At 48.6% G+C, this 288,358-nt stretch overlaps 1 protein-coding gene and 1 pseudogene across 1 annotated transcript; both read left to right on the forward strand.

The window, feature by feature from the left end:
* The first annotated feature begins 32,021 nt into the window (after nucleotides 1-32,021).
* LOC147662136 (E3 ubiquitin-protein ligase TRIM39-like) lies at nucleotides 32,022-215,772 on the forward strand. The gene is made up of 5 exons (XM_086951084.1): nucleotides 32,022-32,447; nucleotides 89,530-89,625; nucleotides 149,066-149,285; nucleotides 203,332-203,378; nucleotides 214,786-215,772. The coding sequence occupies exons 1-4, from the start codon at nucleotides 32,034-32,036 to the stop codon at nucleotides 203,343-203,345; spliced, it is 744 nt and encodes a 247-aa protein (XP_086807210.1). The 5' UTR covers nucleotides 32,022-32,033; the 3' UTR covers nucleotides 203,346-203,378; nucleotides 214,786-215,772.
* Nucleotides 203,363-215,312, forward strand: LOC147662137 (zinc-binding protein A33 pseudogene; annotated as a pseudogene).
* Nucleotides 215,773-288,358: the final 72,586 nt, after the last annotated feature.

Below are 288,358 nucleotides of genomic sequence, written 5' to 3' on the forward strand. Positions count from 1 at the left end.
CGTCTCTTTGTCTTTCACTTGCAGCTCTTTTTCTGTCTTCTAATTTTTCCTCTACAGTTTTCAATCTTAGTTTCAGTCTCTTTATATATCTTGGTCTCTCCTGCTTTCTAAGCCTCTTAGTGGTCGAGGATACTTGGCCGTCCTCGTGAATCCCCTTGTTTTCACTTTGGTGTGGCACTATTGTACTGGCACCGTCTTTTCCCTCTCCTGTCTGACTAGGTCCAGGTCTTTCGTCAGTTTCTGCTGCCTGGTTTCTAAGCTGGCCTTGTTCAGGTATGGTCTGTATTTGATCTTGATTTTCAACCAGCTTGGACTCTGGTTCCTGAACACGTTCGTCTGTTTCTATCTGTTCCTGTTCATGCACTTCGACCCCTTAATTCTCTTCCGCATGAACTTCAACTTTAACCACTATATGTCCCTTTCCAGTTTCTGGAGTCTCTGGAGGAGTGTCAATGACTTGGTCTGTCCCTACTTGGCCTATTTCCTGATCAGGTCTGATGTGATTCTCGTTAACCTGACCTTCTCCTTCTAGTCCTGTCTCACCCTCACTATCCCACTCTCTATCTAGGTAGGAATATTTTCTGGTTCTTATTGGATCAAGAATCAGATCATCTGCTGGAAACCACTCGTCCGAACAGGTTTGGCTGGAGGCAGTGGAGTCAGCTCGCCCAGGTCACTAAGGAGTCAGCAAAGGTGGACGTGTCCTTTCAGATCGAATCCGGCCTTGGTCAATTTACTATGTAAGGGAAATCACAAAATGGATGCCGCTCACAAAATGGAACCCGAGGGTTCAAGACAGATACTGCTCTTCCTCATTATCCCTAAATGCAACGTCAGCTTGTATCATTGACAAACCTCGTTTATTCTTCTTTGCTAATTTCATTTCTTTCTGTTTGGCTTCTTTGCGCCATAGGCGAAAGGAGTCAAACATCGCCGGCCGGGCTTTCTTCTTGAAAAGTTTGACCTCTAGATTATCTAGGATTTTCGTGTCAAACCTACCATATTGGGGCCATTTTAAAACACCCTCTTTTCTGGTGTATTTTATCCACACTTCATTATACGTGATAGGGCCTACGCCGTGCTTCACATAGAGCTCATATGTTGGAGTTCCAATCTGAGGAACCGGACACGAGTCCTCCAATCGGGAGTCCCTACTACAACCAAGACGAAACAAGTTTCCAAGTCTGCTAAGACCAGGAATCTTCGCTCTCTAGTCTAGCTTCAAACTTCAAAGGATTATCGAGTATGATTTTCTCGTGAATACACGAGTCCCTCTGCTTTGGCGCTTGCAAGTTCCAAATCAAAGCGTATCTCAAAGGATACCAAAACTAAGAATCAAACTAAGGACTGGGAGATGTTCCACTTATACTTAACTGAAGTATCGATGATCGATGACGTCACTAGATGACTCGTCTATCATTTCGCTCTACCAAGCATCAAGGGGTCCAAGACAGGGCGATAGTCAGGGCTGCAGTCCTTCGTAGCCGTCAGGACGCGGGGAACCTCGCAGCAAAGACCTTCGGAACCACGTCGACATACAGGGGTCGCTGAAGTGGCTGGCCGTCCTCTGGAATTTTCACACGAAGCTCCTCACGAACATCTGGCTTGGACCGACACCGCTTGATACCGCCCCACATTGGGCGCCAACTGAGGTACCGGGTTTTTAGGGACCCGGCGGTGCCAGGGGAAACACCCAGAGACCTCTTGAGTTCTTCCTGTTTTGGACCACAGAAACACAGAGTCTTCTAGGTGATGTCAAGGATCGAGTTTTATTGGCTGCAACCAAGTAACAAGCGTCCTAGAAGTACAACAGCACGGTGTGTATATTCTCAGGAGACTGTTCGTTTTTACAGAGCCAGCCTTTTCTTTTTATACACAATATTACACTTCAGGCAAGAATTCTTTGTTTTACAATTCGACCATAAACATATTTCCACAATAATAAAGAAAAAGCAGAGTCATGATGACAAGCCCATATTTTCGTTTGTCCAGTTCGTGATGAATTACTCAGCAAGGCCCAGAACTTCCATCAGATATCGATGAAACCCCAATAAAATCGGGCACCTCCTCCTTGTAAAACTAGCCATAAAGAAAAAACAGGGACAGGTGTGTGTATGATAAAGCGTGGTTTGAATGCGGTGAATGGTTTATGACATGTTGTGCCTTGATGCTAATCTCGCTCGGCCATTGGGTTGGGGACTGATAGAGCGCGCAGGTCACCCGGCCCTATGGATTGCCAGATTATCACGCACTTGGGCCCATGTATGAATTCAATAAAACCCAATTTACAAGTCGGGTGATTTTACACGCTACTATCAGTACTTTGTGTGTGTCTCCTGTGACACTTCTGTCATAGTACCTGACTTACCACAGGTACTTACTCCTCCTGATGGATCAGGAGCATGAGGGTAGGTGATAACACTTAAAATACACCACTTTATTTATTCAATCAACATTGGATGTACCTTTTAGAATGACCACAGACACCTGAGGCGTTTTAAGGGTTTTATATAGTAATTTTAAAGTGACAAAATTATGAGACAGATGCTGATAAAAACATCAATAAGCAGTATCAAAAAGATAAAATAGCTATGCAAGAGGGATAACACCATTTAGGGTAAACTGAGTTTTCTAAGGGTATGGGTAACAGGGAACATGCTATTCAGTTTAGACTTAAACTAGGGACGGCAGGTACATAGCACATCAGTCAGTGAATTACTATAGCCTATATGTAACTCAGCCCTAATCCTATTCTATCTAGCTAAAGTCTTATTGCAACTTCTAAAGTTCATCACACATTAATAATTCAAAAGAAACAGTTCAAATATATCCTAAAGGGAAGGGAAACATTGGAACATACTAATATACAGTTTGCAAATGCATCAAATGAGGGAACAGAGCAAAAATCATGTGCATCGAGGCTTTATTAAGAGCAGAAAGAAAGGGATAGAATGACGGACACCCACAGGTAATATTTACCTAAGACGAGAATGAAGACCAACCCTGGCCACGGGTCAGTTTCGGGAAGGGACGAGGACAAGGACCCTCAAGGAATTTGGGATGACAGTAGATGAGCAGGTAGCAGCTCACGGAAAACAGGACAGGATACCCCTCAGGTTTTGGGTCAGGACTGGGCTCGCCAAAGGGCACGACCAACCCCTACAGCTTCGGATGCAACGCCTGCGTTACCCCCTCACTGCACGGAATCCGCCAATAACCCCAATTGGGTTCTCGAATCCCCCCAGCCAAAGTGCTTTGCCAGCACTTAAGACTATTTCCACCCCTTGGAGTTTGTGGAAAATTCGGACAGAGCGCTCCCCAGCTCTCTGTACCAATCACCTATAGAGTCGTGGGGTCGGTGACAGGTCAGCTATTCAGACAAGTCGGACAATTTCTCCCTAACTAACTAGGCTAGTTATACCCTTCTGGGGTTCCCAGACCACCCACAAATGTTGCAAATGACAGGGTCCCAACTTATGATTGGTCAGGAGAAGTGATTAGGTCACCTTTACCTCCTAAATTCTTCGTTCACATAATGAATATTTAATTTTAATACCCGCCCCCCTGCGTTTATGTTCCCAGGCATAGGAATATGGAAAAACAATGGGTGTATACAGCAGTTTGATACAATGTATCGAAATCAAGGTAACTGTCAGCATCTTCGACAAGAACCTAGGTAGGTTCCCAGTCGCATCTTGCTTCAGGAGCCAGCTGGCTGAGATTTGCTTCTGCGCAGTGTCAGTTTTCCCTCATCACGTGACAGGGTCGGAACGGGTTTCAAGATGGAATCGGACTCCCATACCCAGGCCCATGTATGCGCGGTACATAAAAAGTAAGCGAAAACATATTAATAACACAGCAAAACAGAACACACTGTACACCATGATCATCTACACTGCACCCCTTACTTCATAATAACTATAGCGATTAAAGATTAAGCGAAAAATAGATAGAAATGCGAAGCAGCATGAGCAAGCGAGGATCATGGTTAAAATAAGCGGGCAGGTCAGCTACAATGCGCATGAGCAGACTTCTCCCTCCAAATCTGCGAGTGCGTCACATCACATGGGTATGACCGACGCATGCGCAGACTAAATTTCTGCGAAGCGGCCATTTTATAGTATGCAAGCGGTGTTACTGTTAGTAAACACGTAGGCAAGCATCTCTGGGACACCCGCGTGTACTGGAAAATGGAATATTAATGACGGACAGGGTTGTTTAGTACTATTATAAGTTTAATCGAGGTTCATGTGCGGAGCAGGTTGCCTTAGGCGCAAACTTCCACTCCATCAATCCCCTCTTTGATGATATTTACTATCATCACTACTAATGGAAACAGATGCCAACTTCAATTTTCTTACATCTCACTCATCTCTATTTCCACAAATTTATTATTATGCCGTTTGTCTGTAGTTTTATTTGCGTGAGATTCTCTAGCCTTTTTATAGATCTGGCTCCTTAATTCTTCTAATTCGAGCTCATCCACATTCCGTTTCACTCCCCTTCTATTTACAGTGTACTTCTTTCTGCATTTTTGGCATTTGCAGCAAGTTATTATAATAAACACAATCAGACTTATTCCAGCCATTGGTATCAGTATTTTACCTACTAGACTACGGCCTATGTTAGTGAACCAACTACCTACAGAAGAGAGACCATCAGTCAGTCTTTTCCAGGCACTGTCAACCTCTAATGGTTTAAGCTCTCTTTCCAAATTAGTTATATTTTGCACATATTTCTTAATTTCTACGCTTTTATCTGGAATGTAAGTGCAACAATGTTGCGCCTTCAGCATTCTACAGACCCCGCCCTCTTTTGCCAATAAGGTATCAAGAGCAAGGCGATTTTGCAAAACCATTGATCTGATCGCAACCATTTCAGTATTGACCAACAGGAATCCAGCAGCAGTGTCAGTTGATAACCGATCCACTACCGTAGACAATTTGCAGATACGGTGAGTATTCAGAACTACCCCCATTCCAGGTATCAGTGCACTAAAAATATCACCTATAATTTCTCCTACACTCTCACGCTTACTATGCACTAAGCCATTAGTGACTTCATTGCTTCCAGCAGCGTTATTCACATGGTATATTTTCGGGAAGACAATGCCAAAATAGCAGCTTCCATACCAGTGATCCGGCAATTTGAAATAAGCCTTGTTTCCACATATGTAATAAATTCTGGGAAACACAGTTTCTGACCCATTTTTGAAACCCCAACCTCCAATAACCTTGTAATTATGGTCGCATTCGCTGGAACCAATGAATACATTGTTATAATAACTAGTATTTTCTCTATGAAGACAAAGTTTCCCTTCTCGTTCAAAATCCAACAACAACGCAGGACTTGCATCGCCATTTGAGGTGCCTTCCATGTTTTCAGCCCATTTAGGAGTTTGCTGTTTCTTATCATTAGCCTTTCTTTGGAAACTCTCCCTTCTCTTTTCTGCCATTTTCAAGAACATCTTTTCTTGCTCATGTAATGAGCAAGTCAAATTATCTCTTCGAGCTTCATTTAAGTCTATGTCACCTATAGTTAGGAAGTACTCTCGCATGTATCTAGTTACCTCGCTTCTGACATGTACAATATTCAGGTGCCCCGAACAGGTAGTTCAGAAAAAATCACGTCAGTGTTTGAATAGTAGTACTATAATGTGCTCCTATAAAATAAGCTTGCTAATATACTACAGGAAATCCCATGGGTCAGGGGTAAATGGTGATATGTCACGCCTTCAGCCATAGAAGTAGGTAGCTTCATGCAGACATAACAATCTTCTATTTCCATAGCTTCTACATAATGCACTAAAAGATTTGCAAAGACATTCAAATGTGATCGGTTTCTCATGTGGTGAAAGTGTAGTCCATCCTCATCTGGTGCTTCTAAGTCAGGTCTTGTTTGTCTCAAACTAACTGAATTGTCACGTCTTTCTACACTTCGTGGTGTTTCTTCAGTATGTACAACTTCTGGATCTGGGTTCATTGGTTTAGTAGGGTACAGGTTAGAATCTTTACTTATCATAAAAGGTATAAAAACTGTTAGTCCTATCCATATTACTATAGCTATTGCTACACTGCATAAGCATATTTTACAGCAAGTTTTGCAACAATTCCCTCTTGGTCTTCCATTTACACTTGAATCAGACATTTTGTTTCCGGGACCTTTTTAACCCCTCTTTGTTTCTTTTTCAAGAGGCTCACACAGCTTTCACCTTTCAGGGTGGGTCTTCTACCTCAGAGCTCTGAACCTCAACTGAATCGTGATCAATGCGGTCACTTTCTTCAGGGTCGTCAATTTCTTCCAACACCAAATAGGTCCATTCGGGACTTCGATAGTTCTTGTTTTCTTTCTTAAATCTGATGCTGCGTCTATTTTGCTGAGCCTCGTCTCTTTGTCTTTCACTTGCAGCTCTTTTTCTGTCTTCTAATTTTTCCTCTACAGTTTTCAATCTTAGTTTCAGTCTCTTTATATATCTTGGTCTCTCCTGCTTTCTAAGCCTCTTAGTGGTCGAGGATACTTGGCCGTCCTCGTGAATCCCCTTGTTTTCACTTTGGTGTGGCACTATTGTACTGGCACCGTCTTTTCCCTCTCCTGTCTGACTAGGTCCAGGTCTTTCGTCAGTTTCTGCTGCCTGGTTTCTAAGCTGGCCTTGTTCAGGTATGGTCTGTATTTGATCTTGATTTTCAACCAGCTTGGACTCTTGTTCCTGAACACGTTCGTCTGTTTCTATCTGTTCCTGTTTATGCACTTCGACCCCTTAATTCTCTTCCGCATGAACTTCAACTTTAACCACTATCTGTCCCTTTCCGGTTTCTGGAGTCTCTGGAGGAGTGTCAATGACTTGGTCTGTCCCTACTTGGCCTATTTCCTGATCAGGTCTGATGTGATTCTCGTTAACCTGACCTTCTCCTTCTAGTCCTGTCTCACCCTCACTATCCCACTCTCTATCTAGGTAGGAATATATTCTGGTTCTTATTGGATCAAGAATCAGATCATCTGCTGGAAACCACTCGTCCGAACAGGTTTGGCTGGAGGCAGTGGAGTCAGCTCGCCCAGGTCACTAAGGAGTCAGCAAAGGTGGACGTGTCCTTTCAGATCGAATCCGGCCTTGGTCAATTTACTATGTAAGGGCAATCACAAAATGGATGCCGCTCACAAAATGGAACCCGAGGGTTCAAGACAGATACTACGATTTAAACGTGATTTCGTCACTCAATCATGACGCAAATGCACAGGGATAATGTCCTTATCATTACCGGTCTGCCGATACCAAATTCGTCATGGTACGATGATATTTTCTGACACGAGTGTAGAGCTTGGTACCATACAATAGCAGGGTCCAGAATTTTCAGTACCACAATAGATTGCGTGCAGAAGGTGATAGCCGGGCTCGTGTTGTCTAGGATCCAGAACCGGATTGAGGAGGAAGACGTTCTGTCCCCTCTCCAGGCTGGGTTCCGCACACACCCGAGCACCATAGATCAGGCTTTTAGATTTGTTTTGATTTACTGGCGGTGGGTTGTTCTTGGAGGTGGCACTCTATATTTGGCATTTGTCGATCTTAAGTCGGCCTTTGACTTAGTACCGCGCCTAAAGATGTGGAGTATCTTCCGCGAACAAGGTATGCCTTCTCCACGATGCCAACTTTGCTCAGGTCCGGTTGGGAGAACAAGGCAAAGTTACAGATAGGTCCTCAGAGGGGTAAGGCAAGGGTGTGTCCTGGCCCGACACTGTTTTCGCTGTACATTAACAGGGTTATCGACTATTTTAAGGATGATCCAACGGATGCCCCGAAGTTGAATGGAATACCGGTACCCCTGCTAATGTTTGCAGATGACACTCTTTTAATTTCCAAAACGCAACAAGGACTACAGAAGGCCATTGGGCGTTTTGAAGTGTTCTGCAAAGATCACTGCATTACCATCAATGTGTTAAAGACCAAATTTATGGTAATGCACAAACAAAAGCTTGTGAAAGGGAGGGCCATCATGAACGGTGAATTACTTGAACAGACCCAATCCTTTACCTATCTTGGCATTACACTGGGTTCAAGGCTAGAATAGAAACCCCACATTACTCAGTTGGTTACCAGACATGCCCAGTTAGCAGGAGCACTAACAAGGGAACTGCGCCTCTCGGCTACAAAACACATTGCCCCAACAATTAAAACCTATAACAACAAAATAAGCGCTTCTATACTGTATGGGGCTGAATTATGGGGGCTCAGCAACATCACACAATTGTTAAACCCCCAAAACAAGTTTGTGATGGGTTTAGTTGGTCTCCCCCTATCTACACCACTCCTCCCTCTCTATTATGATCTGGGCTGTCAACGACTTGAGGGTGCGGGGTGGTTTAGACCGGTGGCTTATTGGAGGAGGATCTGGGTAACATGGGAACTCTCCCAGTATGCCCAGGCCCTCCTTGTAGTCCAAGATATGGACACAGCCAATAGAATTCCATGGCTAAGAGAGGTCAAGGCTGTCTACATCGCTATGGGCCTGGGCCCATTGTGGGAGAATCCTACTGTCAATCCCTTCTCACCTCGAAAGGTTTTTAAGGAGCTTTACTGGTCAGCAGCAGTACCGCTGGTTGTCTACCTCCAAGGGGTGAGTCCACACAAACTGTGGGGCGTCTGTGTGAGCAGGTACTTCAATGCGAGACCACTTGGCACAGAGTAAAAAATCAATAGAGTGCATTCCTGTCAGGGTGTCACTGCAATCCCCGCCACGGATCTTTATCCCCAGCCTCCAAGGCGGCTATTCCCCAGACGCAGCAAACCGGAAGTTAACCGCCACTGGGACCCAACAGAATGCCAGCAGAAGACCTTCCAGACTGCCCCTCATTCCTCTGTAGGATTACCAGTCCTGGGCGCAGCTGGGGCTGTGATCCGCTCCCTGGGATCACTGGTCGAGTCACACACCCAAATCTCCATGCGTAGCCTCAGCCTTCTCACTCCCCTCTCATCAAGTTCTCCAAGGTGTAGGTCGCCGATGCTGGGAAAGGAAACCCGGTGATTATTCCATGTGCAGGGAGGGGGGTGCACAGCTCTGTTATTTCTCAGTCCATCCGGGCAGCACTCTGCCGGGACACGTGGTGTGCAGGAATGCTTCAGGCCTCTCCAAATGGTGGCGGAGCCTCCACCAAAATTCTCTCAGGGCCCGACCCCACTGCAAATCTATAAGCAGTAAGTGTGTAGTACTCACTGCCGAGCAAACGTTCCCCCAGGCCAACACCCCTTACCGCTGTTCTTCACTGCCACGCGGTGCATCCAGAGTCACTGCCGGTGGCCTCTGGGGGAAGGAGATGGGCCGCCCCGTGTAGGCCAAGCAGGGACAGGCCCACCCCAGGAACTCCACAACCACGGGGATGCAGAGCGGCAATTTTGGCCTCTCTGAGAGGCCGCCTCTGCAGCTGTCCGTCTGGTGCGCTGTCCGTAATTCCTTCCCTGCAGGAGTCGGCCCCCAAGGCCCCGCCTCAGGTACGTGCTGCACCACTCCCTCCGGCAAGGTTGAGTGCTCACGTCTCGGCTGCCTACCGGCCCTCCGCCTACCACGATCCCACCAGGTCGGGCGGGGCACACAGCGATGTCCGACACAAGGGGGGCAGGCCTCTCCACTCACCCCTGTCACTGCACCCACCTCCGGCGTCCCCCAAGGCACAGAACCAGCAGCCGGACCAACACTAGGGGTCCTTCGGGCCGGAAGCAGTCCTCTTGTCTCTGCGGATCCCAACGCGCGTAGCCGCCACAGCTCAGACAGGAGGAAAGTAGCAGGTAAGAAGCCCGCTCTTTCAGCATTTTTACTCCGCCACAGCCACGAAGCCCCACAGCAGGCACAGGGCAGGATTTAAATGTGCAGCTCACAGGATAATTGGAGGATAGATACGTGAAGCGAGGGAGCTCTTGGCTCAAGCGGCAATCTTGGTCTTGAGCTATATCCGCCCCCCGCCCGTGGCCATAGTTACAGTGCACGTCAATTGGGGCTAGAGTCAGAGCTTTAACAACACTTCTGCATAATCTCCAAATTCTTCGTCCTAGAAAAGGTAATCTAGGATCCATGCTTGGAGGTTCAGGTGTATAATGGTTAGGCAGAATGATTGACAGCAAAGGAATAGTTGCTGAACTTGTACTGTGTAATAGAGGAGAACATTTTGACATTGACATTCTCGTGGTTGTCCAAAGAGTCATTGTCAACAAACTGATGATGATTAGAATCTTAAAGAGCTTGCCATTGACCATGCAATCCTCACAACTTGACAACGAAAGGCCTACTGACTAGATCTAACCAAGACTGTTTGGAGGCGGATGTTAAGGGTTTGGAGGTCATCAACGGATGATGCTTGGCTTTGGTCATCGACGGGGGTCATCATTGGCTCAGATGCAGATGAAGCTGTGGAAGGCACAGCTGTCAAAATAGAGACTATAAACCTGGTAATCTTGGCTTTTCCAGGTACTTGCCAACAGAACCAGAGGTCGGCACTTTACAGGCTGGTGCCAAGGGTTTTAAGGAAGTGATCAGAATAGTCTCAGAAGGTAAGGTTCAATTCCAGCTGGACAGAAGGTGATGGAGGGACACTCTAAATAGATCTACTGCAGAAAAACCACCCCTGTCAGTTCTCTGCTAAGTGGCTATATTTATGAAGACAATAAATACATTTTAAGGATCTTCGAAGTCGGTGTTCCTGGATTGACATGAAATGAGATCTTGAAGATGAGTTATCCATCAGTAGTTCTCAGGGCTCAGTCACACGGGAGCAAAAGGGGGAATTACAGAGAAAGGCCAACCACCAGCTTGAAATTAAAATAGCAAGATTTCAGAAGAAAGAGCAGAACAGAAAAAAGACCGGTAGTGTCTCGATGGATCTGAGGCTCTCGCCACCACACGAGCCACAGTTTGGACCATACGATGAGATGAACGGACTTATTTGAGTGAATATACACCCACACACACACACACACACACACACACACACTACTTGGTTAGCGTTGTCTAATGAGGCGTTCCAGACAACAGGTAATATTCAATCCTGAGAGTCTATCAACTGCTGGGGAATTTTTCAATACCGCACAAGTTAAGATTTGGGAAACACATGTGAAATATATGTAATAGGTTCTTTGAGGGTCCAACGCAATACTTCCACATGGTCAGCTTGATCCACTCACCCGCTCCTCCAGCCGGGCTTGGCCCTGCAGCAGCATGGGCATGACAGCTTACTGCAGCAGGTTCACTGATCCGGGGTAAAGCATGCGGCGACCAAAGGAGTGCGCCACCACATAGATGGAAAGATAGATATAGGAATTAAAAATGAAAGGAGCTGGTCCAACCCCTTTAACTTATACCATCAAATCACCCCTGAGGCCACGTTCCAATGTGGTGACTGGCAGGGGTGGGGGACTCAGAACACTAACCTCAGTAGCTGGCACGGAGGTTTCTGAATTTTGTGAAGGATGCCATTTGCTGCCCCTCTAGGACGGGGCTCTGACTTCAACAAGGGTACCCCTCCTCCGACCGTAGGAGCCCCATCATGCTCCTTGCTGCAAAGGATGGTGAGCAATGAGTAGGGTAGGCAAAAGGCGGGAGAGAATAGTTGATAGAGAAAAATAGTGGTAAATTCAAATGGGACAATAGAGGGGAGGTAAGAAGGATGGAGATATATTTGGGAATGGATGATAGAGAAATAAGACAAGGGGAAGAGGAAAAGGAGAAAAAACAAGAAAAAGAAATATAAAATGATAAAACTGGAGATCATTATCAATTACAAGAGAAAGAGACATACATAAAAAGGAGGAATCAAAATAAAGTTGTTCTGAAAGATAACTTGATAGTGTTGAGCAGTTGAATATAACAGAAGTCCCAGCAGCTCCCAGTAAAGCTGTAGAGAGAAAGCGGCCTTTGGGTGTCAGAGGTCGAAAAACAGGGGACGCCTTAGGTCAACAGAAAAACCTATTGGAAAATTGAGATATGTTGGTTTAGGTGCTGTAATAGCAGGGACTCAAGGTAAATTGACAAAGGTGTATGTGACTCTTACTGAAAGGAAAGTTGCAGCAGACACTAGTTAAGGTGCAGCTAGGAGTAGAAAGGGTGCTAAGGACAGGACTGAATGAGTCCTGCAGGTAACAGGACTAGAACTACAGGTGACAACCGGAGCAACCCACAATGCACAACAACGACCACTCCCACAGGTGAAATCCGGCACATCCAATCCCCTGCTGTAGCATGCCCTCTCCTTATTGTGGAGAAGAAGGTACCACTGAAGGTTACACGCGGGATCAGAGGACAGAGGAGCTGGAGGAGACACTGAAGGAGGAACAAAAAGGTGCCATATGCACAAGCTGCAACAGGATGTGCTCCTCATCACCCACCGGAATTCCACCCGCCACTTCTTAAACTCAGAATTATATTTGGCTAACTTCTTTGGCAAGAAAGCAAGATGGAAAGAAATGTCAATGAACAAAGAGCGTAAGGGGCGACGCAAGCACCACCGTCAACTGGAAGGAGTCAAATGGCAAACAGTGTCTTTTTCACATAGAAATGTTTGCGGAGCCGCCAATGAACCTCGCAAGGTTTGAAGACTATAGTGGCAAATGTATATCTATCGGTGTGGCCTTGTATGATAAGAGTGTCACGTTTGTTCCACATGCCCCAGGGTGAAATCCTGCCAATGAACCGACCATCAGTCAAGTGAATACAAATGAATGCCCCATGCTGCCAATGCAGACCTAGAGAATATGTGTGGCATCAATAAATACTGTCGAACAGTCCTAACAAAGCTACTTTGAGTGTAATTGTGCAGAGTGCTTCTTCCATGACCCTACAAGGGTCGCCTCTCAAAGGAGGTTCAATCCAAAGCAGGACATTGTACTGAGTTTCCTTTTAAGTATATTTTACATGCAGAAGGGGCTGGGGCCGCTTGAAGAATGTACCTTATTTTGTGGCCCATTGTCCTTCTTCGTCTCTTCTAATATTCGAATGAACTGAATATACTGAGGGTTTGTCCAGCGACTCAACCCTGCAATGGAAATAAGAAACTGCTTTTCAAAAGGGCTGTGAGACAAGCAAATGCGGCGGTAATGACAGCATTCGAGTGGGTGAAACAACTGACAGCCCCAAGGCCGGTCTGGCCGCACCGGGAGTCAGTAATTTCCTCAGGGGGCCGGTTTTGTTAGCAGGGGCCAGTTTTGTAGCAGTGCCGAAGTTTTAAAATCACTGCAAAGTTCCTCGTGTATCCAGCAGTTTTCAGACAACAATAAGTGTCAAGATGACTCTGGTGAATAATTTACCTTCCGGAGAGAACTCAGAGGTTTGTCTAGTGGCAGCTTTGACTCATCTAAGATAGCGCAGAGGGTTAATATGCCTGCTGCAAAGAACATGCACCATGCATATCAAAGAACAGTATTTTATGTGCATACCTCAGTGGGTTACTGCTCTTGTCACAGAGATTCTTTTCTTACTGTGCTGCTCATAAGATACCATCGTAATCTAGCACAGTGAGCCATGACCTGCCATGAAAGAGCTACATGCAAACTGCATGGTACAGGTTAGAAAGTTATTTTTTCTCAGTCTTCCATTATACTGATGTTGTTAAAAAAGGTTTGTTTGAGTGGAAATATATTCTTATTATTAAAGTCAATCCTAACTACGGTGTTATGTTCTGAATCCCAAGCTTGTGAAATCCAGGCCAAGCACTCTTAAAACATGCCTACCAGTATGGATGACGTGTGAATCGTACAGGTTGTAGTCCCCTTTGTCTTACGTAGCATTTCATTTCCTATCTTCTGATTTACATACCTATGATTGGCCCTGTTGGAGGGTGATAGTGAGGGAACCGTTGAAGAGCCCCGACAACGCACGGTGTGGGGGCTGGTCTGAGACTCTTCCCCAGGGCTGCTCTGGGTCCCCAGTCCAGCCCTGGAGAGCCCTCCTGAGCAGTAAAGGGGGCTCCAAGAGCACCGGCTGTAAATGCAAACCTGTGTGTTGGGGCAGATTTGGGCCACTTTTGCGCCACTTTTCCCATGTTAAAATTGACGCAAAGTGGCCCAAGGGTCTTGTAAATCATCCCCGTAAAGACTTAAAGGGGCAGGGGAATACAATCCACCTTTACCCTGCAGTGTGTAAAGGCTCAGTGGACATACAGATTCCATATGTTCGGAGCAGGAGCTTCGCCTCACTCCTAGAGATGGTCAGAGAGGGATCGGGGGGGGAGGCTGGAATCCGCTCTCAATGCTGAGGTGATCCAGAGGGATGTAGACTATGGAAGTCAATGTCACCCTCGGGGCCGCAGGTCAGTGCAGTGCAGCAGGACCAACAGTGCACACAGCGCAGTACATACATGCAATGTTTGAACAGGCTCGAACCTTTACCCCTGAGACACGCCACTCAGCAAGCAGAACTAGCATTGACCCCGCATATTGAGACAAGGGAACCCATCGGGCCACGCTCAAAGAACCTGAAAAAAGAGAAGACAAACAGCGACCAACGTGCAATCTAAAGCAACACATGAAGGGTTCAAGAGCTTCACGCAAACGGGAAAGGCTGAAACCGACCAGGAAGAAGGTGAGAAGCAGCTGTGTGCACCCCTCAGGTCTGACCTCTCAGATTACCCTGGGATCTCAACGCGGCCAGTGGCATCCAGTGGCGTTCAGTGGTGTCCATTGGCATCCAGTGGCATCCAGTGGCGTCCAGTGGCATCCAGTGGTGTCCAGTGGCGTCCAGTGGCATCCACTGGCATCCAGTGATGTCCAGTGGCATCCAGTGGCGTCCAGTGGCATCCAGTGGTGTCCAGTGGTGTCCAGTGACAGCCAGTGGCATCCAGTGGCGTCCGGTGGCATCCAGTGGCATCCAGTGGCATCCAGTGGTGTCCAGTGGTGTCCAGTGACGTCCAGTGGCATCCAGTGGCGTCCGGTGGCATCCAGTGGCGACCAGTGGCGTCCAGTGGCATCCAGTGATGTCCAGTGACGTCCAGTGGCATCCAGTGGCGTCCAGTGGCATCCAGTGGCATTTCATCCCTGGGAGTCACAGCTCCACCGATGCCCTTGAACCCGGGCCGCCAGCTCTGGTGCCTGTTCTGGCCCCGGCGCATGTGCAGAGCAGGACTGGAGCACAATCTACTTCTGAAATACAATTCTGACCTGAAGTATCCATGGTCAGAATTAACAAACGGTACCTTTAACTATGGAAAAAACAGAGCATGGGGCATCAGTTATCCAACGATTACTGTTGAAATGAAGAATAACATGAGGAATAATGGGAGGAAATTATGCGTCCAAATTCTGAGTTTTGTCCAGAGGCGTAGCTAGAGCTTGTGGCGCCCGGGGCTATCCCTCAGATTTCCGCCCCTTGGGGGGAGGGGGGGGGGGGGGGGGGGTGGTGCTGGGGAAAAAGGACAGGGAGCACTTGAAAGATGTCCGAGAGACACGTAGTATTGCCGCTGATAGTTAGTTACCTCGGTCATGCAAGTTACATGCACATACATGACACGCTCAAAGGCTACACAGTTGAATACACGGGTGACTGGCAGTACAAAAGAGAAGGTAACTCTCTGAGCCACAGGACGAGCAATGTGGTCACTGAAGCACCCATGTAAACTGACGTTTTTCTGCTTTTCCCAGCAGCACCACGCCAATAAACTATCCACATTGGTGCTTGGTTTGTGAAGTTAAACATTTGCTCTTGGTGTGACCTGCAGATCAGAAGATTAAATTCCAACAGGGCAAACTCACCTTCAGGCAAAGTGTGCAATTGCCCAAGGCCCCACCTTGGAAGGTCACACTCCACCTGAAGTGCATCCTGCTTAACACCCGCTCGGTCCACAGACACGCAACTGAACTCTGGGACCTACTCGACACTGCGTCACCGGACATCACCTTCCTTACAGAAACATGGATGAACACATCATCAGCACCCGACATCGCCATAGCCATACCGGACGCTTACAAGATTATCCAAAAAGACCGCACCATTCAAACAGGAGGAGGCATCGCCATCATCCATAGGAACACCATCAAAATTACGACCAGCTCCGACGATAATCTTGCAACCGCCGAACATCTCCACTTTCAGATCCACACCGACCCTAGGACCACACTTAGAGGCACCCTCCTCTACAGGCCTCCAGGAACCCGCACTCAATTCAGCGATGACATCACTGACTTCGTCAGCCCACATGCCCTCGCCTCCGAGAACTACATTCTTTTAGGAGACCTCAACTACCACCTTGAAAACAAACACGACAGCAACACCTCCACCCTTCTGGACAACCTGGCCAATCTCGGACTCAAACAACTTGTTGACACCCCCACCCATGTAGCCGGACACACGCTCGACCCTATCTTCACCTCCAGCAAGCACATTTCCTTCGATCGCGCCACAGCTCTCCATTGGATGGACCACAGCTGTGTTCACTTCAGCTACAAAACCACCCTGACCCACAACCGCCCACAACCTATTCCTCAGAGAAACTGGAACAAAATCACCTCCGACCAACTCCTCACAATACTCCACCAAAACCCTCCCACCCTCTCATTGGACCCTAACCAAGCGGCCACCAATCTCAAGCAATGGATCACCCACAGTGCTGACGAATTAGCACCCCTGAAAAAGCACCAGATCAAATCAGCCAGCAAAAAGGCTCCCTGGTTCAATGATGACCTTAAAAAATCCAAGAAGCTATGCCGCACCCTGAAGAAAACATGGAGAAAAAACCCAACCACCGACAACATGGCCACCCTCAAGGCAGCCACCCGCAAACACCACCAACTGATTCGATCCGCCAAGAAATCAGCATTCAAGGATCGTCTCGACAACAACACCCGCAACAGCAAGGAACTTTTCAACATCGTCAAAGAATTCACCAACCCCACCGCAGCATCTAATGACATCACTCCCTCCCAAGACCTCTGCGATGCGTTATCCTCCTTCTTCTACAACAAAATTGCCGACATCCACAACAGCTTTGAGAAGACTCCCAGCGATCAACCCTCCCCACCCCCCTCAGATCCTACTCCGCCAACTAACAACCTTAGCGCCTAGAACCCAATCACCACTGAAGAAACCATCCGCCTAATGAACTCAATCCACTCTGGCTCGCCTACCGACCCCTGCCCCCACCACATCTTCAACAAAGCTGACTCCATCCTCGCACCCCATCTCCATGATGTCATCAACTGCTCGTTCAACTCTGCCACCTTCCCAGAAAGCTGGAAACACGCAGAACTCAGCGCCCTCTTGAAGAAACCCACAGCAGACCCCTCTGAACTTAAAAATTACCGACCCATATCCCTCTTCCCTTTCCCCACCAAAGTCATTGAGAAAGCCGTCAACAGCCAGCTCGCCACCTTCCTTGAATCCAACAACTCCCTCGATCCATCTCAATCCGGATTTCGAGCCAAACACAGCACCGAAACCGCCCTCATTGCAGCGACAGACGACATCCGAACACTACTGGATAACGGAGAAACAGCGGCCCTCATTCTACTCGACCTCTCCGCCGCCTTCGACACAGTCTGCCACAGCACCCTTATACAACGCCTCAGCAACATCGGCATACAAGGAAAAGCCTTGGGCTGGATCATCTCGTTCCTCACCGGGAGAACTCAAAGAGTCCGACTTCCCCCATTCAACTCAGAGGCCACTGAAGTCATCTGTGGAGTACCACAAGGATCATCACTCAGTCCCACCCTCTTCAACGTTTACATGAGCCCACTCGCATCCTTCGCGCGCCAACACAACCCAAACATCATCTCCTACGCCGACCACATCCAATTAATCCTTTCCCTCACCAAAGACCCTAACACCGCCAAAACCAGGTAAGGTAAGGTAAGGTAATATTTTTATTTGTATATGATTAATTAAAATCTTTACAAAAATATAAAACGCCATGTGACAGTACAAATGATTTAAAATACAGCAGTTACTATTGTCAATTCAAGGTTGTCATTAAGTCCCGATGAGTCTTTCAAGTTTGCTTGAATCTTTCTTTCATTAAATCAAAGAACTTCACAACCTGACAGTTCAGTTTAATATTGCTGGAGGAAAAACACAGTTTAACTGCCTGCCTACAGGTCCGAACGGCATGTGATCTAAAAAAAGGTAGCAACAGCTTATGCCTCAGGTCCATTAGTCTCGGGCAAGTGCATATCACATGAATGATGTCCTCCTTGCCAGACTCACACAGGCGACAAAGGGCCGAGGCGTGAGTTCTCTCCCATGGTGGCAGGTGCGGTAATATCGGGATTGCTCCAAGGCGTAGTTTCAGGAACTTTTCTTTGATTTTTATTTTCATCCCGATATTAAGATATGGTTGTGGCTGTATTTTGCCGTAATCTCCCACCGTTATCCATCCATGCGCTCTGTTGGCTAGGTCTTTCTTATCTTCTATTGCCGAGATTAATCGGGCAGATTTTTTTGCCAACTTTTTGAAGGCCTGGTGGTCTATGGCAGTTTCCCAAATATCGGATAAGCCTAGCACATCAAGAGATCCAAATAGGTAGTCCCTAGGCAGTGTAGTGCGACATCTAAGTAGCTCTTCCCAAACTCTGGCATTTAAGGAGTCAGGGTCTGCATCGCGGATCTTGCGCTAGTTAGTTACATATGCGCTCCGTCTTTCTAGTGTTTGTTTGACCACCCCAAATTCTAAACGAATTTTGGCCGGAGACGCGTATTTGAGAAGATTGAAAATGGCCCTGTAGCAATTGGCTATGACGGTGTCTAACAATGCAGCATCCTTCCCATGCAGCGATTCACTCCCATAGGTGAGCGTTGGTTGAAGTTTCGCTCTGAGGATTTCAAGGAAGTGTTTAAGGGTGAGGTCAGGGAGTTTGGTCTTTAGTGATTTCAGTACGAGGTGAGTCATTGTTGCCTTCCCTCGGATAGACTGGAGCTGAGGCCTAGACATGTTCTTAGAATCCAGCACGACGCCAAGGTACTTGTATGTGGCTACCCGTTCGAGCTTTACTCCGTTCAGGTACCAACAAGGGATCCTTTTCTTCCTGTAGTTCACTGTCATGACCTTAGATTTATTGAGGTTTATTTCTAGGGCATTCTTTACCGAGAAGGCGTGGGTACAATTCAAAAGATGCTGAAGGCCTATTGGCGACCGGCTTATCAGCACTAAATCATCCGTATATAACAGACTAGGGAGGGTGACTTTTCCTAGCTTGGGCGCATGATTGCAGCATTTGTCAAGTTCTTCCGGTAAGTCCGAAATAAACAGATTGAATAGAATTGGCGCTAATAAGCACCCCTGCTTTAGACCTTTAGTTGTCCTAATCTGCTTCGAGAGGTGCTGGCCAGTTTCAAGTTTAATTTTAACCCAGGTGTTAGAGTGAAGCAGTATTAGGATGTCTAGGAGATGTTTCGGGATGCCCCAATTGAATAGTTTTTCCCAAAGTTTGTTTCGGTCCACATGATTGAAGGCCGCCGTATAATCGATAAATGAGAGGAATAGCGGTAGCTTGATGGTTTTAGCTTCGCCCATCAGTAGGGACAGGGCCATGATGTTGGTTGTTGTCCCTTGGCCTACACGGAAACCTGTTTGGTTGGGAGGGATGATGGCTTTTTTGGACGCCCACGCCAATAGTTCTTCCAGAATGAGCCCGCTGAAATATTTTGCTTCTATGTCAAGAAAAGCAATGAGACGGTAGCTGTTCGGATTACTCTTGCTCCCATGTTTATATATCGGACTAATGACGGACCCATGCCAGGAGTCCGGAAGGGATAAAGTAAGTCTGGCCTCGTTAAAGACCTGGCCCAAGGATACACTTCAAAAGGCTACGTCAGATTTGTAAAAAATGGGGGGGATTCCATTCGGTCCCGGGGCCCCATTTGGTCGTCCCTTGGTGATTCGCTGCCCGATGTCTGCTGGGGTGTATCCCAATCCATGCATGCTTGTCCCCCTTTGATTGCTGGGGTTACCATCACAACCAAACTTTGTGATTTCCATGCAGGGAGACTTTGTTGTGGTGTCTTCTATATTGTCATTATTGAAGTGTGACAATAAGTATTTGGTCCATACTTCCTCTGCTATGTGCGAATTTTGCCCCAGATGGTCAGGGTTCTGGATTCTTTTCACCATTTGCCAGAACCTAGAGCTGTTTTTCTGCTTTCCTTCGTGGACAAGTTTCCCCCAAAGTTCTTCGTTCCTTTGTTTTTGGCTTATCCATTTCAGCCGTTTGAGTTGCTTTTTTGCTTCTCTCAGCGCTACTTGCAAACTAGGGTTTCCCTGATCCTTTCGTATCCGCCTCAGAGTTTGGTTAATCAAACGTTTTTGTGTTTTCATTTCCAACCGCATCTGTCTCGTGCTTGAGAGTCCCCTCACAAGGCGAGCATTGGTAGGCCTGGTACTGCCCAGTTGTTCCCCGATGGTGGTGATGAAGTCATGCCAGACATTCGCCAACTTAGATGAGCAATGAATTTGGCGGAAGAGGGTTTTCGCAATTGAACCAATAAGGTCGATGTTGTCAAGATTGCACCGTATCCGTTTTAAGTTTGCACTGACTTCTGTTTCTGGGCCAATGTAGCGTTCTTTTTCCTCTGCCGAATTGGATTTTATCTCAGCCACCAAGGGCAGGTGGTCGCTGAAATCATTCACATCTATTTTGAATGAAGTTATCCAGCTGAACATGTCTAAGGACATGAATATGTAGTCCAAATGCGAGGATTGTGTGCTAGAGTGGAAAGTGGCTGCCGGTAGATCGTCTTCAGCATAACGTCCATTTAGGGCCCTTAAGTTATGGATATTCAATCGCCAAAGAAGGTTTTTTGAATGTTTCGTTAACTTGTTATTTTTTGTTCCACCTTGCGGCGGCACGCCCCATGCTGCATCTAATTCATAAGAGAGGTCAGTGCCTTGCTCATTGTTGATGAGAAGCATGTTAAAATCACCAGCCAGGATGAAGGTGTCAGACTCCCCGGAGTCCCTTATTTTTTGTAAAACGTGCCCCAGCTCTTCCACCGATTTTTGTTTCCATTTGGGGTGAATATATGTATTTATAATAATGACTTCCAGGTGCTGCTTTGTTAGAGGGAGTGAGAGCTTTGCCACCTGTATGACACTTGGGGGGGGTTATATGAAAGTCCAGAGCCCTAATTTCGCCTATTGTCGTTATAGAGGCGAATACCATCAGTCCTCCTGAACCGCGGCCGAAGGTTGAAGTTTTGGTTGCTGGCGTACAGAGTGACGTAAACCCCTGAAGATCAAACACCTTATCTTCCCAAGTTTCTTGTATTAACAAGAGATCAAATGAGGTTAAATATTGTAAGAGCTCCGGATCGTTCTTTTTATTAGCTAAGCCATTGATGTTCCATGAGCAGATTCTTATGGCCCTACGTGCCACCAAGGGGTTAAAGGGCACTTTCCTATTCTGTCAAACATCAGCAGTCGTTATCGCGATAGTACGCGGAATACATCTCCAATTAGGGTCTGTCGATAACGACAGGTTCGCATCTTGATTGCGATATTGACCCCGTTGGGGACTTTTAATGTGTCGGTAGCCTTGCCCCAGTGACCAGCTCCTAGCTCCCTTTAATACTGAAGTGGAGTTTCTTTGAAGCTGAGGTTGGATGGAGGGTAAAAGCGGAGTTGGATAACGGGGTTGCCTTTCCAGCTTCAAGGCAATTCCCCATTGCTGGAACATTGCCTCCTCTTTCAATATTTTATTAGCTATCTCCGACGAGATCCAGGTAGTTTTGGTAATATCAGGCTGATGGGTCAAGGTGTTGGATTGGAACCCTACTTGTAAAAGGTCGTTCGAGCTGATGTTTGCCAGATTTGTTGAAGAGTGCAGGAGTCTTAGTATGTTCCCCCTATTCAATGTGTCTTCATTCCCTCTGGAAACCGCCCAAACCAATCTTCACGAAGACATGAAAGAAGTAGCCGAATGGATGAAACATAGCCGCCTAAAACTCAACTCAGACAAAACGGAGGTGCTCATCCTAGGATCTTCCCCCTCTGCCTGGGACGACTCTTGGTGGCCTTCCGCTCTGGGCACAGCACCCACACCTACAGACCACGCACGTAACCTTGGCTTCATCCTAGACTCCTCTCTCTCGATGTCCAGACAAGTCAACGCAGTCTCATCCTCCTGCTTCAACGTACTTCGCATTCTCAAAAAGATCTTCCGCTGAATCCCCCTCGAGACAAGAAAGACTGTCACCCACGCACTGGTCACGAGTCGACTGGATTATGGTAACACACTATACGCCGGAATCACAGCAAAATTACAGAAAAAACTCCAACGCATCCAAAACGCATCAGCGAGACTCATATTAGACATCCCGCGCCAAGATCACATCACCGGACACCTAAAAGACCTCCACTGGCTTCCCGTCAGCAAAGGAATTACGTTCCGTCTTCTGACCCACGCACACAAGGCCCTCTACAATCTAGGACCCGAATGCCTCTACACTCGACTGTCCTTCTACAAACCCACCCGCCAACTAAGATCGTCCAATCAAGCCCTTGCCGCAGTCCCGCGCATCCGAAAATCCACCATGGGTGGCAGATCCTTCTCTTTCCTGGCTGCCAAGACCTGGAACTCACTCCCCACTCACCTCCGCCTTACTCAAAACCACATCTCCTTCAGAAAAGAACTTAAAACCTGGCTATTCGACAAATAATGAACCCCTTCCCCAAGCGCCTTGAGACCCTCTGGGAGAGTAGTGCGCTATATAAATGCCCTAACTTGAACTTGAACTTGAACCATTGTGAAGCCTACTTGGCCAATTGATCCTGCACCACACAACAGCAGTCGGGCCGAATAGCAAGGTTTCTTATTCAGTGTTAGACAAGGACCTCGGACTAATGTGGTCTTCATCTGGTGTCCTTAAGTTATTCGTTCCCATTTGTAAAGGACTTCTCTCCTGCCCTCCCCATAAAAATGTAGGGCCTCATTTATGAGACTCCTTGCGCTTCTGGAAGTCACTTTTGGTGACGTTCCGTGGCGCAGAGGCCTGCATGATTAAGCCACTTTTTTTGTCTTAATGCTGCCTGATAAATAGCAGTCCCTTTAACGCAGTGTTCTGCCTTAAAGGGGCTGCAATGGGTGCTGCTGGGGGGCGTTCCCAGCCACATCCATGGCCTTTAGACACTGCCCCAGATTTACGAGAAATCGTGAATCTGAGGCAGTGCCAAAAGCTTACGTCTCCCCAGGGGAGGCGCAAGGGAGGCGCAACGGGGAGAAATATCTTTATTTCTCCTGGCTAGGAAAAGCCTCATGTGATTATTTTTGTACACAAAGGTTTCCCTTCCTGTACAAAAAGAATCATCCCTGCAACACAGGCCCCTTGCACCATTGGGCAAAGGTGCCTGCGTTGGCGTAGGGAGCCCATTGTGCGCAGGCGCGGGGGAAAGGACAGGAATGCGCCGTGTCTTATGGCTACGGCGAATTCCTGCCCCTTTCTTTTGCCGTAGAAAAGCGCAGCGGGAAGGCCGGCTCCGCTCTCTACAGCAAAACCGCATAAATGAGGCGCTTAGTGATTAAAAAGAACTCATCCTTTTTAGCCAGCAAGCGATCGAATGTGTGCTCTCCCAGCAGAAGGGTCCTGGTTCAGCATATCGTAGTCTTGAAGAAGGGGGAGGTTTTCAACCTCAGGTTCTTGAACAAGTTATGGAAACACTAGAAGTTGAACCTGGCGGCCTTCAGTTCCAACGTATCTTTTCCGCTCTTGACTTCACAGATGGGCTCTTTCTCTGAGTTTGCCGGTGACAGGTCTCCGCTTCTAATTGGCAGTGCTATCAGTCAGACAACCTTCCGCCCCGAGGGTGTTTATGATGGTAAAGGCTCATGAAAGCTGCGCCCCTGCCTGCACCCAAACTTAAACTACGGGCTTTTGAAAATGGACCCCCCCACGACACTTGCAGCACAGCCTTTAGATTACTGTCACTCTAGTGGCAAAAGCTTAACAAGGAACAATTCAGCCTGCTGATGCCATTGCAGCATATTCACTTTTTGTCGGGACGCTTTACTGACCGCCTGCGGCGGACCGCACCCCCCACCCCCCCTCCCCAACTCCCCGTCCCTCCTGCCGGCACCCCCCTAAGCTACGCGAGTGCCAAGCAGAGAGGTAAACACGGCCTGGAAAGTCCGGTGGAAAATGTAATCCCTGCGGGTTTCAAGCAAGTGAAACTATTCAGGGACTGATTTCCCAGAAATGCTGTAACCTCGAGGCGATTTGAGGTCACTTCTCCAAGGCGGCTGCAGCTGCCTCTGGTACTTTCACTTTCGTTTCTTGTAAAGCGGGGGTTCCCACAGGGAGGGAGGGGGGGAGGGGAGGGCGCAGTTACAGGTCAAATCTTACTGGTAATTTTGATCATCACGCACAGTCTGATCATCACGCACAGTCTGATCATCACGCACAGTCTTGTCCTGAGCTTCACGAAGGCGGTCGCTCCCCCACGCTGCTCCCAGACCAGTACCTGACCTGAGCTGGTATCGTAGCGCTGCTTGCACTATATTTGCACGAAAGCTGACCTCTGTGAACTGCAAGCATTGTGGCATCTCGCACTACTAAGGATTAATTTGATTGTTAGGAGCGCTGTGCCGCCAGACTGCGCTTCGTTTGCTTATTATTGTCCAGTGCTGCTGTCCTTTGCCTGCTTGCCGATTCACGCCTAATTGTGCACATTTATTTATTTATCTAGCATTCTCTGTTGCATTGCTTTGCCTGTGCCCCAATATCGCCCTGATTGCCTTTTGGCTCGCCGACATTTTGTTTGTTGTTTGTAGTGCCTCCCAGCCTGGCTATCCGCCCCGCCCCCGCCTCCCAGCTGACCCTCCCTCCCACTACGAGCTTAGATCCTACCTTCCGCTTTAAGCGCTGTGACTGTCCTGAGCTTCACGAAGGCGGTCGCTCCCCCACGCTGCTCCCAGACCAGTACCTGACCTGAACTGGTATTGTAGCGTTGCTCGCACTATATTTGCACGAAAGCTGACCTCTGTGAACTGCAAGCATTGTGGCATCTCGCGCTACTAAGGATTAATTTGATTGTTAGGAGCGCTGTGCCGCCAGACTGCGCTTCGTTTGCTTATTATTGTCCAGTGCTGCTGTCCTTTGCCTGCTTGCCGATTCACGCCTAATTGTGCACATTTATTTATTTATCTAGCATTCTCTGTTGCATTGCTTTGCCTGTGCCCCAATATCGCCCTGATTGCCTTTTGGCTCGCCGACATTTTGTTTGTTGTTTGTAGTGCCTCCCAGCCTGGCTATCCGCCCGCCCCCGCCTCCCAGCTGACCCTCCCTCCCACTACGAGCTTAGATCCTACCTTCCGCTTTAAGCGCTGTGACTGTCCTGAGCTTCACGAAGGCGGTCGCTCCCCCACGCTGCTCCCAGACCAGTACCTGACCTGAACTGGTATTGTAGCGCTGCTCGCACTATATTTGCACGAAAGCTGACCTCTGTGAACTGCAAGCATTGTGGCATCTCGCGCTACTAAGGATTAATTTGATTGTTAGGAGCGCTGTGCCGCCAGACTGCGCTTCATTTGCTTATTATTGTCCAGTGCTGCTGTCCTTTGCCTGTTTGCCGATTCACGCCTAATTGTGCACATTTATTTATTTATCTAGCATTCTCTGTTGCATTGCTTTGCCTGTTCCCCAATATCGCCCTGATTGGCTTTTGGCTCGCCGACATTTTGTTTGTTGTTTGTAGTGCTTCCCAGCCCGGCTATCCGCCCCGCCCCCGCCTCCCAGCTGACCCTCCTTGACCTCTGTGAACTGCAAGCATTGTGGCATCTCGCGCTACTAAGGATTAATTTGATTGTTAGGAGCGCTGTGCCGCCAGACTGCGCTTCGTTTGCTTATTATTGTCCAGTGCTGCTGTCCTTTGCCTGTTTGCCGATTCACGTCTAATTGTGCACATTTATTTATTTATCTAGCATTCTCTGTTGCATTGCTTTGCCTGTGCCCCAATATCGCCCTGATTGCCTTTTGGCTCGCCGACATTTTGTTTGTGGTTTGTAGTGCCTCCCAGCCCGGCTATCCGCCCCGCCCCGCCTCCCAGTTGACCCTCCCTCGCCCCTCCCCTCTCCACCATCCTCTTATGACAGATGCATTTGCGCGCAGCGGTCATGTGCAGCGGTCACGCGCAGCGGTCGCGCCGAAGGTGCGCCAAAGGTAAGCCCGTCTGCGCCCGTCAGCGCCTGGACCGCGCCCAGCGCCAAACCCCCTGGTCCTCGCAATACCCACTCCTCCCGCATAACATATGACGCCGCTACTCTCCTTGCCCTTAACCCCGGACGCACACCACAATGCTTCGAAGCTGCCCCGGGACGTACCCACGGTCCTTTCGCCTGCCACTCCTGCAAATTTACCAGCATCAATAACCAAACCACATCCACCGAATCCAATCACAGCTCCGACTCTAACCACCTGAAATGCATCCTGCTGAACACCCGCTCGGTCCACAGACATGCAACTGAACTCTGGGACCTACTCGACACGGCGTCACCAGACGTCGCCTTCCTTACAGAAACCTGGATGAACGCATCATCAACACCCGACATCGCCATAGCCATTCCGGACACTTACAAGATCACCCGAAAAGACCGCATCAATCAAACAGGAGGAGGCATCGCCATCGTCCATAAGAACACCATCAAAATCACGACCAGTTTCGACGATAACCTTACAACCGCCGAACACATCCACTTCCAGATCCACACCGACCCTAGGACCACACTTGGAGGTACCCTCATCTACAGGCCCCCAGGAACCCGTAAACATTTCAGCGAAGACATCACTGACTTCATTAGCCCACATGCCCTCGCCTCAGAGAACTACATTTTACTAGGAGACCTAAACTTCCACCTGGAAAAGAAAAACGACATCAACACCACCACCCTCCTTGACAACCTGGCCAATCTCGGACTCAAACAACTTGTTGACACTCCCACCCATATAGCCGGACATACACTCGACCCAATCTTCACCTCCAGCAAATACATTTCCTTCGATCGCACCACAGCTCTCCATTGGACGGACCACAGTTGCGTTCACTTCAGCTACAAAACCACCTCGACCCACAACCCCCCACAACCTATTCCTCGAAGAAACTGGAACAAAATCACCACCGACCAATTCCTCTCATCGCTCAACCAAAACCCACCCGCCCTCTCATCGGACCCAAACCAAGCGGCCACCAAACTCAAACAGTGGATCACTCACAGCGCTGATGAATTAGCACCCTTGAAAAACCATCACACCAAACAGGACAGCAAAAAGGCCCCCTGGTTCAACGATGACCTTAAGAAATCCAAGAAGCTATGCCATACTCTCGAGAAAACATGGAGAAAAAACCCAACCACCGACAACATGACCACCTTCAAGGCAGCCACCCGCAAACACCACCAACTGATTCGATCCACCAAGAAATCAGCATTCAAGAATCGACTCGACAACAACGCCCATAACAGCAAGGAACTATTCAACATAGTCAAAGAATTCACCAACCCCACCGCAGCCTCAAACGACATCACTCCCTCCCAAGACCTCTGCGATTCGTTATCCTCCTTCTTCTACAACAAAATTGCCGACATACATAACAGCTTCGAGAACATCTCCAACGAACAATCCTCTCCACCCCCCTCCGAACCTAAACCGCCCTCTAACAACCTCAGCGCCTGGAACCCAATCACCACTGAAGACACCATCCGCCTAATGAACTCCATCCACTCCGGCTCGCCAACCGACCCCTGTCCCCACCACATCTTCAACAAAGCAGACTCCATCATCGCACCCCATCTCTGTGAGGTCATCAACTGCTCCTTCAACTCTGCTACCTTCCCAGAAAGCTGGAAACACGCCGAAGTCAGCGCCCTCCTGAAGAAACACACAGCAGACCCCTCTGAACTTAAAAACTACCGCACCATCTCCCTCCTCCCATTCCCTGCCAAAGTCATTGAGAAAGCCGTCAATAGCCAGCTCGCCGCCTTCCTTGAATCCAACAACTCCCTCGATCCCTCACAGTCCGGCTTTCGAGCCAAACACAGCACCAATACCGCCCTCATCGCAGCCACAGACGACATCCGAACACTACTGGACAACGGAGAAACAGTGGCCCTCATTCTACTCGACCTCTCCGCCGCCTTCGACAAAGTCTGTCACAGCACCCTCATTCAACGCCTCAGCAACATCGGCATACAGGGAAAAGCCTTGGAATGGATCATCTCGTTCCTATCTGGGAGAACTCAGAGAGTCCGACTTCCCCCATTCATATCAGAGGCCACCGAAGTCATCTGCGGTGTACCACAAGGATCATCACTCAGTCCCACCCTCTTCAATGTTTACATGAGTCCACTTGCATCCATCGCGCGCCAACACAACTTCAACATCATCTCCTACGCTGACGACACCCAGCTGATCCTTTCCCTCACCAAAGACCCTATCACTGCCAAAACCAATCTTCACGAAGGCATGAAAGAAGTAGCCGAATGGATGAAAAACAGCCGCCTAAAACTTAACTCTGACAAAACGCCGTCTCTTCCTCCTGCTTCAACGTACTTTGTATGCTCAAAAAAATCTTCCGGTGGATCCCCTCCGAGACAAGAAAAACTGTCACCCACGCACTGGTCACGAGTCGACTGGACTACGGAAACACCCTCTACGCCGGAATCACAACCAAACTACAGAAAAAACTCCAACGCATCCAAAACGCATCAGCGAGACTCATTTTGGACATCCCTCGCCAAGATCACATTACCGGCCACCTGAAAGACCTTCACTGGCTCCCCGTCAACAAGAGAATAACGTTCCGTCTCCTCACCCACGCACACAAGGCCCTCTACAAACTAGGACCCGAATGCCTCAACACCCGGCTGTCCTTCTACACTCCCTCCCGCCAACTTAGATCCGCCAATCAAGCCCTCGCCGCAGTTCCGCGTATCCAAAGATCCACCATGGGAGGCAGATCCTTCTCCTACCTGTCGGCCAAGACCTGGAACTCACTCCCTACTCACCTCCACCTTACACAGAACCACTTCTCCTTCAGAAAAGAACTTAAAACCTGGCTATTCGATAAATTATGAACCCCCTCCCCAAGCGCCTTGAGACCCTCCGGGTGAGTAGTGCGCTATATAAATTCTTGAACTTGAACTTGATCATCACGCACAGTCTGATTATCACGCACAGTCTGGTCATCACGTACAGTATGATAATCACGCACAGTCTGATCATCACGCACAGTCTGATCATCACGCACAGTCTGATCATCACGCACAGTCTGATCATCACACCACAGTCTGATCATCACGCACAGTCTGATTATCACGCACAGTCTGATTATCACGCACAGTCTGGTCATCACGTACAGTATGATAATCACGCACAGTCTTGATCATCACGCACAGTCTGATCATCACATACAGTCTGATCATCACGCACAGTCTGATCATCACGCACAGTCTGATCATCACGCACAGTCTGATCATCACGCACAGTCTGATCATCACACCACAGTCTGATCATCACGCACAGTCTGATCATCACACCACAGTCTGATCATCACGCACAGTCTGATCATCACACCACAGTCTGATCATCACGCACAGTCTTGATCATCACGCAGTCTGATCATCTCTGATAAATTATTTCAGTCACACACAATCAATTTAGTTTAAAATCTGCAGGCAGGGCTGCTCTGTCTCATCATCTTTCTGAGTAAGCCTGGTTTATCTGCAGATCTGATTTAAGCACAGTAAATCTGCAGGCGCGGCCGCAGGGCTGCTCTGTCTCATCATCCTTCTGAGTAAGCCTGGTTTATCTGCAGATCTGATTTAAGCACAGTAAATCTGCAGGCCCGGCCACAGGGCTGCTCTGTCTCATCATCCTTCTGAGTAAGCCTGGTTTATCCACAGATCTGATTTAGGCACAGGAAATCTGCAGGCCGGGCTGCAGGGCTGCTCTGTCTCATCATCCTTCGGAGTAAGCCTGGTTTATCTGCAGATCTGATTTGAACACAGTCAATCTGCAGGCTGGGCTGCAGGGCTGCTCTGTCTCATCATCCTTCTGAGTAAGCCTGGTTTATCTGCAGATCTGATTTAAGCACAGTAAACCTGCAGGCCCGGCCGCAGGGCTGCTCTGTCTCATCATCCTTCTGAGTAAGCCTGGTTTATCTGCAGATCTGATTTGAACACAGTAAATCTGCAGGCCCAGCGCAGGGCTGCTCTGTCTCATCATCCTTCTGAGTAAGCCTGGTTTATCTGCAGATCTGATTTAAGCACAGTAAACCTGCAGGCCCGGCCGCAAGGCTGCTCTGTCTCATCATCCTTCTGAGTAAGCCTGGTTTATCTGCAGATCTGATTTAAGCACAGTAAACCCGCAGGCCCGGCCGCAGGGCTGCTCTGTCTCATCATCCTTCTGAGTAAGCCTGGTTTATCTGCAGATCTGATTTGAACACAGTAAACCTGCAGGCCCGGCCGCAAGGCTGCTCTGTCTCATCATCCTTCTGAGTAAGCCTGGTTTATCTGCAGATCTGATTTAAGCACAGTAAACCCGCAGGCCCGGCCGCAGGGCTGCTCTGTCTCATCATCCTTCTGAGTAAGCCTGGTTTATCTTCAGATCTGATTTAAGCACAGTAAACCTGCAGGCCCGGCCGCAGGGCTGCTCTGTCTCATCATCCTTCTGAGTAAGCCTGGTTTATCTGCAGATCTGATTTAAGCACAGTGAACCTGCAGGCCCGGCGCAGGGCTGCTCTGTCTCATCATCCTTCCGAGTAAGCCTAGTTTATCTGCAGATCTGATTTAAGCACAGTAAACCTGCAGGCCCGGCCGCAGGGCTGCTCTGTCTCATCATCCTTCTGAGTAAGCCTGGTTTATCTGCAGATCTGATTTAAGCACAGTAAACCTGCAGGCCCGGCCGCAGGGCTGCTCTGTCTCATCATCCTTCTGAGTAAGCCTGGTTTATCTGCAGATCTGATTTAAGCACAGTAAACCCGCAGGCCCGGCCGCAGGGCTGCTCTGTCTCATCATCCTTCTGAGTAAGCCTGGTTTATCTGCAGATCTGATTTAAGCACAGTAAACCCGCAGGCCCGGCCGCAGGGCTGCTCTGTCTCATCATCCTTCTGAGTAAGCCTGGTTTATCTTCAGATCTGATTTAAGCACAGTAAACCTGCAGGCCCGGCCGCAGGGCTGCTCTGTCTCATCATCCTTCTGAGTAAGCCTGGTTTATCTGCAGATCTGATTTAAGCACAGTGAACCTGCAGGCCCGGCGCAGGGCTGCTCTGTCTCATCATCCTTCTGAGTAAGCCTAGTTTATCTGCAGATCTGATTTAAGCACAGTAAACCTGCAGGCCCGGCCGCAGGGCTGCTCTGTCTCATCATCCTTCTGAGTAAGCCTGGTTTATCTGCAGATCTGATTTAAGCACAGTAAACCTGCAGGCCCGGCCGCAGGGCTGCTCTGTCTCATCATCCTTCTGAGTAAGCCTAGTTTATCTGCAGATCTGATTTGAGCACAGTAAACCTGCAGGCCCGGCCGCAGGGCTGCTCTGTCTCCTCATCCTTATCAAGGGCGACCTGATTAACTGGATTTATCTTCACAGACTACTGGTCAGTGCATGACAGTTTTTCCAGCCAGGCTGGCTCTCGCTTCTCTCTCGGCACTGGAGCCCGCCCGGGCGGGGGAGGTGGCGGGGTGAGTTTCTGGTTGGTCAAATGTCTGTAATTTCTGATATTTAGAAGTTTCCCTAGTCTTCATTGCATGATTTTTGCTCGCGATAAAGTGTCACTCTTAGTCGTTGGAATGTCACTCATAATTTCACTGAAATTTAAAAAATGTCACACACAGCAATCTGAAACCTTGGCAGCGATGGGCAGCTGTGCACAGAATCTTACAACATAACACATTACTCGTATGTTGAGCTGAGAAGGGTGAAAAACTCACAGGTCAAGCACAGGAGACAGAAGCAACAGAGGAGTCAGTCCTATTCTGTGCCTGTAAAATGATCCAGAAGTCCCAGCCCACACAGAGAAGGACAGACAGACACACCCACTTCATAAAGAGAGAGAAACTGAAACCTAACATTCCTTCCTGCATTTCTGCATCATGGCGGCAGCAGCTCAGCTCGGGAACCTCAAGGAAGAGGCCACTTGTTCCATCTGTTTGGAATATTTCACTGATCCGGTGATTATTGATTGTGGACACAACTTCTGCCGCTCCTGCATCACCCAGAGCTGGGAGGGAAGAGATGGAAACTTTCCCTGTCCACAGTGCAGGGAAATATCTTCTGGGAAAAACCTCCGACCCAACAGACAACTGAAGAACATGGTGGAAATTGCAAAACAGCTTCATCTGCCCCCGGTGAAGCCCCAAGGGGAGAATCTGTGCGAGAAACATCAAGAGAAACAGGGGCTGTTCTGTGCAGAGGATCAGAGGATGATATGCTGGGTCTGCCGGGAGTCCAAGGAGCACAAAACTCACTCAGCAAGTCTTATAGAAGAGGCTGCAGAGGAGCACAAGGTACGTCTGCGTTCAGGGACCATAAACTCACAATATTAACCCTGCTGAGGAGTCTGCAAAGGTGTACATGGTGTGTGTGTGCGTGTGTGCGTGTGTGCGTGCGTGTGTTTGTGCTCTGGAAGGACAACAGAAGAGCACACGGTGTGTCTGTGGAAAGAAAGTCACTCGGTGCTTCACATCAAGGGGCAGCCTGAGCACAGACCCTGTGTGTACAAATGTTCAGGGGTCACAAGTCCCCCTGTGTGTCCCACGGAGGAGGCTGCAGAAAACAAGGGAGGCCTGTGGATTTCGAGAATCACATCTATATAGGAGGCGGCTGAAGAGCATTATGTATGTGACGCTGTTTACACATCATATTGCAGTCCATGGACCCCAAAGAGAAGGCGCGACAAGGTCTGTGTGTGGATGTTCAGGGTCCCAAGTAAAGACATTGTAGGTTCCACACAGGAAGAAGTTGCAGAGGATCACAAGGTATGTCTGTGGGTGTTCAGGTTATACAAGCGAATTCCTTCGTTAAGTCTTAAAAGAGGATACAACGTTTCTTTTAGGGTGTTAAGGGATCAAAATTCACACTACGGATCCCATAGATTAGGGCGCCTAAGAGCACACAGTATGTATGTGTGTAGCCAGGATTCACAAGTGAAGACACACTGAGACTAAAAGAGAAATTCAAGGAATATATATCAGCTTTCAGGGATCACAGGTTGTCCATTTACTATGTTGTGTTGGGCTCCCTTCTCTTGGGACTGTTAGGGTGAATTTTGATCAATTAACACCCCAAGGAAGGATGAGCAAGGCCTCGCAGCGCTGGAGCAGGTGCCTAGTGTGACGTGAACATGTGAACGAGGAGCTAGGCCCAGCCCTGCAGGAGACTACTGCTAGTGTGAGGGGGTGTGCCCGAAGAGCCGGGCCCGCACCGCCGGAGGAGGCCCAGACAATAACAGCCGAGCTGTGTGTTGGTTGTGCTGGGAGGCGTCGCATAACTGCGTGACAGTCGGCGCTCTAACGTCCTGTGGAGGCCTCGCACCGCAGGAGGGGGTGGCAGTGTGAGGTGGGTATGTGTAGGAGTAGCTAGGCCTCGCACCGCAGGAGGGGAGACAGTGTGAGGTGGGTATGTGTAGGAGTAGCTAGGCCTCGCACCGCAGGAGGGAGGGGCAGTGTGAGGTGGGTATGTGTAGGAGTAGCTAGGCCTCGCACCGCAGGAGGGGAGACAGTGTGAGGTGGGTATGTGTAGGAGTAGCTAGGCCTCGCACCGCAGGAGGGAGGGGCAGTGTGAGGTGGGTATGTGTAGGAGTAGCTAGACCTCGCACTGCAGGAGGGGTGACAGTGTGAGGTGGGTATGTTTAGGAGTAGCTAGACCTCACACCGCAGGAGGGGGTGGCAGTGTGAGGTGGGTATGTGTAGGAGTAGCTAGGCCTCAAACCACGGGAGGGGGGACAGTGTGAGGTGGGTATGTGTAGGAGTAGCTAGGCCTCGCACCGCAGGAGGGGGTGGCAGTGTGAGGTGGGTATGTGTAGGAGTAGCTAGGCCTCGCACCGCAGGAGGGGGTGGCAGTGTGAGGTGGGTATGTGTAGGAGTAGCTAGACCTTGCACTGCAGGAGGGGTGACAGTGTGAGGTGGGTATGTTTAGGAGTAGCCAGGCCTCGCACTGCAGGAGGGAGGGGCAGTGTGAGGTGAGTATGTGTAGGAGTAGCTAGGCCTCAAACCGCGGGAGGGGGGACAGTGTGAGGTGGGTATGTGTAGGAGTAGCTAGGCCTCAAACCGCGGGAGGGGGCAGTGTGAGGTGGGTATGTTTAGGAGTAGCTAGGCCTCGCACCGCAGGAGGGGAGACAGTGTGAGGTGGATATGTGTAGGAGTAGCTAGGCCTCGCACCGCAGGAGGGGAGACAGTGTGAGGTGGGTATGTGTAGGAGTAGCTAGGCCTCAAACCGCGGGAGGGGGGCAGTGTGAGGTGGGTATGTGTAGGAGTAGCTAGGCCTCGCACTGCAGGAGGGGGGCAGTGTGAGGTGGGTATGTGTAGGAGTAGCTAGGCCTCGCACCGCAGAAGGGGGGCAGTGTGAGGTGGGTATGTGTAGGAGTAGCTGGGCCTCGCACCGTAGCAGGGGGTGGGCAGTGTGAGGTGGGTATGTGTAGGAGTAGCTAGGCCTCGCACCGCAGGAGGGAGGGGCAGTGTGAGGTGGGTATGTGTAGGAGTAGCTAGGCCTCAAACCGCAGGAGGGGGGACAGTGTGAGGTGGGTATGTTTAGGAGTAGCTAGGCCTCGCACCGCAGGAGGGGGGACAGTGTGAGGTGGGTATGTGTAGGAGTAGCTAGGCCTCGCACCGCAGGAGGGGAGACAGTGTGAGGTGGATATGTGTAGGAGTAGCTAGGCCTCGCACCGCAGGAGGGGAGACAGTGTGAGGTGGGTATGTGTAGGAGTAGCTAGGCCTCAAACCGCGGGAGGGGGGCAGTGTGAGGTGGGTATGTGTAGGAGTAGCTGGGCCTCGCACCGTAGCAGGGGGTGGGCAGTGTGAGGTGGGTATGTGTAGGAGTAGCTGGGCCTCAAACCGCGGGAGGAGCAGTGTGAGGTGGGTATGTTTAGGAGTAGCTAGGCCTCGCACCGTAGCAGGGGGTGGGCAGTGTGAGGTGGGTATGTGTAGGAGTAGCCAGGCCTCACACCGCAGGAGGGAGGGGCAGTGTGAGGTGGGTATGTGTAGGAGTAGCTAGGCCTCGCAACGCAGGAGGGGGTGGCAGTGTGAGGTGGGTATGTGTAGGAGTAGCTAGGCCTCGCACTTCAGGAGGGGGTTCAGTGTGAGGTGGGAATGTGTAGGAGTAGCTAGGCCTCGCACCGTAGCAGGGGGTGGGCAGTGTGAGGTGGGTATGTGTAGGAGTAGCCAGGCCTCGCACCGCAGGAGGGAGGGGCAGTGTGAGGTGGGTATGTGTAGGAGTAGCTAGGCCTCGCAACGCAGGAGGGGGGCAGTGTGAGGTGGGTATGTGTAGGAGTAGCTAGGCCTCGCACCGCACGAGGGGGGACAGTGTGAGGTGGGTATGTTTAGGAGTAGCTAGGCCTCGCAACGCAGGAGGGGGTGGCAGTGTGAGGTGGGTATGTGTAGGAGTAGCTAGGCCTCGCACCGCAGGAGGGGGGACAGTGTGAGGTGGGTATGCAAAGGAGTAGCTAGGCCTCGCACCGCAGGAGGGGGGGCAGTGTGAGGAGGGTATGTGTAGGAGTAGCTAGGCCTCGCAACGCAGGAGGGGGTGGCAGTGTGAGGTGGGTATGTGTAGGAGTAGCTAGGCCTCGCACTGCAGGAGGGGGGACAGTGTGAGGTGGGTATGCGTAGGAGTAGCTAGGCCTCGCACCGCAGGAGGGGGGACAGTGTGAGGTGGGTATGCAAAGGAGTAGCTAGGCCTCGCACCGCAGGAGGGGGGGCAGTGTGAGGAGGGTATGTGTAGGAGTAGCTAGGCCTCGCAACGCAGGAGGGGGTGGCAGTGTGAGGTGGGTATGTGTAGGAGTAGCTAGGCCTCGCACCGCAGGAGGGGGGACAGTGTGAGGTGGGTATGCGTAGGAGTAGCTAGGCCTCGCACCGCAGGAGGGGAGACAGTGTGAGGTGGGTATGTATAGGAGTAGCTAGGCCTCGCACCGCAGGAGGGGAGACAGTGTGAGGTGGGTATGTGTAGGAGTAGCTAGGCCTCGCAACGCAGGAGGGGGTGGCAGTGTGAGGTGGGTATGTGTAGGAGTAGCTAGGCCTCGCACCGCAGAAGGGGGGACAAGTGTGAGGTGGGTATGTGTAGGAGTAGCTAGGCCTCGCACCGCAGGAGGGGGGACAGTGTGAGGTGGGTATGCGTAGGAGTTGCTAGGCCTCGCACCGCAGGAGGGGGGGCAGTGTGAGGAGGGTATGTGTAGGAGTAGCTAGGCCTCGCACCGCAGGAGGGGAGACAGTGTGAGGAGGGTATGTGTAGGAGTAGCTAGGCCTCGCACCGCAGGAGGGGAGACAGTGTGAGGTGGGTATGTGTTGGAGTAGCTAGGCCTCGCACCGCAGGAGGGGGGAGCAGTGTGTACTGGGTATGTGTAGGAGTAGCTAGGCCTCGCACCGCAGGAGGAAGGGGCAGTGTGAGGTGGGTATGTGTAGGAGTAGCTAGACCTCGCACTGCAGGAGGGGTGACAGTGTGAGGTGGGTATGTGTAGTAGTACCTAGGCCTCACACCGCAGGAGGGAGGGGCAGTGTGAGGTGGGTATGTGTAGGAGTAGCCAGGCCTCGCACCACAGGAGGGGAGACAGTGTGAGGTGGGTATGTGTAGGAGTAGCTGGGCCTCACACCGCAGGAGGGAGGGGCAGTGTGAGGTGGGTAAGTGTAGTAGTACCTAGGCCTCACACCGCAGGAGGGAGGGGCAGTGTGAGGTGGGTATGTGTAGGAGTAGCTAGGCCTCGCACCGCAGGAGGGGAGACAGTGTGAGGTGGGTATGTGTAGGAGTAGCTAGGCCTCGCACCGCAGTAGGTGGGCTGTGTGAGGAGGGTATGTGTAGGAGTAGCTAGGCCTCGCACCGCAGGAAGGGGTGGCAGTGTGAGGTGGGTATGTGTAGGAGTAGTTGGGCCTCACACCGCAGGAGGGGGGGCAGTGTGAGGTGGGTATGTGTAGGAGTAGCTAGGCCTCGCACTGCTGGAGGGGTGACAGTGTGAGGCGGGTATGTGTAGTAGTACCTAGGCCTCACACCGCAGGAGGGAGGGGCAGTGTGAGGTGGGTATGTGTAGGAGTAGCCAGGTCTCGCACCGCAGGAGGGGAGACAGTGTGAGGTGGATATGTGTAGGAGTAGCTAGGCCTCGCACCGCAGGAGGTGGGCAGTGTGAGGTGGGTATGTGTAGTAGTACCTAGGCCTCACACCGCAAGAGGGAGGGGCAGTGTGAGGTGGGTATGTATAGGAGTAGCTAGGCCTCGCACCGCAGGAGGGGAGACAGTGTGAGGTGGGTATGTGTAGGAGTAGCTAGGCCTCGCACTGCAGGAGGGGGGGCAGTGTGAGGTGGGTATGTGTAGGAGTAGCTAGGCCTCGCACCGCAGGAGGGGGGACAGTGTGAGGTGGGTATGTGTAGGAGTAGCTAGGCCTCGCACCGCAGGAGGGGGGACAGTGTGAGGTGGGTATGCGTAGGAGTTGCTAGGCCTCGCACCGCAGGAAGGGGGGCAGTGTGAGGAGGGTATGTGTAGGAGTAGCTAGGCCTCGCACCGCAGGAGGGGAGACAGTGTGAGGTGGGTATGCGTAGGAGTAGCTAGGCCTCGCACGGCAGGAGGGGGGGCAGTGTGAGGAGGGTATGTGTAGGAGTAGCTAGGCCTCGCACCGCAGGAGGGGAGACAGTGTGAGGTGGGTATGTGTTGGAGTAGCTAGGCCTCGCACCGCAGGAGGGGGGAGCAGTGTGTACTGGGTATGTGTAGGAGTAGCTAGGCCTCGCACCGCAGGAGGAAGGGGCAGTGTGAGGTGGGTATGTGTAGGAGTAGCTAGACCTCGCACTGCAGGAGGGGTGACAGTGTAAGGTGGGTATGTGTAGTAGTACCTAGGCCTCACACCGCAGGAGGGAGGGGCAGTGTGAGGTGGGTATGTGTAGGAGTAGCCAGGCCTCGCACCACAGGAGGGGAGACAGTGTGAGGTGGGTATGTGTAGGAGTAGCTGGGCCTCACACCGCAGGAGGGAGGGGCAGTGTGAGGTGGGTATGTGTAGTAGTACCTAGGCCTCACACCGCAGGAGGGAGGGGCAGTGTGAGGTGGGTATGTGTAGGAGTAGCTAGGCCTCGCACCGCAGGAGGGGAGACAGTGTGAGGTGGGTATGTCTAGGAGTAGCTAGGCCTCGCACCGCAGTAGGTGGGCAGTGTGAGGAGGGTATGTGTAGGAGTAGCTAGGCCTCGCACCGCAGGAAGGGGAGACAGTGTGAGGTGGGTATGTGTAGGAGTAGTTGGGCCTCACACCGCAGGAGGGGGGCAGTGTGAGGTGGGTATGTGTAGGAGTAGCTAGGCCTCGCACTGCTGGAGGGGTGACAGTGTGAGGCGGGTATGTGTAGTAGTACCTATGCCTCACACCGCAGGAGGGAGGGGCAGTGTGAGGTGGGTATGTGTAGGAGTAGCCAGGTCTCGCACCGCAGGAGGGGAGACAGTGTGAGGTGGATATGTGTAGGAGTAGCTAGGCCTCGCACCGCAGGAGGTGGGCAGTGTGAGGTGGGTATGTGTAGTAGTACCTAGGCCTCACACCGCAGGAGGGAGGGGCAGTGTGAGGTGGGTATGTGTAGGAGTAGCTAGGCCTCGCACCGCAGGAGGGGAGACAGTGTGAGGTGGGTATGTGTAGGAGTAGCTAGGCCTCGCACTGCAGGAGGGGAGACAGTGTGAGGTGGGTATGTGTAGGAGTAGCTAGGCCTCGCACCGCAGGAGGGGAGACAGTGTGAGGTGGGTATGTGTAGGAGTAGCTAGGCCTCGCACCGCAGGAAGGGGGACAGTGTGAGGTGGGTATGTGTAGGAGTAGCTAGGCCTCGCACCACAGGAGGTGGGCAGTGTGAGGAGGGTATGTGTAGGAGTAGCTAGGCCTCGCACCGCAGGAGGGGGGGCAGTGTGAGGTGGGTATGTGTAGGAGTAGCTAGCCCTCGCACCGCAGGAGGGGGGCATTGTGAGGTGGGTATGTGTAGGAGTAGCTAGGCCTTGCACCGCAGGAGGGAGGGGCAGTGTGAGGTGGGTATGTGTAGGAGTAGCTAGGCCTCGCACCGCAGGAGGGGGGACAGTGTGAGGTGGGTATGTGTAGGAGTAGCTAGGCCTCGCACCGCAGGAGGTGGGCAGTGTGAGGTGGGTATGTGTAGGAGTAGCTAGGCCTCGTACCGCAGGAGGTGGGCAGTGTGAGGTGGGTATGTGTAGGAGTAGCTAGGCCTCGCACCGCAGCAGGGGGGGCAGTGTGAGGTGGGTATGTGTAGGAGTAGCTAGGCCTCGCACCGCAGGAGGGGGGGCAGTGTGAGGTGGGTATGTGTAGGAGTAGCTGGGCCTCGCACCGCAGGAGGTGGGCAGTGTGAGGTGGGTATGTGTAGGAGTAGCTAGGCCTCGCACCGCAGGAGGGGGGGCAGTGTGAGGTGGGTATGTGTAGGAGTAGCTAGGCCTCGCACCGCAGGAGGTGGGCAGTGTGAGGTGGGTATGTGTAGGAGTAGCTAGGCCTCGCACCGCAGGAGGTGGGCAGTGTGAGGTGGGTATGTGTAGGAGTAGCTAGGCCTCGCACCGCAGGAGGGGGGGCAGTGTGAGGTGGGTATGTGTAGGAGTAGCTAGGCCTCGCACCGCAGGAGGGAGGGGCAGTTAGAGGTGGGTATGTGTAGGAGTAGCTAGGCCTCGCACTGCAGGAGGGGGTGGCAGTGTGAGGTGGGTATGTGTAGGAGTAGCTGGGCCTCAAACCGCAGGAGGGAAGGACAGTGTGCGGTTGGTATGTGTAGGAGTAGCTAGGCCTCGCACTGCAGGAGGGGGGGCAGTGTGAGGTGGGTATGTGTAGGAGTAGCTAGGCCTCGCACCGCAGGAGGGGGGCAGTGTGAGGTGGGTATGTGTAGGAGTAGCTAGGCCTCGCACCGCAGGAGGGGGGGCAGTGTGAGGTGGGTATGTGTAGGAGTAGCTAGGCCTCGCACCGCAGGATGAGGCGGTGTATGCTTTGAGCTGCAGTAAGGGCCGAGCTGTGTGTGGGTTGTCCTGTGGAGACCTCACACCTTTCTGTGGAGTGGAGCCTGCAATGCCAGATTGGTGGGTTTTGTGCCGTGATGAGAGTTATTAAGTGAATAGATTAAACATTAGCTGTTCAGGTCTATATTCTGGACATATTTTAAGCACTGCTGAGTAAGCTCCAGAGAGAAATAAAAGATTGTTTTAAAGAGAATAAAGTAAAGCATTGAGCTTGATAGTACGGTTAGTTGTTTAGCAGTTAAAGGGGGAACAGTGGTTGGATGGAGCAAAGGAATGGTTGACAGCGCAAATTTAGGGGATCAGAGGGTATATTCACCAAGTCAATATGGTCGACATGGGTGGTAAGAATTGCCTGGAAATCGGACAGCGGTTGGGGATGTGCATTTAAAAAGGCGTCGCAAAGTGTCTTCTCATGGGCAAGATTCTTGCTCCAAATTCAAAAGGAGCTTCAAGTGTGAGGCTAGTTTGAGTTGCTGCATGGAATGGTATACAACGATGACGCACTGAGCCTTCTCTCCCTCGTGCACAGCAGGCACCACCAAAAAGGACCTGTTCTCTCTGATTGTATGGACGACTACGAACGTCCACCATATCTCTTTTAATCACACAGTTTTATGTGACACAGCAGTGAAACAATATCTCACATCTGCCAGACAGTGACCTAAATCACTAATTTAAACTCTGATATGTGGTGCTGTATCTGCTTGATCCGACCCTCTCACAAGTGTGAGGGGGACTTAGAGGGGAAAAAAGGTGAGAAAAAGTTGGCAGCGCCTCACGGGAGTAACACCATGGGAGTTTACAGACTGGTACTCACCTGTATCCTCAGGTTCTCATTATTAGCACCTGCCAACTTGAAAAACAATTACATAGTGAGGAGAAAAAGAAAACCAAGATTGTGTTCTATGTGATACATGTGACTCTATAAGCAGTACCAGGATCTAGCACCGAAAACCCGGCGCAACTTAGTTTAAAAATAATAACGAGCTAGACCCACTGGCTATACTATTTTATTCATTGCTGTGTGTCTGCTCAATTAAAACCAACATGTTTCATTGCCTCACAGAATTTGCGGCAATTTCATCAGGTTTAGGGTCAGTGTCCTCTCTACACCTCTTTTCTCCGTTTATTGTACCTGCAAAAGACAGCAAACCACATTTCATCAACACATATAACAGACAATGCATCAAGTAAAAAAGATATATGATATCTGTGGGGAATCAAGGCATCAGGTGTGAAATATTTACCGGGTAGTTGCCCCTCGTCGGCATACCTGCAACCCCGTAAGAGAAACTACTTTCAACACTGTAATTGTAATTATAATGATGGTATAGAAAAAGTGTTTTAGACCCCTGCAGTTATTCAAAAAGGGGGGAACACACTGTGTTTTTAAAATACCCCTCACACACTGAAAATTAATTCAGTGTTCATCACAGGGTCTTCCCGTCCATCTACGAGGCCGGGCGTGCTACAACCTACGTAGACGTCAGCACGTATTTAAGTGAAAAAAGCTATGTGTAGTGCAAAGGTGGTAGGGTCGGAAAAGATAGTGGTGCAAATTTCCACAGTCAACCAGTCTGACCTTAACACCAGGTCTTGGGGATAGAGACTAGGGAGGCAGAAGCCACATTAAAGCTCGGCTCGTTATGGGCTCGAGGTCCCAGCAGGGCCTCGAGCTAAGCCAGACTTCAGGCTCATGCCTGGCTCGAGCTTTCAGTAGCTCACCCACCTCTACCACAGATAAGTCTTATAAAGGTCTGGGGGTGGGGGTTGTCTAGAAGGAACCTATATCTCAGCCAACACAATTTTCACCCAAGCATGACAAAATGTTTCGAAATTTGTAGCTAAAATAGCACATTGCAGAAGGTCATATTTGAGTTGCTGATCATTTGCATTTCCCTACAATCTGTCTGCTCGTCAAGGAGGTTTCCAGCTCCCCAGGAGGGGTAATCCTGCTACAGCCTTACTTCTGTGGTCGCGCCGCTGGTGGGAGCATTTCCGCATTCGGCGGATTGCCTGCACGCTCCCAGTGAGTGCTTGATCCTGAACTACCAGGCGCTTGACCGGGGGACTGCGAGGCCCAGCAGCCTTCACTGCTGAGCGAGGCCCAGCAGCCTTCACTGCTGACAGCTGGTGCCTCTTCCCCCGGCGGACACGCCCATCCGCTTGTAAGTACTTAATTAATTGGACTATCTCGCGACGCGGGACGCGCGCGGGACACAGCACGGGGCGAAGCCCGGGCCAAGGGCGGGCCCATTTAAGCCCGTTCAAGACCGGGCAAGACTGGACTGGGCCACCCCACTTGCAACTGCTTTCTCATACAGCTTTGTAGTAGTTACTGTATTGTATCCCTATAAGCCGTTCATAGCCTGTAAAAACTATATTTAAGCTGTAATTCTCGTATCTTTTTATACCACACCATGTCTCCTAGAAGTACCAGAAGCATTGTTAAAAAACAGGCCCAAGCTGCTGCGCAAATTATTGGCCCTATAGACCAATTTATTACCAAAGCCAACGAGGCTATTGAGCAGGGCATCACCCTGTTGGAACGTAGAGTTTCAGAGGACCTGGCCGTTGCCAGACGCTCCTCCATGGGCTTGTTGGCTGCTGCTAAAACTCCTCAGCGCCCCTCAGAATTACCCCCACCATTGTTAGAGCTCGCGGAGATCCACACCGTTCCATGTACAGTGGATCTATCTGCATCCCTAAATCTCTCCGAATCCCATCTGCTGCAGTCACTGAAAAAATCACCGGCAATCTTTGCTAGCCTAATCAGTGTGGCTGCCACTCCACCTGTAGATAGGGGTTTACGTGAGGGAGCAATTCCCAAGAAAAAGAGAAAAACAAACAAATCCTGTAATCCAGTTACCTCTCCCTCCAAACCCACCTCCAAACCCACCTCCATAATTCCCCCCTCCCTACACAGTCCACTGACCTAATCCTAACGTCACACCAGCTAGCTATCTGTTCACCTGCACAAGTAATAAATTCCCCTATCGACAACACAGATCTCAGCACTAGCAGCTGCGATAGTGAAGGCAGTATGGATAGCGTTGGCAACCCAAGTAGTAACCCCTGTAGCATTAACAACTTACTTCTGAGCAAAATTGGGGATATAATTAGAACCTACCTAAAACCAATAGAACAGTCACTTCACCAGGTTGAAAACCAATTAACTCAACTGTCCTCAGCTCTGAAATTAAACAAAGATACCAACGCAGGCCAAGGAAGGACACCCAAACATAATGTAAAAACATCTAAGGCAGGCCCGGCTGCACCAAATCCTCCCACTACGATCTTAAAGGTACCGCATAAACACCAACAAAAACAGCCACCACCAATAGCGACTAAGGCCCAAGTACCACCTAAAGCACCCACGCCCCTACCCACTTCATTGCCTACTCAACCAAAGCCACAGGCTTCAACACTATCAAAAGTACCCACCTCCTTACCTACCCCGGCCCCTACCCTACCAAAACCATCTGATGGTTTTAATACCATCCCGAGAAATAGAAAGAGGGGCCATCCCATTCATCTTCCCCCTGAAGCTACTCCATACGTAGTGATTATGACCGGTGTTCCAGAACTTTCTGCCAACTCGGATGAACCGGTCTGGTCACTAAAAAACAAAGTGATTCACTGGCTTTCCACCAATAGACCATTACCATCCTTTCTGGACAATAGAGTCACCACAGTACGCAGGGTCCCCTGGCTGGGCACAGAACCCAAAAACATTCGGGGTGACTGTGTAATAGTGAATCTCGCAGATCCAAACACAGTAGAGCACATTTGCTCCTGGGGTGACCAGCCATCTATCGAAGGGATAGCCACGCACAGACTGTCATACTTCTATCCTCCAGCTCCACGGTATAATGCCAGCCCCCCTTGGAGCTGGACAAGAGTGGGGAACTGGGACGGAAATAGAGACCGGGGTCATTGGTCAGGGTATGGATTCAGTAATCCAGCTCCTGCTCCTCCTATAAGCTGGAGAGGCCCACCCTTAACCAACAGGTATGAATGTCTTGACATGGTTGATTGACCACCAACTCCTTGCACCAATATTAAAGGTAGAAACACTACCCAAACCCCAACCACTCACACCTCCATAGGAATATCGCCGGCAGTTGTAGTATCTCCACATTTCTCCGACCTCTCTGTAGAGCCATCAACTTCTCCGGCGGAACTATTTCTTAATCCGGCAGTTTCTCAGGTTCAAGAATGCACATGTGAACACCCAACCTTCCCTGGAGAACTACCTAAGAGACAACCATTAACTATAAATTCATCTCAACACTCACACACCAAGTTAGCAACACAAGTAACGTATCCTTCTTCTTTCTCTCTCCACCCAACTACCCAGCCCCAAGACTTACCACCTCCCGCAAACCCGCAAAAATCAAACACCACACTGCCTCTAACATGGGAGCTCCCAGTTATTTACAGGAACGTAGCGGGTCTTCGATCTAAGGTCCACCTTCAGTCATGGATCGATGTGATCAAAACGCACCAAATAGTCTGCCTGCAGGAAACCTGGGCTATTGACCCTATTCACATCCAGGGCTACAAAACATTCCATGTCCCTGCCAGCGCGTCTACGCACGGAAGATCAAAGGGAGGCTTAGCAGTATATCTCTCAAACAAAATCCTTTGTGTCTCCAACTTTCCAAATTTTATAGATAGTCTTCGAAAAAAGTTCTATCTACTACATTATTAATATGTACAACAACCCTTCCCCTGCTGATTGTGCAAAGACATTGACTGAAATCACCCTATTCATCCACGATCAGCGGGCAAAATACTCGCAGTTACTATGTTATGTTGTGTGGGGGGGGTGACTTTAATGTCTATTTGTGTAATAAGTATAAGAAAGGTATTTGTGGGCTCCAAGATGAATATGACTCTCCCATGACGCATTTTACCCACTCTAGTATTGGTAATACTCTGAATGAATGTCTTTTCTCACTAGAACTTGAGTATGCTAATGAAATAGTGAATCCCCCCGTTGAGTTCACGTCGACCTTTCACAGCAGAGGCCTCTCTAGCACCATCGATTACATCCTGTGCTCACAAATTCTAAAAGGCCACTTGAAACACTTCATAACAGGCTCAGACATCTCAAGCGATCACTATTCAAATAGTATTACCCTTATACTTAATTCAGCCTCACAAGCCCATAGCAGGACCAGTTTGCTAAATCAGAAATCTCTGGCTATAGATAAAATAAATGGCTTTACAGTAAAATGGTCCAAGATAAACCCCGCTGATGTTACTAAGAAGATTATTCAAAAAACTCTCCCCTCTATAAACATCTGTTTAGCGGAGACCTCGTCACCCCACATGCTTTGCTAAAATACTAAAAACTATCCAACAGGAGCTTACCCGCCAACATAAGACCCACGATAAGGACTCACGGGGTGGTTCGACGTCCATTGCCGCAAAACCCTTTCAGCGCTAAAAAGTGCACTGCATATCCAAGACAGAGACGTGGCACTAATAGCCACGCTAAGAAGGAACTACAAATTGGCCCAACAAACCCGGAAACGGGAAATAAAGAATAATCTATGGGCCAAACTACATGAGAGCACAAGGAGTAAGGATAGCTCGCTATTTTGGCGAACAGTTAAGTCACCCTTCTTAGCAGATCCCTCAGCTGTCCGTCACCTAGATGTGGCGGTCCCAGCTGAAAAATGGGTGGCACATTACTCGCAAATTTTCGGTGATTCCTCTGCCGTAGCCTTAATTGCCCAGTCTGTAGAGGAAGTTTCTACCACGGATAACACTTATCCGATTGACCTCCATTTCGACCTTATGGAGGTCACAGCTGCATTGACTTCCTCGAAGACTGGGAAAGCACCTGGCCCCGACGGAGTTCCACTCGACATTTTTGTAAGTAATCTTGATTTATGGTCCCCAATCGTCACGCAAGTCATGTCCGCAGTTTCACAGGCCGGCCTAATTGAATCTTGGTCCTCGTCAGTGCTATTACCCATTTTCAAAAAGGGTGAACGCGACAATCCAGCCTGCTATAGGCCCATTTCCCTCTTGGACTCACTGGGAAAGGTTGCCGGGAGATTAATTCTGGAGCGCCTCCAGAACTGGGCCACAGAGAAGAAAATCTTAACCGACCTCCAGTATGGGTTTCAAGAGGGATTGGGCACTGTAGAACAGGCCCTTAACCTGACACTCCTAATGGGCAAATATGCTGGGGCAAAAGGCGGCAACCTATACTTAGTGTACGTCGACCTAAGCTCCGCATTCAATTGCGTGATTCACTCCAAACTGTGGGCGATCCTGAGAAATCTGGGGGTAGACCCTCCTCTCCTTAAATTCCTCCGAGAGCTTTATACCGACGCCAAAGCGTGCGTGAGGTATGGCATTAACGGGGAACTATCGGACTCATTTAGCGTAGCAAAAGGCGTCAGACAGGGGTGCGTCCTCGCCCTGTTTTTATTTAATATCTACATAAACTCCCGGCCCATTCCAGCCCTATTGTACGCCGATGACTCTGTCATCTTGGCGAGAACCTTAAACCAGCTCCAATTACAACTGGACAAGTACTGCCAATTATGCTTTCCTTGGGTTTAAAAGTAAATAAGACCAAGACCTTTGTGATGCATATAGGCAAGAAAGTGAAGAAACAGAAACCTCTTTTTATAGAAAAAGTCAGACTGGAATATGCCCGGGAATACCCTTACCTAGGCATTCTCATAGACGACCAAATAACCTGGAAACCCGCCACTGCGAGTAAAAAAATGTTATTCCAGCGTACAACTGCGGCGCTGATGTCTTTCTCCAGGAAATTGGGCAAACACGCTCCCGTTGAGTTGCTCAAAATCTATCATGCTAAATGCCATAGCGTGGCAACTTACGGCGTGGGTGTATGGGGTTACGCTCCTACCGGAGAGCTCCAAACAATCGAAAATGTTTTTTTTAAATACGTACTAGCCCTCCCTCGAAGTGCTCCAAATTACGGCAGCCATATTGAGCTCGGCTTGGATTATCTAACTGACACCATTAGATACGAGCCGATCCTCCTATGGCACCGTATATGGACCAAAGAACAATGTCATCTTACTCGGTCGTTGATAACCGATTGTTTATCCCTGGCTCACTGGAAAAATATCTCATGGTTACTGTACGTCTTTAATTTCCTGAATGATTTAAACAGCCTATTGTTTTTTACTGACCCTTTCTCACTTGTGGACATATCCAGGAAGGCTTTGAAGAGTTTGTGTGTTAACCACCTAAGAGATCTTCGCATATGTTCAGAGATTGGTAAACGTACAAACAGCCATCTAATGACGATACAAACCATACCTGGCATGCAGCCGTATTTGTCCTTCTTCTTGTCAAACTACGATAGATATGTTTTAACTAGGTTTCGTTTTGACTCCTTTTTTCGTCTTGTTTCGTTCCCCGGGGTTTCAGACTGGTCACATGAATTAACTAGTTGCCCCTGTGATGGTAACGCACCCCAGTCTACCCTACATGTAATTCTATTTTGTAGCTTTTATGAGACCCCACGTAAACGCTGGATAGTCCCTCTTCTCCGACAAATGGGCTTGAGAAGATGCAGACCTGCTCTTCTGGCATTACAGTTTTTAGAAACACAATTTGCTGCTAAGTGTATAGCCTGTTTTTTCAAAGCATGTCTGAAAATTCGTCTACAATCAACTGACCTAGCTTTGTAATTTTTATATGTAACTTACACTCAATTGACATCAACTGCCTTTTTTAAATTTTGTAACCATTTTCCTATTACTCTATTTACACTGTATAGGCGACAATCCCCCTAAGGTAAAATCTACTGTCTTGATGTAACCCCAGTTAACATTGCATTTGTGATAACTTTCTTAAAGGAAAAATTACAACCTTGTTGTAACTGTTTTTTACTATGCACTTTTTATGATTGTATAATTCAATTGAAATAAAGATTCTTGAATTGAATTGAATTGAGTTGCTGATCGCAGTATTGTGTGGTGAAAGGTACTTCTGAGGTGGAACCTTTGCACATTCAGTGTTTTATCAACCGCAATGGATCGCACACCGCTAGCCCCTCCTCCAGATGGTACATATAGTTTGTAAGTGGTTCACCTAAGTAGGTGCAAGTAAGTACTTGTTGTTCTCAAGATCTCTAATTTTCCCGCTTGCCCCCACCTCGCTGTAGAGTGCGCGCTGGGACCTTCCCTGGTCGCGCTGCACTCCAGTGCGGGACCTCCCTGCTGCACCTCCTGGCCCGCCCAGTGCAGACGAGATTGTCTCTGCCTGGGTCGTGACCTAGTGTGCCTCCATCTTGGGTGAGGGTGCAGGCGAGCGGACTAGCGCTCGGCCCCTCCCGCCCTCGACTCTACAAAATGGGTCCACCTCCCAGGGAGCGCAGCGGGCGCGCCGTCTTCGCGCCGAAGTCGCGCCTAAGTCCAGCCCGTCTGCGCACGTCCGCGGCCAGGGACGCTGTCTCTGCAATCTCTTACACCTCCTCTGCCCTTATGAGCCTACAACCCTTCCAAAGTCCTCTATCGCCCGCTATCAGGGCTCGCATTTCCACACTTGGAATCGCGGGGAACATCCCCTCCCATCTGGGGTCGGATTTGCCATCTATCCCACCAGCCCCTATTGAGTCACATATTCGTTTACTATGCTTAAACACCCGCTCTCTTGTCAGACATCAAACTGACATCCTCCTCTTACACATGGCTGAGAGACCAGATGTTCTTTTACTATCTGAGACCTGGCTCACCGACGATTCCCTCCCTGACATCCTGGTGACTTTACCCCCAAATTACTATCTGCTGAACACTAACCGCCCTGGGGGTCGCTCCGGGGGGGGGGGGGGGGGGGGGGGGGGTGTCAGCGGTAATACGTAAGAATTTAAAAATAATTACCACTGCTACCATGACTCTCCCTGAAGTGGATAACTTGGTTCTCAGCCTTGGGACTGAGGTGGGCGCAGTCACTTTTATAATACTTTACCGCCCCCCTCACCCTATGCCCTCCTTCCCCTTATCTTTCACAGAACAGCTTGTTAATCTCACTACCTCCTCCCCCCGCGTCGCCATTTTTGGCAATTTTAACTACTGGTTCCAACATAAGGATGCCGGACCTCATGCCACTGAACTATTCGAAGCCCTCTTGAGCTTAAATTTTACTCAACTTGTCAAATCTCCCACCCACAGTGGTGGTCATATTCTCGACCACATCTGGGTCCATGGGGTTAAATCCTCTTGCCCGCTGATCACACCTTGTGTGTGGTCTGACCATTCTCTGATTGAGACCACAATCTCTGTCGTTGGTCAGATTAGGATCCCCCCGCGGGAGGGCGGTGCCGCCCGCAAGTGGAGTGCCGCTGACTCCTCTAAATTGTTATCTCACCTGTCACAAACCCGTCCTTCCTTCCCCAACGATATCTGCACCAATGAGCTAGACGAAAACATCTCTCACTGGCTCACGTCAGCTAGCGATATCTTTGCCCCCTTAACTAAGTTCCCCCGCTCTCGACACAGCAACTCCCATAAATGGTTCGACTCCCAACTTAAAACCTTACATCTGGATCTTCGCCAACTGGAGCGCAAGTGGAGGAGAGATTACTGTCCGTCAAGCAGAGACATTTATGTGGCCGCTCGCAACAAATACAAAAAAGCTATCACTGCGGCCAAAAAAGCATATGCCTCTGAAAGAATCCTATCAGCCCCCTGCAAGTCGAAGGAGATTTTTAAAGTCCTCGACGAATTCACTTCCGACTCTAGGACGCTCCCGACCCAGGCTCCTACGCAGGAATCATGTAATGCGCTTAGCACGTTTTTTTTTACAGAAAATTGTTATGATTAAGGACACTATCCCAGTCACCCTCCCTGGCGCTGATTCTATCTCCCCCCTCATAATGCTCTCTCCTTCACACACTTCCCCCCCCTAGATCCTGCATCCCTGGCCACACTGGCCGTTCGCGTCAAGTCTGGATCACCGGGCGACTGCTGCCCACCATCCATACTACGGGACATCTGCCTTACTTTACCTGACTGCATCCTCCCTCTGCTGAATTCCTCTCTCTCTTCTGGCACAGTGCCCAGTTCTTTCAAGGAGGCTGTCCTGGTGCCTCTACTGAAGAAGCCTGGAGCCGACCCCGCAGTCCTGGCGAACTATCGACCTATCTCCCTCCTGCCCTATTTCTCTAAAATCCTGGAAGCTCACGTCACCACCTGTCTCTCACAGTTCATCGAGAGCTCCAACTTTCTTGAGGCCAATCAGGCCGGTTTTAGACCGGGCCACTCCACGGAGGCAGTGATCTTGGCCGTGTTGGATGCTCTGAGAGACGGCGCTGACAAGGGTACCCCCCAGGCCCCGGTACTTTTAGATCTGTCGGCCACCTTCGACACGGTGGACCACAACATCCTTCTCCACTGTGTCGAGCAGGCCGGCTTCCAGGGCCTGGCGCTGGCATGGGTCGAATCCTTTTTGACCAGGAGGTCTCAGACACTCAGCTTGGGCACTTTTAGTGCCCGTTCACTCTGCGGGGTCCCCCAGGGCTCCTCCTTATCCCCTCTTCTTTTCAATCTCTACCTTCGACCTCTTCTTTTCTCTCTGAGGCAGTGGGACGTCACCGTCTTCAACTACGCTGACGACCTGCAACTCATCTTTCCTCTTAACTCTACTTTTGCTATCTCTAATTTCCAGGCGGCCATGTCCCACATCCTCCAGTGGATGTGCCAGAACCAACTCAAATTGAACCCCGGGAAGATGGAGCTCCTTCTCCCGGGTAAGAGCTCTACCCACTGGGGTCCGCACTTCTGGCCGGCAGAGCTTGGCCCCCCCACCCCTGTGGCCTCGGTGAAAAGTCTCGGGGTCACTATTGACTCCGAGCTATCCCTCAAACCCCAGATAGGGATGGTGGTCTCTTCCTGCATGCATCAGCTGCGCAGGATCAGGAAGGTGGCCTATCTCTTGACTCCCGAAGCCCTGATCCAAGTCATCATGGCTCTTGTCCTCTCCCGCTTGGATTTCTCGAACTCTATTTATCACGGTCTGCCTAAATCTTTTCTCCTCAGACTACAAATTGTTCAGAACCAAGCGGCGAGACTGGCCTTCGGGATCCCGAAATGGCAATCCGCCAAACCTCTCCTCACCAAATTGCATTGGCTTCCTGTCATTTCGAGGGCAGCCTTTAAGATCGGCTGCCTCACCTTCAAATCTTTAACCGGTCCCTGCCCTGCCTTCCTGAAATCCCTCATCAGGCCCTACTGTCCTTCACGTAATCTCAGATCCTCTCACCTCCACCTCCTGGCTGCCCCTTCTATCAAACTTTGTAGATCTGGAGGTCGGAGATTCGCACATTTGGCCCCTAAACTTTGGAACTCTTTCCCTCCCCGCTCAAAACCTCCAATTCAATTCCGTAAATCTCTAAAAACTTGGCTTTTTCCACAATCCAGCTAAATCCCTCTGTCCCCTCAGCATCGAGTCAGCGCCAGGAAACCCACGGTGACGGTGCGCTTTACAAGCATACCTTAACATAACATAACATAACATCTCTAGACCCAAGACATGGCCTGGCTTTCGGGATATCTTCCCTCGTCAGTAGAGAACGTAGTTGGGGTGGAAGAGAAGGCTGCTAAGTTACCGTCATAGGCCTCGATGCCTAACCGGCACGCAGGTGCGTCATCCAGAAGCTCGTCAGCTTAAAGGCTCATGGGAGCCCATTTGTAGAATCAACCGCAATGGATCGCACACCGCTAGCCCCTCCTCCGGATCGCCCCTAAGGATTTGTTCACCTAAATAGGTGCAAGTAAGTACTTGTTGTTCTCAAGATCTCTAGACCCGAGACATGGCCCGGGTTTCGGGATATCTTACCTCGTCAGTAGAGAACGTAGTTGGGGTGGAAGAGAAGGCCGCCAAGTAACCGTCACAGGCCTCCATGCCTAACCGGCACGCAGGTGCATCATCCAGAAGCTAGTCAGCTTAAAGGCTCATGGGAGCCCATTTGTAGAATCAACCGCAATGGATCGCACACCGCTAGCCCCTCCTCCGGATCGCCACTAAGGATTCTGGTACATATAGTTCGTAAGTGGTTCACCTAAGTAGGTGCAAGTAAGTACTTGTTGTTCTCAAGATCTCTAGACCCGAGACATGGCCCGGGTTTCGGGATATCTTCCCTCGTCAGTAGAGAACGTAGTTGGGGTGGAAGAGAAGGCCGCCAAGTAACCGTCACAGGCCTCGATGCCTAACCGGCACGCAGGTGCGTCATCCAGAAGCTCGTCAGCTTAAAGGCTCATGGGAGCCCATTTGTAGAATCAACCGCAATGGATCGCACACCGCTAGCCCCTCCTCCGGATCGCCCCTTAGGATTCTGATACATATAGTTCATAAGTGGTTCACCTAAATAGGTGCAAGTAAGTACTTGTTGTTCTCAAAATCTCTAGACCCCGAGACATGGCCCGGGTTTCGGGATATCTTCCCTCGTCAGTAGAGAACTTAGTTGGGGTGGAAGAGAAGACCGCCATGTAACCGTCACAGGCCTCGATGCCTAACCGGCACGCAGGTGCGTCATCCAGAAGCTCATCAGCTTAAAGGCTCATGGGAGCCCATTTGTAGAATCAACCGCAATGGATCGCACACCGCTGGCCCCTCCTCCTGATCGCCACTAAGGATTCTGGTACATATAGTTCGTAAGTGGTTAACCTAAGAAGGTGCAAGTAAGTACTTGTTGTTCTCAAGATCTCTAGACCTGAGACATGGCCCGGGTTTCGGGATATCTTCCCTCGTCAGTAGAGAACGTAGTTGGGGTGGAAGAGAAGGCCGCCAAGTAACCGTCACAGGCCTCGATGCCTAACAGGCACGCAGGTGCGTCATCTAGAAGCTCGTCCGCTTTGAGGCTCTTGGGAGCCCATTTGTAGAATCAACCGCAATGGATCGCACACCGCTAGCCCCTCCTCCGGATCACCCCTAAGGATTCTGGTATATATAGTTCGTAAGTGGTTCACCTAAGTAGGTGCAAGTAAGTACTTGTTGTTCTCAAGATCTCTAGACCCGAGACATGGCACATTCAGTGTTTGTATGTTTTAAAATGTCAAAATAGAGAAGTAGTAGTGCCATAGAACGTGACCTATAATGCCACTTAATTAGCTTTTTAGGTCGAGCCTGGGCAGCGCATGCGCTGCTCTGCGAGGCGTGCTGTATTCTAGTAGGGACTTGAAGTTCTGGCCACTCTCCGCCCATATTTAGGTCTCGCCTGGCGCTAGCAGTGTGCATGCGCTGCACTCGCCATTCAAGGGCCTTTTGGAATCAATACGGATTCCAAAGCGTGCATGCAGACGGGCAGAAGATGTGCACGCGAGGACTGGATGCTTCATTGGCGGCATGACACACTGAGGACTTTTTTTATCTAGACATCCTTCTGCCGTCACTTGTTTTATGAGGGTCTGCAATCCCAAGCGCAGTGCACATCTGGAAGTGATTTACCGTCCAAGCTCTGTTTTTCTTTTAATTCTGGTTTAACCTTTCGCTTTATTTGTTTCGCCACATGCCCACCCCTTTTTCTTACTCCTCTCTTTCGCTCTCTGCTGCAGGCGGGGCATGAGGCCCAGAGACCGGTGTGAGTCTGCGCACCTGGTCGTGTGTGCTGCCACCATCGGGGCCCAGGCGCTGCCCCCAGCAGAACACAGGCCCAGCGTGGAGAGCGCCTGGTGCCCACACGCGCTTCAACCTGGCACACATCGCTACATGGACATAAACACACCCACCAAGGCACAGTGCCTTCCAGGCTCAATGCTTTCTATTTTATGGGGGCATGTGGTGGCAATATTTGCACCTGTTTTTTAAAACATCACATTATGTGTGTGTTGAGAGGAAGGGAGGCGCGCAATCTTTAAGCTCACCGGCGTCACTGGTGGAATATTTCACAATATTTCTTTCTCGGTTACCGTTCTCTTTCACACACACACTCACATTTGTCTCTCAATGTATTTCTCTTGTGTTCCTTTCTTTCCCTCTCTTTTCACCTCCACCCTTTGACGCCTCTATACTCCACCCTCTGGCTCTGTCTAACCACCGCCCCTCGAATTGACGCCTTCTCTCGGGTTGGCACCTCGCCCACCGTTTTAACTATTTCACTGCATGTATTGAGGAGAGAGAGAGGGTGCAACCCCTAGAACTCCAACCCGGCATTGAGAGGCGATTTTGGAACCAGGCGTCCTCTGTGGCCTTTCACTCCCACAAGAAGGTGATGGTCTGCGCACACAGCGCCACGTTATTACCACCCGCCCTCCTTCACGTATATAGCACACGCCATGACTGTGCTCGCCCCTGTACGTCACATGCACATACGCAGCACCCTGCCCACCTCCTTATCAACTTCTATGTATGGTTTGTTTTATATTTGCTTTAAACTGCAACCTGCTGGATGCCCTTTCTTCAACCCCCACGCCGAACCTCCCAAAAAGCACAGTCCGAAAGCATCGCTAGATTTGAAGTCTGGCTTTGAAGCACTGAAGAGCCTTTCATTCGTAATGCGAATATTGCAGACAGAGCCTCTGCACATTGAATATATAAACAAACACACACACTCTTATATTATCCATATAAATATATGTATAGTTATTCCTACATACAAACACACACACATGGCAGAGGGTTATTTACAGCTTCTTACATTAGAACCGGAAGTCATTTAAGTTTTTAGGTCTCACTAAAGCAGCGCATGCGTTGCTCTGCAAGACATTTAGAAGTGGAGTTTTAAAAGTCAGACCACAGTTTTGTGTGGCATACAGTGTGCGGTTACATGCACAGGCACGAGCAGAGGCGCCATATGGCTTTCCTCTCGCTCGGCCAAGCGCGCGCGCCTCTCTTAAGGGCCCCCCCCACTACAGAGCGCGAGGCGCACGCGGCCAAAGCTTGTTTGCCTTTAAAATCAGTAGTCTCGCACCTGAATTAGGTTTGTTGGCATGTATGCCTTTTACTCTTTCCGCAGTATTTCTGCCCAGCGCAGATTGCAATATGGATAACTAAGCTTCTCTGATTAGTCCCCTTTTTCCGTCTACACTCATACGGCATCCCACTGTACATATGGGTGGGCTAGCGCTGTGAAGCTGCCTTTATCGTTTAGCTCTTACTACAATTACAATTTGTGTGTTTATCACTCACATACCCTTACTCATCACACCGCCAGACACAGAATCCCATAACCTGAAAACCACCCCTTGGTGGCCCAAACGCACAACTAGAAAATACTTCCCACATAGGCTTAAACAAAACACTCTTCCGACCACACACTTGCGAACCGTGTGGGTAGGCACTTCAACTCCCCACATAGCGGTATTAAGCACTGCATAATTTTTTTTTGCTCTTGTAAATGCACATCATAAATCGTGGTGGTGACACTGGAACTATATACTTTCATGCCAAAGCAAAAATCCCAAGTCTCAAACATAATATGAAATCCCACAAGTTCCACTTTTATTAACGTTGCCACAAGCTGGTATAAAGTTGTTATATACATTTGCTTTAAGCAGAAGGTATGACAGATTCTAGAAGTTCCTGCCTGAAGAGAGAAATCAGAAGCAACTATAATGACTGGTCTTGTATTGTTTCAATAATGTAATTGCTCCAGTGGCACATCGGTTGTATAAATAATAATCAATACAACAATCGGTAATCAATAACACATAGAAAGGGTTTTTAGGAGGATGTCCAAAAGGGAAGAAGACTCTACACAGTAAGATATTCAATCATCATTTATATTTCATTTTTTCATAATAAAATGTCAAACCATCATTTGTGTTTCTTTTTTCATTCAAGAATACATTTATATACATGTAGTGTTTCAAACACTAAGGTGCAGAAGTGACCCAAAGTGTAATAAAAGAACCAAAAAACAGTAAGTTATACACAATTACAAAGTGAAATATATAAGGTTTCTGAAGGGAATATTATACAGGGAAATAGGAAAACGACCATTAATTAAATAATAATTACAAGAATATATGTCATAGTGAATAACAAGAGTGCTAGCCACTGTTTGTAAGGTTCGTATTCTGGGGACGTCAACGGCGTTTCGACCCAATTAGTATAGTGGGTCTCGTCAGAACTGGAAAGTGTGGGACTTGAACACTACTATTAACTATATATATTGATATAGTTAATTTAAGGGAAGGTTAATGGACGAGTTACCTTATTGTGTCTACGCACGTGGGCAAACTGATATTGGAGTAAGAAACCACCATGCGTGATGAAAAAGATAAATACACTTACAGTTGACCCAGCCGGGTACTGTTGCGCGATGTTCCAAGAAAAGAAATAGAACAAATTAGTTTGTCCTTTCTTAGCGCCTAGTCCATTTTATTCATGATTCCAAAATAACTTACCACTGTAGTGGTGTAGTTGCGCAGTCGCGAAAGCTCTAAGTAATGTTTTAAGTCGAGTGAAGGCTGGATAATTCACAAGGGCAGTCAGGGTGGTACCTTTGAAAAAGTAATTGAGGGTAAAAAAAACTTAAAATTCTAACATAGGCGTTTTAATATGTCGCTTTGCCAATACTGGGGAGAGTTCTTCTTACCCGATAATACAGGTCTGCTCCTATCTATACTTATTCCTTGTTTACGTGCCACGGTTAATTGCCGAGTTTAGCAGTAAAACGCCTCGTGGTTGCACAATGGCCAAACGAGAGCGGGACGATACCTTTAAAAAAATATATGTGGCAATGAGAATTTAGAATTCATATAGCGATATCATATGGCCAATATACTATTATTCAGAACAGCGTCTTACCCTACAGCCTAAAGCACAGTCGCTTGTTCGTTCTTCCTGGATAGGGAATCGATGACAGACAGCGCGCCGTTACGTGTGTTTATCTAAACGTGCGTAAGGGCGTAGAGAGAGCAAGAATGCTCGATCTTCTCGCCTGAGGGGACTATCAGGACTGTTTAGTGATCCCAGAGTTATAGATGATGTCGCAACTTCTGATACATCGTATTTACATAAAGGCGAAGTAGCTATGCCTAATCATTATAATCACAAAGATGAATGAAATGTTAACAAAAATAAAATGTATATTATAAAAATATTTCTCCATTTCAAACCCCGAATTCTAGTGGCAATTATTATCAAAAGACATATATCCAATCTGTTAGGTACATTTAAAGACAGTCACTGGTACATCTAACACAGGTCCCAAGATCATATGTATGAACACTACTGTACAATCCTTTTATCCATATCAACATGCTTTGCATTAATTAGAATAGCAATGTGTATAGTCATTAACACCCAGTATATGCAAATGGTCAATTATTTTTAGATGTAATTTAAATGAACTCAATTGTAAATTAAGAACATGCAATGTCCCTACAATGGCAAAAAACAATTTATCGCGGAAGGGTGGAACCATACAGTGTATCTTTAATGTGCAATCGATTTGACATTTTATTAAGGGAGGGAAGCCACATAGCCTCGCCATTCCTCCGCTGAGTTCAGCCCATGATTGATAGAGTTGACTTTATCAATCCAATGGCACTACCGTCTTTGCAATATTTGAGCAATATTGCCACCTCTCTCTGGTAATTTAGCAACATCAATCACCTGCCATTTAATATCGTTTGCCGTGTGTTTTTGGTCTATGAAATGTTGTACCAATGGAGCAGTAACAACAGATCGTCTAATACGACTGCGATGTTTGCTTATTCTGGCTTTAATTGGCTGTTGAGTCTGACCAATAAAAGGCTGGGTTAACTGTAAGTGTATTTATCTTTTTCATCACCCATGGTGGTTTCCTACTCCAATATCAGTTTGCCCACGTGCGTAGATACAATCAGGTAACTCGTCTGTTAGCCTCCCCTTAAATTAACTATATCAATTTATATGGTTAATAGTAGTGTTCTTATATATGCTTGGATGCCCCAAGCAGTAGCAGTCCCCGATACATTATTCTAAAGCTGACCTCCTGACAATCGGTAAGATGCCGACTCATAGATGCTTACATACTTTAGGACCTGAACATATGCCTTCCCTCTGTAAAATATGTAACCATGAACCTCCCACAATAAGCAAAACACCAAGAGAGGTAGCCAACCGTAAGATGATATTGTTGAACTGTAGGTCTTTGACTAAACACAAAACGGAGATCTACGACCTACTGGCAAATAAAGATATGGATGCCATGTTTCTTACCGAGACATGGCTAGAAGAAACGTCCTCTCCTGATATTCTGGACGCAATACCCCCCAGCTATAGCCTATTGAGAATTGACAGACTGAAACAACGTGGAGGAGGTCTAGCATTAATCTACAAATCAGAGCTAGAATGCACTCTAATAAAATCCACCATATCCAATAGTGAATGTGGCATATTTACCATAAAAATTGATCAGACAAATTCGATCACTGGTTTACTAATATATCGCCCCCCGGGAGCTGCGGGACCTTTCTGCAGCCAACTCATTGAGTCGGCTACCCAGCTGGCAGTTAGATACAAGAAACTAATTATTTTAGGCGACCTAAATCTTCATTTTGAAGACATTAACTCCAGGGAGGCACAAATGGTAGCTACCGCACTAAATTCTGTGGATATAAAACTCCTCTCTACAGCCCCCACACACCAGCAGGGTCACCTTTTGGACCCCATCTTTGCGAATTGGGAAGGCGTTAAGGTCCTACCCCCGATCCCATTGATCTGGTCAGACCACAGTATTGTGCCATTTGAGATACAAATAGAACCCACCGGAATCTTACCTACAAAGCACCCCCCTCAGAAACATCGCAATTGGAAAAAATTCACTCCTGAACTTTTAATAGCATTTTAGCAGAGCATCCCCCGACAATAGGTAGTACCTTACAGGAGGTCTGGGACAACTATGAATTATGGATGTCGAAAGCACTAGATAAGATTACCCCCTGGACATCCAAACCTCCAGTAAGACAATCCAGAACTGCTCCATGGTTTTCGGAAAAACTCAGAATAGCTAAAGCTCAACGTAAAACCATAGAACGGAGATGGAGAAAGAGCTGCGCACCTGATCTTAAATCGAGTTATAAAACTGAACTAAAAAAGTATCAGAAACTGGTTAGATCGGAGAAAAGTATCCATTTTAAAAACAGAATTGAGCAAGCAGACAATCCCACGAAAGAACTGTTCAATATCTACAAAGAACTCACAATCCCCTCAAGACTCGACACTCAAGACACATACTCTGCTGAGATATGTGAGCTGATTGCTGACTTCTTTGTAGAGAAGGTGGACAAAATCCATGGCACCTTTGTAAATAATAATACTCTCTTAAACACCAACGCGGTGAGCCATGGGGTACCACAGGGCTCAAGCCTAAGCCCTACGTTATTTAACATCTATATGGAACCCCTGGCACACATTGTAGAGGACTTCGGGGTGGGCATTGTCAGCTACGCTGACGACACCCAGCTGGTGTTTAAGCTAACTCCTGACCGAAGAGAGTATGCCACCAATTTCTTGGACTGCATGTCTGCAGTAGCGGCTTGGATGAATAACAACTGTCTCCATCTGAATGGCGACAAGACCGAACTACTGGTGGTCGGGAGAGAAACTTCTGTGTGGTCTCACTCATGGAGGCCCAGCGAGCTGGGAAACCTGCCAACTCCTGCTGAGTCGGTTAGAAACCTAGGCGTTATGCTGGACTCAGACCTCTCGGGCAAGACCCAAGTCAGTAGGGTAACGGGAAGGTGCTTTAGCATATTAAAAGTTCTGCGAAAGGTGTTGGATCTTCTTCCTACCGAAGCCAGAAAAACCATAGTCCATGCACTGGTGACACCCCATTTGGACTATGGAAACGCCCTCCTGATTGGGCTCAGTCAGAAGGGCCTACATCAACTGCAATGCGTGCAGAACGCTGCCGCACGCCTGGTGCGCGGACTCCCAAGAAGAACTTCTGCTAAAGCTGCCCTGACCAAACTCCATTGGCTGCCAGTTAAGGAGAGGATTAAGTTTAAGACCCTTTGCTATGCCCACCGCATCGCTCAGGACAAAGGTCCTGAATACTTAAAAAATCTCCTCACAATACACCGTCCGACCCGGAACCTAAGATCATCTGGCATGATGCTATTCAAACTCCCTCGAATCATCAGGGCCAAAATGGGAGGAAGATCCTTCAGGTATTTAGCCTCCAAATACTGGAATGCGCTCCCGCTCCACCTGCGGATGGAGCCATCTGAACTGAGATTTCGGACAAAACTGAAAACTTATCTGTTCCCCAACATGTAATCCTCCCCTAAGCTTCTATTTCCACAGCTCCTCTGGATTTCTGCAAAGTATTAGCAGTTAGCGCAGGGACACACAGTTTTATGCAGCTAGGCGCTTTATAAATGTTTTATTATTATTATTATTATTATTATTATATATTTTTCACCTTCCTATTTCACAGAAGTCCCACACTTTCCAGTCCTGACGAGACCCACTATACTAATTAGGACGAAACGCCGTCGACGCCCCCAGAAAACAAACCTTAAACAAGCATTGGAAATGCAATAAGTCTCGCAGCATTAGAGTTAGTGCTTATAGAATTGTTTATGGGTTTTTTTTGTAAATCTTTAGCATTTTTGTTTCCTGTAGCCAATGCTAAATAAATTACAAATAAAAAAAGCCATAAACATTTCTAAAAGCTCTAACTCAAATGCTCCGAGACCTATTGCACTGTGTGAGGGTGAGGGGTTGAGGGTGAGTGAGGGTGAGGGTGGGTGAGGGTGAGTGAGGGTGAGTGAGGGTGAGTGAGGGGTTGAGGGTGAGTGAGGGTGAGGGGTTGAGGGTGAGTGAGAGTGAGGGTGAGTGAGGGTGAGGGTGAGTGAGGGTGAGTGAGGGTGAGGGTGAGTGAGGGTGAGGGGTTGATGTTGAGGGTGAGGGGTTGAGGGTGAGTGAGGGTGAGTGAGGGGTTGAGGGTGAGTGAGGGTGAGGGTGAGTTAGGGTGAGGGGTTGAGGGTGAGGGGTTGAGGGTGAGTGAGGGTGAGGGTGAGGGGTTGAGGGTGAGTGAGGATGAGTGAGTGAGGGTGAGTGAGGGGTTGAGGGTGAGGGGTTGAGGGTGAGTGAGAGTGAGGGTGAGTGAGGGTGAGTGAGGGTGAGTGATGGTGAGGGTGAGGGGTTGAGGGTGAGTGAGGGTGGGTGAGGGTGAGTGAGGGTGAGGGTGAGAGGGTGAGTGAGGGTGAGAGGGTGAGGGTGAGTGAGGGGTTGATGGTGAGGGGTTGAGGGTGAGTGAGGGTGAGTGAGGGTGAGGGGTTGAGGGTGAGTGAGGGTGAGGGGTTGAGGGTGAGTGAGGGTGAGGGGTTGAGGGTGAGGGGGTGAGGGTGAGGGTGAGTGAGGAGTGAGAGTGAGGGTGAGTGAGGGGTTGAGGGTGAGGGGTTGAGGGTGAGTGAGGGTGAGGGTGAGGGGTTGAGGGTGAGTGAGGAGTTGAGGGTGAGTGAGGGTGAGGGTGAGTGAGGGTGAGGGGTTGAGGGTGAGTGAGGGTGAGTGAGGGTGAGTGAGGGTTCAAATCGGTTTTTGGGGGGTAGCTTTGAAATCAGTAGTCTTCGATCTGAACCGGGAGGGTTGGAATGTAAGGTGTCTGGCAGTGGATTAATGAGTCATGACCTGTATTTAAGACCATCCGCCTCGATATCAGGCGAGACGAGATTTACTCGTACAACCGTGGGCTTCTGAGCAGAGCTTCGGGCATAGACACTTTGTTTTTAAAATAAATTAAACACTGCTCTTAGTCCCAAGTCAGACACTCTATCACTGACGCTTTGGGAGCTTACGGGATTATTGCCCCAGCTACCATGTCAGCGAGGGAACGAGAGAAGCACCGGGAAGCCAGCAGCTCCCAATACACTACAGGAGGCTTCGCTGCGGTGAGTTAATCGACCTCTATACAAGAACGCCCAATGCCCTCCCGCATGCCAGAGTCCACAGGGCCATTCGTCAGGAAGTGGTGCGTGGCAGCGCAGACCTCAGCGTGCGCCGGCCCTGTGCGGCTGGGTCGTTCTTTCCTGATAATCAAGGGTCAGTTCCGGGGCAGCTAGAGAGAGACCTCTTCCGCTGCAGAAAGGTTGGCTGGCCCACCTTTTTTGGGGCGGGTTATGTGTTTTCTAACCAATGGCAGGGTAAACTGGAAAATACAGCCACAAAGACTCTCCAAGCTCCGCCTATCATCCTGTCAATCTGTTTAACACCAGTTTTCCGATAATCTTCTCTTGTTTTGGAAATTGAAGTTTAATAGAAATGGACTTAAAGTAGAGACGCCCGGATGTTTGTGATCTTCATTTGGAAGTTTTCAGGTAATGCTTACATGCAGGAACATTCCACCTGGATCCGGAAAGTTAATGCGTAGGATGTTATCGCTAACCGATTGAGTAAACGGAGGGTAAGTGAGGTACAGGAGAGCTAGGGATTTAGAAATACCGAAGACATACGTCGGATAGAAAAGTGTGCCAATTTGGAACAGGAGGCAGAGTTGCAGCAGAGGTTGGGGAGGCGTTGTAGAGAAGTCACGGCAGAGAGAGCAATACAGGGCACATGTATACTTAATGTGGCAGGGAGGAAAGAGGCACTGATTCAGGTCTGTGATTCGGAAAGAGTGACTGACTGCAACAAGATCGTAAATGTTGATGTTAGGCAGGTGGCAAACATGGTAGCTTAGGGCAGGGGAGGGGGCGGAGCGGGGAGAGGGAACAGATGGAGCGAAGGCTGATAAGGGGAGGGGGGAGGAGAAATGCGACACGGCGGGCAGGGGAGGGGGCGGAGCGGGGAGAGGGAACAGACGGAGGGAAGGCAGATAAGGGGAGGGGGGAGGAGAAATGCGACACGGCGGGCAGGGGAGGGGGCGGAGCGGGGGCCTAGTGCGGCTGAGGGAACTGATGTGCACGCGCTTTTAAGCTCAATGCGCATGCGCATTGAGCTTAAAAGTCACGGGCACTGCAAGGAATCGCCACGATTCCTTGCAAATTGGATAAAGAGTGGATAAGCCCCCATAGTCTCGCTTGCTCGATGCGCATGCGCATCGACAGGCGAGACCTAAAACAGTGGCTAGGACTCTTGATAGTCACTGTGACATATATTCTTGTCATTATTATTTAATTAATGGTCGTTTTCCTATTTCCCTGTATAATATTCCCTTCAGAAACCTTATATATTTCACTTTGTAATTGTGTATAACTTACTGTTTTTTGGTTCTTTTATTACACTTTGGGTCACTTCTGCACCTTAGTGTTTGAAACACTACATGTATATAAATGTATTCTTGAATGAAAAAAGAAACACAAATGATGGTTTGACATTTTATTATGAAAAAATGAAATATAAATGATGATTGAATATCTTACTGTGTAGAGTCTTCTTCCCTTTTGGACATCCTCCTAAAAACCCTTTCTATGTGTTATTGATTACCGATTGTTGTATTGATTATTATTTATACAACTGATGTGCCACTGGAGCAATTGTTTCCGATATATAGTATATACCCTGCTTCCTAAGTGAGAAGGGTCCCCTTGTCTCTGTTGTGAATAATGTAATGGCAGCAGAACTACAAAAGAATGCACAGCATTTTTGATCTTTTAATGCTACCACGTTAAACCGGCGGCTCTACTGATGTAAATAAAGTCATCGCATGAAATGTTTCTGCTGCAACAAGGAGCAATCAATATCGAGCAAGGCGAGGTGTGCAGTGCACTGCACGTCAGCAGCGCTTTTGCAGGAAATCAATATCTGTAGGACGACTGGCCCATTCACGCAAGCCCTCTTTTCCCACCATCTTGAAGCGCAGTCGTAATTTATCTTTTCCTAGTTTTTTTCCCAAGCAAAAGTTCAAACAGTTTGTTGAAGCTGTAAATCAATGGACTCCTGGCATCCTTTGGGACAGCCAAGGTTGGATTACCGAATCCAAGTGAGTTGTCACCGTCATCTGACGCAACCGAAAGAAGAAACATGATTGGTTCAACTAAAAGCAGGTAATATAACTAATATTGTATAGCGTTCCTTAAATGCGCCTTTCTGTGGCCTACACACGGCTCGTTCTGCGTTTTTCTGCCTATGCACAATTGTGCACTTAGATTACCCATGGTGATATGGTCGGTGTGCAAGCCCACAGGAAGTCGGAGAATGAAGTCATTGCACCAATCGCACTCCTTCAACGTAAACTGCTAGTGATTCCGGCATTGCCATACATAGTACGAAGGTCAGTCTGATTTAAAGTGGGACACAATTACCTTAATTAAAAAAATAACCTCAACGAACAGTAGGTTGCTCGGTGGGGCACTTTCTACCACAACCCCAACAAGCATTGGCATAGCCAATAGGTCTTGCCTTTGAGACCTTATAAGTGTTTAGACATCCTGCACAATATCCTTAGTGCAACAACATCAATTGTTGCATGGCTAAACACTTATAAGGCCCCAAAGGTGAGACCTATTGGCTATGCCAATGCTTGTTCTTTCTTGCCTTTTGTCTTTAATACCTTCTTTCACAAAGACAAGAAACTAGTAGTGCCAGATCGATAGGCTTTTTTTATATCTGTGTCAGCCAAGACTTTCTGGTTTACTAAAATTATGTGTATAACACAGTTATGCTGGTGTTCTTTCATTTGTTCATTCAGTGCCAGACAGTATTATGGTAATTTGAGCTGAGACAAAAAAATAAAACATTTTGCATTTAGTCCCAACAGGTTCCCAAATAATAAAGCTTTGCATAAACCATGATAAAACAAAAGGCTGGTGGCCAACGCCAGGCCTATTGGCTTTGCCAATGTTTGTCCCATCCTGTGCTTTCTACCACGGGCTGACCAAGCCAGATTGTCCACCCTCAGAAGGAGATTGTCCACCCTCAGAAGGCTCTATCCAAAAATCAACCTAATGTATAAAAGTAACTAGTTGCGGAGAGAACAAATAGTTTATAGTTTAACTAGCTGCCCAAACCCAAACCCAAAACAAACTCCAGTCCTTAAACAATGCCTTACAGACAGCTTACCACATGTATCCACCACACCTGACAGCCCAAAAAAATGCGTAGAGGAGCGAGGCAGAGGAGCGGAAATAAGCCATTGTGGGAAAATGGCTCTATATATACTGGACTAGAATGTAGTAAAGTGTGTATAGTGTCTACCAACCCCAGAGGTATAAATCCCAAAATCAGAGTTTTCTTCAGAAAGGGTCAGAAGCCTGTCTCTGCAGTTACTAGAGAACAGTTCCCACAGGAGTGCCCCCCAGAGAGGTTTCTTTAGTCTTCTGATATCACAAGCCCTTTCAAAGGCTGTGAACCACTTGGTGATGTCATCACCTTCCTCAAATTTAGGGACAATCCCTTTGGGGATTTTAGATTATAAGATTGCTCTTTTTCCTTGTTATTGGTATTGCTGCCACCAGAGATGGGGGCTAAGCCCATCTCTTTCCTTTCTTTTTCCAGAGCCAGGAGTCTGGTCTCTAGGTCTAATCTCTTGGCCAACTTTGATAAGAAGTTGTCCTCTTCATTGGGGCTCTCCCCAAGGTGTTCTCTGGGGCCCAGCCCACCTGTGTGGTTCTCAGGCTCCCAGAGGCTGACTCTCGGAGTTAAGGGTACAGGGACCCTTCCTTCCCTAAGGATGGTGGGGGATCATTCTCATCCTCCTCTTCCACTCCTTGTTCCTCTGGATAGGTGTCGCCCTGTTCAGAGGGGTGGCCTTTTGCATACTCAGCCAGGAGATCCTGAAACCCTTGTTTGGTTGAATGCAGGCCCATGACTATTTTTTTAACTTTGCATAGGGACCTCAATTCCTTGAAGTTCAAGTGCAAGTAAGGTGTGAGGTCAAGTTCTTCCACCAGGTTTATGTTATCTTCACTAATAGCTGGGTTTGGTTGAGACATTCTAACCTGATAGTTCTAACCCTCTAGCCTAACTATAGTGACTTTTATGTTTCAAAAATTCTAATGGGACTTAAGCAAGACCCTACCAGACTTTTAGTATTTTGGAAAGACCAATTTCAGAATTCTAAAGGCAATTTATGAGTTCTGTCTTGTGAGCAGATGGTAACCAAGTAGTCCAACAAATGCAAGTTTGTATCCCACCGCTGATCCACCAATGTGAGAAAGTGGCTCTATATATACTGGACTAGAATGTAGTACAGTGTGTATAGAGTCCACCAACCCCAGAGGTATAACAGAGGTTAAAGTCAGGACTGACCTTACTCTCCAAAGTGGTAGCTTGGTTGAGCAGTAAGGCAATACCAGAGGACAGTGTAAAGCATTTGTTGTTCACACTCAGTCAGCAAAAGGTTTCACACACTCAAGGACTGAACTCCAGGCCAATTGTTTTTATATCCACAGATATAGTTGTTTCATTTTTAGAACCAACAGGTATCAAATTATACTTTTCTCAATATGAGTACTCTCATGTAACTACTTTGCAAAGAGCAAATAAAGTTTGTGAACACAGTAGATACAGGAGTTGCAGTAAGCAACACAATTATAAAATATACTATAGCATTGAGCTCAATGGGTTTCCAACATGTAAGTACAGTTGGTTACTATATAGATTACTTTAGTAGTTCCAGGACTAGATCCTAGATTCAGTCTTGGGGTCTAAGATGAAACCAGATCAGCAAAAACGTTTTATTTACTGTAGTGAATTTTCATGAATATAAAGCTGTTTAAAAAGTTCACACTTAAAAACATTTCAATGTAAATCTGGCAATGTTATTCAATGGGAGAAAATTCAGGGTGCAGGTAAAGTATGATCTCGTTACTTTTGTAATCCAGTACTGGGCTCTTAGGGCCGGCACTAGGGTCTCAACTTAAAACAGGTAGGTAACTGCGTTTCAGTATTTCGTAGGATTTTAAAAGAATATTTTAAGTTTTCAAAAGTAGACAATTAGAAGAAATTTCATAGAAAAGCAGACAATGGATTCCTATGTAGAAAATACAGATTACTAGTAAACCCGGAAAGGATTACTTTTGCGGTTCAGTACTGGGTTGCAAGATACAGTACTGTTTTCTCCCCTGATCACAGGTGAGTACTTCGGAATTCGGTTGATTTTATATGAATATTTTCAGTTTCCAAAACTTCACACAGAAAATTTTCGAGTCAAAATCCAGTCAATGTTATCCAATGGCAGGTAAGTGAGTGACCGGTTTCCAGGTGAGTACTTGGCTGGTGAAGTTAAGGTTCTGGGCATAGACTCAGGGGTCCCCAAAGGTTAGGTAAGTACAGTTGGTTCACCCTCAGCGGCACATGGGCTCCGGGTGCAGAGGTATTTAGGCCAAATGTTATCCAATGAGGGACAGGGGGCCTCAGGTTGGTGGCTACTGGCTAGCAGGCCATGCAGCTGTGGGAGCTGGGCTGCTGGTCACTTGTTCAGGGCAAAGGGGGAAGTAGGATAGGACAAAGGTGGCACAGCCAGCGGCCCGCGGGTGACTGGGTGCAGGGTGCTTTTGAGCCGTCGGGCACTCAATGTTATCCAATGGGACAGGTCAAAAAGGAACGAAGGCTGCAGGCTCGGGGACGAAGACTCTCCAGGGGCGATCAGCACTTCGGGAGGTAAGTTGGGATCTTGTAGCACAGGCAGGTACCCCAAAGGAGGCACAGGGGGCTGTAGGGCGCCGGGTGTAGGGGTGCCTTTGGGTGTCAGAAAAGCTTACCCTTAGCTGGTCGCGGTTAGGGTGGCCCCTGGTTCTGAGTCTGCAGGCGTCGTCTGGTTCGTCGAGGAGGGTTTTTGGGCACTGGACTCTGGGTCCCAGTCGCTGGGGGGACGTCCTCGTGGTCCTGGTTCACTTGGGCACGGCCCGGCCTGGGCTCGGCGGGTGCAGAGCGGGCTGGTCCGGAGCTTCCTGGCTGGTGCCAGGGGGGTTGTTGCAGCAGAGCCTCTGCTGATGGGAGTCCCAATCTTTAAGAGGGTCAAGGCAGGCAGGTCCTCTGGGTGTCCCAAGGTTACTGTCCACAGGAGTCGTCGGGACTTAGGCAGGAGAAGGTTCCAGGCTCGACAGGCCGGTAGGGCTGGGGCCAAGTCAGTTGTTGTCGTCCTGTTGTTAGCAGCTGCACCACGCGTCTTCTTCCTCTTGATCTTCTTTCTTCTTTTTTCTTCCGGGATCGGAGGATGGAAGGTTCAGGGAGCACCTAAATACTGAATTTAGGGGTGTTACAGGTAGGCAAGGACAGGGACCAATAAGTCCCTGTCCTGGGGTGGGTACACCCCCTAGCCTCCTGTGGGAGGGGGCAGGAGACTAGCTGTGATTGGGCAGGGCTCCCCATCTGCAAGATGGCCGGAGCACGGGTCGTACTTCGCCTCGTCCCCCCCACCTGAGGGATGGGGTTGGCACAGGCTGGCATACCCCCTTCCTGACATAGTTTTTCCCGCCAGTCTTCCCGCCAGAGTGGGGGTCAGGACGGGTGGGGGCCAGTTGCTGGGTACAGCAAATGGCCTGGAGAAGCTCGCAGAGGCGGCATGCCTTTGAAGCTTCCCCTGCCCATCCTGGGGGAGGAGACCTATCACCTCTCCCAGGATGTGCATTGTTGCAGGTCCAGGAGAGCAGGGGGCTCCCCACCCAGGGGTCCAGCAACATGTCTGCTGTGTGGCAGCCTCTGCAGCCACTCAGCCCAGACATGGATTTTAGGTTAGGGTTTCAGGGGGCATCTCTAAGATGCCCTCAGGTGAATTTTACATTAAATCCCACACTGGCATCAGTGTGGGTTTAATTCGCTGAGAAGTTTGGTACAAAACTTGTCAGTCTTCAGTGTAGTCATTATGGTGCTTTGGAGTTCGTAAAGACAACCTCCCAGCATCATATACTCTTAATGGCATCACTGCACTTACAGTGCCCAGGATCCTGGGTACTGTAGGGGCACAGGGCTCATGCACCTGTGCCCATATCTCTGGCATAGGGCACACAGCTAGAGGGGTTACTGAAGTATGCCAGGGCAGTGGGTTAAGTGGGCATGGCACACAGGGATGGAGGTTGAAGTAGGGAGATGTTTACGGTTTTGATAGTCACAGAGAGGATTTTTTTGACTATTTAGTATGAGGGTGATTTTATTAATCATGTTTGGTCATGTTATTGGGTCATATTAAGATTAGCATGGGTATTATGGGGCATTTACGACTAGTTGGGACATAATGGGTTTAGTTAAAGTCACAGAGTTACATTGGGTATATTTATCAATTGCATTTGTGAATTATGATGTTTGTTTTAAAAAAAAAAGTGATTCATACATGTATACTTTAACATTATAGATACCCCTGACGAAGGTTTTACCGAAATACATTGAGTGTGACGTAATTCTTGCATAATGTGGAGGACTCGAGATTTAGAACATTGCGCACGTTTAGGCCTGGATGGGCAATCATGAAGTAATTATACGCATACGTTTTAATGAATCTCTTGGCCCTGGCGTGACAATGAAACTTGGATAAATAATGAAAATAAACATGGATAAACGTTGAATAAACTCTGGTGAAAGTGAATAATTTGCGACACTAAATATATACAGCTGTGCAACTTGTGATGAACTACAAGGTGCGGGACATCTATTTTCATGACACAGGGTTGTATGCCATGTCGACTCTTGCTTTAGTTCTGTCCTTAGACACTCAGCCTGCAAGGGCAGTGTGTGGGTGTCAGGGTACAGGGCCCCTGAGGATGGCACAAAAGGTGCTGCAGCCCTCTAGTCACCAAGCCCTGGGTACCTAGGGTACCATTTACTTGGGGCTGACAGGTGGCCAGAGATGCCAATTGGGTTTTAGTTTCAATACAGTTTTAGGGAAGGAACACTGTCCCGGGGTACCTGGTTGGCAGGAGCTCAGGGCACACTCAGTCAAAGCACATCAGCAGTTCAGAAAAAGTGGGGGCATACCAATGCAAGAAAGATGGCACTTTCTCACAGCCATTAAGAGCATGGTCCCAATAATATGCATGCTACCTTGTCGGATTTTATTCCTAAGGGTTTCCACCGTGGCCCATGTCCCAAAATTAACTTAAGAAGCAAACCAGTGTCATCAACTCTTATTCTCCAAGCCCCCTCCACCCTCACCTAAAACACCCCGTCCCCCCGCCACCCAATCATGTGCGAACAGTTGACAAGCGCCTGCCAAGAAAGGTTACCTTTTCACAATATAAGTACTTTTTTAGACTGCAAATAGCGAGAATACAATGTTGTTTTCAGAAAGATGTAACATAGCACAAATATATGTATTGTCTTATTTTTTATTTTTGACATTTTAGATAGCACGGACATGACCGGAAGCATCAGAGTGATTTGCAAGAGTACCAGGATACATAGATTACAGTGAGTTCCATTATAGTATTTAAATTCAAACATTTACTTCGGAAGATGCGTGCAGTAGTTACCACATGAGACAATTACAGCATCAATTTAGTTGGTCGGGTCACATAACAAAGGTAGTTCAGATCCTGGTGGAGAGTACTTAATTATGGTCTTACTTTACATTTTAATACATACCTTCTGAAAACGTGAATCGTGATTTCCAGACCTTTGAAAACGTAGTTATTTATCCAGAATACTGAGGTTCCTGGTAGGGTGTCTGTACTGGAAATATACAAGTAAATAGTTCATGAAAAAAAATGAAATTTTTCTTGTATACATTGCAAGAATTATGTTAACATTATGTTGAGAAAACGATACAATAGAATGGACTTGCAGGTAGTGGTGTTTTGCATTTGGGATCTGTAAGGCATGAAATGGGTTTGATGTGGAGGTGTGTCTACCACCGAATGGAGCAGGCTAATACCGGGCGTCACATTGAATCGATCCGCTGTGCACCAATTCTGTTATATATGCCGGGCAACGAATGTGGAGATTCTGCCAAGTGAACCACACACACACCCCCAGACCTGCTTTTCCCTCTTCTGTGTCTTCCATCTGTAGCCGAACTAAGAGTCGATAACGATGTTCTATTTAAAAGTACTGCAAAATATTACTATAGCACTAATTTGTTCCTGGATTGGTTTTATTAGGTCTGGTTGAGATAAGCATTATCTATATATGTGACCGCATAGCAAGTACAAACAAATTGTCTCTAACAAACTGTGCATAGAATAGGCATTAAACAAGCAACGGCTACTGTTCTGTTCCACAGCGAGCCTGGTGACTGCCCGCAGAAAGAACGAGAATGTGCCCGCCTGGCAGCCGTGAGGGCCGCGCTCGGTACCCCCCCGGAGCCTCTCAGCTGTGCGCCTCCTTTAATGTGGCTGGGCGAGTGTTCTTACACTGCACACAATGTCGGGCCCTACCGTTCTACGCGCAGTACTCAGCGTGCATGGAGAGGTTCTTTGAAGAGAAAGCTACTGGCGCGACAATCAAGGAAACTTGTTAAAGATTGTTAAACAATGTTAAAGCTCAACCTAGCAATACTAAGCTGCGGTGCATTCAGGAAAAAAAACGCACGTTTAAATTCCTCCTGGTGAGCTGTGACTTCGTGGTGCATTATGTTAGTTTGAATGTAATTCGCATTAAACCGCGTTCCGCAGCTGAATGCATTGTGGCTGATGGGTAGGAAAACAAGCATTGGCCGCACGGCAGTGAAAGTGATAGCGCTTGTGTGCGTGGTAGTACACTGATCGCCGGCAAAGGAGCATTTCCCAGAGCACCTACTAGATGTCTCAGCCAGACCAACACTTGCGCTGGATCAGGCCGAGACCTAAAAACACATTGGGCAGGAACTCATAATCAGTGAGTGACTATCCTCCATTTCAGCAAGAACACCCCCAAACCCCAAATATGCTCTACATATAAGCCGCAGTTAAAAACTCACAATTACTATTATTATTTTTGGAGGCAAAAAAAATCGTTTGTGGTAGGCAGCCCTATACCTCCGCCCCACCCCCCAAAAGAAACACCTATCTTTCAAGAACAGTTTTGAAAATGCATCACAAAATCTAAAAGCAGTGAATCAATTTCTTTTTTAATCAGCACCGATCTTTCGATAGAAGCGCTCTTTCGTCTGGAATGTCTCAATGAAACCAACCTGCTTATGAAACCATTTCTCCCTGTGCATAATGTTTCTCAATTTCGAGCATCAGTGGGGATCTACTTGGGGGAGCGAGACCAGTGCGAGACCAGTGCCGGTGTGGAAAACGCCATCGGGCGGTGCCGTGAGGGAAACGGCTGTGTTTTTGGCAGAAAGGGAGCGCCGGGAGACTCCCTCCCGTTGAGACTACATTCCCCATCAGCCTTAGGGGCGCCCGTGACGCGAGGCTAGCGCACGGAGGCGCTTGAAAAGCCGACGCGCCCAGGAGCCCCTGGGGGAGCGAGACCAGTGCAAGACCAGTGCCGGTGTGGAAAAACGCCATCGGGCGGTGCCGTGAGGGAAACAGCTGTGTGTTTGGCAGAAGGGGAGCGCCGGGAGACTCCCTCCCATTGAGACTACATTCCCCAGCAGCCTTAGGGGCGCCCGTGACGCGAGGCTAGCGCACAGAGGCGCTTGAAAAGCCGACGCGCCCAGGAGCCCCTGGGGGAGCAAGACCAGTGCGAGACCAGTGCCGGTGTGGAAAACGCCATCGGGCGGTGCTGTGAGGGAAACGGCTGTGTGTTTGGCAGAAGGGGAGCGCCGGTAGACTCCCTCCCGTTGAGACTACATTCCCCAGCAGCCTTAGGGGCGCCCGTGACGCGAGGCTAGCGCATGGAGGCGCTTGAAAAGCCGACGTGCCCAGGAGCCCCTCGGGGAGCGAGACCAGTGCGAGACCAGTGCCGGTGTGGAAAACGCCATCGGGAGGTGCCGTGAGGGAAACGGCTGTGTGTTTGGCAGAAGGGGAGCGCCGGGAGACTCCCTCCCGTTGAGACTACATTCCCCAGCAGCCTTAGGGGCGCCCGTGACGCGAGGCTAGCGCACGGAGGCGCTTGAAAAGCCGACGCGCCCAGGAGCCCCTGGGGGAGCGAGACCAGTGCGAGACCAGTGCCGGTGTGGAAAACGCCATCGGGCGGTGCCGTGAGGGAAACAGCTGTGTGTTTGGCAGAAGGGGAGCGCCGGGAGACTCCCTCCCGTTGAGACTACATTCCCCAGCAGCCTTAGGGGCGCCCGTGACGCGAGGCTAGCGCACGGAGGCGCTTGAAAAGCCGACGGGCCCAGGAGCCCCTGGGGGAGCGAGACTAGTGCAAGACCAGTGCCGGTGTGGAAAACGCCATCGGGCGGTGCCGTGAGGGAAACGGCTGTGTGTTTGGCAGAAGGGGAGCGCCGGGAGACTCCCTCCCGTTGAGACTACATTCCCCAGCAGCCTTAGGGGCGTCCGTGACGCGAGGCTAGCGCACGGAGGTGCTTGAAAAGCCGACGTGCCCAGGAGCCCCTGGGGGAGCGAGACCAGTGCGAGACCAGTGCCGGTGTGGAAAATGCCATCGGGCGGTGCCGTGAGGGAAACGGCTGTGTGTTTGGCAGAAGGGGAGCGCCGGGAGACTCCCTCCCGTTGAGACTACATTCCCCAGCAGCCTTAGGGGCGCCCGTGACGCGAGGCTAGCACACGGAGGCACTTGAAAAGCCGACGCGCCCAGGAGCCCCTGGGGGAGCGAGACCAGTGCCGGTGTGGAAAAGGCCATCGGGAGGTGCCGTGAGGGAAACAACTGTGTGTTTGGCAGAAGGGGAGCGCCGGGAGACTCCCTCCCGTTGAGACTACATTCCCCAGCAGCCTTAGGGGCGCCCGTGACGCGAGGCTAGCGCACGGAGGCGCTTGAAAAGCCGACGCGCCCAGGAGCCCCTGGGGGAGCGAGACCAGTGCGAGACCAGTGCCGGTGTGGAAAACGCCATCGGGCGGTGGCGTGAGGGAAAGGGCTGTGTGTTTGGCAGAAGGGGAGGGCCGGGAGACTCCCTCCCGTTGAGACTACATTCCCTAGCAGCCTGAGGGGCGCCCGTGACGCGAGGCTAGCGCACGGAGGCGCTGGAAAAGCCGACGCGCCCAGGAGCCCCTGGGGGAGCGAGACCAGTGCGAGACCAGTGCCGGTGTGGAAAACGCCATCGGGCGGTGCCGTGAGGGAAACGGCTGTGTGTTTGGCAGAGGGGGAGAGCCGGGAGACTCCCTCCCATTGAGACTACATTCCCCAGCAGCCTTAGGGGCGCCCGTGACGCGAGGCTAGTGCACGGAGGCGCTTGAAAAGCCGACGCGCCCAGGAATCCCTGGGGGAGCGAGACCAGTGCGAGACCAGTGCCGGTGTGGAAAACGCCATCGGGCGGTGCCGTGAGGGAAACAGCTGTGTGTTTGGCAGAAGGGGAGCGCCGGGAGACACCCTCCCGTTGAGACTACATTCCCCAGCAGCCTTAGGGGCGCCCGTGACGCGAGGCTAGCGCACGGAGGCGCTTGAAAAGCCGACGCGCCCTCTCGCCCCGCGAGTCGCGTGCGGGAGGCGCCAGGGAGAAGCCCGGGACAAGGGCGGGCCATCTGTGGCCGTCCGGGGCAGGAGGAGGCAGGGCAGGCCACGACCCCTGGCTGATCGGACATCGGACACAGAACTGAGTCATCCTGTAGTGAGTGCCTAACTTCTTCACATACCAGTGTTTATATTGATACTGTTTATCGATTAAATGGCTAAATTGCGCTCTAGTAAAACTCCTGCACTAGCTGGGACTATGGACAATTATATGGTCAAGATGGTCACAAAAATTAACTCTGACCGTCGCCTGTCGCTGAGTCGGACTAGTCCCCCCCCTTCGCCTGCAGCCGACTCTGTTGTTATGTTTTAGATAATCCTGGGGATATGGAGATGAACGAGGGAGCCCTATCTGTCCCCCCCCCCTGTAGCGCCAGATCTGGACTTTGCTTCTACATCGGTGGATATTCTTGTCAGCAATGACGTATTGCCACCTTCTCCCACCGCTGTTCCACTCTTGGTCCACCGTCCAGCTAGGGCTTGTAGAAGACTGATCAACAAGCGTGGGGGGCAACGTAAGACCAAGAATACTGTAAGCTCTCAGCCTGTTCGGGTGGAGGTAATGAATGACAATAGTATTGGGGGGGGCAACGAAGCTGTAAATGGTGACCATCTTCAGCTACTTGCAGACATGCTGACCTCTAAATTGGAGTTATTGATCAAACCCTTAATGGCAAAAGTAGATATGGTGACAAAAGAAGTAGTCAGATTAAGTTCACTCTTATCCCCTCCAGCGCAAGTAACTGCTGAAAATATCACAAATGTACATCAAAATGCCACTTGTGAGGGTGTTGTAGCGAAGGGGGTTGACTATAAATTAGATCAAGTTTCAAAGGAGGTTTCCAGACTTGGGTGCCTTTTGTCTACACATTTGTCACGGACCAAGACGCCCCAGATCGCAGGCCGAGGTGTTTCTGCTACAGCAGCTACGGCAGTGGCCTCTGGATCAAATAGCAGTAAGGGGGCCAAAGGTACACCCACGGGGCCATCTATAATTCCGCAAGTTCCGTCCAACCTCTGTTAACACCTGATATTATAGCTCCTACTTCACTGAAGCCAACAGTTGCCAATAAGACAGGCGTAAATAACACGGGGGGATCACTGGGGAGGAAAAAACCTGTAGTGAATTTACCTCCTGATTGTGCACCATATACAGTGGTCCTAACAAATGTCCCGACAGTAGATCCAAACTCATTTGAAGCCCGGGAAGAGTTAACTAGTTCCCTAGGAAACAAAGTCATTGCTTGGCTAAACAAGTATTGTGGGTTTCCCATCGCTTTCTGCAATTACATAGTGTCAGTGCGCAGGGTAGAATGGATTCGTACCTCAAGAAAATCCTGCAGAGGCGACTGTGTTATTGTAAATTTAAGACACCCGCAGCACGTCGCAACTGAACTATTAAGGGCGGCTTCCTTACCGGTCACCGAGGATAATATAAGTGTACGCCCGTTGGGGTATTTCTAAAATCACCTGAGCATGACCCCTACTCCTATGTTGGTCATCATACTCCTACCCATCCCTCAAATAGACAGGCCTTCTTTCCTGGATTACCACAAGTTCAACAACCATCTATGAACATGGACTCATACTGTTATAACCTGTGTAGGCCTAATCCTCAAGCACTCCCAATTTTGCCCTTGTTTAATCGGTTTGCACCTCTATGATCTTTAAGCGAAAACGATTGACTGCCTATTAATGAGGGTTCCCTAAATGTACATTGCCGAATAATGACTTGGAACATTGCCGGTATTAGGGCCAAGGCAGGGATTAATGATTGGATTAACTTACTGAAGACTTTTGACATCATTGCTCTTCAGGAAACTTGGGACCCTTTGAACAGTTTCTCTTTGGATGGCTATACACATTTTTCTGTGCCTGCTTCTAGCGGAGGGGCTGGCAGACCAAAGGGGGGCTTGTTAATTTTGTTTAAAACGTCTCTAAAAGGGGTGTTAATACAACACAATTCTGGTTCTCAAAACTGTTTGATTGTTGAACTCAATACCCCACTTTTTCGAATATTTTGTTTATTAATTTCTATAATTCTAGTCCTAACGATGACACTAGGCAGAATTTAAATATTATTGATTCTTTCTTGTCAGTCTATAGAACCAAGGTAAAGGAGTTTGCAGTCATTCTTTTAGGTGACTTTAATATTCATCCCTGCATCCAGACATGTACAAGTTCTTCAGAAGAGGGGCCTCCGTACTCTTCATCAACACACTTTGAGCACTCTACTAGGGGGGAAACCCTTGAGTCTTATCTGAATGCTTGGAATCTGTACGAGTCTGGTTGTGGGGAATTAGATAGTAGAACTCCTACCTTTAAAGGTAACGGTGACGGTACTGTAATCGATTATATATTTATGGCTTGTCAGATTTTAGAGAGGGTGGTTCACTATGGTGCTATGGTCTCAGTATTTAGCGACCATAACCCTGTAGTAGTGGAGGTATCGTCAACTGCCTTCTTAACTCAGTGTGGGCCAGATGGGAATAGAGGTCAAGATGTGGTGTTAAGGGACCAGGGTCGCAGACTGAAGTGGTCTTCCGTTGTTCCCGAGGACGTCCTTCAAGCGGTCCTTGACAGTACTGAAAACAATGTCTTAACATGTTTGGATGCAAGGGCGTCAAACAACCAAGTAATGTCTGCCTTTGGTAACATCTGCAACTCCATTGACACTAGCCTGACTAACAATAAAAAATTGTCTAAGCCCAGAGAGAAAAAGTGGTTTGACCATGCGTGTTCAAGAGCTCACGCCGATTTGCTCAAGGCCCTTAAAGCTGTCCCTAAAGACCGTCCACTAATAACTATATTAAGATCTTCGTACAAAAAAGCTATAGAGAATAGAAAGAAGGAGATCAGGGAATTAGCCTGGTCAGAATTGTCTGACCCTGAGATTGTTAAAAATAGTGCTGACTTTTGGAGGGTAGTTAACCAGCCTTTTTTCTCAGATAAGAATCAGGCTTCCCTTGAATTAAATATCCCGGACGGTGAATGGATTAACCATTTTGAGGCGATATACTCGAGCAACCTAGTTGATGACTTGGTAGACAGCCTTTCTTTTTCTCAGGAGATACAGGGTGTTGTTTTTGAGGCCTTGGAAGTCGAAATCGCCATTGATCAGACCTTAAAAAATAAGGCCCCCGGGCCGGATGGAGTCCCAGCTGACTTTTTTAAAACGGACACAAAGCTTTGGTTGAGGGTGTTGTGCGGTGTTTTTAACGCTATAACCAGAAACAGTATTCCAGCATCCTGGAAGGAGTCCGTAATTATTCCCGTCTTTAAGAAGGGAAGTAGGGTAGACCCAGCATGTTATCGCCCGATATCCTTAATTGATTCATCAGTAAAAATTATGGGCAGGGTCATCCTACTTAGACTTCAGGCTTGGCTGGACGATAGAGGGGTCCTATCTAACCTGCAGTACGGTTTTAGAACTAAACGGGGTACTATGGACCAGTGCCTCAATCTGCAGATGTTAGTGGACAAATACACTAGGGCTAAAGATGGGTCGTTATATTTAGGGTTCATGGACCTATCTTCGGCCTTTGACCTTGTGAATCGCACTAAACTGTGGCACATCCTTGCCGATTTGGGTCTTGATCGTGCGCTTGTTAACCTCTTAGCCGATCTCCACTCAGACCTTCAGGCCTCTGTCAGGGTTGACTCAGGGGGGCGACGTACCAGTCGTTTCAAGTCCAAAAGAGGGGTGAAACAGGGGTGCATTTTGGCACCCCTGCTTTTCACAGTTTATATCAACGCCCTCGAATCCGATCTGAAGACTGCAACGCCGGACATACCGCGTATAGGGGAGACAAGTGTTCCTGTCCTCCTGTACGCGGATGACGCGGTGCTTTTGTCCCGCACAGGCTTGGGTCTTCAGCGGTTACTGGATGCTTTTGGCCTTTTCATGACTTCTTTAGACCTTAAGATAAATGCCAAAAAGTCACAAGTTATGATGGTGGGTAAAGGCTCACGCTGCAAGAAAGCTAAAACTTTCTATTGTAGCAAAGCAGAAATGCAAAGAGTATCGACATTCCCGTATCTAGGAGTCACGTTTGAAGATAAAGGGAGCTGGGGCCCTCAAATAAGAAATAGAAATAGTGCCCTAGTAAGAACATCTTCTGCCATTTTGAGTTTCAGCAGAAGGCTGGGGGCTAGGCCAGTCCCAGCCCTCATGACTATCTACAACGCTAAGTGCGTGTCTGTTGCAACTTATGGCTGTTCCTTATGGGGATATGGGTCGATAGACTGTCCTCAAGCTTCTGAAAATAAATTTCTTAGATCAGTCCTGTCTGTACCCCAGTCAACACCATCTTATTCTGTTCACTCTGAATTAGGGGCTGATTTTATAACAGACAAAATTCGAGTGGCCCCTCTAATCATGTGGCTTAAAATTTGGCTTAATAACGAACTATCTTTAAATCAGGCCATTCTGAGGGACTGTCTCCTACTTGACAACGCCCACAAAATTAAGTGGTTAACTTATGTTAAAAATGGTTTTAGCGCTCTGGGACGATCTAACCTCTTTTCCTCACCGGAGTTTATATCCCGGGCCGATATTGCTAGAACTAAAAGCGACATGCTCTTGAGGCTGTCGCTAATAAGAGAGGAAAAGGAACTAATAAAACCCTTGGTTAGAGCACACCTTTTGGTTGCAAACCCACCAGGCCCTGAATTCTACCTCACTCTGGTCAACCGCCCCTTTCATAGGTTTTTATTAACTCGTTTCCGCCTGAACATGATTCACCTGATATTAGGTCAGTACACAACCTGGTGTAAATTTGATGAATTTCTTCCTTGTTCTTGTGATAGCTTCTCTATCCAAGATACTATGCATTTTACCATGTTTTGTGGGCATTTTATAGCGGAAACGAGGAAGTATCTTGTGCCAATCTTAAAAAAGGCAGGGTTTCTGCAAGTTAGACCAGCACTTCTTTATTTGCAGATGTTAAATGACCCTAGCACTGTCTTTCATGTAGCCAATTATTTGGTGTGTGCGGTGCGCACCCAGAAAGGACTCATGGTGAAAGAGAGATTGGACACATTGTTATGAAGTATTGCACCTTGCACTTTAATGGTTAAATATTATCTTTACCATATATCAGGACTAAGGGGATGGCGGCACGATGTTTTTTAACCTTTTTATGACACAGTTTTAAAAAAAACAACAACAAAAAACAGTGATGATTTTTAAAATCTTTTGAATCTCTGTTTTTAATTAAATCATGATATGCGGTTTTTAATACTAAAGTTGTATATTTTTAACATTGTATAATGTGTGTTTCTTTATTATGATTGTATGTTTCTTTTGTACCGTGCCTTTTTTGATATTGATTTATCGAAATAAAGATTTTTGACTGACTGACTGACTACTTGGAATCCCCACAGCCCTTTTGAAAATAAAGCAGGGTAGTCCCAAAGAGTTCTCTGGGACCCCACATTGTCTCCACGAACAGCCCCTCTATATTGTCTGGCACTAAAGTAATGCCAAAACATTATCTTTGCCAAAACATTCTTTTTGCCAAAACATTCTTTTTTGGCAGCTTCAAATCATGTGTTCCCTGGATCTAGTAGCTGAATCGCCCCTGGTACAGGCCGGGGAGCCCTTACTCCTATCTTCTGGGACCCTCAGGGGTATAATAAAGTAGAAATAGAAAAAACAAGCATTGAAAATGCAATAGGTCTCGCCTTTGATTAAGCTAAAGCCATTTGCTTTGCTAATGGTATTGTATAGCAAAGCAAATGGCTTTAACTTAATGAAAGGTGAGACCTTTTGCATTTTTAATGCTTGTTTTCGCAGGCCACTCTGTGCTCACGTCTGCTTTGTTGTTATCAGCTTGTTTCCTGAAAACACACTGCACTGCATCGGCAGAAGAGTTCATCAGAGTTGTTAATTGTATTAGAATGAATGCGGAGTTGAAGTAGGACAAACATCAATAGAAATGGATTCATGAAGCCAGTGTCAAGTATATGAATAGTCTGGCCTGTCACGGATCCAGTATGTGAGTTCGATCTAAGCAGGCCTTATTTTGCCATATTGGTATTCAAGGCGTCCTCAGAAACAGAGGCAGTGCTCCAGAAGGAACGTCGCAGAACAAAGCACTAATCTCAGATCAAGAGATGGATGCTCGCTCCGAGCAGCACCAATGCTGAAGAAAATTAAAGAAAATAAGGAAGAAAGAGAGAATGCTTTGGGGTATTATAGCAGACAATTTACAAGGAATAATTATAATTAATTGAGGATAGAACAAGCGAAAAAACAGAAAGTTGGAGAAATTGTCACTTCCCGGAGGGTGCCACCACTAATCCTCTTCACGGCAACAGTGAAAAAAAAAAGGTATTATGACTTGTGCCTATTACCTTGTCATGTGTGTAGCGTGCATCCATCATGTTCGATGGGACGTACACTTCATGATTGAAAGGCACGCAGAGCTCCAGCACGCAGAGAGAATGTTTCATTCCCAAGGGATTTTTTTTTAGACAATTGGTGCAAAGTAGGGATTGGGAGGGGTCGAGGATGGTAGTTGGACGTTGACTGTCTTCTCGGTGAATTTGGTCGGGAAGGGAAGTAGGAAGATGGGTCGGTAGTTCTTGAGGTCCGAAGGTCTGCCAAGGGCTTCTGAAGCAGGGGCTTGACTTCTGTGTGTTTCCAGTCATAGAGGAAAGTGCCGGTTTCTAAAATGGTGTTAATGGTGCCTCGTAATTTTATTTTATTTATTTATTTTATTTAGGTGTTATATATAGCGCTAGCCCGAACCCGAGGGTATCAGAGCCCTTTACAACATGTATCAAAGATGCAAACAAACATAAGAAGTGACCATAGTAGAACATAGTGATTCGTAACGAGTAAAGATTGGACACAAAGAATAGCAGATAGAACGTAAATATACGTGGCGAGTACAGTTGAAACAAACCAAGTAGCCGATAGACTCCATGATTTGTGACAAATCCAGAAAGGTGAGGGAGAGCACCGGAGAAAACGAGAGTTAAAAAGAGGTATCAGTCCTCTTCAGAGTCTTTGTATGCTACCGTGTGCGGAATTAGCTGTAGAGCCTCAGCTATCTATTTGGAAGAGATCGTTGAGGAAAAGCTCTTTGAGCTGGCTTTTGAATTTTGGAAAGGAGGGAGTCCTGATATGTACTGAGATGGAGTTCCAAATTGTTGGTGCATTTCCAGTAGTTCCAGTGTGATGGTGACGGAGGCTCTATGGAAGATGTGCGGAGGGAAGGGGTCTGTGGGTGCTCCTCAGTGGATGCCTTTCATGGTCGATTCAGTGGTGAGTGGGGTCGGCGGAGATGGTGGATTGGCTGGCGTTGTTGGACGGGGTTGTGATTTTGGAGTCCGGAGTTCGTTCACTGAAGTTGCTGTCAAGGGACTAGATTTTCAGATGGATGTAGGAGCTGAGCTTGTTTCAGAGGTCCTGAGAAGGGGTGATGTCTGTGGCATCGCTGGGGGGTTTGGTGAATTCCTGGATCATGCTGAAGACGGGTAGGAGTGCTATAATATTCTTCAATGATCTCTCGTAAAGAGTACACGGGATGGCTGGAATTTAATCTAACAGTGTGGCCCCCGCTTCCTGTCTTAAGTAACAAATACACCCAGGGCATCAGACCGCATGAGCGCATGAGTTATTGTGTCAATATAGTTTTGGGCCGTTTGCATATTCGTCAAGAGCCTACTAACGCCAGAAGACCATACGGTTCTCCAGCTATGCATCTATATTAAAGGTACAGAATAAAACTATGTTAATTCTTTAATTTATAGATGAAAGCCCCCACCAAAATACAGCGACTTGGGTGACCCACGAAAAATGTATCGGGCACCATTTCAAGTTAAGAAGCTTTCTAGAGCAGTACTGTCTACCGGTAATAAAACTTTAACATGAACTTTTCCTTGCTGATTGGGGTTTTTATTTTGAATTTTCATAATCAGATTTTAGTTTTGGGGAGCTTAAGATCCATATAAGACATCGACGAGGAGCAAGAACCCCTAACGTAGGAATTGGGACACGGTTATAAATGATTTGAATGGGTAAGAGGAGCACTCCTTTGCTTATACGAATTTTTCAATACAACTAATCAAGTTTTATGTTTATTAACATAAGCGTGCAGCTGAGGTAGCACGTTTGTCCTAACCGTGCCTACTTTAAAGTCCTATCTTAAGTGTGTAACACACTTAACCTCGATGCACTGTTGCTATATGTGGTTCAAGAAACGAACAACACCTTTTTTAAACAATTTTTACAAAATTTTTTCAAAAATAAACATCGATCTTTAACTGTTTATACTCATCGAATTTACTTCACAGAATTACAAACAAAATTCTCATGTAAACATTCCAGCGTCAACATAAAGTTATTTCCAAGACATTATTGTGTAACAAGTATTCAAAGACAATGAATCTTCTCTTGTGCCCAATGCATTTCGAGCTCTAAAAGCTCTTCATCAGGGGCCTGAAACTAAAATGAACAGAATGTCAACTTTCTCAATTACAAGGATATCAAGGATTCTCAAGGTACATGGCGAGGTAATTCAAAGAATGGTATAAAAAACGTATTTGAAAGGTGAATCAAAAAGAATAGAACCTTATCCCCCACCACTGTGTGTGGAAAACGCCTCTAATACTCACTATTCCGAAACAACGATGATCAGTGTCCTGCAAAAACAGGGTGGTATTGTAAAACTCGTTCTATACAATCACCTAATCAAAGTAGTGGTGATGGCAGTGGAAGCCTAACCACTGTCTTACCTGGGAATCAACTAAACGGTGTGTTGTCAACTAAACGGTGTGTTGATATTAAAATCTTCTACCAGGCTATCATGGACGTTCGCAACAGCCGTAGTCTGCACCCTATCAGCAATAAGTAAATCGAACTTACTAACACATTCTCGAAGCTCCTCAACTCAGTCATAGTGACACCTCTCTCTAGCCTTCCCTCTCTCTACTGAGTCAAAAAGACTTCTCCTGTTCACCCTCGGACCGTCTCGCTATCGTTCGATCAACTGCTGCTCACTCGGTTCATACAGCTACTCTATGATGTTGGGGCTCTAGAACCTGAAAACTGACTATTACTCGTCCCTATATCGGAAATGAAGGCATGGAGAAAGATGGTAGAAGATTTTAACATCAACACACTGTTTAGTTGATTCCCAGGTAAGACAGTGGTTAGGCTTCCACTGCCATCACCACTACTTTGATTAGGTGATTGTATAGAACGAGTTTTACAATACCACCCTGTTTTTGCAGGACACTGATCGTCGTTGTTTTGGAATAGTGAGTATTAGAGGCATTTTCCACACACAGTGGTGGGGGATAAGGTTCTATTCTTTTTGATTCACCTTTCAAATAAGTTTTTTATACCATTCTTTGAATTACCTCGCCATGTACCTTGAGAATCCTTGATATCCTTGTAATTGAGAAAGTTGACATTCTGTTCATTTTAGTTTCAGGCCCCTGATGAAGAGCTTTTAGAGCTCGAAATGCATTGGGCACAAGAGAAGATTCATCGTATTTGAATACTTGTTACACAATAATGTCTTGGAAATAACTTTATGTTGACGCTGGAATGTTTACATGAGAATTTTGTTTGTAATTCTGTGAAGTAAATTCGATGAGTATAAACAGTTAAAGATTGATGTTTATTTTTGAAAATTTTTTGTAAAAATTGTTTAAAAAAGGTGTTGTTCGTTTCTTGAACCACATAGAGCAACAGTGCATCGAGGTTAAGTGTGTTACACACTTAAGATAGGACACGGTTATAAATGCCACCTACAGGGTGCACAGTACAGCCCCAGCTTTCTAAATAAAGACAAGTGTCTTAAGATATCTAACAGGTAAGAAAACTAGAATAGTCTAGTACATAAACAGGTGAGGGAGGCATGTATATGAATAAAAAGGCCCTCAAGAAATCGTAAGGGTTAACAAAACAGTCAAGGTTTCCTGCAAATAATAAGCAGGGGAAACCAAGGAAAGAAAACAGCTCTTGGCATCTGGACTAGAAAAAGAAGGCCGGGCAGAGGAAGTTTACTCTATTAACTGGTGAGTGTAAAGGGCTTGCAGTATGATTTTAAGATATGTGTGGGTTTGGACCCACTGGGTGTTTTGACAAAAATTTGACTGAGAAATAACTGATCCTTATAATTGTATGAAACTGAAAACCGGGGTACCAAAATGATAACTTAGAACCCCCGGTATCCTAATGAGAATGGGTGTTAGGGAGAATTAACTCTTCTGTGCGAACAAAGTCGAACGGGGTGCTGTACGAATGCACATGGATGTTGATGGGAATACCTCCACTGGATAATGCGTGGGAACGAAGTACAACGGGGTGCAGGACACATGTGTGTGGTGGTACTCAAACAGCAGGAATACCCCTTTAAGAATGGATATTAAAGAAGAAATTATTTATGAGTGTGATGTAAAGTATCATGTAAAGTATCATGTCTATGTCCTTTGCACTGAGATGTCATGTTTGGGAAATAACAGTGGATTCATTGTTATTTGATATATTTCTCTACACAGGAATTTTTTTTATTATTGATTTTTATGATTTCGTGTGGGAGATTGCATTTTATGTTTTTGTGCTGAAGAAGGTGACAAAATATCAAGAAAAACTAACATGAACGCGTCGACGTACAATGTTTTAATGCACAATCTGCTGGACATTTTGATATGGTAGATAAATACCTTTGTGAAAATACCACATTCTGTGTATCCCTTGATAAGGAGCGGACCAGCAGCACTAGAATACATTCATGTGTAGTGTCTTCTGTTGTCTCTCTAGCATCTTTTTCTTAATAGATTATGTGATTGTGTTTATTTTTAATTGTTATTACATTGTTGCGCTGTATTGTGGTGAAGGGGTCAAGAGTTGCATCGTGAGATCTCAATGCTATGGGACCCTTCCCATTTTTAATTTCATTCTTGTTAGAACACTATGATGAAATGTGGATTTTGTACTGCATAATGCTGTATAGGAGTATTTTGTGAACTCCTGTGTAGAATTGTCTGCAAAATTAAAACTCTGGTGCAAACTTGACATTGACTTGGTATCGATTTATGGATGTAGATCTTTCTAGTAAAAGCGAGGACTGTGGAGTGATTGTCTGAAGATAAATAGGGGGTTTTCCTATTTCCTTCTTCAAGGGGATATTTGATTTTTCTGTTAATACAGTGTTCTGTCCCCTTGTTTTGTGGGGCCTCTCTCTTGTCTAGTTGACCTGTTTAAAGTGGTTCCATGTATAAATGTTGCTAAGCGATTTTGGCGTAAAGTGCTGAACAATGTCTATATCAGTTAGCAATAAGTGCCAATGATTAAGCTAATTTACCAGGGATTTTGACCCTAGGATCAAACAGGCATAAAGAAGTGACACCATTGTCTGTCTCCTTGTCTATGATACTTGGGACTGGTACCTAAAATCTGGATATGTGTGGCCGGTACTTACATTCCTGATATGTATGACTGGTACTTACAATCTGTATAATATGTGCCTATACATACAATATCGTTTTGTTATGTGGATTTGTAGAGTGCTGCTCATCCCCCATGAGGGTATCCAGGCACTGAGTAGGGCAGACTTAAGGGTGGAGGAGGAGATCATGCCAGTATCGTCTGGAAGAGCCACGTCTTGAGGTTCCTTCTGAAGTCCATGAGTGAGGGGAGGTTCTGAGGTGTTGCAGGAGGTTGTTCCATGTCGGGAGGTTCCTTCTGAAGTCCATGAGTGAGAGGGAGGTTCTGAGGTGTTGCAGGAGGTCGTTCAATGTCGTGAGGTTCCTTCTGAAGTCCATGAGTGAGAGGGAGGTTCTGAGGTGTTGCAGGAGGTCATTCCATGTCGTGAGGTTCCTTCTGAAGTCCATGAGTGAGCGGGAGGTTCTGAGGTGTTGCAGGAGGTCGTTCCGGGGAGGTTCTGAGGTGTTGCAGGAGGTCGTTCCATGTCGGGAGGTTCCTTCTGAAGTCCATGAGTGAGAGGGAGGTTCTAAGGTGTTGCAGGAGGTCATTCCATGTCGTGAGGTTCCTTCTGAAGTCCATGAGTGAGCGGGAGGTTCTGAGGTGTTGCAGGAGGTCGTTCCATGTCGTGAGGTTCCTTCTGAAGTCAATGAGTCAAATGCGTTCTCCGTCAACTGAATCAGCACATGGACAATACCAACCTGCTAGACCAACACCAATCAGGCTTCAGAAAAGGCTGTAGCACTGAAACCGCGATCCTTAACATTGTCGATGACATCCTCAAATCCCTTGACATGGACTAATGTTGCCACCTCATTCTCCTAGACCTCTCGGCAGTCTTTGACACGGTGGATCACAATCTTCTCATCAAGGCTCTCAAAGACCGGGTAGGTGCAGACGAGGTGGTCCTTCAATGGTTCTCCTCCTTCTTTCACTGTCGCTCCCAAAGGATAAAAATCAAATCCTTTGCGTCCGACCTACTCCCCGTCAACAGAGGTGTCCTCCAAGGTTCAGTACTCTCCCCTCAGCTGTTGAACATAAACATGGAACCCCTCACAACCATTCTAAAAAAAGCCAACATACGCTTCCACCTATATGCAGACGACACTCAGATCTACCTGGAAACCTCCTCCATTAACGAAATTCTAAGACTCAACAACACTATCAGAGAAGTTGAACAATGGCTTGCAACAAATCACCTTAAACTCAATCAAGAAAAATCGAAATCCTCCTCATCTCCAACAAAGATGAAAACCCGCAAATCGTAGAGTGGCTGAAAGCTATTGATGCCCTCAACTGCAATCTCCCCCTGGCTAACTCAATAAAATCACTAGGAATCACCCTCGACCAGAAACTAACCATGATCAACCACATTAAGACCTCTGCCAAGAGTGCCTTCCTTAATCTGAAGCTCCTCAACAAAATTAAACCTTTCATCCCACCCATGGACCTCAAAAGAGCCACCCAGTCACTGGTGTTATCTAGACTGGACTATGGGAACGCAGTTCTCTACGGTACAGCTCTCTCCCCTTAGCCCCACTCAAAACAACTCTCAATGCTGCTGCCAGAATGGTCACTGGAGTCAAAAAATACGACCACCTATCTCCCGCACTCAGAGAACTAAAATGGCTCCCAGTGGAAATGCGTGCCAGCTTTAGAACTGCCTGCCTTACTCACAAAGCCTTGCAAACAGGGAAACCGGAATACCTGGCCTCCAAGCTCAAAAAAGCCGGCCAGTCAAGAAACCTGAGAAGGTCCAACACCCTCTTACTAATCCCTCTGAAAACACGCAAGCAAAAAACTACGGCCCGTTCATTCGCAGGAAACTCACCCAAAATATGGAACTCCATCCCGGTTTATATCAGGACTACTCCCTCCTTCATAAAATTCAAAAGACTCTTAAAAGACTTATACCTCAACAGTGCCTTCCCAAACTGAATTCTGAAATGCACAAGCCGGCACCCTCTTGCCACCAGGCAATTGCTCCAACACTCCCCACCTCATCCCTGCCGCCTAACCCCCTACTCTCCTCTACTCCCGGAGGAAGACTGAGCTCAGGACTTTATCCACGCATCAAGACTACCTCGGAACCACTCTACCTCAATGTGCTCCTTGGACCCACAGCACACTGAAACTCTCGAACACTTATGCTTTCTTTTGCCTCTTTTATATGTTTTTTCTCCCCTATATACTGTAAAGCGCTCTGATACCTTCGGGTCTGGCTAGCGCTATATAAAACCTCTTAAATAAAAATAAATAAATGAGGGAGGGGGATGTTCTGAGGTGTTGCAGGAGGCCGTTCCATGTCTTGGCTGTGAGGTACAAGAAGGATTGTCCTCTGCTTCTGGCCTTCTTGATGAGAGGGAGATGTGCTCTTGCCAGGGACGCAGATCGAAGGTGTCTGGCGGGTTGGTAGAAGTTGAGACGGTGGTTGAGTTATGCTGGACTGATGCGGTTGTGCGCTTTATTTGCTTGGGTGAGTAGCTTGAACTTACATCTTTCCTGGACTGGGAGCCAGTGGAGAATGTTGAGGTGCAGAGACATGTTCGGAATGAGTCTGGTGGATGATTTCTGGGTGATTTGGAGTTTGGCATAGAACATGGGCTGGGATTCCAAAGTAGAGTGTGTTTCCGTAGTCAAGTCTGCTTGTAAAAGGTAGCTTGGCGACTGTTCGTCTGGTGTTAAGTGGCATCCACTTGAAAATCTTGCTTACCATTCACAGAATGAAGTAATATGATGAGGCAGCGGCATCGATCTGTATGGTCATGGAGAGGTTGGTGTCCAGTATGACCCAGAGGTTCTTGCCATGGTTCATAAGAGTGGGTGGGGGCCAAGTTCCAAAGGCCACCAAGAGGCATCCCAGGGGAAGTGGTTGTTCCTGATGATAAGGACCAATGTTTTGTCTGAGTTGAGCCGGAGGTAGTTGTTTTTCATCCAAGCAGCAATGTTGCGTCTGCAGTTTGCAAATTTAGCTTTGGCGATACTGGTAGAGTCGGTATGGAAGAGAATGAGCTGTATGTCATCAGCGTAGGATACTATGTTGATGCCATGAGCTCTGTGCTGTCCCCGAGGAGTGTCAAGTGGATGTTGTAGAGTGTTGGGCTGAGCAACGAGCCTTGCGGGTCGTGGGGCCAGGGTTTCTGGCTCTGGGAGCGGTCCAGGCTCAGATGGGTGCAGACGGGCTTGCCTTTGCCGTGCCGGCTGTGCATGTCCACTATGTGATCGTCTGCAGCCTGCATTAAGTCTGGCTTTGAGAAGGCGGAACTTCTGCCAGTGGGAAGAACAGTGAGTGGGAAAAACCCGGGTTAGAATACCCGGTCCAGAAGAAACGGGCGCGAACACCTGGGCAATGGCGGTGCCACTTGGTCAAAAGTCGGCAACTGGATCAGGCTGGAACAAGTTGGAACTGGAGTCCACAGGCAAGTGGCTGGCGAGGCTTGAGTGGTACTTAAAGTCTGGGGGCCTGATTCACAAAGGTAAACTTAGACCAAAGATCAAGTTTAGACCTAAAGTCTAACTTTACCGGTAGTAAAGTTAGAATTTAGGTCTAAACTTAGACTTCAGGTTTTGGTCGAAGTTTACCTTCGTGAATCGGGCCCACGGTTTGTCCTTTTAGTGATTCCTTTCTGTAAGCGACCCGCACTCTATGTATCTTTACATATTTCTTGCACTCTCATCTCTGCAGGTAAAACTTCAGGAGTGGCTGCGTCCTCTGAAGAACGAGAAGGAATATTTTCTGGAGTCTAAAGTCAAGGAAGAGGAAGAATATAAAACCCTGAGGGTGAGTGGCAGCAGTGAATCCTGTGTGTCTGTTCATGTCTGTGCCCTTGTCTATGTGTGGACCTGTTAAAACCAATGAGTCACCCAAAGGAATGGGTTATCATCCCCACCAGGTAAATTCACTGACCGAAGTCACTGCCATGGATATTGGGGCTCAAATTTGTGCAGGGTTTGTCCTAAAATAAACAAAGTGTAGTGGGCTTAAAGACCTTTTTGCAATTTAACTTTTCTCAGTTCCTAAAGGCTATTTGTTGGCCAACTGAAGGTCAGACAAAAATGTATATGTATTAAGTTTCAACATAATAGTAGGTGAGCGCTTAAATTGATCATAGCCACCTCGTACCTTATCATTTCTAAAATAAACAAAAACACTAAGGGTCAGAGTTACAAGCCCCTTGCGCCACTTTTGCATCACTTTTCCCATGTTAAAAGTGATGCAAATGTGGCGCAATGGGCTTGTAAATCTGCCCCTAATTACTCTGCTGACCTTAAGGTATTACTTACATGGTGAGCATTCGTGTGTGTATGGACAATTGTGCCATTATCTGGCTGTGAGTATGTACTAGTTTGAGTGAGCGTGTTCAAGCTTATGTGTGCGTGTCTTAGGATGTGTTCCTATATGGATGGCTCTGGAGTTATCTTTGGGAGTGCATTCTTGTCTGTGCATCTCTGTTTTTGTGGACATAGGTAAGTTGTGTGTGTGTGTGTGTGTGTGTGTGTGTGTGTGTGTGTGTGTGTGTGTGTGTGTGCATTTATGGATGTTGAGCCATGCAAATTCATGTGCACATTTGTGTGTATGTGCGTTAGGGGGTTGTGTATGCTTTGATCTGGATTTACCTTCTGTGAGTTTGTACTTGCATATGTGAATGCCTGTTGATAGGTTTGCATATTGCAAGGCCTTATGTATGCATGGACCGGAGAAGTCCATCTGTGAGTATGTGCATGTATCTATGCAGCTGTGAGTGCATACATTAATGTGTGCATCTGTGTGAATGTGTGCCACTGTGAGGTTATGTATTCATGGAGCAGAGATATCCATCTGTGAGTATGTATATGCATCTATGCATCTGTGTGCAAGTATAATCATGCACTTGTGCATATATATGAGTTTGTGCCTCTGTAGGTTTGTGTGCGCATGTGTCAGAACACCGTTCAGAGGGCCATGGGGATGCAGGAGCTACTGGGATCATCCGAGGTGTCTGAGGTCTTTTACTCCTGATGTCCCAGGGCCCGCCCTTCTATGGCTCCTGTTCAATTGGGTCAAGCACCCCCTTCTGCACCTGACTCCCATATGTGTAGTGTAGCTCAAGCAGTCAAGGCTCCTTTGAGGGAAGCTCATATACAGATCAGTGAACACGACCTATAACTCAACGTGCGAGCTGTGCAACAATAAATCAATGTCCAGTCAAATACTTGTTTTTATATCAAAACAAGTATTTCAATTCTAACTCTACCCAAACAAAGCTAAACATTGTTCAGAAGCAATATCACAGACCCCTTGAGGTCGAAGCTCTTGTAGTAGTCATGCAACTCCCTGTCCGCCTTCCTGTAGTGCAACGAGTTCAGAGTTATTCCCCATTCACTGATGGCCGCATCCAGGGGATGTAAACTAGGAAGCTGCACTCAAGAGTTCTTACGTTGAACTCTGTTAATAAGTTCACTCACTAGAGCCTAAGGGTGTGCAGCATCAATAGCAGTATGTCCCCTGGGGTTCAAAGGGCCCAGTTCTTGGCTTAACCATTCTGGCAGCAGGGAACCCATGCAGCGCGGTCCTCGTCTGGATCGGCTACATCGGGCTCAGCACAATCATAAAAAGGCAGCACCTGGCAAGACCCAGCACTCTCCCTCGAGCCACGCTAGCTGAGGATTTAAACGGTCAGGGTTGCTCCTGCTCCAGCAGTCATGCACTAAGTCACTTTTTTAGGTCGAGCGTAGCGATGGACCTCTTGTATACTTTAGTATACCTATTTACTGACTTGAATATGGGGACACGAGTCGGAGGCGCGCATTTTCCGTCTCGGATTTGGCCTCGTGGGCGCGCTTTTGCTGCTGGCTGTTTGCTGTGAATGTGTGCGAGCGCGACTCTGCCATGCGCCTTGAAAACCGAAACCTAAGAGCCGCGCGACGTGAGCTGTCTAAGGTAGAAGCTCACGCGCGCGGCTCTTAGGTTTCGTTTTGACTTGTTGGAGCCTTGCAGGCCCCCGCTGCTTCCGCCTCTCGGGGGGCCTCGGCTCCGGCCGCCAGCTGTGGTCCTCTCCGTCCGGTGCTCATGAGTGCAATGCTGCGGCTGCCTGGTTACCAGCCTTTTACACCAAGGACACGTCACAATAGAGACGTTCACTGTTCACCGTGTCATCATCATACATCAATGGTTTATGGGCGACGACAGGTGTTTCTGTGTAAGGGGGGGGGAGCAAGCGAGACACGGTTTTAATTCACTTTCTCGTAGGGAAAATAAAAACTATTTAGTCACAAAAATAAACCTGGATGAACCTCAAAGACGATCCCATCCAACCCGACATTCTTCCCCATCAGTGGCCTCTGCTGCGGCGGAGGCCTCCCCTCCGCACTTAGCGCGGACCTCGTGACATCACAATGAAGGGTCCGGCCTGGCCTTCACAGGGGTTCCATTCACAGGATGCGGCTGCTGGTTCTCGCGCGGAACTCGTGACATCACAGTGGAGGGCCTTGCACGTGACGTCATAGGGTTCCACTCACAGGATTCTGCTGCTGCTGGGAAGGCGCGGACCTAATTGTCACAACTTGCTTGCACACACACATCCACACTAACACGTGCGCAGACTCTTTCAGGGGGGTGTCATTCCGGGGTTAACTCGAAAACTCATTTTGGTATATCCACCTTTTGAGCTGCGGATCGTCTTTAGAGAGGGCAAGAGAGGGGGAGGGGCCATAACCTCAAAGGACCGCTCTGACTTCGTTGCCAGGCATCTAGATCACTTTCAGGGAGTTGCGATCCTAGGTTTCTCCTTGAGGGAACGGAAGGGAAGCTCTCTTTCCGGATTACTGCGCTCCTGTCCTCCGGGCTCTCTTTTGTGCAAACCTTCTCTGTTTCTATCTCAAATGTGGTCCTCTCTCTCTCACTCTCCCAACTTTTCCTTTGTGACTCATTTCTTTGTTAAATACTACATTTGTAAGTTTCTCTTTCCTTAGGATCCAGGTTCGTTCTCCACTTTCTTTCCTGTCTGCATCACTGCTGTATTTCGAAGCCTCAGATGTTCTGTAAACTAGGGTTCAGAGAGGGTCTCTGTGACTGTTGCATGCTCCGATGTCTCGTCCAAGATAATAAGCGCTATCGCTATTCGCGCAAGAACTTATTGTCCACAACTTCTTGGTAAGCAAGAAAGGCCACTTTATTAAGACAGGTGTAGGCAAAACATCTCTCAACATATTTTGATTATTTATTTATTAATACTCAAATCCTTCAGCTCACTGAGCAACCCTGATAAGAAGTCAACCCCCCACCAAATAAAACCTAACAAACCCAGGCAACTGAATCCTGTACTATCCCCTCCTGTCCTTTACCTGCCCTTTGGGGATGGACCAACCAGCTCCAGGCTGCCCACCCCCCACTAAAAACCGCCTAAAAAAGAAAAGAGTACAACCTGTCTTAGCATGGCAAACCTAACAACAAAATTATCTAAAGCACAATCGCAAGAAAAAAGGCCTAAAAGACAAAAGAGGGGAGGGTGGGTGGCGCAAAACAAACTCCGCTGTCCGCCCGCCTCCCGCCGAAAAGCCCTCTCTAAACCCTGCCCTGGCCCTATATATAGACTCTCTCCCTAATTAACCTCACCTGTGGCCAATCCGTCTGCGCAAACCTTCCCAGGGAGAGACCGCTCGCGCACGGCTCTCCCTGGGTCCCCCCATCCTCGAAATTACAATACAATTAGAGAGGCTTTATTTAGTGGACCGAAAGGAGAGCGACAGGCGTGTTTGAGGCTGTTCACCTTTTCAGGAGAAAGCAAGGCTCAGTTTAGGGTAAAAAACACTCAGTGCAACCTGAACCTCCCAGGGGCCCGGGACACACAGGAGAAGACGCGCAGACATGCCCACTATACACAAACAGCGAACTAGGAAGTCCCAGCGCATACAGAAAGAGACACATAGAAACTAATCTTATTTTTACCTTCCTGCATTTCTGGGATCATGACTGCAGCAGCTCAGCTCACCAACTTTAAAGATGAGGCCATTTGCTCCATCTGTTTGGATTATTTTGTTGATCCTGTGACTATTGACTGTGGACACAACTGCTGCCGCGCCTGCATCACTTAGAGCTGGGAGGGAAGGAATCGTGGAAACTTCCCCTGTCCCCAGTCCAGAGATATATCTCCTGAGAGAAGCCTCCGACCTAACAGGCAACTGGGAAACATGGTGGAAATGTTAAAACAGCTTCACCTGCCCCCAGTGGAACCCCCGCAGAGGAATCTGTGCGAGAAACACGGGGAGAAACTGAGGCTGTTCTGTGACGAGGATCAGACACTCCTCTGTGCTGTGTGAGAGATCCGTGGAACACAGGTTTCACTCAGTGACTCCCATAGAAGAAGCGGCTCAAGTCAAGTCAAGTCAAGTCATAAAATTTGTATAGCGCACTACATACCCAGAGGGTTTCAAGGCGCTTAGGAAGGGGGGAAGGATTATTTGTCAAATATCCACGTTTTAAGCTGCTTTATGAACGCTAGGTGGTTCTGGGTGAGGCGAAGGTAAGCGGGGAGTGAGTTCCATGTTTTAGCAGCCAGGTATGAAAAGGATCTGCCTCCCATGGTGGTCTTGTTGATGCGAGGTACAGTGGCGAAGGCTTGGCTGGAAGAACGTAGTTGGCGGGAGGGGGTGTAGAAGGACAGTCGAGAGTTGAGGCAATCTGGTCCTATGTCGTATAGTGATTTGTGTGCGTGGGTAAGCAGTCGGAAAGTGATCCTCTTATTGACGGGTAGCCAGTGGAGGTCTTTAAGGTGACCGGAGATGTGTTCGTTGCGTGGGATGTCTAATATGAGCCTGGCTGAGGCGTTTTGGATTCGTTGGAGTTTCTTCTGGAGTTTAGCGGTGGTACCTGCGTAGAGGGTGTTTCCGTAGTCCATTCGGCTCGTGACCAGAGCGTGGGTGACTGTTTTCCTTGTTTCGGAGGGGATCCAGCGAAATGTTTTTCTGAGCATGCGAAGAATGTTGAAGCAGGAAGAGGATACGGCGTTGACTTGTCTGTTCATTGAGAGTGAAGAATCCAGGATGACGCCAAGGTTCCGTGCGTGGTCTGTCGGGATGGGTGCATTTCCAAGGGCTTCCGGCCACCAAGAGTCGTCCCAAGCAGAGGGGGAAGTGCCTAAGATGAGGACTTCTGTTTTATCTGAGTTCAGTTTCAGGCGGCTTTGTTTCATCCATTCGGCGACTTCTTTCATTCCTTCGTGTAGGTTAGTTTTGGCGGTGCTGGGGTCCTTGGTGAGAGAAAGGATCAGTTGAGTGTCGTCCGCGTAGGAGATGATGTTGAGGTTGTGTTGGCGGGCGATGTCCGCGAGGGGGCTCATGTATACGTTGAAGAGGGTGGGGCTGAGTGATGATCCTTGAGGCACGCCGCAGATGACTTCAGAGGCCTCGGACTTGAATGGAGGAAGGCGGACTCTCTGGGTTCTTCCGGTGAGGAACGAGGTGATCCATTCAAGTGCTTTTCCTTGGATTCCGATGTTATTGAGGCGTTGTAGAAGGGTGCTGTGGCAGACTGTGTCTAAGGCTGCAGAGAGGTCGAGGAGGATGAGGGCGACTGTGTCTCCATTGTCCAGTAGAGTTCGAATGTCGTCTGTTGCTGCGATGAGGGCGGTCTCAGTGCTGTGTTTTGCTCGGAAGCCAGATTGTGAGGGGTCGAGTGATTTGTTGGCTTCGAGGAAGGCGGCGAGCTGGTTGTTGACGGCTTTCTCGATGACTTTGGCCGGGAATGGAAGCAGCGAGATGGGGCGGTAATTTTTGAGTTCGGTGGGGTCCGCTGTTGGTTTTTTCAGAAGGGCGGTGAGTTCAGCGTGTTTCCAGTCTTCTGGGAAGGTCGCGGATATCAAGGAGCAGTTGATGACGTCTCGGAGGTGCGGTGCTATGACGGAGTCTGCTTTGTTGAAGATGTGGTGAGGGCATGGGTCTGTGGGGGATCCAGAGTGGATGGAATTCATCAGGCGGATGGTTTCCTCAGTGGAGATTGGGTTCCAGGCGTTAAGGGTGTTTACGGGGGGAAGATGGTCAACAGATGGTGGGGTGGGTTGGTTTCCGGGTTGGTTGTCAAAGCTGTTGTGGATGTCTGCAATCTTGTTGTGGAAAAAGGAGGCTAGGGAGTCGCAGAGGGTTTGAGAGGGGGTGATGTCGTTGGAGTTGGCCGAGGGGTTGGAAAATTCCTTGACGATTTTTGAAAAGTTCCTTGCTGTTGTGGGCGTTGTTGTCAAGTCGATCCTTGAATGCTGTTTTCTTGGCTTTTCGGATCAGTTGGTGGTGAGTGCGGGTGGCGCTTTTGAAGGCGTCCTTGGTGCTGGTGGATGGGTCTTTTTTCCAGGCTTTTTCAAGGGAGCGGCAGAGTTTCTTGGATTTCTTAAGATCATCGTTGAACCATGAGGCCTTCTTGCTGCCAGGTTTGCTTTGACGTTTTTTCAGTGGTGCTAAGGTGTCAGCGGTGTTGGATAGCCATAGGGTGAGGTTGGCTGCGGCTTCGTTGGCGTTAGAAGAGAGGGCTGGAGAGTTTCGAAGGAGCGATGCCGAGATTTGGTCCGTGGTGATTTTCTTCCAGTTTCTTTGCAGGGTAGGTTGGGAGTGGTTGATGGGTTTCGGCTTGTTGTAGGTGAAGTGAACGCAGCTGTGGTCGGTCCATAGGAGGTCCGTAGTGTGGCTGAAGGAGACATGATTGCTGGAAGTGAAGATGGGGTCGAGTGTGTGACCTGCAATGTGGGTGGGGGAAGTGACCAGTTGTTTAAGTCCAAGGTTGGCGAGGTTGTCCACGAGGGTGGCGGTGTTGTGGTCGTTTATCTTTTCAAGGTGAAAGTTGAGGTCTCCCAGAAGAATATAGTCTTTGGAGGGGAGCGCGTGTGGAGAGATGAAGTCCGTGATGTCTTCACTGAATTTTGCGCGGGGTCCTGGTGGTCTGTAGAGGAGCGTGCCTCTGAGAGTGGTTTTGGGGTCGATGTGGATCTGGAAGTGAAGGTGTTCGGAGTTGGCGAGGTTGGTGTCAGAGCTGGTAGATATGCGGATAGATTTCTTATGGACGATAGCGATTCCCCTCCTGTGTGGCCGGTGCGGTCTTTGCGAGTGATCTTATAGTCTTCAGGGATGGCAATGGTGATGTCTGGAGCGGAGGAAGCGTTCATCCATGTTTCCGTTAGGAAGGCGACGTCTGGAGAGAAGGTGTCTAGAAGGTTCCATAGGTCAATAGCGTGTCTGTGCACCGAGCGGGTGTTGAGAAGGATGCATTGTAGGTGGTTGGGGTCGGGAATCTGTGGTGTAGTCGTATCGGAGATGTTGTCGGTGCCGCTGAATTTGCAGGAGTAGCAGGAGAAAGGTCCATGGGTGTGTCCAGGAGCGGCTTGGACGCAGTTGGGGGCGCGACCGGGGTTAAGGGCTAGGAGGGAGGCAGCATCATAGGTAACGCGGGGGGGCAGGGCAGCGCGAGGGGCAGGGGGTCTGGCGCTGGGCGCGGTCCAGGCGCGGACGGGCGTAGACGGGCTTACCTTTGGCGCACCTTCGGCGCGGATTGGGCGCGGTCGCTGCGCGTGAACGCTGCGCGCGGGAACTCCTCTCATATATGGATGGTGGAGGGGGAGGGGCGAGGGCGCTTCAGCTGGGAGGCGGGGCGGGCTAAGGAGGACGACAACAACAACAAAATGGAGGTGGAGGGGTCAGGGCGGCAGGAGAGCTTGGGGGGGAAACGCAAATACTGCAACAGGGTCGCGCTGATCAACAAAATGCAAATTAGCAAAAGCGGCGAGATGTAAATAAATTAAACAGCAGAGTCACGCTGGCAGTATCACACTGCGAATGGGCAGATCGGCAAATTCAGCAAACAAAATGGGCAAAGCAGCAAACAAAATGGGCAGAGCGGCAGTTCCAGCACGCAGCGGCAGTAAGAGCGCACAGCAGGCTGTAGTAATTAATTGCAGTCTAGAATGGAGCAAAAGCGCTGCACAGACGATACCTCAGCAGCAGGGGAGCGACCACTCAGCTCGGAAGCGTAGAGCGAGTCACGGCGCTTCTAGGTGTGTGAGCGCTGTTTGTTGCCTGTGGGAGGGCGCTTCAGCTGGGAGGCGGGGCGGGCTAAGGAGGACGACAACAACAACAAAATGGAGGTGGAGGGGTCAGGGCGGCAGGAGAGCTTGGGGGGGAAACGCAAATACTGCAACAGGGTCGCGCTGATCAACAAAATGCAAATTAGCAAAAGCGGCGAGATGTAAATAAATTAAACAGCAGAGTCACGCTGGCAGTATCACACTGCGAATGGGCAGATCGGCAAATTCAGCAAACAAAATGGGCAAAGCAGCAAACAAAATGGGCAGAGCGGCAGTTCCAGCACGCAGCGGCAGTAAGAGCGCACAGCAGGCTGTAGTAATTAATTGCAGTCTAGAATAGAGCAAAAGCGCTGCACAGACGATACCTCAGCAGCAGGGAAGCGACCACTCAGCTCGGAAGCGTAGAGCGAGTCACTCAAGAGTACACGGTATGTGTGCAGGTGTTATGGGATCAGAACTGAAGGCTGCAGAGGAGTACACGGTATGTGTGCAGGTGTTATGGGATCAGAACCGAAGGCTGCAGAGGAGTACACGGTATGTGTGCAGGTGTTATGGGATCAGAACTGAAGGCTGCAGAGGAGTACACGGTATGTGTGCTGGTGTTATGGGATCAGAACCGAAGGCTGCAGAGGAGTACACGGTATGTGTGCTGGTGTTATGGGATCAGAACCGACGGCTGCAGAGGAGTACACGGTATGTGTGCACGTGTTATGGGATCAGAACCGAAGGCTGCAGAGGAGTACACGGTATGTGTGCAGGTGTTATGGGATCAGAACCGAAGGCTGCAGAGGAGTACACGGTATGTGTGCAGGTGTTATGGGATCAGAACTGAAGGCTGCAGAGGAGTACACGGTATGTGTGCTGGTGTTATGGGATCAGAACCGAAGGCTGCAGAGGAGTACACGGTATGTGTGCAGGTGTTATGGGATCAGATCCGAAGGCTGCAGAGGAGTACACGGTATGTGTGCTGGTGTTATGGGATCAGAACTGAAGGCTGCAGAGGAGTACACGGTATGTGTGCTGGTGTTATGGGATCAGAACCGAAGGCTGCAGAGGAGTACACGGTATGTGTGCAGGTGTTATGGGATCAGAACTGAAGGCTGCAGAGGAGAACACGGTATGTGTGCTGGTGTTATGGGATCAGAACCGAAGGCTGCAGAGGAGTACACGGTATGTGTGCTGGTGTTATGGGATCAGAACCGAAGGCTGCAGAGGAGTACACGGTATGTGTGCAGGTGTTATGGGATCAGAACCGAAGGCTGCAGAGGAGTACACGGTATATGTGCTGGTGTTATGGGATCAGAACCAAAGGCTGCAGAGGAGTACACGGTATGTGTGCAGGTGTTATGGGATCAGAACTGAAGGCTGCAGAGGAGTACACGGTATGTGTGCTGGTGTTATGGGATCAGAACTGAAGTTACTTCTTGAGGATTATAGGGAAGGCTGCAGAGGAGTACACGGTATGTGTGCTGGTGTTATGGGATCAGAACCGAAGGCTGCAGAGGAGTACACGGTATGTGTGCTGGTGTTATTGGATCAGAACCGAAGGCTGCAGAGGAGTACACGGTATGTGTGCAGGTGTTATGGGATCAGAACCGAAGGCTGCAGAGGAGTACACGGTATGTGTGCTGGTGTTATGGGATCAGAACTGAAGTTACTTCTTGAGGATTATAGGGAAGGCTGCAGAGGAGTACACGGTATGTGTGCTGGTGTTATGGGATCAGAACCGAAGGCTGCAGAGGAGTACACGGTATGTGTGCAGGTGTTATGGGATCAGAACCGAAGGCTGCAGAGGAGTACACGGTATGTGTGCAGGTGTTATGGGATCAGAACTGAAGGCTGCAGAGGAGTACACTGTATGTGTGCTGGTGTTATGGGATCAGAACCGAAGGCTGCAGAGGAGTACACGGTATGTGTGCTGATGTTATGGGATCAGAACCGAAGGCTGCAGAGGAGTACACGGTATGTGTGCTGGTGTTATGGGATCAGAACCGAAGGCTGCAGAGGAGTACACGGTATGTGTGCAGGTGTTATGGGATCAGAACCGAAGGCTGCAGAGGAGTACACGGTATGTGTGCAGGTGTTATGGGATCAGATCTGAAGGCTGCAGAGGAGTACACGGTATGTGTGCTGGTGTTATGGGATCAGAACCGAAGGCTGCAGAGGAGTACACGGTATGTGTGCAGGTGTTATGGGATCAGAACCGAAGGCTGCAGAGGAGTACACGGTATGTGTGCAGGTGTTATGGGATCAGAACCGAAGGCTGCAGAGGAGTACACGGTATGTGTGCTGGTGTTATGGGATCAGAACCGAAGGCTGCAGAGGAGTACACGGTATGTGTGCTGATGTTATGGGATCAGAACCGAAGGCTGCAGAGGAGTACACGGTATGTGTGCAGGTGTTATGGGATCAGAACTGAAGTTACTTCTTGAGGATTATAGGGAAGGCTGCAGAGGAGTACACGGTATGTGTGCTGGTGTTATGGGATCAGAACCGAAGGCTGCAGAGGAGTACACGGTATGTGTGCAGGTGTTATGGGATCAGAACCGAAGGCTGTAGAGGAGTACACGGTATGTGTGCAGGTGTTATGGGATCAGATCCGAAGGCTGCAGAGGAGTACACGGTATGTGTGCAGGTGTTATGGGATCAGATCTGAAGGCTGCAGAGGAGTACACGGTATGTGTGCTGGTGTTATGGGATCAGAACCGAAGGCTGCAGAGGAGTACACGGTATGTGTGCAGGTGTTATGGGATCAGAACCGAAGGCTGCAGAGGAGTACACGGTATGTGTGCAGGTGTTATGGGATCAGAACCGAAGGCTGAAGAGGAGTACACGGTATGTGTGCAGGTGTTATGGGATCAGAACCGAAGGCTGCAGAGGAGTACACGGTATGTGTGCTGGTGTTATGGGATCAGAACTGAAGTTACTTCTTGAGGATTATAGTGAAGGCTGCAGAGGAGTACACGGTATGTGTGCAGGTGTTATGGGATCAGAACTGAAGGCTGCAGAGGAGTACACGGTATGTGTGCAGGTGTTATGGGATCAGAACCGAAGGCTGCAGAGGAGTACACGGTATGTGTGCAGGTGTTATGGGATCAGAACTGAAGGCTGCAGAGGAGTACACGGTATGTGTGCTGGTGTTATGGGATCAGAACCGAAGGCTGCAGAGGAGTACACGGTATGTGTGCTGGTGTTATGGGATCAGAACCGAAGGCTGCAGAGGAGTACACGGTATGTGTGCACGTGTTATGGGATCAGAACCGAAGGCTGCAGAGGAGTACACGGTATGTGTGCAGGTGTTATGGGATCAGAACCGAAGGCTGCAGAGGAGTACACGGTATGTGTGCAGGTGTTATGGGATCAGAACTGAAGGCTGCAGAGGAGTACACGGTATGTGTGCTGGTGTTATGGGATCAGAACCGAAGGCTGCAGAGGAGTACACGGTATGTGTGCAGGTGTTATGGGATCAGATCCGAAGGCTGCAGAGGAGTACACGGTATGTGTGCTGGTGTTATGGGATCAGAACTGAAGGCTGCAGAGGAGTACACGGTATGTGTGCTGGTGTTATGGGATCAGAACCGAAGGCTGCAGAGGAGTACACGGTATGTGTGCAGGTGTTATGGGATCAGAACTGAAGGCTGCAGAGGAGAACACGGTATGTGTGCTGGTGTTATGGGATCAGAACCGAAGGCTGCAGAGGAGTACACGGTATGTGTGCTGGTGTTATGGGATCAGAACCGAAGGCTGCAGAGGAGTACACGGTATGTGTGCAGGTGTTATGGGATCAGAACCGAAGGCTGCAGAGGAGTACACGGTATATGTGCTGGTGTTATGGGATCAGAACCAAAGGCTGCAGAGGAGTACACGGTATGTGTGCAGGTGTTATGGGATCAGAACCGAAGGCTGCAGAGGAGTACACGGTATGTGTGCTGGTGTTATGGGATCAGAACTGAAGTTACTTCTTGAGGATTATAGGGAAGGCTGCAGAGGAGTACACGGTATGTGTGCTGGTGTTATGGGATCAGAACCGAAGGCTGCAGAGGAGTACACGGTATGTGTGCTGGTGTTATTGGATCAGAACCGAAGGCTGCAGAGGAGTACACGGTATGTGTGCAGGTGTTATGGGATCAGAACCGAAGGCTGCAGAGGAGTACACGGTATGTGTGCTGGTGTTATGGGATCAGAACTGAAGTTACTTCTTGAGGATTATAGGGAAGGCTGCAGAGGAGTACACGGTATGTGTGCTGGTGTTATGGGATCAGAACCGAAGGCTGCAGAGGAGTACACGGTATGTGTGCAGGTGTTATGGGATCAGAACCGAAGGCTGCAGAGGAGTACACGGTATGTGTGCAGGTGTTATGGGATCAGAACTGAAGGCTGCAGAGGAGTACACTGTATGTGTGCTGGTGTTATGGGATCAGAACCGAAGGCTGCAGAGGAGTACACGGTATGTGTGCTGATGTTATGGGATCAGAACCGAAGGCTGCAGAGGAGTACACGGTATGTGTGCTGGTGTTATGGGATCAGAACCGAAGGCTGCAGAGGAGTACACGGTATGTGTGCAGGTGTTATGGGATCAGAACCGAAGGCTGCAGAGGAGTACACGGTATGTGTGCTGGTGTTATGGGATCAGAACCGAAGGCTGCAGAGGAGTACACGGTATGTGTGCAGGTGTTATGGGATCAGAACCGAAGGCTGCAGAGGAGTACACGGTATGTGTGCAGGTGTTATGGGATCAGAACCGAAGGCTGCAGAGGAGTACACGGTATGTGTGCTGGTGTTATGGGATCAGAACCGAAGGCTGCAGAGGAGTACACGGTATGTGTGCTGATGTTATGGGATCAGAACCGAAGGCTGCAGAGGAGTACACGGTATGTGTGCAGGTGTTATGGGATCAGAACTGAAGTTACTTCTTGAGGATTATAGGGAAGGCTGCAGAGGAGTACACGGTATGTGTGCTGGTGTTATGGGATCAGAACCGAAGGCTGTAGAGGAGTACACGGTATGTGTGCAGGTGTTATGGGATCAGATCCGAAGGCTGCAGAGGAGTACACGGTATGTGTGCAGGTGTTATGGGATCAGATCTGAAGGCTGCAGAGGAGTACACGGTATGTGTGCTGGTGTTATGGGATCAGAACCGAAGGCTGCAGAGGAGTACACGGTATGTGTGCAGGTGTTATGGGATCAGAACCGAAGGCTGCAGAGGAGTACACGGTATGTGTGCAGGTGTTATGGGATCAGAACCGAAGGCTGAAGAGGAGTACACGGTATGTGTGCAGGTGTTATGGGATCAGAACCGAAGGCTGCAGAGGAGTACACGGTATGTGTGCTGGTGTTATGGGATCAGAACTGAAGTTACTTCTTGAGGATTATAGTGAAGGCTGCAGAGGAGTACACGGTATGTGTGCAGGTGTTATGGGATCAGAACCGAAGGCTGCAGAGGAGTACAGGGTATGTGTGCAGGTGTTATGGGATCAGAACCGAAGGCTGTAGAGGAGTACACGGTATGTGTGCAGGTGTTATGGGATCAGATCCGAAGGCTGCAGAGGAGTACACGGTATGTGTGCAGGTGTTATGGGATCAGATCTGAAGGCTGCAGAGGAGTACACGGTATGTGTGCTGGTGTTATGGGATCAGAACCGAAGGCTGCAGAGGAGTACACGGTATGTGTGCAGGTGTTATGGGATCAGAACCGAAGGCTGCAGAGGAGTACACGGTATGTGTGCAGGTGTTATGGGATCAGAACCGAAGGCTGAAGAGGAGTACACGGTATGTGTGCAGGTGTTATGGGATCAGAACCGAAGGCTGCAGAGGAGTACACGGTATGTGTGCTGGTGTTATGGGATCAGAACTGAAGTTACTTCTTGAGGATTATAGTGAAGGCTGCAGAGGAGTACACGGTATGTGTGCAGGTGTTATGGGATCAGAACTGAAGGCTGCAGAGGAGTACACGGTATGTGTGCAGGTGTTATGGGATCAGAACCGAAGGCTGCAGAGGAGTACACGGTATGTGTGCAGGTGTTATGGGATCAGAACTGAAGGCTGCAGAGGAGTACACGGTATGTGTGCTGGTGTTATGGGATCAGAACCGAAGGCTGCAGAGGAGTACACGGTATGTGTGCTGGTGTTATGGGATCAGAACCGAAGGCTGCAGAGGAGTACACGGTATGTGTGCACGTGTTATGGGATCAGAACCGAAGGCTGCAGAGGAGTACACGGTATGTGTGCAGGTGTTATGGGATCAGAACCGAAGGCTGCAGAGGAGTACACGGTATGTGTGCAGGTGTTATGGGATCAGAACTGAAGGCTGCAGAGGAGTACACGGTATGTGTGCTGGTGTTATGGGATCAGAACCGAAGGCTGCAGAGGAGTACACGGTATGTGTGCAGGTGTTATGGGATCAGATCCGAAGGCTGCAGAGGAGTACACGGTATGTGTGCTGGTGTTATGGGATCAGAACTGAAGGCTGCAGAGGAGTACACGGTATGTGTGCTGGTGTTATGGGATCAGAACCGAAGGCTGCAGAGGAGTACACGGTATGTGTGCAGGTGTTATGGGATCAGAACTGAAGGCTGCAGAGGAGAACACGGTATGTGTGCTGGTGTTATGGGATCAGAACCGAAGGCTGCAGAGGAGTACACGGTATGTGTGCTGGTGTTATGGGATCAGAACCGAAGGCTGCAGAGGAGTACACGGTATGTGTGCAGGTGTTATGGGATCAGAACCGAAGGCTGCAGAGGAGTACACGGTATATGTGCTGGTGTTATGGGATCAGAACCAAAGGCTGCAGAGGAGTACACGGTATGTGTGCAGGTGTTATGGGATCAGAACTGAAGGCTGCAGAGGAGTACACGGTATGTGTGCTGGTGTTATGGGATCAGAACTGAAGTTACTTCTTGAGGATTATAGGGAAGGCTGCAGAGGAGTACACGGTATGTGTGCTGGTGTTATGGGATCAGAACCGAAGGCTGCAGAGGAGTACACGGTATGTGTGCTGGTGTTATTGGATCAGAACCGAAGGCTGCAGAGGAGTACACGGTATGTGTGCAGGTGTTATGGGATCAGAACCGAAGGCTGCAGAGGAGTACACGGTATGTGTGCTGGTGTTATGGGATCAGAACTGAAGTTACTTCTTGAGGATTATAGGGAAGGCTGCAGAGGAGTACACGGTATGTGTGCTGGTGTTATGGGATCAGAACCGAAGGCTGCAGAGGAGTACACGGTATGTGTGCAGGTGTTATGGGATCAGAACCGAAGGCTGCAGAGGAGTACACGGTATGTGTGCAGGTGTTATGGGATCAGAACTGAAGGCTGCAGAGGAGTACACTGTATGTGTGCTGGTGTTATGGGATCAGAACCGAAGGCTGCAGAGGAGTACACGGTATGTGTGCTGATGTTATGGGATCAGAACCGAAGGCTGCAGAGGAGTACACGGTATGTGTGCTGGTGTTATGGGATCAGAACCGAAGGCTGCAGAGGAGTACACGGTATGTGTGCAGGTGTTATGGGATCAGAACCGAAGGCTGCAGAGGAGTACACGGTATGTGTGCAGGTGTTATGGGATCAGATCTGAAGGCTGCAGAGGAGTACACGGTATGTGTGCTGGTGTTATGGGATCAGAACCGAAGGCTGCAGAGGAGTACACGGTATGTGTGCAGGTGTTATGGGATCAGAACCGAAGGCTGCAGAGGAGTACACGGTATGTGTGCAGGTGTTATGGGATCAGAACCGAAGGCTGCAGAGGAGTACACGGTATGTGTGCTGGTGTTATGGGATCAGAACCGAAGGCTGCAGAGGAGTACACGGTATGTGTGCTGATGTTATGGGATCAGAACCGAAGGCTGCAGAGGAGTACACGGTATGTGTGCAGGTGTTATGGGATCAGAACTGAAGTTACTTCTTGAGGATTATAGGGAAGGCTGCAGAGGAGTACACGGTATGTGTGCTGGTGTTATGGGATCAGAACCGAAGGCTGCAGAGGAGTACACGGTATGTGTGCAGGTGTTATGGGATCAGAACCGAAGGCTGTAGAGGAGTACACGGTATGTGTGCAGGTGTTATGGGATCAGATCCGAAGGCTGCAGAGGAGTACACGGTATGTGTGCAGGTGTTATGGGATCAGATCTGAAGGCTGCAGAGGAGTACACGGTATGTGTGCTGGTGTTATGGGATCAGAACCGAAGGCTGCAGAGGAGTACACGGTATGTGTGCAGGTGTTATGGGATCAGAACCGAAGGCTGCAGAGGAGTACACGGTATGTGTGCAGGTGTTATGGGATCAGAACCGAAGGCTGAAGAGGAGTACACGGTATGTGTGCAGGTGTTATGGGATCAGAACCGAAGGCTGCAGAGGAGTACACGGTATGTGTGCTGGTGTTATGGGATCAGAACTGAAGTTACTTCTTGAGGATTATAGTGAAGGCTGCAGAGGAGTACACGGTATGTGTGCAGGTGTTATGGGATCAGAACCGAAGGCTGCAGAGGAGTACAGGGTATGTGTGCAGGTGTTATGTGATCAGAACCGAAGGCTGCAGAGGAGTACACGGTATTTGTGCAGGTGTTATGGGATCAGATCCGAAGGCTGCAGAGGAGTACACGGTATGTGTGCAGGTGTTATGGGATCAGAACTGAAGTTACTTCTTGAGGATTATAGGGAAGGCTGCAGAGGAGTACACGGTATGTGTGCTGGTGTTATGGGATCAGAACCGAAGGCTGCAGAGGAGTACATGGTATGTGTGCAGGTGTTATGGGATCAGATCCGAAGGCTGCAGAGGAGTACACGGTATGTGTGCTGGTGTTATGGGATCAGAACTGAAGGCTGCAGAGGAGTACACGGTATGTGTGCTGGTGTTATGGGATCAGAACCGAAGGCTGCAGAGGAGTACACGGTATGTGTGCAGGTGTTATGGGATCAGAACTGAAGGCTGCAGAGGAGAACACGGTATGTGTGCTGGTGTTATGGGATCAGAATCGAAGGCTGCAGAGGAGTACACGGTATGTGTGCTGGTGTTATGGGATCAGAACCGAAGGCTGCAGAGGAGTACACGGTATGTGTGCAGGTGTTATGGGATCAGAACCGAAGGCTGCAGAGGAGTACACGGTATATGTGCTGGTGTTATGGGATCAGAACCAAAGGCTGCAGAGGAGTACACGGTATGTGTGCAGGTGTTATGGGATCAGAACTGAAGGCTGCAGAGGAGTACACGGTATGTGTGCTGGTGTTATGGGATCAGAACCGAAGGCTGCAGAGGAGTACACGGTATGTGTGCAGGTGTTATGGGATCAGAACCGAAGGCTGCAGAGGAGTACACGGTATGTGTGCTGGTGTTATTGGATCAGAACCGAAGGCTGCAGAGGAGTACACGGTATGTGTGCAGGTGTTATGGGATCAGAACCGAAGGCTGCAGAGGAGTACACGGTATGTGTGCTGGTGTTATTAGATCAGAACCGAAGGCTGCAGAGGAGTACACGGTATGTGTGCAGGTGTTATGGGATCAGAACCGAAGGCTGCAGAGGAGTACACGGTATGTGTGCTGGTGTTATGGGATCAGAACTGAAGTTACTTCTTGAGGATTATAGGGAAGGCTGCAGAGGAGTACACGGTATGTGTGCTGGTGTTATGGAATCAGAACCGAAGGCTGCAGAGGAGTACACGGTATGTGTGCTGGTGTTATTGGATCAGAACCGAAGGCTGCAGAGGAGTACACGGTATGTGTGCAGGTGTTATGGGATCAGAACAGAAGGCTGCAGAGGAGTACACGGTATGTGTGCAGGTGTTATGGGATCAGAACTGAAGGCTGCAGAGGAGTACACTGTATGTGTGCTGGTGTTATGGGATCAGAACCGAAGGCTGCAGAGGAGTACACTGTATGTGTGCTGGTGTTATGGGATCAGAACCGAAGGCTGCAGAGGAGTACACGGTATGTGTGCAGGTGTTATGGGATCAGAACCGAAGGCTGTAGAGGAGTACACGGTATGTGTGCAGGTGTTATGGGATCAGAACCGAAGGCTGCAGAGGAGTACACGGTATGTGTGCAGGTGTTATGGGATCAGAACCGAAGGCTGCAGAGGAGTACACGGTATGTGTGCTGGTGTTATGGGATCAGAACTGAAGTTACTTCTTGAGGATTATAGTGAAGGCTGCAGAGGAGTACACAGTATGTGTGCAGGTGTTATGGGATCAGAACCGAAGGCTGCAGAGGAGTACAGGGTATGTGTGCAGGTGTTATGTGATCAGAACCGAAGGCTGCAGAGGAGTACACGGTATGTGTGCAGGTGTTATGGGATCAGAACCGAAGGCTGCAGAGGAGTACACGGTATGTGTGCTGGTGTTATGGGATCAGATCCGAAGGCTGCAGAGGAGTACACGGTATGTGTGCAGGTGTTATGGGATCAGATCTGAAGGCTGCAGAGGAGTACACGGTATGTGTGCTGGTGTTATGGGATCAGAACTGAAGGCTGCAGAGGAGTACACGGTATGTGTGCAGGTGTTATGGGATCAGAACCGAAGGCTGCAGAGGAGTACACGGTATGTGTGCAGGTGTTATGGGATCAGAACCGAAGGCTGCAGAGGAGTACACGGTATGTGTGCAGGTGTTATGGGATCAGAACCGAAGGCTGCAGAGGAGTACACGGTATGTGTGCTGGTGTTATGGGATCAGAACTGAAGTTACTTCTTGAGGATTATAGTGAAGGCTGCAGAGGAGTACACGGTATGTGTGCAGGTGTGATGGGATCAGAACCGAAGGCTGCAGAGGAGTACAGGGTATGTGTGCAGGTGTTATGTGATCAGAACCGAAGGCTGCAGAGGAGTACACGGTATGTGTGCAGGTGTTATGGGATCAGATCCGAAGGCTGCAGAGGAGTACACGGTATGTGTGCAGGTGTTATGGGATCAGAACTGAAGTTACTTCTTGAGGATTATAGGGAAGGCTGCAGAGGAGTACACGGTATGTGTGCTGGTGTTATGGGATCAGAACTGAAGGCTGCAGAGGAGTACACGGTATGTGTGCTGGTGTTATGGGATCAGAACCGAAGGCTGCAGAGGAGTACACGGTATGTGTGCAGGTGTTATGGGATCAGAACCGAAGGCTGCAGAGGAGTACACGGTATGTGTGCAGGTGTTATGGGATCAGAACCGAAGGCTGCAGAGGAGTACACGGTATGTGTGCAGGTGTTATGGGATCAGAACTGAAGGCTGCAGAGGAGTACACGGTATGTGTGCTGGTGTTATGGGATCAGAACCGAAGGCTGCAGAGGAGTACACGGTATGTGTGCAGGTGTTATGGGATCAGAACCGAAGGCTGCAGAGGAGTACATGGTATGTGTGCAGGTGTTATGGGATCAGATCCGAAGGCTGCAGAGGAGTACACGGTATGTGTGCTGGTGTTATGGGATCAGAACTGAAGGCTGCAGAGGAGTACACGGTATGTGTGCTGGTGTTATGGGATCAGAACCGAAGGCTGCAGAGGAGTACACGGTATGTGTGCAGGTGTTATGGGATCAGAACCGAAGGCTGCAGAGGAGAACACGGTATGTGTGCTGGTGTTATGGGATCAGAACCGAAGGCTGCAGAGGAGTACACGGTATGTGTGCAGGTGTTATGGGATCAGAACCGAAGGCTGCAGAGAAGTACACGGTATATGTGCTGGTGTTATGGGATCAGAACCAAAGGCTGCAGAGGAGTACACGGTATGTGTGCAGGTGTTATGGGATCAGAACTGAAGGCTGCAGAGGAGTACACGGTATGTGTGCTGGTGTTATGGGATCAGAACCGAAGGCTGCAGAGGAGTACACGGTATGTGTGCAGGTGTTATGGGATCAGAACCGAAGGCTGCAGAGGAGTACACGGTATGTGTGCTGGTGTTATTGGATCAGAACCGAAGGCTGCAGAGGAGTACACGGTATGTGTGCAGGTGTTATGGGATCAGACCGAAGGCTGCAGAGGAGTACACGGTATGTGTGCTGGTGTTATTGGATCAGAACCGAAGGCTGCAGAGGAGTACACGGTATGTGTGCAGGTGTTATGGGATCAGAACCGAAGGCTGCAGAGGAGTACACGGTATGTGTGCTGGTGTTATGGGATCAGAACTGAAGTTACTTCTTGAGGATTATAGGGAAGGCTGCAGAGGAGTACACGGTATGTGTGCTGGTGTTATGGAATCAGAACCGAAGGCTGCAGAGGAGTACATGGTATGTGTGCTGGTGTTATTGGATCAGAACCGAAGACTGCAGAGGAGTACACGGTATGTGTGCAGGTGTTATGGGATCAGAACCGAAGGCTGCAGAGGAGTACACGGTATGTGTGCTGGTGTTATGGGATCAGAACTGAAGTTACTTCTTGAGGATTATAGGGAAGGCTGCAGAGCAGTACACGGTATGTTTGCTGGTGTTATGGGATCAGAACCGAAGGCTGCAGAGGAGTACACAGTATGTGTGCAGGTGTTATGGGATCAGAACCGAAGGCTGCAGAGGAGTACACGGTATGTGTGCAGGTGTTATGGGATCAGAACTGAAGGCTGCAGAGGAGTACACTGTATGTGTGCTGGTGTTATGGGATCAGAACCGAAGGCTGCAGAGGAGTACACGGTATGTGTGCTGATGTTATGGGATCAGAACCGAAGGCTGCAGAGGAGTACACGGTATGTGTGCAGGTGTTATGGGATCAGAACTGAAGTTACTTCTTGAGGATTATAGGGAAGGCTGCAGAGGAGTACACGGTATGTGTGCTGGTGTTATGGGATCAGAACCGAAGGCTGCAGAGGAGTACACGGTATGTGTGCTGATGTTATGGGATCAGAACCGAAGGCTGCAGAGGAGTACACGGTATGTGTGCAGGTGTTATGGGATCAGAACTGAAGTTACTTCTTGAGGATTATAGGGAAGGCTGCAGAGGAGTACACGGTATGTGTGCAGGTGTTATGGGATCAGAACCGAAGGCTGCAGAGGAGTACACGGTATGTGTGCAGGTGTTATGGGATCAGATCCGAAGGCTGCAGAGGAGTACACGGTATGTGTGGAGGTGTTATGGGATCAGATCTGAAGGCTGCAGAGGAGTACACGGTATGTGTGCTGGTGTTATGGGATCAGAACCGAAGGCTGCAGAGGAGTACATGGTATGTGTGCAGGTGTTATGGGATCAGAACCGAAGGCTGCAGAGGAGTACACGGTATGTGTGCAGGTGTTATGGGATCAGAACCGAAGGCTGCAGAGGAGTACACGGTATGTGTGCAGGTGTTATGGGACCAGAACCGAAGGCTGCAGAGGAGTACACGGTATGTGTGCTGGTGTTATGGGATCAGAACTGAAGTTACTTCTTGAGGATTATAGTGAAGGCTGCAGAGGAGTACACAGTATGTGTGCAGGTGTTATGGGATCAGAACCGAAGGCTGCAGAGGAGTACAGGGTATGTGTGCAGGTGTTATGTGATCAGAACCGAAGGCTGCAGAGGAGTACACGGTATGTGTGCAGGTGTTATGGGATCAGAACCGAAGGCTGCAGAGGAGTACACGGTATGTGTGCTGGTGTTATGGGATCAGAACTGAAGTTACTTCTTGAGGATTATAGGGAAGGCTGCAGAGGAGTACACGGTATGTTTGCTGGTGTTATGGGATCAGAACCGAAGGCTGCAGAGGAGTACACGGTATGTGTGCAGGTGTTATGGGATCAGAACCGAAGGCTGCAGAGGAGTACACGGTATGTGTGCTGGTGTTATTGGATCAGAACCGAAGGCTGCAGAGGAGTACACGGTATGTGTGCAGGTGTTATGGGATCAGATCCGAAAGCTGCAGAGGAGTACACAGTATGTGTGCAGGTGTTATGGGATCAGAACTGAAGGCTGCAGAGGAGTACACTGTATGTGTGCTGGTGTTATGGGATCAGAACCGAAGGCTGCAGAGGAGTACACAGTATGTGTGCTGGTGTTATGGGATCAGAACCGAAGGCTGCAGAGGAGTACACAGTATGTGTGCTGGTGTTATGGGATCAGAACCGAAGGCTGCAGAGGAGTACACGGTATGTGTGCAGGTGTTATGGGATCAGAACCGAAGGCTGCAGAGGAGTACACGGTATGTGTGCAGGTGTTATGGGATCAGAACCGAAGGCTGCAGAGGAGTACACGGTATGTGTGCAGGTGTTATGGGATCAGAACCGAAGGCTGCAGAGGAGTACACGGTATGTGTGCAGGTGTAATGGGATCAGAACCGAAGGCTGCAGAGGAGTACACGGTATGTGTGCTGGTGTTATGGGATCAGAACTGAAGTTACTTCTTGAGCATTATAGGGAAGGCTGCAGAGGAGTACACGGTATGTGTGCAGGTGTTATGGGATCAGATCCGAAGGCTGCAGAGGAGTACACGGTATGTGTGCAGGTGCTATGGGATCAGATCTGAAGGCTGCAGAGGAGTACACGGTATGTGTGCTGGTGTTATGGGATCAGAACCGAAGGCTGCAGAGGAGTACACAGTATGTGTGCAGGTGTTATGGGATCAGAACCGAAGGCTGCAGAGGAGTACATGGTATGTGTGCAGGTGTTATGGGATCAGAACCGAAGGCTGCAGAGGAGTACACGGTATGTGTGCAGGTGTTATGTGATCAGAACCGAAGGCTGCAGAGGAGTACACAGTATGTGTGCTGGTGTTATGGGATCAGAACCGAAGGCTGCAGAGGAGTACACGGTATGTGTGCAGGTGTTATGGGATCAGAACTGAAGGCTGCAGAGGAGTACACGGTATGTGTGCAGGTGTTATGGGATCAGAACTGAAGTTACTTCTTGAGGATTATAGGGAAGGCTGCAGAGGAGTACACGGTATGTGTGCAGGTGTTATGGGATCAGAACCGAAGGCTGCAGAGGAGTACACGGTATGTGTGCAGGTGTTATGGGATCAGAACCGAAGGCTGCAGAGGAGTACACGGTATGTGTGCAGGTGTTATGGGATCAGAACAGAAGGCTGCAGAGGAGTACACGGTATGTGTGCAGGTGTTATGTGATCAGAACCGAAGGCTGCAGAGGAGTACACGGTATGTGTGCAGGTGTTATGGGATCAGAACCGAAGGCTGCAGAGGAGTACACGGTATGTGTGCAGGTGTTATGGGATCAGAACCGAAGGCTGCAGAGGAGTACACGGTATGTGTGCAGGTGTTATGGGATCAGAACCGAAGGCTGCAGAGGAGTACACGGTATGTGTGCTGGTGTTATGGGATCAGAACTGAAGTTACTTCTTGAGCATTATAGGGAAGGCTGCAGAGGAGTACACAGTATGTGTGCTGGTGTTATGGGATCAGAACCGAAGGCTGCAGAGGAGTACACGGTATGTGTGCTGGTGTTATGGGATCAGATCCGAAGGCTGCAGAGGAGTACGCGGTATGTGTGCAGGTGTTATGGGATCAGATCTGAAGGCTGCAGAGGAGTACACGGTATGTGTGCAGGTGTTATGGGATCAGAACTGAAGTTACTTCTTGAGCATTATAGGGAAGGCTGCAGAGGAGTACACAGTATGTGTGCTGGTGTTATGGGATCAGAACCGAAGGCTGCAGAGGAGTACATGGTATGTGTGCTGGTGTTATGGGATCAGATCCGAAGGCTGCAGAGGAGTACACGGTATGTGTGCTGGTGTTATGGGATCAGAACCGAAGGCTGCAGAGGAGTACACGGTATGTGTGCAGGTGTTATGGGATCAGAACCGAAGGCTGCAGAGGAGTACACGGTATGTGTGCAGGTGTTATGGGATCAGAACCGAAGGCTGCAGAGGAGTACACGGTATGTGTGCTGGTGTTATGGGATCAGAACTGAAGTTACTTCTTGAGGATTATAGTGAAGGCTGCAGAGGAGTACACGGTATGTGTGCAGGTGTTATGGGATCAGAACCGAAGGCTGCAGAGGAGTACAGGGTATGTGTGCAGGTGTTATGTGGTTCAGAACCGAAGGCTGCAGAGGAGTACACGGTATGTGTGCAGGTGTTATGGGATCAGAACCGAAGGCTGCAGAGGAGTACACGGTATGTGTGCTGGTGTCATGGGATCAGAACCGAAGGCTGCAGAGGAGTACACGGTATGTGTGCAGGTGTTATGGGATCAGAACTGAAGGCTGCAGAGGAGTTCACGGTATGTGTGCTGGTGTTATGGGATCAGAACCGAAGGCTGCAGAGGAGTACACGGTATGTGTGCAGGTGTTATGGGATCAGAACCGAAGGCTGCAGAGGAGTACAGGGTATGTGTGCAGGTGTTATGTGATCAGAACCGAAGGCTGCAGAGGAGTACACGGTATGTGTGCAGGTGTTATGGGATCAGAACCGAAGGCTGCAGAGGAGTACACGGTATGTGTGCTGGTGTTATGGGATCAGAACTGAAGTTACTTCTTGAGGATTATAGGGAAGCCTGCAGAGGAGTACACGGTATGTGTGCAGGTGTTATGGGATCAGATCCGAAAGCTGCAGAGGAGTACACGGTATGTGTGCAGGTGTTATGGGATCAGAACTGAAGGCTGCAGAGGAGTACACTGTATGTGTGCTGGTGTTATGGGATCAGAACCGAAGGCTGCAGAGGAGTACACGGTATGTGTGCTGGTGTTATGGGATCAGAACCGAAGGCTGCAGAGGAGTACACAGTATGTGTGCTGGTGTTATGGGATCAGAACCGAAGGCTGCAGAGGAGTACACGGTATGTGTGCAGGTGTTATGGGATCAGAACCGAAGGCTGCAGAGGAGTACACGGTATGTGTGCAGGTGTTATGGGATCAGAACTGAAGTTACTTCTTGAGGATTATAGGGAAGGCTGCAGAGGAGTACACGGTATGTGTGCAGGTGTTATGTGATCAGAACCGAAGGCTGCAGAGGAGTACACGGTATGTGTGCAGGTGTTATGGGATCAGAACCGAAGGCTGCAGAGGAGTACACGGTATGTGTGCAGGTGTTATGGGATCAGAACCGAAGGCTGCAGAGGAGTACACGGTATGTGTGCAGGTGTCATGGGATCAGAACCGAAGGCTGCAGAGGAGTACACGGTATGTGTGCTGGTGTTATGGGATCAGAACTGAAGTTACTTCTTGAGCATTATAGGGAAGGCTGCAGAGGAGTACACGGTATGTGTGCAGGTGTTATGGGATCAGATCCGAAGGCTGCAGAGGAGTACACGGTATGTGTGCAGGTGCTATGGGATCAGGTCTGAAGGCTGCAGAGGAGTACACGGTATGTGTGCTGGTGTTATGGGATCAGAACCGAAGGCTGCAGAGGAGTACACGGTATGTGTGCAGGTGTTATGGGATCAGAACCGAAGGCTGCAGAGGAGTACATGGTATGTGTGCAGGTGTTATGGGATCAGAACCGAAGGCTGCAGAGGAGTACACGGTATGTGTGCAGGTGTTATGTGATCAGAACCGAAGGCTGCAGAGGAGTACACAGTATGTGTGCTGGTGTTATGGGATCAGAACCGAAGGCTGCAGAGGAGTACACGGTATGTGTGCAGGTGTTATGGGATCAGAACTGAAGGCTGCAGAGGAGTACACGGTATGTGTGCTGGTGTTATGGGATCAGAACTGAAGTTACTTCTTGAGGATTATAGGGAAGGCTGCAGAGGAGTACACGGTATGTGTGCAGGTGTTATGGGATCAGAACCGAAGGCTGCAGAGGAGTACACGGTATGTGTGCAGGTGTTATGGGATCAGAACCGAAGGCTGCAGAGGAGTACACGGTATGTGTGCAGGTGTTATGGGATCAGAACAGAAGGCTGCAGAGGAGTACACGGTATGTGTGCAGGTGTTATGTGATCAGAACCGAAGGCTGCAGAGGAGTACACGGTATGTGTGCAGGTGTTATGGGATCAGAACCGAAGGCTGCAGAGGAGTACACGGTATGTGTGCAGGTGTTATGGGATCAGAACCGAAGGCTGCAGAGGAGTACACGGTATGTGTGCAGGTGTTATGGGATCAGAACCGAAGGCTGCAGAGGAGTACACGGTATGTGTGCTGGTGTTATGGGATCAGAACTGAAGTTACTTCTTGAGCATTATAGGGAAGGCTGCAGAGGAGTACACAGTATGTGTGCTGGTGTTATGGGATCAGAACCGAAGGCTGCAGAGGAGTACACGGTATGTGTGCTGGTGTTATGGGATCAGATCCGAAGGCTGCAGAGGAGTACGCGGTATGTGTGCAGGTGTTATGGGATCAGATCTGAAGGCTGCAGAGGAGTACACGGTATGTGTGCAGGTGTTATGGGATCAGAACTGAAGTTACTTCTTGAGCATTATAGGGAAGGCTGCAGAGGAGTACACAGTATGTGTGCTGGTGTTATGGGATCAGAACCGAAGGCTGCAGAGGAGTACACGGTATGTGTGCTGGTGTTATGGGATCAGAACCGAAGGCTGCAGAGGAGTACACGGTATGTGTGCAGGTGCTATGGGATCAGATCTGAAGGCTGCAGAGGAGTACACAGTATGTGTGCTGGTGTTATGGGATCAGAACCGAAGGCTGCAGAGGAGTACACGGTATGTGTGCTGGTGTTATGGGATCAGATCCGAAGGCTGCAGAGGAGTACACGGTATGTGTGCTGGTGTTATGGGATCAGAACCGAAGGCTGCAGAGGAGTACACGGTATGTGTGCAGGTGTTATGGGATCAGAACCGAAGGCTGCAGAGGAGTACACGGTATGTGTGCAGGTGTTATGGGATCAGAACCGAAGGCTGCAGAGGAGTACACGGTATGTGTGCTGGTGTTATGGGATCAGAACTGAAGTTACTTCTTGAGGATTATAGTGAAGGCTGCAGAGGAGTACACGGTATGTGTGCAGGTGTTATGGGATCAGAACCGAAGGCTGCAGAGGAGTACAGGGTATGTGTGCAGGTGTTATGTGGTTCAGAACCGAAGGCTGCAGAGGAGTTCACGGTATGTGTGCTGGTGTTATGGGATCAGAACCGAAGGCTGCAGAGGAGTACACGGTATGTGTGCAGGTGTTATGGGATCAGAACCGAAGGCTGCAGAGGAGTACACGGTATGTGTGCAGGTGTTATGGGATCAGAACCAAAGGCTGCAGAGGAGTACACGGTATGTGTGCAGGTGTTATGGGATCAGATCCGAAGGCTGCAGAGGAGTACACGGTATGTGTGCAGGTGTTATGGGATCAGAACCGAAGGCTGCAGAGGAGTACACGGTATGTGTGCTGGTGTTATGGGATCAGAACTGAAGTTACTTCTTGAGGATTATAGGGAAGGCTGCAGAGGAGTACACGGTATGTGTGCTGGTGTTATGGAATCAGAACCGAAGGCTGCAGAGGAGTACACGGTATGTGTGCAGGTGTTATGGGATCAGAACCGAAGGCTGCAGAGGAGTACACGGTATGTGTGCAGGTGTTATGGGATCAGAACCGAAGGCTGCAGAGGAGTACACGGTATGTGTGCTGGTGTTATGGGATCAGAACCGAAGGCTGCAGAGGAGTACACGGTATGTGTGCAGGTGTTATGGGATCAGAACCGAAGGCTGCAGAGGAGTACACGGTATGTGTGCTGGTGTTATGGGATCAGAACTGAAGTTACTTCTTGAGGATTATAGGGAAGGCTGCAGAGGAGTACACGGTATGTGTGCTGGTGTTATGGAATCAGAACCGAAGGCTGCAGAGGAGTACACGGTATGTTTGCTGGTGTTATGGGATCAGAACCGAAGGCTGCAGAGGAGTACACGGTATGTGTGCAGGTGTTATGGGATCAGAACCGAAGGCTGCAGAGGAGTACACGGTATGTGTGCAGGTGTTATGGGATCAGAACCGAAGGCTGCAGAGGAGTGCACGGTATGTGTGCAGGTGTTATGGGATCAGATCCGAAGGCTGCAGAGGAGTACACGGTATGTGTGCTGGTGTTATGGGATCAGAACCGAAGGCTGCAGAGGAGTACACGGTATGTGTGCAGGTGTTATGGGATCAGAACCGAAGGCTGCAGAGGAGTACACGGTATGTGTGCAGGTGTTATGGGATCAGATCCGAAGGCTGCAGAGGAGTACACGGTATGTGTGCAGGTGTTATGGGATCAGAACCGAAGGCTGCAGAGGAGTACACTGTATGTATGCTGGTGTTATGGGATCAGAACCGAAGGCTGCAGAGGAGTGCACGGTATGTGTGCAGGTGTTATGGGATCAGAACTGAAGTTACTTTTTGAGGATTATAGGGAAGGCTGCAGAGGAGTACACGGCATGTGTGAGACTGTTATAAGATCACATGTGAAGCCACACAGACACCTTAGGTAATATAGGGCAGCAGGCCATGTTCTAGAGTACGGGCCAGGTGGGCCAGGCCCACCCAAGGAAGTACCCTGGACCACCTAAGGCCATTGAGATCTGGAAATTCCTCGATAGTTATTTTATTCCTAATATTTGCAGCCCTAGGATCACAAGTCCCCCACATTGAGCCCCGTCGAGGGGGCTGCTGATATACACGGTGTGTCTGTATTAGGTCAGACATAACTATTTGCTTACTTAGGGCGCCATGTAGAATTCTGCCCAGGAGCACCGAGCACAGAGTTGATCTGGAGGAATTCAGTGATCACTCGTTCATTGCACTGCAAGGTCTCTATAGAGAATTCTGCACAAGAGCACACGGTGTTAAACCCATAGAAGGGGCTTCACAAGATAACAAGGGGTGGTATGTCTGTCACATCCCTGTGGTCACATGTCCCACATCTTGAGCCCCACAGTAGGTGCTGCAGAAGTGTACAAAGTGTGTCTGCGGGTGTTCAGGGTCTCAAACAACAAGAGAGGGGCCCCCCTTAACCAAAGGGACAGGGCACCAAATTGACAGCTAGTCAAAATTAAAACATTTCCCTTTGGATGTGTTTAAAGAAGCCCGATTGCCAATCGTACACCATGCTTCCCAAAATCAAACAACATCACCAATATAATTGTTGTTATTTTGGTACACTAGTCGAGCATGCTGATTTATTAAACAATAAATCGACTCAGCCTTGGTTTGAAAAAGAGACGTTTCCACAATAGCGGTTTGACCAATGTTTTTTTGCTCGACTAGTGTGCCGAAATGACAAATATTAATGTATATGATATTCTTCCATTGTAATAATATGCATCTTTACTGTTGTATTTTGTAATTATGTATTCTATTTTAGAATAATTATGTTTCTTTTTTTATTTGCATATAGAATAACTAGCTTTGCACATATTTATTGTTATATTGAATGTATTTTATATATAATTGAACAGTTAAAAAAAAGTATACAACTTTTTACTGGATTATGCAACTAATTAGCATTTCTTGGTGATATTGGTTGAATTTAGGATGAATGGTGTATGATTTGCAATCGGACTTCTTTTAACACATCCAAAGAGAAATTGTTTAATTTTGACTAGCTTTTCAGTGTTTACCAGTGAAGTCACCCGGTCAGTCCCATATAGAAGACCGCAAAGGATGACACTTTTTGTGATTAGATGACTAGAAATACAAGACACACATAAGATTCCGCAGAGAGTGGTGGCAAAGATCACAAGGTAGGTGTGCGGGTGCTCAGGATTCATACATGAAGAGACACTGGGAGTTCATACAGGAGGCTGCAGCAGAACATAAGGTGTGTCTGCAGGAGTTCGGTGATGATCACTCATTGAATTCTTAGCACTACAGAAAAAAAGACAGCCAAAGAGCAGAACAGCACATGTGTCACAGCTTTGGGGGGTCACGAGGCCAGCTAAGTAATTATGTAACCTGTAACTCGCTGATCCTCATGTAAAGCGCACTGATACCCCCGGGTCTAGCCAACGCTATATAAAACTTTGCAAATAAAATAGACCTAGAATCACACAACCCGCACCGCTAGTCTCATAGGTATGTCTGTTGGATGCCCCAGAGTACACAGAATGTCTGTGAGTGTCCAGGGATCCTGAGTGTTTCTATCAGCTTGATTTAAAAGAAGGCCCAAGACTTGTGTCTATGAGGGCTTTGGCATCTCAAGCAGTGTTCATGGATCTGTGAAGAAGGGGACCTGTTGGACAGGCCACATGAAGGGCCGCTCCCCCTCTGCCCGACCAGGCCCGAGCCCGGTCACTCAAGTGTCACACACCACCACTTCACGTTTTCCGTCCCCTCCGGGACCCTTGCCTCTGAACATATCGACCTCGTGGGCCCGATCCACTACTGGCCCGCGCGCCCAGCCTGGGCGCCATCTTGGACACTCCGCCACGAGGCCGCATGGCCCCCGCTCGACCCCAACCCTGGGCCTGGCCAGGCCTCAGACATCCCGGCACCACCATCCACCCAGGAGGTGAGCGGACTACTTGGCAGGTCAATGGGAGAAAGAGGTGTCGATGGCTCTCCCCCGCCAGGTGCCGCTCGCCCACAACCTCCCCGGGCGCTGGCTCCACCCCCCTGCTGGGTGTCTGGACTCCCTCATCCCGGACCTCCCGACCTCCAAGTGCGAGGGTCCGGACATCAAAGGGCACCAGCCCTATAACTGGGGCAGCTCCAGAGCAGGAAGGCAGTTGTATCTTGGAGTCGAGAGACGCAAAGAAGAACTCATCCTTGACGGACTACTGGCGCTGCCGTAGCTCTGCCCTGCGTACCATCGTCCTGCCTGCTGGCGCTGCCGCAACCTTCGTAATCCTTCATCGTCGTCGGGACCTGCTGGCGTGGCCGCGGACCGTTTGTAACTACCATCTTCATCGGGACCTGCTGGCTCCGCCGCGGACCGTCGCTTCTTTCATCCATCTCGGGACCTGCTGGCTCCGCCGCGGCCCGATCATCTAGAACGCCGAGCTCGAGGATTGAGAGCTATTTCCATCAATTGGTAACAAGACTGTCCCGCTACCCTTTTCCCAATCCAGAGACCAGAATCGAGGAGACCCCTGAGTCCAGACCTCCTTGTACCATTCTACCGTACTTAAAGAATTGCTTATAAAGAATCGTTGAACCTTATCCTTGTGTGGTGTACGTCTGTGGGGGGGAAGTTACTTGTCTGTACGATCGCTGGAGACGGCTCTCCCCGGAGACCTCTCCCCTTATCCTCGGCCGACCCTCCCGGTCCGTCTAACATTGGTGGCCAGCGGCGCGATCCGAATCACCGCATAATCGTACAGAAAGTAGCTCACCCCACGACGAAATCACGATGACGACCAAAGAAAGCGGATCCACCGAGAAATTTCAGATGGAGAAATTGGACGAGTACAACCATCGTGAATTAAAACAATTCTGCATCGAACTAGGTATCGCTACCACCGGTCTAAGTACCAAAGACGATTTCAAGCATGCCCTAGAGTCCTGGGCAGAAACCGGGGCCGTCGGAACCACCGACCAAAACATCGCAGCAGTAGAAAAAAACACCACGGCCCCCGAGGAGCGAAGAACGGGTCTCTCGCAGGACGAGATCCAGGAACGAGAAAAAACACGACTACATGAACTAGAAATGGCCCGGCTCAAAATGGATGTTGAACTTAAGTTGGCCGAACAAAAACTGAGCTTAGAGCACCTGCGTCTCCGAGAGGAAAGAGAGGAAAAACAGAGACAAAGGGAGCTCGAGGAAAAGAGACTGGCATATGAACACGAGCGCAAATTAGCTGAAATAGACTTACGCAAGCAGAACAAAGAATTAGGGGTGCCCGAGCAACCCCACACCTCAGGGGCAACGGAGAAAAAAGTACACATCCCCAAGGATGTCGTTCGAGAATACTTCCGAGAGGACGACATCCAGCAATGGTTCAAGGCCTACGAAATCGCTATGACCGCCCACCGGATCGATCGAAGCGACTGGGGAGCCGGTCTATGGGGGAGATTCCTCAATGAGGGCCGCGATGCCCTGCTACAGCTCCCGGACCACCAGATGACCTCCTATGACCACATGAAAGCTGCCCTCCTCACCCGCTATGGGCTCACACCCGAGATGTACCGTCAGAGGTTCCGAGACTGCACCCGCATCCCGGGTACAACTTGGGTGGACTACGTGAACTATTTTAGCCGAGCCTTCGAGGGTTGGATCAAAGGAAGCAATGTCACAACTTACGAACAACTTTTCAATCTCATGGTGTGGGAGCATCTATCAAACAATTGCTTCATTGAGCTCCGCCAGCATCTCCTCGACAGCAAATTGACTGATCCACGGCAGCTCGCAGCCGAGGCTGACCGGTGGGAAATCACCAGAGTGGGCCGAAATGGGCCCTATGAACAGAACCGGAACAACAACGGTCAGCACCGTCCCCGAGGAGGAGGAGGGGGCCAAGGACGCGGACGAGACAACGCTCCGGTCGCCCCCGCTACCAGCACCACCCCCCCGGCCAACCGGGGCAGCACCCCGGCGCGACCGGGATACAGAGCCAATGTCACGTGTCACCGATGCCAACGAGTCGGCCACTATGCAAACGACCCAAATTGCCCACAGTACCAGAGCCCAAGACCCCGCCAAGTGGCCGCTGCTGCTCTGGGGGAAGAACAGATCTCAGAGGAGCAAGAAGAATACGAGCAAGAGCATCAAGAATGGGAGCCAGCCGCCATGGCTCTAGCATGCTTAGGGGGGAAAGACATGGTCCCGCGGGTCCCCCTACCCGCTAACACCCGGAAGTACAGCCAATGGGTGAGCATCAATGGACGCCAGGCCGAAGCCCTCCGTGACACCGGGGCCAGTGTAACAGCCGTCCGCTGTCACCTGGTGACCCCAGAACAGTTCCTACCAAACATTCTCTGCCCTGTCCGTTCAGCCGATAACTCGGAAAGTCTGTGTCGGATGGCCTGCGTCCCTTTCGAGTGGGGAGGGGTCTCCGGCATGTTGAAAGTGACGGTCCGAGATGATGCCCCCGTAGACTGCCTCCTGGGAAATGACCTTGAAAGCTCTCCGTGGGCCGCCGTAGAACGAAGAGAACACCTGGGGATGTTAGGCATCCCGGACTGGGCGTGCGTCACCACCCGGTCCATGGCCGCCCGTGCCAAACCCCGACCAGAGGAACCCGAATGGCCGGCGCCTCCTCCCCCGGTCGCCCCAGTCGAAGACACCGACCGTGCCGTCCCCCCAGAACCAGCTCAACCTCCAGACCTCGCTGGCCTCGACCAGTGGCATCAAGAGGGGGGGCCCACACAAGAGCAGTTTCGCCAAGAGCAGAAGACCTGTCCCTCCCTCGAGGGACTCCGCCAACAAGCCCTCGCCCAAAGCGCAGGGGATACCTCCGGAACACATTGGATCTACTGGGACAATGATCTGCTATACAGTGAACAAAGGATCGCGGAGTTGGGGGCCAGCCGAGTGCTAGTGGTGCCCCTCCGTTTTAGAGACTTCTTGTTACACCTGGCCCACGATGTCCCCCTGGCTGGACACCTGGGTCAGGATAAAACCTACAGCCGCCTGGTGACCCACTTCTTCTGGCCCAAAATGAGGAACGATGTACTCCAGCATTGCCGATCTTGCCCCACGTGCCAAGCCAGTGGAAAGAGCGGCCGCAAACTAAAAGCCCCCCTGCAACTATTTCCCGTGGTCACCACCCCGTTCGAGAGGGTCGGGATAGACATTGTGGGGCCCCTGGACCCTCGTACAAAACAAGGACATCGGTTCATCCTGGTGCTAGTGGACCACGCCACCCGCTACCCCGAGGCTGTTCCCCTGCGAACTGTGACAGCCCCGGTAGTCGGCCGGGCCCTGATGGGGATCTTCTCCCGTGTGGGCTTCCCCCGAGAAGTCGTCAGCGACAGAGGCACGAACTTTATTTCCAAATATATGAAGTCCCTCTGGCAACAGTGTGGGGTCACCTACCGATTCACGACCCCCTATCACCCTCAAGGAAACGGACTCGTTGAGCGGTTCAACCGCACGCTCAAAGGGATGATTGGGGGGTTGGAAGAGCCCCTCCGTCGCCAGTGGGATGTGCTGCTGCCGTGCCTCCTCTTCGCATATCGAGAGGTCCCCCAGAAGTCCCTCGGCTTCAGCCCGTTTGAACTGTTGTATGGACATCCCGTACGGGGGCCGCTCAGTCTAGTCAAGGAAGGCTGGGAGATGCCCCCTCTAAATAACCCTCCAGATGTCTTCAAATACCTCCTAACCCTCCGCAACCAGACCCGGCGGTTCAGAGAACTGGCAAAAGCAAACTTGGAGGCCAGTCAAGAGGACATGAAAAAGTGGTATGACCAGAATGCCTCCTCCATCGAATTTGAACCTGGGCAACAGGTATGGGTGATGTCTCCCACCGAACCCTGCGCCCTGCAAGACAAGTGGACGGGACCCTTCAAAGTAGTCGAGCGCAAGGGTCCTGTCACCTATCTCATCGACATGGAATCTTCACGGAACCCCCTCCAGGTCCTCCACGCTAATAGACTGAAACCCCACTTTGTGCGTTCAGAACTCAGCCTCCTGATGGCCACAGACAATGGAGCCGAAGAAGACTCCGAACCCCTCCCTGACCTCCTACGGACTTGGGAGAAAGATGGCTCTGTGGATGGGGTCCGACTCTCGGAGGCCCTCACCCAGGAACAACGCCAAGAGTGTCGAGCCCTTCTGTTTCAGTTCGCCAGCCTGTTTTCCCTCACCCCAGGTGTCACTTCCTGGTGTGTACACGACGTGGACACGGGGGACAGCCCCCCTATCCGCCACCGGGCCTACCACGTACCAGATCGGGTACGGGCCTGCATCCAGGAAGAAGTAACCAAAATGCTCACGCTCGGGGTCATCGAGCCCTCAGACAGCCCCTGGGCCAGCCCAGTAGTACTGGTCCCCAAAGCAGCCACTCCCGGCACCACACCGGAACTCCGGTTCTGCGTCGACTACCGGGGCTTGAATGCGGTCACCAGAACAGACGCACACCCCATCCCCCGGGCAGACGAACTAATCGACCGCATGGGAGCTGCCCGCTACCTCAGTATTTTCGACCTGACGGCGGGCTACTGGCAAATCGGCCTCACACCCCGGGCCCAAGAACGATCTGCATTTTCCACTCCTGATGGCCATTATCATTTCAAGGTCATGCCCTTCGGCATGAAGAATGCTCCAGCAACATTTCAGCGGCTCGTCAATCAGGTCTTGGCCGGGCTCGAAGGATTCAGCGCCGCCTACCTAGACGACATCGCTGTGTACAGCCACCATTGGTCCGAGCACCTCCACCACCTCCGAGCGGTGCTACAGGCCCTTCAGCGGGCTGGCCTCACGATCAAGGCCAGCAAATGCCAAATTGGTCAGGGGTCCGTAACCTACCTCGGACACCAGGTGGGAAGCGGCCTGGTGGCCCCTCTGCAGCTCAAGATTGCCGCCATCCAGTCCTGGCAACCCCCCATCACCCAGACCGAGGTACGCGCCTTTCTGGGACTCACGGGCTACTACAGACGGTTCGTGAAAAACTATGGTACCATAGTGGGGCCCCTCACAGAACTCACGTCCAAGAATCAACCCAAGAAGGTCAACTGGACCACAGATTGTCAAACAGCCTTCGAACAACTGAAGGCCGCCATGTGCTCCGCCCCTGTGCTCCAGGCCCCCGACTACAGCCGGGAATTCGTCGTCCAGACGGATGCCTCCGACCACGGCATTGGGGCGGTCCTGTCTCAAGTGAACACCGAAGGCCTTGATCAGCCAGTGGCCTTCATCAGCAGGCGACTCCTACCTCGAGAACAACGCTGGAGCACCATCGAGAGGGAGGCCTTCGCTGTGGTATGGGCCCTCAAAAAGCTCCGGCCCTACCTCTTTGGCACACACTTTCGGGTACAGACCGACCATCGACCCCTGCAGTGGCTGATGCAGATGCGGGGGGAAAACCCGAAACTACTCCGTTGGTCCATCTCCCTACAAGGGATGGACTTCACTGTTGAACACCGGCCTGGGCCAGATCACGCCAACGCGGACGGCCTGTCCCGCTTTTTCCGCCTCGACGAGGAGAGTCCCCAAGAGGATGGGTGACTCTCCCCGCCTTCAGCTGGGGGGGACGCATGTTGGACAGGCCACATGAAGGGCCGCTCCCCCTCTGCCCGACCAGGCCCGAGCCCGGTCACTCAAGTGTCACACACCACCACTTCACGTTTTCCGTCCCCTCCGGGACCCTTGCCTCTGAACATATCGACCTCGTGGGCCCGATCCACTACTGGCCCGCGCGCCCAGCCTGGGCGCCATCTTGGACACTCCGCCACGAGGCCGCATGGCCCCCGCTCGACCCCAACCCTGGGCCTGGCCAGGCCTCAGACATCCCGGCACCACCATCCACCCAGGAGGTGAGCGGACTACTTGGCAGGTCAATGGGAGAAAGAGGTGTCGATGGCTCTCCCCCGCCAGGTGCCGCTCGCCCACAACCTCCCCGGGCGCTGGCTCCACCCCCCTGCTGGGTGTCTGGACTCCCTCATCCCGGACCTCCCGACCTCCAAGTGCGAGGGTCCGGACATCAAAGGGCACCAGCCCTATAACTGGGGCAGCTCCAGAGCAGGAAGGCAGTTGTATCTTGGAGTCGAGAGACGCAAAGAAGAACTCATCCTTGACGGACTACTGGCGCTGCCGTAGCTCTGCCCTGCGTACCATCGTCCTGCCTGCTGGCGCTGCCGCAACCTTCGTAATCCTTCATCGTCGTCGGGACCTGCTGGCGTGGCCGCGGACCGTTTGTAACTACCATCTTCATCGGGACCTGCTGGCTCCGCCGCGGACCGTCGCTTCTTTCATCCATCTCGGGACCTGCTGGCTCCGCCGCGGCCCGATCATCTAGAACGCCGAGCTCGAGGATTGAGAGCTATTTCCATCAATTGGTAACAAGACTGTCCCGCTACCCTTTTCCCAATCCAGAGACCAGAATCGAGGAGACCCCTGAGTCCAGACCTCCTTGTACCATTCTACTGTACTTAAAGAATTGCTTATAAAGAATCGTTGAACCTTATCCTTGTGTGGTGTACGTCTGTGGGGGGGAAGTTACTTGTCTGTACGATCGCTGGAGACGGCTCTCCCCGGAGACCTCTCCCCTTATCCTCGGCCGACCCTCCCGGTCCGTCTAACATTGGTGGCCAGCGGCGCGATCCGAATCACCGCATAATCGTACAGAAAGTAGCTCACCCCACGACGAAATCACGATGACGACCAAAGAAAGCGGATCCACCGAGAAATTTCAGATGGAGAAATTGGACGAGTACTACATCGTGAATTAAAACAATTCTGCATCGAACTAGGTATCGCTACCACCGGTCTAAGTACCAAAGACGATTTCAAGCATGCCCTAGAGTCCTGGGCAGAAACCGGGGCCGTCGGAACCACCGACCAAAACATCGCAGCAGTAGAAAAAAACACCACGGCCCCCGAGGAGCGAAGAACGGGTCTCTCGCAGGACGAGATCCAGGAACGAGAAAAAACACGACTACATGAACTAGAAATGGCCCGGCTCAAAATGGATGTTGAACTTAAGTTGGCCGAACAAAAACTGAGCTTAGAGCACCTGCGTCTCCGAGAGGAAAGAGAGGAAAAACAGAGACAAAGGGAGCTCGAGGAAAAGAGACTGGCATATGAACACGAGCGCAAATTAGCTGAAATAGACTTACGCAAGCAGAACAAAGAATTAGGGGTGCCCGAGCAACCCCACACCTCAGGGGCAACGGAGAAAAAAGTACACATCCCCAAGGATGTCGTTCGAGAATACTTCCGAGAGGACGACATCCAGCAATGGTTCAAGGCCTACGAAATCGCTATGACCGCCCACCGGATCGATCGAAGCGACTGGGGAGCCGGTCTATGGGGGAGATTCCTCAATGAGGGCCGCGATGCCCTGCTACAGCTCCCGGACCACCAGATGACCTCCTATGACCACATGAAAGCTGCCCTCCTCACCCGCTATGGGCTCACACCCGAGATGTACCGTCAGAGGTTCCGAGACTGCACCCGCATCCCGGGTACAACTTGGGTGGACTACGTGAACTATTTTAGCCGAGCCTTCGAGGGTTGGATCAAAGGAAGCAATGTCACAACTTACGAACAACTTTTCAATCTCATGGTGTGGGAGCATCTATCAAACAATTGCTTCATTGAGCTCCGCCAGCATCTCCTCGACAGCAAATTGACTGATCCACGGCAGCTCGCAGCCGAGGCTGACCGGTGGGAAATCACCAGAGTGGGCCGAAATGGGCCCTATGAACAGAACCGGAACAACAACGGTCAGCACCGTCCCCGAGGAGGAGGAGGGGGCCAAGGACGCGGACGAGACAACGCTCCGGTCGCCCCCGCTACCAGCACCACCCCCCCGGCCAACCGGGGCAGCACCCCGGCGCGACCGGGATACAGAGCCAATGTCACGTGTCACCGATGCCAACGAGTCGGCCACTATGCAAACGACCCAAATTGCCCACAGTACCAGAGCCCAAGACCCCGCCAAGTGGCCGCTGCTGCTCTGGGGGAAGAACAGATCTCAGAGGAGCAAGAAGAATACGAGCAAGAGCATCAAGAATGGGAGCCAGCCGCCATGGCTCTAGCATGCTTAGGGGGGAAAGACATGGTCCCGCGGGTCCCCCTACCCGCTAACACCCGGAAGTACAGCCAATGGGTGAGCATCAATGGACGCCAGGCCGAAGCCCTCCGTGACACCGGGGCCAGTGTAACAGCCGTCCGCTGTCACCTGGTGACCCCGCCGCGGACCGTCGCTTCTTTCATCCATCTCGGGACCTGCTGGCTCCGCCGCGGCCCGATCATCTAGAACGCCGAGCTCGAGGATTGAGAGCTATTTCCATCAATTGGTAACAAGACTGTCCCGCTACCCTTTTCCCAATCCAGAGACCAGAATCGAGGGGACCCCTGAGTCCAGACCTCCTTGTACCATTCTACCGTACTTAAAGAATTGCTTATAAAGAATCGTTGAACCTTATCCTTGTGTGGTGTACGTCTGTGGGGGGGAAGTTACTTGTCTGTACGATCGCTGGAGACGGCTCTCCCCGGAGACCTCTCCCCTTATCCTCGGCCGACCCTCCTGGTCCGTCTAACAGGACCCAAGTGTGGATCGTTATTTTATTTTATTTATTTGCAAAATTTTATATAGTGCTGGCTAGACCGGAGGGTATCAGAGCGCTTTACATGAGGATCAGCGAGTTACAGGTTACATAATTACATATGTATAATCAATTTGAGGGGGGAGAGAGAGATCGGATCCTTTCAGTCTCCATTCAGTTATTTTCTAATCAATTCGGGGAAAGGATCACTAGTCCTGCGTGAACCAAGGTCTGCAGGTAGGTAACTGGGTGTCTCCCCCCCAAAAAAACTGGGTGTCTCCCGACCTAAAAACACGTGTTTTTAGGTCGAGCGTAGCAAAAGCGTAGCGAAGGACCTATTCCCGGCGTGTTCGGAGGAATGTGAGACAGCGTACAGGCACGAGCCTCTGCTGTCTCAGATTCCTCCTCGAGGGCGCGCACGGCGCCGTGCACATCCCCTGCCTCCCCTTGACATGCTCTCTCAATCACACACAGGCAAAGTCACGCATGAACACACACATTCCCACGCGCACACACTCCCCCCCCCAGGCATACACACACACACACAGGCAGGCAAGCGCGCACACACACACACACATGCACGCACGCAACCCCTCCCCCACCACTGACGGTGCTCACGCGCACACACACAAGTGCGCACATACAGACACACATATCCCCCCCTCCACTCACCGTGCTCTTATGTCGCGTCGCCTCGCTGCGCTCCTTTTCTCCGGCGCATCTCCACACGCGGGGCACTTCTCTGGATCTTCACGCTACCGCGGGGCTCTCCCTCCATGATGGGAGCCCCGCATCAACGAGGAACACCGGCCTCTTCCGGCCGCGTCACATTCCCCGCCCATGTCACGGGCAAGGATGCCTGACTTCCTGGTTTCGCCCCCGCCAGCAACTCTGCTTCATGAAAGCGTGCAGCAACCTAACCGGTAACTTGTGATTGCGGGCAAATTACTTGTTTTCTTCTAAGCTGTCTGGGTTTCATTTCCCGAGCTTCCGCTGTCTCGAAACACGTTTTTCATAACCCGCAATGTTAAGGCGGGTGCTACGTGATATGTTGCTAATTAATGTGAAGGTTAACACAAGCGCTTGCTGTTGACAATGGCACGCTGAATATATAAACTCTGCGTTCGTACACAGAACATAAAAATGAGAACATCGTCTACAAATGCCAGCACTTATGTGGACTGTCGAGCCCTTTTCTTTCTGAGCTTGTCCCAGCCGCATGCGGCTAAGAAGCGGCGGCGCTGCCCTCCCCAGCCTCGCATTGCCAGGGGAGGAAGAGCAGACTGAGTGGCTTCTCCATCGGGGTCACATGAGACCCTCAGCTGCTGAGGGAGCACCTCTGTCTCTTGCGCGCGGTTTCTAAGGGAAGCTGTCTCGAGGTTGCCTTGATTCCTCCCAACTCCAGTTGCAGCAAGAGAGTGCAGATGTAAGGAAACCCCTATGAGGCATCCGTAGGCTTCCATAGAGTAGAGGTCAGGAAGGCTGTATTAGGGCACCGCGAGGGATGGAACAATATCTTCCTTCACCTCGGGCTGCTCATGAGCACAGCCTCCTGTCATCCCCAAGACTACACAGGCAGCATTTGTGAATGAAACAGAACGCTTGCCGGGGTGAACTCTGACGTCAGTCAAAGAGGAGCTCGAGCACCTCAAGGAGCCTAATGGAAAATGCAAGTCCCCTGGCGAGTCAGCAGCAATTACTTACAACTAAGCCTAACACGACAAGGAGTTAAGTGCACTGTAAAAAAAACAGCTGCATTATTGAAAGACAAGCATTTACAATGCAATGGTCTCGTCTTTGTTAAAGTTAGAGGTATTGGCATTGCAAATGGCATTCTTTTCATTTTTTGTTTTTTATTGTAAACATAAATAAATGGTATTGTCATTTACAATGGCAATTGTAAGCATTAGAGAGTAGTCGAGTGTATTAGCAGACACAGAGCCCCCCACACACAGAGCCCACACACACACACACACAGAGCCCACACACACACACACACAGAGCCCCCCCCACACACACAGAGCCCCACACACACACAGAGCCACACACACACACACACAGAGCCACACACACACAGAGCCACACACACAGAGCCACACACACAGAGCCACACCCACACAGAGCCACACACACACGCAGAGCCACACACACACACAGAGCCACACACACACACACAGAGCCACACACACACACACACACACACACAGAGCCACACACACACACAGAGCCACACACACACACAGAGCCACACACACACACAGAGCCACACACACACACACAGAGCCACACACACAGAGCCACACACACACACACAGAGCGACAGACACACACACACACAGAGCCACACACACACAGAGCCACACACACACAGAGCCACAGAGACACAGGTCAGCCGGTGCGCTGGCGTCCGTGCCCTTGGCACCCACTGCCCCTCACCACACGGCCACCTCTGCCCAGTAACGCCCCAGGGAACAGAGGCAAGAAAAGCAAGCACAACCAGGGGGCCAAGGCAAGAAAAAACGATCACAACCAGGGAAGAGAGGCAAGAAAAAACGATCACAACCAGGGAAGAGAGGCTAGAAAAAACGATCACAACCAGGGAAGAGAGGCAAAAAAACCGATCACAACCAGGGTAGAGAGGCAAGAAAAAACGATCACAACCAGGGAAGAGAGGCAAGAAAAGCGAGCACAACCAGGGAACAGAGGCAAGAAAAACAATCACAACCAGGGAACATAGGCAAGAAAATACGTAGGCCATGTATACAGCAAATGTCAAATATATACTAGCCAGGAAGAACGTGCAGCACAAGGTAGACATACACTAGCCAGGCAGAATGTGCAGCGGGAAGTAAAAATACACTAGCCAGGCAGAATGTGCAGCAGGAAGTAAAAATACACTAGCGAGACAGACTGTGCAGCAAGAGGTATAATTACACTAGCCAAGCAGAATGTGCAGCAAATTATAGATATACACTAGATAGACAGGATGTGCAGCAGGAGGTAAACATACACTAACCAGGCTGAATGTTCAGAAAATGGAAGCTATGCCAGGCAGGATGTCCAGCAAGGGGTACAATTACACTAGCCAGGCGGAATAGGCAGCAAATGGCAATATACACTAACCAGGAAGAATGCACTGCAAATTATACATATACATTAGCCAGGCAGAATGTGCAGCAGGAGGTAAAAACACACTAGCCAGGAAGACTGTGTAGCCAGGTTAATAATACAATAGGTGTGTTGACAGTGCAGCATAGAGAAAAAATACAGTAGCCAAGCATAATAAGCAGGTAGTGGTAAAAATACACTCGCCGGGCACTTTGGGCAACAAGAGGTAAAATACACTAATCAGGCAGAACGTAGTGCAAATTATAAATAAACACTGGCCAGGCAGACTGCAACAAGAATTAAACTAGGCACACAGACTGTGCAACAAAGAGAAACAAGTTTCAGGTTACAGCTTAATAAAACACATCTAGCCATTCTCTGCAATTCTTGAAGATGGGGGCTACAACAAGGGTGGGGGTACATATAAAAAGGAGCGAAAACTTCAGCACTGGTGTTGAATGGCCTCGGGTTATCTAACTTGGAATAGGGCAGACTCAATGAATCTCCTTACCTTGGCGCCACCGCTCCGAATGAGAAGCCCCCTCCACCTGTGGAGGTGCCTCCTGTGGTCGCCCCCAGGGTGGCGGTGGCGGTACCGGCCGCAAACGAGAAGCCGGTGGCCATTCTGGTGACTCAGCCAACATACCACGCGGTGCAATCCAGGCTCATGCGGACCACGAAAAGACAGGGGCAGCTGATGACTAGTCGCAATGCCGCCAGGGCGCATTTACATCCCAGCCTCGCAAGCTAGAGAGGTGAGGACTCTAAGAACAGTGCACAGCTTCGCAGCGAATAGGCGAGAGAGCAACGCTAGTCAAAGAAAGTGAAAGTAAAAACACGAGTTATCATAGGCGTGCTGTCCTCGCTGTCACTGGCCCGACTTGAGCCTGGCATGCATTGCGCGAAGCTGGGCACTGTTCTTAAACAAGGAGAGCAATCCTGCTAATTATTCAGTACCGGCAGCTCAAGTGTCCCCACTTCCAGGAACAAATGGTGTCTTCGTTGTAGAGGAGGGAGCCGTAGTTTCGATCCGCCTGGAGGTGGTGGATTCGCCGAACATCAGAGTCGGAGGGCTCGTGCTGCTGAAGAGCAGGGAGGCAGAGACGGAGGGCTCTAGCCTGCTGAAGAACGGAGAGGCAGTCGAGGTAATGGACGTCGGAACTCAGGAGTTTAAATCCGGCCGGTAAGACACTAGGAAATAGACTTTAGTGGTTTGGGGGTGGATGTTGGGGTAAATAGGGGGATATCCCCAACCCGGAGCTCCTCACTCGGCAGCCGCCAGTGCGACTACTTAGTTGTAGGGGGTGTGTGTGTGTGTGTGCATGCGTGTGTGTGTGTGTGCATGCATGAGTGTGGCTATATGAGTGCGTGTGCGAGTGCGGGAAGCTGACTTGTTGTGAATGTGTTTAGGAGATGTGCACAGCGCCGGGCTGGACGTGCGCGTCCACAGACCCCAATTGCCGCGCGTGCTCCGGTCTGTCTCCCTTGAGAGGCATTTCAATGACAATTGGTCTCGAGGACGACACCTAAAAATTAGCAAAGTAACTAAAAGCTGGTGTTGCTCCCTCTTATTAAATATTTTAAACAGTAAACTTGAGAAGAAAGAAATGTACATGTGTTCAAGAGCTCCCTTAACGGTCCCAGATGAAGTAAACAAAGACAGAGAAGTTATGTTGAAAAAGAAAACAGGCTATTTTATGTAAAGCATTTTGAAGTATCTAGGCCTTTGTAGATTCAAAACATGTGACCCTGGTATTTTACTTTGGCAACCATACCCAAATCAAAGCCCTATGGCCCTTCAAGCTCCATCCAGACTTCAGCTCTCTGCACATGTTGCCATGATCCCACTATCACGCTGTGCTTTGTTTTTACTGTAAATCAGATTTTAAGAAAATATGCAAACACCAATAAAAAGAATTGCAAAGTGTTCCCGACCAAATACAATGCGTTTACCCACCTTGCTTTCCGAGTTTCAAATGTTTTTCTGACGGGTACTGTATAATACAGTGAGAATGAGCGAACTACAATACAAGCCCAACTATCAAGACATTAGCCCAAAAAAACACAACAATAGTACATCACATAAAGACCCACAAAAGGGGACCCCCCCCAGGCACTGGAGGGGGTAATTCAGCAGCTTTGGAGTTAGACCCTCCTACTCATTAACTCTCCTGGTTGTAGTGGTCAAAATTGCGGTAATACAATACGGTTTAAACTGGAAAGTAAGCAGGTGGCGAGAAGCAGGGTCCCTCGTTACAGTAGTAGGTCGGAGTGAGCTGTGTAAATAAAGACTGAGATAAGGAATTGACTGGAATGCAGTAAAGTTAAATAGATACGTCAGTTGGAATTGCAAGGGATTGACCCCATGATGATGGACACACAACTAACATTACAACGCTGTTACTGCTTCTTTTCACGTTACTCCACATTAAATAGTGTGCTTAACATCCAGTTATGAAAACTGATACGTAGTTTGTCTACTTATCTCTTGCCGTCCACAACACTACAGAGCCCACTATTACACCACAGCTGTGCTTTAAATGTGCAGGAACTGTTAGGTACTCAGCACCTGCTCTACTCAGCCGAGGTGTAATACTTTTAATGGATTGGCACCGGCACTTCTCAACAACAGGTACTCTTGGAGCACTCCAATTTTTCAAACATTACACCACTCAATAAGTGATAAACGAGGAGCACATACCGATGTTCTTGTGGCCCTGCAAGTCCTCTAGCGTCGACGTCTCTTTGCAATACCCGTACACCCAGTTCTCCTGGTCTGACTGAAATTCTTTCACGGCGGTAGCCGGCCCACCGGGGCCTGTGCTGACCCGGAAAACCGTGGCTGAAGATCTTGTGCCCAACCGCGCCTCAACCCCCCAGACTCTACCAAATGCTCGAAGGCGGCAAGAAGACAGGGGGAGGCCCATAGGTGAGAAGCTGGAAGGCCTCCATGGGTGTCATTTATTTATTTATTTATGCGATTTTAAGAGGCAATGGTGGCACTTGTGCAAGTGTCTAAAGCAAACAAAATGTAAGAGGTAGCGAACAGTGGCGCCCTGACGAGGGCCCCGGCCCTTATGTTTATTTATTATGATTTTTTGTTTACAAATTAAGCACTGAACTGAATGCATTAGCATTTTTTTTGGTATGCGCATACTGCCACTCGGCCGAGACTCTTTAATTAGTACATCAGTGCGCGCGCTTATGCTTTTCACATGAGGGCGCTTGGTGTGAGGGGAGACTGGCAAGAAGAGACGGGCAAAACCAAGCCTGATGAGAAGAGAAACGTCAGAGCTCAGCATTCCTCGCATTTTGCAGAATCAAACAGAAACGTCGGGTTTCGTTTTTACACAACACTGTCACTAGGTGTTTGTTAATATGTGTATGTGTAGCACGCACTCTATTTATAGCAGTTAGAAGCCTGAAATCTTGGTAGTAAGCGTTTTATGACTTTATCTAGCGCTGGCTTGTGGCATGAAGCCACTTTGTAGCGCTAGTTTACATTTCTAGGTCTTCTCTCGCTTTGCCAGTCACCGGTAAGGGCTCTCTCGATGGACCACCATTGCAGGGCTGCAGAGACGTTCTTGTAATGTGTGTTCTCTTTCGGAGACAGGAAATCACGGGAGCGTCTAAAACAGATTTGTTTTGTTGGGTTTTTTCATCTGCGGATACCACCTGTCCGCTACTTTTGTTTAGCACTTCCGGGTCATATAACACTCAATCCCACGAATGGAGAGATTCTGGGAGGCGCCTGGAAGTGGGCAGTACTGCTAAAGCTTAAAGTGATCTAGGATTGGCGGCACCCAAACCAATGCTAGCGAGCAATAACGAATTTCGAAGTGCTGATTGGCTGTCGACTCCGCAAATGTCTTTATCCGAGACTTTCTCTTTACAGTCGGTGGGAGCCGTAGTTTCGATCCGCCTGGAGGTGGTGGATTCGCCGAACATCTGAGTCGGAGGGCTCGGTGCTGCTGAAGAGCAGGGAGGCAGAGTCGGAGGGCTCTAGCCTGCTGAAGAACGGAGAGGCAGTCGAGGTAATGGACGTCGGAACTCAGGAGTTTAAATCCGGCCGGTAAGACACTAGGAAATAGACTTAAGTGGTTTGGGGGTGGATGTTGGGGAAAAAGTGTGACTACTTAGTTGTAGGTGGTTGTGTGTGTGCATGTGTGTGTGCGCGTCTGTGTGTGTGCATGCATGAGTGTGGCTGTATGAGTGCGTGCGCGATTGCGAGAAGCTGATTTGTTGTGAATGTGTTTAGGAGATGTGCACGGTGGACGTGCGCGTCCACGATGGGAAATCGGCGCTCGTGCCCCGCTCTATCTCCGTTGAGAGCGAACTCGATGACAACAGGTCTCGAAGCCGAGACCTAAAAAGCATCGCTAGCACAGTGCGAGCATTCCGGTGCTGTTGGACCTCGACAATGCGCTCTGTCCTCCTTTGAGCGTGTGACATGCGAGCAGCAGGATCAGTGAAACTTTCAATGCCCAAACCCTTTGGAATTCGATTACAAAATGAGCATTGTTATGAAGCCAAGATCTGGCTCTACTAGCTCCTTGAGGTCGACAGATGGCGCTTGGTAAGTCCCTCTTACATACATTCAGTTAGTTTTGTGGCTTGTATTATTATTTCTTTTGAATTGAGCAAATAATGGAACTGGCGAACAGAGAGATAAGGCGAAGGTGTGGAAAGCACATTGTTTTAAACTGCACAGATCACCGATTTTAAAGCGCATTATTGTACCTTTCCTGCTGACCCCGGTCCGCCGCGGCTTTTGCCGATTGTTGCGGAGGGTCGCTTGCAGGCACACTCACTTCCGGTTCTACTCACGGAAGTAGAAGTCAGCGTGCTAGTGCTCCGGCTCCCTTTCCCTATTTAATTTCAAGGGAGGCGCGGACGCGCCGGCGGCGCGCCGAAGGCAAGCCCGTCTGCGCCCGTCCGTGCCTGACCGCTGCCAGCTGCCCGGTCACTATCTTCCACCTAGAGCCGGACCTAGCACTTTTCCCTGGCTTGGAAAATGATTCTCCGCACCCCGAACTCCATCAGGTATTCACGGCAAGCTCTGGTGGCTCTTAATTGCCCTCCCCTAGCGCCTTCAGATATTTTAAAAAACGATCTTTTAAAAGCTCCTAAAGACTGCATTAAGTCAGCTTGTGGCCAAACTAAACTCTGTTCAACACTAGGAAAATACACCGCTATATACCTGAATGCCAGATCTGTCCCAAGACATGCTATGGAAATATGGAGTCTCCTTAATGATAAAGAACCTGACTTGTGTTTTATTACGGAAACATGGCTGCATGAACATGCAAACCCTGATCTCCATATCGCTTTTCCCCCACAATACTCCATACTAAGACGAGACAGAATAGGAGGAAAAGGTGGGGACGTACTCATAGCTGCCACAAAAAACATAAATGTTCAAATCATAGACAGCTTAGCGGTAAGAGACACAGAAATCCTAATTTTTAAAATCAATGACCTAGAAAAGGAAGATATCTGGAAAGGGGCTTTATTATACCGCCCTCCTCGAAACAAAGGAGATTTCGCCAACACCCTACTTGAAACTATCGCCCCTCATGTACTGACATCAGACAATTTCCTATTATTAGGCGACTTTAACCATCATGTGGACGATCACTCCGAATCAGACACAGAAAAACTAATTTCCACAATGAACACCCTAAACCTGATACAAATGGTCACTGGCCCCACTCACTTTGCGGGCCATACTCTTGATCTTTTATTTACAAATTCACCTAATGTCACATTAAAGACCCCCACCCCATTATTATGGACCGACCACTTTCTGGTAAAATTCTCCATAAGTGGCCATAGAGCTAAAACTACAATAAACAAAAAGCTAAAAGCATGCAGGAACATGAAGAATATCACCCAGGTTTCTTTCTCAGAAAATTTCGAAATAGACCACATTAATTTTAAAGAAAACGTACACCTAGGAGCTATGCATCTGGAGTCCGCCATCCATAAAACACTAGATAAAATAGCCCCCCTACGAAAGGTACACTGTAGGGAAAAAACCTCACCATGGTTTACCGACCAATTAAAACATCTTAAAACTCAAACAAGAAATGCTGAAAAAACCTGGCGTAAAACAAAAACCCCCAATGATCGCAAAATTTATCAAACCCTGCATACTGAATACATGAGGAAAATAAAAGCGGCAAAAAAAACCATATAGCTGAACGCATAAGTAAAGCCAAAAACTCGTCCAAAGAGCTCCATCACATACTAAAAGAACTTACGTCCGTTAAAAGTTCACAAGAGGCCCCAAAAACCCAAGAGTGGACGGAAGACCTTTCAATGTTCTTAGACGACAAAATCACAAAAATATGTCAACCTTTCAATATAGAAAACACCTCTCTTCAACATCTTGAAAAAGAGCTACACATGAACCAAGTCGTCTCTTCCACTAATTGGTCCACTTTTGAATTGTTAAATGATGAAAAAATCTTACGCCTGGGCATAAAATCAAATCCGGATCTCCTTGCGACCATCTAACATCCAAACTATTTTCAACCCTTGCCCCAGTGTTGGCCCATCCCCTCTCTTGCCTTCTAAACACATCCCTGATAGAAGCGGAATTCCCTCAAATCTGGAAAGCGGCTAGAGTTAGACCACTACTAAAAAAGCCCGGTGCGGATGCAAACACCTTTTCAAACTATCGCCCTATTTCCTTGCTACCCTTTCCAGGGAAAGTGTTGGAGGCATTCGTAAATGAGCAGCTGATAAGCTATCTTGAGAGAAACAATCTACTCGACACCTCACAGTCAGGCTTCCGCGCTGCTCACAGCACGGAAACAGCCCTGATTGAGGTGACCGACAACATCAGAGGTGCCCTTGACAAACATCAGTCATGCATTCTGGTACTTTTAGATTTATCGGCTGCTTTTGACACCATCTCCCATCACATCTTAGTCAGACGACTGTGGGAGTATGGTGTCAAGGGGCAGGTTCTAAGGTGGTTCATCAGTTATCTGTCCGATCGAACCACCACACTACAAACTGATGAAACCTTGGCCAGTACACGGCCAGTTACCAGGGGTGTGCCTCAAGGCTCAATCCTCAGTCCCTCGCTTTTTAATGTTTATATGGCCCCTCTGGCCAAACTCATTAGGGCACATGGATTTGACGTGTTATCATATGCGGATGACACGCAAATACTTATTACCCTTGACCATGATATCAATGATATAAAAGAACGTTTTAAAGAGTGTCTGATCAAGGTTAAAAACTGGATGAGTCTGAACCACTTACAACTAAATGGTGCAAAATCTGAAATAATGACCTTTGGTCAAGCGAGTGCACATTGGACTCAAGACTGGTGGCCCCCGGAATTGGGGGAATGTCCGGTCCCAAAAGAATCCGTTCGCAACCTCGGAATCCACATGGATAATAAATTATCCATGAAGGACCATGTGAACCATACTGTCGGGACCTGTTTTGGAATCATGCGAAGCCTTCGCAGAGCTTTCAAATGGATACCAAAAGAAGCTCGCAAAGTTCTAGTGCAGGGCCTCATAATAAATAGGTTAGATTATGGTAACTCCCTTTTGCTTGCCATAAATGAGTGCCATATAAAGAGGCTACAAGTTGTTCAAAACACTGCTGCCCGTCTGATTCTTGGACTCCCAAAACGATCCCCTTCCTCTCCAAGCCTAAAAAACCTACCCTGGCTCACAATAAAAAAAAGAGCCATTTTTAAAATCATGTGTCTAGTTCATAAACATATGCATGGCACTGGACCCAAATACTGGAACCAAAAATTGACCTGGTACCAGCCTGGACGAGAACTGAGATCCAGCTCCAAGTTTCTACTCACTCCATCTAGAGTACATACAGTCTGAAATGGGGGACGTGCTTTTTCCCATATGGCACCCCTCCTATGGAACAAACTTCCGCTGAACATCCGTGCAACGACCGAGCACATGAGGTTCCGAAAATTGCTGAAAACATGGCTTTTCTGTTAGGTCTTGCCTTTTTTGGGATCTCTCCTCTTTTTCTCTGGGACTGTCCGCATGCGCCATGAGACTCCCTCACGGGATGTGATATGTTCTGCGCAATACAAATTTCCAGACTAGACTAGACTAGACATGCCCAGTATCACACTATTTCGTGAAGCGAGGATATTAGGGTGAGAGTTTGGTGCAGCTTTTCTGTGTGAGGCTCTGCCCTATTTTCATGGCCCAGAGTGTTTGTAGCTCCAGAGTGTGCTTTGGCACGGCTTTTTAGGTGTCGCCTACGGCATTGCTTTAGCAATGCTTGTTTAGTCTGACGCATATTGGAATGTACATGAACGACGTAGATACGCATTTGACTCGGAGCAACATTGCTTTTAAAGTCTGGCTTCAAGGAGGCGCCACCCCGTTATTTTCTTCTCACCTTGACACTGCATAGCATACCAGTGTTCTTTGCAATGTCCTCTGCTCACATTCAGATGTCTAGAACCGCGGGTGCCTGGAGGCATTCGGATTTGAATTGACGATAATAAAAACACACAAAATGGCAAAATGTGGGGGCTTAAAAGTGAAACGTCATTGCTGTGCAGAAGGAAAGAGTTCAGTGTGAATGTAAGCACTTGGTTAAAAATAAAAAAGAAAGTAAAAAGTACGATACTAAATGTCCGTGGTACAGCGATATTGTCGTGTCACATCATTTTAATGCTGTGATCCTGCAGGGACCTTCTCGTACTCTTAGCTGCACTGTTTTAACACTGCCACTTTTACCTTGCACGTTCTTGTACCATTGAGGACAGTGTTGAAATGTACCAGTGCACTGGTAGGGTCTGGATGGCACAGATAACATATAGCTTTTTCATAAACATGTTTAAAGAGTTATTTCATAGCGTACACTCTTTTTATCTGTTATATTTGCTGTTTACACGTTCTCTTATCATGATTAATAAATACATTCATTCATTCGTGTACACCGTGACAACAAATAGCTACAGTGCCTCTGTGTAAGGTATAGCTACATTCCTACGGGGGCACATTCATGAGAGGCCGGAGCTGAATTCTAGTGCAGGCCAGAACGTGTCTGTTTTCTGTAAGAATTCATTGGAAAAAGTTTGCATCTGCGGAATGCTAATTCAACGAAAAGCCTATAACACGGTTTGATGCGAATAAAAGCTTGTCTATTTTTGCAGTCGTGGTTGTGCTTGGCTGTAAAAGACGCCAGCTTTTGGGAATGTACAAAGAAAACATGCAGTATAGTACAATATATAGCGTTTTCATCCACAGGCACGTTATTATTGTGTCATCCATTCAATCTTTCATTCATCATTCAATCTTTCACCATTTCATCCATCCACCCATTCAAGCATTCATTACCTATGCATGCATCCATCCTTTCACTTACCCATCCATCGGAAAACAAAAAACACAACTGGGTATTTTGAGTCTGAAATTCAATTTAATGTAAACAATGTCATATTTGAAAGATGTCTAGGTATTCACCTTGAGCACAAACAGCGGTAGAATGTCCATTCATTGGGCGCGGTGGCTCGCCAAACTCTTTACATAACTTTTCTAGCCTGCGACATTTGAGTCCTAGCTGTCATTAAACAGAGCATACTTGTGTTGTGCTCCTCCATTGCAGGTGCGTGAACTATATACATCATGCGCAATGACTGCCTGCATCCGGTGCTTGTTTTAAAATGCATTTCGCATTGACGGACTAGCTGTCAAGTGGAATTATTTTGTTTTGGAAGTGCATTTCGTGGTGTGTGCTGACCATAAGCAACAAGTGCAGTTTTCTCTGACAAGTATTGCATACATGTGCAAACCCTGCAACAAAAACCTAGAAGAAACCCAGTCCCACGTCGTGACCGAATTTATATCAGAACAAAACAATACGTTTTGTAGAAAAAAACATAACATTCGCGTATATCCGTTCGAAGTGGCCACCTCTCCCACAAAATAATACTGTCAGTGCGCACTTCCTCCCCAGGCATACACACCAACAGCCATTAGTGCACGCTTTCACCAGGCACACACCACAGTCAGTGCATGCTTCCACCAGGCATACACACCACCAGCCATCAGTGCACGATTCCAACAGGCACACACACATCACCAGCCACCAGTGCACGTTTCCACCAGGCATACACACCACTAGCCATTGTCAGTCAGTCAAACAAAACTTTATTTGATTTGTTAAAACCTTAAAAGTACATTCCACATTCCGTGATAAGAGAAAGGACAACAGCAAAACATGGTAATATTCAACAAGAAAAAGAGCAGCAGCCTAACAGGATAATATTAAAACCACAATTACACCTCAAGATACATGAAAATTAACTTCTCTTGTTCCTTTTAAAACGGAGTATTATAACATTTATTTGTTAAAATCGCTAAAATTTCCTATATATACCTTCTTCAGAATGCAGTTTTTACTACTATCGTCCCTTAGTGTCTCTACCTTTATTCAGGGATAAGGGCTACACTATACATGTTCTTCTGCGCATTTGAGGAACCACCTAACTTTGTTCATATATTTCCCCAACGCGCAGGCTATATCTAAAGTCTCCATTTCCACCAAAAGAGTGGCAGCTTGCATTCTGTGCGTAATCTTATATTTTTTAAAAATCGGACATAAAAACTCCTTTCGAAAGTCTAAAAATCTCGTACAATCTAATAAAATATGGGACATATCGCAGGTGGTTCCTAAAGTGCAAGTGCATTTCCCATTACTTCCTATCATTAAATTTCGAACCCCGTTATTTGCATAGCCTGGGTTTATGCCAATTCGCATTTTCAGGACTTCTCGCCTCAGACTATGGCTGGGTAACCGGTCCACGTAAGGGAAGTGTTGACTGCTCTCCCAAGCCACTTTCATGTGTGCTACCGAGGTCTTTTGAGCAAGGTATTCCCGGTCATAACTACGGGACATATTGACCCCCTGAGTCTTTAATTCTTTTTTCCCAAATATTATGGGGTCTTGCGGCAAACATACCTTCAAATCTAGCACCCCATAAGCCTTGCTTATTGAGGCTCTTACCTCTTTTACCCAGGGGAGCTCACTATTGATAATTTCCTCCTTAGCCCATTGGGAGATTTTAGCAATTTCCCCCACTCCCAACCGCTGCCAGAAGCGTACAAGGCTCATACAAACTGTAATAGCCCAGGAGGTTATTCCCAGCTCCAGTCGTGCTGCCTGCACCACTAGCCATTAGTGCACGCTTCCTCTAGACACACACACCACCAGTTATCATCACCAGTCAGTGCATGCTTCCATCATGCACACACACTACTAGCTGTCTGTGCACACTTCCATCAGACACACACCACCAGCCGTCAGTGCACGCTTTCACCAGGCAGACACACACCGCCAGCTGTCAGTGCACGTTTTAACAGGCACACTCCTCCAGCCGTCAGTGCACACTTTCACCAGGCAACCACAACACCAACTATAATTCCATGCTTCCACCAGGCACACACACCACCATTTGTCAGTGCACGCTTCCACCAGGCATACACACCACCAGCCATCAGTGCATGCTTCTAGCAGGCACACACACCACCATCCGACCCGCCTAATGGTTAGACAACTATTTTTTTATGTATTGTCTTTTACACACTTTTTTTAGGCTGATCTATTTTAGTACACATTATGCTGCAATCTGGCGTTCATTAGGTTTTTTCTGGCACACCTCTACCCCAAAGCCTCTTACTGAAAGGTGTGAACTCTAGCAATACCACGCTTACGAATGCCTTACAGTGCAACCACACCCACAACCACACATACAACCATACACACAACACAAAACCACACACACACCCACAACCACACATACAAACATACACAACAAACACACACACAACTACACTGAAAACCAAACCGTCAGTGCACACTTTCACCACGCACAGACACCATCACTCATCAGTACACGCTTTCACCTCACACAAACACCACCAGCCATCAGTGCACGCTTTCACCGGACACAGACACCACCAGCCGTCAGTGCACGCTTCCACCAGGCACACACGATCGCCCTCGCTCTATCTATCGCATTACAACAGCATCACTCAGCACCACCACAGCATCACTCAGGGGCACCACAACATCACTAGACTACCACAGCATCACTGAACGCCACAGCATCCCTCGTCGCCACCACAACATCACTCAGCGCCAACACAGAATCAATCTGTACAACTATTCAACAAAAACTGGTTCAAATATGTTCTCTCAACGTTTCAAGCTTTATTACAAATGTCACCAAAAGATCTTAATATTTCACTTCTGTTCTTGTATTTTCGTCACAATAAAACACTGAACATAATCTTCACAAAAGTTATTTACAAAACTTTAAGCTATTGCCATTATAAATTACAATAACTTTTATTTAAGTATTAATTATTTAAAAAAATAAAAGCCATTGTTATTTGTAATATCAATACTTCGAAGTCACGTAAACACAACACATATTGCATTACAAGTGCTATAGGTGTCACATTTGCGAAAGTTAAAACTATTGGCATTGTAAATGACAAAGCTATTAATTTCACTATTTTCAAAACCAACACATAAATAAAAAATGTGTCATTTACAATACCAAGAGCTCAAACTGTCCTAATGCGAGACCTATTGCATTGCAAATGCTTGTTCTCGACAGGGATGGGGGTGATATCCTGCTTCCAACGGGGCTCCTGCTGTGTTTGGTTCTTCTCGGTCCTCCATCAGTGCAGTCCACAGTATGCGGTTTGGTCCCACCTTGGTCAGTGCAGTGTCTCAGTCCAGTCCCTGGCCCTCCACGTCTCTTGGGGCCCCTCCTGGTATATTCCCGGTACTTTCATGTCCGGTCACGCTGACCTGATGTTGGCGTCCACTGCAGCCCTTTCTAGCATACGGGGCCGCCAAGGCAATCTGCCCCATAGGCGATGGCTCGATTGGGGCGGGAGTGGTTGTCTCATGCTGCACTCCTTATTAGATTCTACGGCAGCCCCTCCTGGCATTTGGGGTCACCTACTCAGTCCAGCACACTGGCTATGGCTCGAGCGGTGCAGGGAGCGGGCAGACTGGTCTTGGCGAGCAGGCAGGCAGTGGTGCTACAGGGCAGGTCATCTTCGTTTCCCTGGGGGACATCCCTTACCCAGCAGAGAGACAAGCAGGCTTGGTCCCCGAAGTCTTGCAGTGCTACCCCTGCTCACGCAGCCCATATGTCTCAGACCCCCCCCCACTTATAGTTCTTTTCCAGATATAAATTGTAATTTAGTGTCTGGGTCTTTGAAGATTTATGTTGGGGTTCTGCTTCTTTGAAATGGACATCTCTCCCCTTTCTTCTTTCTCCTGAAGGAGTCTGTCACAGCAGGCATGAGTTCAAAGCTGATTGACCCACAACAAGATTCATGGGAGTGACAGAGTTCACACCTGGATGTCAACCTCAGTGTTATGTGCATCAAAGGGTTAATCTTGAGCCCTCAGCCCCACTATTTATGATTCCCTTATCAGCCCCAGCTCTCTCTTCCTGAGAGGTGTCCAATCTCCTCCCTTGTGATGTCACTGAATTTAAAGAGCCCCCAGTTCATGTCCCACCTGGCTCATGGGAATGCAGCAATGCACAACTCAGTCTGGTGGATTCCTCTACTCCTCGTGTTTGCACCAGGCCAGCTTGGGCTCCCCAAAATTGACCCCATGGTCCTCCAGGTAATGCACCAGTGCAGACCTTTCTGCACTCAGTGTACATCCACAGCACACACATTGCTCAGTACTGTTATCCCCATGTATTATGCGACCACCAGCATACCCATATGTAGCACACTCACTGAGCTGGTGCACACTGTTCTGTACTGCAGTCTCTCTGGACTGTATCAGAGTGTTTTACTTTAAAAACACACACTGCCTGGACACACATTTACCATGCGCGCACTGTACCACACCTCACCCTTTGTGAAGTGTATTCCCTGTGAGCACACACGCACTCACCACATGTTTCCATCACGCATGCACTTCCACATCAACCTGATGTATGCCACGGGTGAGTTAAGCACATGACAGCAGAACTTTTGAAAAGGTGTGTGAGCCTCTAGGCCTCACTCAAGTGACATAGGGTAAAAAGTAACTCTTCACTACTACTGATGACTACACGGTATGCGGTCACCACCACGCTTGTGCGGCTTAACCCCTGGTGAAGGCGGCAGCCTTCCACCACTATTAGGGCAGCACTTTCAGCACTCTCCCCAGTCCAACAAGACCACACTCCGTGAGACAGGCCTGTGTCATGGTGCAAACGTATGATCCGTTTTTGCCTGTGACAAACAATCAGCCTTGGGGATCCAGGCAACATTTGGGCACTGGGGGCCGGGGTACACGTCTCTCATCACACGAGGACTTTTCTATCCCAACAGCATGGATCTTGAGTGATTTATTCATCCAACGGACTGATTCTGTCATTTTGTTGAATTTCTTGCTTAGGTGTGGACATGGTTACCTATGACCTAGCCATGTAGATGGTATGTGCAGCCCCATGACATCTGACAAATCTGTTTACAAAGAGAAACTAACATCTTGATAGTTTTCCCACTCATAAATTACTCACTCTCCAGAGGATTATCTTCTGATTAAAGAAAACAAATATTTATTGTGATTTTAAATCTATGAATAGTTAAGATATTAGAAACCAAATACCCTATAATTTGGACACGTTTCGGGACATGTGCATACCCTTCTTCAGGACAAATGCATTTCTAATCCTCAAAATGACATGGGCACAGTACTCTTTAAGCCGCTGACTTCAGACATTAGCTGATCAACATAATCCTCACTACGAGGTTCATCTGAAAGTCTCATAAATTGGGCATAGTTTGAAGTGTGATATTTTATGCCTCCATCAAACTGCTCTAAGAGGGACAGGGCATAGCTGAGCGAAACTCCCCAGTTGAACTAGTGCACGCGGCCCTGCCTTAGAATGGACGAAAAGGAAGGTCTGTAATATGGAAGCACCCTCGGCACATTTTTCGCCACTCAGACAGAGGAGGTGGCTGCATTCGTGTTAGACCTGGCCTCGTGGCGTGGCCCTCCCTGACCTATATCGCCCCGACAATGACCCGTGCACAGGCCAAACCCCTGGTCGTAACAACCCCTGTCCAATCCACTCCCCCCATGATCCCACAGAAAGGACGAGCTTCCCCCGCACCCGCCATCTATCCTCCCGGTGCCGGACGCCCCCAACACCCCATCACACCCGAAGGCCTCCGGACACCATTTCCTCGTCCCTAAAATGGCCGACCCCGGCCCCAGCGAAACCTAGGCCCTAGACGCGCCATGCGTGGCTGTGGGGTAGAGGACTTCCCGTGAGCAAGATAGGGAGGAGCAGTTTCACCTCTGGCCTCCCCTCGGAAGACAGGTTTCGTTCGCCCTTCCGGCCTCCCTGAGGGCTGGCCCCACGCCCTGCTGGGTGTCTGGAATCCCCCGGACCCAACTTCAAAGGATAACAGGGCTGGGTGGCAGGAAACCCCGACAAGCAGCCCCCAGGCTCCAGACCCCTGCCTGCGTGGGCTCCGGACTTCAAAGGGAAACAGGACTATAACAAGGGGTGCTCTGGAACTATCGGTTGTTGAATCCTGGACGAAGAGAGCCCTGCTGACCTGGTCGCGGATCGACGATCATCGAAGAAGAATGCTACCCAAACTTTGGAATCTTGGCGAGCCCTGCTGACTTGGTCGCGGCTCAAGCTTGACAGAGACAAACATCTGCCTGTAACCGTCTGAGCCCTGCTGACGTGGTCACGGCTCCCTTGACCCCTAAAGAAACACCTGAACAACTCGGCTGGAGCCCTGCTGATTGGATCGCGGCTCCCCAAAGACCGAAGGACCCTCCGTTAATTCCTGCTCGAGCCCTGCTGACTTGGTTGCGGCTAGGAGAGTATTCTGGTCCGGCTGGAGCCTTGACTTTACCGTATCTCCCGGCTCGAGGATTGAGAGCCGTGCGCCGGATGTGCTGCGCATTGACCCTAAGTAACAAGACTGTCCCGCTACCCACACCCTTGCAACCGAGACTTTGTGAACTCTTGATCCGAATGTAAATATTTGACCACGTGTTGATCATAAAGATCCAAATACTTCTGTTGGATAAAGAACATGTTCTCCAGTAACCCTTTGTCGAGTGGTGAGATCTCAGCGCCTACGATCCTTGCTACTAGACTCTTCTCCTGAAGTGTCTCCCGCCAGTGCTTGGCAGTGTTCCTAGGAGAGGTGGGTCACGGGGTGGTCGGAAGACGTCTTCTGTGCCCCCCTGGGATCGCCCCTTCTAACAATTAGGCCTTATCTTGGTCGTGACACTTAAGTATTCATCATGAGGACTACAGCGGTCAAGTTAAAGAGAGTTTCAATATAAATATTTTGGTGGTATCTGATAGTCCCTCTCAGAATTTTTGGGAAGTGTTTTCCTGGTGTACACCCTTCATTCTGTAGTGGTTGTTATTTTACTTGGCGTTATACGCCCAATAGTATTGACAGCTGAGTGACCCTTTCATTGCTGCTAAACTCTGGCCATTAGATCATAGCTCTGCTCACCAGCCTCAGGGTTGCAACTATGCCCCGGCAAGCTGGGCCAAGGACATCCCTTTCTGCATTTGACTCTCAGGGGAGCGAAGGTTGAGCAGTCAAAGTCTTCTTAGGGCGGTTACCGGTTGGGGTAAGCACTCAGGACTCACCAGTCAATCAACAAAGTAATGTTATGTCTAGCCCAGTGCTTATTTCTAGTTACATAGAGAGTCCTTTAAATTCACAGCAAAAAAAAAATACCACATAGTTCAGTAAATTTATAATTACAGGCATGCTATGTACAGTCCCAAGAAAGTTCCAGCACCCCCTCTGGTGCCTTCTTCCCTCCCTAGGAGGTCTAATGTTTATAGACCCCAGTATGCAATATGGACCGAGGCATTATTCATGCACAGCTTCCCTTTAACATCAATCTCCTTACTGGCTGCTGCGTAGATCAGTTCAATGGCTTAGGTCTCAGAGTTCACACGGGCAGACACTATATTGCTCACACTGCAGATTCCTCCGAAACCTTTGCTCTTTCAGTTTATTGTAAGTTAGTCCTCATTTACCTTCGCAGTGGAGTTGTGGCTCTGGTGGCATTGGTGGACGTGCTGTGTGTACCCGTTCCTGTAGCTGCACCTTCAGTAAAAAGCTTTTTAATATCTACCCATCTTTTCTTTACTCCTGACAGGACAAGTTAAGAACTGAGAAGCAGAAAATTGAATCTGAGTTTGAAAAACTGCAGCAGCTCCTGAAAGAGAATAAGCAAACACTGCATGAAAAACTAGAAGAGATGGAGAAGAAAATCACCATGGTAGAAAATGCAAATATCACCAAACTGTCTATATTTTGTGTGCAGTGTGTCATGTGTTGGCAGAACCCACATGATCTCCTGTCAGGGTCAATGCACAGTGACGCCATGCTCTCCGACAGGCACACACCATACAGACAGACATTTCTATACTGTCCCTTTTATGCTGAGAGCTCAATACAATAATGTTAGAAATGGGGTTCTGGTTGGCTAGGGTTTGCGCCTAAGCCAGGCAGAAACCACCTCTCTAGTCAGGGCAAGGGAGTTACACGCTGAAGTTAACCCCTTCTCACCCCCTTGGTAGCGTGGCCCGAGCTTTGCGCCAATGTGTAAAGCGTTTGTGCAGCACACACACAGCAGCAACATACTGGGCACAACACAAAAGTAACTTCACACAAGGTTATATATAACAAATAGCATTTGTATTGTCATAAACACATTAGAATAGTAATCACACAATATACACTGTGCCAACTGGCACTAGGCAATATTTACAGGGGATTATATACACATGACAGGGCCAATTGGGCCACTGTCAGAACCATCACAAAGTGAAAATAGTAAATGTGGAACCATTAATAAACATAGAACACAACCAGTAATTACTGGCAAACACTGTACTCAGCATTATATCCTGCAATACAAATCATACTATGCACCATATCACATCAGGCGTAAAATACATTATGCGCCAATCTCATAAGCCTAAACATATTGGACCATAACCTCCTAATCATGAATCAAATTAAGGGCATAAATCACAGCAGAGAATAACCTCACAAGCATAAACCACATTATGCAAATAACCTCATACATAAACCACATTAGAGGCATAAATCAGGGTCCATTAAACATATGTTCGAGGCATATGAGCTGCAGATCTCACACTGAATATTAGATCGCCACCTGGTGTTGGGCTCGGATGATTGCATGTTGCTGTCGAGATAAGAGACTCCTCCCTTGGACTATAGTGCGCATGGGCATCGACTCCATCTTTAGATAGTTTTTTTCCGCCACTGGGTTCGGATGTAACTTTTCCACTCTGATTCGAAATCTACTTAATAGTCGTTTTGCAGCGCGTAAACAATTACAAACTTTGCCAAGCAACTTTCGATATCAAACTCATGGAAAGGACGCCATTCAAAAGATGCCCTGAGTCTGTACAGCCTGCGCATCCTTTCGTCCTAAAAAGACCATTCGGGATCGGAGGGCCCATCGACACGATATGCAGAGATCGGCTCCGGAACAAGTGGATATCTTCGACGAAGAACCATGTGTCCCAGAGGAAGATTCAGGCGATCTCCAAATCGTATTCGAGGCAGGCGATTCCATACCTTCGGGTCAGCGCGTGAGTACTACTGCCCCTTACACAGACCCAACACATAAATCGAAGGCAAAGGTCAACACTCCGCCTCCAGGGCCCAGTCACCACCGAAAAAACACTTCGAAAGCCCCGCCATCAAGCCCGGCTCCGAAGAAAATGCTCAAGCCTTCCGGTAGCTCCATAACGAGGAAACCGCACATGCCGATACTACCAGCTCCCTCGGCACCGAAACTGAAGGAAGCCCCGGTTCCGAAAGACAATACGAAAAAGATAAGACGGCTCCGAAAACAATGAAGACTACTTCCGACACTTCGAAGCCGACGAAAACAGCTTAGACTCCAAAGCCTATATCTTCGGTGCCAAAACCAGCAAGGCCTGTGTCTGATGCCCAAAAGCCCACGAAACAGGCTTCAACTCCAAAGACAATATCGTTGGCGCCGAAATCTACGCCAAAGGACCCTACAACAGCTTCTATGGCTAAAGACAAGCACCAACCATGTCTGGAACCGAAAAAATCGGTGCCGAAAGGAGTTCCTCAAGAAGAGGATCTTTTTCAACCTGATCCTTTGCAAAAAAGGATCTACAGTGACCCTAAAACAGGACGTTTCCACTACACCACACAGGAAGAGAAAAGCAGAGTCAGCACCTACACCTACAGTGGATGTCAAGAAGAAGGACTCTGCCACATCTCCTATGCATCCTTCTTCTCCTTTACCTTCTCCTCCACCTCATTCTCCTTCAGAATTTCACCTCAAAATTCTCCTCCTCATTCTTCACCACATACACCTCCTCAGAATGATGATGACTATAGCATAGGGGGAGGGGGAGACCCAGATGAGCCTTTTCCCTATACACCAGACTGGGAGTTCCCAATCCCACAGGATGTACCAGATATTCCTGGCCCACATACATATCCATCCAAACCTTGCCCTCCAGAAGACAGTATTGGTTTTGGATACTTACTTAATAGGGCTGCCATCTATCATAATGTCACAATACACTCAGATGAGGCAGAAGAAGATTTCTTATTAGACACTTTTGAACACTCACAAAAATCTGTTCAAATACTGCCTATGATTAAAGAGGTCATTAAACATGCCCAAAAAGTGTTTAACCCCTTCCGTGCTCATGACGAGCTCAGCTTGTCATGAGGCACGGTGCTCATGTGCTCATGACGAGCTGAGCTCGTCATGACCACACCCATTTCTCTTATAGTACAGCACAGGAGAAGGAGATCCCAAGCAGAGATGGTGTTAAAGATCCTGTACGAGCTAGGATCATAAACCCAAGAATAGAGAAAAAGTAAAGACCAGCCCCGGCAGATCCTGCCTACATTAAGGGACAACTACCCTTAGATTCCCTTCTCGTTTCACATGCTAGGGAAAGGGCAAACTCCCAAACACCCCCTGATAAGGAATCAAAAATAATAGACGCTTCAGGCAAGCAAATAGCTGCCCAAGCTAGCAATACATAGTGCATAGCTAACACACAAGCCCTCCTCGCAAGATACGACAGAGCTCACTATGATCAGTTAGAGAAGCTTTTACAACATCTACCTGACCAATATAAAGCACAAGTAGATGACCTTATTCAAGAAGGTAAACTAATCTCAAATGCCTTAATAAAATGTGCACTTGATGTAGCAGACACTGCATCTAGAGCAATAAACACTAGTGTCCTCCTTAGATGTCATTCTTGGCTACGCATTTCAGGATTTTAGCAAGAGGTGCAAACCACTATCTTAAATCAGCCATTCAACCAACAACAATTGCTTGGACAAGAGGTAGACACAGCACTTGAAAAAATGAAAAAGGACACTGATACAGCCAAGTCTGTGGGAGCTCTGCAATCCACCCCTGCTAGAGGCTCCTTTTGTCGCTCCTTTTATGGAGGAGGCTCCAAACAAGCTGGAGCAGACAATCAGCTTCCTTTAAAAATAGTACACAAACATCTTCCGATAGAGGATATTTTAGAGGAGGCTATAGAGGCAACAACAATAAGGGGAGAGGTCGAGGAAATAACAATAGTCGAACCTCTCCCACCACAAAACAGTGACTTTCTTCAACTTCCCTAACAGCATTCCACTCCTGTAGGGGGAAGACTAACACAGTTCTTACCTGTCTGGAATTCCATCACAACAGACAAGTGGGTAAGACAGGTTATCCAGTATGGCTACTGCCTAGAACTTACAGCTACCCCTCCACATATACCACCTAAACAGCGTACAATGTCTACAGAACGTCTCACGCTGCTCGAGCAAGAAGTTCTATCATTGCTTCAAAAGGACGCAATAGAAATAGTTCCGTTACAACAAGACGGAACAGGGGTTCACTCGCTATATTTCCTAATACCCAAGAAGGACGGGACACTAGAACCGATTCTCGACCTCCGGCCCCTCAATCTGTATATACACTCAGATCATTTTCATATGATCACATTACAACAAGTGCTCCCACTGTTGCAACAAGGCGAATTCCTGACTACACTAGATCTACAAGGACAACACTATCAGTTCAAAGTCCTTCCATTCGGGGTCACAACCGCACCAAGAGTGTTCACAAAGTACCTAGGAGTAGTAGCAGCACATCTCAGGAGGCAACACATCCATGTCTTCCCATACCTAGACGATTGACTCATAAAAGCCAAATCATTCAATCAGTGTGTCCAACACACATCCCAAACAATTTAGACATTACACTACTTAGGGTTCACAATAAACTACACCAAGTCGCATCTCCAGCCCTCTCATGTACATCAATACCTAGGGGCTACAATAAACATGTCTACAGCTCTAGTGTATCCCAGTCCAGCCAGGATACACAGCATTCAGGCGTTAGTCACAAAGTTTCTTAACCAACACTCTCTGCCAGCCAGAGTGTTCATGCAATTAATAGGCATGATGGCAATTTGCATTTTATTGTACCATATGCAAGATTGAAAATGCGCCCATTGCAAGTATGTCTAGCACGACAGTGGAACCAGGCTCTAGGACAACTTACAGACCTGGTGTTGGTGGACAGCCGCACACATCGCTCTCTGCTGTGGTGGAACACCAAAAACTTGTCCAGAGGGCGATAGTTCCTCGAGCCTGTTCCACAAATAGTACTGACAGCAGACGCATCCCTGACAGGATGGGGAGCCCACCTCCTACACCATTCAACTCAAGGAAGATGGACCACTAAACAAAAAGTGCTCCACATCAGTCACCTAGAGCTGCTAGCGATATTTTTAGCGCTCAAGTCCTTCCAAGTACATGTACAAAACAAAGCTGTCTTGATCCGGACGGACAACATGACAGCCATGTACTATATACAAAAACAGGGACACACTCTCTACAACTGTCCCAGCTTGCACAGAACATTTGGAGATGGACCATTCCACAAAAAATATATCTATTGGCAGAACGCCTTCCAGGAGTTCACAATCAGATAGCAGATCTGTTAAGTCGACAGACACAAGAGATTCACGAATGGGAACTACATCTGCAAGTTCTCACACCATTTTTTCAGAAGTGGGGTCATCCAGACATAGATCTGTTCGCCACACACGAAAACACAAATGCCCAACCTTCGCCACCAGGTTTCCACACCCGTTGTCCAAGGGCAATGCGATATGGATGAACTGGTCAGGCAGATTTGCGAACGCTTTTCCGCCACTCCCACTGATACCATTAGTAGTTCGCAAGCTAAGACAACAGTCTCTCAAAATGATCCTGGTAGCTCCCACTTGGGCACGCCAACCGTGGTTCACCACACTGTTAGAACTCTCTCTATTTCTCCACCAAAGACTGTGTCTGACACCATCCATGCTAACACAGAAACATGGAAACATCAGACATCCAGAACCAAGTCAACTGAATCGGGCAATCTGGCACCTGAAGTCTTAGAGCTGCCCAATCGTTGCAGCTGCCCACTGTCAAGCGGACAACTGTGGCCAAAAAGCCCTGACCATGTGCCTCGATCAGCACCAACTCACCGGAGCCCTCGGGGACTCTTACTAAACAAAATTGCCCCCAGCGCTGGAGCGGCCCGCAACGGCGGGACCACTCAGGCACCAACAATGTGCACATGGAGTCCCCACTCACCGGAACTATCTGGGCTCCTCTCGTCTCGGGCGGCATGCTCAGGAGGGCCCCCTCTCCTCTGGGACTCTCTCTCCTGACTCTCTGGTCCCACACTTGGATCTTCTCCGGCCTCCCCTGGACTGGGGACAGGCACCGGGGATCCTCTGCCGCATACGCGGGGCTTCCCTTAGCTCACGGGAGCCCTGCTCACTTCCGGCGGCATGCGGCAGGCTCCGCCCACCGCCAGGCAGCCTGCCTGGCTTCCGGTTTGCCACGCTCGATCATGGCAGCCCCCTGGAGATTCCATATGCGGGGTGGGCACCCGCAAAGTAAATAAGCGGGGTGGGCACCTGCGAGGCAAATATAAACTCCTCAATGCAGACTGGGCACCCGCGAGGAGAATATAAACTCATCAATGCGGGGTGGGCACGCGCCGTAAATAAAGATAATTTGGCATGAGAGCGGGGTGGGCTCCCGCCTCATCGGCAACACGGGGAATCCCTACGCCGGGGATATCCTCCTCCACGGACAGCTCAGAGCTGTAAAACCCATGCTTTCCTCTTCTTTTGGAAATTATATAGCACTCATGAGACGCTAGGAGCCATAGCTCCAACAGCAAAAGTCCTGAGAGATCCAGGAGGCAACGCTGTGCTCAGGGAGGCAAGCCCTCATGGCGGTTCCTCCTGGTCCCCAGCAGCAGCACGCCCCAGCAGGTTCACAAACAAGCACAAGCACCCAATCATGGGGTCACAACCCCTATACTTATACTACCTCTCTCCTTTGTCTGCAATGCAGGGTTTGGGGGAACCAGCAAAAACTGGTTAGGGGGAATTGGAGCACTTTGTTTACCAGGCTCCTCTTTCCCTTTGTCAGGTGGGGGCTCAGTGATCAGACACATCACAGGGGGCGGAGCCAGCATTGTACAGGCTAGGCACAGACCTATTCAGGGTCAGGAGTTTACTCCTCCCACTACTCCCAATGCAGATGTCCCATTCAGCCTAGTGCTGACTCACCCTGCCCCTCCTGGAGCCACACACACCTCCCAGCCCCTGTCAGTCAAAAACCAGACATGCAATTCACGTCAGGCACCTAGACACATAGCACACAGAAATGCCAACTTCTGAAAGTGAAAACAAAAGTGTGCCTATGCCTCCAAGAAATGCAATAATGCAAACACTGAATGATTAGAGATAAACCATAAATTTATTAGTTTATCTCGACAAAACTTTTGTCATTGAATCAATACATAAGTTACAAAATTCACTTATTTTAGGAGCAGACAAAGAAAGAACCATCAACTTCCTTTCTAGCCATATGGAGATCAATCAAACAGTGTGTGTGTATTTACAGTGAATCAATTATAAAGCAAAACCATTGCACTAAATCGTACATACATGGGCTTACTGTGATTATATACACAAACGAATTCATTTCATGAGCAAGGGGTTGTTGTATTTGAAAGATTCACCCATGCTCTCATATGTTGCTTTACTTATGATTTTTTCAACTGTGATTGTTTACCTGTTTTTTCGTAAAGTTTCTTTCTGATTCATTAATGTCCATGTATGTACGATTTAGTGCAATGGTTTTGCTTTATAATTGATTCACTGTAAATACACACACACTGTTTGATTGATCTCCATATGGCTAGAAAGGAAGTTGATGGTTCTTTCTTTGTCTGCTCCTAAAATAAGTGAATTTTGTAACTTATGTATTGATTCAATGACAAAAGTTTTGTCGAGATAAACTAATAAATTTATGGTTTATCTCTAATCATTCAGTGTTTGCATTATTGCATTTCTTGGAGGCATAGGCACACTTTTGTTTTCTCTAGTCCAGGCCCTGCCTACCCTCCCTCCCATTGGGCCAAGCCACCATTTTGGGTTAAACTTCTGAAAGTGGCATTTCTAAAATAGTCATAATAAATCTGTGTACACCATTGCGCAGCATTTATTATCACAATTCCAAATATACTAAACCTGACCATGCTGCTCCTCTCATATCTGGAATTTCCACTGAAACACTTAACAGGGAATCCCCAATGCATTCCTATGGGAGGGCAGCCCCACAGTAGTGAGGAACCAAAATGGCTGTTTGTCACTACCAGGACATGTCACACACTTAAGGTGCATGTCCTATATATTACCTACAATGCACCCTGCCCATAGGTCTAGCTAGAGCCTACCTTTGGGGTGGCTGATATGCAGGAAAAGGGGTGTCACAGACATGGCACACACTGTAGGTGCCACGCCACAGCGGCAGTGGCACTGCGCACACAGGCCCTGCAATGGCAGAGACCTGAGATAGGTTTACAAGGCTACTTTGATGGATGGCGCAATCAGCACTGCAAGCACACCAGTAGCATTTAATTTACCAGCCCTGGGTATATGGGATATCACTTTAACAAGGGACTGACAGGTAAGTTAAATATGCCAAACAGGTGTAGACCAATCTTACCAAATGTAACACAGAGAGTGCACGCACTTTACACTGGACAGCAGTCCTAAAGTGCTCAAAGGCCTAAAAGCACCAACACGTCAGAGAAAAGGCTAGGAGGAAGGAAAAAGTTTAGGGATGACCCTGCAAAAAGGGCCAAGCGCAGCACATATACATACAGTTGTTACAGTCACATACATGTCAATAATCCATCTCAATATGAAGATGAGTTGTTTAATATTTATGCATTTTTTCTATTATGGGCGATGCAGCACATCAACTAATCCCAGTGACAGTAATTAACATATGGAGACAGAAGAGCAAAATGTAAAAAAAGCTGAATACAAATGTGCAACATAGTAAGAAGCAAAATCTGTGGGAGTTTGAAAGAAACAAACTTTCTCAGAAGAGTGAAAACACTTCTTTCTGTTCTACAGCGCTTACTTTTCTCCCAGTGAAGGACACTACATATTTTTATCTGCGCCAACCCCATGTTAGGGTGAAAAGTGAGCTATTTAATTAAGCATTTCGAAAAGGTAATTATTTTTTATTTTTTTATTTATTGCCATTTTGTTATATCACAAACAGTAGATGACAGATATATATCAATAAATATATCAGCATTTTAGTTTACAGTGGAAACACTAGTATTTGATATATCAGCGAGCAATATAGTAGTGGAATTAGTGTACATGGAAACGTGTTGTAAAAACAATATAGCAAATGGATTTAACAACGCCGTTAACGCTCCATCAGGGTGATGCCAAAAATAGAAAATTATGATTATAATAACAAAAACTGCCAAAAACAGATTAGGTCCTTGAGGGCGGGAACAGAATAACAATAACATGATCACTGTAAGAAAAGGGTGCATCACAGGAGCATCTGTGCGAGGGAGGATGCGAAGCGCAGTGCACACAGAACATCCGACACTAGAAAGCACCCAATGGGGCGTGGAGACTGACCAGGTCTCCTAGGTCCTCCAACGAAGTGCACAGTCGAGGCTAGCATTGACGCAGAGCCATCTCACAAAACCAACCATTATGCAGGGTTGTCTTATTTGTCAAGGAGTTTAAGCACTTAAGTATCCCAGAGCCTGGCAGGTCCACCATCCCCTCGGAGCTGCAGATCATGAGACATGACGTCAGCCTCTACTACTGCCCATTTTTGTGCCACTCGGAGGCAACATTCTACTGACGGAGGCTGCGCTGCCTTCCAGAACATCAGACACTTAAATAGAGCAGTGGCGCAACTTCACAGACTTAGTAAATATATTTCTCCTAAATGCGCTGTATGTACTCCTCGTTTCGCGGCTTTACTTGCATTCAATGCAATTTTACATTGGGTCCTATGCGTCTTATGAACACCATTTCCAGAACTGGCCTTCAGGTCTGTCACAGCACCACCTCTGCCAAAATGGCATGTCTCCAGAATTTGTATTTTTTTAAGCCTTAACTGTCGTTCTATGGCCAAAAATAAGCATCATATTTTTGACCTTCATAGTACTGAACATCCAGGTGCACTCTGTCTGACCGAAACATGGCGTCATGCCAGTTCGGGCCCGACATTGCCACCGCTCTTCGTCCAGGAAAGATCGTGACACAGGTAAAGGCGGGGGGATTGCTATAATTTATGAATCTACTAATTTCTGTAAATTTGAAGCTATTTCCATCACAGAGTCTGAAGCGGCTTTGTTTAAACTCTCTGTATCCCCTTAGCTGACCTTGTCTGGCATTTTAATTTATCGCCCTCCGGGGAAACCCGGCGCCTGGACCTCCACTTTCGCTGACCTTATCACTCCCTTTATTTTAAAGGCAGCGAATTTGACAATTCTAGGTGACCTGAACCTTCACCTAGAAGATAATCAGAATAACAAATGCAGCACTTTTTTATCTGATCTGGAGGCTCTTAAGCTTACGGTTATGGAATCAGGGCCCTACTCATAAGGCGGGGCACCTTCTGGATCCAATTTTGTCCAATCTTTGCTATGACTGTAGTACTCCTGCGCTCCAGTTAGACTGGTCTGACCATTTTATAATTCCATTCAATCTGCAGCCTTCTACATCCAGGGTAGTGGCCCCTCCTACTAGCTCAGTTAGTCTAAGATCTTTGGGCAAGTTGAATATGAAGTCTTTTAACACTATTCTGTCTACTAGCATACCTGATGTCACTTTACCTTTGCTTTCATTAAATACTGCTGTCTCGGACTGGCTAACCAATGCCATTGACATTTGTCTGCCTCCTGTACCTAAACGCAGCTTTACTCATCTCCCCCCTGCCCAATGGTTTACAAACGATCCTAAAGTTATTAAGTCTAAATGTAAAGTGTAAGTGTGAGAAGCTGGCCTGGTATATGATGTCCACTATGATGCATTCCCTGAGCGCCTAGAGGGGAACATAGCGCCTGGTATCGTTTTCACTGCGCAAGGCATCTCCTTGTATATTGCGCTGCTTTGATTGTGTTTTTGTTTACTTTAGACGCTCTGATTGCAATCCCTGTTTGGTTTCCGCCCGTCCATTTTGGGTCTGGTCACTCGTGGACCGTGTCTCCTCCCCGCTCCCCGCCTCCCAGCAGCCCCTCCCACGCTCCGCCCCCTCCACTATCTATATATGAGAGAGGATTTCACGCGCAGCGTGTACGCGCAGCGACCGCGCCCAGTCCGCGCAGAAGGTGCGCCAAAGGTAAGCCCGTCTACGCCCGTCCGCGCCTGGACCGCGCCCAGCGCCAGACCCCCTGGCCCTCGCATTGCCCAGCCCTCCCGCATTACCTTTGATGCCCCCACCCTCCTAGCCCTTAACCCCGGCCGCTCCCCCAACTGCGTCCAAGCCGCTCCTGGACACACCCAAGACCCAACCACCAGCACCAAGGACGCCTTCAAAAATGCCACCCGCATACACCACCAACTGATCCAAAAGGCCAAGAAAACTGCCTTCAAAGACCGACTAGATAACAACGCCCACAACAGCAAGGAACTTTTCAACATCGTCAAGGAATTTACCAATCCCTCGGCCAACTCTAACGACATCACCCCCTCTCAAGCCCTCTGCGACTCCCTTGCTTCATTCTTCCACAACAAAATTGCAGACATCCACAACAGCTTCGACAACCAACCCGGAGACCAACCCACCCAACCATTTGATGGACCTTCACCCCCCTCGAACATCCTTAATGACTGGAACCCAATCTCCACTGAGGACACCATCCGCCTGATGAACTCCATCCACTCAGGATCCCCCACAGACCCTTGCCCTCACCACATCTTCAACAAAGCAGACTCCATCATAGCACCGCACCTCCGAGACGTCATCAACTGCTCCTTCAACTCCGCCACCTTCCCGGAAAGCTGGAAACACGCTGAACTCAGCGCCCTTCTGAAAAAACCCACAGCGGACCCCACCGAACTCAAAAATTACCGCCCCATCTCGCTCCTTCCATTCCCGGCCAAAGTCATCGAAAAAGCTGTCAACAACCAGCTCGCCGCCTTCCTCGAAGCCAACAAATCCCTCGACTCCTCACAGTCCGGCTTCCGAGCGAAACACAGCACTGAGACCGCCCTCATCGCAGCAACAGACGACATTCGAACTCTACTGGACAATGGAGACACAGTCGCCCTCATCCTCCTCGACCTCTCCGCAGCCTTCGACACAGTCTGCCACAGCACCCTTCTACAGCGCCTCAGAAACATCGGAATACAAGGAAAAGCACTAGAATGGATCACCTCGTTCCTCACTGGAAGAACCCAGAGAGTCCGCCTTCCACCATTCAAGTCAGAGGCCACTGAAGTCATCTGCGGCGTACCACAAGGATCTTCACTCAGCCCCACCCTCTTCAACGTGTACATGAGCCCCCTCGCGGTCATCGCACGCCAACACAACCTCAACATCATCTCCTACGCGGATGACACTCAACTGATCCTATCACTCACCAATGACCCTAGCACCGCCAAAACTAACCTACACGAAGGAATGAAAGAAGTAGCCGAATGGATGAAACACAGCCGTCTGAAACTGAACTCAGATAAAACAGAAGTCCTCATCTTAGGTACCTCCCCCTCCGCATGGGACGACTCTTGGTGGCCGGAAGCCCTTGGAAAAGCACCCATCCCGACAGACCACGCACGGAACCTGGGCGTCATCCTGGATTCCTCACTTTCAATGAACAGACAAGTCAACGCCGTCTCCTCATCCTGCTTCAACATTCTTCGCATGCTCAAAAAAACATTTCGTTGGATCCCCACCGAAACCAGGAAAATGGTCACCCACGCTCTGGTCACGAGCCGACTGGACTATGGAAACACCCTCTACGCCGGTACTACCGCTAAACTCCAGAAAAAACTCCAACGAATCCAAAATGCCTCAGCCCGGCTCATATTAGACATCCCGCGTAAAGAACATATCTCTGGTCACCTGAAAAAACTCCACTGGCTTCCCGTCAATAAGAGGATCACTTTCCGGCTCCTGACCCACGCACACAAAGCACTCTACGAATTCGGACCAGAATGCCTCAACACACGACTGTCCTTCTACACCCCCTCCCGCCAGCTACGATCATCCAACCAAGCCCTTGCCACTGTACCTCGCATCAACAAAACCACCATGGGAGGTAGATCCTTCTCCTACCTGGCAGCTAAAACCTGGAACTCACTTCCCACTTACCTTCGCCTTACCCAGAACCACCTAGCATTCAGAAAGCAACTTAAAACGTGGATATTCGACAAGTAATTCCCCACCCCCCCTCAAGCGCCTTGAGACCCTCTGGGTATGTAGTGCGCTATACAAATTCTCTGACTTGACTTGACTTGACTATTCTAGTGGGCACCTTGCACCAGTCTAATTGACCCTTATTGATGGTGGTTGTAAAGTCTGCAAAGAAACTGGAACAAAATCACCATCACTGTAAATGCAGTTATATGTTTAGACTGCTTCCTCTGCATTGTTCTTGTTTGTTTGAGGGAAAGGCCAAATTACATTAGAGTTTTTCGCCTATTGATCCTTTTACCCCTTGTTTTTAACTCACACAACTTTTGATTTTTGCACTGCACTCGATCCCATCTTTATCATTTGTTCATGGGTACCTTAGCGATTGATGGTGCGACCCAATTGAGTAAGGGCGATGGATGGGTCTCATTGATCAAGAGACATACCACCCCATTTTTGGATGACCAAATGAGAACACTTGATCTACATACCTATTTGATGGGAATCCAACACATCTCTGTACGGGTCTTACCAACAATCTCAGTAGGTCCTTCGACAGGTTTGTCCTGGCACACATTTTGATATAGAGACTTATATAGCTCTATTAGCGCCTAACTCACTTATGTAGGAGTTTTGCAGCAGCTCGGAGTACTTGAAGCTCCGTTATAGACCCCCGGTTCTTTTTGTTGTTAGGTTGTAAAGTCAACCTTATAGACAAGCTATCCTAGTGGTAGCATGGACCAGCAGTCTTAGGCTAAAACATCAGATAGCATGTGAAGCCAGCTGTTTTGCCATATGTAATCCCTTGAATACCAAATGAAAGGACACCACACAAGGTATATATCAAACATATATGTATTTATTTCTAACACAACCCTTCTGAACTCTTTATGAGGTCAGAGATCGAAATACATCACAAGTTACTCATTAAGCATACTTTAAGTTGCACAAATACAATTCTGCCCTAGGGGCCTCACGAACCATATACTAAGTAAGTGGTATAAGGACCACTTCAGGAATAGTGAATAGGCCTAGGGCCTAGGGAATTGCTGGGGCTACACTACAGAACCAAAGGTTAGGAAGTAGGAGACCCACGGGCGGAGCCTGCAGTGTCTAAACACAGGCGCGGGTTCCCATTGACTAACAATGGAGAACGAAGAAGTCACAAAGTTACTGCCTAAGGACACTTCCGGATGGACTACGGTAAAACCCCTTTTAACTAGGACACTTGAAGAGTCAATACCCACGGAAGCACCGGAGTACTCGAGTTACCTCACCCAGGGAAGCCAGGTGCATAGGTGTCTTTTCGTGTCGGGTTTCGTCGATGCTTTCAATGGAGACCTGCAAAAGAAGTACTGCAGGCGGCTGAAGGAAGAGTGTCCGGGTGGATTCAAGGGTGGATCGAAGAACTGAAGAACCTGAAAGCAGAGGGGACAGAGTCTAGGTCACTAGCCAGTGAACACGAAGGAACCAGGATGGAACCAGGTGATGTTGCGATGCAAACAGGTGAAGAGGTGAAGCTTGTCTCTGCAGCCACAAGGACCAGGAGGTGTTGACGATGACCAGGAGCTGGATTCGAGCTGTCCCACAAAGGTTCTAGTTGACTGTGGTGTTCGTTGCTGCATTGGACCCAACAAGCCTTGGTAACCGCAACCCACGCAGGAAGTGAAGATTGGCTTCAAGTCAGACCAGCAAGGTCTGGGGAGCTTTCCTTTTGCAGGGAAGCTGGAGCAAGCCTGGAGCAATTAGGAAAGCAAGAAGATTTCAAAGGTTCTCCTTCAGGGGGGTCACTAGCCAACGTGCTAGCAACCGGGAAGACGCGTCGAGCTGAAATGCAAGAGCGGGCCCCACGCAGCATTCGTGGAGTGAAGGGGGGTGAACTTCGGTGCAAATGGTGCTCGGGTCTGGGGCTTCTCATACCCCAATGAACAACTGCGAGTTACCTCAGGAGTTGATGCAGTTAGCAAAATGCAGGATGTCAAGGGACTCTGGTCCCACGTCTCTCGTGTCCGCCATGGGTCATGGTGGATGTGGGTCGGAGTCCACGAAGTTTGGAAGTCCAGTCCTGAGTAGCTGAGTCTTCGGGTTACCTTGGGAGCGTCGACAAAGCAAACCTGCAAGTTACTGGTGGTGCCTGTTTGAACAGGGTGGTCACTCCTTGGCCACAAGGGAGATGTCTTCAGTCTTCTAGTCGGTATAGAATGTCGAAGGTCCAAGAGTTTTGTTTCAGAGTTTCGTTCCAGGATAATATAATCTCTCTAGACACAGCTCCTATCTTTATACTAATCTAAGGGGCTGGATTACCTGCTAGGTCCCTCCTATGGGTGGACCTGGGAAGGGGGTGGTTACACCCCTTTCCTTTTGGAGAGTTTCGCGCCAGAGCGGGCTGGAGTGCCCCAGCAACTGGTTTGACCCGGGCTATGCATGGAGCACCTTGTGTGCCCCAGGCAGTGTCTCGTTTTGCAGCCCTCCCTGCCCCAATACACTAAAAGCCTGTCTGGGGAGGTGCTAGCACCTCCCAAGGCAGGAAACCTATTGTCCAGGCCTCACCTGCCGGAGTTTCGTCCAGCGGCAGGAGGTCAGACTCATGTCTGTGGCAGCAGCATCCATTTTGTGATGCTGAGGCTCTGTTTAACCGGTTAAAGCAGTAACCAACATGTCTTCTCCCTCTAGAAGGGTGGAATGCTACCCCCGCCGCCAGGACTGGCGGGGGTAGTATTCCAAAGTGTTTGACACCTTACACAACATGGTTTTTTTTTTGCAAAGACGTTTATTGGGGTTTGCAACACATACAGAGCTTTTGCCTACAACCCTGAGGCCGGCTGCCATATAATTTAATACTTTACCAAAATAAGTAAACAATTTTCCCACCCGGCAGTCTCGGTCGCAAAGAGATATTGCCATTCCACCATATCGAACGCCATCCTGGCGTCCAATGACAGGATGGCTGCTGGTTCGGTCAACAAAGGGGCTCGAGCTAACGCTCCGTGTATCCTTCTAAGATTCAATGCCATGCTCGTGTGCGGCATGAACCCGGACTGATCCGGGTGGATTAGATGAGCGAGGTGGGGCATCAGTCTGTTGGCTAACAGCTTCGCTAAAATTTTGGCCTCTACGTTAATGAGCGTTATTGGGCGGTATGATGTACATTCTACAAGTGGTCTGTCTGGTTTCGGAATCGCCACAATTGTCGCCATCCTCTGGTCGAGGGACAGAATCTCCCTTTCTAGACTATCATTATACATTGCCAGCAATGGCTTACTTAACACCTCTGACACTACCTTATACCATTCAATGGGGATCCCATTGGGACCCAGAGCCTTCCCCGAGTGGAGCGCACCAATTGCCAATTGTATCTCTTCCGGTGTTAAGTCAGCGTCTAACTCTTCCGCGTCCTCTCGTGTTAGGGTTCGGGTCGGCACATTATGAAGTGCCACCGTTGCCATCTCCGGTGTTATTTCGACATCTGGCGTGTATACCCTATGGTAGTGATCAGCTAAGGCTTCTGCAATTTCGGGCGGACGTGTATGCATTTCTCCATCGGAGCCCCGCAATTGTAAAATGTGTCTGCCTCCTGCCCTCTTTTTTTATCCAGCCATGCCAGGAGCCTGCTCGCTTTATCCCCTATGTTGTATATTCTATGCACCGTTTCCTCTATATTGCCGATCACTCCACGTCGCAGGTGGTCATTGTGGAGCCTCTGTGAAAGCTGTAGTGAGTTTAGTGTGTCTACCGTTGGGTTAGCCATATGGGTCAGATTTGCCCTGTTTAGTTGTGTTTCTAGCTCTAGTAATTCCTCTTTTTGCGTCCGCTTGTGTCCCGTTATGGTTGCGATGGCCTGCCCTCTCAAAACTGTTTTATAAGCTTCCCACACAGTCGCTGGTGATGTTACCGAGGTTGCATTCTCGGCAAAGTAGTGCTGGGTCGCTTTCTTTAATTCTCTTCTAATGTGCGGTATCTGCAAATAGCCCGGGAAAATCGGGTACACCCTCCTACGGGCCCTTTCTGAACAGGAAAACGTCAGCACAATCGGGGAATGGTCAGATATGCCTCTGGGTTTTATTTGGATGTTGTCTATGGTAAGAAGGCCTTCTCCCAAGGTGAGGAAATAGTCAATACGGGACAGACTATTGTGTACTGCGGAGTAGTACGTGTACTGCTGTTCTCCTGGGTGCAGCTGACGCCAGACATCCACCAACCCTTGCGCCTCCAGAAAGTCATTCAGCTTGGAGGGGCTCGTGGGTGCAGTCCGTGTCGGGAGCCTGTCATTTGTGTTGTGTACCACTGCATTAAAGTCTCCCCCTATGAGTAGGTCACCCTCCGGCAGTTCAAGTAGGAATTTCCCCAGCTCTGGAAAAGCAACTGTGTGGAGTGCTGGAGGGATGTATACTGACACTATATTTACCGGCCTACCCTTCAAGTGTCCATGCACTGCCGCAAAGCGGCCCTGATCATCTGTTTTAGTGGTTTTTAGTACGAAGTTGGATGATCTCCGCATTAGAATGCCCGTTCCGCGCGACCCTGATGTGAAGGCTGAATGTACAATCATATGGTAGCCCCGTCTATCTAATGCCTGACTAGCCGTGCCCACTAGGTGTGTTTCTTGTAGTAGGACCAAAGCAGGGCCCAACCTCCGAATGCTCTGCAATACCAGCCCTCGCTTAATCTTGTCCCCCAGACCTCTAACATTCCAAGACATCAAAAGCAGTGGTGGTACTGGCCCTGCGCTAGGTCCTCTATTCCCAGCAGCAATCTGTGAATTCTGTGTCATGTCTTTTTCGCGGGGGGTAGAATGAGTGCCGTTCGGATGTACCCTGTCATGCAATGCTGGCGTAGATCATTGTGCCTTCTACTATATGCCATGCCCACCCTTCAGATCTTCTCATGTGCTTTGTGTCATTGCCCTCGGGTATTGAAGGACCCGCGATCAGCATGAGCCGTTGTCGCTGTGATGGGTGCATGTCTGCTTGGTTATCTGTTTCTTCGCACCACCTCCCACCTATCTGAGCCAAACAGTGAAAAAAACTGAAAGCATCCCCCCCCCCAACTCCACCCCTCCCTGCCCCCCTGCTATACGGACCCTGAACTGCCCGCCCCCCCAACTTAGCAGAGTGCTTAACCCATTCCCAACACAATATACTTGCTCGCTGGGGTAGAGAACTCTCCGGAGTCGGTGGCCCCTCTCCCTCTCCGTGGAGGACCTCCGTCCAGTGTCCATTGGCGGTTCTTCAGGCAGTCCGACAGGATGACATTACTGTACAGTTATCGGGTGCTCATTGTTCCTCGTTGTCCTCCTCATGCCCATTGCCTCTTGGCGGCGACCCATTCTCCGTCATTCCTCCTGATGCTTGAGAGTGGTGGTGTCGGTCAGTATCCTGTGTCCCATTCGTCCTGTGCGGTCTGCGGGGTTGACCGGCCGGCCGCCAGCCCTCCAACCAGTCCTGGGCGATCTCTGGGGTATCGAAGAACCAGGTTTTATTGTCAGCCACAATTCGCAGCCTGGCCAGGAAGAGCATAAAGTACGGAATTTCCCTCCTCCTACCTCCGCCGTGTAGTCTGGGAAAAAGGATAGCGTAGAATTTAGGACCTTGACAGGGGGGGAAACTCGCGCTGCCTGCAGGATTACGTCTCTGTCTCGAAAGTTGAATAGGCGTGCTATGATAGGCCGTGGGGCCGCCCCTGGTTTTGGCTGGCCCCCCGGGACACGATGTGCTCTTTCTACAGAGAAGAAGGTGGATAGTCCCTTGGGTTGAAGTTCTCGTTTGAGTATGTCCTCTACATAAAGGTCTGTCGCTCTGGTGCCTTCGGATTCTGGAATTCCAACTATTCGGACGTTGTTCCGCCTCGAGCGTCCTTCCTGATCATCCAACCTTTCCTTCAGTGTCTTGTTTTCTGCCGATATCCGCTCCACAGCTGTTTGTAGCTCCGACACATCCTCCACCAGAGATTTAGTGACCACCTCCATGGAGCTGACTTTTTCTGACATTTTGTGAAAGTCCGCCCTAATCAAAGTGATTTCGGTAGAGATCGTGCCTATTGTTGCCTGCATTTGCGTCAGCGCCTGCATAACATCGTCAAGCGTCGCCATTTTCCCCCCGTTTCCGTCTGTGGATTTTCCGGCTGTCGTCTTGCTTCCAGCTGGGGAGGAGGCGTCCTTTTCATACGTGAATTTATCCATGTGGGTCTGTGTCATACCCTTCTTGGGGGCCCTGGCCGCCATTCTGACGGCTGCTGCGGTCTTCTTCACTCGCTGTATGGTCCTGTACCACGTGTGACAACGTGTTCCGCAGTGCCGGACACGTCACAACCAGTCCTGCCGGTCTGGAGGGTGAGGAATGTCCAACTTGTTTCCGCGACCTCAGGCTAGTGGCCGAGTCCGCTCTGTGCGTCCAATCCAGGTCCCATCAATTGCCACAGCAACGTTCTGCGCCTTTCCAACCCGGCTATAAAATCCTTTTGCACCTTCTTTAATTGAGGTCACTCGGCACCCACTGTGCCTGCAGCAGGTATCAGTCCATAGGGTAGCAGCGGAGCCGGCAGTGCTTGCTAAAGTGATCTTCCTGGGCGATTGGAGCGATTACATTTACCTAAGGCGTTATTCCCCAACCAGTGCTATTAAACGGGAGCATACAGCTCAGGTAGTGTCACTTACGGAAGGGGGTTATGGCGCCATTTAGTTCGCAGGACCTGCCGGAGCTCGCGGCGCTGTGACGGTGTCTGCTTCGTTTTAAGCGCTGTGTGCCTTATAGAAGCGCTGGCTGCGTGGCGGGGCACAGTCAATGACGGTGTAATGCTGTCAGCAGGTGAGGCCCTAGCGCATCAGTAATCCGCAGCGCCAAGCTTTTGTTGTGGCCTGCAGCTGTGGCATGTACAGGGTTCACCTTGCGGTACTTAGCTGTGCAGACGGCAATCGGAGCTCGCCGCTGCCGAGGCCAGTGGCTCCCTCGTTCTCATGGGCTATGCTCCCGGGGCATTCAATGGAACGGCGGATCAGTCCCAGGTCTGTTGCACAGTTACGATAAAGCTGGCGTCCGCCCCTCTCTTCAGCCCCGTTGTCACTCGGGATCTGCGTCAGCCGGTCGGTCTCAAGATGGCGGGTGCCCTCGGGACGCGCTTCCCCTTAAGGTCCTCGATGCCTGCAGTCCGGCTCCTGCGACCTGTGCGGCACCCCTGCTCCCTGCATACGTTCAGCTCCACCGCACAGAAGTTCCGGATAATGTTCCTACCGGATTTTGGGGGGTCCGCTGCCTCCTCGGACCCTGGACGGGCACTTCCGGTGAGTTTCGCCCGGGTCAGCGCCACTTCCTGCTGGGCCGCTTCGGGAGGAAATGTCCCGGCTCTCAGCACCGCCGCAGGCTACAAGGGAGCGTAGTCCGTGCTCTGTCACCCGGCGTCGGATTTTCATAGAAGTTGCCGCCTTCCGTTCCGCCCGGTCCTGGGCGTTGGATCTCTCCTTTAGAGATCCAAAAACAGCCAGATAAATAGTCGGATTTGCGGAGAGGCCGCTTAGACTACGGAGCTTGTCTCTTAAGCAGCCGCCATGGTTGGCTGCTAGCCACGCCCCCACACAACATGTTTTGATGAAGCCAAAGCAAAGTTAGCATTAACCGCGAGGATTATAATGCACTTAAGAGTATATGGTATGGCTATATCATAGAACAGCGATAAGGACATGCTTCCGAAAGCTGCAGAGGGGCTCAGCTCATGCCAGAGAACCCTCCAACATAAAACCAATCACTCTGCCTCCAGGATTGTCGAGGCCTACCATAGGAGTGACTTATAGGTGCATATATGTCTATATATATATATGGTTAGATATAGGTATACTATATCTAAGTAAGGGGTGATTACACCACCTTACCCAAGCTGAGTGATCAGTCTGTGGTGTCAGTTTTGATGGCCGGCCAGGGGTGTATAATACATGCTGAAGCCCCTGTTAGGCCTTGGATGCACCTATGCCCTGGGTACCTATGGTACACCATACTGGGGTTCACAAAGGTGACCCAATACCCAATCAGGTATGTACCTAAAGTACATGGAGTCCATTTTATAGGGAGAGCAGATAGCCTGGGGCCCTGAATAGCAGGATCCCAGGCCAACTAAGTCGAAAACCAGCAAAACACCAGGCAAAAAGTTGGGGTAACCATATAGTCAGATATCCACCTTCCTACATAAAGCACTAGAAAGATGATGGAGGAGATCATATTCTTTAACTTGTAAAGGTGCTTACAAAGCTGCTCTTAAAAGTTATCATTCAGGGTGTAAAGAGGCACGCATTTTTTACATTGTTAACACAATAACTAAGGCATCTAATCGTCCTCGGGCTCTATTTTCGGTGGTGAAGAAGTTAGCTGGTTCTGATACCATCTCTCCCCCTCCTGTCCTTGATGAAAATCAATGTAACAACATTGCTGACTTCTTTATCCAGAAGGTTGAACCCATTTACAAGTCACTCTCTGCTCCTTCCCATTCCTTGTGTAGTATGGCTTCTGCATTTGACCCTACATATCACAGTAAATGTGACCAGATAGCCAAGATTTTTTCCTGGCACCCATTTGAAGAGGTGCCTTTCCAAAATTGTTTAAACAGTATTAAATCTGGGTCTCCTCTTGATCCTTTGCCTATTAACATCCTTTGTCAGCTCTCTGCCACATCTAATGGCATCCTTATCGATCTTCTTAACGCCTCTATGTGGGAGGCCTTGGTACCCCCCCCTCTCCGAGTGGAAGAGAGCCATGGCCATCCCTTTGTTGAAAAAGGCCGGAGCAGATCCTTCTGTACTATTTAACTTTCGACCTATATCTCTGCTTCCGGCTTTCTCCAACATTTTGGAGAAACATATCAATACTCAACTGACACAACACATAGACAAAATTGGCTTTCTTCATTATTCACAATCCGGGATCAGAGCCAACCTTTCAACTGAAATCGCTCTGCTTGGGGTTACTGAGAAACTGCACCAGCATTTAGATCAAGGGGAAACTGCGGCACTCATTCTATTAGATTTGAGTGCCGCATTCGACACTGTGTCGCATAACATCTTGCTTAACGCCCTTAGGTCTCTTGGGCTGGACGGCACTGCCCTATCCTGGTTTGTTTCATTCCTTGATGGTCGCACTTTTCAAGTCTTTTCTGCTAAGGCATCATCTAAGATCTGCGTATCAGCACATGGAGTCCCACAGGGATCCATTTTAAGTCCCCTGCTCTTCAACATCTATGTCAGACCTCTGGCAGAGATTGTGGAAAAGGCGGGTCTTTCCCTATATTCGTACGCGGATGATACGCAGATTGTCTTTTCGCTTCCCACCACTAAAGACGCTACGACATCTGCCCTTCAGTGCGGCCTATGGCAAGTGACAGAGTGAATGCGCCTTCACTTTTTGAAGTTAAATAGGGATAAGACTGAGGTCCTTGTCCTGGGCAAGCACAAGGACCTATGGGGCCCTCACCACTGGCCTCAGGAAATAGGTTCCTTTCCCCTACCTGTCACCCATGTCCGTAATCTGGACATCATTATTGATGATAGTCTCTCTATGAGACAACAGGTGGCGAGTGTAGCTGCCATCTGTTTCACGGTCTTGAGGTGGCTTCGTAAGATCATTTGGATGCTTCCTGCCTCATCCCAACGCACGGTAGTCCAGGCACTCATCACCTCTCGCCTCGATTACGGCAATGTTCTCTATCTCGGTAGCTGCCAAACGGTAGTGAGAAAGCTACAGGTAGTCCTGAACTCTGCTGTACGCCTTCTTTGTCAAGTTCCTTGACAGGCTTCCATCTCGCCGTATTTACGTGACCTTCACTGGCTTTGAATTGATCAAAGAATTACATTTAAAACCCTGCGTTACATCTTTAAAATCAAGCAAGGTGTGGCACCAGCGTATCTGCAAGAGCTCATCCATCCTTACATTCCTTCTCGTCCCCTGCGCTCTACATCCCACAGAGACTTTGTGATTCCCAGATTTAAACTTGCAAGAATGGGAGGCCGTTCCTTTTCTTGTCTTGGCCCCAAAATCTGGAATTCTCTTCCGGCGTCCCTGAAGAATGACCAGTCTTATCTCAGCTTTCGAAGAAATCTTAAAACTTGCCTTTTTTAGTAGCAAATGGTTCTTGACTGTTTTTTTCCTAGCAATTTGTGTGCTGGTACCTTTTTGGGTAGCTGCGCGCGTTACAAAACTAATTTAATAATAATATGAAAAAAAATAAGTCTACCAGTTTCATTTAGTGTTTGGTGCGTTTCATCCATGGCTTAGCGCTGCTTAGTAAATATGGAGCAGGCTCCAGCACCACGGAATGTCACAAAAAGTGAGGTTCCGAATGTGCAAGGGCTTCATAAATGAGGCCCAGGGTGAATAGCAGGATCATCTGTGCGAGGGGGGGATGGGAAGCGCAGTGCATGCAGAACATCCGGCCCACGAAAACACCAAACAGGGGGCAAGTTCTCAGTCAAGGCCAGCATCGATGCCGAGCCATCTCACAAAACCACCTATTACGCAGCGGTGTCTAATTTATCAAGAAGTTTAAGTATCCCCGAGCCTGGCAGCACCACCTCCCCCTCGGAGCTGCAGATCATAAGACATCGGGTCAGCCTCGGCTACAGCCCATTTATGTACCACTTGTTTTGTCCGTTTTTAGGTCTCGGCGTCAACGCGCGGAAGCGCGTCTCCGCCGAGATCTTTTGTCAGCGACTATCATTCCCAGGAGACAGTCCTGGCCACGCGCATCCTTCCAGGCGATTTGTAACTGGAACGCGCGCTGTGGCCAGGCGCTGTCTCCTGGGAAGCGCAAGCACCACACACGCATGCGCATACACACACACACGCGCCCATGCACGCACGCACATACATACATACAGAGACACCACCCCTGACTCATACACACACGCGCGCACACACACAAGTGCACCGAGGCCCCCCCTCCCCTCCCCCGCCGTCACCGTCGCACACATACATACACACACACACACGAGCATACACACACACAAGTGCACCAATCGCGCTCCAGCCTTTTGGAACTTACCTTACCTCAGCACGCGGCGCCCAACCTCCTGCTGGCGCGGCCCCGGGGCTCTACACCGCTCACAGGAGCCCCGGGCCGCGAGACGCTACGACTCCGCCTGCCTCCTCTTCCGGTGTGAACGTGGCCCCGCCCCCGTCACAGGCGACCGTGCCTGACTTCCGGGGCGGCCGCGAGTTCAATGAAATCGTGAGGGGTGACAGAGGCCAAGTCCCACTTGAGTTTGTTCAGCGTCAACAGCTCCATTTGCACTAATTCGTCGGGTCCGATGGAGTTATCAGTATAAATGCAAAGTTTTTCCGCCGTTAGAGGAATGGTTTCTTTCATTTTTGAGGCCACGAACATGCAGGTAGCCCCCAGCAGCTGCAATCTGTTTTTCTTCAGCGGTTCCTCCGACAAAAATCTGTCCAAGTAATTCATGGCTAATGGGAACACCTCCTCTTCACATTTCTGCTCTTCACAAACCTCCAGCATCCAGGTAAGCCCTTCGGATGGTTTCCACCTCGCAGCACAGCAGCTGATGTTCCATGTCTCCCCCGGCGCGCGGTGCCTGCTCTTGAGAGGGGGTGCGGGGTGCCCGTGCTGTCCTGTGAGTGAGAGACCTCCGTTCAGTGCTTGCTGCTGCCGCGATACTAAGAAAGCTTTTTCAGAAACTATGTAGGAGCGTGATTGGAGACCCACAACAGCAAATAACCCAATCACAAACACGCTGGTACATTGCACAGGCAGAATCTACTACATTAACTGATGCAAATGAAAAGCATCGTTGCTTCTACTTCAGGACGTACAACCATTTTCAAAATATTAAATGACCTAAGTCTACTTAAATTAAAACGACTGCTCTTTCTGCTGCAACACTTCCAAGGTGCTCCAAGATGTATGTATGTCAAGCTTTGCATGCAGCCTGTACAAAAGTCCCTGCAGGTTTCAGATACAAAAGGCAGTGAGCGGGCTAGGGTGCTAGTATTATCTCTACCTAGTGGTGAGTGCAGAGTGCTGAGTGCAGAGTGGTGAGTGCAGAGTGGTGAGTGCAGAGTGGTGAGTGGTGCAGAGTGGTGAGTGGTGCAGAGTGGTGAGTGCTGCAGAGTGGTGAGTGCAGAGTGGTGAGTGCAGAGTGGTGAGTGCAGAGTGGTGAGTGGTGCAGAGTGGTGAGTGCAGAGTGGTGAGGGTGAGTGCAGAGTGGTGAGGGTGAGTGCAGAGTGGTGAGGGTGAGTGCAGAGTGGTGAGTGGTGCAGAGTGGTGAGTGGTGAGTGCAGAGTGGTGAGTGCAGAGTGGTGAGTGCAGAGTGGTGAGTGCAGAGTGGTGAGGGCAGAGTGGTGAGGGCAGAGTGGTGAGTGCAGAGTGGTGAGGGCAGATTGGTGAGTGCAGAGTGGTGAGTGCAGAGTGGTGAGTGCAGAGTGGTGAGTGCAGAGTGGTGAGTGCAGAGTGGTGAGGGCAGACTGGTGAGTGCAGAGTGGTGGTGAGTGCAGAGTGGTGGTGAGTGCAGAGTGGTGGTGAGGGCAGAGTGGTGAGGGCAAAGTGGTGAGGGCAGAGTGGTGAGGGCAGAGTGGTGAGGGCAGAGTGGTGAGTGCAGAGTGGTGAGGGCAGAGTGGTGAGTGCAGAGTGGTGGTGAGTGCAGAGTGGTGGTGAGTGCAGAGTGGTGAGTGCAGAGTGGTGAGGGCAGAGTGGTGAGGGCAGAGTGGTGAGGGCAGAGTGGTGAGTGCAGAGTGGTGAGTGCAGAGTGGTGAGTGCAGAGTGGTGGTGAGTGCAGAGTGGTGGTGAGTGCAGAGTGGTGGTGAGTGCAGAGTGGTGGTGAGTGCGGTGAGTGGTGAGTGCAGAGTGGTGAGTGCAGAGTGGTGAGTGCAGAGTGGTGAGTTCAGAGTGGTGAGTGCAGAGTGGTGGTGAGTGCAGAGTGGTGGTGAGGGCAGAGTGGTGAGGGCAAAGTGGTGAGGGCAGAGTGGTGAGGGCAGAGTGGTGAGGGCAGAGTGGTGAGTGCAGAGTGGTGAGGGCAGAGTGGTGAGTGCAGAGTGGTGGTGAGTGCAGAGTGGTGGTGAGTGCAGAGTGGTGAGTGCAGAGTGGTGAGGGCAGAGTGGTGAGGGCAGAGTGGTGAGGGCAGAGTGGTGAGGGCAGAGTGGTGAGTGCAGAGTGGTGAGTGCAGAGTGGTGAGTGCAGAGTGGTGGTGAGTGCAGAGTGGTGGTGAGTGCAGAGTGGTGGTGAGTGCGGTGAGTGGTGAGTGCAGAGTGGTGAGTGCAGAGTGGTGAGTGCAGAGTGGTGAGTTCAGAGTGGTGAGTGCAGAGTGGTGAGTGCAGAGTGGTGAGTGGTGCAGAGTGGTGAGTGGTGCAGAGTGGTGAGTGGTGCAGAGTGGTGAGTGCAGAGTGGTGAGTGGTGCAGAGTGGTGAGTGGTGCAGAGTGGTGAGTGCAGAGTGGTGAGTGCAGAGTGGTGAGTGCAGAGTGGTGAGGGCAGAGTGGTGAGGGCAGAGTGGTGAGTGCAGAGTGGTGAGTGCAGAGTGGTGGTGAGTGCAGAGTGGTGGTGAGTGCAGAGTGGTGGTGAGTGCAGAGTGGTGAGTGCAAAGTGGTGAGGGCAGAGTGGTGAGGGCAGAGTGGTGAGGGCAGAGTGGTGAGGGCAGAGTGGTGAGTGCAGAGTGGTGAGGGCAGAGTGGTGAGGGCAGAGTGGTGGTGAGTGCAGAGTGGTGAGTGGTGAGTGCAGAGTGGTGAGTGCAGAGTGGTGAGTGGTGAGTGCTGAGTGGTGAGTGGTGAGTGCAGAGTGGTGAGTGCAGAGTGGTGGTGAGTGCAGAGTGGTGGTGAGTGCAGAGTGGTGGTGAGTGCAGAGTGGTGAGGGCAGAGTGGTGAGTGCAGAGTGGTGAGTGCAGAGTGGTGAGTGCAGAGTGGTGGTGAGTGCAGAGTGGTGAGGGCAGAGTGGTGAGGGCAGAGTGGTGAGGGCAGAGTGGTGAGGGCAGAGTGGTGAGGGCAGAGTGTGAGTGCAGAGTGGTGAGTGCAGAGTGCAGAGTGGTGAGTGCAGAGTGGTGAGTGCAGAGTGGTGAGTGCAGAGTGGTGAGTGCAGAGTGGTGGTGAGTGCAGAGTGGTGGTGAGTGCAGAGTGGTGGTGAGTGCAGAGTGGTGGTGAGTGCAGAGTGGTGGTGAGTGCAGAGTGGTGGTGAGTGCAGAGTGGTGAGTGCAGAGTGGTGAGTGGTGAGTGCAGAGTGGTGGTGAGTGCAGAGTGGTGGTGAGTGCAGAGTGGTGAGTGCAGAGTGGTGAGTGCAGAGTGGTGAGTGCAGAGTGGTGAGGGCAGAGTTTTATTTTTGATTTAAAGAAAAAAAATGTCATGAGCAATGCCAATAGCTCTACCTTTAATGATGCTGAGACCATTGCATTGCAAATGCTTGTTCAAGCTCTTGCCAGCACAGCAGAGGATTTAGAGACAAGTGCACATCAATTACTGCCAGAAATATGTTCCATCACCAGGCCCGATACTTGTGCTAGTGTCAGACAATCCAACACCATGTGTAAAGTTGCGTCTGGGTGTCTAGAGCACAGGCACAAAGGAGCCACCCCTGGGAATATCTTGTGGAGTCGCTGCAGTGTAAAGTAGGTTTGATGTAAATAATTAAACTGCATAAACTTCAGGCTGGCATTACATGAAACGCTATTCATGTGTTCCACTGCCATCCCCACTGTTTAACTGTCAATGCCCCCAAAACACTCCTCCCATCGGGGCTTACTGTGTACTGCATGGTCCGCATCAGCAGCCTGCAAGGATGTGTAGAGCATCCTGACTGCCCTTCTGCCCAATCCATGTGTTAGGATACACTGTATCCTATACTTTAATGGTGGTTCCTCTTGTCCCACTGCCCAGGTGTTCCCGACTTACAAAATAAGCGCATTATAACAAGAAAGAGATCAGCCCTCAGTCTGTATGTGTCTTGCAGATCTTGAAAGGAGCACAGGGTGCCTTGTTTATATTAGTCACCTATGTGGGACACTCCCACCTCTTGCCAGGGTGTTGAATCATGCGCCACCAGCAGGACTCTCATCCCTGGAAGGCTTCACAGCAGTAACTGTGGGGCGTAAGGCATCCGCCTGTGTCGGGCTGGATAAATCAATACCAGCAGAGTTTAGCAACATGCCCTAGCCTGCCTTGTTTCCTGGAGAGGCCCCAGGCGTCATCAGCCAGTACAACACTCCAACATCACCCAGCTCCTTCCGAATTGCTCTGCTCATCTCTATTATGTCGCCTATCAGATAACGCATGGACCACCATATCTGTGCAGCCGTAAAGGTGCAGCAGTAAAGTATACCTTGATGTCAAGTGCCCCCACACCTCCCTCCAACAGCGGCCACTGAAATATCTAAAGGGACACCACTTTGAGAGAGCTAGTGTGGTCCAGTGTGTATGTGTCCAGATGTCCAGCACGAGGAGCGTGTGATCACTACGTGTGGTGTGTATGTTGTGTCCTGATTGGTTTTCTACATGTAGTATCTAGCTTTGTGGTCTTTTTGAGGAGCGTACACCTTTGGCCAAACGTGTTTTATTTCCTCAAACCTGTTTATGGTACAACTATCTATCTGTGGGATCAATCAGGGTTTTCTCTGTGTGCACATATGTCTTTAAGTTAAGAGAGACCGCACCTGTGACCTGATATTCGATAGGCATGTGGGTGGTTCGTAGGAGTTGTCTAACCAGGTATCTATGACTCGGGGTTGATCGGGAGGTCACCTTGGGTGAATCCGAGAGCAATGAGGTGAGTTCATTGCAACTCCTGTAAATAAAATGGCAGTCACTGGTATCATTTTTATTGACATCCTTAACATTGTGCATACCGTTGTCATAGCATACGTTGACATTGTTCTTACTGGTGTTGACACAGTTATGTTTTCTTAGGTCGTAACGTACAATGGCATTGTTCTTACTGGTAACGGTATCCTCATTTGTCAATGGATTCTTACATGCATTGATATCATCAATGCCGGTGTTGGCGCTATTGTGCCGGTGCAGGTTAAGACATATATTGATATTGAATTGACGGTATTGGCATGATCATGCCGTCACAAGTTATGGCATACACTGATGTGGCATTTATTCGTATTGCTGCTGTCGGGCCTGCACATATCATGGTATTCATTGACATCGTATTCACCCATTCCAACAATTGGGAGCAGCCCTGGTGGGTGCCTTTGCTGTTCTCAAACTGACGCGATATCTGGGGTCCCGTTCATACCCTGGCTCGCGGCATGTAGAGCAATCGTGTAGAGCAATCAGACACAACCGTTGAACTCCAGTCTATCCCCAGGACCTCCAACACCAACAGCATATACAACACCCTTAAAATGTCGAATGCATTCCCAAAATCTAAGGAGACCACCATTGGAAGTTCCGTGCTTCCCTCCACCTTTCCCATAATGTGACACAACCGACGTGTGTTATAGTAGTTTGTCCTTTGAGAGATAAACCCACATGGTCAGGATGGACCAGTTACTGAAGCAGTGGAAGCAACCAATTGGCAAGCACCTTGCTTTAACTTTTATAATCAATGCTGAGCATTGATAATGGGCGATAAGAGCCCTCCACTAAGGGATCCCTGCCAAGCGTGGGCAACAATACTATGATGGCCCCTTGTAAGGAATCACGCAGAATTCCCTGTTGATGTGCCACCTAGTAAACTGCAAGTAACATTTGGGCTAGAGTTGCTCTGAATGTAGCATAGTATTCCACAGGAAACCCGTTCATTCCCAGACCCTTGTTACAGACCATGCGACATATCGTTGCCTGTATCTCCTCTATTTGTAGAGGTTTTTCCAACTCTTGGAATTGCAGAGGCATCATGAGTGGGAGGGTAACCCCACTATTATAGTCTATAATGCGGTCTGAGAGAGCCCGTGGGCGGAGAATACAGTACTTCATAATACTGGACAAAGATCTCATTTATGACCACATGTGTGTTTACAGTGTTGCCAGCAGGAATATGAATTGCCCCCATAAGAGTTCTAGGGACTGCTGATCTCAGCAGCCACCCTAGTATATGCCCCAGCTTGGTACCGTCTGCAAATGCGAGCCAGAGAGGCCGTATAATTGATATTATTAAGATGCAAAACTCTTCTCTATACTGACCATGAAGCTCAGTCAGAGGCACCCGTGCCTCAACCACTGTTATCATCTCCAACTGGGCCACCCGCAGGTGAGCTCTCAACCTGACACTCTGCGGAGGAAGGAGGGCCTCACCAACCCCATGAGGTCTCAATACAATGCCCCCTCATTACCACCTTCTTTGCATCCCATTCTATTCTTTTGGACCCCACGGATCCCTTGTTCTCCGCAAGAAGGCAGTGTGTGCGAATGGTGTCTCTGTAGACATTGTCAAGAAGGGCCTCTGTCCGCAGACGCTATGTTAGTATCAGCGCCCCAACTCCCCACCACCCCCGTCCATCAGAGGGTAACATTGAGCATCCTAGGCCAGAACACTTCATTACAGAGAGCGTAGTCTGATCTGGTATGTAACTGGTGCCCCAGAGCATTTTAAGAGAATTCTACAAAACGAGGAACCAGGAGCTATGTAAGTCCAGCACGCAGGCTCCATGTAACAATAATCTTATTGGTGGAAGGGGTGTGCAGTTCCTCAAGGTAAGAAAAGTGAGAAAGATTACAGTTCTAGGGACAGGAATGTGCTCCTATAGGATCACGGGCCCTCGCACACCTGGATCGGTGTGTGTAGAGTGGTAATAAGGAGTAGGTTAAAATAGGGATGGTGATGCTCAGGGTCAGGCTATTTAACAATTGAGCTCACTCACCTAATTAAAAGTGCAGCGCTAATTAAGGATGTAATGGTGTTAGTTAGCATGGTGAATAAATTGATCTAAAACACGGTCAACATGTTTCTCGCCTGGTATATGTTGTAAGTGGTCATGTGGCCATTCTTCAGGACCTCAGGAACAAACCTACACTACATACTGACTGAATTCAATTTGTGTTAAAGTGATCAGTCATGCAACAGTGACTTTACAAACAGCACTCAATACCACATACCCCCACTTCACCAGATGGCTGAGAAATAGACCTCTGGCAAAGAGCCCCATAGTGGGTGCCCGTGGGGCATTGTAGCGCCGGGCTGACGAGGAGCTAGTCCAATGATAAGGAATAATACACATCCGGGTGTGTCTCTGGCTTGCCACTGCAGAGCCTGTGTGTGCAGTTTACTTGACATTTAAAACCCTTTTCCAAGCCTTAAACTGCCTTAAATTCACCCCTAAGGTAGGTCCTAGGTGGCCCATAGGGCAAGGTGTTGTGTACATAAAAGGTGGGGCATTTACTTTTGAAATTTGCATGTCCTAATAATGAAAAACACCTACATTTGTTTTTCATGACTGTAAGGCCTACTCCTCTCATAGTTTAACATTGGGAATTCTTTATTACACGTTTAAGTTGAATTAAGTTGAAATTTGTCATTGTGTATATATTTGGAATGGTAATAATAAATCCTGTTCACTGGTAAAGCTGGATTTAACATTACTATTTTAGAAATCCCACTTGTAGGAAGTGGACATTTTTCTATTCATAAAGCTCTGTGTTCCCACAGTCTGTCTCAAATACACGCCTGGGGTGGGTGACAGCTTGGCTTTGTACATTCCCTCTGGACAGCCACAAACACAGGAAGGTTAGGTGTGTCTGAATCCTCATCTGCATTCTGATGGCTCATCCTGGGCAGGTTGGGAGGGAGGAGCTGACTCGTACACCTGAATGGGCAGTGTCCTGTCTTTGAAGTCACTCCCACTTTAAAGGCACAACTGGGCATAAGTACTGGTTCTCTGACCACACTAAATCAGGCTCTTCTGGACCTGTAAAGAACCACTGTCAGCAGAACTGCTGTGCTGCTAAAAGGACTCATTGTGCCGGACTGCTGCTCTGGAAGATCTGCTTTTCTGCTGTGCTGCCCTTCTGCCTGCTGCTCTCTGACCCTGCTGAGGGATGCTGGACTCTGCCTTGAACCCAGAAAGATCTCCAGGGCTTGTTGGCTTGCCTCCTGTTGCTTGAGACTCAAGGATATCAATGACTCTACTCCTGCGTCTGTGCCTGGTCCATTGGAAGTGGGCCCAGGTGCTTGCTCCAGTGCTCAACGCAGCTGTAGTCTGACTGTAGCAGAACTGGCGCATTAACCCTATTGAAGGAGCAGAATAGGCACATCGCTTCACAGAACTGCTGCATCGCTGGCGTTGCAGTGGGAGAACATTACATTGACTGAGTGGAAAACTCAGAGCATTGTCTATGGAACCAATGCCTCTCGCTCAACATATCGTCTTCAGAACCACGGCATCATCACCACTGCATAAAGGGAATCAACGCATCACTTCGACTGAGGGATCAACATTGACGCATTGCTCGTCTGCACCCCGCTTCTCGCTGTTGCGACCACGATCAAGGTGGTGTGTTCACCAGGCCTGCATGGCTCTTGTTCCAGCCCGAGCGCCATTGGGGTCGGCCTGAATTCTTCACTTTGCCCAGGTCCACTGCGACCAGAAGACTCCCATTGGTTCTTAATGCTTCTCAGCACTATAGACATTTTTAGTCTTTAAAAATTCATAACTCGACTTCGGCCTATTGAATTTGTGTTGTTTTGGTATTGTTTTATTTATAAAAAACAATATCTATTGTTCTAACCTGGTATGGACTCGTTTTGTGGTGCTTTCATTGTGCTACTTTTGTGTTGTGTTGCACAAATACTTTCCGTTTCTTCCTAAGCTAGGCTTTCCAGCTCAGTGCCAATCTACCAGACAGGATAATTCATGGTTTGTGACTGACTTACCCTGACTAGGATTGTGGTCCCTACTTGGTCAGGGCTCAAACCTCGGTCAACTAGAGACCCAGTTTCTAACGCTCAGTGCGCTACATGAATGTCTGCAAATTGCTGCCCGGCAGGAAGTAACTTAGATTTATAACTGAATTTTCTGTGCACCATGAACTGTAACCAGGCATGGCTTAGGATAGGAATAGAGGTGCAAACCCACTTATGATGGGCTTACACTGTCCCTTTGACCCTGATGCTCTGCTCGAATTGGATGATTAGTTCACAGCTGAGAAGCTTCCTGAGAAATGGCTCCATGCAAAGGAAACTAAGGGGCATAAGTAACATTATGGATGACATTGAGGAAAGCAAGTCCCAGAGATCGAGTGCACGCTTTGGTCCTGACATTGAGAAGGAGGCTGTCAGTGCACTTGAGGACTAAGGAGTCAACCGGCGGAGGGGAAGGTGCTATGTGAGTCTACGGGTGTCAACTGCCTTATGTTTATTGTTGTTAACCTGGCGTGATGACATGCTCGGGTCTTTTAAACTGTTGTGAAGACAGTGAAATCTGGTGTAGACAGGTTACAGGGCCTTCTAATTGGGTTGGGAAAGGCCCGTTGCAAGAGGTGTTTAAAGGAGCATCGGTTCTGTGCAAATTGACAATTTTATGTAAGACTGCGGACGGGTAAGCGATTCTTGTGGGTACCTCAGTTCTGATGTAAGGGAAGCAGGGATGCTTGTGATGGTTGGGCACGGACGGATGCAGATGGGTGTCTGCATTGTAAGCAGGATTGTTATTCTTTAGGAAGGGGTACCTACCTTCCTGCACAAAAACAATCACCTGAGGCATTTTCCTCTTTCTGTCTGTGCTGTACTCTACTCAGGCATAGAAACACTTCTTTTGAAGCCTAAGGGTTCACAAATCTCGGAACGGTGCACTCACCTCTTCCTATGAATAACCCCACATTCCCATGGTAAGGCCGAGGCTTTTGTGCACACGCTATATTAGTGTGTTACAGGGCCACACAAATGTCAAGTTATCAGTTTCACTTACATCCGGATCCCCCACACAAGGGTACATGACCATACTCCATGCACTGAGGACATTCCTGTTCCATCATCTCATGAAGCAACACAGCTGTATCCAGATGCAAGAGGCCTTATGTGAGTCATGTTCCCTGAGTAACTCTCTCTTTGTTTACACTGTTTCCTAGTAGAAACCCTGTTTGACCCTCCACACATGGGTCACCTTCCCTCTGAGCCTTAACAAACGTTAGACCCACAAAGATGTTTTTTAATCAGGTGCCTGCTCGTCCTTGGCATCTGCCTTTTCCATTCTGGGATACACATGTGAGGGAACGTCTCCCTGACATGGGCAGGTTTCGAACATACGTCTGGTCCTGCCCTGGGTGATTGGTGCAGGTGCTGTGGTCTCTGACAGGAAATTAGCAAGACACTCAATCAGAGCCTCCCAAAGTCTGCACCCATTTTAATGTGGGTTTGGAGCATGCAGCTGCACAGAGAAGCCCCTGCCTTAGAGGTGGCCACAGCTCTTCGTTCTTACCGGATAGCTGCAATCTCCTTTCCTAGACAGAGTCTTCCTGCAAGGCCCTTCTCATACCCCTACCTGCACATACCTCATCCTTCAGGTGACTCTTAAGGTGCCCCTCCCTCCTTGTACATCCTCATGCAGGGCACTCCTCTCATACCCCATCTGCTTGTACCTGCTCATGAAGGGCGCTCTTCTTGTGCCCCATCTGCTTGTACCTCCTCTTGCAGAGCACTCCTCTCGTACCCCATCTGCTTGTAACTCCTCTTGCAGAGCACTCCTCTCGTACCCCATCTGCTTGTAACTCCTCTTGCAGAGCACTCCTCTCGTACCCCATCTGCTTCAAATCTAACACACAAACATCCTCTAACAAGGGATATTTTAGAGGAGGATAAAGAGGAAACTACTGCAAAGGAACAATAATCGAACCAGATTAACACAGTTCCTACCTGTCCGGAATTCCATCACAACAGACAAGTGGGTAAGACAAATTATCCAGAATAGCTACAGCCTGGATCTTACAGCAACCCCTCCACACATACCATCCAGGCAGCGTCCAATGTCTGCAGAGCACCTTACTCTGCTTAAACAAGAAGTCCTGTCACTTCTTCAAAAGGACGCAATAGAAATAGTTTCTTTACAACACCAAGGAACAGGGGTTTACTCGCTGTATTTTCTAATACCCAAGAAGGACGGGACACTAAGACCAATTCTCGACCTCAGGCCCCTCAATCATTACTGACAATCAGATCATTTTCTTATGATCACTTTACAACAAGTGCTCCCACTGCTGCAACAAGGTGATTTCCTTACAACACTAGCTCTAAAGGACGCCTACTTTCACATTCCTATACATCCTGCTCACAGAAAGTATCTAAGGTTTGTACTGGAAGGACAACATTATCAATTCAAAGTCCTTCCATTCGGAGATACAACAGCACCAAGAGTATTCACAAAGTGCCTAGCAGTATTAGCAGCACATCTCAGGAGACAACAAATACATGTCTTCCCTTACCTCGACGATTGGCTCATAAAAGCCAAGTCATTCAATCAGTGTGTCCAACACACACATCAGACAATTCAAACATTGCACGACTTAGGGTTCACAATCAACTACACCAAGTCGCACCTGCAGCCCTCTCATATACACCAGTATCTAGGGGCTACAATAGACACATATACAGCTCTAGCGTATCCCAGTCCAGCAAGGATACAGAGCGTTCAAGCCTTAGTCACAGCCTTTCAACACCAGCACTCTCTGCAAGCCAAAGTGTTCATAAGACTAATAGGCATGATGGCTTCTTGCATCTTCATAGTACCATATGCAAGACTGCAGATGCGTCCGTTACAGGAATGTCTAGTGCAACAGTGGAACCAGGTCCAAGGGCAACTAACAAACCTGGTGTTGGTAGACAACCACACACATCGCTCTCTGCAGTGGCGGAACACCAAAAACGAAACAAAGGGGCGGCCGTTCCTCCAACCGGTTCCACAAATAGTACTCCCAGCAGACGCATCTCACAGGACGGGGAGCCCATCTCCTACATCATACAACTCAAGGGCAATGGACCACTCAACAAAGACTGTTCCATATCAACCATCTAGAGCTGCTAGCAATATTCTTAGCACGCAAAACATTCCAAGTACAAGTACAGAACAAAGCTGTCTTGATCCGGACGGACAACATGACAGCCATGTACTATATACAAAAACAGGGGGGACACACTCTCTACAACTGTCCCAGCTTGCACAGAACATTTGGAGATGGGCCATTCCACAAAACATATATCTGTTAGCAGAGCACCTTCCAGGAGTTCACAATCAGATAGCAGATCTGTTGAGTCGGCAGACACAACAAATTCATGAATGGGAACTACATCCACAAGTTCTTCAACCATTTTTCCACAAGTGGGGTCATCCAGACATAGATCTGTTCACCACACATGATAACGCAAAATGCCCAACCTTCGCCGCCAGGTTTCCACACCCGCTGTCCAAGGACAATGCGATATGGATGAACTGATTAGGCAGATTTGCGTACGCTTTTCTGCCACTACCATTAATACCATTAGTAGTATGCAAGCTCAGACAACAGTCTCTTAAATTAATGCTGGTAGCTCCCACATGGGCACGCCAACCGTGGTTCACCACACTGCTAGAACTCTCTCTAGTTCCATACCAAACGTTACGCATGACACTATCCATGCTGACGCAGAACCATGGAGACATCAGACATCTAGACGCAAATCAACTGAATCTGGCGATCTGGCTCCTGAAGTCTTAGAGTTTGGTTATCTTAACCTACCACCTGACTGTATGAACATCATTAAAGAGGCCAGGAGACCTACTACCAGAGCTTGGTATGCTGCTAAATGGAAGAGATTTGCCATGTATTGCAACAATAACCAAATTGATCCCCTGGATGCTTCTATCCAGAATATAATTTGCTACAGCGTGGAGGTCATTGTGGAGCTGTTTTTCAACTGGACTAAACCTTGCTAAGCCCTTCCATGAACTGCGGGCTCTGGAGGATCGTCGTGGGGCCCTTACCCGCATCCTGGACTTGTAGAGTCACACCGGAACACCGAGGCGGACTCCAAGTCCCAGGATTCTGTGCTTGATAATCACCTGGACCGGGAACAAGCCTCGCCCCCAGCCTCAGGTGCTTATTAGACCTCGCCGCACTCGCTTCGCGAGTGCCGCAGCGCGTAGGTCATTGTGGAGCTGTTTTTCAACTGGACTAAACCTTGCTAAGCCCTTCCACGAACTGCGGGCTCTGGAGGATCGTCGTGGGGCCCTTACCCGCATCCTGGACTTGTAGAGTCACGCCGGAACACCGAGGTGGACTCCAAGTCCCAGGATTCTGTGCCTGATAATCACCTGGACTGGGAACAAGCCTCACCCCCAGCCTCAGGTGCTTATTTGACCTCCCTGCACCCGCTTCGCGGGTGCCGCAGCACGGAGGTCATTGTGGAGCTGTTTTTCAACTGGACTAAACCTTGCTAAGCCCTTACACGAACTGCGGGCTCTGGAGGATCGTCGTGGGGCCCTTACCCGCATCTTGGACTTGTAGCGTCAAGCCGGAACACCGAGGCGGACTCCAAGTCCTAGGATTCTGTGCCTGATAATCACCTGGACCGGGAACAAGCCTCGCCCCCAGCCTCAGGCACTTATTAGACCTCGCGGCACCCGCTTCGCGGGTGCCGCAGCGCGTAGGTCATTGTGGAGCTGTTTTTCAACTGGACTAAACCTTGCTAACCCCTTCCACGAACTGCGGGCTCTGAGGGATCGTCGTGGGGCTCTTACCCGCATCCTGGACTTGTAGAGTTACGCCGGAACACCGAGGCGGACTCCCAAGTCCCAGGATTCTGTGCCTGATAATCACCTGGACCAGGAACAAACCTCGCCCCCAGCCTCTGGCGCTTATTAGACCTCGCTGCACCCGCTTCGAGGGTGCCGCAGCACGGAGGTCATTGTGGAGCTGTTTTTCAACTGGACTAAACCTTGCTAAGCCCTTCCACGAACTGCGGGCTCTGGAGGATCGTCGTCGGGCCCTTACCTGCATCTTGGACTTGTAGCGTCACGCCGGAACACCGAGGCGGACTCCAAGTCCCAGGATTCTGTGCCTGATAATCACCTGGACCGGGAACAAGCCTCGCCCACAGCCTCATTCGCTTATTAGACCTCGCTGCACCGGCTTCGCGGGTGCCGCAGCGCGGAGGTCATTGTGGAGCTGTTTTTTAACTGGACTAAACCTTGCTAACCCCTTCCACGAACTGCGGGCTCTGAGGGATCGTCGTGGGGCCCTTACCCGCATCCTGGACTTGTAGAGTCACGCCGGAACACCGAGGCGGACTCCAAGTCCCAGGATTCTGTGCCTGATAATCACCTGGACCAGGAACAAGCCACGCCCTTCGAGTCTCCTCCTATATAGTCACTCTTTAGTACCCGCATCGCGTGACCATCTGTGGCCATCCGGGGCCGACGGAGGCCGAGCTGGGCCACCCCTCTAAACCTTCCCGCAAAAGATATCTTGGGTGAACTCGATAGCGGTACCTCGTTTTAATGTTATTCTATAATATGCAGTCGAAGTGACTAACAACACTTCTTGTTGTTTAAATATTTCTACTTGGCCACTTTTGTTATATTGTTATAGTTCACTGTGTTCCTGCTCTTGGTGTAACTTTGTATTTTAGGTATTTTATTTCACTCCCTAATTGGCTGTAACTAGCTGAGAGCAGCAGCATGGGCAAAAGAGATAAGCCGACTGCCCACCGCCCTACGAACAGGCTATTATCGGCTTCTACGCAACCCCTACGCTATTGATAAAATGCTTCAAAAAACAATAGGGGTTGTGGCAAACGCTATAGAAAATACGGAAAGGCGTCTTTCGATTACCCCTGCTATGCCCTCCTCTACTCTTCTGGAAGACTGCTCCGCAGCCACAGCTTTCCCTACAGATTTTATGACCTCCCTTATGCCCTCATTCTCAGACCTACCTGGTGCTCAGATTGTGTCTGACTCAGATTTTGCAATTGAGAGCGTGCAATCCCGACCTTCCTCTTCCCCCTCCCGGGCCCCACCACAGGAGCACGTGCAAGGTGCCAGACCCAAAAAATCTAAGAAAAAGGGGAAATCCACTAAGGCACCAGTACCTACTCCTGCCTGTGGAGATTCCGAGCAGGGCTTTTGTGACCCAAATCCCAGTCCTCGTGTTTTCTCTGGTCCCCCTCTCTGGGCTACTGACCTTTTGTTCGATCTCCAGGCCCATATTGAACTGCTCATCAATACCCATTTTAAATCTTTGTCCTCTAATATTGACAGACTGGTCTCTTTGATAAATAGTAAAGGCTCAGGGAAAGCACAGACGGCCACTGCATCGGGGAATACTATTTCGACCGGCCAAAGGACCCACCAACGTGGCTGCGAAGGCCCAGCCTCCGGCCAATAGCCTTTGCCCTAATCCCCCCACCCCTGCACTGAACCCTCCTAAGATCACGACTCCCACATTAACTACTAATGGGCCAGGTCCCATTGGTCGCTCCATTGCGCCTCCCTCTGTCCCGGGATGTAAAGTACAGGGCTGCCAAAACCAACTGGGCTCTTAGAGTGCCCGCTAGGAAATAGCAACATGCTGGGCTCTTCCAAATACACTCCCCTACCCCAGCTTCCGCCAGAAGCCTCGCCCTATGTGGTGGTGCTCACAGGCGTCCCTGCCCTCCCAGGCGATACATGGGAATCTTTTCCGGAATTGAAGAACAAAGTTATCTTCTGGTTAAGTAGGCATAGACCTTTAATGGGTGCCGGGCAGGGGGAAATTATGTTTGCACATAGAGTAAGTTGGTTGGGGACGAGACCTAAGGACATTAGTGGTGACTGTGTGATTGTGATTTTTCGGGATCCAAGGGCTGTTGAACCTGTATTAAACAATGGAGGGTTTTCCCATGCAAACTCTATTAACACCATCCATTTGGGGTATTTCTATTCACAACCTCCAGCTTTAGGGGGGTATGACCCATTCCACCCCTTTCTTGCTGGTTATGATCATGAATTTAACATCGCTATGGGTAATAGATACTCTGCCCTAAGCAATATAGACTGACCGCTATTAATTTGCTCCCCCGTAGGATCTGTTTTGCCCCACACGGTGTGTGAAGGTGGGGGGAATCCTAGCAGAGTGAAGGGTGCTCCAGGTGAGAGAGTCGGTCTGGAAGGGACACATTTTATTATTCCCCCGCCCTCTTCTAATCAGAGGTTAGATAGTTCTGTAGAGGAAGTGGGTAACCATTTACATTCTAACCCTTCCTGCTCTATCGAGCCTCTACTACTGGCGGACCCCCCGGTTCCTGCTTCAACTCACTATCCACTTATAGGCTGTTGAAATGTAGCAGGACTCGAGAGAAAGCTGCCAAATCCGGAGTGGGGAGAGTTGATGGAGTGCTATGATCTATGTCTCTTTCAAGAGACTTGGATGCTGTCCCCTCCGGTCAAGCAGGGATATGCGCCCTTCCATATCCCAGCAGAACAGGGCTTGAGGGGCAGACCTTCGGGGGGGTTATGTATTTGGGTTGCTGCCCATCTGGGATGTACGGTTAAGGTAGTAGATTCCCACTGCCCGGACATTCTCTGTGTTATATTGAATTTCAACAAGGGGCATGTGTTGGCAGTGTTTAATATATACCTGCGCCCTCATCCACTCCAGCTGGGCCTATCAACCTTGGAAGCACTGGAGACTCTTTCACAATCTCTTCCCCTGGGTGCTCATAAAATTATTGGTGCAGACCTCAACTGTCACTTTGAGCCACTTTCGGGGATTCCCTCTATTTCCGCGGAAGAGGACGAAAGTTGGTTCATTCCGGACTGCACCATGTACCCAGAAAAGCGCCTACCACCACTGGCCCTTGCGATTAACAAGTTGGTCATTCTATATTCACTAAGGGCTTGTAATGGTAGACTGACCCCAGATGTTCCAGGGACCAGTACATTTAATAGACCGGTGGAAGCTCTACCATAGATTATATATTGGTGAATGTAGAGTTTTGGGCTTGCCTCAGAACCTTTTCTGTGATCCCAAGGGTTGACAGCGACCACAATTTATTGTTATTAGAACTGCTTGTTCCCCTTGGTTGTCACAATGATTCAGGATGTGAGGAAACGGCTACTGACTGTAATCTAGTCATAGCAGCGGGAGGGAGAAGAGTTAGATGGGAGAGGATTGCACTGGCTCCTGAGAGGCTGGCAGAATTATATCAACTCGTTGAAAGCTCTATCACGGAGGTTTCTAACCTTCTGGGCGCAGGTTGCGAACCTCTCCCCTCCCACTCTCAGGGGCTTCAAGACATACATAACAACCTTTTCGGCTCCCTGGCCTGCTATTTCTACTCTACGGGTGTCAGGAGCAGTGGGTCAAAGAGGTGGGACCACTGGTTTAATAAAGAATGTAGCCACGCGAAGAGGTGCTTGATCAGGGAGGTCAAATCGGGCTCAATTCCTAGTATTAGAACGGCGAGGGAGGTGTATAAAACTTTGATTAGGGAGGCTAGGGCTGAGTTGGAAGCCGCCAGGTGGGACAATATCCGAGTGGCATTGGGAACCCGAGATTTCAGGTCATTCTGGAACCTTGTGCGAGTCGGGTCGGCTGAGGGGAAGTCAGCCATCATCCCTAATCTGAGTGAAGACGCGTGGCTAGATCATTTTAAACCCCTGTATTCATCTGGCCATAGTGACCACCACGAGGAGGCCGTATTGCAAAATCGCCCTACAGAATTGGCTCTCCTGGAAGCCCCGGCCCCGGTCTGCCCACCTTGCTCTGTCCATGAAGTGCGGTGGCCCTTGGTAGCTTGAAATTTGGAAAAGCCGAGGGCCTGGACAGGATCCTTGGTGACCTCTACTGTAGCAGACAAAAGGTTTGGCTCCCTACATTTGTGTTTATTTTAATGCCATTTTGCAGGGTCTGGAGATCCCGGAAACCTGGTTGGGGGCCGAAATAATCCCCATTCACAAGAAAGCTTCCCACCTAGACCTGTCTAACTACCGCCCCATAAGTTTGATCGACGTCCTCCAGAAAATCTTTGCCCGCCTATTGTTATCAAGGTTGCAGAGTTGGATGGATGACCAATACATCCTAACCTCCCTTCAGGCGGGCTTCCGAGCAAAGGTTTCTACCATAGACCAACTGTTTAGACGACAGTTGGTCTACTGGAAGACGGTCACTAATGGGGCGGGTAGTTTGTTTTTGATCTTTGTGGACCTTCGGTCCGCGTTTGACCTGGTCCATAGGGACAAGCTGTGGGCTTTACTGCTGGCAATGGGTGCCCCCCCTTACTTGTGCCACCTATTTAAACGACTACATCAGGGCACATATGCTAGGGTGAGGTATGGGAGGAGTGGGGAGTTGTCGGCCCCCTTCCCGGTTGAGAGGGGAGTAAGGCAGGGGTGCGTCTTGGCTCCTACCCTCTTCTCCCTCTTTCTTAATGGGCTAATAGACCATCTCTCGGGAGCAAAAGACTTGGACTCTCCCAGTTTAGAGGGGCGATGGATACCGGCCCTAATGTTCGCCGATGATACACTCCTGGTGTCAAAATCGTCAGGGGGTATACAGCGCACATTAGACGTATTCTGCTCCTTTTGCCATCTGAGAAATCTGGAGATCAACATCTCGAAAACAAAGTTCATGGTCCTTAACTATAAATCGGCCAATTGCCCCCGCCCGCATATGAATGGAACAGTGTTGTACTGTGTGTCCACCTTTGAGTACTTGGGGGTCACACTGAATAACAAGATGGACTGGGGGTCCCATAAGGCTAGGGCCAACCTAAAGCTGGCCCAATCAGCGGGTGGTATTTTAAAGGTTTTTAAAGATACCTCATTGAAACTCCTGAGCCCGCCTCTAGAGATTTACAAGGCCCAAGCAAGAGGGGGCGCACTCTATGGCGTAGAGCTATGGGGCCATACATCAGCTGCCCCTTTGATGCTCACGGAAAGCAGTTTTATTAGGCGCTTGCTCCGTCTCCCTGTGAGCTCGCCTTTGATCCCTCCGAGGTTGGACCTGGGCCTGGTCCCAATTCAGAAGATCGTAGCAAATCGTCCTCTCCTGTACTGGAGGCGTCTTTTGGGCGACTCCTGAGCTTTCGAGCTATAGGGATGAACTGGGACATTCTGCATAGGGGGACCTCGGGGAAAATACCCTGGTTAAATTACATCAAGCACCTTTGCCATGCTTTAGACAGAGGAGACATGTGGTAGTTTCCCCAAGATTCCTGTCCTTTGCTTTCTAAAAAACTACTGAATGTAGCTCTTAGGAGGTACCGCATGGAGTCTACAACATGCAATCTCTCGATGGGTAGGCTAACGGACACTTTCTTGAACATCAAGGCTTATCCCCGCTTTGAAGTCTTTTTGGACGATATCCAGCCCTCCTTGGCTAAGAAACTTCACACCCAGTTCAGACACAGCGCATTGCCATTGAGGGCGGTAACGCACAAATGGCGGAACGCTTCCTCAACTTCAAGTACCTGCCCGGAGTGTTCGGGCAGCAGTGAGACAGATCTGCACGTTCTGCTCTTCTGCCCCACTTACGCTAGGGCTTGGGAGAAATGGATTTTGCAGATATGTAGGGCTAGGGGCTTTAGGGATTACAGGGAGGTATTCAGGTTCTTAAATACGACACTTCCCCCTGATAGTTTTTGCCACATCAAGATTTCTCCAATCTAGTGCAATACTAAAGCTGGAAGCTCATATTTCGTACTAAGGGCTACTTTTAGGAGGTGCCACACTTTTTATCCAATTTTAGATATTTTATATACTGACATTTCGGTGCAATATCCGATGTTTTTTTAATATTTGCAGGAACTGTTTGTATGTGATTTTTAATACATGGTTTTACCTGTTTTATCCTTTGCTATTGTGTTCTGCTTATTGTGTATGTATGGCCTTTGTATGGTATGTTACCGAAATAAAGTACTTTGACTGACTGACTAATTTGCTACCTTTTACATTTACAAAGATGTAACTTGGCATATTCATCCATACGCCTGCACCTTGCAGCAATTGCAGCAAATTTACAAAACAGACAACATCTGTCTCTTTTTAGAGTACCTGCTATTAAAGCATTTGTGAAAGGATTAAAAATAATCATTCCCCCGAGGTTACCACCTTCTCCAGTATGGAACCTAAATGTTGTTCTTACAAGACTCATGGGACCACCTTTTGAGGAGGAGTGTGGCTCAATGATTAGAGCGGCAGACCCTGATGCAGAGGTCTAGCCCGGAACCAGGGTTCAATTCCCCGCCTCGGTGGGTCTTGGGCTCAAAAATTCCACAGACCTGATAATTCTCACCTCGGTGCCTATTCCAATCATGGAGTCCCACTCTGCAACTCTGGGCAAAAGCTTGCTTAATCTCCACAGCGGCCCCGACAACGCTAAGGATGCCTGGCCTCCACCTTGGGGGTGCCCAAGAGTGGACGCCTCATAGGGAAAGCCAGGATGGGTTCCACAGCGGTATTCATACAAGCGCCTTGAGACCCTTGCAGGTGAGTAGTGCGCTATACAAGTATCAATTTACATTTACATTTACATTTTGAACCTTTACACAAATGTGAACTGCAATTCCTCACATGGAAAACAGCTTTCCTTATTGCTATTACCTCTCTTAGAAGAGTAAGTGAGATACAAGCTTTCACAATACAAGAACCATTTTTACAACTACATCCTAACAAAGTGGTTCTAAGAACTAATCCTAAATTCCTTCCAAAAGTCATTACTCCTTTTCATTTAAACCAATCTGTAGAGTTACCTGTGTTTTTCCAAAACCCTGACTCTGTAGCAAAAAGAGCTCTACATACACTAGATGTTAAAAGAGCTCTTCTCTACTATATAGATAGGACTAAATCTTTTCGAAAAACAAAACAATTGTTTGTATCTTTCTCTCCACCTCATAAAGGCAACCTCATCTCTAAGCGTGGAATTGCAAGGTGGATTGTAAATTGTATACAAATATTCTATCAAAAAGCAAAACGTACATTAACAGTTCCTCCTAGAGCACACTCCTCACGCAAACTAGAAGCCTCTACGGCTTTATTAGGGAACATCCCCCTAGAAGACATATGCAAGGCAGCAACATGGTCTACAACACACACCTTCACTAAACACTACTGTGTTGATGTGCAAGCCAAGCAGCAAGCTGCAGTAGGCCAAGCTGTCCTTAAAACTCTCTTTCAAACTACTGCAACAGTACAGGTGACCACCGCTAGGGGAGTCACTGCTGCACAATCGATGCAAAGTGTAGTATCTGCAGCGCATATGCCTCGAACGGAAAATGCTACTTACCAGTATACATCTGTTCTTGGCATGTAGAGCTGCAGATTACTACACGCCCTCCCGCCTCCCCGGGACCTGGATCTGTTCCAGTTTTATCTTACTTAGATGCACACGCATGGACATCCTTTTCTTTACATCTACTAACTCCATCATTTCCCATCATGGCGAAAAACAATCTAAGGATGGAGCCGATGCCCATGCGCACTATCGTCCAAGGGAGGGGCCACCTATCTCATGACTACAAAAGACTTCTTCCAAGACGGCAACAACATGCAATCTTCCGAGCCCAACCCCAGGTGGTGATCTAATGCAAAGTGTAGTAATCTGCAGCTCTACATGCCAAGAACAGATGCATACTGGTAAGTAGCATTTTCCTTATTTGCCAAGAATGGTCCAGGCCAAAGTTTTGTTTGCTCAAACGTGGCAGTAAGTGGGAGCAGAGGTTAGTGTGGCTTGATGGAATCTGAGACAAAGACACAAAAGAGGGAGAGGCCTTCCAAATCACTGCGCTGTCCTCAGCAACCATGCTGGACAAGAGTGTAGCGGGAAGTGGTCCAGTACTGTCCTGGCACTTTTAAGTGGCACCTGTCTCCCTCCTTCTTTTCTGAGGAGTCTGGTCAGCTTCAAAGGACTTTAATGTACCCATAACTTACCTCCTTGTTTGGCACTCTTGACACACAGCAGATACAAATTGCTGTCCTTTTAGGTTATCTCACAACAGACAAGTTCCACGCTCACCCTAATCCACACATGCAACACTCATAGTGCACACATAGTCTTTATACAGGTCTTCTGTAACCTACCCAGAGCCCCTTGCCCTAACTGTTCAAGCATAGCTCGCCATATATTAAAATTCAGCCTCTATAGCTTGACGCTCCTACTTCCATTTTAGCAGCAATTGCAGGGGGTGAGACGTCTTTAGGAAGACTTACAACACATGAGAGGTAAAGGACCAGTGGTGAAAAAGTGAACTCCTGGGGTTTTCCGGGGTAGAGACCCTTTTTATATTACTCAGAATATCAGTTTCTGTTGTGTCATGTGTCCCTATTCAGAATATTTCAGATTGTGCTGTGTCATGGGATTTCCACTCATGGTGTCACCGCCTGGGCCAACAGAATATCAGACTTTGTACGAGGATGTGGGGGCGGCTCCCAGAGTCTTTAAACTAGAAATAGAAGAGTTCAATGGAGCTTAGATTTCCAAACACATTTCAATGCTAAAGTAACACTAAGTGTTAATATCTTCAGTGGAAACTGCATTCATTGTATTTCTTTTTCTGTTTTGCAGGATGTCAGAAGCACCCTGAGCAGGTAAGGCTGATTTATTATCCTCCTCTCAGTGTGAAAGGAGCATGTCTCGCTGCTACAGGGGATGGATGGAATTTGCTCCAATCTATGTTGATTAACTGTCAACTCCCTGATTCCTTTACCTTGGTCAGCACATACACTTATTCAGTTTAGAATCACTTGGCCCCATGTTAATCCCCCACTGCCACCTACTAGCAGTTCCCCCAAGACATCACACGAGTGGGGCAACATGCTGAAGCACCCAGATCTAGTTAACCGTGCATTAGGGCTTAGACCCACCTTATCAGGCATCAACTCTCAGGACAATCAGATCTTTAAGAATTGGATGATCACTCTTAGTAATATATTCACCCCCCATAATTCTTTGAAAAGGAAATCGACCACCGAAGTATCAGCCCCCTGCTATACTCAAAAACGAACTGAATTACACATTCAATGTAGACAATCTGAGAGTAGACAGCGTAAAGAATACAATTCAGAAGACTAAACTCAGTTCAAAACAGTTCTGAAAGCTTATCACAAACAAATTAAAGTGGAGAAAAAAGTGTATTACACAAATCTAATTACATCAGCTGAATCAGTTAAAAAAAATGTATCTTTAAACTCATGAAATCACTCATCACTCCTAAAGTGTTGAATCAAAATAACCCACTTCTCAAACATTATTTGACAATATCGTTAACTTTTTTTAACCAAAAATCCAAAAGTTACAAACAGATTTTATATGGGATATGTTCCTCCCATAGACACGTCTTCCGTATCTTATAAGGTCATCTCTAATCTGCAAACCTTCCAGACCATTAGCCTAGAACAGTCACGGCAAGCCATTCTTTCCAGGAAGTCGGGGTCATCTTTCTATGCTTGCCTGTTGTAAGCTCTTCACACTAATATTGATGTTGTCAACCTGGTTATCAATGAAATAATCAATTCTTCCCTGTTAACTGCAGATGTTCCCACTGATTGAAAGGTTGCTGCTGTAAAACCCCTTTAAAAAACCAATTAAAGTATCGTACTACTCTCTCCAATCTACGGCCCATCTCTTTGTCACCCTACCTTAGTAAGATCACGGAGAAATTAGTTAATAGTCAATTGACCACTTTTGTTGAAACGACCAACCTTTTGCACCCTCGCCAGTCTGGTTTTCGACCTAACCATTCCACCGAATCCGCTCTTCTAGAATGCACTGGACCCTAAATTTGCCGTAGATTTGGGTAAAAATGCAGTCTGATCCCATTAGATCTATCAGCTGCAGTTGACTCGATCTCCCATGATATTCTAGAGCACCGCCTGAAGATGTGTGGCATTTCCCATCTAGCCTTGGCTTGGCTAAAGTCCTTCATTGCCAACCACAGGCAAGTGGTTACGCTTGGTCATTACCAGTCAACTGAAAAGTCACTCAAGTCTGGCGTTCCTCAGGGATCTGTCCTCAGCCCGGTTTTATTCAACATATATATGGCTTCCCTCATTGAATTAATATTATCCTTTAAAATTGAAACCACTTCATATGCCGATGATACTCAGTGTATCTTAGTGCTGGAAGAAAATTCTACGGTCGCAGAAGAGCAATTTCAAGTATGTCTCACAGACGTCATCCATTGGCTGCAAGTTCCTTTTCTTAAATGTAACACTGAGAAAGCGGAGATCTTGTTATTAGGCAAGGCCAACCATTTAACCCCGAGTCTATGGTGGCCAAAAGATATCCCCCTTCACCAGATATGGTGAAGGTGGTAAAGAATTTACAAGTAAACTTTCATACCCTTCTTTCCTTTCATCCACAAATACTAGTAGTAGCTGGGAATTGTTTCCAGCTGATTAAAACTCTAAAAAAAATCAACTTACTTCCTCGAACGGAATGAGTAACCATTGCCTCTTCATCACCTCATGATTGGACTACTGTACTACCCTGTATGCAGGGACTAATAGGACAATGCAAAAAATATTAAAGATGGTGCAGCATGCTGCAGCTCGCCTGGTGCTGAATTTACCTCACCAATCCTCTGCGACAGCAGCCCTCAAATCACTACACTGGTTGCTATTCAAAATTTAGCTTAGCACCTTCAGAGCGAAAATAACGTCTGGCCCTAACTATCTAGCGGCCAGGTTTATTCCATATGTCACGTCTCGACTGCTTAGATCTTCTTTGGCTAACCTTCTCATTCTGCCCCCTTTCAGATGTAAAACCAAAGGTGGTAAACGGTTACTGTCCTTGGAGCGAAAGCCTGGAATCTACTTGCTGATCATCTCAGACACACAAACCCTGAACCCGCCTTTAGGAAACTGCTGAAATCTTGGGTCTTTGCCGCGCCGGACCCCTATGCTTTTCTCTAATCTGATCCCTAGATAGGTTTATATTAGATTGGAGCCTGCTTCGCTCTCCTTTTCGTATAGTGCCAAGATGCCCCTTGGAGCGATAATGCACTTTATACATTTTCTATGACATATCATAAAGGCCACTGCTGAGCTCCCACAAAAACCCATCCTGCAAAAGAAATATGTCAAAGAACCTCATGTTGTAAAAAAAATTAAAAACCCACCTATGGTCCAATACTTTGAAAGGTCCAAACTGTACCCCACTATTCTCCTTGTTCTCGGAATCCACAATATACCCACACGTTCTTTCAAACCCTTCATTTTGTTTTACGACATCTTCAGATCCTCATAAAACGTAATTGAGATCTCAGAAATCTTTGCTGAGTCCCCTGAAAACATCCTTGAGCCCTGAGAATCCTCACCACCATCCTCTGGAAACTCATTTGAGTAATTAAATAATTGAATTAGTCCTTCACAAACGAACCTCTGTCTTCATAAAAGTTCTTTAAATTTTGTTAACCTACCACAAGACCTAGAAAAAGTGCCATGAGCCACAGCAAACTTCATCGCATTCCTGGAAAGCTCCCTCAAGTTTTCTGTCAGGTTTAGGGGTGGTTCACAGGTGGTCTTCGATGTCAATCCCAAACTTCCATCACATACTGCTAAAAAAAGCCTATGAAAAACAGTTTCCAAGGATATTCTCAAAAGGGGAAAGAGGGGATAGGGTGGAGGGATCCGCACGTGACTTAATGGGTCTCAGAGGGTGAGCGTCACAAGCACTGAATTCTAATGAATAGTTAAGACACAGATTCATAGATAGGAAAGTAATCACACTGCAGACCAAGTACTTTGAAACATACCCGACCATATGATCAACTCCAGATCAGCACCCTTCCCGCTTCCATTTATGAATTAACCAGTTTTAGGCCTTAGATGCTTAGCCACACAGTTAGACGATCATGAGCCCAAGGATGACAGGGATACAACCATCAAACCCTTTGCTGTATAGAAAAGATGAAATGTGAACAACAGGTACAAAAGCCAAATAAACTAAAACAAAGGAACCAAAGTAAAAAATGAAACACATGATAGCATAGCCAGGCACAAGCTAGTCTGGCAAGCAAGAACCTCAGACTACTCAAAAGCTGCTCGGCAAGTTGTTTTTGAAAGTTGTTTCCTGCTGACTCTGCCTAAATAGCCCCAGAAACCTTCCAGCTCTACCTCTTCTCTGACCTGTGTCTCCTGAGCTCCATCCCCAGTCTGTGCCTCGGGCTCCACAGGCCCGGTGTCCGGCTCTTCCAGTAACCTGCTGCTGTTCTTGTTTTCCAGCCCCGCGCCTTGCTGGTAATATTCTTCCTCCTCTTGTGGCTGCACATCTCAAATTCTGGCATGGCTGAGATTATCCTTTTATTTGACACAATTCAAGATGTTCCAACAACTGGGTCAGAATTGCCTAATCATGATGACAATCCTCAAAACATCTGTTTTGTGCTTCCTAATATCATTATAATTTGGTTAAAGACAAGTACTTTGTCCAGTTGGCTCATGGTATTCTGAAGAAATCTCATCCAGTTCTCATAAACCTCATTGTAATCCTTAGATCTGCTCCTAGACCTGTTAATCTCTCTCCAGTCTTCCGTTACTTCCCTTGTGTCCATCCTCTTGGGTCTCTAGAAGTTATAATTATTATTATGAAGTTTTATATAGCGCCTAGCCAGAAGTCTTGTTTCAATCCTCAAACCTCTGCCCTGGTTACTAAGTGCTCATTCTAGGAAGCAAATGCTTCTCCAAGTCCCCTGTGTCTTCCTTCAGTCCATCTCTTGGGTGTTTAGAAGCCTCATTTCAATCTTCAAATCTCTACCAAGGTAAATGACCCCTCATTCTAGGCACCAAATGCTTCTCAAAGTCCTCAGTGAGTTCCCTTCACTCCTCAGCACCCTGCTGTGTCTTCAGACGCCTCTGTGCAATCCTATAAATAAGTATCTAGACCCTCTTCAAAGAGATGACATAAGCACATTACCTGCTGGTTAACTGAGTTAGCTGAATTAATAATAGACGTTAATGAGACATGGCACTTCTCAAGGATGTCTTCTGTTGTGTCGCTAACAATGCCATCTCCTCAAAGCCTGAATGGATACGCGACCTCTGGATTACTTAACACAATAATCCAAGATGGCGACAGAGGGCGTAAAGGAATTGATGTTGTTTTGTGCATGGATTTGAGAACTCTCTTTACTCGGATTATTTAACAAATATAAAGTATTAAGGTTGGTGGTCTATTCCTAGTCAAATGTTCATTAAAAAAAAGGCGAAAAAAATATGAACTACCGAAGTCATCATAAACAAGTCTGATATGACGAAAGAAGAGCAAGAGAGAGACAGACAGACAAACGGAGAAGGAGAGTGAGAGAGAGAGAGGGTCATAGAAGCACCAGAATACAGACAGAAAGAGAGGGATTTAGCCAGAAGGGGAAAGAGCAACCGTGATGGAGAGAAATACAGAAAGCGAGGATGGGGTGAGACAGAAATAGACATACAGGGACAGAGAGGGAAATTGAGAACAAAAGGAAGGGGGAACATAGTGGAAGAATAAGAGAGGGGATAGAGTGGGGGAGAAACCAACAGGGATAGAAAGAGAGAGTGAGAGAAGTGCAGAGGGATACCCAAAGGATATGGCCAAGGAGAGAAGAAGGAGAAACTGGGGATACAGAGTGAGAGAGAAAGAGAGAGAAGGGAAGGATGAGGCAAAAGTAAAGGGAGATGGAAATAGGGAGGGTGACAGAGGAACAGAGATAAAGACACAGGGCAAGAGATGAGAGGGAGGAAGAGAAGGAAAGAGGGAGACAGAGTGACAGAGAACGAGAATGAGGTTGACCCAGGAGAAGGAGAGTGAGGAAGACTCAGCAAGCGAGACAATGGTAGATGTAGAGCGATATCAAGACTACGATTTAGAGAGAGAGAGAGATACAGAGACGGAGCAAATGAGATATATTCCCTCTTGTGTGGTGCTATACTTAAGTGGATATCTGCATATTGTTTGATAGTGAATCTGTTGCGGGTCACAGCAGAGGGGTCACCTACCCAGCATTACACAGCAGGAAAATCAGGACCGAGAAATGCAGAGATTGCAAGAGGCAGGGCTCCAGAGATTCCAAGAGAAAGGGCACCAGAGATTTAAAGAGAAAGGGCACCAGAGATTTAAAGAGGCAGGGCATCAGAGATTCCAAGAGGCAGGGCACCAGAGATTCCAAGAGAAAGGGCACCAGAGATTTAAAGAGACAGGGCACCAGAGATTTAAAGAGGCAGGGCATCAGAGATTCCAAGAGGCAGGGCACCAGAGATTCGAAGAGGCGGGACACCAGAGATTCTAAGAGGCAGGGCACCAGCGATTCGAAGAGGCGGGGCACCAGAGATTCCAAGACGCAGGGCACCAGAGATTCTAGTGTGCAGGGCACTGTACATTCCAAGAGGCAGGCACCAGAGATTAGAAGAGGCAGGGCACCAGAGATTCCAAGAGGCAAGGCACAAGAGAGTCCAACAGGTGGGGCACCAGAGATTAGAAGAGGTGGGGCACCGGAGATTCCAAGAGTCAGGGCACCAGAGATTAGAAGAGGCGGGGCACCAGAGATTCTAAGAGTCGGGGCACCAGAGATTCCACGAGGCAGGGCACCAGAGATTAGAAGAGGCGGGGCACCGGAGATTCCAAGAGGCGAGCACCAGAGATTAGAAGAGGCGGGGCACCAGAGATTCCAAGAGGCTGACCCCAGAGATTCCAAGAGGCTGACCCCAGAGATTCCAAGAGGCGGGGCACCGGAGATTCCAAGAGGCAGGGCACCAGAGATTCCAAGAGGCGGGGCACCGGAGATTCCAAGAGGCGAGCACCAGAGATTAGAAGAGGCAGGGCACCAGAGATTCCAAGAGGCGAGCACCAGAGATTCCAGGGTGGAGGACCCCAGAGATTCCAAGAGGCGGGCACCAGAGATTCTAGTGTGCAGGGCACTGTAGATTCCAAAATGCAAGACACCACAGGCTACAAGATACAGGACAGCAGAGTTTCTGTTCTCTAGAACACCAGGAATTCTAAGTTACAGAACTCGAGAGATGCAAAGGCTCAGGACGTCTGAGATTCAAAAGTCCAAGAACTGAGGAAGCGGAAAGGACTGGACCTCAGCTATTCCATGCCCTAGAGATTCCAAAGTGTGAGCCTTCATAGATTTCCAAGACAAAGGACCTCAGAGCTTCCAAAGTGCAGGGCTGTGAAGATTCATAGGTGCAGGGATACAGAGACATGCAGGTGTTTGAGGAGGCAGAATGTCAGTGTATGACTTCATGGGTTTCAAAGAGCAGGCTGGACTTCACAGACTCCAAGATGCGTGGCCTCAGAAATCCCCCAGTGCAGGACTTAAGAGAGTGCAAGGTACGGGTGCAGGACCTCACAGGTTTGAGATGGCCATCTTCAGGTATACTAAGGTGCCCAAACCTCTAATATTTGAAAGCGCAGGACTGGGAAGATTTGAAGTAGAAGACCCTGAAAGATTCTGAGGAGGAGTGTTGAGAGATTCCATGTTGCTGCAACGTGTTGGTTCAAGTTGGGCTTCAGAGAATCTATGATGTAGCATTAGAGATATTACAAGGTGACGGCCTCCAGAGACTCCATGGAGCATGTCCCTACACACTCAAAAGGATCAGAAATCACAGGATTCAATGGTTCAGGGCTCCAGAGAGTCCCAGGCGACGGACCACAGAGATTCCAAGATGCAGGATCACAGAGATTCACAGGTACATGACCGCAGAGATTCACAGGTTCAGGACCACAGAGATTCACAGGTGCAGGACCGCAGAGATTCCCAGGTGCAGGACCACAGAGATTCCCAGGTGCAGGACCACAGAGATTCACAGGTTCACGACCACAGAGATTCACAGGTACATGACCACAGAGATTCACAGAGATTCACAGGTTCACGACCACAGAGATTCACAAGTTCACAACCACAGAGATTCACAGGTTCACGACCACAGAGATTCACAGGTTCACGACCACAGATATCCCAAGATTCAGGAGTTGAGAGATTCCCTGGTAGAAAACCACAGAGATTCCAAGGTGCAGGACCACAGAGATTCCAAGGTGCATGGCTTGAAAGACTCCAAGATGCAGGACCACAGAGATTCCAAGATGCAGGACCACAGAGATTCAAGATGCAGGACCACAGAGATTCCCAAGTGCTGGAATCTAGAGATTAATTACAAGGCATGCAATTAAAGACATTATAAAGTACTGCTAGTATATTCCCCAGTGGAGTGACCTGTCTTTTCATCTTTTCTTTTCTTTCATCTGCCGTAAGCACTGGACATTGTCAGGAAGCCGTCCGGTGTGCTGAGGCAGCCTTCTCTCTAACTCAGACTAGTATGTTTGTACTGAAGGGCATTGCCAACTCATACTCCGAGAGTCAGCTGTGTTTCATGGCATCTTGAGCATCGTGGAGAACTCCATGTACATGCGGTGATAACTGAATTGGACCAGTTTGAATCTAGCGTTGCCCAATAGTCTTTTTTCCAATTGACAGGCTTTATTGGCTGCCAATCTATGTCCCTTCATCATTGCAAGCAGCGTGGCCCTGGTGTGTTCTGTGATTTTAGTGGGGTTGTCACCAGTTATTCTCACCCAGCCTCTGCTCAGCAGGTTGTAACTAGGTTGCCATGGATCTTTGGAGCTTTGATTGCTGTGTGTCAAGAGTAACACACACTTTGCACTGGTCCACAGGAGCGCCTGTGATTACAGGATTACTTTTCTAATAACAGGCTGTATGTGGTATTCCTTATGTTATCCTGTAAACTGTGTTTGTTCTGTAAAACCAACATGATTTATGTGCTGTTTCAGGTGTGATAATGTGAAGTTTCAGGGCCCAGAGATGAAGCGTTATAAAGGTAAATTCAATTGGGTTAATTATGCATGTTTAATACAGTTTATGAAAATGATATCGTTTGTTATAGCTATATGCTTTATAAAGTGCGTATAAATGCCAAAACAGCAAAACATCTAACCATACACACAGACCAAGAAAAAACATTAATCAGTTCAACTCAAAACAGCCGCAGCAAAATAACTTAGAAGGTTATTTTGTAAGGACAATATGCACTAGTTATCAAATTTTCAGATTTGTATCTCTACCTTTGAACTTTTCCAGAAGTTTTAAAGATGTTTTGGGTTTGCATGCCTTTGAAATATAGTGTTTTATTCAATGTTGAACATCTACGCAGTTGATAGATCTCCTGACCTGGTTCCCATTTGATTCTTGCTTCCCTCCTTGGATCTTAAGAAATTCTACTGCAGTAATTTTGTTCTTGTAAATACTGATACTGTGGAGAAGGTTAATTCCAGGATCCACTATTACTGCAGTATTCAAGATGTTCCCCATGAAGGAGAAAACAAACTCAGAAATCTTTGTTTCTGATGGAATTATCACAGACGCCTGATTGTTGTCAGAAAGCCACTGTATTCAGGAGCAAGCTGGGTACAGCTTGGTTTTATTGCTGCAGTTACTAATATGTATATATGTATGTATATGACATCTCTATATAGTAAACATAGCTAAAATGCAGTGCAGCCTCATCCTTAGCTCCCTTCAGTCCACCCCCAGAAGGAACCCTGGGTTGTAACTTCTGCCCCCCAACCTATTGGTTGTCCGACCAGCCCATCTCCACCTTCTCAGCACCACTGTCACCTTCTCTAAATAAAGTGTATTCCCCAGCAAAGGTGAATAGACACCATCATGTCAAATACGTGTGGATACTCATAAATGATGGCTACCCCCTCCCTGCACCTTACAAAATCCCACACCTCTCTGTTCACCTCCCGCCATACCTTATTGATAGCGGTCGGTTTTATTCCCCCCCTCCTAACTGTCTTGGGCAACAGCTACATTCACATTACCAATGTCTTTCTCCATGACTCCTTCACTGTCTCTAAATAAATTTTCACTATTTTAATCAATTCCAACCCTGTGGACCGCACCAAATCATTTCTGGTGAGTTCTACATCAATGCATCCTGGTGTGGACATCTTTCCAGCAGTTCTCATGGAGACTGCATCAATTGACCGCCTATTCAAAACCAGCAACCCACTCCGTCATCCCCACCCAGATCTAGACTTCATTTTTTATAGTTCCCATCAGCTCCCCCCTCCCGCCAATCAAAGAACGGCTTCAGTCATCTGCCCTTTGTGGTCTCGCCTGGCCCCACATACAGTCAATCGTCTGCCATCCCAACCTTCTGATCTTATGTTCTCGTAAGCCCCTCTTAAACCCTCTTTGGCTGCCTCTATCGTGAAGGAGTGTGTTCTGAATTTCTCACAATTGAACCCCACTGTTGAAAAATGGCCCTCTCTGAAGGGCCACCCCACACGTTTTGCCTTCCTCCTTCCTCTGAGCGCCCAGCCACTGCTGACCAGTGCTAAAGTGCATGTGCTTCTCCCCTAAACATGGTAACATTGGTGTATACACAAATGGTATATTTAATTTACTTGTAAGCCCCTTGTAAAGTGGTATACCATATACCTAGGGCCTGTAAATTAAATGCTACCATTGGGCCTGCAGCTCTCAATGTGCCACCCACACAAGTAGGCTTTTAAACCTGTCTCAGTCCTGCCACTGCAGGGTCAGTGTGTGCAGTTTCCTTGGCATTTAAAACCCTTCACCAAGCCTTAAACCCCCCTTTTCATTACATATGTTACCCCTAAGGTAGAGCCTAGGTAGCCATATGGCAGGGTGCTGTGTAAGTAAAAGGTAGGACATGTACATTTAAGTTTAGCATGTCCTGTTAATGACAAAAACCCAAATTCATTTTTCACTACTGTGAGGCCTACTCCTCTCATAGAGGAAAATTGGGGATTCCTTATTACACTTGTAAGCTGTAATTCCTGATTGAGAAGAACTAGTGATGTCATGTTTTATATATTTGGAATGGTAAAGATACCTTCTCTTTACTAGTAAAGTCAGATTTATCATTACTGTTTTATAAATACCACTTTTAGAAAGTGGACATTTTTCTGCTCATACAGCTCTGTGTGGCTGCAGCCTGTCTCCAATATCTGTGAGTGGGCGACAGCTTCACTTTGTGCATTCCCTGTAGCCTGCCACACACAAAGGAAGGGTAGGTGTGTCTCAGTGCCCATCTGCCTCCTAAAGGCTCATCCTGGGCAGGATGGGAAGGAGGACCTTACACACCTGATTAGGCAGTGTCCTGTCACCATACAAAGAGCTGATTGATAGATTGATTGATTGATTACCCCCTACAGATAGTCTGGAGCCAGGGCTGAGAAGAAAGGACTTTGTGCACTTCAGAGACCCTTCTTTGAAGTCACCTCCTCTTCAAAAGCACAACTGGGTATAGGTACAAAGTCTCTGACCCCACTAAGTAGAACAGTCCTAGAACCTAGTCCGACCCATTCTGCTGGGCACACGTTGGACGGCGTCTTTTCCAATGACCTTAGTCCCACTATTGTCCTGCTCCATGACCCCTTCACTTAAAGACATCGACACTGCGGCTCTGGACCTTCATAATGCCATCTCCAAGGCCGTCGACACTCTGGCCCCGCTTAAGCAGCACTATTCCGCAAGGAAACGCCCTACTGCACCCTGGTATTCAGACACCCTTAGATCACTCAGGCAGGGATGTAGGAAGCAGGAGAGGCTTTGGAGGCTCCACCTTGATCCCCTTGAAAAAGATAATCATAAAAGACTCCTCAAGGAGTATAAAACCGCGGTGCTGGCGGCAAAGAAATCCCACTTTATCAAAATCACCACCTCTCTCAGTTCCCCTCGGGAACTATTCAAAATTGTGTATTCCCTGTGTGCCCTTCAATCTCCCGACCCCATTGTTGCCTCACAGGACCTCTGCGACCAAATTTCTACCTTTTTCCATGCAAAAATTACGGATATTCATTCAGGTCTAGAAGCCCTCAACCATGATCTAGGGCCCCCCTCCTGCAGGACGGCACCGTCTGTTGATATGATGTCTGTCAGACCTCAGGATTGCTACTTTACCAACTTTCCCTTATTAACCTTAGAGCAACTCAATATGCACCTTTATGCCCTTAAGCCGGGATCGCCGCTTGACCCCTGCCCTCTTAAAATTCTCAAGGAGTGCAGAGATGTCCTACTCACTCCCTTCCTGGAAGTCATCAATCGGGCAATCAACGAGGGTCTCTACCCGGATCTGTGGAAATTAGCCATTGTTAAACCCCTTCTTAAGAAATCCACGCTAGACCCAGGGATCCTCAAGAATTTTCGCCCTATCTCATTGCTCCCTGCCCCTGCGAAAATGTTAGAAGCCCACTTAAACACCCATTTGAGCGCCTTCTTAGAACACACCTTACTTCTTGACCCATCCCAACACGGTTTTCGGAAGGCACACAGCACCGAGTCCAACCTCATAGTTGTCACTAACAACATACGTGCTAAGGTCGACAGTGGGCAGACTACTTTGCTGGTCCTGCTCGACCTTACAGCCGCTTTTGACACCCTTTCCCCTTCCATCTTGGTCATGCGCCTTGGGGAGATAGAAGTGAAGGGACCCGCGCTTAGCCTTTTAACATCTTTTCTGGCCAAACGCGAACAGAAGGTCAAGCTGGGCAACTATCTTTCCCCTACCAAGCCTGTGCAGTGTGGGGTCCCTCAGGGCTCGTCCCTGAGCCCCACGCTCTTTAATATTTATGTAACACCTTTGGCCAGGTTGGTCAGATCCTTCGGTCTGGAAGTCGTATCTTACGCGGACGACACACAAATCATGGTCTCCATTTCGCAAACCACTGACATCACTGCCCTTGATTTTAGAGCCTGCATGTGGAAGCAGTTGCGAACTGGATGGTGAGAAATTACCTTAAGCTAAACGGGGAAAAAACTGAGGTGCTCATTTTTGGAGGCAAGCAGGAGACCTGTTCTGCTGACTGGTGGCCTTCTGCTCTAGGTGCTTGCCCCACGCCTTCTCAGTCCGCTCGGAATCTGGGTGTAATTTCTGACTCTTCGCTTCGCTTTGATAAACAGGTGAGCAGGACTGCCTCAACCTGCTGTGGGGTTTTGCGAATTCTAAAGAAAATCGCTCACTATCTGTCGATCTAAGCCCGTGAACAGGTTACGGTGGCCCTTATAACCTCAAGATAAGATTACTGTAATGTACTCTATCTTGGAATTAACAAGCAACTTGTCCAGCGCCTCCAGATGATACAAAACGCGGCCGCAAGGTTCATTGTTGACGCTCCGAGGTGGTCATCAGGCTTCTTCATCAGGAAAAATTTGCACTGGCTCCCCATGCAAGCAAGGATTGCATTTAAGGCCTTGTGCCTTACTCACCGTGCTCTGCATGGACTTGGGGCAGAAGATATCTATACTCTGGTGTCCCGTCACATCCCCGGCAGGGCCCTTCACTCAGCGAATAAAAACCTCCTTGTCATTCCCAGAAGTACTAAAGCAAGGTGGGGAGGGAGGGCCTTCTCCTCCCTCGTTCCAAGGATTTGGAACTCCCTTCCAGTGGAGCTCAAGGCTCGATCATCCTATCTCCTTTTCCGAAAGGCCCTGAAGACCTGGCTCTTCAGTGAATTCCATTGCTAGTCGGCACGCTTCCTCCCCTCCACACAGACTTTTCCATCATCAGCGCCTTGATGCCAACGGGCTAAGTTGCGCTATATAAGGCTTTAATCATCATCATCATCAACTCAAACTACTGGACAAGATGAGGACTACTGTGCTGAGGACTGTTGCTTGCTGGATTGTAGCTCTGGAAAACTGCTGCCTTGCTGTGCTCTCTGCTGCCTTGCTGTGCTCTCTACTGCCCTGCTGTGCTCTCTGCTGCCTTGCTGTGCTCGCTCTCTGCTGCCTTGCTGTGCTCTCTGCTGCCTTGCTATGCTCTCTGCTGCCTTGCTGTGCTCTCTACTGCCCTGCTGTGCTCTCTGCTGCCGTGCTGTGCTCTCTGCTGCCTTGCTGTGCTCTCTGCTGCCTTGCTGTGCTCTCTACTGCCCTGCTGTGCTCTCTGCTGCCTTGCTGTGCTCTCTGCTGCCTTGCTGTGCTCTCTGCTGCCTTGCTATGCTCTCTGCTGCCTTGCTGTGCTCTCTGCTGCCCTGCTGTGCTCTCTGCTGCCGTGCTGTGCTCTCTGCTGCCTTGCTGTGCTCTCTGCTGCCTTGTTGTGCTCTCTGCTGCCTGGCTGTGCTCTCTGCTGCCTTGTTGTGCTCTTTGCTGCCTGGCTGTGCTCTCTGCTGCCATGCTGTGCTCTCTGCTGCCTGGCTGTGCTGCCATGCCGTGCTCTCTGCTGCCTTGCTGTGCTCTCTGCTGCCTTGCTGTGCTCTCTGCTGCCTGGCTGTGCTGTCTGCTGACTTGCTGTGCTCTCTGCTGCCTTGCTGTGCTCTCTGCTGCCGTGCTGTGCTCTCTGCTGCCTTGCTGTGCTCTCTGCTGCCTTGCTGTGCTCTCTGCTGCCTTGCTGTGCTCTCTGCTGCCTTGCTGTGCTCTCTGCTGCCTCGCTGTGCTCTCTGCTGCCTTGCTGTGCTCTCTGCTGCCTTGTTGTGCTCTCTGTTGCCTGGCTGTGCTCTCTGCTGCCATGCTGTGCTCTCTGCTGCCTTGCTGTGCTCTCTGCTGCCTTGCTGTGCTCTCTGCTGCCTTGCTATGCTCTCTGCTGCCTTGCTGTGCTCTCTGCTGCCTTGCTGTGCTCTCTGCTGCCGTGCTGTGCTCTCTGCTGCCTGCTTGCTCTCTGCTGCCTTGCTGTGCTCTCTGCTGCCTTGCTGTGCTCTCTGCTGCCTTGCTGTGCTCTCTGCTGCCCTGCTGTGCTCTCTGCCGCCCTGCTGTGCTCTCTGCTGCCGTGCTGTGCTCTCTGCTGCCTGCTTGCTCTCTGCTGCCTTGCTGTGCTCTCTGCTGCCTTGCTGTGCTCTCTGCTGCCTTGCTGTGCTCTCTGCTGCCCTGCTGTGCTCTCTGCTGCCTTGCTGTGCTCTCTGCTGCCTTGCTGTGCTCTCTGCCGCCTGCTTGCTCTCTGCTGCTTTGCTGTGCTTCCTGCTGCCTTGCTGTGCTCTCTGCTGCCTGCTTGCTCTCTGCTGCCTTGCTGTGCTCTCTGCTGCCTTGCTGTGCTCTCTGCTGCCCTGCTGTGCTCTCTGCCGCTCTGCTGTGCTCTCTGCTGCCTTGCTGTGCTCTCTGCTGCCGTGCTGTGCTCTCTGCTGCCTGCTTGCTCTCTGCTGCCTTGCTGTGCTCTCTGCTGCCTTGCTGTGCTCTCTGCTGCCTTGCTGTGCTCTCTGCTGCCCTGCTGTGCTCTCTACTGCCTTGCTGTGCTCTCTGCTTCCTGCTTGCTCTCTGCTGCCTTGCTGTGCTCTCTGCTGCCTTGCTGTGCTCTCTGCTGCCTTGCTGTGCTCTCTGCTGCCTGCTTGCTCTCTCTTGACTGTCCCAGAGCGTTTCCGAGGGCTAACTGACCAGCCTCCTGTTCTTGTAAGAATCAAGGACATCACAGGCTCCTGTGCCTGGTTCATGGAAGTGACTCCACAAACATGTGAGACGCCCTGATATCCGAAAGGGACAGGGTCAGATATAGTCAAAACAAAAGAAAGTCCCTCTTGTTCACAAGTGACCCCTGGTGCTCGTTCCTATACAAACACAATTGGTATCAAAGGGAATGATACGGGATACTTTAAATGAGTCGAGTACATTTAATTACTCTCTCAGAAATGACCATTGTTCATCATAAATGTATCTCAATCTGACATACACAAAGGCACGAGCGCTGTCAGCAGTAGAAAAAGAACACATAATACAATTATTTATACAAACAAAAAAACTGATACACAATATAACACATAACAATAACCCTTACACAAATTAAGCATACAAGTGTCCCCCTATAATTTCTAAGAGAACCACTCTGAGGAAATCTAACCAGTGCGCCACGATATGGCTGTTTACTAAATAGGCCTCGCTCTAATGTAGCACAATCAATCAATCAATCAATCAAAGCATTTATATAGCGCACTACTCACCCAGAGGGTCTCAAGGCGCTAGGGGAGGGGGGTCCGCTACTGCTCGAACAGCCAGGTCTTGAGTTGCTGCCTGAAGGCGAGGTGGTCCTGGGTCAGGCGGAGGTGGGTCGGGAGGGAGTTCCATGTCTTGGCGGCGAGGTAGGCGAAGGACCTTCCTCCTCTTGTCGTCGCGGGGGACGGCGGCGAGGGCGTGGCGGGTCGATCGAAGCTGGCGTTTGGGAGCGTAGAAGTTGAGGCGGCTGTTGAGGTATCCTGGGCCTTGGTTGTGTAGGGCTTTGTGTGCGTGGGTGAGGAGTCGGAAGGTTATTCTCTTGTTGACCGGGAGCCAGTGCAGGTCTCTCAGGTGTCCGGAGATGTGGCTGCGGCGGGGGATGTCCAGGATGAGTCGTGCTGAGGCGTTCTGGATCTGCTGGAGTCTCTTCTGGAGTTTGGCGGTGGTTCCGGCGTAGAGGGAGTTGCCGTAGTCCAGACGGCTGGTGACGAGGGCCTGGGTGACCGTCTTCCTGGTCTCGGGGGGGATCCACCGGAAGATCTTACGTAGCATGCGCAGCACAGCAATTCAACACATGTATAATCTTTTCAGATTCCTCCAACTGAGTGTCGACGCGGCCACGTTACAGCCTTATCTGCATTGGGCTCTTCAGGACAGGGTTACACACATTAATGGAAGGGATAGGAAATGGACAAGATCTCTTCCACGTGCTAGGGATCCACTAATATTTATAACAGGAAACTTCCTCTATCGTAGAGAGCCCTTCCAGATTAATCAAAGGGCACCTTTCCCCCTTCACAACAACAATGGCCACTTTACCAGAGCAAAGAAATGCAAACTAGGTATCAGCAGTCAATGCGCCCGGGACTCCCCAAACTGGCCATCTCACAGTAGTCTACTGTGAGACGGCGAGTGAGACACTCTCTCACAGACACTCTCACAGACACTCTCAAAGACTCTCTCTCAGACTCTCTCTCAGACACTCTCACAGACTCTCTCTCAGACACTCACAGACACTCACTCGCAGACACTCTCTCACAGACACTCTCTCACACACACTCTCTCACAGACACTCTCTCCCAGACACTCTCTCACTCTCTCTCACAGACACTCTCTTACAGACGCTCTCACAGACTCTCACAGACACTCTCTCACAGACACTGTCACAGACACTCTCAAAGACTCTCTCTTAGACTCTCTCTCAGACTCTCTCTCAAACACTCACAGACACTCACTCACAGACACTCTCTCACAGACACTCTCAAACACACTCTCTCACAGACACTCTCTCACAGACACTCTCTCACAGACTCTCACAGACAGTCTCACAGACTCTCACAGGCACTCTCTCACAGACTCTCTCAAAGACTCTCTCTCAGACACTCACAGACACTCTCACAGACACTCTCACAGACTCTCTCACAGACACTCTCACAGACACTCTCTCACAGACACTCTCTCACAGACTCTCACAGACACTTGCTCACAGACTCTCACAGACTCTCTCATATCCACTCTCTCACAGACACTCTCTCACAGACACTCTCTCACAGATACTCTCACAGACACTCTCTCACAGATACTCTCACAGACTCTCTCTCACAGACACTCTCACAGACTTTCTCTCACAGACACTCTCACAGACTCTCTCATAGACACTCTCACAGACTCTCACAGACACTCTCTCACAGACTCTCTCCCGCAGACACTCTCACACAGACACTCTCTCACAGACTCTCACAAACACTCTTTCACAGACACTGTTACAGACACTCTCATAGACACTCATAGACACTCTCATAGACATTCATAAACACTCTCAAAGACACTCTCAGACACTCTCCCACAGACAATCTCTTACAGACAGTCTCTCACACTCTCTCAAAGACTCTCACAGACTTACTCTCAAAGACACTCTCAGACACTCTCTCACAGACTCTCACAGACACCCTCACAGACACTCTCTCACAGACACTATCTCACAGACACTCTCTCACAGACACTCTCACAGACACTCTCTCACAGACTCTCGCTTCATGTGTGGTAGTGTGATGTAGTGTAGTATACCTTGTGTTGTAGTGTTGAGTAGCATGCTTTATGTGTTCTAGTGTGATGTAGTGTAGTATACCTCATGTTGTAGTGTGGTGTAGCATGCTTCATATGTGGTAGTTTGATGTAGTGTAATATGCCTCGTGTGGTGGTGTGGTGTATCATGCTTATTGTGTGGTAGTGTGATGTAGTGTAGTATACCTCGTGTGGTAGTGTGATGTAGCATGCTTCGTGTGTGGTAGTGTGATGTAGTGTTTTATGTCTTGTGTGGTAGTGTGGTGTAGCATGCTTCATGTGTAGTATTGTGATATAGTGTAGCAAGCTTCATGTGTAGTAGTGTGATGCAGTGTAGCATGCTTCATGTGTGGCAGTGTGATGTAGTGTAGTATACCTCATGTGGTAGGGTGATGTAGTATGATTCATGTGTGGTAGTGTTATGTAGTGTAGTATGCCTTGTGTGGTAGGGTGTTGTAGCACGCTTCATGTGTGGTAGTGTGATGTAGTGTAGTATGCCTCGTGTGGTAGTGTGATGTAGCTTCATGTGTGGTAGTGTGATGTAGTGTATTATGGCTTGTGTCGTAGTGTGGTGTAGCATGCTTCATGTGTAGTAGTGTGATGTAGTGTAGTATACCTCGTGTGGTAGTGTGATGTAGCATGCTTCATGTGTGGTAGTGTGAAGTAGTGTAGTATACCTCGTGTGGTAGTGTGATGTAGCATGCTTCGTGTGTGGTAGCGTGATGTAGCATGCTTCATGTGTGGAAGTGTGATGTAGTGTAGCATGCTTCATGTGTGGTAGTGTGGTGTAGCATGCCTCATGTGTGGTAGTGTGAAGTAGTGTAATATGCCTTGTGTGGTAGTGTGGTGTAGCATGCTTCATGTGTGGTAGTGTGGTGTAGCATGCTTCATGTGTGGTAGTGTGAAGTAGTGTAATATGCCTTGTGTGGTAGTGTGGTGTAGCATGCTTCATGGGTGGTAGTGTGATGTAGTGTAGCATGCTTCATGTGTAGTAGTGTGATGTAGTGTAGCATGCTTAATGTGTAGTAGTGTGATGTAGTGTAGCATGCTTTATGCGTGGTAGTGTGATGTAGTGTATTATGGCTTGTGTGGTAGTGTGGTGTAGCATGCTTCATGTGTGGTAGTGTGATGTAGTGTATTATGGCTTGTGTGGTAGTGTGGTGTAGCATGCTTCATGTGTGGTAGTGTGATGTAGTGTATTATGGCTTGTGTGGTAGTGTGGTGTAGCATGCTTCATGTGTGGTAGTGTGATGTAGTGTATTATGGCTTGTGTGGTAGTGTGGTGCAGCATGCCCCCCCTGATGTGTGGTAGTGTGAAGTAGTGTATTATTCCGTGTGTGGTAGTGTGGTGCAGCATGCCCCCCCCCTGATGTGTGGTAGTGTGAAGTAGTGTATTATGCCGTGTGTGGTAGTGTGGTGTGGCATGCTTCATGTGTGGTAGTGTGATGTAGTTTATTATGGCTTGTGTGGTAGTTGGTGTAGCATGCTTCATGTGTGGTAGTGTGATGTAGTTTATTATGGCTTGTGTGGTAGTGGGTGTAGCACGCTTCATGTGTGGTAGTGTGATGTAGTGTAGTATGCCTTGTGTGGTAGTGTGATGTAGCATGCTTCATGTGTGGTAGTGTGGTGTAGCATGCTTCATGTGTGGTAGTGTGGTGTAGCATGCTTCATGTGTGGTAGTGTGGTGTAGCATGCTTCATGTGTGGCAGTGTGATGTAGTGTAGTATACCTCGTGTGGTAGTGTGATGTAGCATGCTTCATGTGTGGCAGTGTGATGTAGTGTAGTATGCCTTGTGTGGTAGTGTGGTGTAGCATGCTTCATGTGTGGTAGTGTGATGTAGTGTAGCATGCTTCATGTGTGGTAGTGTGATGTAGTGTATTATGGCTTGTGTGGTAGTGTGGTGTAGCATGCTTCATGTGTGGTAGTGTGCTGTAGTGTATTATGGCTTGTGTGGTAGTGTGGTGTAGCATGCTTCATGTGCGGTAGTGTGATGTAGTGTAGTATGCCTTGTGTTGTAGTGTGATGTAATGTAGCATGCTTCATGTGTGGTAGTGTGGTGTAGCATGCTTCATGTGTGGTAGTGTGATGTAGCATGTCTCATGTGTGGTAGTCTAGTGCTGCGCGCTTTAGTGTAGTGAGCGGTCTAGTGCCGCGCTCTCTAGCGCCTCGTGCTCCTTCCAGATGTGGTGTACATTAATCATATGTAAATCAGAAGCAGTAATTCCAGCCTTTCTTTGTGTCATTAAATCTCTAATTGTGAATCTCTTCTCTGCAGTGACGGTGACTCCGGATCCTGACACGGCTCATCCACAGCTCCTCCTGTCTGAGGGGGGGACACGAGTGAGAGAGACGGGCAGAGAACAGCCCCTGCCGGACACCCCCAAGAGATTCACCTCCGACCTCTGGCCCGGTGTGGTGGGGAGCGAGGGGTTCACCTCCGGCAGACATTACTGGGAGGTGCAGCTGCTGCAGGAGTGGGGAGCGTGGCATGTGGGGGTCGCAGAAGAGTCTGTGAACAGGAAGGGACGGATCACATGGTCCCCTGAGGGGGGAGTCTGGGCTGTGTCAGGGTGGAAGGGTCAGTACAATGCTCTCACCCACCCTCGGACCCCTCTGTCCCCTCGTGAGAAGCCCCTGAAGCTGGGGGTGTATCTGGACTACGAGGGGGGGCGGGTGTCCCTGTACAATGCTGACTCCATGGAGCTTCTCTTCTCCTTCCCGCAGGCCCCCTTCACGCAGAGGCTCTTCCCGCTCTTCTGTCTCGGTCCAGGTCTCTTTGGAGTGGAGCTGAGGCTGGTGTGAGCCCCCCTGACCCCCCCCCTTAACTGTCATCCGTGGTTTAAACACCAACATTCCAAAGAACCTTCCTCACAATGACCCTCTCACCTGTTTCCATGGCAACCAGAAGCCTCACCTGAAACTATGTATCTCTTTTCCTTGTAGATTTTATAAACAAGGGCAGACAATGTTTGCCGTGTGAATCATGCACCAAACTCCAGAATTAAACAAGCATTGGCATAGCCAATAGGTCCTGCCTTTGGGACCTTATAAGTCTTTAGCCAGAGCTATTGGCTGTGGCAATGTTTCTAAGGTATGTTATAGAGCAGTGTGGCTGCTGTGCTCCGTACTGCAAACCTGGTGTCTAACAGCCATCTTAACTTCCTTCTCTTTCCTGAAAAAACATTAAATGTCAAAGTTACCTTTACATTTTTATTGTCACCTGAAAACCTCTGAACACACAAGGACATGTTCTTTGCAGCAGGCATCTTTATCCTCTGTGCTGCTTGAGCATGAGAGGAAACAGACACTAGATAAAAGTCTGATCTCTCTCCAGTAGCCACATTATTTGCCAAGGTTACCTTTACATTTTTATTGTGGCCTGAAAACCTCTGAACACACAAGGAAATATTCTTTGCAGCAGGCATCTTAATCCTCTGCAAAACTTTAGCTTGAGTGGAAACAGCCCCTGGATAAAACTCTGATCTGTCGCCTGCAGGAACATTAACCGGCAAAGTTTCTTTTACATTTTTATTGTTGCCTAGAAACTTACAGACTCACAAGGACATGTTCTTTGCAGCAGGCATCTTAATCCTCTGTGCTACTTTAGCATGAGTGGAAACTGCCACTAGTTAAAAATCCCATCTCTCTCCAGCAGACACATTATTTGCCAAGGTTACCTTTACGTGGGACTTTAATGCTTTGTTAGATGTCGGTTTGGACAGGTCGCACCCACCCCTGCACGGTACTAATAGGAGTAAACAGGCGGATGCTCTAAGAAGTTGTCCAACGGGATGGACTATTGGTGATTCCTGGGGAATGAGGCATCCAGACAGTAGGGAATACTCCTTCTACTCACACCCCCACGGCCTCCATACACGCCTTGACAGGATATTTTGCTCTATGAGGCTGATCCCCAATGTGACAGACACAACGTACCTCGGGAAGACCCTTTCAGATCACAATCCACTGGAAGGTACCCTCACGTGGGGGGGGGATACCCACACCAATACCTACATGGAGATTGCAGCCGTCGTTACTGGAAGATTCTGTCTTTCTTGGTACTCTAAACAAGGCGATTACTAACCATTTTACAGAAAATGCCGACACCGCCCGCACAAGACCGATGGAATGGGATGCTTTTAAGACAGCGATTAGGGGAGTTGCAATCAGCACAAGAGTAGGGGAGCGCTCAGCATCGTTAGATAAACTCACAGCACTAGAAAACAGGGTAGGTACTCTGGAAAGGGAGGCATTGACACATGACACTAGTAAGGAGGAATTACAAGAAGCACACATACACCATGCTGAATTATTAGAAGACCTCAGAGTATTGGACTACCAGCTGTATACACAAAAGCAGCACGCGGAAGCAGATAGGGCGGGAGTATTACTAGCGAGAATTATCAGCAACACACTGACGGCGTCTCCTATTATAGCGGTAACTAACTCAGAGGGGTTATTGTCAATACACAACTGGGCATTCATGAAGCATTTAAATTATACTACGAGACACTCTATACGACACCACCTCTCCTTTCCGACAGGGACTTTGACACATTATTTGAGGACCTCCAGCTTCCGCAATTGTTGGCAGGGCATAAGGAACAACTAGATAAGCCTATTACGGAAGCGGGAATTAAAGCAGCAATCAAAGCGCTTCCTAGGCATAAAACTCCGGGGTCGGATGGGATGCCCGTAGAATTTTATGTTACATATATAACAATATTAGCCCGCACCTTCAAAAACGATATCAGGCATCGTTAGAAACTGGCACGTTACCAGGCACAACACTTCAGGATTTAGTGGAATCCCTGTTGAAACCTGGCAGAAATAGCACAGACATGTCAGGGTACAGGCCTTTATCACAGCTAAACACAGACTACAAGATTGTCAGTAATCTACTGGCTACTAGGATACAACAATTTATACCACAGTTAATACATGCAGACCAATGTGGATTTGTGCCCGGCAGAAATACAGCCCTAAATATTCGTAGACTCCACCAACTAATGACAAAAGCATCTCCCCACATGAATACACAACGTTGTATATCACTAGACTTGCAGCAGGCATTCAACTCTTTTCATTGGGACTATATGTTCCACGCTCTACTGAAATTTGGACTTCCTGAGCAATACATAAAATGGTTGGCTTTATTATATACTAACCCAACTGCGCGAGCCCGCCCGGGGCCTTATATATTACCACAATATGTAGTGGCACGAGGTACGCGGCAAGGTTGCTCATTATCCCCTTTAATATTTGTCCTGGCCTTAGAACCTCTATGGGCCAAACTTCGTCTACTTGCACCACAACACGGCATACGTATGGGGAACGAGACCCACATTGTTTCGGCTTACGCCGATGACATTATATTGTATCTCGAGGACCTTAGCAAAGACCACACGCCTCTCCCGGATATATTTCAGAAGTTTCAATTGCTGTCTGGGCTCTCCGTCAATGATACCAAATCCTACGTTTATTCCTTTCTGGGTCAAAGGTTATATGACTCGCTGCATTTTGGTCCATGGAACTTTCAAACAGCACAAACAACATTCAATTATTTAGGAAAACATATCTACAGAGAGACAGCAAATATGATAGATGGCAACATAACTAGAGTGATTAATACACTTCGATCACAAATTAGGTTATGGACATCTTTACCTTTGTCAGAGGCAGGGAGGATAACAATCACCAAAATGGTAAATTACTTTATTATTTTACGAACCTGCCTATAATAGTTCCTACACACATATTTCAAACACTTGTCTCCTTACTGGTGGAGTTTATTTGGGGCACCGGAAGGCGCAGGATAGGATTATCCAAGCTACAGTTAGACAATAGAAGCGGAGGAATGGGAGTGCCGGACTTTAAAATATACTGCTACGCCAGCCAGTTACACTGGATGGCCTACTGGCGGGTGGGCCGGAATTTACAAGAACTCGGTATGTCCCAAAGAGAATGGAATGGGGGTAAGTTACATACACTTCTTCTGCCAAATGCAAGGGTTCCACCAAACACACCTCCGGTACTAAAAGTGGCTTTGCAATACTGGTGAAAGGCACTGCGTTATACTAAACAACAAATACCGCATGCTCCAAACCTACCACTGATCGGCATACCCTTACCACTGGAGATAGTGTCTAAACGACGAGTGTCAGTCTGGTCGGAAGCAGAGGTGAAAACAGTAGGAATGCTGTTTGTAGACGGTACGCTGTCAGACCGCGCTACCTTTGTGAGAGAACAGGGAGTGCCAAGCGTACTTTTCTTGACGCATGCACATATACTGAGATTTATTCGTAGTACCTGGGCGCCGGATGGCCAAGCACCTACGACACACGAGCTGGTGCACATGCTATACTTGATGGGGAAAGGGAGTCATTTAACAAAAGGGTTAGCTCATGGGATTAAATCGCACACAGCAACATCACTACAGACTCTTAGGGAAAGATGGAATGCGGATGTAGGCAGGGTATTCACAGACAAGGAATGGTCCACGATTACGGAATATCGTAGAAAGGTGTCGCGTAACCCGAAGTTTAAATGTATTCAAATAATGATGCTACACCGCACATATTTATCCCCCCATAGATTGAGCGTGATGGTTGCGGACGTGGCTGATCTATGCCCTCGCGGTCAGAAACCAAATGCTGATATGGTCCACATGATATGGTAATGACCCAAAATATCGCATTACTGGTCTACAATACATACCATAGTAGCTACGATAGCACCGGGGAAACAAATAAATACACTAGACTCCTGCTTGCTAGGTGTGGGTCTTTAAAGTAAAAGTGGGAGCCCTACAACTCGCTTTCTTACTCTAGTGCTGTTACTGGCTAAACGAACAATAACAATGCGCTGGAAAACGAGGAAAGCGCCAACGGTTTCAGATTGGTATAACAAAGCGCTTAGATGGGTAGAGCTGAAGGTATATCAATTCGATGGATAAGGCACACACTGAGTGGCTTCTATCTGCATGCAACAAACATGCTCCCCTAACCAGATTTGCCCGCGCCCGCCGCATGGACGCCCACAGGTGGTTCTCTGCCGACCTAAAAAAACAAAAATTAGAACTTCGCCAACTGGAAAGGAAATGGAGGCATGGCTACCACCAAGAAGATAGAGCATCATACATGACAGCTCTTACAAAATACAAGAGCGCTATCCTATCTGCCAAAGCAGCCTTTTTAACGGAAATTATCTCTAATGCTCAAAACAAATCGAGAGAAATCTTCAGAGTCGTAAATGATCTGTGCAACAACTCTAGAACCTCTCCCTCTCAATCATCATCCCAAATGATGTGCAACCGGCTCAATGATTTCTTTAAGGAGAAGATCGACACCATAAAAAATAGTATTCATACTAACCATGTCATGGTAGACAACCCGGACATTAGTAGTAACTCATACACACTCCAGGAAATCCCCCCATCGATCCACCCAAATTGCTGGAACTGATGAACCGTGTAAAATCTGGGTCCCCCAATGATCCCTGCCCCCCCGCATATACTGAAGGAAGTCTATACCACACTACCTCAAGGCATACTCCCCCTTTTGAACACATCCCTACTACAAGGAATAGTCCCCAACTCATTTAAAGATGCTACTTTAGTCCCTCTTATTAAGAAACCGGGGGCTGATCCCTCCAACCTCTCCAATTACCGCCCCATATCCCTTCTCCCCTTTGGCGCTAAACTGCTCGAAGCCCATGTCACCAGCTGCATTTCCAACTTTATAGAAACATCCAACTACCTGGAGCCTAACCAAGCCGGGTTCCGCCATGCACACTCCACCGAGGCGGTGATCCTCGCTGTCCAGAATACCCTAAGGACCAACGCCGACAATGGAATTCACCAAGCCGGCCAAACCCCTGCTAGCCTCCCTCCATTGGCTCCCTATAGCCCAACGGATCACCTTTAAGGTAGGCTGCATTACCTTCAAAGTCCTTCACTGCAAAAGCCCCAAGTTCGTCAATCATCTCATAAATAAATACGAACCGACCCGGGATCTTCGCTCTGCCCACCTGTCCCTTCTCTCGCTGTCCATGTTAAAAAAGAAATGACTAGGTGGATCTCGCTTCGCCTACCTCGCCCCTAAAATTTGGAACTCCTTTCCCCTGTCTATTCGGAACTGCACTAAGCTAGTAGAATTCAGGAGAGCCTTGAAGACCTGGCTATTCAAACAAGCGCACGGTTAGAGCATTTTTACCATCTGTCTCTTCAGTCACCATCTGTCTCTCAGCGCCATGAAACCTCTGGGTGACCGTGCACTTAACAAATCCTGAATAAGATAAGATAGATATACAACATGAGGAACATGGGGGATTACGTAAGAAACCTATTTCACTTGAATGGAATGTACTAATAGAGGAGTTTAAAACTACAGAAATTAATGCATTTACATAGGACAAATGTTTAATTGTAAATATACATATCATTAGTGTGTGCAGTCAGGGCGGAAGGATGTTGATACTGAAACACAAGTATTATGCTAAGGTTGCACCTCACAGGGCACTGGACATATGATGGTGCCACCTGCTCTTAAGAGGAAATTACATTATATGTTAGTTTGGTTTATTAGACTAAGACAGAGACAGGATTGTAATACAAGAATTTGTTGAGAGTCATATATATATGGAGTGGCAATATGAGTGTAATAGAGATATATGTATGCAGCAAGAACACCAAGTGAGGCGTTATAATATTGCAATGCTTAATTAAACTGCTGTTCAAGGTAGCTCATTGACAGGATATAAACATATACAATAGAAATTTCTAATGTACAATCTAATCACATGCTGTTTGAAACATGCACAAAATCTTAATAAACTATGTTTAAAAAAAAGGTTACCTTTACATTTTTATTGTCGCATGAAAACCTCTGGACAGACAAGGACATGTTTCTTTGCAGCAGGCATCTTAATCATCTGCGAAACTTTAGCTTGAGTGGAAACAACCACTAGATAAAACTCTGATCCGTCTCCTGGAGGAACATTCATTTCCAAAGTTAACTTTACATTTGTATTGTTGCCTCAAAATCTCAGGACACACAAGGACATGTTCTTTGCAGCAGGGCTCTAAATCCTCTGCGTCACTTTAACATGAGTCAGAACACCCACTAGATAAAATCTAATGTCTCGCTCCAGCAGGAAGTTTAATCGCCAAAATTACCTTTACATTTTTATAGTTGACTAAAAACTTACAGACACACAGGGACATGTTCTTTGCAGCAGACACCTTAATCCTCTGCGCTACTTTAACATGAGTGGAAACAGCCACTAGATAAAACTCCCATCTCTCTCCAGCAGGAACATTAATCGCCAAAGTTACCTTTACATTTTTATTGTTGCCTCAAAACCTCTCGATGCGCAAGGACATGTTCTTTGTAGAAGGCATCTGAATCCTCTGTGATCCTTCAGCATCAGAGGAAACAGCCACTAGATAAATCTTCCATTTCCGTCCTGCAGGAACCTTAATTGCCAAAGTTTCGTTTACATTCTTATTGTTGCCTGAAAACCTCCGAACACACAAGAACATGTTCTTTGCAGCAGGTATCTTAATCCTCTGCGCTACTTCAGCATGAGTGTAATTAAACACTAGATAACACTTCCATCTCTTTCCCTCAGGAACTTTAATCGCCAAAGTTATCTTTACATTTTTATTGTTGCCTGAAAACATTAGAACACACAAGGACATGTTCTTTGCAGCAGGCATCTTAATCCTCTGCGCTACTTCAGCATGAGTGGAAACAGGCTCTAGATGAAACTCCCATCTCTCTCCGACAGGAACTTTAATTGCCAAAGTTACCTTTACATTTTTATTGTTGCCTAAAAACCTTCAGACACACAAGGACATGTTCTTTGCAGCAGGCACCTTAATCCTCTGCGCTACTTTAACATGAGTGGAAACAGCCACTAGATAAAACTCCCATCTCTCTCCAGCAGGAACATTAATCGCCAAAGTTACCTTTACATTTTTATTGTTGCCTGACAACCTCTGAACACACAAGGTCATGTTCTTTGCAGCAGGCATCTTAATCCTCTGTGCTGCTTGAGCATGAGTGGAAACAGCCACTAGATAAAACTTCCGATCTCTCTCCCACAGAAACATTAATTGCTGTGGTTACCTTAAAATTTTTATTTTCGCCTCAAAACCTCTCAATACGCAGGGAATGTTCTTTGCAGTAGGCATCTGAATCATCTGTGGTCCTTTAGCATCAGTGGAAACAGCCACTAGATAAATCTTCAATTTCCGTCCTGCAGGAACCTTAATCGCAAAAGTTAACCTTACATTTTTATTGTTGCCTGAACACCTCTAAACACACGAGAACATGTTCTTTGCAGCAGGCATCTTAATCCTCTGCGCTACTTCAGCATGAGTGGAAACAGACACTAGATAACACTTCCATCTCTTAAGGGCCCCAGATGCCACATTTCCACTGAGAAAGTAGTTCATCCCCCAGAAAAGGAAAGTGAAGTGGAGGTTGAGGCTGGAACGGAGTTTCAGGGTGATTTTTCTGAGACATATGAGGAGGCATTTGAGGAGGCTGCAGATTTAGATAAAGCAAGGGATAAAGTTGGAGCAAGTCAGGGGTCCAAAGGGAAGGGAAATAAACGTTCCAAAGTAAGTAGCAACTCCCAGAAAAGGGGCTTTGGTAAAAACAAGTGCCCTCTCGGCAGTGCAGCCCATATTACACCCTCCTTGCGTTCCTACTTCAAAGCGTTACCTCAGGTATTGGACATTCTTCCAGTTACAGTGCCCGTTAGTGGCACCCCTAAAGATAATATGGCTGAGTCTCCCCTACCACCCTTAAATGAGACTAGCTCTAACCTGGAGAATGATTCCATCATCCCGGTAGACAATATGGAGGCCTCGCGGCCTGTAGCTAATCTCAGGGATGCCGGGGACCCTGGGGGGGCCAATATGCCCAGTGATATGCCCAGTGATGTGTCAATCGATGGAGAGAAAGGGGCAGGTGGTCCAATTGAGGTGCTTGTAACCGCTATGAGGGAAGAAATAAGGAATGGTTTTATGGTCTCAAAAATCAATCACATGAAATCGGCAGCATGTGAGACGCTGGAAAAAAAGGCAGATGGTCTCTATGAAAGAACTGAGACCTTGGAAGGCTCGGTGGGGGAGTTAAAAGCAAATTTGGACTCTGCTGAGACTAAGATTCAATGCCTACGGAGAGAGAGCGATGCCATGAAGGAAAGGGTTGAGTCGCTGGAAAATTACTCACGAAGAAATAATCTGCGACTTTTGAAAATCCCTGAGGGGAAAGAAGGTGGAGACATTAAAACGTTTGTGGTGTCACTACTAAAAAATGCCCTTAATCTGGACGAGACCACGGAAGTATTAGAGAGAGACATCCAGAGGATACATCGAGATCCCTTCCGCCTCAACCCGGGGAGGATAAAACCAAGAAAGATTCTGGTAAACCTCCTCACCTACACTCAGAAGGAAACAACCCTGAACCGTGCATTGAAGGCCAAGTCATTAAAGGCCCAGACTTCTCTTTTGAAGTCAGGTCCGATCTGTCTAAAACCACCCTAGACCGACAGTGGGAGCTTGGTCAGAAAATGGACACGTGTAGAGCTGCGGGGGCGACAGTGCAGATGCCGTTCCCTGCATTTTTGAGGGTGATGTTTAATAACAAAATGTATAACATTCGATCCCCTCCTGAGGCAGACGAACTAATAGCATCTATCACTGAGCACTTGTAGGAGGGAAGCTAGCATGTCCCTTACTTTCCCCTTTATCTTTAGCCATGTTGTGGTCGGTGAGGGCGCAAATGAATTTCAAACCCCCCAGTATATTGGGTTTGGCCTTTAAATCTCTTCGAAGATCTCTCTATATAAAAAAAAATATATATTTTTTTAGAGTTGTAATGAGCATAGCTGAGGGAAACTAAATAAAAGAAAGAAGGAAGGGAGAAGGAGGAGAAAGTGAAATATAAGTGATCTAAAATGAAAAGGCATTGAACTAATTTAATGGATTAGAAAAGGGGGAACAATAAATAATAGATAAAATTATAATACTATGGGGAGAAAAAGGAAAGGAAAAAAAAAGAGGGAAAAAGTATCTTTCTCCTACTGCATTTATGTCTGTAGGTGCTACCCAGCCTTAGACTTTTTGTTTAGTTGGCAGGCTTTGTGCAGCTTAAGCGGTGCAGGAGGGGAGGAGGGGGGGTCTGTTTGAAGATGCAAACTGGCAATCCATCTGGCCAGGACAAGTGAGGGTGGGAGGGGGGGATACGGGGTGGTAGGGAAAAAAAGTTAAATGGTCCTTATAAGTCTGTTCCCGTCAAGTTTGTCATGGCCAGTAAGTTCTTTAAACATCACACTAGTGGAAACTTCCAGATTAAGAGGGGTCAACAGTTATATTTAAGGGTTGTTGGCGATCTGAGTGAGCGGTTGGGAGGGGGTATGACATTAATATGACCCTGTTGCGGATTTTATCCTGGAATGTCAATGGCATGCGTGTGAAGGGTAGAAGACACAGAATTCTACAATATCTGAGAGACTCTCCCGCACAGGTCATTGTCATCCAGGAGACGCATCTAATCAAATGTGAAGTTAATGGCATATTGAAAAAACAGAAGTGGGTAGATACGTTTTTTTATGCACTGACCATAACGCCAACATAAGGGGGATCCTTATTATCTTTAAAAAACAGGCCAAAGTTCAGATTTTGGAATATAAGGAGGACCTTAGTGGAAGATGGCTTTTAACAAAAATCATTGCAGATGGTCGGACTTACATCTTAGTGGGCTACTACGGCCTGAATCAAGATGATCCTTCGTACTTGGTCAAGATACAAAACAACCTGATAACATCTCAAGATCCGGTGATCTGGGTTGGAGACTTCAACATAGTCTTAAATCCCAAACTTGATAGGTCACCCAACTCCAGAGCATTGACACCTTCCAAATCGAGACAAACATTGATATCGATAATGTGAACTCTGGGCTTGGCAGATTTATGGAGGGAGTTGGCGGGTAAAAAAACGGGTGTCTCCTTCCTGAATCTTAAATACAAACATAAGTCGATGATCGACTAAGCACTCTTCAGCTATAATCTAAAAGATGAATTGAAAAAGACGTGGTATACCTTCCCTCTCATTTGTCTGACCATTCAGCCATTCTCTTTTCCCTAGAACAGGGTCAGCAGTTTAGACATCTTTCCTGGTCTTTTGATCGGACGATTCTGCTGGAGGTAGAGGAGACTAGTTTTTTGGTCGCTGAAGCAACGTCATTTTTAGAAACTAACCTAAATTCAGCAGTTACAGACACGTAGTGGGAAGCTTTTAAAGCCTACCTAAGGGGTTGTATAACCAATAGAGCTTCATACAGAGGGAAGGTTTACAGAGAGGTAATTAAAAATCTGGAGCAGGAAATTTATCTTTTGGATCAGAAGTGCGGTCCCTCCATCGGGTCTGTAGAAGACCAAGAGAAGCGGACCGAGCTGAAAAAACACCTTGAGTGCATACTACAGGAGAGAGTGGCTAAGAGATGGGAGGCGAGTAAGATCTCCCATTTCGAGTATGGAGAAGCTGCAGGTAAAGTCTTGGCCTGGAAAAATAAAATCAGATCAAGCAACAAAATATATTAGGGAAATAAAACTGGAAGGGGAAGCTACATCTAGGACCTCCAGCTCGGAAATCGGGAGCGCATTTCAGGAGTTTTTTCAGACCATCTATAAACATCTATAAGGAGGTAATTATAAATGATCCTACGGCCAGGGAGTCTTGGTTAGACAAGGTCCTCTTGCCAACGCTTTCAACAGCACAGAGTAACCACCTGGACAGGGAAATATCTGAAACAGAGGTAGGCGAAGCTATAGGACATCTAAAGCGGGGGAAGGCAGCCGGCCCGGACGGCCTACCAGGTGAATTGTATCGTGTATTGAGTACAGCCATAGTTCCAACACTGGCTGTCCTCTTTAACGAAATTTTCTTGAAAGGTGAGGCACCACCAGAGTCGTGGAATGACGCAACTATTGTCTTGATCCCCAAACCTGGCAAGGATCCGATTGATTGCGGGTCCTTTAGGCCGATCTCGCTCCTCAACAACGATTATAAGATCTTCGCAGCTATTTTGTCAGCTCGGTTGGGGAGCGAGATCGGCTCAATTATCCATCAAGACCAAAAAGGATTTATAAAGGGGCGTCAGTTGGCAGATCTTACCCACGACCTGGTGGGGGCTATTGACATCGCTTCCACCTTCTCGCATCCCCTGGCCACTCTCACCCTAGATGCTACAAAAGCATTCGATCGGGTCAATTGGCCCTATTTGGCCGCGGTAATGAGAAGGCTCAAATTCGGGGCTAAATTCTGTCGAGTTATTGATCTCTTGTACAGGGACCCCAGGGCTAGACTGCTGGTCAATGGTGCTCTGACTCAGTCCTTTAAAATCACGAGGGGTACGAGGCAGGGCTGCCCGCTTTCCCCCCTCCTATTCAATCTGTATATTGAGCCTTTTGCGCAAACCTTGACAGGAGAATATAACATCCCTTCTTTAGAGTTCGGAGGTTGGTTAAAGCGGGTACCCCTTTATGCGGACAAAATTTTAATCTACACATCGGACCCTTTTCAATCTTTCCCCATTGTCGTCAAAAGGGCTGAGGAATTTGGGTGGATTTCGGGGTACAAAATTAACACTGAGAAAACCGAGATAATGACCTGGAACATCTCCAATACACAGTTAGCAGTGACCCCTTGTATGCTCTATCTGGGGATACGGATCACCCAGGAAGTTGGTAATATTGCACAGACCAACCTAGATCTGGTTTTTAAAGAATGCCAGAAGCTACTAAAATCTTGGACCTTTCTCCCACTGACCATACTAGGGAGAATAAGCTTAGTCAAAATGTCCATCCTTCCCAAATTCACATTTATATTCAACGCCATTCCACTCGCTTTTGACCCCAAACAACTCGATAAATGCCAGCGGGAAATTAACTTTTTTGTCTGGAACTACAAGTCAACCAGGTTGGCCTGGAAGAAACTGAGAAGGAGGATGGAAAAGGGAGGGTTGGCACTACCAGACTTGCAGTATTACACGTGAGCGTTTCTATTATCATATTCTAGGATGTTGCTGAAAACTACATCAAGCTCATCTAATGGGGCAATGTTAAGGGCAATGTTAACTGGGGCGGAGTTGCCAATTGAAGGATTCCTATTCAATTTGGAGACCAGAAGTTTTTAAAAAAAAGGTGAGATTAAAGACTTTACAATCATTGGCAAAAGCCTGGGCGCAGATAAAAAATAGAATAGGGTTTGCCTATTTCTCAAATGATGCTCCTATTTGGGATTCACCTGGGCTTCCCCCATGTTTGAAGGACAGTCTGGCAAGTCCAGTGAAAGCTGCAGGGATTGCAAGATGGGGTGAGCTGTTAGCAGGAGGGCCACTGGTATCTCGGGAGGAGCTCTATGACAGGGTAGGTCCAGCCCTATCGAGATTTAAATACGTACAGCTTGGAAGCTGGGCCCGGGCGATGAGCAGGAAAAGGGTGCAATTGGGGAAGACCAGTATCTTGGAACAACAGCTAGTAGAGAGGCGAGCGGGTGGTAAGGAGGTAGCCATTTGGTACTGGTCCATTCTGGAGGAGGTGGGCGGGGAGTTCACTCTCCCGATGAGCAGTGGGGCAATGATATGGGCCTTCAATGCGAGGACTTATGGATAAGATCTTTTACCCTCCTGTACAAAACGGTTAAACCAGCTTGGCTGAGGCGAAATCATCTATTCACGTTACATCGCGCCTACCTCTCACCTCTAAGGCTTTCTAAATTCCAGCCAGGAAAGCGCTGTAATAAGTGCAACCTTCCTGCAGCCTCTGATGGCCAGATGTTCATGGACTGCCCCTTTATCAGCCCTTTTTGGGAAGAAGTAAAGGTCTCATTGGACTCCATCCTTAATACCACGTTACGTGTGGCGCTGCCATTAATAATTTTTGGGTTAGATGAGAGCGTCACTGGCCCAGCTAGGACCTTTCTGTTTTACGCAATCCTTCTGGCGAGACGGCAGATCTGTAAATATTGGTTCGACACTAAGGCGCCATCACATGCAGGCTGGCTTTCCTCAGTATATGGAACATCAAAGGTGGACTTGGCCAGATCCTGCAGAAAGCGTAATCTATCCTTTTGGAACCTGTTGGTTCAGTGGAGTTAGGACTTCCGGGGTTTTTCCCCCCCCCCGCCCCGGGTCCGATGATTATCTACTATACTCCGCGGACCTCTGGTGGCTCCATATGAAATTATAGTTGGGCCGACAGGCTGAAAAATGCCTCAAGTGAGTATTGTGGGTTAGTGCCCACACACCCCCTCTTAAAAATACTCCTTCTATCCATCTCTCGCCAATCTGGTACTGGTGTCTGGATGTGGGAGAGGAATGAGATCTCTCTCCGCGGCTAGAACATGTAAGGTGGTTGGCGTTTCTTGGAGAGAGGGTCAGGCAAATGAGGACAAAATTAAAACACTTCCATCTCTTTCCCTCAGGAACTTTAATCGCCAAAGTTATCTTTACATTTTTATTGTCGCCTGAAAACCTCTGAACACACAAGGACATGTTCTTTGCAGCAGGCATCTTAATCCTCTGCCCTACTTCAGCATGAGTGGAAACAGGCTCTAGATAAAACTCCCATCTCTCTTTCTGACAGGAACTTTAATCACCAAAGTTACCTTCACATTTTTATTGTTGCATGAAAACCTCTGAACACAGAAGGACATGTTCTTTGCAGCAGGTATCTTAATCTTCTGCGCTACTTCACCATGTGTGGAAACAGTCACTGAATTAAACTCCCATCTCTCCCCAGGAGGAACATCAGTCGCCAAAGTTCCCTTTACATTTTTATTGTCGCCTGAAAATGTATGAACACATAAGGACATATTCTTTGCAGCAGGCATCTTAATCCTCTGCACTACTTTTGCATGAGTGGAAACAGCCACTAGAAAAAACTCTGATCTCTCTCCCGCAGACACATTATTTGCCAAGGTTAACTTTACATTTTTATTGTCGCCTGAAAACCTCTGAACACACAAGAACATGTTTTTTGTAGCAGGCATCTTAATCCTCTGCAAAACTTTTGCTTGAGTGGAAACAGCCACTGGATAAAACTCTGATCTGTCTCCTGCAGGAACATTAATCGCAAAAGTTACCTTTACATTTTTTATTGTTGCCTAAAAACCTACAGACACACAAGGACATGTTCTTTGCAGCAGGCATCTTAATCCTCTGCGCTACTTTAGCATGAGTGAAAACAGCCACTAGATAAAACTTCTGATCTCTCTCCCACAGAAACATTAATTGCTGTGGTTACCTTTACATTTTTATTGTCGCCTCAAAACCTCTCAATACGCATGGAATGTTCTTTGTAGTAGGCATCTGAATCCTCTGTGATCCTTTAGCATCAGTGGAAGCAGCCATCAGATAAATCTTCCATTTCCGTCCTGCAGGAACCTTAATCGCAAAAGTTACCTTTACATTTTTATTGTTGCCTGAACACCTCTAAACACACGAGAACATGTTCTTTGCAGCAAGTATCTTAATCCTCTGCGCTACTTCAGCATGAGTAGAAACAGGCACTAGATAACACTTCCATCTCTTTCCCTCAGGAACTTTAATCGCCAAAGTTATCTTTACATTTTTATTGTTGCCTGAAAACCTTTGAACACACAAGGACATGTTCTTTGCAGCAAGCATCTTAATCCTCTGCGCTACTTCAGCATGAGTGGAAACAGGCTCTAGATAAAACTCCCATCTCTCTTTCTGACAGGAACTTTAATCACCAAAGTCCCCTTTATATTTTTATTGTCGCCTGAAAACGTATAAACACATAAGGACATGTTATTTGAAGCAGGCATCTTAATCCTCAGCACTACTTTTGCATGAGTGGAAACAGCCACTAGAAAAAACTCAGATCTCTCTCCCGCAGACACATTATTTGCCAAGGTTAACTTTACATTTTTATTGTCACCTGAAAACCTCTGAACACACAAGGACATGTTTTTTGTAGCAGGCATCTTAATCCTCTGCTAAACTTTAGCTTGAGTGGAAACAGCCACTAGATAAAACTCTGATCTGTCTCCTGCAGGAACATTAATCGCCAAAGTTACCTTTACATTTTTATTGTTGCCTAAAAACCTAGACACACTTGGACATGTTCTTTGCAGCAGGCACCCTAATCCTCTGCGCTACTTTAACATGAGGGTAAACAGCCACAAGAAAAACTCCCATCTCTCTAGAGCAGGAACATTAACCGCCAAATTTACCTTTACATTTTTATTGTTGCCTAAAAACCTACAGACACACTAGGACATGTTCTTTGCCACAGGCATCTTCAGCTTTTGCATGAGTGGAAACAGCCACTATGAAAAACTTCCATCTCTCTCCAGCAGGAACACTAATCGTCAAAGTTACCTGTGCATTTTTATTCTTGCCTGGAAACCTCTGAACACACAAGGACATGTTCTTTGCAGCAGGCATCTTAGGGCCATATGTATCAAGGCGAATTGTGATTGCAAACACTGAAATTCACAGATTTTTAGCGTTTGCGATTGGATTATTCAAAGTGACATGTGGCGCACACACGTGCCCTTAGGGCATGCATGTGCGCCACATGAGCACCCATGCTCATTTCAGGGGTGCAGCAGGGTGTCCTTTTGACACACTGGCACTCTTGAAATAGCATTCTCAATTTGCGATTCAATAATTGGGAATCACAAATTGAGAATGTCTTCCTATTCATTCCCATGAGCCTCTAGGCCAATAGGAATGAATGGGGAGGTATTCTTTAATTGCGAATCACAATTTGCAATTTAGGAATATGTAAGATTCACAAACTTTACTACAAATCCAGAGCTATGCCAACACCTGTTGGAGTGTGAGTTCTCTGACCCCAGGGAGCTCACATTGGAGCCAGACCTTTTGGTGGATTCCAGAGGGTCTGGAGAGGCATGGGGGAGTGACCCTAAGAGGAATGGTGCAGGTGTCTTCCAACCCAGAGTGGTGGAAGTGGCTCAGAGTAGCCCATCCAGGTCCCCTTATAGTGAGGAGGTTGTAGGGCCTCACATCCTGTCTCACAGGAGAAGGAGTGAGACTGGGTCGTATTCCGAGCCCCAACCTCAGTCTCCAGTACTGGATGGTTCCTTAAGGGAACACCAGGTAGGGAGCCTTGTCTGTCCTGATGGACCCTCCATTGAGGGGGATCTCTCCGTGTCAGGTGAGCTGGGAGTGTCTGTAATCGGCCCTCCATCAGTTCTGGTGTCTGGCAGTGTCACTCATAAGTGGAGGGTGCAGAAGTCCAGATTGAGGGGCGAGAGGGGGAAAGAGTCCCCAGTGGAAGAACCAGTGGGTCAGGGGCCAGCCAGAAGGGTTGAGTCACCAAGGAGTGACCATGGTGACACCAATTCTGTCCTGGGGGATCTTCACACACTGTCAGATGGGCAGGGGTCGGGAGATCTGCGCCAGGCAGACTGTCACACGACACATGAGTTATATGTCACCCTCGGGGAGGGTATAGGTACTCCCCAGGAAGTCCTGGTTCACCAGGTATTTGCTCAGCCTCAGGGTTTCGTCCCTGGGTTGGGAAGCCAGGTTCAGGTGTTGCCTGACCTGGAGGGAAGGACAACTGTAATCAGTGTCCCTACCGGTTTGTCTTCTGGGGGCACCGCTCCACGTGGGAAGGTGCAGGGCCCCACTAATGGGGACATGGAGAAGGCAGCCTCACGCCTGACCTCTGTCCAATCTAAGGGTATAGATCTTAGGCTGGGATCCCATTTGCAGGATAGAACCCCTAAACTGGTGGGCGAATTGTGCAGGACACCTGCCACAGGTACCCTGACAATTCTGGAAGGGGTACCGCTCCAGTTAGGAGGATACAGAGCCCTGAGGAAGAGAAGCGAGTATGGGGAAGCCCACTCCCGTCTCCGGTCCAGCTGCCGGGTACAGGCCAGGGGCTGGTGGGTCAGTGTCAGGATATAATACCTGACAGGAGGGAGTGTGGACAAAGGGTGCCAAGCACCTGGGGCTACTGCCCCCGCTCTCTGGCGCCACCAGGTTTTAAGAGCCCTGAGAGGCATAAGGCCTGGGTCTCATCACTGACCACTGTCAATGGCCACTGTGGCTTGCTGTCTGTCGGTTGGGACACACCTGTGAGCAAGCTAAGGTAAGGTGCTGCACAGATGGTGTCCACAGATGAGGATAAGGGTTCCCCATGGGTTAGCTAGTGGGCCCTGAGAGTATGGACAGAGGGATCCAAATGGGTTCAGATTGGCGTAGAACTGGAATATTCCCCTGCTGTTGCGGGCATGGGTCCATGTTCTATCGCCCAAAGCAGGGAAGCCCATCAAGGAAGTGATTGGTCTACCCTGCGTTTTGGCTGGAATGGGGTTGTGTTGGACTTGCCCCTTTTTGCAGGGTCATCCCTGAAATGTTTGCCTTCCTCCTGTATTTCCTCTGACCTGTTGTTGGCTGTTTTATGACTCTGGGCACTTTACCACTGCTGATCAGTGCTAAAGTGCATATGCCCTCTATGTTAAATTGATGTATGGATTAGTGACTCCATGATTGGCTTATTTGATTTACTTGTCAGACCCTAGTATAGTGCACCATGTGTGCCCAGGGCCTGTAAATCAAATGCTGCTGGTGGGCTTGCAGCACTGATTGTGCCATAGAAGCAGCTTGTAAAGTGTGTCTCAGGCCTGCCATTGCAGAGCATGTGTGCAGTCTAGTACTTCCATGTCGACTTGGTAAGTGCACCCACTTGCCAGTCCCTAAACCTTCCCTTTTGTACATGTTAGTCACCCTTAAGGCAGGCGCAAGGTACACCCAGGGTTAGGGTGGTGCATTGTATGTAATAGGTAGGACATGCCCTGATGTTTGTGGCATGTCCTGATAGTGAATTACAGATAATTTAGTTTTTCATTATTGCAAGGGTACCTGTCCAAAGAGGCCAGAATAGGCAGTTTGATTATAACATCTTAATATCCTAACTGACTCAGGGAACTAGGTAGAAATCGAGTTTAGTATGCCTGAACTCAGTATGATAAAATACATCTTTTAGTGAAGCTGGTTTTGACATTCTGTGTTTGAAAATACCACTTTTTGAAAGTAGGTATTTTCTTGCCTAACCATCCAGCCTGCCTTTAATAGGGTTGTGTATTGCATGTCTGGTTTCTGAGTGACAGGGGCTGGGGAGGCTCCAGCAGACAGGGTGAGTCTGCACTAGGCTGAATAGGGCGATCTACCTGAGGAGTGGTGGGAGGAGTAGCACCTGGGCCTGAATAGGGCTGTGCCTGCCTTCCACAATGCTGGCTCCACCTCCTGTGGTGGGTCTGATGACCCTGGCCCACACTGACAAATGAAGGAGTTGTGCACTGGCAGAGTGCACCCAGAACTGGTTTTGCCTGGACACAGGCACCCTCTGCCTTCAGAGGACAACGGATTTTGCAGTATAAATATTGGGGCCCAGACCCCAGGACTTTAGATCACTTCTGGGAACACAAGACGAACCTTTGCCAAGGCGAAGATCCAAAGGAGGCTGCAGGAGTTTGGACTGCCCCTCTGCCAGCGTGCTGTGTTGGGTTGGCATGTAGTGGTTTCTTCATTGCCAAGGAAAGGAGAAGGAACTTTTTTTAGGAACTTTCATCATCTTGCAGAATATGTCTCTAAGAGCTTGAATTTGAGCTTGCCTCCTGTCTGAAATATGAGAGATACAAGACTTCATCTCTTCTGCTTGCCTGCATCTGGAACTTGCTGTTCTAGTCAGTACAAAAGGAAATTGCAACATCGACGCCTGCGAGCGACATCGTAACCTGCCATAAGCACTGCTCCGACTTACGACGTAGGCCCAACGCCTGCTGCTGTGCCGTATCGACTCCCAAACCGACATCATCGCGGAGCCGATACTTGACGAAGGTGGCCAAGAAATCATTGAAACAGTGATATCGTAAGGAATGGTGGTTTCTGTGCCAACATAACATCACTTCCTCTACGGTTAGGAACCAACGCCTCCCCTGCCTGCGAAGAATCCAGGACACTGATGCATCATCTCCCCCGAAGCAAGGAACCGACGCTGCAGCGTGCCAACAACAACGCATCTCCCTGACGCTGTGAGCAGTCTTTGTTTTTGCATTCCAAGGGACTGTTTAGTTGGGTTCGGCTTTGACTCCGGGCCCGACGCTGCGCACCTCGCGGTAGGCGCCGCACTTTGGAAACTCTTTGACCTCGACGTCGTGATAACTCCCGTTGGGGATATCTGTTGCTAACGAGTCGACTGATTAAGAGAATTACCTATTCTTGAATTAGTTCTAGCATCGTACAGTATTACTTGTAATTACAGTATTGTGAATTTTTGTTTTTGAGGTCTTGTGATAAGTCTATAAAAAGAATACTTCTTTCTATACAACCCAATGTGGTGTCCATCTGTAGTGTTTTCACTGTATTACTGTATGGGTTCACAAATGCTTAACACACTGCCTCTGAGATAAGCCTGTCTGCTCGTGCCAAGCTACCAAGGGGGTGAGCAGTGGTTATCCAGGAGTGTAATCCCCTTTCCCTGACTTCGACACAAGGGTCCCTATTTGGTCAAAGGTGTATACCATTGCCAACTAGTGACCCCCAGGTCTAACATATTCCCACTACATATTCAAAGAATACCAACCAAAGTAGGCAAGCTTTAGCAGCAGTTGCGCCACAATTTAGGAGATACAGAATTATTAAAGCATTTCCGCAATGAGAGACATTGATTAACAAGCATTTGCAATGCAATAGGTCTCGCATTAGGAAAGTTTGAGCTATTGGTATTGTAAACGGCAAAGTAAATGGCAAAGTTTTTATTTATGTGTTGTTTTTGAAAATCGCGAAATTAATAGCTTTGTCATTTACAATGCCAATAGTTATAGCTTTCGCAAATGTGATACCTATAGCATTTGTAATGCAATATGTACTCCTCTGTAAATCTATTATCTTATTTATCATAAAATGCAACTGGTTTCCCTTCTTTAGACCTCTGCCTAACATATATATCATATGGGGAAATACAGAGTTAACCAGAACTGCTGGCGTACATACCACACATCTACAGGTGTGCTTTTAACTCTCACATTCCATTCCATCACAATGTTAAGCACACGATCCTTAATAACTCGATAACTGCACTTTGGTACTCATCCTGCACAATCTACAACTACTTCCCACAAACGCTCAAAACAAGGAACGCACCCTCCCAGCCACTTTCCCACATGGTGTAGCTTACCATCCGTGCCAGTAAGGGCTTTAGCACTCCACGGAAGGCTAGTAAGTGCTACACAAATGTTACAGTACAATAGCACTTTCTAATGTAAGCTGCACAAAAACACGACTTGGACGACTAAGGCATGTTGGCCATTTTTTGAGTTTTTACACCTTCATGAGGGATGAATGCTCTAGATACACATCAGGCGAAGTATAGGGACAATGTGGCTCCATAGGTCACAATGAAAACCCTCACAGCTTATAAGGCGTGACACTTCGTTTAGCAGGCCTTAAAAAGAAAGGCCGAGCACTCGGATTGCAGTTTTCTCTTACCTTACAACAACTGCGAGGGCAGGGAAATATTCGCGAGAGCGCGTGCTGCAGTCCGTCTAGAGCTCGCTCTGCTGGCCTGCGACCAGGAAGTCAGGCAGGCCTGGCGGGACAACCGGAAACAGGCAGTAGGAGGGCGGGAGCCTACCCCGCATCCCACGGAAGAGCCACGGCTGTTTGGAGCACCGGAGCAGGCAGGAGCCTACCCTGCGCCCCGGTGCCGAACGAGGGAGGAAGAGTCCTGCTGCCGGGCCCTGCAGCTGCCGATGAGAGGAGCCGCCGCCGCCGCACAAAGGGTGCCGGTGAGTGTGGCTTCGCCTTGTTGATGATCTGCGAGGGCGGGGGGGCATGTGTGTGTGCGCGTGCGGCGGTGGGGGGCTGTGTATGTGTGTGAGCGTGCGTGCGTGTGTGTATGTGTCTTGGAGTCTGAGTGTGTGACTGTGGGGGGGGAGAGGGGGTGTGTGTGCGCGAGTGTCTGTCTGTTTGTGTATATGCGCGCCTGAGCTGCGAGGGCGGGGGGGCATGTGTGTGTGCGCGTGCGTCGGTGGGGGGCTGTGTATGTGTGTGAGCGTGCGTGCGTGTGTGTATGTGTCTTGGAGTCTGTGTGTGTGACTGTGGGGGGGAGAGGGGGTGTGTGTGAGCGAGTGTCTGTCTGCTGTTTGTGTATATGCGCGCGCATGTGCACGGCGCGGGACGGAACGTGCGCGTTCGCGCACCCAAATCTGCCTTCAAAAGCTCGTAACACTTTCTTGTCCTCATTCCCCCGAGTCAGATAACTATAAGTCTCCAACCTGGACGCATCCTTCGGATGCGAATTCCAGGGCGAGACCTAAAAAGGAAGATCTGGAGATATAAAAAAGCCAAACAGGAAACATTATGGGCTCAGTTGATGCAAGCAACAAAAACAAATGATTCATAAAGATTTTGGAAACTCATTAACAATATCGAGAAAGGTACTGGACCAGCAAATAATGCAAATATTTGAGAGTTTGAGTGGGTTCGGCATTTAAAATCACATTTTAAAGTAAGTTCCTTGGATATAATGAGCTCACATCAGCCTTACAAAGATACCATGGCACTCTGTTTATATACTCCAGGGAAGATAGAAAAAGTTATGAAAAAGTCGAGAGCAGATTATGCCCCTGGCCCAAATGGACTACCACTGGCTCGTTTTAAGCATTCTTCCTCTAGGTGGGCAGCCTTTTTGTCTTCACTGTGTAACAACATTCTGGAAAACAAGGTTACCTCCGAAAGCTGGAAGGGCTCAATAATCCATCCCATTTATACAGGTGGAAAAGCATCTTCTCCCACCAACTACCGTCTATGTGCACTTTTGGATGTTGACCATAAATTCCTCTCTAATCTACTGTTACAAGATCTGGAATCTTGGGCACATAAAAACAGAAGACTTCCACCAAATCAAACTGGCTTTTTAAGGGGTCACAGTACTATTACCAACATCATGGTGGTGGGCCTGATATTGAATAGAGCAAAGGCAACTGGTACATCGCTTTATATGAGCTTCGATGGTTTCAAGGCAGCCTTTGACTGTGTTCCACGTAGTAGTCTATGGGCAAAACTCCATCTATGGGGAATTCCATCTAGCATCTTGAGAGCAATTAGATTAATATACTCTGATACGTGGGTTAAAATCAAGATTGGAAATGGTACCCATTTATCAGAGAAAGTTCAAACATTGATGGGCTTAAAGCAAGGCTGTGTGTTAGCACCCCTTTTGTTTGCACATCTCTCGACGGAGTTGGATGAGCTGACAGCGCATGCCCCGAGCCTGGGTGGACAACAATTGTCAAATATTCTTCATGCAGATGATGGATTACTACTTAGCAATACACAAACAGGACTTCAAAGCCTTCTTAACAGTCTTGGCGTTTACGCAGAGTAGAATGGCCTGACAGTAAATAGCAAAAAAAACTAATGTGTTCACTTTTAACCGGCGCACAAAAAAGAAAAACTGCGAATGGTATCTCGGCAACAATATTATAAATGAGACATCTACCTATGTATATTTAGGGATAAAAATAGATGCAAGAGGAACATTTGTACCCCAAAGAAAGACAATTATGGGGAAAGCCCAAACAAGTAATTATGCCTTTTCAACACTTGGCAAGATCCATTCAAGGCCACGATTTGGGAGCAGTCCTTAAGGCTAAACTTAAACCTTCTATTGCAGTCTTTCCCAAACTGTGGTCCGCGGACCCCCAGGGGTCCTTGACACATTCCCAGGGGGTCCGTAGGCAACAGTTTTAAAAGCACAGACACATTTCATGTATAATTAGCAGCTTTCCAGCAACAATAAAAGTGTCAAGAGAATGCTTAGTTTTGTTACTCATACTAAAAAAGTTGCCGCCACGTGTTTCGGGACTCTTCGCAGGCTCAGATCCATTTTTAAATTCTTTGATGCTCCAACCAGACAGCTTATAGTACAAGCTACAATTTTGTCCAGGTTGGATTACGCGAGCTCGCTTTTGCTTGGAGCTAATCAGGCTGAACTTTCTAGACTTCATCGATTTCAGAACGCTGCCGCCAGGGCTCTGGTAGGCTTACTAAGATTCTGTTCGGCCAAAAAACTATTCATAAGCTCCATTGGCTTCCTGTTGCTCAGAGAATTAAGTTTACGTCTCTTTGCCTCTCGTTTAAAATCCTGAAACGCTCTTCTCCTCAGATTCTGGAGCATCTCTTCTCTCCATATGCGCCCACGCGGTCTCTGAGGTCCTCAGGATTACACCTGGCTACAGTTCCGCGCTTCAAGAGGTCTAGGACCGGCGGCCGCTCCTTTAGAGTGCTTGCTGCTCGGCTATGGAACTCTCTTCCCGTCTATATCCGTGCGATTGACGGACTCTTGGCCTTCAGGAAGGCTGTTAAAACTTTCCTCTTTCCTTTGGATTCCTAGTGTTGTTGTGTTTATGTCCCTGGTTTTGCTTTTGTCCGGTTTTCTGTCCTGTTAGCGCCAGGACGCCCCTTTGCTGGGGCATCTGTGCGATCTACAAATCCGGATAACATAACATAACATGCCAGTGATTATTGTACCTGCTGGAGAGCGAGGAGAGTTTTGTTCAGTGGCAGCTTTGATTTAACTAATGTAGCACAGAGGGTTAATGTGCCAAAGACCGTGTAACATGCATCCTAAAAAGCAGCATTTTATGTGCCTAGGTTCGTGGTTACTGCTTTTGTCACAGAGATTCCTTTATTACTGTGCACTTCATAAGTGACAATCGTAATATAGCAGAGGGACCTATAAACTGTCATCAAAGAGCTGCTTGTAAACTGCATGGTACCAGTTAGTAACTTATATTTTGTCCCAGTAATTCATTATCCTGACGCTGCTAAAAAGATATATTTGGCTGAAAATACATTTTTAATGTTAAAGTCAGTGCTATCCACTGTGTTATGTTCTGAATCCTGAGTTTGTGCTTTTCCAGACCAAGCACTGTTAGACGGACCGGGAGGGTCGGCCGAGATTACGGGGAGAGGTCTCCAGGGAGAGCCGTCTCCAACGACTGTACAGACAAGTAACTTCCCCCCCACAGACGGACACCACACAAGACTGAAGGTTAACGAGACTTTATATGCAATTCTTAGGTTACGATGGTATGATACAAGGAGGTCTGGACTCAGGGGTCCCCTCGAGTCTAGTCTTTGGTTGAGGAAAGGGGTAGCGGGACAGTCTTTAGTTACCAATGAGTACAAAAATAGCTCTCAATCCTCGAGCTCGGCGTTCTAGATGATCGGGCCGTGGCGGAGCCAAGCAGGTCCCGGGATGGACGGATGAAAGATGACGGTCCGCGGCGGAGCCTGCAGGTCCCGGTGAAGATGACGGTTACAACGGTCCGCGGCCACGCCAGCAGATCCGGACGACGATGAAGGATGAAGGTTACGACGGCTGTGGCAGCGCCAACAGGCAGGACGATGGTGCACAGGACAGAGCTATGGCAGCGCCAGTAGTCCGTCCAGGATGAGTTCCTCTTTACGTCTCTCGACTCCAAGATACAACTGCCTTCCTGCTCTGGAGCTGCCCCAGTTATAGGGCTGGCGTGCTTTGATGTCCGGACCCTCGCACTTGGAGGTCGGGAGGTCCGGGATGAGGGAGTCCAGACACCCAGCAGGGGGGTGGAGCCAGCGCCCGGGGAGGCGATGGGCGAGCGGCACTTGGCGGGGGAGAGCCATTGGCACCTCTTTCTCCCATTGACTTGCCAAGTAGCCCGCTCACCTCCTGGGTGGGGGGTGGTGCCGGAATGTCTGAGGCTGGGCTAGGCCCAGGGTTGAGGTCGATCGGGGGCCAGGCGGCCTCGTGGTGAAGTGTCCAAGATGGCGGCCCAGGCTGGGCGCGTGGGCCGGCAGTGGATCGGACCCACGAGGTTAACATGCTCGAGGGCAGGGGTCCCTGAGGGGACGGAGGACGTGCAATGGTGGTGTGTGGTACTTGCGTGACCGGGCTCGGGCCTGGTTGAGCCGGGGGAGAGCGGCCCTTCATGTGGCCTGTCCAACATGCGTCCCCCCCAGCTGAAGGCGGGGAGAGTTACCCATCCTCTTGGGGACTCTCTTCGTCGAGGCGGAAAAACCGGGACAGGCCATCCGCGTTGGCGTGATCGGGCCCAGGCCGGTGTTCGACTGTGAAGTCCATACCTTGCAAGGAGATGGACCAGCGTAGCAACTTTGGGTTTTCCCCCCGCATATGCATCAGCCACTGCAGGGGTCGGTGGTCGGTCTGCACCCGAAAGTGGGTGCCAAAAAGGTAGGGCCGGAGCTTCTTGAGGGCCCATACCACAGCGAAGGCTTCCCTCTCTATGGTGCTCCAGCGTTGCTCCCGGGGTAGGAGTCTCCGGCTGATGAAGGTCACCGGTTGATCAAGGCCTTCGGGGTTCACTTGAGACAGGACCGCCCCAATGCCCTGGTCGGAGGCGTCCGTCTGGACGACGAACTCCCGGCTGTAGTCTGGGGCCTGGAGCACAGGAGCGGAACACATGGCGGCCTTCAACTGTTCGAATGCCGTTTGACACTCGGGGGTCCAGTTCACTTTCTTGGGCTGATTCTTTGACGTGAGTTCTGTGAGAGGCCCCACTATGGTACCATAGTCTTTCACGAACCTTCGGTAATAGCCCGTGAGGCCCAGGAAGGCTCGTACCTCGGTTTGGGTGATAGGGGGCTGCCAGTCCTGGATGGCGGCAATTTTCAGCTGTAGGGGGGCCACTAGGCCGCTTCCCACCTGGTGTCCGAGGTAGGTCACAGACCCTTGTCCAATTTGACACTTGCTGGCCTTGATCGTGAGGCCAGCTCGCTGAAGGGCTTGCAGCACTGCTCGGAGGTGGTGGAGGTGCTCGGTCCAATGGTGGCTGTACACAGCGATGTCGTCTAGGTAGGCGGCGCTGAACCCTTCGAGCCCCGCCAGGACCTGATTGACGAGCCGTTGGAAAGTCGCTGGGGCATTCTTCATGCCGAAGGGCATGACCGTAAAATGGTAGTGGCCATCGGGGGTGGAGAAGGCAGAACGTTCTTGTGCTCGGGGTGTGAGGCCGATCTGCCAATAACCTGCTGTCAGGTCGAAGATGCTGAGGTAGCGGGCAGCTCCCATTCGGTCGACCAGTTCATCGGCCCGGGGGATGGGATGTGCGTCTGTTCTGGTGACTTCATTCAGGCCCCGGTAGTCGACGCAGAACCGGAGTTCTGGGGTGGTTCCGGGGGCGGCTGCTTTGGGGACCAGTACGACCGGGCTGGCCCATGGACTGTCTGAGGGCTCGATGACCCCGAGTGTGAGCATCTTGGCCACTTCCGCCTGGATGCAGGCCCGTACCCGATCAGGTACGCGGTAGGCCCGGTGGCGGATAGGAGGGCTGTCTCCGGTGTCCACATCGTGCACACACCAGGAAGTGACACCTGGGGTGAGGGAGAACAGGCTGGCGAACTGTGACAGGAGGGCTTGGCACTCTTGGCGTTGTTCTCTGGTGAGGGTCTCCGAGAGTCGGACCCCATCCACGGAGCCGTCTTGCTCCTGGGTCCGCAGGAGGTCAGGGAGAGGCTCGGAGTCGTCTTCAACCCCATTGTCTGTGGCCATCAGTAGGCTGAATTCTGTTCGTGCAAAGTGGGGTTTCAGCCTGTTGGTGTGGAGGACTCGGAGTGGGTTCCGGGAGGACTCCATATCGATCAGATAGGTGGCAGGACCCTTGCGCTCGATTACCTTGAAGGGCCCCGTCCATTTGTCTTGGAGAGCGCATGGCTCTGTGGGGGACATTACCCATACCTGTTGCCCCGGTTCGAATTCAATGGATGAGGCGTTCTGGTCATACCATTTTTTCATATCCTCTTGACTGGCCTCTAGGTTGGCTTTTGCTAGGTCTCTGAACCGCCGGGACTGGTTGCGGAGGGTGAGGAGGTACCGGAAGACATCTGGAGGGTTCTTGGCCGGAGGCATCTCCCAGCCTTCTTTGATCAGGCTGAGCGGCCCCCGCACTGGGTGCCCGTATAGCAGTTCAAATGGGCTGAAGCCTAGGGATTTTTGTGGGACCTCTCGGTAGGCGAAGAGGAGGCACGGCAGCAGCACATCCCACTGGCGACGGAGGGGCTCTTCCAATCCCCCGATCATCCCTTTTAGCGTGCGGTTGAACCGCTCAACAAGTCCATTCCCTTGGGGGTGATAGGGGGTCGTGAATCGGTAGGTGACCCCACACTGTTGCCAGAGGGATTTCATGTATTTAGAGATAAAGTTCGTGCCTCTGTCGCTGACGACTTCTCGGGGGAACCCCACACGGGAGAAGATCCCCATCAGGGCCCGGCCGACCACTGGGGCTGTCACGGTCCGGAGAGGAACAGCCTCAGGGTAGCGGGTGGCGTGGTCCACTAGCACCAGAATAAAGCGATGGCCTTGTTTTGTACGCGGGTCCAGGGGTCCCACAATGTCTATTCCGACCCTCTCAAATGGGGTCGTGACTACTGGAAAAGGTTGCAAGGGGGCCTTTAGTTTGCGGCCGCTCTTCCCACTGGCTTGGCACGTGGGGCAAGATCGGCAATGCTGGTGCACATCGTTTCTCATTTTGGGCCAGAAGAAGTGGGTCACTAGGCGACTGTAGGTTTTATCTTGTCCCAGGTGCCCTGCCAGGGGGACATCGTGGGCCAGGTTTAGCAGGAAGTCTCTAAAGCGGAGGGGCACTACTAGTACTCGGTTGGCCCCCAGCTCGGCGATTCTTTGCTCGCTGTACAACAGATCATTGTCCCAGTAGACCCAATGAGTTCCGGAAGTATCCCCTGCGCTTTGGGCGAGCGCTTGTTGGCGGAGTCCCTCTAGGGAGGGACAGGTCTTCTGTTCCTGGCGAAATTGTTCTTGTGTGGGCCCCCCCTCTTGGGCCCACTGATCAAGGTTAGCGAGGTCGGAAGGTTGAGCAGGTTCGAGGGGGGTGTCATGGTCGGTGGTCTCGGCTGGGGCGACCGGAGGCGGTGGCGCCGGCCATTCTGGTTCTTCCGGGTGATGGTTGGCACGGGCGGCCATGGACCGGGTGGTGACGCACGCCCAGTCCGGGACGCCTAACATCCCCAAGTGTTCTTTTCGCTCCACGGCTGCCCACGGGGAGCTCTCCAGGTCATTTCCGAGGAGGCAGTCCACGGGGGAGTCGTCTCGGACCGTCACCTTCAACATGCCGGAGACCCCTCCCCACTCAAAGGGGACGCAGGCCATCCGACACAAACTTTCCGAGTTGTCGGCTGATCGCACAGGGCAGAGAATGTTCGGTAGATATTGTTCTGGGGTCACCAGGTGACAGCGGACGGCTGTCACACTGGCCCCGGTGTCCCGAAGGGCTTCGGCCCGTCGTCCATTGATGCACACCCATTGGCTGTACTTCTGGGTGTTAGCGGGTAGGGGGACCCGCGGGACCATGTCTCTTCCCCCTAAGCACGCGAGAGTCATGGCGGCTGGCTCCCACTCTTGATACTCTTGCTCGTCTGTTTTTTGTTCCTCGGAGATCTGTTCTTCCCCTAGGGCCGCGGCGGCCACTTGGCGGGGTTTTGGACTCTGATACTGCGGGCAGCTTGGGTCATTTGCATAGTGGCCGACTCGTTGGCATCGGTGACACGTGACATTGGCTCTGTACCCCGGTCGCGCCGGGGTGCTGCCCCGGTTGGCCGGGGGGGTGGTGCTGGTAGCGGGGGCGGCCGGAGTGTTGTCTCTTCCTCGTCCTTGGCCCCCTCCTCCTCCTCTGGGTCGGTGGTGACCATTGTTGTTCCTGTTCTGCTCGTGGGACCCATTCCGGCCCACTCTGGTGATCTCCCACCGGTCAGCTTCGGCTGCGAGCTGCCGGGGATCGGTTAACTTGCTGTCGAGGAGGTGTTGGCGTAGTTCAATGAAGCAATTGTTGGACAGATGCTCCCATACCATCAGATTGAACAGCTGCTCGTAGGTCGTGACGTTGTTTCCTCTGATCCAGCCTTCGAAAGCTCGGCTAAAGTACGTTACATAGTCCACCCAAGTTGTACCCGGGATGCGTGTGCAGTCTCGGAACCTCTGACGGTACATCTCGGGCGTGAGGCCATAGCGGGTGAGGAGGGCCGCTTTCATATGGTCGTAGGAGGTCATCTGGTGGTCTGGGAGCTGTAACAGGGTATCGCGGCCTTCATTGAGGAATCTGCCCCATAGGCCGGCTCCCCAGTCGTTTCTATCGATCCGGTGCGCAGTCATAGCGATTTCATAGGCCTTAAACCATTGCTGGATGTCGTCCTCTCGGAAATATTCTCGGACAACATCCTTGGGGATGTGTACTTTTCTCTCCGTAGTTCCTGGGGTGTGTGATCTCTCGGGCACCCCTAACTCTTTATTCTGCTTGCGCAGGTTGATCTCGGCTAGGTTCCGTTCGTGCTCGTACGCCAGTTTCTTTTCCTCGAGCTCCCTTTGTCTCTGTTTCTCCTCTCTTTCTTCTCGGAGACGTAGGTGCTCTAAGTTGATTTTTTGTTCGGCCAACTTGAGTTCTACTTCCATCTTGAGTCGGGCCATTTCTAGCTCGTGTAGTCGGGTTTTTTCTCTTTCTTGGATTTCGTCTTGCGAGAGACCGGTTCTTTGCCCTTCAGGGGCCGTGTTGGTTTTTTCCGCGGTGCTTTGCTCAGGGGCTTCGGCATCCCCGGTCTCTGCCCAAGATTCTAGGGCATGCTTAAAATCGTCCTTGGTGCTTAGTCCGGTGGTAGCGATACCTAGTTCGATGCAGAACTGCTTTAGTTCACGATGGCTGTACTCCTCTAGTTTTTCCATTTGGAACTTCTCAGTCGCTCCGCTTTCTTTAGTTGTCATTGCGGTTCGTTGTGGGGTGAGCTACTCTCTGTACGTTATGCGGTGATTCGGATCGCGCCGCTGGCCACCAATGTTAGACGGACCGGGAGGGTCGGCCGAGATTACGGGGAGAGGTCTCCAGGGAGAGCCGTCTCCAACGACTGTACAGACAAGTAACTTCCCCCCCACAGACGGACACCACACAAGACTGAAGGTTAACGAGACTTTATATGCAATTCTTAGGTTACGATGGTATGATACAAGGAGGTCTGGACTCAGGGGTCCCCTCGAGTCTAGTCTTTGGTTGAGGAAAGGGGTAGCGGGACAGTCTTTAGTTACCAATGAGTACAAAAATAGCTCTCAATCCTCGAGCTCGGCGTTCTAGATGATCGGGCCGTGGCGGAGCCAAGCAGGTCCCGGGATGGACGGATGAAAGATGACGGTCCGCGGCGGAGCCTGCAGGTCCCGGTGAAGATGACGGTTACAACGGTCCGCGGCCACGCCAGCAGATCCGGACGACGATGAAGGATGAAGGTTACGACGGCTGTGGCAGCGCCAACAGGCAGGACGATGGTGCACAGGACAGAGCTATGGCAGCGCCAGTAGTCCGTCCAGGATGAGTTCCTCTTTACGTCTCTCGACTCCAAGATACAACTGCCTTCCTGCTCTGGAGCTGCCCCAGTTATAGGGCTGGCGTGCTTTGATGTCCGGACCCTCGCACTTGGAGGTCGGGAGGTCCGGGATGAGGGAGTCCAGACACCCAGCAGGGGGGTGGAGCCAGCGCCCGGGGAGGCGATGGGCGAGCGGCACTTGGCGGGGGAGAGCCATTGGCACCTCTTTCTCCCATTGACTTGCCAAGTAGCCCGCTCACCTCCTGGGTGGGGGGTGGTGCCGGAATGTCTGAGGCCGGGCTAGGCCCAGGGTTGAGGTCGATCGGGGGCCAGGCGGCCTCGTGGTGAAGTGTCCAAGATGGCGGCCCAGGCTGGGCGCGTGGGCCGGCAGTGGATCGGACCCACGAGGTTAACATGCTCGAGGGCAGGGGTCCCTGAGGGGACGGAGGACGTGCAATGGTGGTGTGTGGTACTTGCGTGACCGGGCTCGGGCCTGGTTGAGCCGGGGGAGAGCGGCCCTTCATGTGGCCTGTCCAACAAGCACTCTTAACATTTTATATACACACTGATTTACATGTATGATTCAATGTCTCTATATGTGTGTGATGTAAAGTGCTCTGACATCCTACAATGGTATGAGAGATGCTATAAAACAAATTAAATCCATGTGACAGAGGGGCTATTGCTTCAATATAAAATACTAAGGGCCAGATGTACGATCCCGTTTGCGCATGCACAAACCTATTGGGCCATGTACATAGCCTATTTCACGAGTCGCAATTTGTTTGCGACTCTCTAAATAGGTTTTGCAACTTGCTATTTGGAAGGGGCATTCCCTTCCAAATAGCGAGTCTGAAAACCATGTACAAATGTTTTGCGGTCGCAAAACAGTCACAATTACCACCTACTTCAAGTAGATGGTAATGCATTCAAGAATGGGAAGGGGTCCCCAGGGGACCCCTTCCCCTTTTCAAATGCATGCAAAATTATGTTTTAAGGCCAGGCAGTGGTCCCAGGGACCTCTGCCTGCCCTTAGAAAATGAAATGAAAACGTTTCATTTTCGTTTTTTTTTAAATGCATGGTAAACAGGCTGCACTTTTTTTTTTAAAACTGCTTTATTTAAAAGCAGTCCGAGACATGTTGGCCTGCAGAGTCCAGCAGGCCACAATCGCTGGGAGGGCTGGCATTCCCAATGGGCGCGCAAATTGCGAGAGGCTCATTAGCAATTTGCGACCCCATTGGGAATCCCAAACAGTATTAAACACATTGTTGTACATTTCATTTAGCGACTCGCAGTTTGCTACTCGCAATGTGTCGCCAATTGCGAGGCACTAAAGGAAATGGTAGTACATCTGGCACCAAAATCCTTAGTACTTTGAGTATTTGTTTTGTGTGCACACGTGTGTATTTTTTTCGAATTACTGTTTTAATGTTTGAAATTTAACTCATACAAATTGCTTGGGGGTCCCCGGCTTCCAGTGGTGACTCAATGAGGGTCCTCAGGAGTCAAAAGTTTGGGAACCACTGTTCTATTGCATATGGATCTGAGATAATGCTAGGCAATGAGACTACCCTTCTTGACAAATTAGTGATAAGATCCTATAAACAAACCTTTCGGCTGCCCAGATCTGCCTCGCCGGCCCAAGTCCGGCATGAGTTTTAAATCACAAAACAGTCACTTGCCAGACCTGCGGCATTTGTAAAGCTTTCCCACAAACTGGGAACACAAACTAAGACGCTGGCTAAACAAGTTTGGATTGAAATCAATCTCCAACGGGGGAACGGAGGCTACAAGAAATATTTGGAGAATAGCATTGTGCTCTTAGAACTGGGAGATCTATTGAACGCTAACATTTCTGGACAAGTGTACAAGAGAAAATGGTAATCTAGTTGATTAAACTCCAAAGCTGGATTACCGACAAAGACAAGTTGGCAAATCGCCTCCATGGACGGCTGGTATTGAAATCCCATTCAAGCCCAGGAGAATCTTCACTTTTGGAAGCATCCCACCATTGGAGGGTAAAACAGACAATCCTGGACTTAAGAATTCACAATGGAGGAAAGGTGGGCAGGCGAGAACAAGAGCTGCGGCCTATGCCATCAGGGGGCAGGATCTTTACAGCATGTCATATGTATCTGTCCTGTTCTGGTAAGCCAGCGAAAAGGATTATTAAGACATGTGTTTAACGGCCTAGGAGTCAGGACTTGTATGAATGCAATGCTGGGGTCATTGGACCCACGAAACACAACGCCGAACAAGAGATTAGTGCAATTTATGACTATTTTTAAAACTGTAATAAGTTTGGCTATGGGGGGTGGGGGTAGGGGTGGGGGGGGGGTGTAAAGTGACCGAATAACTGTTTCACCGGGGCTATTGATATGTATGGGACGGGCTGCTAGAGGAATAAGTCATAACCTGTCCTTATCCCGTCAAACCACATAAACATTTGCTTCATGCATTCTCACTCTTGGCACGCCCCCACCCCCAATGTGCATACTGGTATTCTATGGTATTATATTTTGCACATTGGCACTTTATTTGTAAATCGACAACCTGCTCTATTATCTGTATTAATGATCCTATGCTCTCGACTCCAACGTGAGCATTGACATTTTAACTGTGTCTCCCTGTATGTATAGGCATTTTATATGTTTGCTCCTTAAGTAAGATATGAAACAGTTGTTCTAAGAATGATACATTCTTTTAGATTGTAGGCGGGTATGGAGGACGGCTTGATCTCTGAACCATCCTAAAATGAGCATATTGGTGCACACTCTGATTTGTGATTATGATTATGAGGGGTGCAAATAATCCGATTGTCTATTAAATAAGATAAGAAATCTTTTGCTGCTGATGAGTGAAATGTTTTTAACCACTTTAGGTAAATATTTCACTGAGGTGAGGGTTATTGGACGTTCATGGTTTTAATTGACTAATAAACTACGTATTCATTCATTCATATACACTGATTTGAACACGTCTGATTCATTGTCTCTGTATGTGTGTGATGTAAAGTGCTCCGACATCATATACTGGTACGAGAAGGGCTATTAAACAAATGAAATCCATGTGAGAGAGGGGCTATGGAGGGATGAGAGGCACTGTCGGGGGGGCAGTGATAGTGAGGGAATCATTGGAGAGCCCCATCAAAGATTGTCGTATCCTGCTGCACAGTAAATCCATCCATTACTATGATTTGGAAGTGAATACAATTGAATATAGAATGACACATGTGTTGTAGAATGCACCCTGTTTTCTCAGATTTTCTTGGGGGTCCGAAAACAACGGCTCTGAGCTGTCAGTTTGCTTGTAACACACATCAACTTTTAAATATCTGTCAATAAACTGTGCAAATGTTTCAAACACAACAGCAGTTAGGAAACCACAAATGGACCACTAGTTTGTAATTCAGAAGTGTGCTGGAAAGAGAGTGTTTAATAGGATTAAAACAATCAGGACACTTTACCTGGTGACGGTCAAATGATACATATTTGCCGAAACCACATTTCCACACATTAGTATTTGTGCGCTATATAGTTTTATCATTAAACTGCATGTTGGCATTTTGCTTCCATTCAATAGAAAATAGATGTTCTTTGTGTAAAGGACAGGGCCGCCTTCTGCCCTACAATGATGCCTTAACAGTGTTTACAGTTTCTAGTCTGTAGCTCACTTCTGGTAACAAATAGAATGAGTTTAAAGGTCACAGAAATGAAACCGCTCAATCCGTGATACTATTTCCATATACAGGTAAAATAAGGAGGGCTGATACATGGCTAGCCACTAGCCAGAGGATTTTATAGTAATGTCAACTATCTAACCGTTCCGGCCCACAATAATACGATAACACTCCGCCGTCTGCAGCCAGCTATAGCTCATGCAGGACGGGTAATAACTCCCTTTTCCTGCTTAATGCTCTTACCCTAAGACATGTACACTATGGATCTTATCCACCACTCAGTACTATACCAGCCCCTATACCACTCACCACCAGCTGAACATAGATTGAATACCTGAAGCGATCTGACCTAAGGCAGCCGCTCGTAGGACTGCACTCTAGCCCAGCACTGCAGGTCCCAATTAGCTGCATCCTATACGTGCCGCTTTACATCTCACAATGTCTATCCAAGCAGATCTTCCTGACCATTTCGCTCTCCAAACATGCCTGCTCAGGACCATGAATTGTTAACAAAAATTCAGACTGGCCAACCAAGTGCAGTAAATATATAAATAGATTCTTATCATATGAAAGACCACAAAAAGACCTGCACAGTTGCTCAAACCTGCGAGCGTACTAAAACAATCTTGAAGTGCACAATTGTCTCAAACTTTTATAAGCTTATTTTGACTTGTACTTAAGTGGTTGTCCTCTGATGTGTCTGTAAAACAAACCTTTTGTTCCTAAGTTTTGTCCTGAATTTTGACCTCCTGTCCTGAATTTTGACTCTTTGTCCTGATTTTTTACACTTGCAGTCCTGAATTTGCACCCATGCCAGTTTGTCACCCCATGCCACAGTGCTTGTTGCTGTGATGGCACACTTCTGAGTTGCCCCTTGATATGATATCACAATCCTCGTTTATGTGATAACAGTGTCCAATGTAATGATGTCATATTGTGTCTCGTTGTGATACGAAAGTGCTACTTGATGTTATGTGACAGCGCCCACTTATGGGTTATGAGTGGCCCTTGATGTGATGTCACAGTGCTTGTTGCTTTGATGGCTTAGCAGCCCTTAATGTGATGCCAGAGTGCCCGTTGCTGTGATGTCATACTTCTTGGTTACCCCTTCCTGTGATGACCCAGCATTCCTCTCTTTCATATCACAGTTCTCAGTGCTGTGATGTCACGCAGCACTTTCAGTGGGGTCACAGTGCCTTTTGCTGTGACCTTGCAGTGTCCCTTCTGTGATGACACAGCATCCCTTGATGTGATGCTGCATTACTCCTTCTGCGATGGCACAGCGTCCCATTATGTGATGCTGCATTACTCCTTCTGCGATGGCACAGCGTCCCATGATGTGATGCTGCATTACTCCTTCTGTGATGGCACAGCGTCCCATGATGTGATGCTGCATTACTCCTTCTGTGATGGCACAGCGTCACATGATGTGATGCTGCATTACTCCTTCTGTGATGGCTCAGCGTCCCATGATGTGATGCTGCATTACTCCTTCTGTGATGGCTCAGCGTCCCATGATGTGATGCTGCATTACTCCTTCTGTGATGGCTCAGCGTCCCATGATGTGATGCTGCATTACTCCTTCTGCGAAGGCACAGCGTCCCATGATGTGATGCTGCATTATTCCTTCTGTGATGACACAGCGTCCTATGATGTGATGCTGCATTACTCCTTCTGTGATGACACAGCGTCCCATGATGTGATGCTGCATTACTCCTTCTGCGATGGCACAGCGTCCCATGATGTGATGCTGCATTACTCCTTCTGTGATGGCTCAGCGTCCCATGATGTGATGCTGTATTACTCCTTCTGCGATTGAACAGCATCCCATGATGTAATGCTGCATTACTCCTGTGATAGCTCAGCGTCCCATGATGTGATGCTGCAGTGTCCCTTCTGTGATGTTACAATGTTTGCTGCTCTAATGTTACTCAGCTCGGCTGCCCTTTAACGTGATGTCACAGTGCTCTTTGATGCGAGGACATAATGGCAAATGCGACAATGTCACACCTACTCATGTGATGTCATAGTATTCCTTGCTTTGACACAGTTCTTCTTGATATGATATCACAGTGTCCCTTTGGCGTGATGTCAAAGGGCCCATCCATGAAGTCACAGTGATGGCTGCTGTGAGGTCACAGCACCTCTTGCTGTGATGACGCACTAAGGCTTTCTAAGATGTTATAATGAGCCTCTCTCTGATGGCACAGTGCCCCTTGTTATGATTTCACAGAGCGCGTTGCTATCATGTCCTAGTGCGCGCTGCTATGGTGAACAGTGCTCATTACTCTGATGTGAGAGTGTTTGTTACTTTGATGCCAGAGTCCTCGATGGATATATGTCACAATGACCTTTCTTACGTTGCCACAGAGTGAAGTCACATTGCCCTTCGTTGTGACGTCATAGGGCTACTTACCGTGAAAGCACAAGCTTATTTCACCACAATGACACCATATGAATGTCACACCAAAACGTGAACCTTATTCCCAGCTCTAAAGTTGGCAGCTGTAGCTGTTACACCATAATATTTGTATATAGCGCAAAGAGATTGCAGCGCCACACAGGAACACTTCTTACATTACACAGAAGCATTTAGGGGCAGATTTACAAGCCCCTTGCAACACTTTTGCCCTGCCGTTGCTTCACTTTTGTGAACGTGAACTTTTTTTGTCACTCCTTAAGCCTGCTTGAAGCAGGCTCAAGGAGTGACGCAGTACAATAGGTATAGGCCTCAACGCGCATTGCTGGAGTTGCGTCGTGCTTGCGACACGACTCCAGCAATGCATGACTTTTGGGGTAACAGATGCGTCAGAAATTCTGACGCATCGTTGCGCCATGGTGCACCGTATCGTAAATACAGCGCATCCATGGTGGCGCAAGTGTATCGCAGGCTGTTGCAGGGAAACTGACGCATCTCTAAGGATGTGTCAGTTTCTTGTAAATCCGCCCCTTATTTTTTAGTAAACATAAGGAAGTTTAAAAATGGACCACAATTTCAGGATGTAAAGTTAACCTCAATTCTAAAACCTTGGCCCCCAAACTCGAACCTTGATCCTCAGCACCAAAATACATAAATCTTGCTGTTATGCCATATCCTCTCGGCTGCAGGAGTAAGATTGTAATTACTCACTGCTCTCAGGGAGGGGCAACTGTAAAAAGCATGACAAATACATGCCTTTAAAAAATCAAAATGCCGAATGTAGGAGTCAAAATGCAAGCAGCCAGAAGCAAGATGATAACCTGACTGCAAGCCTACTGATTAATTACAGCAGGTCTAGGAAGAAACAGCGCACACTCCTAGAAAGCCACACACAATGATATATTAGGTGTGACTGGATGGGCCATCACTGGCAGGATGGGAGGGAGAAGCAAGGGTCAGCCACAATTACACCTGAATAGGCTGTGTCCCACCTCCTCACAAAGGGCTGCAAACTTCCTGTAGTAAGTCTGGAGCCAGGGCAGGAAAGGCACGGCATCTGTGCATTTAAAAGGTGTGCCTCCAGAAGCTTATCCCCACTTCCAAGGCACAACTGTGTATAAAAGAAGGAACTCACACACTACCACCTCAGTACACTTCTGAACCTGAGGATACTTTGCCAGGAAGAAGGCTTCTGAGCTGCTACAAAGACTCCCACTCTGCTGGACTGCTGCTCTACGAGGAACTTCTGTGCTTCTGGTTGCCTGCTGCTCCCTTCCCTGGGGAAGAATAACTGGACATGAAACTCCATCTTGAACCCAGGATCTCAGAGTGACTCAAAGGGTTAGTCTACTGGCCTCCTTATCTGAGCCCCAGGGACATAGCAGATTCCCCAATAGCTCCTGACCCATCTTTTTATTTATTTATTTATTTATTTTGAAAACCTTTATCGACATTTCAACCAAAGACAAGTATAGGCCTACAACCCCCGGAGCCGGCTGCTAAGCAGTTAGAGTAACAGAGAGCAATTTTTAATCACATGCAGCACCTCTGGGAGCAGATTCTCCATGCTAGTATACTCTTGGCCACTGAGCAGCACAATTAGTAAAACAGGATATAAAAGGTTTTCATTTTATAATATAGGATTGAAGGATCAGGTGCCGAACAATTTCCCAGCAGCGAAAAATGGCAGGCAGAATAGTAAACGTGTCAACAATAAACAGTAATCGATCAAATCAATGGCGCTGAAACAGGAGGTTCAGGATGTGGAGGAATATCACTGTCAATTCGCGCCTGCAGTCCCCTGCCCTAAGACCCAGAGAACACCACGAAAATTGAGGCACAGATGAAAAAGCAGTGATTGATACCAAAGGGAACCCACTGCACTGACCCAAGAAAAGAAAAAGACAAAGAAGGATAAGAGAAGAAAAAAGAGGCCATAGAATTAAATTAATAAAACGAAAAATCCCCTAAAAGCACCCCTGCAGATGACTACGGCCCCCCCCCAGTAGTGTGCCTGTCGCCCGAGAACCAAACCCGAATTTTAGAAGAAACAGAGAAAAAGGAGAAAGAAAGGAAACCCCACCTAACCGGGAAATGGAGGAGGGCAGTAGTCTATGCGCTCCCGGTCTCTCCCCCCCGCCCTAACCAAGGGGGCCCCCCTAGGCCAACACGAATAAAGTTGTCCACCATACAAAAATACCCCGGGGGGAACCACCAACCCTCCGCCCCGGAATCCGTCTGTTAATGAGGCAGTCCCGTTACCAATAGATCCATCGTAAACAATTCAACCGGCCATCTCAGCCTTGGCCCCGTCTAACAAATTTGCCGAGTCCTTCGGATAAGAAACGCCCATCCCCGGAAAGTCAAAGTTCACACAGAGGCAGCCGGAGCTTGAGTCGGCAAATGGGAGATGATTAGCAGATCCCAACACACACGGCTTGCACCAACGATGTCCCTCCCCGTCTCCGAAGCCAAGCATCGATCCATCCGCCATGTTGGGAGACTGATTGGGGTGCGACTCGTTCCGGTACAGATCAAAATGTGAGCCAACAGTGTCCAGGATGGGGGAAGCAGTGAAATGCTCCGATAACTGCAGGACCGATGTTTCCGAGAGCGTAGAAGAGTCACCAATCTCAGCACACACGATGAGTACCATTTTTTCGGGGGCAGGCACAGCTTCCAGCACCGGGTCCAAACGCGCCTGTAGCAAGTCGGCTGCCGGGTCTCAGAGAGCAAGTCAGGGCTTGCTCCCGGTCCTATGGTCTCATCTGTTGCCGTCAGCCAATGATTGACCTGGGCCCTCACCATCGCGTGAAGCGCCGCAAGTTCCGCCATTACCATCCGCAAGGAAGGGCCACATTGAGTCCGTTCCGCCAGGTTCCATACGTCCGTAGGCATAACGATCCCCATGGAGAGACGCCCTCTCCGGGGCAGGATACGCCGGGGCAGAAACAAGCCGTGAGGGACGGGCCAGCAGCACGCAGCAACGCGCGGCGGGACCTCTGCCCCGGGGCACCAGCGATGCTATTGCCGGGCCTCCAGGCCGGGCCCCCCGCGATGCAGCACCGCGCGCCTCACCTCAGGTACAGCACCAGGCAGCAGATGGTTGCAAAGTAGTCCAGAGAAATTTTCAAAAGTTCCAAGGACCAGACCCAACCACCCTTAGCAGTCCGTTGTTGTTCACTTTGGACCCGGGTAGACCAGCAATCGAGACCCCGGCTTCCAGTCTGGGTTAGGCCTCAAAACATTTTCGATGTTACTTCACCCCAGAACATCAGAAAAATTCCGTGAGCACACCATTGGGGTGCCGACTAGTTCACCCACACGAATCCGGGGCAGGAGATCAGGATATTCGACAGGATAAGCGAGCGTAGGACGGGGGTCAGCGGAGCCGGGAGACTATGCGGCCATCTTGGTTGGTGTCGTAGCTCCTCCTCCCTCCTGACCCATCTTAAGCAAGTTCCTGACCCCAAAGGTGCCTCTCAGACCCTTGGCCCTTGGTGTAGTTTTTGGGGCCTAGGGGGGTTGGGGTACTTTTTAGGGCTCGGGGTGTCAGATTAAATTTTAGGTCTCGATGGTGGTGGGGTGGGTTCGTTTTTAGGGCTCAGTAGGACCCTTAAAGATACATCAAATAGTTGTGCTTCAAAAATGTTGGTGCCCAAATGAATTGCTGGATTCACAAACTAGTCGTGCAAATCTCTCATTCATCCAGACTTCCTGTTATGCGTCCTCGCAGCTCTGCTACTTAAAGTCCCCAGCTTGTGATATTCCAGAGCCCTTCAATCTTATGAATTTGATAATTGATCCCCTCACTATGAATGCTCTCTGGTTAAAAACAGAGCACCTAAATTCTTTCATTAATGCTTCTGTTATTAACAACTCACAGACTGTTTTAAACCCTCATGTTGGGCCCACATAGTGCCCTCAAGATGGATTAATCTACTGCTTCACTTTCTCCCACAGTGCAGGAGTTGCATTCACAAAAACTTCAATTCTACAACAATAGACTAAGCACCCTTTACACGGTGGTGTTGTGCAATGGTATAATGCACTCCAAAATAATGCGAAATACAAACAAGTGGTAAATGGAATGCTTGAATGAATCTTTGCCACAGGCTCGGATCACATTCTATTGAATTGTTTTTAGCTCAGTTTGCCTTTTCAGATAGGGATAAACTTTATCCAGCGTGGTCGTCTGTTCCCCAAACCTCTTGCCGGAGGCCTCACAGGCTGGCACCGTGGCTAGTTGTGGCACCTGGCTCAGCCAGCAAGAGTCTAAATGCCACCACTAAAGCCCCTTGGTGAAATAATTGAAACAGGGCTGAGCTGGGCCTGTCTCTTTAATCTCCCCTTGTCCACTTATATATATATATATATATATATATATATTGAAATAGTAATAATAACGGTATACTCCCAAACGAAGGGAACTGAAACGAATGTGTAGAAAACTAGAAAGGAGTTGGAGGCAGGTTCCAGAAGCTGACAGTAGAAATGCCTATAGAGAAGCAATCCGAAACTATAAGGCTGAAATTAAAACTGCGCAATCTGTATTTTATGAGGGCAGGGTTAGCACGGCCGCCAATTCTCCTAGGGAGATCTTTCGGATTGCCAAATCTCTTATCAGCGTTCCACAAAAATTCCCTAATCCTAAGAGGCCCAAGCTCGTTGTGACAAGCAGGCTGAATATTTCCATTTAAAAATTCCGCTCATTTCCCATTCTTTTACTCCTTATCAGGACAAATCCGTCTTCCATGCTTCTGAGAGTAGTCTTTTGAATCCACAATGTCCTTTAATGGAGTTTCCTTTGCTCGATGAGGCACTACTGAACACACTAATGTCTAGAGTAACATCTGGTTCTCCCATCGATCCAGCTTCTCCGCGCCACCTTACGCTAGTTACGGATGTAATTTGGCCAGTAATCCTGAATGTTCTAAACGCTTCCATCATCTCAGGAAAGGTGCCATTGCTGTGGAAATGTAACCAAGTTAGAGCATTATTGAAAAAACCCAACCTGGATCCTTCCATCATGGCCAATTATCACCCCCCCTCCCTTCTTCAATGGTTGGGCAAGCTGCTTGAGAAACATATCAATACCATCTTGGTTCATCACCTGGAGTCTAACAATCTACTCCATAATTCCCAAGCAGGATTCCGTCCTAAGCTTGGGAAGGAAGCAGCTCTCTTGGCTGTGACAGAGGTCGCTCTGGAGGCACCTGGACCAAGGCGGCACAGCAGCAATTATTTTGCTGGACCTCAGTGCCGCCTTCGACACTGTGGATCACAACATCTTTCCTTCTCGATTAAAACATCTTGGGGTGGCAGGTCTGGCTCTCACCTGGCTGCAATCCTTTTTGAAAGGCCATTTTTTTCAGGTCTTCGAGGGTGCTACTCTATCTAAACAATGGCCCCTTAGCTGTGGGATTCCTCAGGGATCTTCCCTGAGCCCCACGCTTTTTAATGTCTATATGGAGCCATTCGCTGGGATAGTGCTTCGTTTCGGCATCGAAATTGTCACCTATGCAGATGACACCCAACTGGTGGTTGCTCTCAACCACCCTGAGGGATCATCTAGCACCTTGAGCTGTTGCCTAGAAACGGTAGCCGAATGGGTGGCACTTCATCATCTTAAGTTAAACGGGGACAAGACAGAACTGATGTTCCTGGGTAAGTCCCCCTCACCCAGAGCAGCTTTGATTTGGCCTACCTGTCTCTGCACTATGCCAGTGCCTAAAGGTCAGATTAAGAGTCTCGGAGTGTGGCTAGATAGCACTCTCTGCTTCAACTATGAAGCTACTAAGCTCTCTGCCGCCTGCTTCGGCCTGATGAGGTTGTTAAGGAAATTTGTGCCTCTTCTCCCTTTCCAGGCATGTAGGATTATGGTGAAGGCTCTCATCTTGTTCCGCCTAGACTACGGGAATGCTTTGTACTTGGGCACACCACTGGCCACCATCAAAAAACTGCAGGTGACCCAGAACTGCGTGGCCCGTTTACTTCTGGAGTTGCCTCGGAGGCAGTCTGTGTCATTTGCCTTGAAGACGCTCCACTGGCTGCCAATCCAGGCCAGGATCCGATTTAAGGTGATGTGTACAGCTCATAAAGCCATGTGGAATTCAGGCCCTGCTATGATTTCTTCTTTAGTGACCCCCTATTATCCTTCTAGAAATCTGCGTTCCAGTACAGCCTTCCTTGCAATCTCGCGGAAAGTACGACGAATCAGATGGGGGACGCTCCTTCTTGTGGAATGCTGCCACCTTTTGGAACTCTCTGCCACCCACTCTGTGCAGCGAACCTGATCTACAAACTTTTCGCAGACTCTTGAAAACCTTCCTCTTCCACTAATCTGTAACAGCCTGGTTTGTTTTTCGGCTGCCCGGTCCAAGCTCTACGAGGCCTCAGAGTAGAAGTGCGCTATAAAAAGCGAATTTCATTTAATTTCATTGCAATACTTTATTGTGTGATTACTGAAAACCATTACAATTTGTTTCTTTTTTGTTTATTTAAAAAGACATATGGTGCTTGGTGCACAGACAAAATATCGACTCCAAAATATCGACTGGACATAATATCGACTTTTAAATATAGACTGGACAAAATATCGACTGGACAAAATATCGACTACAAAAATATCGTTTTTAAGGTAAGTGAAGTAATATCAACTGTAAAATATAGATAGCAAAAATATTGAATATATATAATATTTTATAGTGTATTTTTATGTAATAATATGTGTGAAAAGTGTGTATTAATGTTATAAATAATTTTATTAAATGAATTTTGTTTTAATAATAATTGCGTAATGTAATTCTGTAGCGGGTTGTGGGTTTATAGGGGAATAGGGTGGGAAGTAATTTAATTATAATTAATTAAATATGTAAATTAATTAATTGATATTAATTTAAAATTAATTGTAAATTAATTTATATGTGTTAATTAATTTAATAGTAATTGCAAATTAATTAATAATAATTGATTAATTGGTAAATATGTAAATTTTACTAATTTAATGCAGTAGCGGGTTGTGGGATTATAGGGGAATAGGGTGGGAAGTAATTTAATTAATAATTATTAAATATGTTAATATATTTATTGATAGTAATTAGTAATTAATTGATAATTATTTGTGTTAATTAATTAAATAGTAATTGTTAATAATTTTATATTAATTGATTAATTTGTTAATATGTGATTTTTACAAATTTAATTATTACAACTACGCTTTCCAACGCTTTCCCTACTGTTGCACCCACTGGAGTGGGAATAGTAATTTTAACCCCTACGCTATCCAACACTTTCCCTACTGTTGCACCCACTGGAGTGGGAATAGTAATTTTAACCCCTACGCTATCCAACGCTTTCCCTACTGTTGCACCCACTGGATTTGGAATAGTAATTTTAACCCCTACGCTATCCAACGCTTTCCCTACTGTTGCACCCACTGGAGTGGGAATAGTAATTTTAACCCCTACGCTATCCAACACTTTCCCTACTGTTGCACCCACTGGAGTGGGAATAGTAATTTTAACCCCTACGCTATCCAATGCTTTCCCTACGCTTGCACTCTTTGGAGTGGGAATAGTATTTTTTACACTTCTGGTATCGTACGGTAATATAATAGTATCTTATTTAATTATAGTATGTTACTATATATATATGTTTTAACACTTAAGATTTTTTTTTTTTTTTTTTTTTATCCTCATTTGTGTGCATAGCTCCAATCTATCAAAACCAAGAAGAAAACCACCACAGAGCAATGAGCCGACTGGTCGTATACTGTGCCAACTCAGCTTATAGCTGGTAGGGAAATTTATATGAAGAGAAGCGAGGCCAGTTCCCATCAGCACTATATACAGTGACCAATCTTAAACCTGCTTAGGGCGGTACCTCAGTTGATAGTGCCCGAATTATCGAGACCCCTTTGGTACCAAGACTGTTAGTCTTGTTAGCCAGGATAGGCAATGCGCACATTAATCATAGGACCTGGGGGAAAAAAAAAAAAACCCCAGGCGTGATCACGACTATCCAAGCATTGCCCAGAACGCTCTACTATTCGGATTTCCTACCCTGGCTAGATCAAGTTTGGAAATTTGAAGGAGTGATGTTCGCCATTCATGTACTGTAGGTGGTTGAACATCTTTCCAATGTCTGCATATCTCCCTACATGCCGCAAGAATGGAATAGAATATCAATCTGGTTGCTGCGTTACAGGTTTTATTTCTCAGACCAAAGATAACAAGAGCGAGGTCTATAGAGACATGTTCACCCAAAGATTGTGATAGCTTATTCTTAATAGCTTCCCAATATTCTGATAATTTTGGACATTCTAAAAACATATGTGTATCCGTGGCTGCAATTAACCCGCATCTAGGACATAGAACTGGACCTACTAATGAGAATTTAGTTAACCTATAGGGAGAGTAATATGCCCTATGTATGGTAAAAAGGTGGTTCCTACGAAGCCACGAAGGTTTAACTAAATCCCAAAGCAATGAACAAGAAGCAGACCAAAGTTCTTCCACATCTAAGCCTGGCATTAGTTCTGTCCACAGTGTTGTCGGTAACTGAAAGCTGCCATCTATTTCATCTATTATTTTGTTGTACCAACGTGAGATTTCTTTTTTTGCGACTGGGCTGTCTAATAAACAAGTCACCAAGTCGCTAAAACCGCCTATAGGCTGCTTGTTACGTCGCGTTGGCTGATCTTTATATGACTGAGCCCAGCTGGAAATCTGGATATATTTAAATCTCGACAACCCTGGGCCTACTTTGTTAATAAGATAATCCCATGGGAGTAAGGCCCCGTCCATAAACAGGTCGTCCCAACTATGAATGCCAGCTTCTATTAGCGGATTATTAAGGGCATCTATTGTCCATAAGGGAGGAGCGGGTAAGTTCCATATCGGAGCCTTCGCTGAATAGTAGCCAATCTTTATCGCTTGTCTAACTTTGTACCAAGTAGATACAATTCCATTTAGAACTTTCAATTTTATCTTCTTAAAGAATTTGGGGTCACCAAACTTAAACAAGAAACCAGCATGATTAACACCTTCGCATTCCAATAATATAGAGAAAAGGGGGCCCATCCCTGTAGATGTGGGGGTTTTAACACCTTGGCTGCTAGGGGGTTTTCCCCTCCTGTGCTGCAGATCCTTATTTCCCATTGTTCATGACAAGGTCAGCTCGTCATAAGCACAGCGCAGGTAACACCCATGACGAGCTGACCTTGTCATTAGCATGGAAGGGGTTAAGCAACATACGCATGTGCGATAGCTGGAACGCCCATGCATATATTTGAAGGTCTGGGCCAGCCAGCCTGCCCTTCTCCCTACGACGCCTAATTTTTTTCCACGAGATTCTGGCACTTTTACTATTCCAAATAAAACTGGTAATCGCACTCTGTAATTTGGATATTAATTTTGGATCAAAATATAGTGGTATTGAATTAAATAAAAAAGAAACTTTCGGTAAAATACTCATCTTCACCAAATTAACCTTACCCAGAACAGAAAGCGGAAGATGAGACCAATCTCTCATAAGTTTCCCACACTCTGCAGCCACTTTGTTAAAGTTAAGAGAAGCAATCGCATTGATGTCCTTAACTATGTTCACCCCTAAATATCGAAATTGGCTTTTAAATGTCCCATTGTTATCAGTTATATTACAATTCCAGGACATTGACTCTGTCTTGAGGGCATTGATTTCATACCCTGACACTTTCCCAAATGTAAGGGCCTGTTCAATTATCTCTGGGTATGCCTCTTCATAACTTGTGGAAAAAATCATAATATCGTCTGCATAAAGTGCCACCTTCTTATCCCAGCCACCATAAATAAAAGGTTTAATGAGTATGTTGTCTCTGAGAGTCTGAGCGAAAGGTTCTATATATATGTCAAAGAGAAGAGGAGACAGGGGACAACCCTGTCTGGTTCCTCTCATAACCTTGAAGGGCTCTGTCAAGCCTCCATTAATCAACAGTGAAGCAGATGGATTACGATATAGAAGATCTATCGTCCTCCGAAATCTGTCCCCCACGTTGAACCTCCTCAAGGCCTCCGACAGGTACAACCAATTCACCCTATCGAAGGCCTTGGTGGCATCCAAAGTGAGAACAACCAATGGAATTTCCTCCTTTATAGCAATATCCATTGAACCAATCAATTCATACGTAAGCTCACAGAGCTGTCTCCCTTTTATAAACCCCTTTTGGTTCGGAGCTATGATATCAGGAGCTACCAGACCCAGCCGATTAGCTAATATAGATGTAAAAATTTTATAATCGGCGTTTAGTATAGAAATGGGCCTGTATGAGCCACAGTCTGATGCGGGTTTCCCAGGCTTCAGGATGAGGGTTATAGAGGCATTATTCCATGACTCCGGTGGTAACTCGCCCTCTCTAAGGATTTGATTAAACATAGTAGCCATTACTGGTGAAACCTCTGAGACAAGTTTTTTGTAAATTTCGCTAGGCATACCATCAGTACCTACAGCCTTTCCACTCTTTGCTTTCTTTATGGTCTCCTCTACCTCTAATATGGTTATTTCCCCGTCCAAGGAGCAGGACTGTTCTGTTGTTAAGGATGGAAGAGATATACCCTCGAGCCAATTAATTATGTCATTCTGATTAGGCTTAAGGTCGTCCTGATATATAGATTGAAAAAAAATTCTGAAAACTGCTCTAATTTCCTCATCCCTGGAAACAGTGCCTTCCACTGATGTGACTGAAGATATGTTGTTGCGGACCCGATCAGATTTTGTTTTCCAGGCAAGTAACTTTCCTGCCCCCTCCCCATATTGGAAATGCGAGAGTTTAATAGCCTCCCATCTCTGTATGACCCGTTTCTCCAGAACTGCTGACAATGAGAGCTTCAGCCTATTCAATTCTACGTGTTTTGCGGCCAGGATGTGATTATCTATAGGAGCAGTGTTATCTATATCGTTCTGTGCTGTCAAAATGTTACTTTCAATGGAGGTAATTTTGTCTGTATACTGTCTCCTACGATAGGCTACTTTATTTTTAATGAGACCTCTTAATGTACATTTAAACGTGTCCCAGATTATTCCTATGGGGGCTGTATCTTTATTGGTGCTAAAGAAGTATCTTGTTTCAGATTGTAAAAATTCAATATCCTCTGTTGAAGAGAGAAGAGATCTGTCAAAAGACCATATTCTAGTAAGAGGTGTCGTAGCCAGTTTTAATTCTAACTCAACTGCAGAATGGTCAGAGAGATGCATTGGAGTGTATTGTATTGAGGTAATGTCTTCAGCTAGAACTCTACTTGTGAGAATGAAGTCAATTCTGGATCTATGTCTATATTTCCAGTTCTTAAATGAGAATTCATGTCTTTGACCCTCTTTGAACCGCCAAATATCTATGTAATCGTATTGGTTCATTAAACCTAGCAGACAGTTTCTGGATTTAGAGATGATTTTCTGCCTACTATTAGGGGATTTATCCAGAAGTGGATTCAAAGTTATATTGAAATCCCCCGCTATAATCACCGGGTCTGGGAAGCTAAGCAAATGGCTAAAAAGGGTTTCCAATATTGAGGGGTCATCTATGTTGGGGCCATAGTATCCCACAAGTGTTAACTTGGTGTCTCCTAGTTCTATTGCTGCGATAGCCCATCTCCCTCCAGTGTCTACTTTCTGCTGTTTTACTTTAAATATGACGGATTTTTTTAAAAAGATCGAGACCCCCCGTGTATTAGAACCTTGTGTTGTTGAAATCGATGATTCTATCCATCTATTCCTTCGAACCAACTCGAGTATCTCGCTCTCGATTAAATGGGTCTCCTGGAGGATAATGATTCCTGCATCGATATCTCGAAGATACTGCATGATTTTGTTAGCACGCGGATGGTGCGGAGACCATTAACATTCCAGGATAATATTTTTAGTTTACTCATTAAGTTGTAAAATTAAGTTATTCGTTAGAACTAATTGTGAAAAGAAGAGATTTGACAATTCAAGCAGATTATTACTGTTTGGCTGAAGATGAAAAGAAAACATAGCGTTGAAAAAGTTATTTACACAAAAAGATTGGAGCTCTTTTTTAGAAGTGTGATTGTGCCCCCCTACCCCCCCGTACCCTCCCCTACTCCCACCCTGGGAAAACCCCCCCGTACTCACCAACCGGAAAATTTCCGGAAGTAAGTGCCCCTAGTTCTTCCCCATCTCGCCTCCATGTGCCTTTAATAATTATAGTGTGACTCGCCGTTATATTTTATGATTATCTTAGATACGAGTATAGTTATGTATTTTTATTTATTGTATTTTTTTTCCCCTCATTTTTACCCCTTTTGTTCCCTGTTTTTTTTTTTTTTAAATTTTTTTTTTTTTTTTTTTTTTTTTTAACTTTACTCATTATGATCTTCTTTTATTACCCTTTTCCATTTCTGTGAAACTTCCACAAAACTACGCTTCATAAATTCATGTCTACCTTTGCTCATGGTAAGGTGCGATTGATCATCATTTTCCCTAATCAATGTATTTAACCTTGGCATTGGATATTGGGTTTTTTAAGCGTATGGGGGTTCTAAGATTTAAGCGAAATACCGATCTTTTAATTCATTTGAATGTTTCAACACATCTTAGTATCACTCCCTTGGTTTCCTACTGCCAAAGGATAATAAAAGATCATCTGCAGCTTGTACTGATCTGATGTTGTACATTTTGTTATCAAGCATGATTTTAAGGGATGCAGGGAAACCCATCTGTACTGTAGCTCCTAGCTTACGAAAAGCGTCCATCCTTTGGCCGAGCTCCCATTGTTTGTCCAAGGTGAAGCGGGACAAATCTGAGCGAATCTGAAAATTATAGCCTTTGTATGTTTGCGACTTAAGCTTAAGTGCCTGATTCAAAATGTGTTCTTTCAATGAGTAGGTGTGAAAGTTTACTAGGATTTTCCTAGGCTTGGTCCGCTGGATGTTACATCTGAAGGGATCCCGATGACAAATAAGATTGTAAAAAAATTATTTTTATTATTTTCATTTATTATTTAATTATTATAAGTTAATTTAAGTATTTTTAAGTATATTTTAGTAATTAAATTTTAATATTAATTTAATTTAACACTGTTTTTAATAAAGTCGATATTTATCAACTATATTATTGTAAACAACTATATTATTGTAAACGATATTTTGTACTCAATATTTTTGTACTTACCTGTTTGTAGATACAAACTCGATATTTTGACTGTCGATATTTTGTTCACGATATTTTTGCAAGTCGATATTTTGTCCCTCGATATTATTTCAGTGATCCATGGTGCTTATGTACAAAAAACAGAGCTTTAAAAGATTCAAATTAATAGTAAGACAATCTAAAATAGGGAGATAGGTTTAAAATATCCTAATGATAATTAATTACCTATGACTATTAGAGTGAGATATCAGATCAGTCGAAGTATCGTTTTTTTTCTTTTTTAATCTAGAGAAAGACAGCTAAACATACGTTTACAAAGAGCCATATAAGGAAAAGTAAACAATTAATATTAAGTAAAAAACAATGATCCAATATACTGTTGTGGGCGATTAGAAATGTGTGGGTTAAGCTTAAGGCGATATAGCAGCACAGCCAGGTCGAAGAAGATTTGCGGCCCTGTTTTTTCCCACCAATTTGGCCGCTCTGCCACCAAATATAGTGAACCGAATGTTCAACTTCGTATTGTCTGTGTTCAGATCAGTAATAATGGATTGTCGACAGGTACGAACTCCGAGTTTATTCCATTCGTCCCTCAGTGAGGATCTTCTGTCGATCAGCAGAGCGGGACAAGTGCAGGCTATATGCTCCATTGCTTCGGAGTGACAGCCGCACTCCATGCACTTCATACCAGCATTGGAGCAGCACCATTCCGGCAAATTATTTAAAAAAGGCAATTTTCCCATCTTCAGGGCCGGAAGTTACCACCCAGGCGTGTTTCCTATTCAACAATGTTGCCTTGTCGGTGTGGAAAGACCACAGCCGGACGCTTGACTTGATGACTGCCTTTAGCGCCATCTGAAATGGATTTGTTCCCCAATATTCCTTGACACCGAGTAGTTGCAGGGAACAGTCCAGACGATGCCGATGTTTATGACTGTTTTGGCCGGTCGAAATTTCGTTCCAAAGTCTGGCCTCCAGACTGCCCTCCCGGGAGTTACGCATTTTGTTGCAGAGCTTTATGAACGCACCTGCCTCAACGACGTGATAGTCCAATAAGCCGAATTCTAGTCGAACTTGGGCTGGTGATGCGGATCGTGGCAGGCGAAAAACTTGTTTGAAGATTTTGGGCCATATGTAGGTAAAACATGAATACGGATTCCTTAATACCGAATTTTACCGATTCGGTATTAGGGATTCCGTAAATGCCATGTAGATAAAAAATCGGTAAACATTACCGATTCGTTAAAAATCGGTAAAAAATACCGATTCGGAACGAATCGGTAAAAAAAAAAAAATACTGAAAAACCAATACCGATTCGGAATTACAGAATTCATTACCGAATCGGTAAATACCGATTCAGTAATTCAAAAATTCGTAATTCAATGAATCAGCCAATCCTGTGTCACCCAATCACCTCCCAAACAGGAAGTGGCCACACCCAGGCACCTGCACAGGACCTGGAGCTCACTGTGAGGCAGGCAGGTGAGCTGAGGAGCCAGCAGCAACAGAGCCTCACAGCTACAAACAATAAAAAAAAAAAGTAAAACGCATTGAAATGGCAAGCCAGGACAGGGAGAAGGAGGGAAGTGAGAGGGAAAGAAAGCTGAAGTTTAGTGACAAGGAGCTGGAGGTACTGATCCAGGATGTCCGTCAGGACCATCACAGGCTAATTGGTCAGCAGTCCCACCATGTGCCCGAGTCTCAAAAGAGGCAAATCTGGAGTAGCATTCGGGACAAAATAAATGCCATAGGTGTGACCCAGCGTACTATTGAGGACATCAGGAAGAGGTGGTACGACCTCAGGAAGACAGCGAAAGCAAGGATAGCAGAGAGGCAAAGGCAGGCTGGTGGAGGAAAGAACAGAGCACCAACACCACTGGAACTGATGGTGGAGTCCACCATCCAGCCGGATAGTGTGAGTGGTGTGGGAGACACAGACAGCACTGCCAGAGCAGCAAGGAAACAAGGTAAGACGCATGCCCAGCACGCTGTGCTACCCCCTCCCCAACCCCAATCCCCATAGTGGCATAGGGGCTCCCACTCCACTCCATGTCTTACTCATCATCTGCTATGCATTTTGGGAGATGTAGTTAGAGGAAACAGATGTATAGGACAGTCAGGCTAGCAAACACAATAGCATGTTAAAGTAATTGGCAATGTCAGGACAATCACTGTGATCTGTAGGCATGATGTTTAATATAATTCAAATGCAGACAGAGCAGTGAGTATATCTACATTTGTGTCATTACAGGCGAGACATCTCGCAGTGCTGCAGAGGGGAGCAGAGCAAAGACAGCCAGGCCATAGGGGAGGCAACATGAGGAAGAAAGCATGCCTGCAGGGACCACAAGCTCCGCGCAACCACATCACCAAATCCTTCATCACAGCCATCACCACAGCGCCAGGGAACGCCACCATCCCCTCATACCCAGTCCCCACTGCGACGATCACCAACACCACCACCACAGTCAGGCAGGAGGCATGCCGTGCCCACCCTCCAGCAGATGGAGGAGTCGTCAGAGGAGGGCACAGGGTGCCAACAGACTCCAATCCATGAGGGAGGCAACAGGGAGAGGGCTGTTACTCCATCTGAGGGCGCCCACAGTTCATCCGAGAGCCGCAGGGCAAGGCCGGACAGTCCTGAAGCATCCGAACAGGGTGAAAGTGTGTTTGCTGGACTGGAAGGCAACATGCTGAAGGTCCAGCACCTGCAATGGAGGGAGATGAGATCACTGCACAAGGAGGTGGCACACATTAACAAGCACATACACAGGATGGAAAAGGGCATCAGTGCAATGGGAGACAACATGTGAGAGGGAATGCAGAGAGTAGCAACCTCTGTGGACAACCTCTGCAGCCAGCTGGAGCAGGACCGTCTTGGCAGGCGCAGGGAGAGGCAGAGGCTCCAGGCCTATGCCAAGGCCGTGAACCGGCTGGCCACTGCAACCTCACTGATGTGTTGCAGGTCCATCGCCATGCAGGAGGAGATGGCGCATTGCAGCAGGGATGTGGCCAGGGGCATGGTTTCTATGACCTCTGCATTAGAGCTCCTGCAGAATGCAAAGGCGGCCACAATGGAAGGGGGGGACAGTGAGGAGGCTACCAGCCGTGATAGCATTACGCCCTCTCCCACCGAGGGCAGGAGGCGCAGCGAGCGCAGCGCGTGGACGCAGAAAGTAGGGACCACTGCCTATTGCCAAACATTAGATGAGTGATGTAATCCATGTCCAAATGGACACTACTTACAATACTGGTGGTGTGCTTATTAAACACCATAACATAAAACTGTTACTGGCTCTGTCTCGTTACTCACTCAGAAATAGTTTGACGTTATCTCTGCCCGTCTCTGTCTCCCATCATGTTCAACTGCAAGACCAGCTGCGCAGGGCTCTGGCTGAGGGTTGTCCTCGTCCTCAGAGTCAGTTAGTTCCACTGCTGTTCCTTTTTTTGTGGCCAGATTGTGTAGCATTGCACATGTAGCAATAATATTGCAACATTTGATGAGGCTGTACAGACATGCACCTCCACTTTTGTGGAGGCAATGGAATCTGCTTTTATGTGCGCTCCACCATGTTTCGTGTGCTCCTATGTGCCACATTGTATCTCCTCTCCCTTGGGGTGGTTGGGTTGAGATATGGTGTGAGTAGACAAGGCCGTAGGGCATATGCGCTGTCACCTATGTACAGAAGAAAGTGCCATTAATTTGTGTGACCAATAGCTTGAGCCAGGGTGTACATCAGGGTGTGTCACATTGATTTACCTAGTAGGTATCCTTCTCCAAATTCACCAGCAGCCAGACGTGTATGGATACCACTGTTCCGGAATATGTACGAGTCGTGGGTACTCCCGGGGATTTAGGCCACGATGTCAGTTATGATGTACTTGGCATCACATCTCACCTGCACATTGATGGAGTTGGTGGATTTGCGGTTTCTGTAAATTTATTCATTTGCTGCAGGTGGGCAGATTGGTATAAGGGTCCCATCAACGCAGCCAATGACGTGTGGGAACTGCACAAGTTGTGCTTAGAGGGGACATCTCATAGGCTCGGCCTTTCTCTCAGTGACTCTTGGGTGTGCAGGGTTGGATCGGGATCAAGAATGGGCCGCATTTGCGGATTCTGTCTTTTTTCAAAACACAGCTTCAGTGTTTTAAGTGTTTCAAAAGGGAGGGGGTTCTATTAAAGAGCCATGTTTCTCAACTTCTCTAAGATAAAAAAAGAAAATGTTGCCAGGACTATTTGTGCCTGGATGAGCTCACAATAGTGAATCACACCCAAATATAAGTGCTCAAGCCCCTGCTGAATCTGCATACATTAATGGGCGGCCCGCAAGAGACCAGGAATGACACCTCAGTGCAGTAATAGAGGCCCATCTGCCACCAGAAATACTGCTTAGGCCCCCACTGTGTCGGGGGCGTCATCTGAACTGCACAGACACAGCCAAAATCGGCCACCCTGCTGGCCTAAAAAGCAGCCCTCCTCTGGAACACGGATATCAGCCCATTGCCCCAGTGCCCGCCTTCCCAGTTCAACCTTGGGTGTCGGAGAGCAGGCATTCTTTGGGATAAGGTTGTGCAATGGTGTGGGTTGGATGTTCCATGACATAGGCCCAGCTCAGGGGTGTGTACGATGTCTAAGGGTATCCTGTGGGGCTCGCGCCAGTGGGATATTTGGGGCTCAGGTGTTTCTATTGCCCTTTCTCTTGAGGGCCAGACTGGGCCCCTGCTTTAAGAAAGGACTGGAGGCGCGGATGAGGGATAGTGGGGCTTCCTGTGACTTTGGCCCTCATGCAACATTGTAGGAATTTGCGATTCCTAAATTGCGAAAATTAAGGAATCGCAATTTAGGAATCGCAAATTCCTATGCATTAAAAATTCGCAAAAGTTTTTGCGATTTCTTAATTTTCTTTATTTGCAATTCCATCATTGTGAATCGCAAATAAGGAATCGCTTTACATTGATTCCTATGGGCCTAGAGGCCCATAGGAATCAATGGGAAGGCATTCTCATTTTGCGAATTCGCAATTAAGGAATCGCAAAATGAGAATGTTGGACCCCCCCCTACACCCCTGGAATGTCACGTACGTACAATTTACTCACACACATGTCCCAAGAGCATGTGTGTGTGTAACATGTAAGTTTCAAAAATGCATTTTTTGCATTTTTGAAACTTTTCGCAAATTACCATGAAGGTTTACTTCATGGTAATTTTCCCCTTCCTAATTGCGAATTCGCAAATTAAATAAAATCATGCATAGCATTTAAGAAATCGCAAAATTTGCGATTTCTTAAATGCTATCACAATATGAGAAATCGCAAAAAATTGTGATTTCTTAAATTGCGATAAATGAGAAAAAATGATGCATCCCAAAAAAGGTTTTTGCATTCGCAAACGGCTGATTTTTGCGATTCGCGCCGTTTGCGAATGCAAAAACGCTTGATGCATGTGGGCCTTTGACCCTTGGCACCTGAGGATAGATGGCCAAATTACATGCCACGCTGACGGCTCCGTTCATATATATAGTGGAACATCATGTTCCTCGCCACTCACTCAATCTTCCCTACCCCGCCTTTCCACGAGTGAAACGCATCCGCTTTGTTCCAGGGGTAGCCATGGCTCGTTCAATATTCCCTTCTTTTCTTTTCCGGGTCGTCTGTATTTGGAATCTCAGACACACCTATATAAACAGCTGCTCACATTTACATAAGAATACTCCTCTATAGCTCATAAAAAGTGGCAATTTTTTAAATGATAAATAATTCAATCGTATTGCTTTATTAACCTTCCTGCTTCCTCAAATGTGCTTGAAAATGCACCATTTATCTACTCTTTTTTCAAAATGTTCTTGTCGGAGAACCCAGTCTGAATCCCCCCTCCCCCTCCAACCACTCGTCACATAAACAATCTATAAAAAAATCACATTTTGTAATTTCCATGTGTGCTGCATTAAGCAGCACACTTAAAGGACAAAACGGCATTTAAAGTTTGTTTATCTGCAGGAAGGGACACCTTGCTACACATAAACAATCTTCCCTTGCAGGCTGACAACCTTGGCATGCATTGGCGCTAGGAAGCTAAGTGTAGCGCCAGCGTAGGAGGAAACACAAGACTGCACTATATTCTTGTAAATATAGTGCAGCCTTGCATTTCTGAAGTGGTGGAGTGAGGCGTTAAGCCAAGACGGCTAACGCCTCACTCTGCCACTTCTTTGTACATATGCCCCCTGTGAGCACAACACCTTGAGCCACTAACATCTATATAAATGAAAATGTAAATATTCGTTTGTTCAAAATCGTAAATCTCTGAAAGTTCTTCACCGATTGCTTTGAAATTTTGACACAACGTTGGATTAGAATACGTGCGTGTTTTTATATACACAACGTTGGATTCGGATACGCGCGTGTCGAATGCGCGCGTTTTTAATCGAAAGGCCAACATACCCTATCGATTTGGTTGCTGCGCAACAACTACAAGGGACGCATACAGACAATAGTCTACATATATTAGTATGGACAGTTGGTGGCAGGATGGCAGACCGGGAAGTGGGTAGAGGGAGGGGGGAGGAGTTGATTCACTCTGCAATATTAGCGCATGTTTATATATACACAACGTTGGATTCGAATGGAAAGGGGCGACCACTCGGTCCCCCCGAACGTATGGTAGGGTGCCCTGACCCCCCCGGGAGACCATTTTGGGCGGGAGGCGTGTCCCGGCTGGTATGCCCGAAGCGGCGTAGCCGGGGCGTGCCTTTTCCCGCCCAAGAGAGGTTGTCCTAGACACCTACACCGTTGGCCACGCCCCGTAGGCGGATCGGAGGAGGGTACACGCCCTCCCGAGGAAGAATAAAAGAGCAACAATCTAAGGAAGCATCCTCTTGTTCCTGTGCTTGGAAGCTGCACCTCCTCGTTGCACGTGAGCCCGAGACGGAACAAGGAGCCAATTTTGAGAACTTGTAATTTTTGTGTTTCTCCTTTCAGTGATTCCGAAGCTTTGGATCGAGGACCTCAAGTCAAATAGCCGTGAACGATGCCTGGCAAGAAGGTCGGAAAGAAGGTTGGGACCGAACAAATGCTTCGCATGCTGGTGAAAGACATGGCGAACATGAAGAAGCAGATGGCGGCAATGAATGGTACGGGTAGACCGAAGAAAGTCATCGGGCCAGCATTGCCGGGAGTAGTCCCTGCCGGGAGAGGTAAAAGGGCCAGGAATAGGGCGGCAGGGGGGGAGGCCCCGGTTCCCGAGTCACCTCCGGCGAGCCCGGTCAGTCCAGTGGAGGCCCCAGTTCCGAGCCCGAACGCGGGACAGCCGATCCCTGTGGTAGTTACACCCGTTAACGAGGGGGATATGCCTCCCGAGCTGGCCGCCCAGTTGGCAGCGTGGTTAGGCAAGAGCAACGAGGGTGCTGTGGTACCGGGAGACACGGCTGAGGAGGCCAGGTTAATAATGAAGCAGTTGCGGCAATCGAGAGATGCTGCGAAGGCGCCTTGTCCTCTTGTTTCCCCACAGAATCCCTCGTAGCAACCGGCGTCGAGCGTTGGAAAAGCAGCAACAACAGATCCAGCTACTGGTTCGGGTAAGCAGCCGTTGCCAATGGCGGGGGAGGGATCGTTACCCTCAAGGAGGGAAAAGGTGGTCCAACATATCCCGATGGATGTGAAAGAAAGGATTTGGGCGGATAAATATGTGAACATGTTTTCGCTGTTGACCGATCATTATGAGATAGATCACGTTAAGAATCAGAAGGAGATGTTGCATCCGAGTGTATGGTGTGCCAAAATGGCGGGTTTCAGGGTAGATGAAACGATCGCTAATTGGGCCAGAGCGTTTGGAATGTTCACTGCAATCATGGGGGAACGTAGGCCTGAAGTATTGTCGGAATTAGCTTGTTACCAGATACGTATAATGGAATTTTATGAAACGTATGAAGGCAATCAATGGATGGGTTATGATAACAAATTTCGTAAGGCCAAGGAGCACGATACATCCCTGACGTGGGATTGTTTCGACTCCATTTCTTGGCAGAAGCAGGTTATGCCGACCACGACAAAGTCGTCTTCTTTCGGCGGGAATGGGGCGGAGCCTTCCCGCCATTATGTGGCGGCGCCCTTTCGGGCGGGCGCCAACAGTGATCAGCACACAAAGAATAACGGGAACCCAGGTAGAAAAGGGGTCTGTTGGAGCTTTAACAGGGGCAAGTGCACTAGGCCACAGGGGACATGCAAGTTCAGGCATGAGTGTGCAGGGTGCGGACAGTCTTCACATCCCGAGAGTTCATGCAGAGCCAAGAATGGTGATACAGGAGGTAGAGGGGGGGGCCAAACAGGTTTAACGTCGACCGAGGGGCACCCTTACCTACTCCCATTGATATCATGGCAATGATCCCTTGGCTGAACGAATACCCTGATCATGTCTCTGCCGGGGTGTTGCGAGACGGTTTCTCATATGATTTCCGCATCCCGGCGGGGGATTTTCGGGGGGAAGCACAGTGTAAGAACCAACTATCGGTGCAACAAAATACGGCGGTGGTACAGGCAAAGATTGCAAAGGAGGTGGCCCGAGGTCGGGTTACGGGTCCATATGGAAACCCGCCGGTTGTTAACTTTGTTTGTTCACCGTTGGGAGTAGTCCCCAAAAAGGACCCAGGTGAGTTCAGGTTAATCCATAATTTGTCCGCTCCTAGGGGTCTTTCGGTGAACGATGCGATTGACCCGGGAGTTTGTTCGGTGCTGTATGCATCGTTTGATGAGGCCGTCGCCATGTTGAATCGCCTGGGGCCCGGACCGCTGATGGCTAAATCAGATATCGAGTCAGCATTCCGGTTGCTCCCGGTACACCCACACGATCAGCGTCTCTTAGGTTTTGTGTTTCAAAGACGCTACTACATGGATAAATGTATGCCGATGGGTTGCTCCATCTCTTGTGCGTATTTTGAGAAGTTCAGTACTTTTTTGCAGTGGGCGTTCACCAGAGCCACGGGCTTTACGCAGGTTATGCATTACCTGGATGATTTTCTGTTCCTGGGGGCAGCGGGGGACACGGAATGTGCACAGGCTTTGAGGGAATTCTGTAATCTCATGAAACGTTTTGGCGTGCCATTGGCACCAGGCAAAACGGTAGGGCCATCTACTTCACTCGAGTTTCTGGGAATTGAGCTTGATTCGGTAGAGGGGTGCTTCCGTTTGCCCAAGGAGAAGGTAATGAAATTTATAGCCTCACTTGAAATGTGCCTCGGCGAGAAAAAAGTAACTCTCCATCAGTTACAGCAAGCTGTGGGTCAGCTTAACTTTGCCCTTAGAGTGATACCGATGGCTCGCCCCTTTTCCCGCTCTATCGCACAAGCCATGGTTGGCCTCAAGGAAGGGCACCACCGCACACGACTGTCAGCAGAGGTTCGCCAGGATATGTATATATGGCTGGCATTTCTGGCGGATTTCAATGGTCGCGTCGTGTGGAGCAAACCGCCAGCTTCCTCCGAGGAGCTGGGGTTGTGGACCGACTCGGCAGGGAGTGTGGGCTTTGGCGCCATCTTTGGTAATCAATGGTCGTCACGAACATGGCCGGCGTGGTGGCACGATAGTGGGCTCACAGGTAACATTGGGTTTCTTGAGCTGTTCCCCATTCTGGTGGCCTTGAAAACATGGCCGGAAGGGTTTCGTGATCGCACTGTGCTTTTCTGGTCTGATAATATGACCGTTGTTGAATGTATCAATAATCAGGCAGCACGCTGCAAATGGATTTTGAGATTGCTGAAAGAAATTGTCCTGCTATGTATGAGACTCAACGTCCATTTTAGGGCAAGACACGTGCCTGGGGTACTGAACCAGGCGGCTGATGCACTCTCTCGTTCCCACATGCAGGCCTTCCAGGGTTTTCTGCCCTCAGCGGACTTGGTGGCGGCACCATTTCCCGAAGCTCTCTGGTCTCTCGGTGCCCAGAATTACAAAACCTCGTGGGAGAGAGTCTAGCACCCAGGACAAGGAAGGCATATGAAGGGGCGTTCCGTTCCTATTGGGAATTTTTGGGTTTAGCTAGGGGGGAGCATTGGGGGCAGGAGGAGTATGTCCTGAAATTTCTGGTATCACTACATCAGGCAGGCCGATCACTGGCAACAGCCAATAGGCACAGGGCCGCCATTGCCTTCATGGCGCAGGCACATGGCATCCAGGACCCCACATCGTCCTTTCTCGTAAGGAAGGCTCTGCGTGGGTGGCAACGCCTTGAGGGTCGTAGAGTGGATGAGAGGCACCCGATAGGTCTAGAAAGGTTGTCCCTGTTAATGTCCGTACTCCCTGCGACATGTTCATCTCAATCAGAGACAGTGCTGTTCCGGGCCGCTTTTGCATTAGCATTCCATGGGGCTATGCGGGTGAGCGAACTGGTAGCAAGGAATAAGCAGGATACGGGGGGAGGTCTGTGTCGAGAACACATTCAAATTAAGGGTGAGACGATGGTAGTCTCAATAGCCAGGTCCAAGACCGATCAGGGAGCGATCGGGGACTGTGTGGTAGTCCAGCGGATTCCAGGGTCTCCCATGTGCCCGGTAAAATGCGTGGAGGAGTATTTAGCGCAGAGGGCGGCATCATGGGGGGGAAGCTTGCTGAGACACACCGACGCCACCCCACTGACGAGGTTTCAGTTCCAGCAGGTGTTAACAATGGCAATCGCGGCAGCGGGCTTGAACCCGAGCGATTTTGGGACCCATTCCTTCCGGATAGGGGCTGCTACAGAGGCTACAGCCAGGGGCCTGAGTGTTGAAAAGGTGAAACAGTTGGGGCGTTGGTCCTCGAATTGTTATAAAAGGTATGTGCGGTTGCACATGTTGTGAAGCTAATGTCATGCACTCACGCTTCTTGTTTTCTGTTTGGTTTACAGTTTCGCGAGCAGGCTTTGCGGGGCGGACTGTGCAGTTGACCCGACACCTGGGGACCAGCGGTCAAAGATCACCGGCTGAGGGAAGAGTGGTGTGAGTCGTTGGCCACTCATACGTGAGGGGAGCCGCGGACGTATTCAAAGCAGGTGACATGATTCACGTGGCTGGGGAATACGGGTGCAGGGTGACCTTCCACGGAAGGGGCGGACTCTGTATTGACCAGTTTCAAACTTTTATGGAGGGACTGCTAGGGTGGACGAGGTCACCGCCGTCTGTAATCATATTACATCTTGGGGGCAATGATTTGGTAACCATTGGTCGACGAGTACTTCTCGAGTTAATTTTATCCACAGTGAGTTGGTTGGCGAGAAGGGTTCCGGGGTGCACGATCGCATGGTCACACATGATTCCTAGAAGGGTGTGGCGGGGGGCCCTCTCTGTGTCAGCTTTGAATCAGTCGGTAAAGAAAGTTAATAACAAACTTAGTAGGTTGTTTCGTTCAGGCCAGTTGCATTGTATTCCACATGGATGTATTAGGGGGGACCATATGTATCTTGAAGATGGGGTCCATTTGTCCCGGGAGGGGAATGTCTTACTCATAGGAGACTTCATAGCTTGGTTAAAGAGTTTGTGTAGCCATGACCTTTAGTAGGAGTTTGTGGGGGGTCCGGATAGCCGGTCAACTATCCGGCCTGTGGCGATAAGGTCATGATCGGTGAGCAGTAATTGGAAGATCCCTAGAGGTGGGGCGCCACCCATTATGGATGGGAGCGCCCGGGGGAAGGCAGCCATTGGCCCCTCACACGGGGAGGCGGTACCCCTCTAAGGATGGGGCCGCCGAAAGGGAAGGCGGTCATAGGCCCCTCCCTGGGGAGGAGGGGCTACGGGCCCCTCCTGGGAATTTCCCGGGGCCAGGACATCCGCGACGGCGGATGTGGTAAGCAGTGTGGGGTGGGAGGGGGGTCTACGCTACCTTCTAGACACCTCACACGAGTCCTCGGACGACCACTAAGATGGCGTCGAGAAAATATGGGGCCCCCGTTTAGACAAGGGAAATTGGAAGTTGGCACAGAGGTACAGTCCTCTGTGCGCCCGCCCCTCACAAGTAAGGGGGGGAGTTCTGGTATTAGGGATCTGACACCGGTTACGACCTTGCCGTTGGCCCGTAATGTTAGGATGTACAATTTAATTTTGAGTATATGCATTTGCAGGATGTTTAGAATCGGCTAGGAGATCCTTTGTATTAGAGACGTGTTAAGGTTAGCCAATAAACATCGTAATGTAAAAATGAAATTGTACATGATATGAAACTGTTATTTTAATGTTTTAATTTTGTTTCATATTTTAATAAATACGGCCGGGAGGGTAACTCCCTCCCGCCTTCCAAAAGTCAAGAACTGTGTCCGTCTTCCCATCCTTGGGGATTGTGTTGGGAGGGGGTGACGGGTATCCCGGCCATATGGAAAGGGGCGACCACTCGGTCCCCCCGAACGTATGGTAGGGTGCCCTGACCCCCCCCGGGAGACCATTTTGGGCGGGAGGCGTGTCCCGGCTGGTATGCCCGAAGCGGCGTAGCCGGGGCGCGCCTTTTCCCGCCCAAGAGGGGTTGTCCTAGACACCTACACCGTTGGCCACGCCCCGTAGGCGGATCGGAGGAGGGTACACGCCCTCCTGAGGAAGAATAAAAGAGCAACAATCTAAGGAAGCATCCTCTTGTTCCTGTGCTTGGAAGCTGCACCTCCTCGTTGCACGTGAGCCCGAGACGGAACAAGGAGCCAATTTTGACCCACCCACCAGCCCCTTATGGCAACGATTAGTACTGCAATAAAGTCGATTAACGGTGATATTATCTCTTTTTCAGGTTGTTTTAATAAAGTCTGGATTGTCTTTTTTGAGGATAATAAAATGGTTGCTATTTAGCATGTTCTTAGGCGAAGTATCACAGCCTAGTTGAATGATGTGTTACTGGTGTAAATAAAGGTTATTGTGTAATATCCAGTCTAACAGTTTATTCCGTCCTCATTAGGTTCAAAATGTCGTATTTATTTTGGTCGGGCGGTAAGGTCATGATCGGTGAGCAGTAATTGGAAGATCCCTAGAGGTGGGGCGCCACCCATTATGGATGGGAGCGCCCGGGGGGAGGCGGCCATTGGCCCCTCACACGGGGAGGCGGTACCCCTCTATGGATGGGGCCGCCGAAAGGGAAGGCGGTCATAGGCCCCTCCCTGGGGAGGAGGGGCTACGGGCCCCTCCTGGGAATTTCCCGGGGCCAGGACATCCACGACGGCGGATGTGGTAAGCAGTGTGGGGTGGGAGGGGGGTCTACGCTACCTTCTAGACACCTCACACGAGTCCTCGGACGACCACTAAGATGGCGTCGAGAAAATATGGAGCCCCCGTTAAGACAAGGGAAATTGGAAGTTGGCACAGAGGTACAGTCCTCTGTGCGCCCGCCCCTCACAAGTAAGGGGGGGAGTTCTGGTATTAGGGATATGACACCGGTTACGACCTTGCCGTTGGCCCGTAATGTTAGGATGTACAATTTAATTTTGAGTATATGCATTTGCAGGATGTTTAGAATCGGCTAGGAGAACCTTTGTATTAGAGACATGTTAAGGTTAGCCAATAAACATCGTAATGTAAAAATGAAATTGTACATGATATGAAACTGTTATTTTAATGTTTTAATTTTGTTTCATATTTTAATAAATACGGCCGGGAGGGTAACTCCCTCCCGCCTTCCAAAAGTCAAGAACTGTATCCGTCTTCCCATCCTTGGGGATTGTGTTGGGAGGGGGTGATGGGTATCCCGGCCATATACTCATGTGTCCAATACGCGTGTTTTTAATTGAAAAGCCAAACAGACCCTATTGATTTGCTTGCTGCGCAACAACTACAAGGGACGCATAGAGACATTAGTCACAAAAACATATTGTATACCCACAAGCATTGTGAAATTAAACAAATTAGAAATGTGTGCTTACTCTTTTCTTTCTCTTCCATTTAACCAGACTGAGCCACAGCAACGCGTGGTCGGGTACAGCTAGTAGTTAATAAAAAGGAAACTCTCCTCTTCGACTCTTTTCATACAAAATCTTCTAAATCATTTACATTTGAAACATTTAATAAGCATCTCATTTGGTTTTGTGTGGATCTGCTAATCTTCAGGAGAGCAGGAACCTGCATGTCTCCATCTATTTTAAAACTCAAAATAAGACCCATAGGGGCATATGTATCATCCGTTTTTTTAGTCGCAAACGCTGCGATTTGCAAAAAAGCAGCGTTTGCAACTAAAAAGTCAGAAAATGCGATGTATGATTAGAATCGCATCGCAAAATTAAGGAATTGCAAAATTTGCGATTCCTTAATTTTGCGTAAATTGCGATTCTATAAATGCTATGTATGAAGCACCCAAGTTGTGCGATTTCTCATTAAGAAATCGCAAATTACCACCAACTTCAAGTTGGTGGTATTTGCGATTTCTCTCACAAATGCACTTTTTGGCATTTGTAAAGGTGCCATGTGGCGCACATACATGCCCTTAGGGCATGTATGTGCGCCACATGTGCACACATGTTCCTTTCAGGGGTGCATCATGGTGTCTTTATGACACCCTTGCACCCTTGAAATTATTCTCAATTTGCGATTCTCAAAGTGCGAATCGCAAATTGAGAATAACTTCCCATTCATCCTATGGGCCTCCTGGTAATTAGAAATGAATGGGAAAGTATTCCTTAATTGCAATTTCGCAATTTGCTAATCGCAATTAAGGAAAATTAAGAAATCGCTAAAAAATTGCGATTGTTTACAAACATCTCTTTTTGCAATTCTCAAATAGCGATTTCTAAAAAATCTCTATTTGAGAATTGCAAATAAGGGTGTTGATACATAGACTTTTATTGCTTTTATTTACCAAAACTGGGCAGTCCAAAATATATTTTGGTATTTTAGGGGCATATGTATCTAAAAAACCTATTTGCGATTCTCAAATAGCGATTTTTTGAGAATCGCTATTTGAGAATTGCAAAACGGTATGTATCTAAAAAAAATCGCAATTTATTTGCGATTTCTTAATATTCCTTAATTGAGAATAGCAAATTGGGAATTCGCAATTAAGGAATACTTTTCCATTCATTTCTATGGGCCAGGAGGCCCATAGGAATGAATGGGAAGTTATTCTCAATTTGCGATTCACAATTTGAGAATCGCAAATTGAGAATAATTTCAAGGGTGCAAGAGTGTCATAAGGACACCCTGATGCACGCCTGAAATTTACATGTGTGTGCATATGGTGCACATACATGCCCTGAGGGTATGTATGTGCGCCACATGGCACCTTCACAAATGGCAAAAGTGCATTTGTGAAAGATATGGCAATTTACCACCACTTCAAGTTTTTGGTAATTTGCGATTTCTTAATTAGAAACCGCACAACTTGGGTGCTTCATACATAGCATTTTTTAAGGAATCGCAATTTGCGATTCCTTACATGCTGACGCAAAATTAGGGAATTGCAAATTTTGCGATTCCTTAATTTTGCGATGCGATTTCAATCATACATCGCATTTTCCGAAATTTTTGTCGCAAATGCTGCTTTTTTGCGAATCGCAGCGTTTGTGACTAAAAAAACGGATGATACATCTCCCCTTATATCTTAACTTTTAAGGATACATAACAGCAACCAACTCTGTACACGAGGCGCACACACAAAACCACACACGCACTCGCATTGCATGCAAACACAAACATGAACACAGAGACATGCCGTTTAAGTTAAGGGCACACACTCATACACTCACACAAACAAAACAAAAGCAATAGCTTGCTTAATCTCCACAACGGCCCCTCGCGGCGGGATGCCTGGCTTTCACCTTGTGGATACCCTGCCGGGGTTATCTCACAGGGGAATACCAGGACGGGTTCCCTAAGCAAGCGCCGGGAAACCCTTTGTGGGTAGCTGTGCGCTATATAAGCTCAAATACATTTACATTTACATTACACACACAAATATATGCTCACAAGTCACAACACACATATAGCCAGGGCTCGAGTCGGGGTACCACTCGGGTAGACGGCGTCCCCCCACTTATTTTCCCAGGGGGACGCCGTCCCCCCTGCTTACTTATTAAAACGCCATCCACCCTGCTCCTTCAAAATCCATGAAGCGCACACAGCACGCACCGAGCGAAACACGCATTTCCGGGTGAAGGCTCGGACTGCATGCTAATCACCACGCCCTGTTAACTACGCCTATCGCAGCTCATGCAACCCGCCCCACCCCTTCTTAACCTTGCAGACGTCACTGGATGGATGGGTGTTTCTGCACCTCAGCAGTCCCGCCCTTGTGCGCCATGCCCTTTATTTTTTGGGCTTTTCTTGCTCTGGCTCCTTTACTTTTTTGACCGGATGCGGATATCCAGGCGGTTCTCAGTCCCTCCCTGGCCTCGCCTGCTGGAGACTTCCCTTCCTGCATCTACGATCTACACCGTCACCTAGGAAACCATTTTCGGCTTGGCGACAGTTTCACTTTTAAGGTAAGTGTAAGTTTAATGGCTCCACTCGTTTTTCCCTCGTTTTTTTGTGCCTTTCTACCCTCTGTTCCACTCGTTTTCCCTTTTTTTTGTGCCTTTCTGCCTGCTGTGCCACTCAGTCAATGGTCTTGCTGCGCTATTCAATGTCCCTGCTGCACTATTGGGTCAATGAACCTGCTGCACTATTTAGTCAATGGCCCGCTGCACTATTCAGTCAATGAACCTGCTGCACTATTCAGTCAATGAAACTACTGCACTATTCAGTCAATGAACCTGCTGCACTATACAGTCAATGAACCTGCTGCACTATTCAGTCAATGGCCCCGCTGCACTATTCAGTCAATGGCCCTGCTGCGCTAGGGGCCTGTTGCACAATTCAGTCAATGAACCTGCTGCACTATTCAGTCAATGGCCTGCTGCACTATTCAGTCAATGGCCCTTCTGCGCTATTTAGTCAATGGCCCGCTGCACTATTCAGTCAATGGCCCTGCTGCGCTAGGGGCCTGTTGCACAATTCAGTCAATGAACCTGCTGCACTATTCAGTCAATGGCCCGCTGCACTATTCAGTCAATGGCCCTGCTGCGCTAGGGGCCTGTTGCACAATTCAGTCAATGAACCTGCTGCACTATTCAGTCAATGGCCCGCTGCACTATTCAGTCAATGGCCCTGCAGCGCTAGGGGCCTGTTGCACAATTCAGTCAATGAACCTGCTGCACTATTATGTTAATGGTCCTGCTGCACTGTTCAGTCAAAGGCCCTGCTGTACTATGCAGTGAATGGCCATGCTACAGTCAAAGGCCCTGCTGCACTGTTCAATTAATGGCCCTGCTGCACTGTTGAGGCAGTGGTCCTGCAGCACTATTCAGTAATTGACCTCGGGAATTCTTCGGGCAGTGCTGCGATGCCTGCCTTTGTACAGCACCTGCCATGGGTTTCCGTTCGCGTGGCAATTGGCACTGTGAGGGGAATTCTGCATGTGCGCATTTTCCCTTAAGATGGTCGGATTCTTCCACAACACCCGTGTCAGTGCTGCCAGATTTACAAGGAAGCACTGACTTGCATACTTGGATGGGAAGACACTGGCTCGCGCACTGGGACAGGGAGGCTGGGACAGGGAACAGTGAAACACGCAGCATGATAGAGAGATACTGGCTCGTGCGCTGGGGCAGAGAGCTAATGACATGCAGGATGGGACAGTGAGCAGTGAAACATGCAGCAGGACAGAGAGGTCCTGGCTCGCGAAGTGGGATAAGAAGCTACTGACACACAGGCTGGGACAGTGAGTAGTGAAACAAGCAGCAGGATAGAGAGGTCCTGGCTCGCGCAGTGGGACAGGAAGCTACTGACACGCAGGCTGGGACAGGGAACAGTGAAGCATGCAGCAGGACAGAGAGATACTGGCTCGTGCACTGGGACAAGGAGCTACTGACACGCAGGCTGGAACAGTGAGTAGTGAAACAAGCAGCAGGATAGAGAGGTCCTGGCTCGCGCAGTGGGACAGGAAGCTACTGACACGCAGGCTGGGACAGGGAACAGTGAAGCATGCAGCAGGACAGAGAGATACTGGCTCGTGCACTGGGACAAGGAGCTACTGACACGCAGGCTGGAACAGTGAGTAGTGAAACAAGCAGCAGGATAGAGAGGTCCTGGCTCGCGCAGTGGGACAGGGAGCTACTGACACACAGACTGGGACAGGGAACAGTGAAGCATGCAGCAGGACAGAGAGATACTGGCTCGCGCAGTGGGACAGGAAGCTACCGACACGCAGGCTGGGGCAGGGAACAGTGAAGCATGCAGCAGGACAGAGAGATACTGGCTCGTGCACTGGGACAAGGAGCTACTGACACGCAGGCTGGGACAGTGAGTAGTGAAACAAGCAGCAGGATAGAGAGATACTGGCTCGCGCACTGGGACAGGGAGCTACTGACACGCAGGCTGGAACAGTGAGTAGTGAAACAAGCAGCAGGATATAGAGGTCCTGGCTCCTGCACTGGGACAGGGAGCTACCGACACACAGACTGGGACAGGGAACAGTGAAGCATGCAGCAGGACAGAGAGATACTGGCTCGTGCACTGGGACAGGGAGCTACCGACACACAGACTGGGACAGGGAGCAGTGAAACATGCAGCAGGACAGAGAGATACTGGCTCGTGCACTGGGACAAAGAGCTACTGACACGCAGGCTGGGACAGTGAGTAGTGAAACATGCAGCAGGATGGAGAGGTCCTGGCTCGCGCAGTGGGACAGGAAGCTACTGACACGCAGGCTGGGACAGGGAACAGTGAAGCATGCAGCAGGATAGAGAGGTCCTGGCTCGCGCACTGGGACAGGGAGCTACTGACACACAGGCTGGGACAGGGAACAGTGAAGCATGCAGCAGGATAGAGAGGTCCTGGCTCGCGCACTGGGACAGGGAGCTACTGACACGCAGGCTGGAACAGTGAGTAGTGAAACAAGCAGCAGGATATAGAGGTCCTGGCTCCTGCACTGGGACAGGGAGCTACCGACACACAGACTGGGACAGGGAACAGTGAAGCATGCAGCAGGACAGAGAGATACTGGCTCGTGCACTGGGACAGGGAGCTACCGACACACAGACTGGGACAGGGAGCAGTGAAACATGCAGCAGGACAGAGAGATACTGGCTCGTGCACTGGGACAAAGAGCTACTGACACGCAGGCTGGGACAGTGAGTAGTGAAACATGCAGCAGGATGGAGAGGTCCTGGCTCGCGCAGTGGGACAGGAAGCTACTGACACGCAGGCTGGGACAGGGAGCTGTGAAACAAGCAGCAGGATAGAGAGGTCCTGGCTCGTGCACTGGGACAGGAAGCTACCGACACACAGACTGGGACAGGGAGCAGTGAAACATGCAGCAGGACAGAGAGATACTGGCTCGTGCACTGGGACAGGGAGCTACTGACACGCAGGCTGGGACAGGGAGCTGTGAAACAAGCAGCAGGATAGAGAGGTCCTGGCTCGTGCACTGGGACAGGAAGCTACTGACACACAGACTGGGACAGGGAGCAGTGAAACATGCAGCAGGACAGAGAGATACTGGCTCGTGCACTGCGACAGGGAGCTACTGACACGCAGGCTGGAACAGTGAGTAGTGAAACAAGCAGCAGGATAGAGAGGTCCTGGCTCGTGCACTGGGACAGGGAGCTTCTGACACGCAGGCTGGAACAGTGAGTAGTGAAACAAGCAGCAGGATAGAGAGGTCCTGGCTCGCGCAGTGGGACAGGAAGCTACCGACACACAGACTGGGACAGGGAACAGTGGAGCATGCAGCAGGACAGAGAGGTCCTGGCTAGCGCAGTGGGACAGGAAGCTACTGACACGCAGGCTAGGACAGGGAACAGTGAAGCATGCAGCAGGACAGAGAGGTCCTGGCTCGCGAAGTGGGACAGGAAGCTACCGACACACAGACTGGGACAGGGAACAGTGAAGCATGCAGCAGGACAGAGAGATACTGGCTCGTGCACTGGGACAGGGAGCTACCGACACACAGACTGGGACAGGGAACAGTGAAGCATGCAGCAGGACAGAGAGGTCCTGACTCGCGCAGTGGGACAGGAAGCTACCGACACGCAGGCTGGGACAGGGAACAGTGAAGCATGCAGCAGGACAGAGAGATACTGGCTTGTGCACTGGGACAGGAAGCTACTGACACGCAGGCTGGGACAGGGAGCAGTGAAGCATGCAGCAGGACAGAGAGATACTGGCTCGTGCACTGGGACAGGAAGCTACTGACAGGCAGGCTGGGACAGGGAGCAGTGAAACATGCAGCAGGATAGAGAGGTCCTGGCTCGTGCAGTGGGACAGGGAGCTACTGACACGCAGGCTGGGACAGGGAGCAGTGAAGCATGCAGCAGGACAGAGAGATACTGGCTCGTGCGCTGGGACAGGAAGCTACTGACACGCAGGCTGGGACAGGGAGCAGTGAAGCATGCAGCAGGACAGAGATACTGGCTCGTGCACTGGGACAGGAAGCTACTGACAGGCAGGGATAGGAAGCAGTGAAACAAGCAGCAGGATAGAGAGGTCCTGGCTCGCGTGTAGTGGGACAGGAAGCTACTGACACGCAGGCTGGGACAGTGAGTAGTGAAACAAGCAGCAGGATAGAGAGGTCCTGGCTCGCGCAGTGGGACAGGAAGCTACTGACAGGCAGGCTGAAACAGTGAGTAGTGAAACAAGCAGCAGGATAGAGAGGTCCTGGCTCGGGCAGTGGGACAGGAAGCTACCGACACACAGACTGGGACAGGGAACAGTGAAGCATGCAGCAGGACAGAGAGATACTGGCTCGTGCACTGGGACAGGGAGCTACTGATACGCAAGCTGCAACAGTGAGTAGTGAAACAAGCAGGATAGAGAGATACTGGCTCGTGCGCTGGGGCAGAGAACTAATGACATGCAGGATGGGACAGTGAGCAGTGAGACATGTAGCAGGACAGAGAGGTCCTGGCTCGCGAAGTGGGATAAGAAGCTACTGACACACAGGCTGGGACAGTGAGTAGTGAAACAAGCAGCAGGATAGAGAGGTCCTGGCTCGTGCAGTGGGACAGGAAGCTACTGACACGCAGGCTGGAACAGTGAGTAGTGAAACAAGCAGCAGGATAGAGAGGTCCTGGCTCGCGCAGTGGGACAGGAAGCTACTGACACTGAGGAAAATGAATTTTTATATGGCCAAGTATGTCCCCTATCGTGTAACCCAACATGTAGTATATGTGCATGACATCCATGCATTTTCCCTCTAATGCCGAAATGATGACGCCTATGCATTTGTGTCCAATGTTAACATGTCAGTTACCAGGCCCTCCATGAAAGAAACGTTAATTCTGCATTGAGGCCTATGTTGCCAATGTAATTGCATTGTGCACGTTTGTAAAGTCAAGATGAACCCATTCTGTGGCTCAGCTCGAGCTCGGGTCCGAATTAAGGTTTTTCATGCCTCCAGACACTCTGAGGGCTGCAGCTCCGCATCCCTGACCTCTCGCATACTTTCAGCCAGCCAAGGAGGCCCCGCACGAGGGTGCCCAGACAGTATTCTGCACACAGTTATCTGCCTGCCCTACAGACTCACATTCCTGCTTAGTGAAGAAAGGTAAACAGAGCCCGTTTGCAGAGATAGAGCCCAGTCTTCCTGTCTCAGTTACAGTGATTTGCACAGCTCGCATCCATAGAAAGCCCATAGCCCCCATGTAATGAACCAAGAAATATATGCCCGCAATGGCTCTTGGAGATGAACAGCCTTTGCTCGAGTGACCTTTAAGTTAGATAATACATTCTCCAAATCCAAGATACCAGATAATAACAGAAGTACAGGTCGTCCTGACACCGAAGACTTCCCTTCTAGCACGAAAGTTAGCTTCCCCCAGTCCCCCCCCAGTTACACGTCAATTACACGTCATGACTAAGTGCGCACACAAGTAGGGCAAAGGTTCCAGCTGGCCATGCAGACCCGCTCCATGTATCCACCCACCTATGACTCACTTATGACTCCTCAAGTGAACACCCACATGTACGCCCACATGTCTCTTATCTCTCTCTTGCTCTGCCTAGAGCACTCCTCCTCTCTATGCAATCTAATGTATAAATATTGTACTCTGTGAATAAAGTTCAGAAGACCCTTCCTGAACCTTAGTGGTGATGGAACAGATTCTCCGCTAACCCGGGTTATTGAAATAAAGCCCCTTTGAATCGGACACCACGGACTCTGCCTCTCATTTAATGCATGAACTTTCCTTTAAGGATAGAAATTATGACAGGGTAATATTTATTTACCACATTAATCTGGCGCCCGAATAGGGACTAGTCCCTTTCCCCACGCGCCGGTGATGTAGGTCCAGCCTTCGCCCCCCTTCTACAGCCGTGACGGACTTCAAAGTGAACGCAGCGGGGGTTTCCCGCTTACTCCCTCAGGCCCACGAGGAGGACGGACTGCGACCAGGCATCCACACGAGGCGGTGAGGATCGCGGATCATCCCAACCAGAGCCCAAGCCATGAGAGAGCAAGGTCCGAGGTCTCCAGAGGTCCACCTGTTCCCCGGCGCATGCGCAGTATCAAGTTTCCGAGGCCTTCAAGTTCTGCTTCCCGGTGAGTACCACTATGGGGAACGCATAGGGTTCGAGTTCCAGTTCAAGACGGGTCCACTTTTGTGGTCACGGTAAAGACGGGTCCACTTTTGTGGTCACGGTAAAGACGGGTACCACGGTAAACGTGGGCACGGTAAAGACGTGCCTCTTTGTGAGACCGGTATGGTTGTACTGTATTTCAGTGCATAAAGTTAACTGTTTTCAAGTACATGTTTTTCAAGTCTATGTATCAGTTAAAATGTATCTGTTTTAGTGTTTTAGCGTGTTGTAGTGTGAATGATTGTTTCAGTCAGTCTGTTCTAGTGTGTATTGTGTTTTCATTACGTTGGTTTCATCATGCCACTGTTTTCAAAGTTACGTCAGATAGGGACCAGGAAAGGAATACTAGAAGAGTCAGTTAACATCCCGCCTAGAGACACACCTGGTCATTACATATATAATGAACATGGGCTAGATGCCATATTGTATTTAGACCTATGGGCTTGAACAGTTGCAATGTGAGGAGATTGCAGTACATCATGGCATTTGACTTATGCAGGATGGAAGAAATGCTTTTCATCTTGGTGTTTGAACTGTAAGGCTTGAAGGGTAACTGTCTGAAAGGGAGCCAATTACATCTTGGTGTTGAGGAAATTGTACTTGTGTGTGAAAAGGTTTTTAAA

The sequence above is a fragment of the Lissotriton vulgaris genome, unplaced genomic scaffold, assembly GCF_964263255.1.
Source record: "Lissotriton vulgaris unplaced genomic scaffold, aLisVul1.2 SCAFFOLD_977, whole genome shotgun sequence".
NCBI lineage: Eukaryota > Metazoa > Chordata > Amphibia > Caudata > Salamandridae > Lissotriton > Lissotriton vulgaris.

What these genes read in the sequence shown, in the direction of transcription:
- LOC147662136 (XM_086951084.1), top strand. Translation starts at nt 32,034, where the DNA reads ATGGCGGCAGCAGCTCAGCTCGGGAACCTCAAGGAAGAGGCCACTTGT. An exon ending in AGGCTGCAGAGGAGCACAAG is followed by an intron (nt 32,448 to 89,529) that starts GTACGTCTGCGT and finishes TCATCTCTGCAG; the next exon opens with GTAAAACTTCAGGAGTGGCT. An exon ending in AAGAATATAAAACCCTGAGG is followed by an intron (nt 89,626 to 149,065) that starts GTGAGTGGCAGC and finishes TACTCCTGACAG; the next exon opens with GACAAGTTAAGAACTGAGAA.